Source organism: Lynx canadensis, chromosome B1 (genome assembly GCF_007474595.2).
Source record: "Lynx canadensis isolate LIC74 chromosome B1, mLynCan4.pri.v2, whole genome shotgun sequence".
In the NCBI taxonomy this organism is placed as follows: Eukaryota; Metazoa; Chordata; class Mammalia; order Carnivora; family Felidae; genus Lynx; species Lynx canadensis.
In genome coordinates, this window is record NC_044306.2 from 122,388,714 (window position 1) to 122,667,176 (window position 278,463).

Sequence of the window (278,463 nt, forward strand, 5' to 3'; positions counted from 1 at the left end):
TGTCATTTGCAAATATCTTCTCCCATCCCATCAGTTACCTTTTAGCTCTGCTGATTACTTCCTTCACTGTGCAGAAGCTTTTTATCTTGATGAAGTCCCAATAGTTCATGCTTTTTTTTGTTTCCCTTGACTCTGGCAATCTGCGGAGTAAGAAGTTGCTATGGCTGAGGTCTAAGAGGTTACTGCCTCTGTTCTCTTCTAGGATTTTGATGCTTTCCTGTCTCACATTTAGGTCTTTCATCCATTTTGAATTTATTTTTGTGTATGGTGTAAGAAAGTGGTCCACGTTCATTCTTCTGCATGTCACTGTCCAGTTTCCCCAGCACCATTTGTTGAAGAGACTGTCTTTTTTGTAAAAGGACTTTTTCTAAGAAAAGAAAAAATCAGACTTGCACAGGGTCCGTACACCAATATTCATAACAGTGTTATTCAAAACAGCCAAAAGGGACAAACAACCCAATGTCCATCAACAGATGAATGGATAAACTGGAATATCCATATAATGAAAAATTATTCAACCTTAAAAAAGAATGGAATTCTGACACATTACAACATGAATGAACCTTGAAGACACCATGCTAAGTGAAACAAGCCAAACACCAAAGAATAAGTATTGTACAATTCTACTTGTATGAGGTCCTAGGGTAGGCGAATTCATAGAGAAAGTAGAATAGTGGTTTGGAGGGGCCGATGGGACAGAGGAATGGAAAGCTATTGTTTAACAAGTACAGCATTTCACTTTGGGAAGATAAAGAAAATTCCAGAGGATTGATGGCAGTGATGGTTGCACAGAAATGTGAGTGTATTAAATGCCACGTAACTATATACTTAAAAATGGTTGAAATGGCGAGCACCTGGGTGGCTCAGAGTCAGTTAAGCATTGACTTTGGCTCAGGTCATGATCTCACAGTCCATGGGTTCAAGCCCTGTGGGGGGCTCTGTGCTGACAGCTCAGAGCCTGGAGCCTGCTTCAGATTCTGTCTTCCTCTCTCTCTGCCCCTCCCCCACTTGCACTCTGTCTCTCTCTCTCTCTCTTTCTCTCTCTCAAAAATAAACATTAAAAAATGTTTTAGGGGCGCCTGGGTGGCACAGTCGGTTAAGCGTCCGACTTCAGCCAGGTCACGATCTTGCAGTCTGTGAGTTCGAGCCCCGCGTCGGGCTCTGGGCTGATGGCTCAGAGCCTGGAACCTGTTTCCGATTCTGTGTCTCCCTCTCTCTCTGCCCCTCCCCCGTTCATGCTCTGTCTCTCTCTGTCCCAAATATAAATAAACGTTGAAAAAAAAAATTTAAAAAAAAAATAAATAAATAAAAAATGTTTTAAAAATTAAAAAAATGGTTAAAATGGTAAGTTTTATGTTATATACACTCCACCACATTTTTAAAGTTAAAAAACATCAATTATTTACTTTAGTATTATGTAATTAGAAGTTATCCTACTATTCTACACTGATGTCTTTGAGATTTAATGTAACTTAGACTTCCAAGTAATATTTTCTTTAAAAAACCATTTGGACTTTAGGTTCCCAGTTGAGCATGTAAGAAACTTAGAGGTCATCCCTCTGTCCTAACGAAAGGTACAAAGCTGAACAAACAAAAAAATCAACGACTTTTCTTGGATGTAGTAAAAAGCAAATGAGATCCCAGGGCAAACCTCTGTCCTCAGAACTGGAGAGACAGCAGGCAAATACAGAGAATCCCAACTTACCAGAGCAGAAACCTTTGTGGGAACCAGTGCTGGGGTAGGAAAACCTGAGCCATATTTGACTAATTGCTGGAGGCTCAGTATGGACAATTTTAAGTGTTAAAGACTCCAGGGGGATGAAGTCATAGGGAAGCCCCCTTCCCCCTCAACCCTCCCCGCCGCCCCCCGCCCGCTATACATTTTTGTAAGTATTCCCTCCAGGAACTTGATCTTGTTCTCACAGTGACTACCAGAGAAAAATTCCTTCAAGCTTCAAGGAGGAGGAAGAGGAGGAGGAGGAAAGAAATCATTTTGAAATACAACATAGCACTTTTTCTTCTTAACATAATCTGCCTTCAGGAGAAACTATTTAACCAGAGTCTTACCTGTTGGAGTTTTATCAGAGCTTAAACAAACTGAAGGAAAGGAGACACCTGAATCTAACTCTATCCATCCTCTCCTACCAAAAATGGGAGGGAAAAAAAACCCTGAAAAACACTTGTAAAGTTCACAGTACAGACACAGGCTCACTAAAAGCATAAGACCCAATCATAGGACAATAGAACACTTCCCTTATCCCAACACCTTGCCGCCATATTCTACTTTTTTAATTTTTTCAAGTTTATTTATTTTGAGAGAGAGAACGTGTGTGTGCACATGCACGGGAAGGTCAGAGAGAGAGAGGGAGAAAGAGAATATCAAATGATCCACGCAGTCAGTGCAGAGCCCAATGTGGGGCTCGAACTCACAAACCGTGAGATAATGACCTGGGCTGAGATCAAGAGTCAGGTGCTTGACCAACGGAGCCACCCAGGCGCCCTGCTGCCAATAGTCTTAAAGGCCTATTTTAAGCATTTCCTTTTACCCAGTACATTATGCTCAGTGATTAAAAACAAACAAACAAACAAAAAATTACAAGGCATGCTAACAAAAACACAAGTTGAAGAAATAGAGCCAACATCAGAATCAAAGATATGGCAAAGATGTTGGAATCATCAGATGGGGATAATAACTAAATAAACAGTATTTTAAACAACAACAACAGCAATGAGACACCATTCCCCATGTATTAGAACGGCCAAAATCCAGAACTCTGACAATATCTAAATGCTTTTGAGCACCGGGCACTCTCATTCACCCCTGGTAGGAATGCAAAGTAGTGCAGCCATTTTGAAACACAGTTGTCTGTTTCTTACAAAACTAAACAAACTCACCCTATGATTCAGCAATTGCACTTTTTGGTATTTACCCAATATATAAGGCTGAATGAAACCTTACATCCACACAAAACTCTACACACAGATGTTTACAGCAGGTTTATTCATAATTGCCCAAACTTGGAAGCAGCTACGATGTCCTTCAGTAGGTGAATGGATAAATAAAGTGTGGTACATTCAACAAGAGTGTATTATTCAGCACTAAAAAGAAATGAGCTATCAAGGCACGAAAAGACATGGAGGAACCTCAGCTGTACATTACTAAGTGAAAGAAGCCCATCTTTTCAGGCTTTATGCAGTATGATTAGAAGGGAGGGAGGGGTAAGTAGGTGGAGCACAGAGGATTTTTACAGCAGTGGAACTACTCTGTATGATACTGTACTTGTGGGTACATTATACATGTTTCTAAACCCATAACATGCATAATATCGAGAATGAACCCCGATGTAAACTATGCTCTTTGAGCAATAATGATGCATCAACGTAGGTTCGTCAGTTGTAACAAATGTGACATTATGCTATGGGATATTGATAATGGGGACAGCTATGCATGTGTAAGGGCAGAAGGGGTATATGGGAAATCTCTGGGCCTTCCTCTCAATTTTGCCGTGAACCTAAAATTCTCTTTAAAAAATTAAGTATACTAAAAAAATCAGTTGCATTTGAAATAACTTATTACTAGATAAGAAGTAGAAAGATTAGGGGTGCCTGGGTGCTCAGTGGGTTGGGCATCCGACTTCGGCTCAGGTCATGATCTCACGGTTTGTGGGTTCGAGCCCCGCATTGGGCTCTGTGCTGACAGCTTGGAGCCTGGAGGCTGCTTCGGATTCTGTGTGTGTGTGTGTGTGTGTGTGTGTGTGTGTGCCCCTCCCCCACCCCAGGAACGGATAAACATTAAAAAAAAAATTAAAGAAGTAGAAAGATTAGAGGCACCTGGGTGGCTTAGTCAGTTGCGTGTCTGACTTCAGCTCAGGTCATGATCTGCCAGTTCATGGGCCCAAGTCCCAAGTTGGGCTCTGTGCTGGCAGCTGGGAGCCTGGAGCCTGCTTCTCCCTCTCTCTCTGCCCCTCCCCCACTCATGCTATCTCCTTCTCTCTCAGAAATAAACATTTAAAAAAATTTTTAAAAAATAACAATGTGGATGGTAGACGTATGTGACATTGTTCATAGCCTTAAATAGATTGGCATAGGGGCACCTGAGTGGCTTAGTCAGTTGAGATCCGACTCTTGATTTTGGCTCAGATCATGATCCCAGGATCATGGGATCAAGTCCCAGGAAGGCCTCCAAGCTGAGCATGGAGACTGCTGAAGATTCTTTCCCTCTCTCTCTCTCTCTCTCTGTCTCAAACTCTCTCTCTCTCTTCCCCTGCCTCTTTCCCCAGCTCATGCATGCTCTCTCTCTTAAGAAAATAAATGAATATATTGGTATAGTTGGACAAATGTGGCCAACAGAGGAAAATTAAAGAGAACAAGCAGTACAGAGACCAGTGCTTCCTAGCTGGTGCCACTCAAAGCCATGAACAGGTGTTCTCCACGTAAGGCAGTGCTTTGGTAACAATTCATCAGCAACTGCTCCTCTTTAACATTCCTGTTCGCCACAAATGACATGTGCATTTTCTGCAGATTCTGCCAGCCAGCCATCTATTATCCACCCATGACTTTGTGACTTGCTTTGGAGTAACAGTGAACACTAGGTTGTTGCCATGATCCTTAGCTTTCTTTGTCCAGAAGGTATCTTTGATGGGTCCCTCCCAGCCTAAGCTTCCTGCTAAGGATTATCTTTTGCTATCTACCTTTCCTCAGTTACCTTAGCTACCTGTTGTTACTATATTTCATAGTATGTGTTTAATATTATTTGGCTTTAGTGCTCTGTCATTGCCATGACACTAAAATACATTTATTATTTTCATCTTATAATTGAATTTCTAAGTTGTGTTTTACTCAAATAAAAATAAAACATGCATTCAATATACTATTGTAATTCTGATGCCATTAAAAATTACTATTAAAAAATAAATAATTTTAGGGAAAAAAATGAGCTGTTCCCATCATGCCAGATCCAGGTTTTTCCATGGGTAAATGAAATTTGCTATAGGCTAAGGATTGGCAAACACTTTCTACAAAGGGCCAGATAGTATCCTTTAGTACTAGATAGATAATAAATAGGTAGTATAGATAGAAAGTAAATATTAAAGGCTTTAGGTGCCATATGGTCTCTGTTATAACTACTCAGCTTTGCCTTTATGGCCAATCATATGCTGAGTTCCAAGACAACTTTATTTACAAAAACAGATTGTGGTCATAGTTTGCAGACCCTGCTATAGACAATACGAACCAATAGCAATTGGAGAATAAAACTCATATATTTAGACTATATATGGAAGGATAGGCAATAAATAGTGTATTCTAGGGAGGGGAAACCGAACGTGAGGCAAGACACAGGCATAGAATTGACCATTAGTAGAACAGGTAGGCACAGTGAAAGAATTCATTTAGGCCTGGGGATAGCAAAGTTGGAAGGTGTTTACATGAATGTTGTAAGTCATGGTGAACAGATTATTAATGGCCCTGAATGGCTATTTGAAGAATGTGGACATTATAGGTTATGAAATTATTATTTATACCTTTATTTCATTTTAAGCATTATCAAAGGCTATGGCATCTATTTGAAATGTGTCACTGGACAACCTGCAAATCATAAGTAAAATCTCAAGAATTTCAACAGCGTCAGTGATGGGGAGTAGTAGCTGGAAACAGAAGCATGTGATAATCGCAGTACAAAGACTTTCACACGCATTTTCATTTGATTTTCACAGCCCTGTGGGAGAATTAACTGTATAAAATCATGTATCAGTGTCCCTTTTATAAACTATCCAGCATAATAAGAAAGATATTTAGTTATATAGTATTAACACAACCCTATTAACCAAGGTAAGGCTGTGCGGTAACTGCACTGGACTGACCTGGAAGCTGAGACTCAGAGTGATTGAGTTTTCCAAGGTCACAAGACCAATGCAGAGACCGTACTGGCAGTACGGGATAGCAGCAAAGTTGGGTGGTATTTACATGAAGGTTAGAAGAGTCAAGAGTCAGGTCATTAGTGAGGTTTAAAAATAACTGTTGTTGTAATTAGCCATGTGATCTTTGGAAAATGAGTCACTTATCCTTCTGAGTATGCTTTTTTTTTTTTTTTTTGAGGTGAGGGGGGCAGGTAGGGGCAGAGAGAGAGGGAGAGAGAAAAACCCCAAGCAGGCTCCCTGCTCAGGGAAAAGCCCCAAGGTGGGGCTCGATCTCACAACCGTGAGATCATGATCTGAGCTGACATCAAGTTGGAGTTCAATCAGCTGAGCCACCCAGGCACCCCTGAGTATTATTCTTTTAATTTATGAATTGCAGTTGGTAATAATGATATGACACTACCACAGTAGCTGTGAAAGTAAATTAAGATGATGTATGTCTTAGCTCTTCTAGGCTTTCTCTTTCTTCTCTCTTCACCTTTTCAACTTCTTTATTTTTTATTTTTTTTAAGTAGGCTTCATGCCCAGTGTGGGGCTTGACCTCATGATTCTGAGATCAAGAGTTGCATGCTCTACCAGCCAGGCCCGCCTCAACTTATTTGTACCTCAATAATCTGACAGGAATGTGGTCTATCACTTTCTAGTGGTACCTCTTGGGATCTCCTGGTGTAGTCCTTCTTTTTCAATTTCCACTTATATCTAAATCAGCTTTGATACTCTTCAGTTCAACATCCCAAGTGAGGAAATACAATTGGTCTCAGGGGGAAAATGTGCCAAAAAGACCTTAAAGCTGAGCAGTCAGACTGACAAAATGAACTCAAAAAAACAAACAACAACAAAAAAAAACCAAGAGGAAGGGGCGTCTGGGTGGCTCAGTCACTTGAGCCTTGGACTCTTGATTTTGACTCAGATCATGAACCCAGGGTCGTGGGTCAATCCCCACAGAGGGCTCCTTACTGAGTGTACACCCTGCTTGGGATTCTCTCCCTTTCTCCCTCTGCCCCCTTCTGGAGCTCTCGCTCTCTCTCTCTCTCTCTCTCTCTCTCTCTCCCTCTCTCTCTCAAACCAAAAATAAATACATCAATTTATTTAAATAATAAATTAAGAAAATAAAATGAAAAGAAAACAGGGGGGAATTGTGGCTAGAGGTACAGGTTTCCCCCACTTTCTGAAGGCAGAACATTCCTAAAACCTTTCATAGGCTGCGATGGAGACGCCATTACCATTAATTTATATGGAAAACTTTTTCAGTGCTCCCAGACCATAAAAAACAACCTCTCTTAGGCTTTTATGATACCTTAGGACACGTGTTGCCAACAGATGCACGAGATAAATTGAGATAAAACACAGACGCTCACAGACACAGTTCAGGGTTGTGGTGGCTTCATAATGAGGTGCTTGAGGGTACTTCCCCCCAGAAGGACTTGGCGGGACCACCCTCACTGCTCAGGCTGCATATTGCCTCTGTGACGGCTGCTGTGAGATGAGCACTGAATGCTATGTTCATGTTTTGCCTTTTTTCTTAAAAACTAAAATCCTCTTCAAATTTCTTTTGGTTAGTGAAAACAGGGACTAATAGAGGTCTTCTGTAAAAACAAAAAGCAAAATAAAAATAAAAAACAAAACAACAACAACAACAAAACACAGCGGGGGGAAAGCAAACTTCCAAACAGCAGGGAATACCTGTACTTATAGTGGAAGTACTAAAATATGAAATATTTTGTTATTGTTGTGATTCATAGTCTAGGGTGCCTTCTAATGTTCCACACATTGAGAAAGACTCGCTGTAGTGGGGAATTACCTCCTGGGAAATTCCAACGACCGATTTTTTTAATGTAAATCTCAAATGGTAAATTAGTTACTTATGGACTTCATACTTCATTATTCAAATTTTCGACCATTGGAGAGAAAACCACACCTTATTCTTAGACTTATGTGGGTGTTTTGTAAGTGAATATTTCATTTCTAATCAGCCATTTTTGCTCCATTGGGCAATTCCCAATGCAAAATACTTTATCCTTTAATGACTTATATAAACCTAAAGCTCTTTTTAGGAGATAAAAATCCCCTCTCAGAGCGCCTGGGCGGTTCATTTGGTTAAGTGTCAGCCTCTTGATTTCAGCTCAGGTCATGATCTCATGGTTCGTGAGTTCGAGCCCCACTGCACTGGACTCCATGCTGTCAGTGCAGGATTTGCTTGGGATTCTCTCTCTCCCTCTCTCTCTCTGTCCTTCCCCCTTCTCATGAGCTCTCTCTCTCTCAAAATAATTAAATAAACTTAAAAAAATCTTCTTTAAGATACAGAATGTTAGAGTTGGCAATCATCTTTGAGTTAATTTAGACCAACTGTCTTATTTCATAGATGACTAAACAGAAGGTCCTAAGAGATACAATGACTATCCCAAAGTCTAGAAGCTGGCTGGAGGCAATGACTGTGTAGAACCTTGAGTTTGGATTAGCTCTAGTACAAACAATAGCACTTTACTTTCCAATGATACTATATAAATGAAATGGAGTTTTCCCACATGTATACTTTCCAGGTAACTAAAATTTAAGCACTAAATAATTGTCAGCCATTTTTTTAAGTGTCCTGATGTGTCCTAATTTGAAATGTCCTAATGTACTTTTCTGCCTTTAAAAACAAAGTAAATTGACCTTCACTTTGCTTTTTATGGATGACTCATTCAGCTTTATGAACATTAATTGCTGTGTTACTATATAAGGAAATCATAAGAGACTACTGAAATACAAAAAGGTTGATCAATAGTGATTATCTATGTCTTAAATTTTTTTTTAAGTATGTTTACTTATTTTGAGAGAGAGAGAGAGTGAGCAGGGGAGGGGCAGAGAGAAAGGGAGAGAGAGAACTCCAAGCCAGCTCTGCACTGTCAGCACAGGTCCCGACACATGGCTCGAACTCACAAACTGCGAGTCCACGACATGAGCCGAAACCAAGAGTTGAACATTTAACCGACTGAGCCACCCAGGTGCCCAGTGATTATCTATGTCTTAGTAGAAACTCCATGAATATATGCCAGTGAATTGCCTCCACGCTGTTATCTCTTATTCTTTACTTGTTAGTAAACATTACTTTTCGGTGATTCAGTTTTTCCTCATCCTCCCTCACACCCCTATTTTTTCAGATGCATGATCTAAAGCTTCCTAAATCATAAACCTGATTTTACCTGAAAATGTTATTCCTGTGGCCTTAGGGCAACTTTAGTCCTCCTTTTTAGAGAAGAAGATTGGGGTTCATGGCAACTATTTTTCTCAGGCACTTCAAAAGAAAAGTTGAAATCTGGTTCAAATTGAAGGCTAATTCCAGATTGGCGTGGGCTATGTTCTGAATGTTTATTTCCCTCCCAAATTCATGAAATCCTAATCCCTAAGATAAATACAATTAGGAAGTGGAGACTTTGGGAGATGATTAGGTCGTGAAGGCAGGCCCTGGTGAGCGGGAATCACTCTCCTTGTAAAAGAGGCTCCAGAAAGATCATGGATTCCTTTCTACTATATGAGGAGGACACTGTGAGAAATCAGTGTTCACAGCCCAAAAGACAGTCTTCACCAAAACCTGATCATGTGGGTGCCCTGACCATAGACTTCCAGCCCCCAGAACTGGGAGAAATAATGTTTGTTGTTTTGAGCCACCTAGGCTGTGTTTTGTTTTGTTTGTTGTTGTTGTTGTTGTTGTTGTTGTTGTTGTTTTATAGCAAATGAACTAAGACAGCATGGTACCATAACATACATGTATTATTTTTCGTTTATCAAAAAACAATTACTCAAATTTCTTTTCTCCATCCTCTTTCCTTCACTTGAACTTTCCCTTCCATTCCTCTTCCTCTTTCTGAACAATTCGGTCGAAAAGACATTAGGTGAAGAGATAGAGGCAGAAATCCACCTGAAGGGGCTGAACTGCATGAGGAGTCAGAGCCCACAAGGAACGAGAAGGGGACCCACACTGGGAACAGGGTCCAGTTCGTGGGGTCAGGGTATGAGAAGGGTCAGGAGGGCACCCATTCAGGGAAAGGGGCCTCGAGGGAGATGCCAGCTCCCAAGTGGAGAGAGAAAGGCCTCCATACAAGAATGGAACTTGGGTATGGAAACTTGGAGCCCAAAGGAGTGAGGATGGCATGCTTGAGTGAAAGCAAACTGGCATCAGGTGTCAAAGCCAGAGCTGGATAAGGAGGGCTTTCAAATGGAGTGGGATGGAGGGAGGAGTAGAGCCTGAGCAGGGTAAGGAGGTGTTATACAAGGGAAATGTGTGGGATGGAGTATCAGAGCTTGAGCAGATGGAGGATGACATTGACCTGGGGGGGCAGCCTGTGCAGGGAATCAGAGCCTGAGAAGGATGTCCTTCCTTGGGGACAACTTGGAATGGGGATTCAGAGATGGAGCAGATTGAGAAGGGAGTCCACATGGGAGAAAGCCCAACTTGCAGTGTCAAGCAGAACAAAGAGGCCATTCATGCAAGGAAAGGCCCAATGCAGGGTGTTAGAGCCTAAGGGAAGGGGTGGGGGGGAGGGGGGGGGTGGTGAGGAGATCATGCACACAAGCAGAGTGACCTGCGGTGGTGCATAAGAGCCTGAGTGAGCGGGGGCGCCTGGGTGACTCAGTGGATTGAGCGCCCAACTTCTGCTCAGGTCATGATCTCAGGGTCCTTGAGTTCAGGCCCCGCATCGGGCTCTGTGCTGACAGCTCAGAGCCTGGAGCCTGCTTCAGATTCTGTGTCTCCCTCTCTCTCTGCCCCTCCCCAGCTTGCTCTGTGTCTCTCTCTCAAAAAATAAATACATAATTAAAAAATTAAAAAAAAAAAGAGCCCGAGTGAGGAAGGTGCACACACAGTGGGGAGGAAGGTACCCAGTGAAGGGAGTCAAAGCCTAGGCTCCAGGGTGGAATGGAGGAGCTTCTACACGGGGAAGGGCTGCAGCAGATTGACCAAATAAACATAAAAAGGGAGAAAACTATTAACTGACTGAATCTACCCTGTGTATAATGCATCTTTCAAGTAATATCTTCATTTATTAAAGTTTGTGAACTTCTGTGTAGAAGGGTACCAAGGGGTGCCTGGGTGGCTCAGTTGGTTGAACATCCGACTTCGGCTGGGGTCGTGATCTTGTGGTTCATGGGTTTGAGCCCCGCCGCAGGCTCTCTGCTGACAATTCGGAGCCTGGAGCCTGTTTTGGATTCTGTGTCTCCCCCTCGCTCTCTGCCCCCCCCCCCACTCGTGCTGTCTCTCTCAAAAATAAATAAACATTAAAAAAATTTAGAAGCATATGGAAATAAATGTATGCTTAACTCATTGAAAAAAAGAAGAGAGAAAACTAGAATGGAAGCTCATAGTTTTCAATACTTAGAGATGGATGTGGAAATTAATTCAGTTGTAAATATGTGCACACGTGTGCATACACACACATGTATACATATATCCTTACCTCTTAACCACTGATAAGGCTTTGAAGCAGTCACTATCCCCATCTTCATCCCTGCTCCCAATGCCAATGATTTCAGGTCTCCCTGAAACCAGTGTAACATTATATGTTAACTATACTCAAGTTTAAAAATTAAAAAAAAAAAAAAAAGCCTGGGAATCTTGTGCCCCCAAACAAGGGAATGTTCCAGAATGATAGGGACATGTCAAAAACACACCAGCATCAGCTTGAAAGGGCTCCTACCAGCCAAATCTGGGACCATTGAGAATGATAGGAATAGTGGTTAAAATTATAATGCACTGATTAAATGGGAAGTCACGGGTCAATGATTAGATAGATAGATAAATAGACAAGTAAATGAATAAATAGAAAGTTTAATGAGAAATAGAATGAGAAACAGTTTCGAAGTACCTCTCTACAAAACACATATTAATCACAAAAAAAGAAAAGGAATAACTCTCAGAGGAGAAACCTGGCAGATTATACCTTAATCACGTTATTCAAGTTAATAGGATCAATAATGGGAAAAATTAAAATCATGAGCCATTAGATAGAATGCAATGAGAAGAAAAGAGCATTATTTCTATGATATTCTTACCGAAGGTGCAAAATCCGAATGTGCTCATGAGGGAAGATCAGACAAACTCAAACTGAGAGGCATTTTACAAAATAAGAATTTCAGGGTCATGAAAGTCAAAAAAAAGGCTGATGGATTATTCCAGACTGAGGATGAAAAAGACAAGGCAACTAAATGCAATCCACGATTCTGAACTGGAGCTGGCTGCAATAAAGGGCATAATTGGGACAAATGGAGAAGCTTGAATGGGGTCTATGCACCTGATGTGGACTTGATGGTAGCAATGTGAGAATGGCAATTTATTGATTTTGATGGTTATATTGTGTTTATGTAGGAGAATGTCCATGTTCATAAAGAATATACCCCAAAGTGTTTAGAGGATATGGATATCAGGTCAGGTACTTACTGTCCAATGGTTTAGGGAGGAAAAAAGAGTTGTTTGTATTGAACCTTTAACTTTGTGTAAGTTTGAGATTTTTTTTAAATTTTTTAAAATTTTTTTTTTTTTGAGACAGAGCACGAGCGGGGGAGGGGCAGAGAGAGAGGGAGACACAGAATCCGAAGCAGGCTCCAGGCTCTGAGCTGTCAGCACAGAGCCCCATCAGGGGCTTGAACCCATGAACCATGAGATCATGACCTGAGCCGAAGTCGGACGCCCAACCGACTGAGCCACCCAGGCGCCCCGAGATTTTTTTTTTTAAGTATGTGTTTGCATGACTCTTGATCTAGGGGTTGTGAGGTTGAGCACCATGTGGTGTATAGAGATCACTTAAATAAATACAACTTAAAATAAATAAATGTGTTTGTATTTTAATGCTTCTTTAATGATCCAAAGGTCATCTTCTCAGTGAGGTCCTCCATGACAACCCTTTTAAAACCACAACTTCGACCAGCACAACTTATTCCCCTACTCCGATTTTTCTTCACTGTACGTATCCTCAAATATTAATATAGTCTATTCATTTGTTCTCTGTGTCCCCATACTCCATCCCATTACTAGAATGTGAGTTCCTTGAAGCAGGACTCTTTTTATTCACTCTTGCAAATCAGTACCTAGTGGCTGTTATGTTGGGTACTCAATGGATACCTATTAAGTTACTGAATATAGTTGGTTATTCAAGGATAGGTTCTATTTTCACTCTATAAATTGATGGCTCTTTGATCATCAAAACCCCCAAAGGCATTTTGTTACATTAAGTTTAGGTCCAAGTACGTTAAATAAGGTAAGGGGTTAAGAATTCTTAGAATTCAATTAATTGCCTCATTCCAACTTCTAATTAAAAAAAAAAAGTGAACATGAGTACATATCAATAAAGCAATAAAATAGATCTCACAAGTGGGTAATAAGATACATGGCTACATCTCACGCATTAATATGTGGTTCATTTAAAATCATTCTTCTTTTTTTTTTTTTTTTTTTTAGTTTATACTGTTTTTTTTTATAACATAGTTTTCTTTTTTTTTTTTTTATGAAATTTATTGACAAATTGGTTTCCATACAACACCCAGTGCTCATCCCAAAAAGTGCCCTCCTCAATACCCATCACCCACCCTCCCCTCCCTCCCACCCCCCATCAACCCTCAGTTTGTTCTCAGTTTTTAACAGTCTCTTATGCTTTGGCTCTCTCCCACTCTAACCTCTCTCTTTTTTTTTTTTTTCCTTCCCCTCCCCCATGGGTTCCTGTTAAGTTTCTCAGGATCCACATAAGAGTGAAACCATATGGTATCTGTCTTTCTCTGTATGGCTTATTTCACTTAGCATTACACTCTCCAGTTCCATCCACGTTGCTACAAAGGGCCATATTTCATTTTTTCTCATTGCCACATAGTACTCCATTGTGTATATATACCACAATTTCTTTATCCATTCATCAGTTGATGGACATTTAGGTTCTTTCCATAATTTGGCTATTGTTGAGAGTGCTGCTATGAACATTGGGGTACAAGTGCCCCTATGCATCAGTACTCCTGTATCCCTTGGATAAATTCCTAGCAGTGCTATTGCTGGGTCATAGGGTAGGTCTATTTTTAATTTTCTGAGGAACCTCCACACTGCTTTCCAGAGCGGCTGCACCAATTTGCATTCCCACCAACAGTGCAAGAGGGTTCCCGTTTCTCCACATCCTCTCCAGCATCTATAGTCTCCTGATTTGTTCATTTTGGCCACTCTGACTGGCGTGAGGTGATACCTGAGTGTGGTTTTGATTTGTATTTCCCTGATAAGGAGCGACGCTGAACATCTTTTCATGTGTCTGTTGGCCATCTGGATGTCTTCTTTAGAGAAGTGTCTATTCATGTTTTCTGCCCATTTCTTCACTGGGTTATTTGTTTTTCGGGTGTGGAGTTTGGTGAGCTCTTTATAGATTTTAGATACTAGCCCTTTGTCCGATATGTCATTTGCAAATATCTTTTCCCATTCCGTTGATTGCCTTTTAGTTTTGTTGGTTGTTTCCTTTGCTGTGCAGAAGCTTTTTATCTTCATAAGGTCCCAGTAATTCACTTTTGCTTTTAATTCCCTTGCCTTTGGGGATGTGTCGAGTAAGAGATTGCTACGGCTGAGGTCAGAGAGATCTTTTCCTGCTTTCTCCTCTAAGGTTTTGATGGTTTCCTGTCTCACATTTAGGTCCTTTATCCATTTTGAGTTTATTTTTGTAAATGGTGTGAGAAAGTGGTCTAGTTTCAACCTTCTGCATGTTGCTGTCCAGTTCTCCCAGCACCATTTGTTAAAGAGGCTGTCTTTTTTCCATTGGATGTTCTTTCCTGCTTTGTCAAAGATGAGTTGGCCATACGTTTGTGAGTCTAGTTCTGGGGTTTCTATTCTATTCCATTGGTCTGTGTGTCTGTTTTTGTGCCAATACCATGCTGTCTTGATGATTACAGCTTTGTAGTAGAGGCTAAAGTCTGGGATTGTGATGCCTCCTGCTTTGGTCTTCTTCTTCAAAATTCCTTTGGCTATTCGGGGCCTTTTGTGGTTCCATATGAATTTTAGGATTGCTTGTTCTAATTTCGAGAAGAATGCTGGTGCAATTTTGATTGGGATTGCATTGAATGTGTAGATAGCTTTGGGTAGTATTGACATTTTGACAATATTTATTTTTCCAATCCATGAGCAGGGAATGTCTTTCCATTTCTTTAAGTCTTCTTCAATTACCTTCATAAGCTTTCTATAGTTTTCAGCATACAGATCCTTTACATCTTTGGTTAGATTTATTCCTAGGTATTTTATGCTTCTTGGTGCAATTGTGAATGGGATCATTTTCTTTATTTGTCTTTCTGTTGCTTCATTGTTAGTGTATAAGAATGCAACTGATTTCTGGACATTGATTTTGTATCCTGCAACTTTGCTGAATTCATGTATCAGTTCTAGCAGACTTTTGGTGGAGTCTATCGGATTTTCCATGTATAATATCATGTCATCTGCAAAAAGCGAAAGCTTGACTTCATCTTTGCCAATTTTGATGCCTTTGATTTCCTTTTGTTGTCTGATTGCTGATGCTAGAACTTCCAGCACTATGTTAAACAACAGCGGTGAGAGTGGGCATCCCTGTCGTGTTCCTGATCTCAGGGAAAAAGCTCTCAGTTTTTCCCCGTTGAGGATGATGTTAGCTGTGGGCTTTTCATAAATGGCTTTTATGATCTTTAAGTATGTTCCTTCTATCCCGACTTTCTCAAGGGTTTTTATTAAGAAAGGGTGCTGGATTTTGTCAAAGGCCTTTTCTGCATCGATTGACAGGATCATATGGTTCTTCTCTTTTTTTTTGTTAATGTGATGGATCACGTTGATTGATTTGCGAATGTTGAACCAGCCCTGCATCCCAGGAATGAATCCCACTTGATCATGGTGAATAATTCTTTTTATATGCTGTTGAATTCGATTTGCTAGTATCTTATTGAGAATTTTTGCATCCATATTCATCAGGGATATTGGCCTGTAGTTCTCTTTTTTTTACTGGGTCTCTGTCTGGTTTAGGAATCAAAGTAATACTGGCTTCATAGAATGAGTCTGGAAGTTTTCCTTCCCTTTCTATTTCTTGGAATAGCTTGAGAAGGATAGGTATTATCTCTGCTTTAAATGTCTGGTAGAACTCCCCTGGGAAGCCATCTGGTCCTGGACTCTTATTTGTTGGGAGATTTTTGATAACCGATTCAATTTCTTCGCTGGGTATGGGTCTGTTCAAGCTTTCTATTTCCTCCTGATTGAGTTTTGGAAGAGTGTGGGTGTTCAGGAATGTGTCCATTTCTTCCAGGTTGTCCAATTTGTTGGCATATAATTTTTCATAGTATTCCCTGATAATTGTTTGTATCTCTGAGGGATTGGTTGTAATAATTCCATTTTCATTCATGATTTTATCTATTTGGGTCATCTCCCTTTTCTTTTTGAGAAGCCTGGCTAGAGGTTTGTCAATTTTGTTTATTTTTTCAAAAAACCAACTCTTGGTTTCGTTGATCTGCTCTACAGTTTTTTTAGATTCTATATTGTTTATTTCTGCTCTGATCTTTATTATTTCTCTTCTTCTGCTGGGTTTAGGCTGCCTTTGCTGTTCTGCTTCTAGTTCCTTTAGGTGTGCTGTTAGATTTTGTATTTGGGATTTTTCTTGTTTCTTGAGATAGGCCTGGATTGCAATGTATTTTCCTCTCAGGACTGCCTTCGCTGCGTCCCAAAGCGTTTGGATTGTTGTATTTTCATTTTCGTTTGTTTCCATATATTTTTTGATTTCTTCTCTAATTGCCTGGTTGACCCACTCATTCGTTAGTAGGGTGTTCTTTAACCTCCACGCTTTTGGAGGTTTTCCAGACTTTTTCCTGTGGTTGATTTCAAGCTTCATAGCATTGTGGTCTGAAAGTATGCATGGTATAATTTCAATTCTTGTAAACTTATGAAGGGCTGTTTTGTGACCCAGTATATGATCTATCTTGGAGAATGTTCCATGTGCACTCGAGAAGAAAGTATATTCTGTTGCTTTGGGATGCAGAGTTCTAAATATATCTGTCAAGTCCATCTGATCCAATGTCTCATTCAGGGCCCTTGTTTCTTTATTGACTGTGTGTCTAGATGATCTATCCATTTCTGTAAGTGGGGTGTTAAAGTCCCCTGCAATTACCACATTCTTATCAATAAGGTTGCTTCTGTTTATGAGTAATTGTTTTATATACTTGGGGGCTCCGGTATTCGGCGCATAGACATTTATAATTGTTAGCTCTTCCTGATGGGTATACCCTGTAACTATTATATAATGTCCTTCTTCATCTCTTGTTACAGCCTTTAATTTAAAGTCTAGTTTGTCTGATATAAGTATGGCTACTCCAGCTTTCTTTTGGCTTCCAGTAGGATGATAAATAGTTCTCCATCCCCTCACTCTGAATCTAAAGGTGTCCTCAGGTCTAAAATGAGTCTCTTGTAGACAGCAAATAGATGGGTCTTGTTTTTTTATCCATTCTGATACCCTATGTCTTTTGGTTGGCGCATTTAATCCGTTTACATTCAGTGTTATTATAGAAAGATACGGGTTTAGAGTCATTGTGATGTCTGTATGTTTTATGCTTGTAGTGATGTCTCTGGTACTTTGTCTCACAGGGTCCCCCTTAGGATCTCTTGTAGGGCTGGTTTAGTGGTGACAAATTCCTTCAGTTTTTGTTTGTTTGGGAAGACCTTTATCTCTCCTTCTATTCTAAATGACAGACTTGCTGGATAAAGGATTCTCGGCTGCATATTTTTTCTGTCTAGCACCCTGAAAATCTCGTGCCAATTCTTTCTGGCCTGCCAAGTTTCAAAAGAGAGATCAGTCACGAGTCTTATAGGTCTCCCTTTATATGTGAGGGCACGTTTACCCCTTGCTGCTTTCAGAATTTTCTCTTTATCCTTGTATTTTGCCAGTTTCACTATGATATGTCGTGCAGAAGATCGATTCAAGTTACGTCTGAAGGGAGTTCTCTGTGCCTCTTGGATTTCAATGCCTTTTTCCTTCCCCAGTTCAGGGAAGTTCTCAGCTATTATTTCTTCAAGTACCCCTTCAGCACCTTTCCCTCTCTCTTCCTCCTCTGGAATACCAATTATGCGTATATTATTTCTTTTTAGTGTATCACTTAGTTCTCTAATTTTCCCCTCATACTCCTGGATTTTTTTATCTCTCTTTTTCTCAGCTTCCTCTTTTTCCATAACTTTATCTTCTAGTTCACCTATTCTCTCCTCTGCCTCTTCCATCCGAGCCGTGGTGGTTTGCATTTTGTTTTGCATTTCCTTTAAAGCGTTTTTCAGCTCCTCGTGACTGTTCCTTAGTCCCTTGATCTCTGTAGCAAGAGATTCTCTGCTGTCCTGTATACTGTTTTCCAGCCCAGCGATTAATTTTATGACTATTATTCTAAATTCACTTTCTGTTATATTATTTAAATCCTTTTTGATCAGCTCATTAGCTGTTGTTATTTCCTGGAGATTCTTCTGAGGGGAATTCTTCCGCTTGGTCATTTTGGATAGTCCCTGGTGTGGTGAGGACCTGCAGGGCACTTCCCCTGTGCTGTGGTGTATAACTGGAGTTGGTGGGCGGGGCCGCAGTCAGTCCCGATGTCTGTCCCCAGCCCACCGCTGGGGCCACAGTCAGACTGGTGTGTGCCTTCTCTTCCCCTCTCCTAGGGGCGGGATTCACTGTGGGGTGGCGTGGCCCGTCTGGGCTACTTGCACACTGCCAGGCTTGTGATGCTGGGGATCTGGCGTATTAGCTGGGGTGGGAAGGCAAGGTGCACGGCGGGAGGGGGGGCAGGCTTAGCTCGCTTCTCCTTAGGTGATCCACTTCAGGAGGGGCCCTGTGGCAGCCGGAGGGAGTCAGATCCGCTGCCGGAGGTTTGGCTCCGCAGAAGCACAGAGTTGGGTGTTTGCGCGGAGCGAGCAATTTCCCTGGCCGGAACCGGTTCCCTTTGGGATTTTGGCTGGGGGATGGGCGGGGGAGATGGCGCTGGCGAGCGCCTTTGTTCCCCGCCAAACTGAGCTCTGTCGTCCGGGGGCTCCGCAGCTCACCCTCCCTTTGTCCTCCAGCCTTCCCGCTTTCCGAGCAGAGCTGTTAACTTATGACCTCCCAGACGCTAAGTCGCGCTTGCTGTCGGAACACAGTCCGTCAGGCCCCTCCGCTTTTGCAAGCCGGACTCGAGGGCTCTGCTTGGCTGGCGAGCCGCCCCTCCGCCCCGGCTCCCTCCCGCCAGTCCGTGGAGCGCGCACCGCCTCGCCGCCCTTCCTACCCTCTTCCGTGGGCCTCTCGTCTGCACTTGGGTCCGGTGACTCCGTTCTGCTAATCCTCTGGCGGTTTTCTGGGTTATTTAGGCAGGTGTAGGTGGAATCTAAGTGATCAGCAGGAATCAGCGTCCTCCTACGCCGCCATCTTCCTGCGCCTCTCTAAAATCATTCTTCTTGCACATGGATGAAAAAATGCATAAAGAAAATGTGGTATATACATCCAGTGGAAATATTACTCAGCCTTTAAAAAGGTGATCCTGTCATTTGCAGCAACAGTGATGAACCTGGAGGTCGTTTTGATAAGGAAAATAAGCCAGTGACAGAAGGACCAGTACTATTCAGTTCCACTTATATGAAGTATCTAAAACAGTTAAACTCATAGAAGCAGAGAGAAGAGCAATGATGGCCAGGGGCAGAGGGCAAGGGAAAATGAAGAGTTGCTAATCAATAGGTGTAAAGTTTCAGATAAGCAAGGTGAATTAAGGTCTAGAGATCTGGTGCACAACATTGTGCTTATTGTATTGTAACCTTAAAATCAGTTAAGAGGGTAGATCTCAAGTTGAATTTTTACAACAACAAAATAAAAATTTAAATGCTAAAAATATACGTCTTGCTTATATTCAGATTTTGCATATAGTTGTCTTTATATATTAATTCCTGAATATTTTGCAACATAGTTGTCCATATATATGAATTCCTGAATATTAATTATTTCTTACTGTTCCATGGACCACTCTTCATTACATCAATATTTTGCCTAATATTTATGAATTTCACTTGTGTTGAGAATGGCTGTTAAGTATATTATTGAGTCATAGGAATGTGGCACCACCATACATATTTAAGCCTATCTTGAGTAAAGTTGTTCCAAAAAATGTCACTTAATTGCAAATTAACCTCAGTAATTTAAGGCAACTTGAAACCTTATTGGTGAATAGTTGTGTACTTTTAATTCACAGTCTGAAAAATCTGTAACATTGTGAAGCATCAGCATTTCTCCCCTATCATACAACTTAAACTAGAGATTTGGCTTTGTTTCTTATGCCCTAGAAATATACTTCTTTGTTCAGAAATAGGGCTACTTGTATACAGCACTGCATATCTACAAAGCACGTCTGAAAACGGCAATGCAATAGTTTCTTGAATAACACAATATTGTTTCACAGGAATGCTTAGTGTCCACTTTTTTTTTTGCTTTTTTGTGTGTGTCCCTTTGTGGTTTCAGAAATATTCATAAACTAGCAGAAAATCATAATTGCTCATAGTAGCTGAAGAACTTTTTACAATATTATATAATTCATATTACAATTGAATATGTCAGTCTAAATATAGCATCAGTCAAGTGTGCTAGAAATTCTTTATGTTACTATACAGATTTAGATATTGCTTAAGAGACAGTATGAATGGCAATATAGGTAATGGCAATGAAGTTTTAAATGTTTTGTTAAATCTTACAGAGTAACAATAACTTACCACATATGAACCCATTATAATGCTGAAGATAATATTTAAAATTCACAATTCATTATTAAATCTAAGTATTGCTTTAAAAACTGTATTAAAGGGCACCTGGGTGGCTCAGTCAGTTAAGCATCTGACTTAGGCTCAGGTCATGATTTCGCTGTTCGTGAGTTCGAGTCCCATATTGGATAAGCTGGTGCCCCAGTTCAGATGAGCAGGAGCCTTGCTTCAGGTAAACACGAGCCCTGCTTCTCTCTCTCTCTCTCTCTCTCTCTCTCTTCCTCATGGGATTCCCTCTCTCTCGCTCTCCTTCTCTTTCTACCCCTCACTCACTTGTGCCCTCTCTCTCTCAAAAAGAAAAAAAAAAAGAGAATTGTATTAAAAATCCAGATATTTTTGCCTCAGTTGAGTGAAGCTTTGCCCAATTTAAATTAATTCTGGGGGTGCATAGGTGGCCCAGTCAGTTAAATGTCTGACTCTTGGCTTCAGCTCAGGTCATGATCTCACCATTCATGAGTTCCAGCCCCACTTCAGGCTCTGCGCTGACAGCGTGGAATCTGCTTGGGATTTCTCTCTCCCTTTCTCTCTGCCCCTCCATGGCTTGCTCTCTCTCTGTCTCTTTTTCAAGAGAAAATAAATATATTAAAAAAAAAAACTAATTCTAAAAACTATTGAAAAGTTTTAATGAATCAAGAAATGTTGTCTAATTTAGCATAATGTCAACAAGTATCAAATGAAAATCTTGATCATAACAGTGATTTTTCTAAATGAAAGGAAGAAAAACAATCCTTACAGAATAAATATAGTTTATTAATTCCATTTACCTTTATACGATCCAAACACCCCTGGTCCACTAACAGAAGGCCAGACATGACAACCATGATTAAAGTCAGTCATCCTTTATATTTTCTAACTTAGAGTTACATAAAAATAACATAGCTCTTCACATTTAAAAATTTTTTCATTATACATGCAATTTTGTCATGTAGGAGGATAAAGCATATTTTATTTGACAATGCTGGCTTAATTTTTGGCATGTAAATATTCAGGGATGTAGAATATGAACCTCCACAAATGCTAGGGCTGATGCATTAGAAGTCATTATGTTGGGTGCCTGGATGGCTCAGTCAGTTGAGCATCTGACTCTTGATTTGCACACAGGTCATGATACCAGGATCATGGGATCGAGCCCTGGGGCTCTGCACTGAGTGTGAAGCCTGCTCGGGATTCTCTCTCTCCCTCTGCCCCTTTCCCCAGCTTGTGCTCTTTCTCTTTCTAAAAAAAAAAAAAAAAAAAAGAAAAAGAAAAAAAAAACTCATGACATAAATGAATAAAGAAACAGTATCTTTATTGGGGCTTTATTATAATCTGATAAATATAACATATATAGATACCAGTAGAATTATTAAATATATCATGTCAGACTTCTATTATGAATTTAAAAGATTTTAACAGAACTATTATAAAATAGTAGGTTTATTATATTAGCAAAATTCAATTAAAATCTTAGGGATGTAAATTTAATAATTAAAGTTATATATTGACCATGCTTAGTCCCATTAAATAAATAAATCGGTGATAAAGATGATAGCTTTGATCCTGACACAGGTACTTTTGAGACTCCCCTATTCCTAAACTAGACCAACACTCCTAAATGTGAATTATTCTTGACTCTTAGTAAAAACATATGTGAGACAGACTTTATTTAATAATTTCTTTCTTCCCCAAAGTATCTCTTCCATATCAAGCAAATTTTCCATGGCTTCCTTGCACTCAGGGAAAAAGGAAAAGGGATGTGTAAAGAATGTTTTATGAAGTTTGCCATATGGTTTGCTACTTAATCCATCCTCCTTCAGTTTACAGTGTTAAAGTGAGTTTGGTTTGTAGGTTATAGTTTTTTCTAACAGCACTAAAGAGAAACACTTATCTATTAAGGTAAAAGACATTTCAACCATTTACTATCTTAAGTCATCTCTAGGCACAAATGATATGTTGAAGTGTGTGGAGACAACAGAGGGCTTTGGACCAAGCTCTGGGAAAATGCCATCCTGAAGTCAGGTAGATAAGAGGCAATAGAAGGAGAGGAGAAGAGCAACCTTGTGGCGTCCTGGAAATCAAGAAAAGACTATTTCCAACAAAGTGAGCCTGCTGTTAAGAAGAGAGAAGAAGGCAGAAAACTGATTGTTGGTATTGGCAACATGACAAGTAACACCAACAAGACCATTTTTGCATGCCTGATGGGAATGAAAGCCAGATATAAGTGAGTTGAAAAGTGACTTGGAGGTTAAAAAAAAAAAAAAAGACAACTATCTGCATACTAAAGACTTATGAGAAGGTTTTCTGTGAAGGAGAAGAAAAGAAAATATGGCAGCTGGAAGGAGGCCTGTGGGAGGAAGAGGAACTCTCTCTTACCCACATCGGTAGCAAAGCAGAAATGGGTACGGTTGCATGAAGGGGTCACGTTTGACATTGGTAGAAAGAGCATGTTTTTATGAAATGGGGTCATAGTCTGAGATCGAGGGCATGGAGGTGGGCTAGGTTACTGATTCTTAAATTTAGCTGCAAGTTGGAGTCATCTGGTGAGTTTTAAATAGTGCTTATGCTTAGATCCCACCCCCAGAGATTCTGACTTAATTGGTATAGGGTGAAGCCAGGACATTATGAGTTTCCAAACCTCCCCAGGTAATTCTTATAGCAGCAAATTTTAAGAATTACCAGGTAAGGTTTTTGAAGATAGAGAAGGTATTAGGCATCAACTATTTCCATGAGTCCAGACTGCCTGTTGTATGGAAAACAAAAGAAACAGGAATCAGTTCTCGCTTTCAAGGAAACTACAAATATGTAAGCTGTCCAGAAACCTCAAATCTGTTCAGGAAATATGAAAATGACTAAGGAATATTAGCAATTTTAAGCATATTTTTAAAAATTAGGGTATAGGGGCACCTGGGTGACATTCGGTTAAGGGTCTAACTCTTGATTTCAGCTCAGGTCATGATCTCACAGTCTGTGAGGTCGAGCTCTCAGCTCAGCGCCTGCTTGGGATTCTCTCTCTCCCTCTCTCTCTCTGCCCCTCCCCCACTCATGCTCTCTTGTTCTCTCAAAATAAATAAATAAACATTTAAGAAAATCAGGGTACAAATTGTATTCAATTGTGCAGAATAAGGAAAATAAGGGATCTATTTTAGAGGTGATGGCTCAGGGAAAGCTTATTAAACTACATTTTGAAGAAGTGAAGAACAAAAATTGAAAGGTGTTTGAAGGACATTTCAGATAGGGGAAGCCATATGAATAAAAGCAGGTGATCAAAGAAATTTGGGGAAAACACATATTTCTGGGTAATTGAGGGACAGGCATGGGAGTGAGAATTTTCACTACATAACTTATTTTTTTTAACATTTAAATGTTGAAACATGTAAAAGTTTAACCTTCTCAAAAATAGATAGATAGATAGATAGATAGATAGATAAAATTGTTCATGGGAAAAAGATCAGTTGGGATTGGAAGACAATTAAGACTACTGAAAAGTGAGGGTGAGGAGACAATGAAGAACCTGTTGATAAACGTACTGGAAATGCTGACAGTATTCATAGAACATATGTTTTTTCTCTCATCTCACCTGAAAAGATGGAATATTTACAGCTTAACTAAACAAGGTCTAACATTATTGTCGTGAAGTCGGGCTTAGTAGGCACCAAGTAAAGAGACAATGTGGGGGGCGCCTGGGTGGCGCAGTCGGTTAAGCGTCCGACTTCAGCCAGGTCACGATCTCGCGGTCTGTGAGTTCGAGCCCCGCGTCAGGCTCTGGGCTGATGGCTCAGAGCCTGGAGCCTGTTTCCGATTCTGTGTCTCCCTCTCTCTCTGCCCCTCCCCCGTTCATGCTCTGTCTCTCTCTGTCCCAAAAATAAAAAATAAAAACGTTGAAAAAAAAAATCTTTAAAAAAAAAAAAAAAAAATAAAATAAAATAAAAAAAAGAGACAATGTGGGAACTGTTTGTTGGGCTGATCTAATCCCTCTACTGATAGGAACGTTAGAATCTGATGAAATGTGTTTCTTAATGCTGTTTATTAGTGGGAAAAAAACATTTTTGCTCTTTCTTCTTGAAGTTCTTTGTGATCCTTAAGCCTTTATTTATTTAAAGAGATTTCATGTTCTTTCATGTGGCCCCTTTTTTCTGAACAGAGGATAGGGGAAAAGCACGTTTTCTTCAGTTCCTTTTCATGACTCGAATTATATCATAAGGACAACTTTTCATATTAATGCAGGATGTTTAAGTGCCTTAAACAGTTTAGGAAAAGCTGTGTTCTGGGGCACAGCAACACTGAATATTGACTGCAAATTGAAATTATAAATTACTGAAAACAGGGACACCTGGGTGGCTCAGTTGGTTAAGCATCTGACCCTTGGTTTCGGCTCAGGTCATGATCTCACAGTCTGTGAGTTTGAGCCCTGCATCCGGCTCTGCACTGATAGTGTGGAGCCTGCTTCAGATTCTCTCTCTCTCTCTCTCTCTCTCTCTCTCTGTCCCTCTCCCGCTCACATTGCTTCTGTCTCTCTCAAAATAAATAAATAAACTTTAAAAAAATAATAATAATAAAATAAATTACTGAAGACAATCTAAGTCACAGTTAATGTTGTCTGTTGCTCCTCTGTATGGTACTAAATTTACCTGTATGTTTTTTAAGAGTTACAACTGTATTAGGTGCTGAAATAAAACACACACACACACACACACACACACACACACACACACACACACACCTTGATATATTAAAGATAAGGCCTAAAACAGGAAAACTGAGGCAATGATCTGCATTGTAAAATTATTACTTCTTTACTCTGGTATCTTTTAATGGAAATTTTCAGTTTGTTTATTTGATTTCTTTAAAAATCAGTATAGATAATGTTTCACTTTTGTAAAGTGAAAATGGTCATGTGAGATATTGCCAGGATTCTTTCTTTTTTTAATGTTTATTTATTTTTGAGACAGAGAGAGACAGAGCATGAACGGGGGAGGGTCAGAGAGAGAGGGAGACACAGAATCTGAAGCAGACTCCAGGCTCGAGCTGTCAGCACAGAGCCCGACGCGGGGCTCGAGCTCACGGGCGGCGAGATCATGACCTGAGCCAAAGTCGGATGCTTAACCAACTGAGCTGCCCAGGTGCCCCCAGGATTCATTCTTCACGCTAATGATGTTTTCTCTTGTTATGATGCTCTGGAGTTGAAAAAAATACATCATGTAGTTCATGCAGTCTTTTTTTTTTTTTTAGGTTTATTTATTTTGCAGGAGAGAGAGACAACAGGAGTGAGGAGGGGTAGAGAGAGAGAGGGAGAGAGAGAATCCCAAGCAGGCTCCATGCTGTCAGCACAGAGCCTGATGCAGGGCTCAAACCCATGAACCGTGAGATCATGACCTGAGCTGAAATCAAGAGTTGGATGCTTAACCAACTGAGCCACCCAGGCACCCTTCTCGTGCAATCTTTTTAGATAGCCCTAGAAAAATGCAACACCCAGAGCGAGATTTGACAAAACATCTCTTAGCTAGAAAGTATCAGTGTCAGATCCCTGTTGTCTGAATTCAATTTCCCTCTTTTTCCCCTACTCTGCCTCATTGCTCCTTCTTTTTTGTGGCCCACATTGGTACCCTGTGAACTCTTGCACAAATTCCCCTGCATGTTATTTTAGTAGAGCCAGAGCAAAACAAAATTAACAACAAAAACATTCATACAGATAAACTTATCTGTTAAATACAGCTAAGCTCAACTTCAAGAACATATCCTTTACACGGTAAAACCTGAGTGGCTGAGAAGCCAGCCTGGTTTGTTCAAATCGGATATAAGGGTTGCCCTTTATTACAAAAATGTTTAAAGGGCAAAACTATGATGCAAAACATCATTTGGGCCCCAAACAAGGAGCAAACTGCATGACTGCAAAGTTGATCATGTTTCCCTTTTCTACACAAAGATGTCATTTGTAGCACCTTCATTGCCATTGATTTATTTGTTTATTTGTTTGTTTATTTTTATTTACTTACAGAGAAAGAGTACAAGTGGGGGAGGCGCACAGAGAGAGAGAGGTGGAGAGAGAGAATCCAAAGCAGGTTCCATGCTGCCAGCATGGAGTCAGACGTGGGGCTCAAATCCATGAACCATGAGATCATGACCCGAGCTGAAATCAAGAGTCAGATGCTTAACCAACTGAGCCACCCAGGCAGGAGCCCTTTGTTGGAACATTGTAAAGTAAATTCCAAAAATCATTTCCTCTTCCCTCTAGGTATTTGTGTGCATCCTTTAAAGTGATACTGTAGGGGGCATTTTCTTACATAACCAAATGCCATTATTTTTTTTCTTAAGATTTTATTTTTGAGTAATCAACTCACAACCCCAAGATCCAGAGTTGCACGCTGTACTGACTGAGCCAACCAGATGCCCCAAATGCCATTATTTTATCTGATAACTGTAATGCCCCCGATTTCGAATCTGAGAGACCACCAAGGAGCCGATACCGATGCAAATGCACGAGGGTTTATTTGCAAGCTCGAGCTTGGGCCCAAGTACACCCGACACATCAGAGCAGGGACTTGGACCCCTAGGTTAAGAGGCGTCGCAGTTTTATAGGGGCCAGTGGCCAATGAGATTGTAACACATACAGAAAGTTGCATAGTCATGTCAGTCCACACGCAGGTGGCCAATTGAATTACAATTTACCCTATAGTAACTGTTTGAACTAGCCTATCACTCTGGTCAGAATTGGCGCGCAAGGTTGGCGGGCAAAAGGCAGGGTTCACATTCTTTGGCGGTTAGGGGTTCCACATTCCTATATGGGCCAGTTTCCAGTAAGGGTGTGCTCAGCGGCTTGACTAGGGTGGGGGAGTGTCTTAAGCAATAAGTAGGTCATGTGGGGGTTATACATGAGATGGTGGGTGTAGCACAAAATGGAGTTAGTCTTGCTCTGCTTGTCCAGGGGTAGGGGATTTTTGTTAAATTCCTTGGGTCCCACAATAACATTAACAATAATTCCTGAATATTATTTAATGCTAAGTTCATATTCAAATGTCCCCCATTATCTAAAAACTTAAAAAAAAAATTAAAAGACATCAGCTTTCAAAGTTCAACACATTTTATTGGTTTATTCTGAATCTTAATTGTTTGAAAAAATCTCTTAATCTAAAACAGCTTTCTTCTCCCGCTCTCAACCTCTCTCCTTTCTCCTTCGTCTCTGATCAATGCTATTTTCTCATCGAGGAAACCAGGTCAATTTCCCACATCCTCCATGTGGCTGATGATTCCCTGCATTGCCTGTCTGTTGTCCTTTGATTTCCAGTGGCCTAAACACTTGAATAGATATGAAGTCAGGTACACGGCCCTGTCTATAAAATATTCTTTCAAAAGAATATTCCAGGTAAGCTTAGAAAGAGTGTTACTTTCAATCTTCAGTGGAATATACTATAAAGACAAGATGGTTTTATCATACACTGATGTGCAGATTACAAAATAGAATTTTTTTCTATTATTTCTTCTGTGTTTATCAGCTGGAATTCTTTAGAAGAAGTTTTTCCTCATCAGTTAGTTCAATATAAATGGAAATGTACTTCACAGAACAATAAGATAAATGTTCACTTCCTCACCTTTAATTATCAAATCTTCAGAGTGATAAGTTGGTGCTATCCACACTTCCAGTGGCATCCAGTGAGTTTTCTCTCCTGTTTCTCTCTCCTTCCCTCATCCTGCCCTTTCTTTCTCCTTCCCCCTCTCCTCTCTCTGTCCTCTTCTCTCTCTTTTTTTATCTTAAATTTGAACTTATTTCTTTTTCTAAATTTAATGTGTTTGACTCAAACTTGTGGTCATTATTCTTTTGATGTTCAAATTACCCCATTTTGGCCAGTGGGAGGTTTTTCTAACTTTTTCCAGTGTTCTTTTTGCAGGGATCCACAGTCTTTGATAGTGTCCTTACTTTCTGGGACTATATAATCTCACAAGTTCATCATGTATATTTTCTGCTGTAGCTCTGAAATCAACTATTTCTCCAGAGATTCCTTTAAGTGGCAAATGGTATTTAGAAACCAAGATGTTGCCACTAGGGATATTTACTGCTATTGGCTTGTCATTGCTTCTAAGGCTTTTCCTTGGACAGAGCTATCTTTTTTAAGAGGACGAGAAAATCCTAGGTTCTCACTGATATTCCCATTCAAATATAAGATCACAGGATCTTAATTTTATTGATTTTATATCTCTTTTTTTCTTATGCTAAATTATTAGTATTTAAGAAAAATTAATATACCTAATAATTTGCTTTATCCTGTAATATACATTTAATAATTTTTAAAATATCAGTATTGATATAATTTCCAACATTAACTATTGAATTAAGTGTAAGACTTCTTGGTAGTTCTTTTTGTCTTTACAGTATATCTCACTAAAGATTAAAAGTAATATTATTTCTAAGTTTACTTGGACTAATTCTTTTCTATTAGAATATGGCATCAATTTAATATCCAGTTAGGTTTATTTAATTAAGTTTTCTTTCAATATTTATAGATTGCTAATTAGAGGGTTTTTTTATTTTTAATTTTTTTAATGTTTATTTATTTGAGAGAGAGAGAGAGAGAGAGAGAGACAGCACGAGTGGGAGAGAGGCAGAGTGAGAGGGAGACACAGACTCCAAAGCAGGCTCCAGGCTCTGAGCTGTCAGCACAGAGCCTGATGTGGGGCTCAAACTCACAAACTGCAAGATCACGACCTGAGCTAAAGTCAGATGCTCAACCGACTGAGCCAGCCAGGTACCCCTAGAGTTTTTTAAATTACATAAAAATATTTATAACACCCCACAGTAAAAATTGTGAAACAAGAAGTTTTGCTTCCAGTCTCCTCTTTTCTTTCCTCCCCCTTACTATAATGATTTTTATTAATTTTTGGTCTATCCATTCACCATTGATTCTTTTTGCAAATATGCAAACTTTTACACAAAACATACTAGATACCATATTCTGCACTTATTTTTCCCTAGTATTTTTAAATTTATTTTTAATTTGTTTTTAGTTTTTTAATATGAAATTTATTGTCAAATTGGTTTTCATACAACACCCAGTGCTCATCCATCTTAATTATATATTTAAAAGATCACTGTATTTCAGTGTATATTTTCCATATTCCTTTTTATAGCCCCATCTTGCTTCATTATGTTGATATACCAGTTTATTAATACATTCTCTATTAATGATAATCTGGGTTATTTCCAATCTTTTGCTATTACAAACACTGCCACAACAAATAACCTTTGCATACGTTATTTTATATTTTTGCAAAGCACCCTCTTTTTTAAAAGTAAGGAATAATAAAAACAAGAATTCTTTAGTAAGGAATGCTTGCCAAAATTCCTTCTATTGTATAGTATCAGCAAATGAGACTAGCATTCTAATAATGATGGATCACACAGATAGAGGTCTCTCAAAGACATGTTGTTTACATGGATTGTTCTGTGGCTATAAACAAGGTGCATTACTTAATGAAGGCTAACTGCTGTAATAAACAAACAACATTGTGGTAGTGAGAACACAATAAAAGTGTTGGTCTGATGCTTCTCCTTGGCAGGTGATTTTTTGTGTGATCAATCTTGAGAATCTAAAATCCTCTCTTTCTTTGGAGTCTCTTGCTTTGTGTACAGTGCTCAAATACGGAAAAAGACAGGGAGAAGGTGCACTCACTTTTTAAAAGACATGATGTAGAAATGACACATCCCACTTTCACACACCTTGACAAGTATCCATCACATGGTCACCCCTCCTGGCAAGAGAGCCAGAGTTCTTGTGGAATGCTCAGTAAGAAGAAGTGGGTTTGGTGAAGGATGATCCAGTCTCCACCATTCTGGGCCCTGATTACCTACTTCATATACTTCAGTGGATTTACTCAAATGTATCCAAATCTAAAACCCATATACAGATTATGTCAGTGAAAAGGCACTGTTTCCTTTCAAGATAGCCTTTTGAAGTGTGTGAAGCAAATGGAGCGAGGGAATTTGTGACAGGTGCAGTCTTACAAATGTCTATATTTTTACATGAGCTATCATTCAAGGCAAAATCTCAGTACCCAAGGGTGTCTTCGGGAGATTTTGGCCACCTCCAAAATATGCAGTTTGAATAAAAATGTAGAAACTGCTTTGTAGAAGCAGTTTTAAATCATGCCCCCCAGTCTTTGAGACCAATCAGATTGCCACGGGCAAGCAACGAAGAGTAGATCCTCAATATCTCAGATCCTGTTCATCTGAAATTTTCAATATGTCATCGGAAATTGAACTATAGTTCGACTTGTCCATAAAGAATGGTCATGAAGCAACTTAATAGAGAACATAAGATGTCGACATTTTCAAATATATATTTTAAAAGTTCTTGAGCTTTGAGGGGCGCTTGGGTGGCTCAGTGGGTTGTGTGGGGCTCTGTGCTAACAGCTCAAAGCCTGGAGCCTGTTTCAGATTCTGTGTCTCCCTCTCTCTCTGCCCCTCCCCCACTCATGCCCTGTCTCTGTCTCTCTCAAAAATAAATAAACATTAAAAAAAAAGAAGTTCTTGAGCTTTGATACATTTACAAATAATGTTATCATAGAAATCTTTTTTTAAAGCAAATCTACTGGTATTTTTCCTTGGCAATATGTTTAGCAGCTACTTGGAGTGTTATATATATATATATTCATATGTGAAAGTATTATAAATGTGTTATATATTTATACTTATATGTATCATATAGGTATTTATCTTCAAGATACTGTGTTTATCTTCAAGTGCTCTATAATTCATAATATTCATTAATTTGAACAAACCCTTTTTGTAGATTAAAAGTTTTACATTACAAAATCAGTGATGTGAAACAGGGACTTCTACATTATAATAATATATAATAACTCTGACTTGCCAGACTTTTCCCTCTCATGTATTTTGTAAAATTCCTGAATTGTCAGCTTATTTTGGAGAAAAAGTGACTCGTTTCATTTTTGAGAATTAAGATGAGTACACTGTTTTAATTTTAAAACAGGAAATAAAAAATCTAAACAAAGAGCCAGCATGTAAATTTCCATATCCTGTGGTGAAATATGATAAATGACCTGGACAGTTCTTGCCTAGAGTTGTTGGATTAATCTATTAATGGAGGAAGAGATCGTCTCAGACTGTTTCCTGCTGAGATTTTGAGCAATAGAGAGAGCTTACTGAAGAAATTAATGACTATTTCATGAAACATCAGGACACTACAAGACAGTGAAAACAGTGTTCAATTAGAAAGAATAACACTGATGTCTTAAAAGTTGTTTAGTTATCGAGTCTACATAGTTCGGTTAAGACAGAGAGATTCAAGGTATGTATGGTCAAAGGCACTAATTACGTTCTCTCCTGAGAAGTTTTTCATTCAGAATCTCCTTAAGGCAACTACAATAGCTAACAAGATGATTCTCAGATAGCTGTATGAGTTAGCTTTCCCTAGGTTGTACTGTGCTCATAAACAGTTTCAAACCGCTCCCGCTCTTCCCCAAATACCACACAAAACAAAGCTGGGAAAACCTAAGGGTGTGGAAAAAGCTTCAGCTGTTTCTCTGAGCCATTTCCGTCCAATTGAGAGGACTGTGGGGTCACACTTATCTCTACAAAGTTTTAACAATGGATGTCACAGCACCCCTTTCATATGGTTTTTGCCCTGGGGCTGAGTCTGTGGAGGGGTATGAAGTATAAATTTCATGGTTTTAGACTCCTCTTTTTTTGCACTGTTTCCCTTTCCTCCTCAGGATGAAGAAGGCATCTGGATTCCCTTTCATACTAAGATAGCTATGTGGAATTTCAAACTTAGAGAATTTAGCCAATGGGCTTTTCTTAGTTATCATTGCCTTGTAACATTGGGCATAAGAAATTTACATAGCAACCAGGAGTGTAGATAAAATCAGATTTAGTCTCAGAATCTCTAGCAACATCATCATTTTTGGTAAACAGAAGAGTAAAGATCCAAAACAGATTAATGGTCATTTCCTAGAGCTAGTGAGACACACGTGGAAATGTTTTGGACATCATCTTCTTAGATATTGTCACTATAGGGAATTTTCTAGTTTAGTAAGGAATCCTGCCTGGTGAGACATCACACACACTTAAATTCTTTGGGTCTTTTCCTTAGGTTGCTCATTAGCTCTCAATTGTATTCACTTTTTCCTTGGTGTGGTTATCTGTGGTGTTAAATTAATTAAACAAGGAGGCCGTTAGACTGAGGTGGCTCTATAGTCAAGGCAGCCTAAAATCGTAAGCCTGTAAATGCCTCAAGGTTATGAAATAGAGACTTAAGACAACCAATGAGACAACTGAGCTTTAAACTTAGCTAATCAAGTAATTTCCTTTCTTTGCTTCCACCCTGTATCTAAGTCTTTTTCCCCAGCTCCTGTCAGTGGAGGACCCCTGACTATTTTCTAGTTTGGGGTTGCTCGATTCCAATCAATTTTTGCTCCAATGAACTCTCAAACTTTTTAATGTGTGTCAGTTTATCTTTTAACAGTTCTGACATCACTACCAAACTTTTGTGTTAGGCATACTCCTTGGGATATATCTTTGAAACTTTTTCCTCTCACAGGCTCCTGCCCTTATTTCCAACATACCTACTTGAAAATTCCTCTTGAATTCTCTTAATGTAAACTTAAATATTTCATGACTTTCCTGACTTCTCTCTTCTCCCCTCTGTCCATTCACATCCACCTTCTTGGCCTCCCCATTTATTTTATTTTTAACTTTTGAATTTTTATTTTAGGTAGGCTGCATACCCATCACAGGGCTCGAATCCAAGAGTCCAAGACCAAAAGTCACAGTCTCCACTGACTGACCCAGCCAGGCATCCTTCCCCATTTCTTTAGATGCTACTTTATATCCCAGACCACCAATCTAAAAACCTAGGTATCTTCTTTTAAGTCCTTTCATTTATTCATGTCCACCTCCCACCTTCCTAAATGTCACATCAGTTACTAAATTTTATTGATATTTTCTTCAAGATGTTTTACATCCTTCTCTTGGTTACAGTATGATGCTGGTTTTAGGCTTTATACTTAAGTGACATACGTAATCTTTGCCAGGCGTCTAACAAAATTTTCCCTTTTATGATTTGCTTTATACGTCATGCCAGATTAGTATCATAAAATCGGTGAACGCTGTATTTCCCCTTTTCAGAAGTATTCATTTTTATTTTTTATTTTATTTATTTTGAGAGAGAGAGAGAACACGAGCATGAGCAGGGGAGGGTCAGAGAGAGGAGAGAAGGGATCTCAAGAAGGTGCCACACTGTCACTGCAGAGCCTGATGAGGGGCTCCACCACATGAATCGTGAGATTGTGACTTGAACCAGAATCAGGAGGACATTTAACTAACTGAGCCACCCAGGCTCTTCCCTTCTCAGAAGTATTAACTGGTCTCTCAGTTCTACAGGGTAAAGTCTGCTAGCTTTCTCCAAGATTTACGATGTTGACGGATTATAATGGTTAAGATCAGGTTCAGCTGCAAGTGATAGACAATCCAAAGTGGTTCAGACAAAGTAGATGTAAAAGTTCAGAGAGATCCAGGGCAGGTTTGATACTCCATAGTGTCGCTTGGTTTTTCTATCTCATTATTCCTCCATGTGTGACCTATATTCATGGTCCAAAATGGCTTTCCCAACAGTTTTCATTCCAGTCAGCAAGAAGAAGAAAAAGGCTTGTCTTTTTTAAGCAAACTTCCTGGATGTTGTTCCTACTGCTGCTTATACTCTTTAGTGAAAACTCTTTTTATGGCCAAATATACTTATACTCTGATGAGCAAATGTCCCACTAAAAACTGGAAGTTCTATTCCTCAAGAAGATGGGAAAATAGATACAGGGATATGACCAGGAAGCTCCTCCACATCTACCTTCTAACTAACTGCTGCTTCCTTACACGAGCCTGCCAGTCTAGTTAAACTCTCCCCACGTCCATTGAAACAAACTCTTCAAAAACACTCCAGCTCGCAGTTGTCTCTGTCCTTTAAACTAGAGAAACTGTTGATTTGGCAGCCAATCAGGAACTTATTTTGTAACAGCCTTATTAACACAGTCCTAATGATTAGAGCATTGTTTAAATTTTCTACCTTGTCTGATCCTTTCAGCTAGATCGAGGGAAGAACCTAAGCCCTACATATCCTGTCTCCCAACTGCTATCAATTGGCATGTTGCCTGGCACGTAATACAACTTAATGACTGTGTTCTAGTTTACCTAACAGGCTGGCAGCACCAACCTAGAATATATCACTTCTATTCCTTTATTAGGGAGGGATTTTGCATCCTGTGTTATGATGTGCAGTATTTACAATTTAGCTGAAAGGATAGGTGTTATAAGATACTAATATAGGCAAAATCTTACTTGGGAAAACAAGATCAACACATAGAGTCCCTTCCTCTACCCAATAAATCTTAAAGACCAACAATAGATAATGAAAGGATATGAGAAAAAAAAAAGATCTTCAATATTTTATTTTAAAAAATAAAAAAACAAATTTTCAAACATTCTGAGGACTCTTAGGCATGGACAACAAATTTAGGGCTGTATTAGAAGATGTATTGGGCCCCATGACCTTTGAATTGTTTTTTCTGAAATGGCAGTGGATTGGGGTAGAGTAGATTCAGATGATATTCTTTGTAACCTATGCCCTGTATTTATGAATTAAGAGTATGAAATCTGTGGTCATGGGAAGTGTGTAACTGGACAACTGGGAATTTAAATCTATGGCCTTCGTTTCATCATTGCTGTAACACATAAGTTTCTCTTAATGTAATCATACTTATACGATGAATTTCGGGAGGATTACAGCCTTTGTTCTACAACTAATACATTCCTTCTTATATTCTTTATACTTCATGAAATCCTTTCATAGTTCTTTGAGGTTAGTTTATCTGATGCTATGAATCTTTATTTAATAAGTGAAGAAACTGTGGCTTAGAATTTAACTTACTTCAGGCTGTATAACAAATGAGTGGCTATCCAGACTCAATCTGTTTTTGTTTTTGTTCTCGTTTCTTAACTCTAGGTCATTATGCTGTATTATATGACATTGGAACTCAGAGTCATTGAAGGCACATTCTTTTCTGGATGCCCTTGGTAGAGACCCAGGATTCTCATGTGGATTTCCTCAAGAGAAGAATTCTGCCATTATCTATCTAGACTAATATCTTTTGAAATAACTTGCAAGTCTGTTTGTATTTGCTTAAAAATAAGTGTTTACAGGGTGCCTGGGTGGCTCAGTCAATTAAGTGGTTAAGTGTCTGACTTTTGATTTTGGCTTAGCTCATGATCTCACGGTTGGTGAGACTGAGCGGGTGTCGGGCTCAGTGCTGACAGGGAGGAGCCTGCTTGGGATTCTCTCTCTCCCTCTCTGTGCCTTCCCTGCCCACATTCATTCTCTCTCTCAAAATAAATAAACTTAAAAAAAAAATAGGTGTCTGGGGTGCCTGGGTGGCTCAGTCTGTTGGGTGTCCAAGTTTGGCTCAGGTCATGATCTTGCAGTCTGTGAGTCTGAGCCCCACGTCGAGCTCTGTGCTGACAGCTCAGAGCCTGGAACCTGCTTTGGATTCTGTTCAAACTTTCTGCACCTCCCCCACTTGCTCTCTCTCTCTCTTTCTCTCTCTCTCAAAAATAAAATAAACATTTAAAAAAAGAACAAAAAATGGGTTGTTTAAAGCAAGATGTATTTGAGAAATTTAAGATTCCCAAATGTGAGATTCTGAAATTTTCACCATAAAAAGAAAAACAACAACAGTAGTTAACATACATGCTAGTGTTTGACACGAGATAGTAACAGGTCATAGAAAGTTTGGCAGAGTTAGGATAGGGCCATTAAGGAGAGAGTCAATAATATTGGGACCATCTACTTCATGTTAATTTAGATTTTCATGACAAAAGAGGACTTGAATAGCTAATTAGATATGGCATTGAACAAAAGAATTATATTGCTCTGGTATGTATATTATATATGAGTATTGGTATAAACACAAGTATAGGAGAGATAATCCAAGAATATTAACATATTTGCACCACACATTTTCCAGGGAAGCAAAAAGAGTAGGCAATCACAAAACTGCTGTGAAACTGAGGAAAGTGATATTATACTGTTACCCAGAGGAAGAGGAAAACTATGGAATGTATTAAACTGATTTTGGATTTTAGTTTGGAGGTTGGATGACTTGGTTGTGTCTACTTGGGCAGGCCTCAGGCTTGCTGCTTTCATTTCAAAGGAAGACAATGTACTAGACAGGAAAAAATATCTAGGAATCAAAGGTACTTTATTTCCGCCCTCCCCAGCTTCCAGTGTAGAAGATAATCTCATAGTTATTTGTTAAAATTTATTAGTTTTTTAAAATGTACATCCAAGTTAGTTAACACATAGTGCAATAATGTTTTCAGGAGTAGAATCCAGGGATTCATCTCCTACGTATAAGATAAACTCACAGTTATGATTGAGTGCTTACTGTGTGACAAATACACGTTAGAAGGTACATTGCATACCCTCTCTAATCTTTCAACAACTATGTGAAAGATTTCTTTAAACTGGTTTTTTTTTTCAAATTTTATTTTTGAGAGAGAGAGAGAGAGAGAGAGAATGAGCGGGGAGGGGCGGAGAGAAAGGGGGACAGGGGATCTGAAGCCAGCTCTGGGCTGACAGCAAAGAGCCCAATATAGCGCTCAAACTCACAAACCGTGGGATCATGACCTGAGCCAAAGTCAGATGCTTAACTGGCTGAGCCACCCAGGCGTCCCAATACTGTACCCTTTCCATAGAAGAACCAGAAGTTCCAAAGAGTAACTAAGATGACACAGTGAGAAAGAAGAGTAGAATTCATTTCTGCCTATTCCTGAGCTCATTCTATTAAACTCTATATGGTGAGGCAACAGTGAATTCCTTTAGTTGAGCCTCATAACAAAGAGAACATATTCTCTAAAATAGAAAATGTACTAATGTTGGTTTGTGAGTTACGTATCAGAAAGGCTCAATGGAGGCTAGGTTAACCATCACATCAGGTTTCATAGCTTTTTATTATCATTATATCAGAGCAGTTGGGGAACTAATTAACTCTTGCTATTGATGACATCATTAACAATTCCTCAGTTCCAAGGGGGAGGAATACCTTAGTATCAAAATTGAGAACCTCTTCTCTAGAATATATCTCTCAGAAATTAGACAAGTCCTCTAATTTGATAAAATCTTTCAAACTGAAACCCAATCTAAAGTACGTAAGAATACAGAGTTCACAATTTCTTCACGTCGGAAATACTGTTAAAGTGTAATAACTGTAAATATGAAAGATTTAGATCACTACGAGTATCTGGAGATGTACACAGGTGTTATTAATCTATTAGTTGGAAGACTAAGTAGCTGGCATTACGATAGTACTGTGTGTACAGGACTATTTTTTAAGCCCACCATTTGCAATTGATTACATGGACCATCTGTAACTGTCTGTGAATCATGTTAGAAGTTACCCCACTGACATTTATCGAACATTTGTCATGTAGCAAAATGTTTTGTATAGAAAAGTTGACACATAATGGCTTTCAGGTTTCACTCAATCAACTTCAGATTCCAGGTTATAGGTACAACCCATTGATGTGTAGTATCCACAAAAATATGGCTTATGATTCGATTAAAGAATACGGCCTCACTCCAAGCCCTCTGTGCGTAGACCAAAAGGTCTTTTGTTGACACCGAGGTGACTTTGCTCCTCCGTTTGTTCCCCTGGAAGTATCTCGTGGGGGGGGGGGAGCTTCAAAAGTGGTGAGGAAAGAAAACGTGGCAGATACAGCTAAAAATGACGTGGGAGTAGCGGGTCGTGATCGGTCGGAGGCAGGGTATTTGCCCAGGGGGAAGAAACGCGAAATGTCTGTTGAGCTTCTGGTTCACTGAGGAGTGGGGGCTACTCTCGCTCGACGCGTACGCGCCACCTGTCAGACCAGAGGAGACGCTGGGGATGGAGAGGGGGGTGGGGAAGAGGGTGCCCCGGGCCCCGGAAAAAGGCGGCCGGCGGGTCTCGTCCTTCGAAGCGCTCCAGTCCGGATGGTAGGGCGGTTAGGGAGGGGGAAAAGAGGGCGAGCTAGACCCGGAGGCCACAACGCGTAACCTGCGAGATCAGGTTGGGAGACTGGGGGCGCTACCCCGCGCCCCTCCCCTGAGCCTCTCAGCTCCTCCTCCCAGACACGTGACCACAGCCGGCGGGTCTCCTCGCTCCCGCTGGGTAGCTCGCTCTGTTTCTTCCCTCCCGCCGCCTTGCCCTTCTTCTCCTCGGTTCCCATCCCTCCGCCCTCCCCCCCACCTCCTTCCCCACGCCCCAATAGCGACTCGAGCTGCGAAGTGCCCGCCCCTCCACCCTATTCTTCGTTTGTTCATTGGCTGAGGCCTCAAGGACGCGTCCCGAGGGCGGGTGGCAGCCATTGGTGGGATGAGCAATCCGAGTTCCCGGATGAGGGAACATTCTGCAGTATAAAGGGAGCGGGGAAGGCGGGAGACAGCGCAGTTTGAATCGCGGTGCGACGAAGGAGTAGGCGGTGGGATCTCGCTGGCTATCTGACTAGTCTTTTCTCTGCCTTGCTTGTTTGAGCTTCAGCAGAATTCGAAATGGTAAACTTCGCGGAAGCGCTCGCAGACTCCGCGGGTTTTTGCCGATGGGAGAAAAACCCGTTACACACGGGAGATGGGGGTGAAGTGGCGACGGTTGGGAACGCGCGGAGACAGGATTTGGAAGAGCGGGGGGGAGGTGTTTTGTCGGCGGCGAGCGGAGCAGCCTCCGATCTCGCGGCGGGCGGCGACGGTTGGGTGGCGCGCGCAGCGCCGCTGGGGGCCGGCGGGCGGACGGAGGCGCGCGGCCGCGGCGGGCGCGCAGCGGGGGGCGGGCGGGCGGGGTCGCCCTTGCAGCGCGCGGCTGGCCGGAGACCCCGGCTGGGCACGGGGCCGCGCTCGCGCCTGGGCCGCGCCGCGGTGGGGGAGGGGCACGCCGCCCTGGTAATCCTATATTCCCCGTTCCTTCTTCGCTCGCGGGCGTGTGCGCGCCGCAGGCTGGCGGTAAGGCTGGGAAGGACTCCGGAAAGGCCAAGACAAAGGCGGTTTCCCGCTCGCAGAGAGCCGGCTTGCAGGTCAGTGGTGGTTCGTGCAGTCCGGGAGCCGTGGTGTTTTTCTTTACTCCTCTTTTCTTGTTTATCTTCGGTCTAGACGGGCGTTTCGTCTTTGCGTGGGTGATGCGGTGTCGCGACTTGGTTTGCCGATACGATAAATATCGAAGGGGGGGGCGATCACGTGTGTCGATGCTGGGGCGCGTTGCTGCACCAGCGTCCATACCCCTTGCTTTGGCGCGCGTGTAATATTACCATCTTGGACGCTAACATCTTTGTGCATTTATGTTTGTGTGCTTAAAATTAAGTTCCCGGTGGGCCGTATTCATCGACACCTGAAATCTAGGACGACCAGTCATGGACGTGTGGGCGCGACTGCCGCTGTGTACAGCGCAGCCATCCTGGAGTACCTCACCGCAGAGGTAAATGGGTGTACGCTTTATAATCTGGAAAAGGTTTGGGGGGGTTGGGGGTGGCGACGAGAGGGAAGGAGGAAAGTGATGCAAGAAAAACTCCCAGGCTCTAAACGCGGCAAGAAGCTTCTGAGAACGCTAGAGGGGGCTGGTGTTCATTACGAGATCCTACTGAGCTTGGTTGAGTTTGCTGCTCTTGGAAATAAAATTGCGTGCCCCCTTTTCAAGTGTTGCCATTCAGGTAGGTAGTGGAGGAAGGCGACATTTGGTAGATGTATCTCCGTGAAGATTCGATTCTACCCCTTGGGCATTGGTCTTTAAGGAAAGTTGGAAGGAGATTGATTAGAATCTCCCTTGTAGGTACTTGAATTGGCAGGAAATGCATCAAAAGACTTGAAGGTAAAGCGTATTACTCCTCGTCACTTGCAACTTGCTATTCGTGGAGATGAGGAATTGGATTCTCTCATCAAGGCTACAATTGCTGGTGGTGGTATGTAAATACTAAATTTTATTCCTTTGGAGAAAACATTCTTCAGTTCTTAGTAGTAATTTCTAGTCCAGAAGTACTATTTTCACTGATCTTCAGTGTGGTTGCATCATGAAATTTGGTTTATGTATATAACTGAATGAGTTTTTACATACTTGAGCTGTACATGTAAAGACACCTTCCAAGTTAAATGTCAGACTGTCTTGTTTTTAAGTATGGTGTGGTTTTTAAAATGTGTATATTAAAAAGTGGAATTAATCCCTGTCCCTTTCCTAGGTGTCATTCCACACATCCACAAATCTCTGATTGGGAAGAAAGGACAACAGAAGACTGTTTAAAGGATGCCTGGATTCCTTATTATCTCAGGACTCTAAATACTCTTAACAGCTGTCCAGTGTTGGTGATTCCAGTGGACTGTATCTCTGTGAAAAACACAATTTTGCCTTTTTGTAATTCTATTTGAGCAAGTTGGAAGTTTAATTAGCTTTCCAACCAACCAAATTTCTGCATTCGAGTCTTAACCATATTTAAGTGTTACTGTGGCTTCAAAGAAGCTATTGATTCTGAAGTAGTGGGTTTTGATTGAGTTGACTGTTTTTAAAAAACTGTTTGGATTTTAATTGTGATGCAGAAGTTATAGTAACAAACATTTGGTTTTGTACAGACATTATTTCCACTCCAGTGGATAAGCTCAATAAAGGTCATATCCCAAACTAGTTGTGTTTTAAATTTGCTTGATTGCAATAGGAATTCCTTTTTTTTCTTTTTTTTTGAGTAGGTATCTCATACAACAGTAACCTAAGCATATTTCTTTTCTTGAAATTGAACTTGTAGATCAACCAAGTCAGAAGACCCAAGTATAATTTTTTTAATGTTACGTAATGAGCTATTAAAATTTTTTAAAAAGCCAGAAGCTGGAATGGGCCAAGTTGCTGCTGCTTAGGCTAAGCTTGACCGTCCCAGTTCAGATTGGCTGTGCCTGCTTTATGTGATGTCATTTCCCTGGTGGGCTCTTGCTGTGGTGGATATGGGGAAGGAGAGGGCAGGTAAAGGAGGAAGTCCTGCGTTACAGCTACCTCCACAGAGCGAACTTTCAGTTTAGACTTTGAAACGTGTTTTATGCTACAGTGTTTTGAAGTCTACTTGAATTAAATTTTCAGTAGTTAACCCTTTGGGAGGCCATGCTATTCCCATTCTTAAGAAGTATTTCTTTGTAAGTCCTGAGTTAGGTGTTTATTTGCATGCAAACAATAGTTTGAGTATTATTTTTGGTTGAGTTGAATGGCTCATTTTGATACTTGCTTTGTGAGCAGTCCCTAAATTTTTTTTGTTTTTCTTATTTGGAGGACATTACCAAGCAATAAGTAAGTGGTCCCTTTCCCCCCTTCAAAGAGACCAACATGACATGGTTCAGCATTTCACGAGGGAATGTCCTGAAAATGGGAGAGGGGAGAAAACCCAACAAGTAGTTTATTTCTCTGATGGTAACACATTAAAAAGGTGGCTCCCGCCTTGTTTGGGTCATAAAGGATGAGGATTTGGGCTTTTCACGAGAAAAATTTGCAAAAAGTACAAACAAAGTGTCCACACCTTCTGGATGTACTGAGAGACAATTTAATGGAATATGGGTCAGAAAAATGGTGTGTAGCTGAAATAAAACAACCCGTGGTTAGGACCGAACGAGGCTCTGATGCGCTTCTAAACACCTGTGCCGGAAGCGCTGCATAGGGACTGACAGCGCCTGTACTCACCTGACCGAAACCTCCCAAGGCTTAAGGGGGCCCAGAGGCGAGCCCTTCAGTCCTTGGGAATTTTCCTGTAGGGAGCGTCCCCAGACCCTTCCGTCGCCCTGGCCGCCTGGAAGGCGGTTCCTGCCTGCGCCGGCCGCCCTGGGAGGTCAGGGGGCACGGCGCTGCCGAGGCGGGTGGCCGGGGCCCCTACCTCGGTGCAGTCCCCCGGCGGGCCGCGGGGCTGGTATCGCCCGCCTCCCCTCCCAACCCCGAAGTTGGTCGGCTCCGAGCCTGCCGGCGCAGCGCACGGACAGGCGAGTCCGCACCGACGTCCAGGCCCGGGAGCTCGGTCCGGGGGCCCGGAGGGATGCGACTCGCGTTGTAGCGGCCCGCGGGGGGCGGGGAGGCCGCCGTGAGGAGGCGGAGCCGAGAGCCCGCCAGTCCGCCGGGGCCGCCGCCACGGTCCTCTGCTCTCCTCCCCGCTCGCCACCGCACGCCCCCACCCCGGGCCGGCTCGCCTCCATCGCGGCCGCGGCTTCCGTCCTCCGTAGCTGCGCCGCCGGAGGAAACGGAAGAAAGCGCAAGCCATGGAGGGGAACCGGGATGAGGCGGAGAAATGTGTCGAGATCGCCCGGGAGGCCCTGAACGCCGGCAACCGCGAGAAGGCCCAGCGCTTCCTGCAGAAGGCGGAGAAGCTCTACCCACTGCCCTCGGCCCGCGGTGAGGCCCTCGGTGTCCCTTCCCTACCTGCCGGGTCCCCAGGCCGCCGTGTAGCCCGCCCCCGCCCCCACCATCGCCCCTCCGGGAACCGGCGGGGGGCCCCCGGCCTGCCAGATCCCGCCTCAAGGCCCCCGGGGGGAGCATCCCGACACACCCCCGCCCCTGCCCCGACTGTCCCGGGCCGGGCCGGGCCGGGCCGGGCCTGGGATGGGCTCCCGGAGATTCCCTCTGCACCAGCTTGCCTTCGAGATGCCGGCTCTCAGCTGACTGGCGAGTGTTGCCGGTACCCCGGTCCGTTTTGTAAAGACTAGCTTCATTCTCCTAGGAGATTTGTCCATCTTACCTGAGTCGGGCGTTATATATGGATGTTTGGTTGTGTGGCCCCCCTGCCACTGCATCCTCACCCCCAGATAAGGCCTAGGCCCCTAATGAGGTGAGGAATGGGGAACTCTAGTGGCTAACGTACAGGTCTCGGTTCCACCACCTCTGGGGTAGAACACTGTTTCCAAAGCAAACATTTTGAATACCTGAGATGACACTGCTTTTCCCTAGTCGAGAGTTTCTTTAGAAGAGAGGAGCACAAATTTGGCAAGAATGATAGTCAGCAATGTTTTCCTAAATAGTATCTTATTTGGTAACACCATAATTCTCGATAAATGAGGCAAATCACTAAGGAATAGCGTACTGGACTGACTTTAGTTGAATTCGCTCTGTTCATGTCCTGCTCTGCAGGCTTTCAAGTAATAACAATAGCCAGCATTTATTGAGCACTTACAAAGTGCCAGGACTTGTGCCTAATGTTTTATATGAATTGTTTCATTTACTTCTCAATCCTATGTAGAGGTGAAATTCATTTGACCAGGTTTACCCATGTGTAAACAGACTTTTTGATGAATGAATGAATGAATGAATGAATGAATGAAAGTATTTTAACCAAGGTCACAGAGTAATTAGTAGCAAAGTCATAATAGTACTTGAGGTTTCCAGCTGCAAAAATCCTTTAAATATTCTGCTCTATTTTCTTGCCAATAGGATGCTGTTTCACTCGAGGTCCAAGGTATTTCCAGGTTAAAAAATTATTGATAAGTTCGAACTCGAGGCTGTTTTATTGTTTTCTCAATTTTTTTACATTGTTGAAGCCTTTGTATTCTTTGCTTTCCTCATTTTCTTTACATTCCTGTTGAATACTGTACCAGGGAGGACAGGAAAAGGAAGTGAAAGAAAAAGGAATTAATATTTTTTTAAGTGTGGTAAAAATACATAATAAAAGTAAGTACTTAACCATTTTTGAGTATACAGTTCAGTAGTATTAACCATTTTCATACTACTGTGTAACAGATCTCCAGAAGTTTTTCATCTTACAGAATTCTGTGCCAATGAAAACAACTCCCCATTTTCTCTGCCTGCTAGCCCGTCACAACACCGTTCTTTATTTTTAAAACTTGACTACTTTAGATACCTTATATAAGTGAAATCATACAGTATTTGTCTTTTTTGACTGCCTTATTTCCCTTAGCATAATGTCCTTTGAATACATGTTGTAGCATGTGACATGATTTCCTTTTTTAAGGCTGTATAATATTTCATTCACACACACACACACACACACACACACACACACCCCACATTTTCATTATCCATTCATCCGCCATTAGACATTTAGGGTGTTTTTATATCTTGGTGTTGTGAATAATGCTGCTGTGAACATATGGGGGGAAGTATCTCTCTTCAAGTTTTTCTTGTTTTCATTTCTTTCAGATATATACCCAGAAATGGGATTGCTTGATCATATTGGTAATTCTGTTTTTAATTTTTGGAAGAATTGCTATACTGTTTTCCGTAGCAGTTGCACCATTTTACATTCCCACCAGCAGTGAGCAAGAGTTCCAGTTTTTCTACATCGTCACCAGAATTTATTTTCTGTTTGTTTTTGATGTTAGCCATCTTAAAAAGTGTGAGGTGATATCTCATTGTGGTTTTGACTTGCATTTCTTTAATGATAGTGATGTTGAACATGTTTTTATGTTTGTTGGCTTGTTTATATCATCTTGAAGAAATGTCTATTCAAGTCCTTTGCCCGTTTTTTAATTGGGTTATTTGTTTTGTTGTTGAGTTGTAGGAGTTCCATATATATTCTGGATGTTAACCTCTTATCAGATGTATGATTCACACACTGTTTTCTCCCATTCTAGTAGGAAATCTTATTGTGTCCTTTGATGTACAGAAGTTAAGTTTGATGTAGTCTCGTTTGTCTATTTATGCTTTTATCGCCTGTGCTTTTGGTGTCGTATCCAAGAAATCATTTTCCAGAGTTAAAATTTTTGCATACCGTATGGATACATGATTTCATTTTAGTCATTATCTAGTCCTAGAGGGACAGTTTTGACATTAAGCAAGTAACCCTTAAGACAATACCTTGGCATTTGAAAGCCCATCTCCTCCACCTACTAGTTTGTAACGTTAATCTTGGGCAAGTAGGATAACCTCGCTAGCCTTTGGCTTTTTCATCTGCAAAATGGGACAATAATGTACCAATTTCATAGGGCTGTTGTGAGGATTAAAAGAGTTAATACACATGGAAAGCATTTGACAGTAACCTCTCAGGTGGTTCAGTATCATTTCTATTTAACAAATGTGAGGCTCTGAGAAGTTTTAAACTTTTAGCCTGTCATTTTTATATAACCAATTTGAGGTTTTTGTTATTTGTTGAATGCTTCATTGAGCAACTTTATTCTTTGAGTGTTTGTTGTCATTGTTGTTTTAAGTAAGCTCTCTGCCCAACTTGGGACTTGAGCTCACAAGCCTGAGATCAAGAGTTGCATAATCTACCAACTGAGCCAGCCAGGAGCCCCTATCAGATAAGCAATTTGAATCAGTCTGCTAAAGGATACTGTAAGATCTCAAAGCACAACACAATTTTTGCTCTCAAAAACATGAATATAGAAAAAATTAAGAAAAATAACGGTGAAAATTAGTGATACAATGCCTTGTAGAGACAGTATGTGATTACCAAGTAAAGTGATAGGTTACGGTTGTGGTGTAGTCTGAAAACCTTAGTTCAGATGCAGACTTTGCCTCTGACAGTTTTGTAACCTGGGACAAGTTACTTAGCATCTCTAAGCCTTGTTTAGTTATATGTGAAATGAAGATTTCATCACAGGGTCAATGTGAGCATTAGCTGAAATAAAGTTATGCACAAATACTTAGCAAAGTATATTTTACATAAAATGTTCTCAGAAGAGGTTTATTGGAATTTAAGAATTTAGGGGAGGGAAAGGTCTAGAACATTTGTGTAAGTCCTGAGAAAATATTTAATGTAGAAAGAAATTGAAGCTGTCAGTTAAAATGAAATTTTAAAGTGTTATCCCTGAATTTCCCTTTGCTCAACTACCGTGAAACTCTTATAACTCAGAGTTTTGACTACAGGTTTCTCTGGATGTGTTTTCATACTAAGATAGATAAAGGAAAACATTGCATTTTGACTTCTGTTGTTCTTATACAGTGAATGGGAAAATGTGAGACTAAATTCTAAGTAAATTCCAGAATTTTTATTCTCTACATTTTATTTTTGCCAGGTGAGCAGTCTGATTGATAAAACACTTTGAAAAATTGGCAAGAATTTTCCTTGAGGAAAAACTTGATCTTCAAATGGATCTAGGACATTATTGCTTTCTATGTTTTTCATTGAGGATATTATTTTATGGATCATTTATTGCAGTGGACTTCTAAGTGAATTGAATTTTATAAATATCCAAATATTTTCATACTGTGAATTTAATTTATGTTCGAAAGGATTGATATGTAATGACTACTACATAGGAAATGTACATATTCTGGAAAAATAATTTCAGCAGGCAGAAAAGTAAATTACATTTTAGTTTCTTAAGCTGTATATTTGTTGAATTATTGATATATTTGGACTTGCACAGAGGGATACAGTCTCACTGTTTTAACGCTTTACATTGCTGTTTACTTAGCATTAACTTTAATGTTTCATACTAATCGGGGGGCAATTTTTAGTATAGATTTGTTTGAGGAAGGTTTTATTTGGAGAAAAGTATTTTGATTGTTTTTAAGAATTTCTTAGTAATTTGAACCAAATGGTGGCCTGCAACTTCAAAAAAGGCCATCCTGTGTCCGCTTTAATGAGTGGATAGCTCATGTGTGATTTGCAACATCTCTCGGCACTATAACAATTAAAATAGTCCTCTGTTTTTCCCTCATGTGAGAGCTATGTGTATAGATTTTTCCTTTTTTTTGCTACGTTATTTTAAAATTTAAATCTAATAAAAAATTCAAAGTTCTGTTCCTCTTTTGTCACTTAAAATAGTAAAATAAAGCTTTTTAAACTGTCATTACACATCTGGAGTATTAGCCAACCTATTCCTTTTAAGGCAATTCCATTTTCTTTCTATTTCTGACTTAATTAAAATTTAGTGACAAGTACAGATTATACATTCAGAACAATTATTTCAGTAACATTGAGTTAAGTGTTATAAAATGATTTCCAAATTTCAGCTAATAGCCAACTGTTTCAGACAGTATAGTTAAGGAAAGAATATTAGGTTTGGTTTCGAACCTTAATTTAATAGTTGTGTGACCTTGCATATGTGACTATCTTTTAGAGCCTGAATTTCTTCATCTATAAAATGGGGATACATTTATCCTAACAAAAAGGATCTTACAGTATCCTTTAGCAGACTGATTCAAATTGCTTATCTTTATCATCTATAAATTGGGGATACATTTATCCTTACGGAGTCCACACTTCTTTGTAGCTGGGGAGACCATGAAAAATAAGACAAAAAGCCCTTGTCCTCTTAGAGCTTCCATTCTAGAGGAATGAAATATAAAGTATCTGCCGTACTAATAACAGCTCAATTCCTGTCATTCTCCTTTTCTTTGTGGAAACGTAGTTATCTGTAATTTTCACAGGATTATTATAAGGATGGTATGTTATTAAGTGCTGTAAGAATGTCATGTATTATTACTATGGCAAAAGTATTTGGATATTGCCTCGGAGTCAACAGTATATTATTTATCTCTTTTCTGTCATTTTTAGTGGATGAGTACAAAATAATTGCTTTAAGGTTACTCTCCATTTAGATTCAGTTATTCATTCCATGCTTAGTTAACATGTGGTTTTCCCATTGTTGCTGCATTCTTTCCTTGTGCTGTGCTGTGTATATAGCTGTCCTTTTCCTAGATTAAAAAGTCCTTTGCCATCAGGAACCATTTTAATCTTTATTTATTCAGTTTTTTACCTCCTCAGTACCTGATAGTGTTTGTTTTGGCATGTATAAGCCGGTATTTTCTGGAGTGATAACCTGTTTATTTAACTTTATTTCCTTCAATAAAGATGATTTGCTGAATAAGTAAATAAAAATCTTATAGCTGTAAGGCTTATCATGCTAATATATTCACAAATGAAACTTTTCAATAATTGGGTAAGTGTGCAAAAATGTATATATAAAAATTGTCACTAGCAAAATTTGGAAAGAGTATAAATGTTCATCAGTGGGAATTGATTAAATAAATCGCATTGCTCTCATATACTATGCACCTACTAAAAATGATAATATGCCTCAGTAATTTTCCACCCACTGATCCCTTCACCCTGCTTATTGGCCATAAATCCCCAGCAGTCTTTGCTGAATTTGGAGTTAAGCCTGATCACTCTCCTATTGCAATAGTCCTGCATAAGACCTTAAAAAAAAAAAAAAAAAAAGTGAACCAATATTTATTGCTATAAAATGAAACACAGGGATGCTTGTCAGTCTGTTAAGCGTCCAACTTGGGCTCAGGTCATGATCTCACGGTTTGTGAGTTCAAGCCCTGCCTCCGGCCCTGTGCTGATAGCTCAGAGCCTGCGGCCTGCTTCAGATTCTGTGTCTCCCTCTCTTTGCCCCTCCCCTGCGTTTGCTCGCGCTCTCTGTGTCTCAAAAATATGCAGCAAAAAATAAAATGAAAAACATGATGTATTATAAATTAAATAAAGGTAAGCTATAAACGTAGATTATTCTAATTTTGTTTAAATACGTATAAAAACTCGACAGTTAACTAGAGTAATTAGAGTTAAATATATCAGAATGGTTGAGTGATTTTTTTTGTGTGGGGTTTGTAAGTGATTTTTACTTTGTTATGTCTTTTTTGATGAGCTGAGAAACATTACTTTTATAATCACAAAAACTGTTTCTAGTTTGTGAAGAGGAGGGAAAACATCCATTTGTTTTTCAAATTATGTATTTTTATTTTTAGATTTAGCTAATTATGGACACTACATAACAGGTGTGCAGTAGAAACTTATGAAACACAAACATATCTTGGTTCTTCAATTTTGGATTATTTATGTAAACATTTTTAATATTGTTTATTTACTTTTTCACTTGTCTTTAATATGAAGTATACTTAAATTAAATGCAGATTCCATCAGGGGTGCCTGGGTGACTCAGTTGATTAAGCATCCGACTTCAGCTCAGGTCATGATCTCCCAGTTCATGAGTTCAAGCCCTGTGTCAGGCTCTGTGCTGATAGCTTGGAGCCTGCTTCGGATTCTGTGTCTCCCTCTCTCTCTGTCCCTCCTCCACTCAAACTCTGTCTCTCTCTCAAAAGTAAACATTAAAAAAACTTTTAAAAACATGCAGATTCCATCAAAACCCCAAAAGCAAAGCAATAGGTGTGGAAAGTGAAGGCATAAAATGATGTTGTATAGTTTTGAAAACAAAAGTGAATGTAGTCTGGTGTATAAGTACTGTATCTGCCCAACTAATTGCACATTATTGCAGATGAAATCTCATGTGATAGCTAAGAAAAATCAGATATGTTCTAAATTCTGACAGTATTTGAACTGAATCATATTACCTTCTCTGGCATTGGTTCCAGAGATTATTAATACAGAAAACCTTACTGATTCCATTTTTAAGATGCCAAAAGTGGATGTTGAGACCCAGAGGTAATGGAACTTGTCCAAGTTTTCACTCTTGGAGTCAAAGAATGTTGGGTATGAGTGCATTTATACATGTAGCCATTGTTAAGCAGAGCCCCTATGCATGACATCGTAGAAGAATTTTCAGTATCATAAAACTCTTGAAAATAAAAAACAGTGGTGTGATCCTGCTTTAGCAATACTCAGCATCTATTAACATGGAAGGTGTCCAGAAACACACTGGAAGAGTATTTTTGTGCTAAGAAGGAAAGGGAATGTGCAGATAACGTCTAACTTGCATGCATAGGGACTTTGTGTCCACCTGTAAATACTAAACACATAAAACCATTTTCATATCTGGCTCCACAAGTTTTAAAAAATAATTTCTTCATTTATTAGCTCAACTATTTCTATAAAGAGATATTTCCCCTTACCTCTCTTAGGGTTATACAGTAGTGTAGTTCATACAGGAAAGACCAGGTAAGTGCTTGATTGCTTTTATTAGTTTTCAAGAAAAGGAGTTGGTTCCCTTTGTTTTCTCCAAAAGCAGCTAATTGGCACAGTTGACCCTGGAACAACATGGGTTTGAACTGTGTGGACCCATTAATCAGATTTTTTTTCGATAAATATAGGATAGTACTGTAAATGTATTTTCTCTTCCTTAATTTTCTTAGTAATGTTTTTTCTCTGGCTTTTTTTTTTGTAAGAATAAAGTATATAGTACATACAACATACAACATATATATTACTTAATTATTTATGTTATCGGTGAGGCTTCCTTCCAACCAATAGTAGGGTATTAGTAGTTAGGTTTTCAGAGAGTCAAAGTTACACAGGGTTTTTTTTTTTTTTTTTTTTTTTTTAAGTTTATTTATTTATTTTGAGAAAGAGAGAGAGAGCACGAGTGCAAGTGGGAGAGGGGCAGAGAGAGAGAATCCCAAGCAGGCTCCACGCTGTCAGTGCAGGGCCCGACTTGGGGTTCAAACTCACAAACCCAACCTAAAAATCGTGAGGTCATGGCCCGAGCTGAAATCAAGAGTTAGATGCTTAACTGACTGAGCCGCTCAGGTGCCCCTATGCAGGTATTTTTAATTGCGTGTGGATTGGTGCCCCCAACTGCTGGGTTGTTCAAGGGTCAGCTGTATTTCTTAGGTCTTTGGCCAGTAGGGAGCCCCTTTAGATTAGCTCCTGAGTATAGATTCCCAATAGTCTTTAATAGTTTTTATGCCGTTTGGTATAACAATGTTTCAGTCTCTTCTTATACTTTTTCTGTAATAGATCTGGAATCAGTCATATCTCCAAAAGCCCTTGTTTCTTTTAGTGGAAAATGGTGTTTCAACATTACAATCTGACACTAAGGATGCTGTAGCTACCAGATTGTTCAGTGTTTCTGGGCCATTTCAGTGTACAGACTAGGAAATAACTTTTTTTTATTTTTTAATTTAATTTTATTTTTTTTTAATTTTTTTTAACGTTTATTTATTTTTGAGACAGAGAGAGACAGAGCATGAACGGGGGAGGGTCAGAGAGAGAGGGAGACACAGAATCCGAAGCAGGCTCCAGGCTCTGAGCGGTCAGCACAGAGCTCGACGCGGGGCTCGAACTCACGGACTGCGAGATCATAACTTTTTTTCTAAACTAAAACAGCTTATGAGTTTATGCTGTTACTTGTCATTCAAATTAAGCACTTTGGTATGTTAAACTTCTCTAGACTGTGTTTCTTTCTTTATCTCTTTCTTTATTTCTTTCTCTTTCTTTCTTCCTCCCTCCCTCCCCCCTTCTTCCTTCCTTCCTTCCTTCCTTCCTTCCTTCCTTCCTTCCTTCCTTCCTTCCTTCCTTCCTTTTCTATCTCTTTTCTTCCACAATGGTAATACTTGTTTTCAAGGCCATGGCAAATGATAGAATGTGTCATGATTATTTTTTTGCTTTCGGCTACATCATATATATAATGGTTTCAGAATAGCATTACTAACACTACTCCACTAATACAATTATTGAAGACAGGTAAATTGTTTTGCATATACTCCCCATTTTAAGTTTTTTTTTAATTTTGAAATAATTAAAAATTTCTAGAAAAGTCACAAGAGTATTATAGACTTCCCTTGTGTATTTCACTCAGGCTTCCTATTTGATAAAACTTACTACGTTTGCTTTATCATGCCCTTCCTTTGTTCCCAGCTATCTCCCCCCTCCCCACGCATATAGGCACAATTTGTTCTGACTATATTTTTTCCTGAACCAATTAAAAGTAAGTTGTGGACATGATGTCCTGTTACTCCTCAGTAATTCAATGTATATTTTCTAAGGCAAGGACACTCTTACATAACCACAGAATAACCATCAAATTAATGACTGAGCTACCCAAATGCCGCTGGTTAATGCTAATTTTGATCGCTTGTTTGAGTTGGTGATTGTCAGGTTTCTCTATTTGAGACTTCTCTTTCTTTTCCCCTTTGTAATTAATAAATATTTTATAGGAAAATACTTTGAAACTGTGTTAACATCCTGTCCCCCAGCAAACTCTCACCAACTCCTTTTAGCATCCATTGATGAGTGTTTCCTTAGTGTCTTATGGTTGTCAAATGGTAGTTTTCTAATTCTGTCATTCTTTCTATAATTTATTAGTTGACATCAATTTTACTTACTAGTTTGGATTCATGGTTTCTTATTTAATGCATTATTATCATTTTTAATTTCGGCAGAAGGAACCCCTTCAAGCTGACTCCTGTGTCTTTTTGACATGTCTTCATCATTCTTTGAGCTTCCTTACTTTCTGGCACAAAAAAATTTTCAGGCTCACTTTTTATTTTATTGCCCTGGGAATCAGCTATTTCTCCAAGGAGCTCTAATTATTTTTAGTGGACAATGGTACTTGGAAACTAAGATATACACACTAGATAGGCTCCTTGCTACAAAGGTGTCATTGCTTTTAGATCCTCTCAGTAGACAGAGGTAGGAAATACATGTTTGTATGAATATATGTACGTGTATGTAAATCTCTGTGTTATATGTGTATGTGGGCATATGCACATTTATAGTAATTTAATCTTTATTAATTTTGATATTTGTTTAAGACTCCCAAGCCTGCCTTTGCAGTCCACCAGAGTTCATTTTAGCCTTCTCCATTTCTATATTTATAATTCCATTCTCTGACAGTGAGATATGTGGCTCCTATTATCTTCAGTATACTTATTTGTTCATTTTCCCCTATATTTAATGAGTTGCCTCCTTAACCCCTTTGGGGCAGGTCCTATCAATCTCAGCCATGTTTTTGGCTATACCTGCTTCTTGATTCCAATAAACTTCCTTTTTCCAGGCTTCAGCTGCCAAATGGTAGAGAAGGGAAGGGAAGAGAAGACCAATAATTTGTTTTTTCAAGTAAGAAAGCTGTTCAGTTGATTTTACTAGAATATATTTGGGTGTTGGTTATTTTGGGTCACATATTCTTGAATATGTGATTTGCCCTTTCAGACAGTTAAGCATCCAACTCTGGATGCTGGCTCAGGTCATAATATCACAGTTCGTGGGACTGAGCCCTGCGTTGGGCTCTGCTGCTGACAGCACAGAGCCTGCTTAGGATTCTCTCTCCTCCCCTCTCTCTCCCCCGCTCATGCTTGCTCTCTCTCAAAATAAATAAATAAACATTAAAAAATAAAGTAAGATAAACTCTTACAGGCATAGAAACTCCAGTCACTACAAACTCTCAAAACTAGTCAGTGAAAAATCTCATCCAGAACAAAGCCATACTGAGAACCTGATGGGAACAGGACCCAACTGAAAAGAGCAGGGACAATAGAAGAAATGAGTAATTCCAGATAAAGAGGGGAAAGAGAAAGGAGTGAAGAGATCTTATATAGCAAGGAGCCGTATTTTCAAACATTACCCGAAAACTGGAGAAGGATCTCTGTGTATTTGGAAAAGCTAACTACCCTAACATAAAAATGACTTTAAAAAATGAGTATAAAAAAATGATAGAACTGAAACTTGATACAAAGTTATTGTGAGAAAAAAAAAGCAAATAGGAATAAAATAAATCTCTAAAGACAAAGAAAATACACCACAAAGACTTGCCAACAAAACAGGTAAACACTATACACCAGTACTTCAAAACAAGCTGAAAAGACTAAAAAGTTACAAACAATATGAAAGTACACCATAAATTAGAATTAGAACCGTCAAAATTATTCATTCAGAGCTTAGATGATAAAACTCAGGAAAGAATAAGAATGAAAAGAAAAAAAATCAATTCAAAAAAGAAGACTAGAAGAAAAATTAATAAACTACAGTTAATGTTGTGTAAGCAAAAGAGAGTATTAAAAAGGAGGAAAAGTTTTAAATTAAAAAAAAATTAGAAAAAATGGCAAATACTGAAAACAGTTAAAGGACATCCAACAAACATATAATAGGAGTCCTGAAAAAAAGAAAAATAAAGCAAGGGAATAAAACCAATGAAACAATAATTAGAGAAAACATTTCTGATAAAAAAAAATCTAAAACCATAAATGAAAGGCACCCCATATGCCTGTAGGAGTTTAGTGTTGATCCTGTCACTCATATGCTACTGTAGTGAGCAAAACTCATTCTTTTTTACACACTTTCCTCACTTTTGTCTTATGTGTTGTAATATAGAAAGTCCCTGTAGGTTATTTTGGAGTTCTTTTGTTCTGTGGACTAGCAAATGTCCCGTTAACACCAATGGCAAAACCCACATAGATCTTGTAGCTGTTGGTGGTTCGTCCCTCCCTTCTGGTATTTGGGGATTTTGTGTATGAGGTTTTGATTTTGCTATCTAATTGCTCAGACTTTATGAGGGAATTGGCAGAGATTTAAAAGTTTTAGCTGTTGTCACATCCTTCTTCCCAGAATTCTCACAAAATTTTTCCCATTTAAAAGTTGTGAACCCCTAATCTCTAGACCATGCTGGCTTCTGCACTCAGTGTTAACATTATAATGCATTAAATACAAACTAAACTATAGTTAACAATTAACTATATAGCATGTGTTACACTTATCTTGTTAGTAACTAATAGGTTGGTGTCTAAGAACTTTTTTGTATTGTCTAAAGCTAGATATTATAAAAACTGAATTTCTTATGTATTTACTCTTGAACGCATTAACTAGGGAAAAGATACGTTGAAAGAAGTACTCATCTATAAAAAATATAAATAGGGGCGCCTGGGTGGCTCAGTCGGTTAAGTGTCTGACTTCAGCTGAGGTCATGATCTCCCAGTTTGTGAGTTCGAGCCCCATGTTGGTCTCTGTGCTCATAGCTCAGAGCCTGGAGCCCGTTTTGGATTCTGTGTCTTCTCTCTCTCTGCCCGTCACCCCACTCACACTCTATTTCTTCTTAAAAAAAATCTATCTATCTATCTACATAGATATATAGATATATATGTGTGTGTGTATATATATATATATGTGAATAAAATAAAACATAAAACAACTATATGTTTGCAACTTGCCAACACTGATGGAATCTTTAAATGTATATATATATATATAATTTTATATAAATTTATATATACGTATATAAATAAGACAGCTTTATTGAGATATAATTCACATATCCTACAAGTCATTCATTTAAAGTATACCATTTCAGGGCTCCTGGGTGGCTCAGTTAAGTGTCTGACTCTTGGTTTTAGCTCAGGTCATGATCTCATGGTTCACAGGTTCGAGCCCTGTGTCAGGGTCTGCTCTGACAGTGCGGAGCCTGCTTGGGATTCTCTCTCTCCCTCTGTCTCTGTCCCTCCCATGCTCTCTTTCTCTTTCTCTCCTCTCAAAATAAATAAATTTTAAAAACGTGTTATTAAAAAAAATAAGGTATACCATTCAGTGGGTTTTAGTACATTCATAATTGTGCAGCCATTACAGCAAACAATTTTAGAACAATTTTTCACCACGAAAAGAAACCCTGTACTCATTAGTAGTCAGTCCTCATTTCTTTTTGTTTTTTAATTTTTTTTTAACATTTATTCATTTTTGAGAGTGAGAGAGACAGAGCATGAGCCGGGGAGGGGCAGAGAGGGAGACACAGAATCTGAAGCAGGCTCCAGGCTCTGAGCTGTCAGCACAGAGCCTGACGCGGGACTTGAACTCACAGACTATGAGATCATCCCCTGAGCTGAAGTTGTACACTTAACCAACTGAGTCACCCAGGCACCCCAGTCAGTCCTCATTTCTCCCTGATTCCACCCTTTTCTCCCCACTAGTCCTTGGCAATGACTAATCTACTTTCTATCTCTATACATTTGCCTATTCTATACATTTCATATAAATAAAATCATACAATATTTGTGACTGGCTTCTTTCACTTTCGTCTATGTTGTAGCATATATCAGTACTTCATTTCTTTTTATTGCTGAATAATATTCCATCATATGGATGTATCGCATTTTATTTATCCATTCATCAATTAATGAACATTTGGATTATTTCCAATATTTTTCTATTATGAACAATGCTGTTATGAACATTTGTGAGCCAGTTTTTGTGTAGATGTGTGTTTTTATTTCTCTTGGGTATACGTCTTGCAGAATGTATGATTTTGCATGTTTTCGTAAATAGGTTCTCCCTTTCTGTGGATTATCTTTTTACTTTATTGATAATATTATTTGAAGGGATAGAGTTCTTAATTTTGATGAAGTCTATTTTCTCTTGTTTTCCTTTTGTCCCATGTACTTTTATCTAAAAATGTTTTGCCTGAATCAAGGTCATAAAGACATACTCCTATATTTTCTTCTGACAGTTCTATAGTTTTAGCCCTTACATTTAGGTATGTGATCTATTTTAAGCTAATTTTTGTATATGGTGTGACAAAGGGATCCAGATTCATTTTTTTGCATGTGGACATTCAGTTGTCCCAACTCCATTTGTTAACCCACATGTTCTGATAAGTAGTATGTTCATTTTTGTTCAATTCTATTTTTTCATTTCTGTTATGATTAATTCTTTGATACATGAGTTGTCTCAATTTTTTTTCTAACCCATTTGTGATTTTGCTACTTAAATTTTTAAATTGATTTCTTACTTAAATGCATTGTGCTCATTCGATTGTGGAACATATGACTAATTCTTAAAAATTCAAAGAGAAGTCATACAGAGAAAGACAGATACCGTATGTTTTCATTCTTATGTGGATCCTGAGAAACTTAACAGAAGACCATGGGGGAGGGGAAGGGGAAAAAAAGGAGGGAAGGAGGCAAACCATAAGAGACTCTTAAAAACTGAGAATAAACTGAGGGTTAATGGGGGGAGGGGAAAGTGGGTAATGGGCATTGAGGAGGGCACCTGTTGGGATGAGCACTGGGTGTTGTATGGAAACCAATTTGACAGTAAATTTCATATTAAAAAAATTCAAAGACAGTAACATGGTCTAAGTATATAATGTAGTCAATTTTTATTCTTTGTGTGCCTGTATAGGATGAATATTCACCAATTGTTGGAGATAATGTTATGTCTTCTAGCTCAAGCTTGACAAAGTAGATGTTTATATCATTTGTATCCTTGGTGATTTTTTTCATCTACCCTATGTCAGTTAATAACTGACATTGAATTGTGTTAAATTGTGTTAAACAGAAATATACTAAAATCTTTTATCATCAGGGTGGATTTCTGTTTCTTTTATTTTTTTCCCATGTTTATTTAGTTTTAACTTATTGAAAGTTTCAAGCATACACAAAAGGAAAGAGAATAGTATAATCAATTCCTATTGCCCTCTCATCTTTTATATGGCCAGTGTATTTTCTCTGCCCTCTTATGTTCCTCCAGTACTTTAAAACAAATCCTAGACATAACTATATTATTGTTTTATAGACTCAATGTTTAGATTTTTTTCACACATTTACCACAGTATTTGCATGCCATTCCCTTTCACATTTTCACCTATCTTGAAGCATTTTCCTTCTTCCCAAAATGTATACATTACAGTATCCTCTAGTGAAATCTTAGTGGTAAGTTTTATTAGTTTTTGTTTCTTTGAAAATGGTTGTAATCTTGCACATTTTCTAGAAAGTAAGTGCAGAATTCAAGTTTGACAGTTATTCACCCAGAACATTTTGAAGATACTATTCCCATGTCTTTCAGCGGCCATTATTGTTGTTGAGAAATAAAGAGGAAGTCTAATTTCTGTTTCTTTGTAGATAATTTCACTGGCTGCTTTAAAGACTATCTCTTTTTCTTTGGTATTCTGTAGTTTCACCATGATGTGACAAATGAAAGTATGTCATAAGGAATTAAGTGATAGTAATTTTGAGTTTTTAGGTTTAATTTAGTAATATTCTGCTTCTAAGTGATGATTAGTGGTATGTAAACAAGTACATAAAGGAATTAAAAAAAGAGCCTTACGGTAAATTCTTTCGGAGTACATGATTCTTAATTTGTCATCTTTATAACTTTCTTCTCAAGATCATATGTATGTACATGATGTTACATGGCATAGTGTGCTTTATCTTTCCACAGCACTATTGGAAATAATTATGAAAAATGGAAGCACGGCTGGAAATAGCCCTCACTGCCGAAAACCATCAGGTTGTGGTGACCAAAACAAGCCTAATTGCACGAAGGACAGCATATCTGGTAGTGGTGAAAGTGGAAAAGGCTACACCAAAGATCAAGTAGATGGAGTTCTCAGGTAGGGATAAACATGAATTATATCTCAACTATAATTGATACTAATGTAACTTTTAAATGTTGTAACACCTAAAAAAGTGTGTGAACTATTATTCAGTGGAGGAACAGACATGGAGGAATTGAACTCTGGGTGTCTTATATTTTATGTTATTTTGTCACATCAGTCTGTAAAGTACCGACTCTATGGAAGGTTCCATCTTTTAAAGTAACTATAAGGCACAAAGTTGCTTCCAGGTATTTTTCTCTTGAGGAATATTATTTTTATTTTTTGACACAGCATAGTATTTAGATAACTGTATTGAAAGAGGATGAAGAATTGTTTTGTCTTATGTATGCATGAAAGCAGGGAATTTCATGAGAGGAAAATTGAGGACAATAACAACAGCATTTTCAGTTTCCTACTTATATTAATGTAGAATAGTTTTTTTTTCTATTTATATTCTTTCTTTAAGGGCATCTTTATACATAGGCAAACATCATAGTGTCCTCTCCTTTTTTAAAAATTAAAAAAAAAATTTTAAATTTAATTTAATTTTTTAATTTAATTTTTTTAAATTTACATCCAAATTAGCATATAGTGCAACAATGATTTCAGGAGTAGATTCCTTAATGCCCCTTACCCATTTAGTCCATCCCCCCCTCCCATACCCCCTCCAGTAACCCTCTGTTTGTTCTCCATATTTAAGAGCCTCTTATGTTTTGTCCTCCTCTCTGTTTTTATATTTGTTTTCCTTCCCTTATGGTCATTTGTTTTGTCTCTTAAAGTCCTGATATGAGCGAAGTCATATAATATTGTCTTTCTCTGACTAATTTCACTTAGCATAATACTGTCTAGTTCCATCCACGATAGTTGCAAATGGCAAGATTTCTTTCTTTTTGATTGCTGAGTAATACGCCATTGTATGTATGTATGCATATATATATATATATATATACACACACACACATATATATATACACACATATATACATATATATATACACACACACACACCACATCTTCTTTATCCATTCATCCATCGATTGACATTTGGGCTCTTTCCATACTTTGGCTATTGTCGACAGTGCTGCTGTAAACATTGGGGTGCATGTGCCCCTTCAAAACAGCACACCTGTATCCCTTGGATAAATGCCTAGTAGTGCAACTGCTGGGTCGCAGGGTAGTTCTATTTTTAGTTTTTTGAGGGACCTCCATACTATTTTCCAGAGGGGCTGCACCAGCTTGCATTCCCATGTCCTCTCCTTTTAATATTTTTCTTACTCTAATTACTCTGCCTCAGTGTTTTTAGTTTTACCTCCTGATACTCTTCTATTTACAGAGAAGAATCAGAGTTGGAAAATTGTGAACTGGGTTTTGGGGCTCTGGCTTAACTGATTTTATAATTAGGAAAATATTTTCTGGGAATAAAATGAACCTTTCAGTGTGAAACACTAGAGAAAATAATGTTTTGTTTTCTGCTACAGCTTAGGGATGCCATATTAATATTGTACTGATCTCACTCTCTAGGGAAAGTAAAATATAAGAATGAAGGACTCTAAATCGTGATTAATCAGATAATTCACATGGAGAGCGAATTATAGTACAGTGAACTAGCTAAGTGAGGAGTAGGTAAAACAACTTAGATTGTCTTTCTCTTTACCTGTTTTCCATCTGTTTTTCTTCTAGTCTTATTTCCTGTTTTTCTCACCTTTTTTTCTCCATTGCTTTTTGGTTCATTCTTTTTTTTTCTTACCGTAATTTAGAATTGAAGTCCTTTAAAATAAAATATCAATGTATTTATATTTTTCTTTTTTCCCCTCTATATTTATTTATTTTTTTTTTTAATTTTTTTTCAATGTTTATTTATTTTTGGGACAGAGAGAGACAGAGCATGAACGGGGGAGGGGCAGAGAGAGAGGGAGACACAGAATCTGAAACAGGCTCCAGGCTCTGAGCCATCAGCCCAGAGCCTGACGCGGGGCTCGAACTCACGGACCGCGAGATCGTGACCTGGCTGAAGTCGGACGCTTAACCGACTGCGCCACCCAGGCGCCCCTCCCCTCTATATTTAGATGCTAAAGCTTGATTGTAACATTTTATCTGAGTGTGACCACAGATGTTGGTGTTTGGTGGGGAAAAAAAAGAAAAGAAAAAAGACTCCCTAATCATGGTAAAGCCATTATGAACATGAATGGTAGTGAAGCACTTTTGGGATATAAGTAATGTTGCTAACTACTTTTATAACTAGTATTGTGTCAGAGGTGGCTGCATAAGTGAGATTAAGTGAATGAATAAATGAGAGACTTCCTTTTGAATTTCTTCAAGAAGAACCTTTAGACAGTGTGCTGGAATGCATTCCGGGACACCATATCTGTTTGAAAACAAATTGTATTTTCTTGTAGAATTTACTTTTTATTGGGAGGGTATGTTCTTAATGAAAGACCTAAATGAAGTTAATTGTATTATATGTGATTTATATTTAGAATCATTTTTGTGATTTCTTTTAAAAGGCTATAGAACCACTTACATGTTTTGAAATATCACCAAAAGAGAGTTGAAAGTTTGGGAGCATAGGAATCCCCTAATCTAGCACTATTCTTTAAGAATCTTTTTTCTTCATTTCCTCGGCTCTCAGTTGGAAAGGAAAAGAGGAGTAGTTCAGGTCATAGTAGAAATAAGGAAGGAAGAACAGTGCTTTGTTTTGCTGTCTCTTTGAGTATTTAGGCATGGGGACATTTTGAGAATGGAGGAATGAAAGATGATAGTGGGATGCAGATACACATTGCATAGGGCCAGCATTGGAAAGATGCAGACACAATGTTGAGGCAGTTTCTGTCTGTTGGCTTCTATACTCTCTGTGAAATTGGAGATGAGGTTATCCTCTGGGAGTTAGGAGAAAAGAGATGAGATTGAAAGCTTGAGGAGAGTGGTACAAGGATGGAAAATTTACAGAGAAGAAAGGCAAAGGGAACAGAAGCGTCGCTGGTTAGCGTTGAGGCCCAGCCAAGTTTGAGACCATGAATTCTTATTGGGTATAAGTATTAGCTTAGTAGTATAGCTGTATTAGGGATTGTTTCTCTGGTCAATAATTTTATTATCCCTTTTTTTATTAAATGCAGTTTTTTTTTCCTTTGAGGACTAAATATGATTGGAACATTCTTTAGAATCCCTAAGTTACTCAAAATACTTCAGTTGGTACCTTACATGAGTTGCTTAGCTGAATTATGTAACACTTATTCATTACAGTAGCCCTTGTAAGTGTTGCTTTAGTAAGGTAACAGATCACCAGCAAACACTTACATGCTGTATGTTTTTGTTTTTTGTTTTACCTATACACAGGGGATTTTTTTCTGAAGAAAGCCATGTTATCTTGTGGTAGCACGATTATGCAAACAAGTTGCTCAGTGACAGTTTGGCTCAATGGGAGAAGCCATGCAATAATACTGCAGCCATTGCATAAGTACGAGCTAGCTTACAGTAAGACTGAAGAAAAAGTATATCACTTTGTAAAGCTAATATTCTGTGTGGCTAAACCCTGTTTGTTGTCTTTGAGTTGAAATCTATTGAGGGGCGCCTGGGTGGCGCAGTCGGTTAAGCGTCCGACTTCAGCCAGGTCACGATCTCGCGGTCCGTGAGTTCGAGCCCCGCGTCGGGCTCTGGGCTGATGGCTCAGAGCCTGGAGCCTGTTTCCGATTCTGTGTCTCCCTCTCTCTCTGCCCCTCCCCTGTTCATGCTCTGTCTCTCTCTGTCCCAAAAATAAATAAACGTTGAAAAAAAAAATTAAAAAAAAAAAAAAAAAGAAGAAGAAGAAGAAAAAAAAAAAAAGAAATCTATTGAAAAATTATTGAGAAGAAGTGTCAAGGATCTAATGCGAAGAGGTTTTGAATTTCTCACTGAAGAAAAGCCCATCTTTTATTTTAAAAATTTACCAGATCAGTGTGAAAGCATTAACTAACTGGGTCATCTTTCTATTTATCAATTAGGAACGCTTGTGTTACAATTATTAAGTCATTTGAATTACGGGGATTTGATTAGGATTTGATTTAAGCTCTAGCTCTGTAGATGAAAAGAAATCATTTTGCTAAACTTATAAAATAAATAGTCCTTTGTCTCAGGGATGAACAGCTATTTCCCTAAACACCAGTTAAATTTGGAGTCTATTCAAATGATCAGCTATAACGTGAAAAAAATAATTGAGAGAGGACCGTCCTGCCCTACGCACTACGCTTTCATGCACGTAAAGGAAGATGTAAAGGCTGCACCAGACTGACTTCTCAGTTGTTGAGCTTGCAGTCAGATCTTTCTGGACTGGTTGTTCATATCTCCTTCCAGAGGAGGTAATAGATTACCTCTTCTTAATTTATTTTCTTGTTTATTTCTTTCTTTTTTTTTTTTTTTTTAATTTTTTTTTTCAACGTTTATTTATTTTTGGGACAGAGAGAGACAGAGCATGAACGGGGGAGGGGCAGAGAGAGAGGGAGACACAGAATGAGAAACAGGCTCCAGGCTCTGAGCCATCAGCCCAGAGCCGGACGCGGGGCTCGAACTCACGGACCGCGAGATCGTGACCTGGCTGAAGTCGGACGCTTAACCGACTGCGCCACCCAGGCGCCCCTATTTCTTTCTTTTTAAAAAAATTCTTTGGTGAAGATAGAGAAGAACGCTTGAAACTTTAAGCAAGGAGTGAACTATATATATATAAAGTATGGCAAATGCATTGAGTTGGTGAAGGCACAATGATCAAAAATATAAATTGAAATAAATATATGAATGGTAATTCATTCATGTGTGAAATATTAAGTAAATGAGTGTATTTGGAGCCTTACTTGAAATAATGGAGTAGTCTGCAGCCTGTCCACTGGTGATGTCAACTTTATACCTCTCTGCTGGCTTCTCAGAAAATTTCTCTTGTTAACATGTGATGAAAAACTCAGTGCAAGGAGGATATAGTAGAACTAGCTACACTTAAGAATTAGTGAAATAAGGGGTACCTGGGTGGTTCAGTCAGTTAAGCGTCTGACTTCGGCTCAGGTCATGCTCTCACGGTTTGTGAGTTCAAGTCCCACGTCGGGTTCTGTGCTGACAGCTCAGAGCCTGGAGCCCTGCTTTGGATTCTGTGTCTCCCTCTGTCTCTGCTCCTCCCCTGCTTGTGCTCTGTGTCTCTCTCTCTCAAAAATAAATAAACATTAAAAAAATAGTGAAATAATTGTTTTTCTACCTCTTTTTGTGACAATTCTTACCTTTAGACACATCTGCAGAAGATTGCGAATTCCATCCTAATTTTCCTACCCTATCCAGCAGTCCTCTCTTGGGCTGCCTTTTCCTATTGCCTAGCCTTTTATGCTCAGGAAATCTCAACAAAACAATTTTGGAGGGTTAGTCTGGCATATAATTTATCATCTTGTGCATGCAAACCAAGTAATAATGACTTTAGGATTGTTTAGTGTTTTATCACTGCCTTTTGTTTTCTGCATTCACATAGTGTCTATCATATTCTTGGCTCTATTCCTTGTCCCACAGTCTGTTCTCCTCTATTCCAAATTAACTTTTTTTTTTAATGTTTTATTTATTATTGACAGAGAGAGACAGAGCATGAGCGGGGGAGGGGCAGAGAGAGAGGGAGACACAGAATCAGAAGCAGGCTCCAGGCTCTGAGCTGTCAGCCCAGAGCCTGACGCGGGGCTCGAACTCGTGAACCACGAGATCGTGACCTGAGCTGAAGTCGGACGCTTAACCGACTGAGCCACCCAGGCACCCCCCAAATTAACTTTTGATGCCAACTACATTATAGCACTTACCACCTTTGACCGTTAGATCCTAACCGTTTCTGCCTTCAAATTGGGCCATTCATCCATCCGTCCATCTATTATACATCCATTCACCACATATGGTGAACAAGACATAATCTTTGCCTTCAGGAGGTCTATAGTCTAGAAGAGGGCTCAGACCAGGTAGGTGCAGTACACTGTGGTAATTGCCGGGGTAGGGCTCAAGTCCAGAGGGTTTTGGGGAAGATACAGCAGGAGCACCAAACTGAGTCTTGAGGAATTGGAGTTCTTGAGAAAATGAAAAGCCAAGCTGAGGTCTGAAGCAGTTGTGGAAACTAACTAAGCAAGAAGCAGAGAAGGCACGTTCTGGGCACCAAAACCAACATTTGAAAATACCTGGGAGAGAAAAGTCTGTTTAAACACTGATAGGAAAAGGGGATAGAAAGGAAGAGGTGGGTTACTCAGGTGTCCGAAGGGTTCCTTTTCCTTACCGTGGTTCTGAGGGCAGAATTTTCAAGTCAGACAGACTAAGGTTTGAGTCCTTACTTGTGAGGCCTTTCCTCATCATCCTATTTAAAATAGCTGCCTTCTTGTCCATTCTCTAGTCCCCTTTGTCACTTTATTTTTCTCTATTTATCACCATATGATGTACTTTATATTTTACTTGTTTATTTGTTCATTGTTCATCCCTCTCCCAATTGTAAATTTAATGTGAATCGTGATTCTTTTCACTATTTTATTCACCACTATAGCATCTGAAATAGTGTCCACAGAAAGTAGTTGATCAGTAAATTTTTGTTGAAAAAATAAACTCAGTTCCCCTCTATTACTTTGTTATATGACTTTTGGCAACTTAACCATTCAAAGCCTTGATTTTCTCATTGGTTAAATAGGAATAACATCTAATGAGGAGGAAATGAAACAATTTATGTAAAATAGCCAGTATAATATGATTCTGCAATTCTCTGTGTGAAATCTTTGTGGACCAAATGTAGTTTGGAATTCAGAATTGTTCATATTTTAGGAAGATAGTAAGGAGCATATATTACACATTACATAGCAACACTTAACCTCTAGTGAGCAGCCCACAACCTAATAGTAACATTTCTGCAGCAACATATTCACACCTAAATGGGATAAATGAAAACCCTATAGCAGCTTCACATCCAATCAGGCCAAATTTTGCCTCTGAAAGAGTTCAGTCAGGTTTCTGCATCAAATTGGTTATAGAATAACTTTCATTTTTCAGAGCTTTATGGATTTTGGAACATGGATATGTGATTGTGGACCTGTGCCTGACACACAGTAGGTGTTCTATAAATGTCCCCTTTCATTTTTTTTCTGTCACATAGTTTCTAAACATATCTGGGAGAATGGGTTCTACAAAGGCAGGAAGCATTCTCTGTTTTATTCACAAATATATCTCAAGTGCCCAGAACACTGTGACATAATTGGTGCTCAATAAATATTGCTGGTTAAACAAAGGAAATATCATGTTTATGGAATAAAATGTTAATAATTATTATCAAAGTAGAAACATCCAGTTTTAATTATTTTTATCATAAAGAAGACCTCAAAACAGATTTTTGTTGATGTGTGATTATAAATAGATTTCTATAATCTTATACAGTGTCTTCTCTCTTTTTTTTTTTTACTTTGTTCATTTAACAAATGTTGAATACTGTCATTATTATTTTTTTTAAGTTTATTTATTTTGAGAGAGAGAGAGAGAGAGAGAGAGAGGAGCATGTGTGAGGGAGGGGCAGCGAGAGAGGATGAGAGAGAGAATCCCAAGCAGGATCCGTGCTGTCAGCACAGAGCCCAAAGTGGGGCTCGATCTCATGAGCCATGAGATCATGACCTGAGTTGAAATCAAGAGTCAGGTGCTTAATCAACTGAGCCACCCGGGTGCCCCTGAATGCGATCATTATAAAAGGAGGGCTAAGGCTCATTTATTCCAGAAATATTTACTGAGAACCTATCCTGTATCAAGCACTGTGATGGCTTATAGGTTCAGTAGTAAAATAAGATCAATCATGTCTCAGAACTTTAAGTCACTCTGCAGTTCTTTAGCTGCCAGTGAACAATTATTTCTTAGCTCTTTATCCTGTTGCTACTTCAGGCGACTCACACATGGAACACATCTAAAGTCATAAAGTACTCCACAGAAGATGTTTAAAATGTTACTGTATTCTAGTGAAGGAAAATTAGTAAGTTTGGGGGACAATGTTAACATTTAAAAGTCTTAGTGTTCTCTGCTCCAGTCAGAGTATTTTATTTCTTCATATTCTTTAAAGACTCCGGGCTTAAATCTGTTAACACCTTTAGTTAGCTATGTCAGTAATCTTTAAAAGTATGCTCATCAGAATGAAAATTGGGTGTAACAAACATTTTTGAGTCCTATGATGTATATTATTATGAGGTTTTATCTTTCTTAGAGTGACACAGATGAGTTCTCTTTAGAGTAGCCAAACTGAGTTAATTTGCATTGACGTTGAAACCATAGAGTACTTGTAATTGTTTTACATGCACTAAATTGTTGCTGTGATATTTGGTGAGGTCTACATTATGTGACAATAGAACTCTTGGAATGCAGTGTGTATTAAATTAACCTTAGCTACGACATACCTGGGAAGAGTTTTGGAATTTCTTGGTGCACTTAAGAGTACTATAAAATTATTCTCACTCTCTCATTCTAGCCTCAGTGTGTGGTCTGTCCTTCATCCATGATTGTTACGGGCTTTTCTACTTCTCTGTAGTTGGGATAAAATGCACCAAGGACATTCTCATGGCCAACTCTCCATAGGCTGGAAAGAGGTTAAGGGAATGGTCTGTGGTCAAAAAAGAGAATGAAGCAATAACCTTTAACGGGATAAGCTATCATTTGATACTGAGGAAATAGTCCACAGACAGTTCTTCTTAGTATTCTAATAAGTAAAAAATTAGAGATATTTCCTGAAGTTCTTCCTCGAAATTTACATTATAACACACTCTCTTGTTCACAGCATAAACAAATGTAAAAATTACTATGAAGTGCTTGGAGTTACCAAAGATGCTGGTGATGAAGATTTGAAAAAAGCTTATAGAAAGCTTGCTTTGAAGTTTCATCCAGACAAAAACCATGCACCTGGAGCAACAGATGCTTTTAAAAGTAAAGTAAACCTTTTAAAGCAGTTTTACTAAGCTCTTTGTAGAATCCACTTTACAGTGTTTTAGAATATTAAATTTTGCCTTTAGACTGGTTCATTTAGAAGCCAGCTTAAGCAAGTGTCCTCAAAATCCTTTAAAACTCTATTATTAATTTGTTATACCAAGAGCCAAACAAATACAGTGTGGCTTCACAAGAGCAAAATGCCAGTTTGGGCGAAGTCCTAAGTAACTTTTCTAGATAATCATGCATGCTTTCTAGTTTACTACACTAGTGTGTGGTATACATAAGCTTCTAGTGCATTACCATCTGCTTCCAAGGGCACTGAAACGAAACATAGCTTTTGCGAGTTTTTAGGATAATAGAGACTGTCTAAAATTGGGAAATTGCTTGGAATTTCTGTTTGCCCAGTGTTGTTATATTTCTGTTAACTGGCCAATTTTTGCATTTTTTTGTATGTGGTTCTAACTATGGTGATTTTTTTTTTTTCTTTTTAAGAATTAGTTTCTTGGGGCACCTGGCTGGCTCAGTTGGTGGAGTATGCAACTCTTGATCTTGGGGTCATGAATCTGAGCCCCACGTTGGGCATAGAGCTTACTTTAAAAAAAAAAGTCTTATTCCTTTTGCCCACTCATTCTTCCTCATTTTCTTAATATAATTTCAAGGTTTTTTGTTGTCGTTGTTGCTGGTTTCATGAATGTCACCTCATTTTATAATTTCGTATTTTGTTACATGCAATTTGTTCATAGTAGTTAACTTCTAATTCATAGGAAAATGCTTAAATTTGTCATTGCCCCCAGGAGCCTGGTGGCTTGGTCGGTTAAGTGTCTGACTTCAGCTCAGGTCATGATTTTGCGGTTTGTGGGTTTGAGCCCCACGTCGGGCTCTGTGATGACAGCTCAGAGCCTGGAGCCTGCTTTGGATTCTGTGTCTCCCTCTCTCTCTGCCCTTCCCTTGCTTGTGCTCTGCCTCTCTCTCTCTCTCTCAAAAATAAACAAACATAAAAAATTTTTTTTTTAAATTTGTGATTGTTCTTCTTGAGAATTTGGCATTTTTACAGTCAGCATATCATGTTTGCAGTGAAACGCTGGGGTCTTGGAATAACAGGATGGAGACACTAATTTTTAAAATGCTCCTAAAACATAGATGATTCCATTGGTCTTTCACAAAATACTGTTGATATTATTTACAAAACAGTTTTATTTCTTGAAGGAAGCTGCCAAGTCCAATGTATTTTGGCAATTAATATATTCCAATAAAAGCAGCTGCCAAAGTGGTGCCGGTAGAAGTAAAATATCCCTGTGACAGTGAGCACCTTCTCTGTTTTCTTCAGTTAAAAGTGGCATCTTGAAAATAGAGAAAATGTTTCTTTACTCCAAAGCACTAACTTTAGCACATAATGTGGAAAAAAAATAATTTTTTTCCACATTATGAATTAAAATCATTTAATTTAAAATTGTTGTTGTTGTTGTTTTCAGTTTTATTTAAGTAATCTCTACACCCAACATGGGGCTCAAACTCATGACTCTGAGATCAAGAGTTGCACGGTCTTCCAACCGAGCCAGCCAAGTACCCCAAATTGTTGGTGCTTTTAAATAGTGAAAAATATCTTGGCAGTGAGTTATTTGCATGTTTGTGATCTGCTAAGTGATTCCAGTTTTAATTCTTCATTAATATTAAAAATGTTAAACTGCTCATTCCTCTCACTTAATATTGAAGTCGTGGTAGCATTATTAGTCTTGAAATAACAGTGAGTGGATCTACCAATATTTTTACATGTTATGTTACATTTCGAAGAGGTGAGCAGCATAAACGTCACTCCAGCTAGACATTCGGAAGGAACTTGACAAAGGTGATTATACTTTGATGTGGTACATTTCAGAGTCTAATGCTCCGCTTTGCAAACTAGAAACTTAATATTTATCAACATGCTGGGAGGTGGTTCCTCTCTAGAGGAGAGGCTCACATTATTCAGTACACAGGAGGTTATCTGTAAATCAGAATGCCAATTTATTAATCCCAAAGAGGATCAGAATAGGGAATTGGTTGATGAGCGCGTTTTTCATTGAGTGGGTGGAAAACTAGGTTGTAATTCACAGATGCTTGGTGTGCAGAGGTAGTTAATTAGAAGACATTACGGCTAGTGTCATCATACAGAAATCATTTATTCAGCACCCAGGATCTTTTCATTATCTTCTGAATCATCTTACTGTATTCTATTTTAAGTTTATTTATTTATTTTGAGAGAGAGAGCAAGGGAGGGGCAGGGAGAGAGAGGAAGAGAGAGAATCTCAAGCAGTCTGCACTGTCAGCACGGAGCCCAACGAAAGGCTCGATCTCATGGCCTGAGCCAAAACCAAGAGTCGGTCACTTAACAGACTGAGCCACACAGGCGCCCCTCATTTTATTTTATTTTTAACCAGGTGATCCTAACTTCTGTTTTTGGGATACTAAGCTGTTTGTTTTAAGCAAATATTATAGTTTTTTCTTTTGTATGAAAGGCAAGTATAGATTGATCGCTCTGTAACTGCCAAAAGACATTTTACAGAAGATGGACGCCATTTGCTTTTTATTTCCTTCAAGAATAAAACAGAGGAGGTAATCAGTTTAGGGAATTAAATTAGAGAGAAGAGATATTTTCATTTGTGTGGGTCTTTTGTTTTGTTTTTTAAATAAGCTCAGTGCCCAATGTGGGGCTTGAACTCACGATCAAGAGTCACACACTTTACTGGGTGAGCCAGTCAGGTACCCCTTCATTTGTGTGTTTTGTAAAGCTTTAAAAATAAAAGATAGGTTGCTATCAAGGAGGATAGACTAAACGAACTCTTAAGTTCTTTACAGTTAGGATTGTAACTGAAGTTTCTCAAAGCGGGGAATATTTTGTTTACATCTAGAGAGTAAATTGCACAGTATATATGAACATACTTTAAAAAAATATTTGAATGAAATGGATCCCTTTCCTTCTGTCTGATGTGGATGTCTTCAAAATATACCCCGTCTACTTTATCTTCAAAGACTCCCAAGTATTTCAGAGACCGTTTGAACAATACCTATACTGTGTATATAGTTAGACACCCTGACCAAGTAGAGTTTATTCCAAGAATGCAAGGCTGATGTTTGAAAAATCAGTCAGTGTGACCCACTATATTAACAGGCTAAAGAAGAAAAATCTCATGATTGTATCAATCAGTGTGGGAAAAGCATTTGAAAAATTTCACCCCTCATTTGTGATAAAAATTAACAGAAAAAAAGCCCTGACAGAATAAATAGGAATAGAAAGGCCTTGCGTCAAATTGATAAAAGAGCAACTACAGAAAACACTATACTTAATGGTAAAAGACTGAATGCTTCCCCCCAAGATTGAGAACAAAGCTAGAATGTTTCCTTTCACCACACTTATTCAGTATAGTGTTGGAAATTCTAGTCAGTGCATTAAGGTGAGAAAATAAAAGAGATAAATATTGGAAAGAGATAAAACTGTCCCTGTTTACAAATGATCTAATTATAAAAAAGTCTCAAGAATGCACCTCACCCCCAAATTTTTAGAATCAATATATATACTCTGCAAGATTTTAGGATACAAAAAGCAATTTTTCTCTTTAGAAATATTTGGTACATTTCAGTATACTAGCAGTGAATATATAGATACAAATTAAAAATTCATTAAATTAGTAATCAGAAACTCCCAAAAAGAAATCAGATGCCTTTACTGGAGAATCCTACAGAACTTTTAAAGAAAAATTTAAACTAATTCTATGGTCTCTTCCTGAAAATAGAATCAATGTAATCAAACACATACACACAAGAAATACTTAGGTGTAAATTTAACAAACGTTTTACAGGATTTTTATGCTGAATGCTATTTAATACTAGTGAAAGTAATCAGAGAAGATGTAAATAAATGGAACAATATATCATGTTCATGGATTGGAAGACAGCATAGTAAAGATGTCAGGTGTCATCAAATTGATATGCGTATTTAACACATTTCCTGTCAAAATCCTAGGAAGCCTTTTTTTTTTTTTTTTTTTTTTTTTTTTTGTAGATTAAAGTAAGTTTGCTCTAAAACTCATATGGAAAGATAAAGAACCTGAATAAATAAGAACAATTTACTAAAAGAATGGAGTGGAGTCATCAGTTTATCTAATTTCAGGGCTAACTTTATAGCTACAGTGATCAAAAGAGTGTGGTATTGGCAGAGGGATAGACAGATTAGTGGAACAGCATAGGAAGCCCCGATATTGACCCATACAAATATACCTAACTGGCTTTTGACAAAGGTGCAAAAGCAATTTAACAGAGGAAGGATAGACTTTTCAGCAAATGGTTTTGGAGCAATTAGATATTCATAGTTGAAAAGAGTTAACTTTGACCTAAATCTTATACTTTTTACAAGAATGAACTTGAAATAAATCATAAACTATAAAACGCTTTTTAACTCTTAGCAAAAATCATGGGAGCAAATCTTTAGGATCTTAGGCTAGACAATAATTTCTTATACTTAACACCAAAAGCACAGCTTATAAAAGGAAAAGTTGATAATTTGGATTTCATAATTTTTTTTTTTTAAAGTTCGCTCTGTAGAGACAAATACCAGGATGGGAGAAAATATTTGCCAAACACATATCTGGAAAAGACTACTATCTAAAATATATAAAGAACTTCTCAGACTCAAAAATTTAAAAACAGACAGTTCAATAAAGAAAATGAGTAAAAGACATTTCACTGAAGATGACAAATGGAAAGATACAAATGGAAAATAAGCAATGAAAAGATATTTAACATCATTCATTAGACTTTAGAGATAGTGTAAAGTAAAACCAAATGAGATATCACTGATGACTAAAATAAAAAATAGTGACGGGGCGGCTCAGTGGCTCAGTTGGTTAAGCCGCCAACTTCGGCTCAGGTCATGATCTCATAGTTCGTGAGTTCAAGCCCTGCGTCTGGCTCTGTGATGACAGCTCTGAGCCTGGAGGCTACTTCAGATTCTGTGTCTCCCTCTCTCTCTGCGCTTCCCCCATTCGCTCTGTCTGTCTGTCTCTCTCTCTCTCTCTCTCTCTCTCTCTCAAAAATAAATAAAACGTTAAGGAAATTTAAAAAAAAAAGTGACAACATCTTTGGTATTAGATGTGGATGTGGAAAACTGGATCACTCATACATGGTGGATGGGATGTAACATGACACAGTCATTCTGTAAAATGGTTAGTTTGGCAGGTTCTCAAAAAACTAAATATTCAGCTACCATACAACCCAGCAGTTGCGTTCCTGGACATTTATCCTAGAGAAATGAAAGTTTATGTTCACACGTAAACCTGTACATGAATGTAAATGGCAGTCTTATTCATAATACCAAAAACTAGAAACAACCCATTCAGTGGGTGAATGACGAAACAAACAGTGGTACATCCATACCATGAAGTACTACTCATCAATGAGAAGGAATGAACTGTAGTAGTCCCTTCTTACCTGCAGGGGTTATGTTCCAAGACTCCCAGTGGACTTTTGAAACCGCAGATAGTACTGAACCCTATATATACCGTGTTTTTTTTTCTATACATACATACCTGTGATAAAGTGTAATTTTATAAATTAGGCACAGTAAGATATTAACAATAACAATAAAATACAATTTTAACAACATACTATAATGAAAGTTACGTAAATGTGGTCTCTCTCTCTCTCTCTAAGTATCTTATTGTACTGCATTCACCCTTGTTGTGATGATGTGAGATGATGAAATGCCTACATGTTAAGATGAAGTGAGATGAGTGAGGTAGGCATAGTGATGCAGCATCAGGCTACTATTGACATCTGATGATAAGTCAGAAGGAGGATCATCTGCTTCCACACCATGGTTGGTTAGGGTAACTGAAACCATGGATTGGAGGTAAAGGAGAGACTATGGTTTTGGCTTACCTAACAACCTGGATTGATTGCCAAAGAATTATGCTAATTGAGAAAAGCCAATCCCAAATGGTTTCATTCCATTTATATGCTGTATTATTTTTCTTATATAATATTCCTGAAATGCCAAAAATACTGAACTAGAGACTAGATTAGTGGTCATTAGGGATTAAAGAGGGGATGGAAGGGAAGGAAATGGGTGTGGTTTTACAAGGGCAATGAGAGGATGCTAGTGGAAATGTCCGATATCCTGATTATATCAGTATCGATATCCTATTTGTGATAGTACTTTAATTTTACAAGATATTGCTCTTGGAGAAATTCGGTAGCAGGTACAGAGGATCTCTCTGTATTATTTCTTACAACTTCATGTAAGTTTAAAGTTACCTCGAATGAAAGTTTGATAATGGGCGCCTGGGTGGCTCAGTCAGTTAAACATCTGACTTCCGCTCAAGTCATAATCTCACGGTTCGTGAGTTCAAGCCCCACTTCGGGTGAGCTCTTGTCCCACTTTGGGTGAGCAGGAGCCCCACTTTGGGTTAGCCCCACTTCTCTCTCTCTCTCTCTCTGGCCCTCATGGGATATTCTCTCTCTCTCTCTCTGTCTCCCTCCCTCGCCCCTCCACTGTCTCTCTCTCTCTCTCTCTCTCTCTCTCTCTCTGCCTCTCATGGGATTCTCTTTCTCTCTCTCCCTCTGTCTCTGCCCCTCACTCACTTGAGCCCTCTTTCTCTCTCTAAGAAAAAAATAAAAGAATTAAAGTTAAATTAAAGAGAAGAGAATATGGTGGACGGTACCTTTGGTGAAGTGAGACTGGGGTAGAAATGTATTTTGTACAGCTTTTGAATACTAAAATAAATTTTGGGCTTAATTTTTTAGGTAATAAGGAACTGAAAAAAAATTTGTATTATGGGTATAGAACAAAGTAAATGAATAGAAAGTTAGAATAGATAAATTGTCTTACATATACAATTATGGGTTATAACAGTATTTCACATAGATTTTCTAAAATAGCTTGCTGTTTGGAAATTACTTTTTTAAAAAACAAAACCTGTTTTAAAATAGGATTGAGATGCCAATATATCAATGATGTAAAAAGTAACAGCATTATGAAATTACTTGGAATAGTCTATTTGTATATAGACTGATATTATTGGAAGTACAACTGATATTACTGGAAGTACAACTTTGGCAGATATTGATAGATATGCTTCTCTTTTAGGTATGGTTTAATACCTTGGTGTTGTTTGTAAGTACATTGTTTGGGTCTCTGATCATGCTTTCCTGTTGGAGCAACATTATAAATCGTGGCTATATTTCTGAGTCATAGATCTATTTGAGAATCTAAAGAAAGGTTTGGATTATCTCCTTAGATAAATGGACCACCAAACTCATTTTTCATATACTGGGATTCACAGACCACCTGCAAGCTATCTCTGAATCCCAGGTTTTAGTTTTAGAATCTCTATAAGAAGAAAAGTTCCAGAGTATATGTGTATAATTAATTTCAGTGTGATATCTAATCATCCAAAAATAACTATCTAATGAGCATCTATTTGCTTGCACAGTACCTATGGCAGCTGCCACATGGGATCCAAAAAGTGTTTTTAAAATACCCCATATTGCGAAAGGTTTACAATCAACTTTAAGAAGCAAGCTGTATTTATGAAATGATTATTAGAAGTGTCAGAATGAGAATAGGGTAATTCCTGCTTGAATCAAAGCATTACAGCTTTTGTAAATTACCTCAAAAAGACATTTTTGTAACCAACATACCATTGCCTCTTTTGGACGTGGGAGTATGAGAAGGGAAATAGAATTCTTTATAAATAAATACCACAAACTTAGTGAAGTGAGATAGGAACACTAGAGACCATCTGGATCCATTCAGAAGCAAATTCAGATTTTACAAGTGCACCATGGGGATACTGCAGTGAAAACATAGACATTGTCCATACCCTCATGGAGTTTCCAGTGTTAAGAGGAATAAATTGTTCATGAATAGAATGAAAAATAGCACATTGTGGGCTGGCATGTGCAACAGTGTAGGTTGCATAGAGTATACTTACTGCGCTAACAAACATTTTGACCTTGAACAAGTTTCTTAACCTTTTTGAGGCTCAGGAGGCTCATCTGTAATTTAGGGATAATAATGAATAATGTAATAAGATACTGTGTTCAAAGCCTGCAGTTGGTCACTACTGTTACTATTATTGGTTTGAGTAGCTCTAATGAATGACTAAATTAGGATATTCAAAAGGAAGAAGTAGGATATTAGGGGATGGACCACAGTAGTAAGAAAGTAGGATGTACATTCCTTTATATGCAAGATAGTAAGGAGACTTACCATCTCATAAAAATTTGAATGGGAGGTAATAATATGTGTAATGGCAGGCAATGTATAAGTCTTTTTAAAAAATGTATATGAAAATAAATTATTAACTGTTTTACTATTTCTTGATTAGCCTTAAGTAGGATTTGTTGGGTTTTTTTTGTTTCTTGTCTGTATATGTGGGGTTTTTTTTGTTTGTTTTTAGGTTAACATGGCAGTAGCTTTTATATGGGGAAGTCTTTTATAGTATAAAAACTTTGCTTACCAACTGTTACTCACTACCTTTTCAGAGATTGGAAATGCTTATGCTGTTTTAAGCAATCCAGAAAAACGAAAACAATATGACCTCACGGGCAATGAAGAACAAGCATGTAATCACCAGAACAATGGTAGATTTAATTTCCATAGAGGTTGTGAAGCTGATATAACTCCAGAAGACTTGTTTAATATATTCTTTGGTGGTGGATTTCCTTCAGGTATTTTAATGTTAGTTATAAATATTATATTTAATGAAGCTAGAGATTCTCACCTCCAATTAGGCTACATAGAGATTTATCTACTTTCTCCGCTACATTTCTTACAGTATTATGATCCTCCGATGACTTTTCATGAAGGTAGAAAAAAATGTTAGATTTATTACCTTCAATGTAAGTCTGACTTTTTTCTAGAACATGTTTTAATTTTTTTAAAAAAGAAATGAGTACAGATATTCTCTATTTTATATAAAGCTGAAGAAAGGATATATAAATAGGAGATCCAGTGGCAGTGTCTTAATTAAGTGCTATTACAATTACAGGAGGTATCATATACCCTAGATGACAATTTGACATTGGTTCTCTGAAGATCTTTGTAGACATTTCATTCATCGCATTATAAATTGCTAATTCGGATATATGTAGAGGTACTTTTCATTGAAATATTAAAATGTTTGATTCATAGGTTATATATAAAGTAAGTGGGTTTTTAAAATTATTTTAAGATAGGGGCGCCTGGGTGGCTCAGTCGGTTAAGCGTCCGACTTCGGCCAGGTCACGATCTCGCGGTCCGTGAGTTCGAGCCCCGCGTCAGGCTCTGGGCTGATGGCTCAGAGCCTGGAGCCTGCTTCCGATTCTGTGTCTCCCTCTCTCTCTGCCCCTCCCCCGTTCATGCTCTGTCTCTCTCTGTCTCAAAAATAAATAAAAAACATTAAAAAAAATTAAAATAAATAAAATAAAATTATTTTAAGATAGAAATAATTGGTTGAATTAGGCTATCAAAGTAAAATATTGTAGAAGTACTACTAAATGAATAGATTTTATAGTACCAGCATAAGTTGTATTGAATGCTACTTTATTTACTATGAGTTGTGTGAGAAGTAATGTTCTCTGACTGTATAGCTCCTGTAAGATAGTTAAAATTATAGCTCCAGTAATGTTGACATCATTTATTTAAGGTACTAAGTTAAACATTCGATTCAAAATTAGGAGAATCTTCATGAATGTAGCAATATAATTTGGCCTGATGGCCCTGCCTGAATATTATTGAGAAAGATTGTGGTCGTTGACAGGGCATTTTGTAAAGCATCCTTGAGGGAAAGAGAATGTGTAAATGCAAATTAATGAATGAAAATACAACATGTATTTTGACATATTATGACATATAATTACTTCTCACAGAAAAGTTATCCAGACTAGTAATTTTGATGGTAAATATGTAGGAACAATCAAGAATCTTTCGGGTTAATAGTCAAGTTTCAGATAGTTGAGTTACAGTTCTTTTGCTTGTTATGACATAATTTACTTTGTCAGAGGTAGCTCTTTCTGATTGGTCACCTTATTTGAAAACAACCTGATTGTCTATCAGCAGGAGAATATTTGAATAAATTGTGGTTCACGTCTACCATATTCTATTATATAGCTGTTTGGTTTTTTTCTTTTTAATAAGTTCTAGCACTGTCTTGATTCCTAGAGGTATTTGTGATTCATTGATAAATGCAGAAAGCAGAGTTTGAGAGTAAGACCCAAGATTTGTAAAAACAACCAACCACAACAAAGTCCTCTATGGATGCAATATTAAGGAGGACTCTTATTTAGGTTTTCATAAAGAACTTCCGTCTCCAAGGAAGCAAAGTCTGGGAAGGATCATTGCTGTTTCTATCCACCCTTTACTCACAGGAGGAAAGGGCAATAAGCATTCACTACTCAAACATGTATTATTTTAGTAACTTTTAAAAATTAAATAAAAATGTAAAAAATATATCATTTTTCTGATCACAGTTTCTCTCCTTAGTTTTACCTTGCTTTTAATTTTTTAGGTAGCGTACATTCATTTTCAAATGGACGAGCTGGTTATAGCCATCAACATCAGCATCGACATAGTGGACATGAAAGAGAAGAAGAAAGAGGAGATGTATGTTTATGATATGATTAGAAATCTTCAAAATGGCACATTTCAGTTCAGGAAAAGCAATTAGGGTTGTCTGAAAATAGGGCAAGTTGTTTTAAAAGGAAGTAATGAGTTTTCCCTTACCAGAGGTATTCAATAGAGACTAGGCAGTCCTTTAGGGATATTGCGGGAGCAGGGGTAGAAGTCAAGGTAAGAGGGTGGTGGGCAAAATGATACCTTGGAGTTTGGTGTTCTATGATTCTGATGAAGATACCCCTGCAGAGTGCATGCTTTGAAGAAAGCTTCTCGTTGTTTGTCCTAAAGAATTTAGAATACTGAAAAACTTAAGTTAGAAGTTACTTTCCTTGTTCTAATACAGTTATACCCAATTGCATATAGCACTTAAATTACATGAAGTGGAAAGGTAAATAGAAAGAACGCTGGACTAGAAATCAAAAGGCATGGGCCCTAGCTCTGACACTCGTCTGCTTCATGTACCACTCTGAAATTCAAGGGAAAAATAGTTCTGTAAGAGAGAGAACTTCTTCATCTGTTACATGAGATCAGTTTATATCAGTGTTTTCCAAATCAGGATATCTACAGATCTACGTATCTGCATATCTCCACCTGGAAAGTGGTATTTTTAAGAATCACTCCAGGAAGCTGGTATGATCAGGCAGATTTGAAAGCACTGAGCCAGATGATGTCAAATGTCCTTTCTGCCTCTAAAAATATATGACAACTGTTGGATTATTGACAACTACAGTTATATTACAATTTGTTATTTTTTGATTATTTTTTTATAGGGAGGTTTTTCTGTGTTTATCCAGCTGATGCCCATTATTGTATTGATCCTCGTGTCATTATTAAGCCAATTGATGGTCTCTAATCCTCCTTATTCCTTATATCCCAGATCGTAAGTAGCTAAGTGAAGTTTTACACACACACACACAAAATGTTGTTTCTCATCTAGCTTCCTTTAAAGGGCCTTGTGCTCTCTTCAGCTTTTAAGTAATTTTCTATTGCTACAAGTGTACCAGATTTTAAAATTTCTAATTTAAAAAAATCGTTGCTGAAGTGATAAATTTGTATTATCTTGTTAGTTTACATTTCTGTTCTATTGTGGATAAAGACAGAAGTACTGTATTTGAGCTTAATAGCAATTTATGTAATAGGTGATATGTTGAGATCAAAGACAAAAAATAGTTTGAAAGACAAAAGTAGAATTATAATTGATGTTACATAGATTTGTATCATTGAGGGGTAAACCACTTCACTCTTTTGTTTATGAAATGTTAAGTAAATAAAAGCAGATATTACTTTTTTGGTATATGAGGTATTTTTCCACAATATACTTTATATAAGATCAGGACATAAAGGAAATTTAATGCAGCATCCATTCTAGAAAACTTTAGTGTAATACAGTGAACATACAAGAAACTTGATAAAATCATATTGCCAGTGATTTTACAGTATTAAAAACAGATTGGTGTAAAAATAAGAAATAACTTTTTCTTTCTTCTAAATAAGACTTTAATTAACTAAAAATTGAAAGAACTTATAAGAACGTATATTAAAATAGGATTACTTTTTTATTACATGAATGGTGGTTTTAGGCAATTTGAAATAACGTAAACAAATGATTACTAATACTAACTTTTTAATTATTTTTAGTTGTTTTGTTAACTTGGTTTGTAGTAGCAGGATCAGAATGTATAATTTTAATTAAAAAAATAATGATCAAGCATTTCTTTTGCAGTGGATCAGGGCAAACTATAAAAATGCAGACAGAAAACTTGGGTGTCGTTTATTATGTCAACAAGGACTTTAAAAATGAATATAAAGGAATGTTATTACAAAAAGTAGAAAAGAGTGTGGAAGAAGATTATGTGACTAATATTCGAAATAATTGCTGGAAAGAAAGACAACAAAGTAAGTTTATGAAATGTTTAACATTTAAAAACTTATTCAGAGTCTTTGGAATTGATTATTGTAGATTTCCCTACTACAGAAATGTTCTAGAATTGCCTGGCACGTAATTGGAGCTCAGTACTTGAATACAACAATACATTTTAATGTACATGTGGCCTTATAATAGTATAAACACATAGTTTACATAGAAAGCACTTAATAAATGGTATGTATTGTTATCAGTAAATATTTGGTTGAGTAAGTGAATAATTCCAAATTGCATTGTATTTAAGATGTTGTCAATTGTAACATGCATCATTATTTTATGTATCACTATAAAAGAAAAAATTCTGGTACATTTGTTATGTCATCGATTTTAATATGCATCCTGTTTCAGAGTGAAGTTTGAAACTCTTCATTAATTTAGCTTGAGCATTTAACACTTAAAGTATAATGAGTTTTGTTGACATTTTGTTTTATTCTGTACGTGAAGTCCTTGGGAACACGTAATCAATTTGTTTAGCCTTTTCCAGCCTCAGCTTGCTTAATTTAAGAAGCAGTTCCACCCATAAAAAGCTTGACCATAGGAATTTGCAGAGATGGTGCATGTGAATCTAGTATTGTTATGGTTATTGTTTTTCTGACTGTTACATATAATAATGTAGACCATATAAAGTAGACTTTGGGGTTAAACAGACTAAAGTTGAATCCCAGCTCTGTAATTTTTAGCTGAGTGATTAGGGCCAAATATTCTAACCTTCATGAATTTCCTCCCTCAGGTGTGAAATGGGTGATGCTGACTAGGGAAGAGGAACTAAGTGTCATTTATATAATACTTAGTTTCGGTCACTGTCCCAAGCACTTTATATATATTAACTTATTTAATTTCCACAACACCACTGTGAAGTTATTATACCCATTTTACATATGACGAAGCTGAGACACAGAGAGATTTAGTAACTTGTCCAAGGTCATAGAGGTAGTCTGTGATTCAAACCAGTCAGTCCAGACACTGTGCTCCGTAATCTTCTCAATAATGCCCAACTTTATGGGTTTGTCATAAAAATTAAATCAGACAATAAAGTGTTTCACATGGAGTAAATGCCCAGAAAAATGGTAGCAGTTATCATCATCTCCCATCCAGTAGGGAAGAGTCGATAAAACATAACCTTTGTATACTTCCAAGAAAGTTCTTGTCTCTGACTTTGGAGTCCTCATCTATATAGTGGCAGTTAGAAGAGAAAGTGAAAGTTAGAAACCTTCTTGGTTTCCAAGTCTGAGTCTGTGAAATCCGTCTGGTCTCAATGTGGAGAAGGTTATACTAGACTATTGGTTTTCAACTGGAAATGATTTGCCCCTGCTTCACAATATGTTTGGTAATGTCTGGAAACTTTGTGTGTGTCACTATGGGGTGGGGGTGGGAGAGATTGCTGCTGGCATCCAACAGACTGAGGCCGTGGTCTGCTAAACATCCTGCAGTGCAGGGGACAGCCCCCACAACAGAGTTCTCTGGCCCAAAATATCGATATCACTGAGGCTGAGAAACTCCATTAGCGGAAGGTCTTAAGGACAGAGCACACCAAATTTTATTTATTTCATTTTATTTCACTTTTTGGTCTCTAGTGCCTTGCACAATCCTTGGCATATCTTGGCATATCGTAAACTTTTGATGGATATATGAATAATTGGATGAAAGATTAATGAATTCATAAGAATGAACGTACGAAAGACCTGCGTATTTTGTGTTAAAAGAGCGACTAGCACATTAGATCTGTCACCTTTCAAATACGAATTCTAATCTTCAGCCACATATGGGTGATTTGGGGATTATGCATACTTAAATTCTGTTACCTTAAATAATTGGGAAATTGGCTGAATAAATAGAAAGAAGGAAGGAAAAGATATTCATGTTTGTGGAAGATGGTGTAATGTTATGGTAAGAGTGAAGGCTCTGAGACTGCCTTGCAAGATAAGATCCTGGCTCCACCAATATGTGACCCAGACCAAGTTACTTAACCTCTCTAAATCGTAATTATCTCATCATTAAAATGTGGACCATAACAGATCATATATGTTACACTTAACATAATATCTTGCATCTGTAAGTGTTCAATAGTATTACTTATGGTATTTATAATCATTTTTTATTCTATCCATACTATGAACCAAGTGTTTTTGCTTGGCATACTTTAGTTTAATCTTTTAGTAATCTGGCAGGATTGGTATTAATGTTCACAGACTTTGAATCTGTTCTGTTTACCAAGTTGTCTGCAGCTATATTGTACACAGTTAACATGTGTGTCTTTTAAAGTTACTATCGGAAGGAAATTTTAACTAAAATCTGATTTTAGTAAGTCATTATTTACAAAACCACTTGGTTGCATTCAAGAGTATCAGTGGAACAAGACAAAAAGACTAAAGACTTAGAGACTAAAACGAAATGACAACTAAATACAATGTATGATCCTGGATTGGCTCCTGGGCGGGGAGGGGAGGAAATGGCTGTAGTGGATATCCTTGGGACGACAGGTGAAATTTGAGCATGGACTATACATTAGATAAGAGGATTCTACTGTTGTTGAATTTCTGAATTTGAAAATTGTATTGTGGTTATGTAAGAGAATGCTCTTGTTAGGAGAAACATGCTGAAGTAATTAGGAATGAAAAGTCATGATGTCTGCACCTTATTCTCAAAAGGTTTTGTAAAGTAATAATCACCACCATAACAGTAACAGCCTTTATTATTGAGAGAGCTGAAGCAGATTTGACAAAAAGTGAAGAATTGGTCAATCAAGGTCTAAAGGGTTTTAGAGCGTTCGTTTTAGTACGCTTTAACGTGGGTTTGAAATTTTCAAAATGAGATTTAACAAATTTAAGTGAAGATGGAAGTGAGAGGAGCTCGGTATGACACTAATTAATCCATTGATTGAAAGTTTTACTTGTTGATTGGGATGAGTTCATCTTGTTTTATAAATTGATGTCATCAGAAAGGTTGTTGGCCAATAGATTTCTTTTTACCAGAGTTTTTCTGTTCTGTAGTCACTTTTAACACTGTGTAATGTCTAGATTGGTAAAGTAGGTGTTTTATAAAACACAAGCAATAATTTGAAGTAATGGAAAGAATAAAAGGGTAGTGGTTTGGAGATTTGGCTTGGAATCTAGACCCTGCTGTTGACTAGCCCTGTGAACTTTGTTTTATCTACCTCATCTGGGAAGAAACATCTGCAAAAGGATTTCACAAATGCTTCATTTGTAAATAAAAGGGATGGAGCGATTTTGACTGAGTTGTTAAATCCTAGCTGGATTGACGGAATAAAGATCTGTTCTGAAGATCTTTGCCAATAGAATACACTCTTACTGTGAGTATTATTTTGAATGTGGTCCTGACTGATGTCTTTTACTTTGGCCATTGTTTTCCAGAAAGTAAGTGACTTTTTTCTGGGTCTTGTTACATTTTTTTCCTAAGTGCCCCCACCCTTTGGAAGTGTTAATAAACAGTGAAATGACTGAGAGTAACGGGAAGATAGCAAGGAATAGTTCCCGGAAGATCTCTCGGAAGATTCCCATTTGTTTTTTTTAGTAATGCTATCCACATACTGAAGAACATCTTAGTACTTATTTGCTAAATACCACTACTATGATTCTGTAGCAAGCTATTTTCTGTTATGTGTTCCTTCAGTAAGATTTTTTAAATTTAATTTTTATTTTTTTATTATATATTTTTTTAAAGTTTATTTTTATTTATTTTGAGAGACAGAGAGCAAGCAGGGGAGGGGCACAGAAAGGGCGACAGAATTCCAAGCAGGCTCTGCACTGTCAGCGCAGAGCCTGATGGGGGGCTCAAACTCATTAACTGTGAGATCATGACCTGAGCCAAAATCAAGAGTCAGACGCTTAACCTACTGAGCCACCCAGGTGCCCCAAGATTTTTTTTTTTTTTTTAATTCAAGTGAACTCAGGACAAGATTTCAATTTTTTCTACTCAAGTCCTAGCATAATGAATTAATCTGAACCCTTAACAAGAGGTCACAGCAAAAACAACCACTAGCAGGATTGAATAGCATATGATATCTTCAGGATGAAAGGTCCAGACAATGCTTTAGAGCAGTAGTTTTTAAACCATTGGAGACAGGAGTGAGGGAAATGGTTGATAGGATTTTATTTTCATTTTCTTCCCAGAACAGCTCTGTGTTGGTTTTACATGCTAGGCTTCCAAAGGCTTTTAGGAGGAATACTTGGATTTCTTTCTTAAAAAAAAAAAAAAAAAAGTCAGTTAATAGAAATGTATTGAAGGGCTTCTATTAACCATCATTTCAGTTTAAATAACTAGGTGACGTAAATTAGTATCTACTTAGCAAAATGTTTTTGTTTGTTAACAGAAACAGATATGCAGTATGCCGCAAAAGTATACCGTGATGATCGTCTCCGAAGGAAGGCAGATGCCTTGAGCATGGACAACTGTAAAGAATTGGAGCGGCTGACCAGTATTTATAAAGGAGGATGAACTGGGATTGTGTTTATACCTTCTAGTGTACTCTTAATTTCTTCCGTAAGTAAGTTTAGTTTCATCATGAGAGCTAAAGAAAAAGATTGGATGTTAACAACGAAACTGAATGGTTGGTCCCTGAAATCTTGGACTGTTTGTGACCTACTGGCTCCTTTAAATAGTAAGGAACTGAAAACTAAAAGTAACATTTTCATTATGCTTCTGCAGTTATTTTCACTTTAAAAGCTTACATTATTCCTAAATAAAATGTTGTGAGAAAGGATTATCACACCTGTGGCAGTTTCCAGTTTTAGTAGTTCTCCATGTTTCCTTTTGTCATGTAAATATTTCTGGAATGATCATTTTGTGTACATACGGGTTACTACATTTTTATTTAAATTCTTTCAGCATTTAGCTCCATGAGACACTTTAGTTTAAACTGATAGAATAAATGTCCTATGAGAAAATTACGTTTTCCTTGTCAGATGTCGAATGTTGGTGGAGTTTAAGCAATGAAACTTTTTCAAAAAGAAAAGAAAAAACAAAAGCTGTTTAACTTTGTGTAAATCTTGTAGCATTATCAGCTTAGAGGGAATTGATATTTTTAATATTGCCATTATATTCCAGAATATATATTGAGATAAATGAACTGGTGTAGAGTATCAGTTTGCTATTTAGTTTTATGAATTGCTAAGCCATGCATAGAAATGAAATGCTATACTGATAGATTTTAAAGAAAATATGAGGAAATGGCTATGTAGATATTAAACAGAAAGGGTCTTCAACAGTAAATTGCACTTATGTCATTTGCAATTCCAATAATTATAAGCCCCTCAAATGTTTATATATCTGTCATTGAAGGCTGCTAAGATTTATGAAGAAGAAGACCCACCTGTTTTGTCCCCCATGGAAATTTTAGTTTTTTCTTAGTTATCATTTAAGCAGGATCTCAAGTAAATGGGTTCTTCTACAAATGAGTAATAAAAAAAAAAATACTACTAAAATGAAGCTTCGTGCCTTTTAACCTGATTGCCAACTCTTAAACATATAAGTAGATTACAGCACACTTATTTGATCAGAGCATGATCTGTTTGGCCATATGCAACAGTGAGCAGAAATATAGCAGCAGGTAGAATAGTGATTTATAGCAAGTTATCCTTACAAAATTCTGAGCTAAAAATCTATTCACCATTGAGTAATTCAATTAGTCTAATAGGAATAAGCTCTCTGTAATTCAATCCATAATATAAATTAGAAAAATAAGCTGGAAATTGAAGTTTTGGGTGCCTGTATATTGAGTATGAACCTATTTGATTTCTAGTCTAACAGCTGTAATATTTTAATGATTTTGCTTCATACTCAGTTAATGGAACACAAATGCATCTTTGGTAGTTTTTTTTTGGTATGTGAGGGGATGCCAGTTAGAGTGGCAGTGTTCTTTTATTTAAAGATTTTTTTTCTGAATGTAGTTAATTTTATAGCACCTGTTGAATAAAACCGCTAAAATGATCATTCTTTTTAAAAATATTCTCTGATATCCCCTTTCCAGGTGAATCAGTAGAAATACCTGAATGAATTAGTGGGTTAAATGAAACAACATACTGTTCCAGGAAAACTGGACAGCTAAACCAGTTTTCTTTTAGAAATATTTAAAGAAATAAAATAATAGCAGTGCTAAAAGAAAATACAAATTTAAATATGTTCTTGAGCCTGTAGAGTGATTTTTTTTAAAAATAAGGTCATAGCATTCTAATTAACTTTGAAAGTTCATGTACATCAGAAAACTTACAAAAATTTAAGAGAAAAAATCTCATCCTTTTATTTTTCCAGCTTTAGTGGGAAATTTACACTATTGTGATTGATGCTAATGTGAACTGAACTCTTGTTGAGTGATTCTTTTTCCCTTAATCTCGGCTTTTTAAGGGGATTCATGTAGTTATCAAATGAAGTGAAGTTATATGTTATGGAGTCATGTGTGGCTTTTGGACAGTATTATATTTCAGTTGCATTGCTGCATTCCATCACATTTCATAAAATGTTTGGGGGAGTGTGTTTGAGAAAATAAAATTTTCAGACAACTGTGCGAAATACCTGATTGAGTGCCTGATAATTTAAGCCACGTATAAAGTATGCAAGGAAAGATTAAGTCCTTAATGTCGTCTATATTTTGGTGTAAAGACCCAACCAAGTGTCTTAGAATTTGGGGTTAATTCTACAAAGTAAGAGGATTTTAACTATCTTGAGATAGAGGATGTTCATATTTTCTACTCTTCTGATAAAAATCTCAACTTTTACCATCTTATTTTTAGCTACATGAGCTTTGCAATTTCATTTGATAACTTGTACTATTCATTTTAATCATTGCCTCAAAGCTCTCAATCTCTGAGTATTGCTTTACTAGCTGTTCTAACTAGTATTTGAGAAGTTTGGCCGCAACTATATTTATTAATGCTTTACATTTTTATCCCTTTTTACATACATACATATAAACATCATTGTCCTTGTAAGGATTTGGGGGAAAGTAAATAGTATCTTTTCTCCTCCTTTTTTGATTCCTTAGTTCCCAGATAGACTGGTGCTAGTCATTTATAAGCTTCAGAATTTATTTTGATCAAATCTGAGAATGTCATTCTCAATGAGAAAATACAAGTTTTAATCCATCTAGTATGTAAAAATAATATATTTTGGGGACGGATTGCATTTGAATGCTTAAATAAGTATTTGTTTCATAATCATTGCATTTTTATTTATAATATACACAGATTTGGTAGAATAAATCCTTAAGGCGTATATATGCCAGTGCATTAAGCCACTCTGCTTTTGTGTCAGCTCAGGTGTTCACAAGAATAGGAATGTGGAGTTTCAGCCCTTCACTGTAATTGCACTTTTATGCTTAAGTTTTCTTCCTGTTAAATCTTCAGCTACACTAGTATGTAAAATAGTGTATAGTGAGAGAAATGATCACCCTCTTCATTTCTCTTTGTTGCTCTGTTGTAATAGTTTTAAATGCATCTGTTTTTTAATAACTGTGACATATTCTTAATAACGTATTCCCACATATTTCGTTAAAAATTAAATCTCCCGCTTGTGTGAAGACAGTGAAACATTTTTTGATGTTGACTTGAGAACCAAATGAGCCATCTTTCCAGTTAAGTAAGTGTTATGGCAGAGGACCATATAGTTCAAAAGGAGAATTTGTGCATTTATTTAGTTTCGCCAAATGAAGGTTCAGGACTACCCATGTTACTATCTGTCTTCATACTGAGTGTAGCAAACTGAAAGGGCATCATAATCTTTTTTTTTTTTTGTCTGAATAGAAAAAGTCCTGAAAATGAACAATAAATCTGAATTTTAATCTTTACTAAGTCGCCGAAAAACCATGTCTGTTGGCCACGTTGGACAGTTGCCTAGTTAAAATCCATAACATCCTCTATAAACCAATGAAAAAGGAAAGAATAGTATAACAATAACTTATAAAACATTTTTTGATTTTAATTTTTAAGTACAAAGAAAAAGTGAGTAGAATGAGGATCTTCAAGGAATTCTTACACATCCCTTTAATAATCTGATGGGCAACACAGTCCTAGAATTCAGGCTTCCTTTTTGGTTTCCATTACTATTAAATAGACACTTTCATGTAAATGGAAACATTTTCCCTCAAAACATGAACTCAAAACATACTCCTTATATTAAGGATTATATAACCGCGTGTTTTGTAAGTTCCCTGTGTGTAACTTTTTCCTGTTGGTATGTGATTCGTTCTCATTTAATTTTATTATCTGCTGGTTTTGGGGCCAATGGACTTGTGAATATTCTGTGGACGTGTCCATGTATAGGTGTATATATATATATTTTTTTCCAGCTAATACCTCAAATGTGTGATTGTTTAATATATACCACACTATGTTTGCACAGAGCAGGGCTTCCAGTAGCCATGGATATTCTTATTTCTAACTTTGAAAATCATTCCACAGAATTTCATTGGTGTGAATTCTTTCTATTGATCCATTTCAAATTTTAAACAGAGATTCCTGTTATAAGGCTCATACTTCAAATATAACTGTATGTTTCTGTATCTAGCAGTGGAAATATGTCAGGGTAAGAAGTGTTTCTTGAAGTGTCTAGTTTAGTAAGTTTTTATTAACAATTGGGACTACTGGTCACCGGGCTGTCTACTGACTGCACAGTGATGACACCCGGCATGAATTTGAGCAAGTCTTACTCACTTTGGCACAGGAGTCAGGCCATTCCAATCTGATTCTACTATGCCATTTAAGAGTGCCACTAAAATAATAGAGGTTTTCGAGTGACACTGTAGTATTTTAAGCATCGATTTCAAAATGAATTGTTTTTTTGAGTTGGCTGACCATACCAATGAGAAGAAAGAAACTCACACATAAATGGTATTTTATAATTTATTTATATTAAGAAATGCTTCTTACCTGTTTTGGTTTTGGTTTTGTTTTTTGGATAGCTACATAAGACTTTTCCACTTAAAGTTTAAATCATGTGTTTTTTAAAGCTGCAGGTAGTTTTCAAGGTGTGATGGAATTTTAATGGAAGCCTTGTATAAGTTAAATGAAGTGATACTGGTAAAGGAGAGCTAACTTTATTTGTCTATAGTGCATTCAAGATTATACAATTAGATTTAAAAATGAAATGTCTGATTTGTAAAATACTTACTGTTATATCAGACTTATAAAATAAAATTTTCTGTGTGAGAACTCTGTTAAAGAAAATGCACTTGATTTTTAATGAATGTTCTGCTGAATGATTTGTGATGAATTTTTGTCTTTCAGTCTCTGCAGTTTATCTCAATATATGAATAAAAAGAAGGTCTGTTCTCACTGTAAAGGATTTGTTTTTCTCATGTTTGATACTCTTAATATGCACTTTCTTTCATTCGTTCAACCATTCAACAAATGTCTGAATGCCTGCTGTATCCCAGGCAGTGAGCTGATTGCTGGGAATTAATCACCGAACAAGACAAACATCCTTATGGAGTTTATATCTAGCCAGGAAAATAAATGGCAAGTAAATAACTAATTATAATTATGATGAATAGTACAAAGAAAAGTCTAAGGTACAACGAGAGCATATGTCTAGAAGATGTAACCTACTCTGGGAGGGATGATTAGGGGAAGTTTCTCTGAGAAAGTGAGCTTGAGCTGAAGCCCAAAAGATGAGATAAGTAGTAGGAGTGAGGTGAATGCTAGAGATACGGTTCCAGTGGAGTGTGCTAAGTTGATAAAGCATAGAAACTTTATACCGGAGTGAAAACAAGCTTGCATGAGAACAAACTTGTATGATTATGGCATAGGAAAGGCAGGGTAAGGTAGGGAATTAAAATAGGATAGGGGCCAGGTTCCATAAGACCATATATAGATTATGATGATGATAATTGGACTTTATTAGAAAACCTTTGAGATTTTTAAGGAGGGAGTTACATAATGAGATTTGAGTTTTTAAAGTATCATTTTAGTTTTGTGCCAGGAAGACTGGAGGGCAAAAGTGAATGTAGGATTGGCAAAGGAGAGATAATCATGACTTGCACCAGAGTAGGAATACAGATAAATGAATGATTTTGAGAGAGATTCAGGAGATAGAATCAAGAGAAATATTTGTTTGATTGGATTTAGGATAAATAGAGGCAGCAATTAAAAACTTTCCAAAAATTTGGCTGTGAAAAGGAGTAGAGAAGGATGTTAGCTGGAAGAGGATGTGGTTTCTTTTCTTTTTTAACATTTATTCATTTTTGAGAGACAGAGTGTGAGTGGGGAAGGGGCAGAGAGGGAGACACAGAATCTGAAGCCGGCTCCAGGCTCTGAGCTGTCAGCACAGAGCCTGGCGCAGGGCTGGAACTCAAAAGCTGTGAGATCATGACCTGAGCCGAAGTCGGATGCTTAACCCACTGAGCCACCCAGGTGCCCTGAGGATGTGGTTTCTAAAGAAGGCTTCTGTGTTTTCAATTATTAATTATATGTGATCTTATTTATTACACGAGAGATGTTTTATTCTGTTGTTTTTCATTCTTCTGTAAAGGGGCAGGTAGAAAGTGAAAGAGTAAAGATAGAGAAAAGGGGATAGTTAGCAGTAAGTGCCCGATTCGTCCAGAAGATATTAGTCCACTGGCCAGATGGAAAAATTACTTTAGCTAAGAGACCACCAGCATTCTTTCAGAAAGGAATGCACAAAGGATGGGTGCAAAGGCAGGTAGGTTTGTAGTGTTGGTAGTAAGATGTCATGGCTTGCTTGCATTGGCTTGATGAATAGGCAGTTTCTCTGTATAAAGTGGGGGAGGGGAAAAGAAAAATAAACAGAGGCTTAGGAAGAAGACAGTGTGAAGGAATTGTCAGCTCACTGGTGAAAAAGTAGGGTTTTTACAAAGGCTGGGTTGGTGACAGAATTTATAGTCCATTAAGTCATGTGTATTTTCTCCAGTCTAACCCAGCAGCCTAGGCATAGGCCTGGAGAATACAATTCGTTAAACTCATCCAAATTTGGAGTTCTGGCAGGCAGGAAAGAAGGTAGGAGAGTTTAAGATGTTGACAAGTGAGGGGTTCAGTGATTGCCTATTGTATGCAAGCCAGAGATGAGTGGAATTAGTGATTACTTAAGTGACTGCTGAAATCCAGGGTGTGATGACAATGAGTGGTAGTAGAAAAGAGAAAGTTATTACACATGATCTTGCAATTGTGTTCTCAATGGGCCAAATCCCAAACCATAGCCAGAATCAATATTAGCAAGACATTTTCCAACTTGGCCAATCTAAGTGATAACATTTTCATTTTTGTGTGTTGGAGAATCGGAAAAACTCTCCTCATGAGTTTGAATGCCAACTAGAATTTTCACATAAATACTGGAACCAACCTAAACCAAAATGATTGGTAATTTTTCATAGGAAAGAAGGATTAAAAAAATTGAGGGGTGCCTGGATGGTTTAGTCAGTTAAGCATCTAACTCTTGATTTAGGCTCAGGTCATGATCTCAGTTTTGTGAGTTTGAACCCTACATTGGGCTCTGTGCTGACAGCATGGGACCTGCTTGAGAGTCTCCCTCTCTCTCTCTGCCCCTGCCCTGCTTGCACTCTCTTTCTCAAAAATAAATAACAAAAAATGTAAAAAAAAAAATCAAGATATCTCTGCCATATACAAAAGCTAAGAGAAACTTAAGCTAAAAATAAGCAGAGGGGCGCCTGGGTGGCGCAGTCGGTTAAGCGACCGACTTCAGCCAGGTCACGATCTCGCGGTCCGTGAGTTCGAGCCCTGCGTCGGGCTCTGGGCTGATGGCTCAGAGCCTGGAGCCTGTTTCCGATTCTGTGTTTCCCTCTCTCTCTGCCCCTCGCCCGTTCATGCTCTGTCTCTCTCTGTCCCAAAAATAAATAAAAACGTTGAAAAAAAAATTTAAAAAAAATAAGCAGAAACAAAGGCTTTTGATACAACCAATAAAGTTAGAACTTCAACCACATGTGCATGTTTAGCTATTTAATAATATATGCTAGTACCCTCTCCAGTATGCTGTGTACTAGAAAATTCGGTTAACATAAAAATTTTGGGCGTTCGTATATACAGTTTCTACTAGTTTCTTCCTAAACCTCAGGGATCATCTGGTACACCCCACTTTGGAGATCTAGTACATAGTGCTGATAATCTTTTAGGCCAGTAAATATTTCCCCTAATCCTGTATCAGCAGCAGTGAGTAAATTCAAACACATCAATCTGAGTATGTAAGGAACTCTTCCTTTGACTGCCGTAATTTGGAAATCACCACACTTGGAAATTAGAAATCTTGTTAGTTCTTTCAATTTGAGGACGTGGTGGTATTTGGAGAGCTTAGAAAGCTGTGTTCTCCATTTTTGTCACCCAAAAAGAAAAACAGCAGTGTTTCCCAGGTCAGCTATCATTTATTGAGGTCGTTAGGATGGAAAATGTCAACATGAAAAGTAGTACTTGCAGAATTCAAAAGAACTTGCTACAGTTCATTTGTTTTAATGTTTATTTATTTATTTTGAGAGAAGTGAGAGTCAATGGAGGAGGGGCAGAGAGAGAAAGAACTCCAAGCAGGCTCTGCATTGTCAGCATGAGCTGGACCCAAGGCTCGAACTGACGAGGCAGATCAAGACCTTAGCTGAAATCAAGAGCCAGACTTGTAACCGACTGAGTCACTCAGGTGCCCTGAGGGTTCATATTTTTATTAGCCTCTAAACTTGGGGGCAGGGGCACCTGAGTGGCTCAGTTGGTTATGCATCAGACTCTTTGATTTCGACTGAGGTCAGGATCTTGAGATTCGTGGGTTCGAGCCCTGCGTCAGGCTCTGTGCTGACAGCTCAGAGCCTGGAGCCTGCTTCAGATTCTGTCTCCCTTTCTTTCTGCCCCTCCTCTGCTTGCACTCTCTCTCAAAAATAAACATAAAAAAATAAACTTCGGGGCAAATGGTGAGGGTCAGGAGTGGGTAAGTTTTAGTCAGGATCAGGATTAATACTTCTTTTTTTAAAAAAAGTTTAGGGGCGCCTGGGTGGCTCAGTCGGTTAAGCGTCCGACTTCGGCTCAGGTCACGATCTCGCGGTCCGCGAGTTCGAGCCCCGCATCGGGCTCTGGGCTGATGGCTCAGAGCCTGGAGCCTGCTTCTGATTCTGTGTTTCCCTCTCTCTCTGCCCCTCCCCCATTCATGCTGTGTCTCTCTCTGTCTCAAAAATAAATAAACGTTAAAAAAAATTAAAAAAAAAAAAGTTTATTTTGAGAAAGAGAGAAAGCACGTGTGTGAGCAGGTGGGGTGGAGAGAGGGTAAGAGAGAATCCTAAATGGGCACCATGCTGTCAGTGCAGAGTCCGACACGGGGCTGGATCTCAGGAAACATGAGATAAAGACCTGAGCCGAAATCGAAAGTCAGATGCTTAACTGATTGAGCCACCCAGGCACTCCAATAGTTTCTTTCAATCACTGTTATTCAACAAATACTGAATGAGTGCCTACAGAGTACAAGACATTTAGGCATTGTTAGAAACTAATGACCCAGCTTTTTAAACATTATAGTCTCAATTGGAGAAACAAACCAAAACTATGACACATAATTATTCACAAATATCAATTATTCTTGGTAACATATAATAGCATTCAAGAGAATGTGATCTGTGAGAAGATATTATCGGAAAACAATATTTAAATAGCTAAAGTAGAAAGTGAAGGGGTTCAGAACATTTCACCCCAAAATATACTTTGGGTATATTGATTATTTTGAGCTGAAATCCCTAAGAAAACAGATGCACCAGGGGTTCTTTGACTTCTCCCTTTTTACCAAAAAGCAGGTCATAAAATTTCCTGTGAGAAAGGGGACCTTCTTCTACCAAGAAGAGAACATTCTTATCACCAGAGGTGAGACTGATGCCAAAATGGACCTGTACAAACAAGTCTACTAAAATAATCCTTATCTTCCATTAGTTTCACTCATATACATTGTAGTCACTGTCCCACAATTTACCATCCCTTACCCAAGCCCCCCTTTTTTGGTCACATCCCTACAATTTATTGCTCTTTATATAAAAAGGTATATAAAATTTGGGCCTAATGGCTTCTTTGGATCTTCATTTCCTTTTGAATACTCCCATATAAACATAAAGCTATTAATTAAATGTGTTATGTTTTTCATCTGTTAATCAGTTTTGCACCCAGCCAAAGCACCTAAGAGGTAGAAGGTAAGTTTTTCCTCCCCTACAAGAGAAACAAGCATTTGAGATTAAAGGACCCTCAAAACCAGTGTGGAGAAATAATAACCAGTGATGGAAGGACGGGGTAATTAATTTTGCTGGAGTATAGGACTCACATTAGAATGCATTCAGAAGTAAAAGAGAGTATGTTTGTGTCAGATTAAAGACTGTCAACTTTATCATTGTCTGCAGTGGTACATCAATACAGGTTTTTTGAGCAGCAGTAATATACATTGTTTTGGGAAGGTTTATCTGGCTATTATTAGGTGGCTATTAATATAGTCTTGCTAAAGAAAGTAAGGGTTTGAATGAAGAACTGGAAAAAATGTAGATGCAAAAATCACTGTTGGGAAAGACAAGCTGACATAAGGAACAAAATGGAAATACACACACGTTAGGAAAAAAAGGTTTATTGGAGAAGTTTTTGGAGCTTCTGAGTCAGAACTGACAATAAGACATGCATGTAGAAATATCCAACAACCCACAAGCAGCTGAAAATGTGAACCTAGAACTCTTGACGAAAGGTGCAGACTTAGGACTCACATTCTCGGGAACCTGGAAAGAAAAAAAATAAAGACAAGCTTTACATGTCATCATCTAGAGAGGAAACTAGAGTGGGTGAGGATCTAAAATAAGTAATGCAGAATCCCAGAAGCTAAGAGATCCAAGGGTTTAAGTAAGAAAAAGGAAGTGATCTTCAACCATGTGAGTTGCTGTGGAACTGTCAAGTTCACCTGTAATGATGAGGAGATGTCATCCGTAACATCTGGGAACTCTGCAGTCTGCCATTTCGTCCTCAAGAATAACTAGGAAATAAGCATCCGACTCTTCACCACGTCTTGGGCTAGAGTTAATTCCTTTTGCACTCCACTTTTAGGGACTGGAGTTGAAGATGAGTTGTCCACCAGTTCTGACAGTCTTCATTTTCTTAACACCCACCGTAGGTTTTTGTTAAATGTGCAAACAAGCAAGACACCAAACAAAAAATAATACGGGCATCCTTAAAAGGCGCAGAAGGCTGTCCAATGTCTGCATTGCTGAAGGACTCCAGAAAGCCCACAGCTCCTGTATTCAATCTAGACAAGACCTTTTGTAAGAGCACGTGGGTGGCACCCAGGAAAAGCCAAGGCAGATTAGGGCACTGGGGTCAGAAACCTATTAACCTGGGACTTCTAATCACAGTCATCGGGCCTGCTGTTCAGTGTGCAAACACCACCCCCTTCAAATTTTTTCACCTACAAGAAAAGGTTTTTAAGGTAACAGACCTGGAACAACTAACGAAACTTACGCACCCTCTCCACACAACAATGTCCCCTTGCACGCTTTTTTCTGGGGGGCTTTTAGTGCCGAAAGGTCTACTAACGACGCTTTTTCCACCACTTTGGATCCCGACGCCCCCAGCTCTGCGCAAGCGCAGGGAGCAACCCGCAGGGCGGGGCGGGGAGGCGCGGGGAGGGGCCGAGTGGGTCGGACGCAAAAGCCCCAGGCGCGCTCCGGAGCCACTGCGCTTCCCCGGAAATCTCGTGTCATCGGGCCTCGGAGGCGTAGGAAGTGCTTCCTGGAGCACGGCAGAGGTCACAAATCATGTGACGACGGCTTTTGGAGGAGACTGTTTTTGAAGCTGTCCCGGAATTTGCAGCTGAATTTCCAGCAAACCAGGTAACTCGAGCCGCTCTGCTCGTTATTCAGCCAGGGCCCGCAGCTGGCGCGGGCGGTGTGACGCCAGGGAAGGAGAGGACTCCTCTCCCCCATTCCTTTGGGCCTAGAGCTTGGCGGGTAGAGGGTGGAGTGGGCTGAGAGGTAGGGCATCCCGGCTGCCGCCTGGGTATTTGGGAACTCCCGACTTAGCTCAGCTTGCCTGGTGCGGGTCCTGGAGCCGGGGGTTCTTGCCTGGCTTTGATGGGAGTTGACCCCGCTTATCAGGTCGGAGGTGGGAAGCAGTCTTGAGGGGAGAATCACCAGGAGTTTCTCTTCCAGGAGTGGAGATTGATCCTGCGGGAGAAAGGGGTTCATCATGGCGGATGTGAGTTCCCACACAAGAGGAAGGGGAGGGTGGGGAGTTTGGTGGAGGCCTACTGGGTGGGGAGAGGTAAAGCTTCCCAAGTAGAAATGTTTCCTTTTACAGCCCACCCCGCCCAAGTATTTTCTGTAGACTCTGGAACGAGTAACTACTATAAATAGATTTGCGGGGGGGGGGGGTGTCCTTAGTTTCTGTCCACATGGGGATCGAAGACACTCAGGTGTCTGAAGCTTAGGAAATTGTATTCTTCCCACTCCCCAGGCCTCCGGGCCTGAGAGGCTCTGAATACCATTTGAATTTGTAAATGATGTTTTGCTGCCTTGAATCTCCGCCCCCTCCCCCGCCCCCCAGTAAGTGGTCATGATGTTTCTAGATTCATTGGAGCAATTTGAGATGATTTCTGATACCCCTTTGGCACAGCAGTAGAACCCAAGTTCTCAGTTTAAGAAACTTAATTGTACTAGTTATTAGAAACAATAGGGAATTAATACTACTAATGTTTATGTCTGTAATTTACATCCTGTTATTTTACTTATATACATGCTGGACATTCTTCTAAGCATTGACTATAATATACTCATTTAATTCTTGCAACAACTTTTGTGCAGTAGGCACTATTGTCCTTGGGTTCTAGATTAGGATGCTGAGACATAGAAAGATAAAGTAACTTGCCCCAGGTTACACAGCTGGTAAGTTGTAGAGCCAAGATACCAACCCAGGCCGTCTGACTCCAGAGTTTATGCTCTTAAACATAACACTGAATGATCATTCAACATTATTATGAATGTGGTTTTTCTTTTTAGGTGGCAAGATTATGTGTTTCAGTATTTAGGAACCTTGTATGCCTTTATCACTCCATTTTTGGGTGTCTCCCATTGTGTTTTTGAGACCTTATTCTTCAGGCATACTCAAATCACTGTATATCTGTTGAGTGTTGCCTTGCAAAGGTTGTTGTGAAAAAGGCTGTGGGTGAAATAAAGATGACTAAGGTATAATTCCTTAAGGGTTTTTAAAATTAAAAAAGTAGAGTAGGCAAGTGATCATAAATGTATATACATTGTTATGTGAAACTTCAAAGGAGAGTGGGATTACATCTCGTTTGTGTTTATCAGGAAAGCTTATTTGAAGTATTTGGTAGAGATTAGCTCTAAATGATGAGAAGCAGGGTTTTTTGTTTTTTGTTGTTTTTTTTTTTAAGTAAGATTGATAGAGAATACCATTAGAGTGAATAGTGTAAGCAAAGTTTCAGAGATAGGAAAGAGAAAGATGTTTGTAGAGGAGCTGTGAGTAGTCCACTTTGGGACTGAGGATATGTACAAGGGAGTGGTAGGAAGCCTGACTGTAAAGTTAGGTGTGGACTGTATTGTAGAGAGGCTCAAATGTTAAAGGAATTTGTACAGAATTTGTTAAACAGTGGAGAGCCATTCAGACGTTGGTTCTCAACCTTGGCTGCACAGGGAATCATATGGGAAGCACCTCTAACCCAAGTAGAGGAGAATAATATGGTTATTGGCATTGTGTAGAACTGTGTGGGATAGAAATGGAAGACCAGAATACCAGTTGGGAGGCAAGTCATAAATAATAAAATAAACCTAGAGTGTAATGTCAGTTGAAAAGGAGAGGAAGAGATCATTAAAAAAAAAAATTTTTTTTTAAGTTTATTATTTATTTGAGAGACAGAGAGTGAGCAGGGGAGGGGCAGAGAGAAGGAGAGAGAGAGAATCCCAAGCAGGCTCCTCGCTGTCAGCACAGAGCCTGAAGCGGGACTCGAATCCATGAACCATAAGATCGTGACCTGAGCCGAAATCAAGAGTCAGACGCTTAACCAGCTGAGCCACCCAGGCGCTCCGAGATCATTTTACAAACATTGACTTCACAAATCATTTAGAAGTGACAAAGGTGAGGTTAGGGTTAAATATTATTCTGTGTTTCAACCTGAATAATGGGTTTGGTAGTGCCGTTAGTGGAAATGAGATTGAGGAAATCTGGATTTCACATGAAACATTAAGTGGAGTTTTAGTGTGTGTGTTTAAGATAAGAGCAGAGGTAAGATGGTGGTGATAACATGAAATGAACATTCAGGTTTAGAGAATAGTAGGGATTAGAGTTTCAAAACAACAGGTACCTGATTTACTTATGAGGACCTCATAACTGATACCTGGATTGTCAGTGAAATTCCCCAGGTGAGAGGGTATAATGAGAGGAAATAAAACAGTCTTTTATTTCTTTTTATTTTTTTTAAATGTTTATTTTATTTTTGAGAGATAGAGCATGAGCGGGGGAGGGACAGAGAGAGAGGGAGACACAGACTTTCAAGCAGGCTCCAGGCTCTGAGCTGTCAGCACAGAGCCCGACCCGGGGCTTGAACCGTGAACCGTGAGATCATGACCTGAGCGGAAGTCGGACACTCAACCTACTGAGTCACTCAGGCACCCCATCTTTTATTCCTTTAGTCCTGGTTATGTTTCATGCTTAACACTTGACACGTGTTGTTATTTATATTTACTCATGAAAAGGAACTGAGTTCCAGAGAAATTAATTTACCCAGGATTGTTAACTGCTTCTTGACCTTTTCGCTAAGATCAAGTGTAGTATCTGTTCTTACCAGCTTAATTTACCCAGGATTGTTAAAGCGATGTTAGAAAGTTTATCTGTGGACATGGAAAGATGTTCATAATATATTTCCAAGTGAACATGACAATAGCAACAGGATGTAAAATTGTATGAAAAGTATGATCTAATTTAACAGCTAATGTGTATTTACTATGTGTGTATTTTTCTAGATATCCTTATAAGTTTACACGTATCTTCTCAATAAATTTTAACAGCCTTACAACATAGGTTCATGATTATTACCCCTCCTCAACAAATAATGAAACTGGGGCTTAGAGAAAAAGGTTAGATAACTTGTTCCAAGTCATAGAACTAGTGTCAAAATCAGAAAGAAAAAAAAAAAACCCACAAGCAAGAAGGATTATGAATGATGACTTAAAGTACCTGAAATGTGGATAGCTTAGTATCTAGAGAAACGGTACAAGGCACATTATTATAAGATAATTTTATATTCTCTTTCAGGACCTGAAGCGATTCCTGTATAAAAAATTACCAAGGTAAAAAATTACTCATTTGATATTAAATAAATTTTGCATAATATATGATTGATTATGTAGCGTTTTGTTTCTTTTAGACTAATAGTATGGTCCTATTATGCTATTATTTACCATTTCAAATAATGCTAGGTAGCACAAGAACTGTCCTTTGAATTTGCAGATAAATACCATGAGGCCTAGAGAAGTTAATGTGACTTTCAGAGGTTAACTAGCTAGTGAATGCCAGAGGGCTGTTTAATGGATTGTGCTTTGAAGTATTGAAGTAGTTAGAGCAATTTTAAGGAGCAAAAAAGCCTGAGAGCTTGGGTTTCCTGTAGTATTACTTTTAAGAGCTACTTGCTGAGTCGGCGTAGCTCGAAAATGCTAGACGTAGGCAGCACTTCATACTTGGAAAAGTCACAAGGCTTTCCTTTGCCTGCACCCAGTCCGTTTGATGTACCACTATCAATTAGGCTCTCTGTTGAGACCGGCAAACTTCCTTTTAGGTATTTCTGTGATTCAAAGGACTTTGTCCCTTTAATTGAATTAAAATTCACATTTAGTTCGGTGTAAAATAATACATAAGGACCTAAGAGAGAGGAATATAGCTCAAGACCCTCATTTTCACATTCCAGAATAATTAACCTTTGAGGTGTAATGTAGCAGAATACGTGGTGAGATCCTTATGTTACTTCTTTTTTTATTCTCCAAATGTTTGAATTTAAAAAGTTTTAGATGCCAGTTTATTATTTCTGTCAGTAGATAAACAAAAGGAAAAAATCTCTTGTTTGGAGTTTTGCCTGAATTGTTTGTTGTGATTTGTCTATTGTGCCTTTACTGTGATTACAGACTAGTAGAAATTAATGATATTATCTCGTGAGTTTGATTTATGTATATTTTTCTGTATTCAGGAAGACAGTACTATTGAAGTGTTAAGTAATTGTTACCTTTGATTTCATGTTAATGCAGTACTTCAGTTCATTTTTACTCTCTTCCTTTCAGTACTTGCAAACTAGAAAGACAGGTGCTGCTTCTGTTCTCAACATAGTGATTAGCAGGCGGTCCTAGCCTTGCACGGTAGTGCAGGGCCATAAAAATGACCATACAAGCTGAGACAGTGTTGTTTTTTTGTTTTGTTTTGTCTTGTTTTTTTTAAATTTATTTTGAAAGAAAGACAGTACAAGTGGGGGAGGGGCAGAGAGCGAGAGGGAGAGAGAGAATCCCAAGCAGGTCCACACAGTCAGTAGAGAGCCTGATGCGGGGCTCAAACTGACAATCATGACCTGAACTGAAGCCAAGAGTCAAGACGCTTAACTGCCTTAGCCACACAAGCGCCCCCGCCTTCCACCCCACTGAATAGCGCTTACTTCTTTGCATAAACATTAAAATATATGAAAGGTATAACCTTAAGATAAGGAACAGGCATCTTTTCTGTACCTTGCCAAATTGGCACACTCCTTTCTAAGTTTGGATCAGCTGCCAACAGTTTTGTCCTTTGTACTATCGATGCTATGCGAAGTTTTTTTGCCAGTGTCACTTCCTCTGGGATAGTTTCATCGGTTTCATCACAACCACTTTCCTAATTTATGTCAGTAAGTGCACTTTCACAAAGTTCCTCTGGCTGTACATCTTGCGCACAAGAATGAAAGTGGCAGCATTCTTCCAGCCAGTTACTTCTAGAACTGTGTACTTTCTATTTGAATTTCACTGCCAGCATTGTCACTTCTCCTCCCTTTGCTATATTTCATCTTTATTAGCCAGTTCCCTATTTCAGTTCTTTTTTTTTTTAAGTTAGTTTATTTTGAGGGAGAGAAAGAGCAGGGGAGGGGCAGAGAGAGAGGGAGAGAATCCCAAGCAGGCTCTACACTGACAGCATAGAGCAGGGCAGGGGCAGAAGGAGAGGGAGACACAGAATCTGAAGCAGGCTCCAGGCTGTCAGCACAGCACAGGGCCCCATGTGGGGCTCAAACCCATGAACCGTGAGATCATGACCTGAGCCGAAACCAAGATTTGGACACTTAACCAATTGAGCCTCCCAAGCACTCCCTTTTTTTTTTTTTTTCTTTCTTTCTTTTTAATGTCACATGCTTTATTTTTAGAAGACACAGGGAGATCACAAAACTCCATGCTCTACTGTCTCTGCATACACTGAGTAACAGATGTTCAGTGACCAATCACCAGCACACTCTGAAAGAAGTGATGTGACTGGTTACTGACATAATGTGCATCTGTTATTTACAAAGTTATTCACATAGTGATTTGTGTGAAGAGTTAGTGAGGTTTGTACTTTATGCAGTTATTCAGTTAATAGACCATACTCCCTGAAATTTGGCCCAGGGGGATAGTGTTAGTTAATTCACCTGTGGTAACTAAAATGTGTCCATACTGAAACCGTACAAAATAATGGCCTTCTGTTCTTATCTGTATCTACTGTGTTGGAAGTTCAGCATATTGAAAGCATGCTAAAGTTGACCTGGGGGGCGGGCGGGAAGTATCACGCTGGCAACACAATATAGGAGCAGAAGCATAGTAGGTATTTGTATAAAGGGCATTTGTAAAAGTCTAATGAAAATCTTTCTATAGTGAAAGAAAAAGGATTGGGACCGTGTGTTTTGTTTTGTCCCCCATAATGACCAGAGCCAGTTTACCAAGGCACTTAATGGAATATGTTTTTATTCATTTTAAAATTCCCTCCTAAATATAGTTCTTGAATTTATATTTTAAAAGTGTAATTGTGACCCAAAGCAGGCTCAGGCTTTATGATAATCACAACTTTTTTGTGTTTTAAAATAACCAAATGTTTTATTATTACATGAATAAAACAAAGTATGATGTTTGGTTACTAATGCAACATTTCCTTTTGAAGTAAAAATGTTTGATTAAGGTTTAGATGTCTGCAGAATATTTCATAATTAAGTCCTTCGAGAAGTGTAGTGTGCCTGGGCCACCTGGGTGCCTCAGTCGGTTAGGCGTCTGACTTTGGCTCAGGTCATGATCTCCTGGTTTGTGACTTCAAGCCCAGTGTCAGGCTGTGTGCTGACAGCTCAGAGCCTGGATCCTGCTTCGGAGTCTGTGTCTCCCCCTCTCTCTGCCCCTCCCCCGCTTGTGCTCTGACTCTGTCTGTCTCTCAATAATAAATAAACGTTAAAAAAAATTTTTTTAGAAGTGTAGTGTGCCTATTAATGCATCATACTTATTTTCAACTATTGCTAAAGTCTATTCATGTTATTCTTTGTTCACTATGTGTACAATTGGAAACACCTTTTATATTTGTAACCTGATTTCTTTGAGTATTTTAAGTGTGTGAGAAATTTTTCTACTCTGTTGGGCATTATCTCTGTGAATTTTAAATCCATTAAAAAGAAAGTCGTTTTATTTCTGCTTCCTCTTTTGTTGCATTAGTTGGCATGTAAGTTAATTACCTTGAAAATAGGAGAAAAGAAACCACCTGTGGTGGGGGTGCCTGGGTGGCTCAGTCAGTTAAGCCTTGGACTTTAGCTCAGGTCATGACCTCACAGCTCCACATAGGGCTCTCTGCTGTCAGGGCAGAATTCTGCTGTAGATCCTCTGGCTCTCCCCCACTCATGCACGCTTGCCCTCTCTCTCTCAAAAATAAATAAATATTTAAGAAAAAAAAAAAGAAACTACCAATGATGACACAGATACTTCTAAACATTGTTTTGTAGTTCTCTTTACATGCTTTTAATTTGCTTATTTTTTGAGTAGACAATATATTCATAAAGTTCAAGATTCGAAAGTTAACTGGAGGACATAGTGAGAAGTTTCCTACACCTGCCCCCCAGCTACACAGTTAACCCTCTCAGAGCCACCTATCACCTTCAGAGATACTTTATGCACCTGCAAACAAACGTACATATAAGCACATACATATTTACACATACACAGAGGTCTTAGTTGAGGCTGTTATAACAAAATACCACATAGATTGGATTTCCTGTAAATAACCAAAATTTATTTCTCACGGTTCTGGAGCCTGGAAGTCCAAGATTAAGGTGCCAGCATGGTTGGATTCTGGTGAAGGCCCTTTCCTGAGTTGCAGATTGCAGACTTCCCATATCTTCATGTGGTAGAAGGACAAGCTAGCTCTCTAGCCTTCAATAAGAGCACTCTTCCCATTTATGAGAGTTCCAGCTCCGTGGCCTGACTACCTCCCAAAAGCCCCATCTCCAAATACCATCACACTGGGAATAGAGTTTCAACATGTGAATTTTGGGGGTGACACAAACATTCAGTGTATTGCAAACATATACATACACGTGTCATTAACATAATTTGTTGCTTCCTGTATACACTGTTTAAAACTGTTTTTTCATTTAACGATGTACCTTTGAGTTCAGTCCTTCCCGGTACATTTAAAGAGCTGTTTCTTTGTTCTGAATGGCTGCAGAGTATTCCATTGTATATGTGTCATAATTTATTTAACTTGTCCTTCTTGACGACAGTTAGGTTTCCGACCTTTTCCTATTTCAACTGATGTTGCTATTGAAAAATGTACAGACTAGTTTCTGTGTGTGCAAATATCTGTGGTATATATTTTTATGTAACTTAGTTTTTAACTAAGAAGAATTTGTTTTATACGTTAACTTCATAGAGCACATTTTAATCCGTAGGTAATTTCAGGATTGAATGATAATAAAAAAATAATACCAGTGAATGTTTATACACAGTTTTTCCATCATTCCTGTTTTTAACATGAGGTTCATAAATGGTGATATTTATAACATTTTCTCAAATTTTAACACTTCTCTGACTTAAAAGTTGTTGCCAGTGGGATCTTTAAAATTTAATTTCAGGGGCGCCTGGGTGGCTCAGTTGGTTAAGCATCCAACTTCAGCTCAGGTCACGATCTCACGGTGTGTGAATTCAAGCCCTATGTCAGGCTCCGCGTGAACAGCTCAGAGCCTGGAGCTTGCTTCAGATTCTGTGTCCCTCTCTGTCTGCCCTCCCCCACTCGTGCACTCTCTTTCTCACTCTCTGTCAAAAATAAACATTAAAAAATTTAATTTCAGTATCTTAATACAAATATTTCTCATTTCTAAGTTAGAACATTAAGGTTAACACAATAAGGAATGGATAACGTGGATTATAGTAGGAGCACTGAACATTTCTGAGTAGCAGTCTTCGGATATTATAAGATAGGTATAGGGCTAAAAGTTGGAGAATGTTTTCTCATTTTAATTTTTAACAGTTTAGTTTTGTGCTCTAGGAATTCTCTAATGATTTATTACTTAAACTACAGTAATAAATTGTCAGTGTGCACAAATGACACTCTGATGTTAATTAATAATCATATTTTTGAATGTTAACTATGTACTAGCTTCTACTTTACATGCATGGTTTTATTAAATTTTATGATAGCCAAATAAGTACAGTTATTCCCATTTTCATATTGTTAATGGAGGCTCACAGAGGTTTCATAGCTGTCCCCGAGTAGCACGAATAGTAAATGTAGAAGAGCCTAGACTGGACTGTATGGTTATAGTCTGGACCATTTCTCCACTGTTTCTTACGTAGGCATAGCTGAAAAGATTTCTATGTGATCTTCATTGTTTCCATCCTGTTCCTTCAGCCTGAATGATGAGCTTTCTGCCCCTCATCTCTCGACTAGTGCCTTAACATCTCAGCTTAATCACCTGTCTCAGGGAAGCCTTCCCTGACCCACTTGCCTAATCAACCCACCTTTTATAGACTCTCATACCCCACGGATATCTTAATGGCACTTGATACCATTGTCGTTTAACATTTGTTAACATGAGATTATTTGATTGATAGTCTCCCTCCTAGATTGTAAGCTTTGTGAAAGCAGTGACTATTTCTGTATCATGGTATCATAAATATCAAGTGCCCCAAATACTAGGCACTTGATATTGAGGGAGAGAAAGAAAAATCTGTCTTTTTGTCACTGTAGCCACTACTCCTGATAAACGCCGTCATACTTTCATAAACAGTGAAAGGATAATTAGCAATTTTAACGGAGAGTTACATTGTTTTAGATCTTTATCAGTAAATTACATAAAGTTTTAAGATTATAAGCATGTCAGTAATACTGTCATTCAATTTATTCAGTACTCTTATTCAGATGTATAGGTGCTTATGAGATCAATAACGGAGTTTACATAGTTTTTCAGAAATATACATGAAAATCCCCATAATGACTTTGAGGTACATGTTTTGAGAAGATGAAATGTTTCATAATATTTTAACTTCTTTTTTTTTTTTGTTTCTAGTGTTGAAGGGCTCCATGCTATCGTTGTGTCAGATAGAGATGGAGTGCCTGTTATTAAAGGTAAAACTGCACCCCACCAGTGTCACATTTGCTTTTGAGTAAAAACGTATTTATGTCTCAGTAGTGCAGAAGGCAAGCATAGAAAAGCTATTGCAATACTTTCAGGAGATGGTCTTGGTTGGGGGGCGGAAATGTTTGCTTTTGAATGCTGAAGGCTGGGTTGGAGCTTATGACTTAACTACATGTTGAATATATTGTGTTACCATCCAGAGTTTAAGCATGGGTTTATCACAAGCCCAGTTTTTTCTTGAAGACATTTGTAGTATAATGTAAACCATTGGTAAATGTAAGTGCTGAGACTGTGCACATATGCAGCGGGATATATTATACGTACACACTACCCCCAACACTTTTTAATCAGTGTTGCTAGTGGTTTGGGGATAAACTTCATACATTTGAATCAACATTCATTGATTGTTTTGTTTACTCTTTGTGGATTTTCTGCCTTTTTACTGGAAATAAAATATTGTTTAAATTTTTACCTTCACAATTATGTTATTTAACCAGACTTTAACAAGACTTGTTCACCTAAGGAAGAGCTTGTTAACAACAACAACAACAAAAAAAAAACCAGCAAATGTTTTGCCTATTTTTCACCTTTTTAAAAAAGTATATATGATGTCACTGAGTCAGTATGTATTAAGACTATTTTTACTACTTCTTTCTTATCAGATGGATGGTCATAGTTCATAGGGATGCTAGAGTAGCCTTACCAAAAGAAAGATTAAATAATGTTCTGTATATTGTTTGCAATTTATTTTCCACCCGAGGTTATTATATATGTCAGATAATTTTAGACTTTAGAAAGAAATTTTAAAAATCACCTAATTTTAGTTCTTTTGTTTTGTAAACAAAGATGGTCAAGGGCAAAGTTGCACATGAGTCAGTGAGAAGATAATAATAGAACCCATTATCTTCTGATGTGTGGGTCAGTGTGCTTTCTAACTCACCATAAAACATAGGGGTCATGGGCAAATAAGGCACCTGCCTGTTTCTTTACTCAGTTCTGTAGCAAGAGCTTTAAACGAAATCAAAATAATCTCGGATTTTCCAGCTCTCGTGTTCTTTCTTAGGATCTCTGTGTTAAAGCCTTAAGCTCTGAACTTACTGGTACAACTGACTTCATTCAGGCCTTTAAATGAATGAAAGAAACTTGAAACTGATGACCAGATGCAAAATTGTCAATATCTATAAGTGATACTGCTATGGGTTTTATGAAAGCAAAGATTTTTTTTGAAGCTTTTTTGACTATTCTAGCTTGGCTCTTGGTTAGCCAGAATATTCAGTTTATTAATAAACATGCTGATTAATCTGTGTTTTAGAGTAGAAATTAAGAAAATATAGACGTTTAGTATTCTTTAAAAAAACTTGCGAGAATCAGCATTTCTGCCTTTAGCTATTGATCACTCAATTTCTGACTGAGAAATTTATCTCGCCTAAATTGTAAGACCCGATTAGTGACAGGATTTTCAATATTGTGAAGCATAAAAGCCCTTGTGCTTGATATTTTTACTGATTTATGTTTAAAAAAACAAAGTGCAGTGAACTTCTGTATCCTGTCCACTGCATAATTTTTATGTAAATCATTTGTATTTCCAGTGGCCAATGATAATGCTCCAGAACATGCTTTGAGACCTGGTTTCTTATCTACTTTTGCCCTGGCAACAGATCAAGGGAGCAAACTTGGACTTTCAAAAAATAAAAGTATCATCTGTTACTATAACACCTACCAGGTAGGTTCATAATTATTAAATGGCTTGCTGCTTTCAACTATTATTATGTCTTTTATATAAAATAGCTTATGTTACTCTAAATTTTAGTTTTGAAATGGATGCCATTAGCCTTCAAATTGGTTATGTTGAATTGTAGTTTTCTTTACATTTTACAACAGGAATTAATTAATATGGAAAAGTAATTAAAACTTTTATTAATAAAGTACATTATCCTAAAAAAGGAAGTCAGGCCACTGTTACCTCCAGTAGATGGTGCCCTTAGCTTAACAAGTATGATTTCTCAAATGACATACTTTTTTTGTTATTGTGACAGATAAAAAATTTTCCTTTTTTGGTCACATGATAAGTTATTTGTTAACTGCTGCTAATTCCTTCATTTGATTTGGAATATGTATATATAATATGTGAGGTTATTAGCAAAGAATTTAGTTGCTACATACCTCTTGATCTCTGGCTGCGTTTTCTTCTTTAGAGTAAATTAGTAGCTTCTCCTTTAGAGCAGAGTTTCCCAGGGTATGATTCATGTGCTGCTTGATGTTACACAAGTGATATTTTTTATTTTAGAAGTTAACATATTTTAATGTGTAATAGGCAAAAGACGACCAACCCTTTTGACCTTTAATTTTACCGATAAGGATTAGGTTAAAGCTAATTTTAGGGGGGTTTTTTGGTGTTTTGTTTTGTTTTGTCTTGAGAGAGAGAGAGCGCACGCACGCGCATGCTCAAGTGAGTGAGGGGCAGAGAGAATCCCACGAGGGGCACTGAGAGAGAGAGAAGCGGGGCTCCTAAAGCGTGGCTTGAGCTCACGAACCAAGAGATCAGGGCCTGAGCTGAAGTCAGATGTTTAACCAACCGACTGAGTACCCCAGGCGCCCAGAAACTAAGTTTTTTTTAAACAATAGTCGATTTAAACTTAATTTAAATTAGTTTAAATTAGGGGCACCTGGGGGGCTCAGTCGGTTGAGCGTCCGACTTCGGCTCAGGTCATGATCTTACAGTTTGTGGGTTGGAGCCCTGCGTCTGGCTGACAGCTCAGAGCCTGGACCCTGCTTCAGATTCTGTGTCTCCTTCTCTCTCTGCCCCTCCCCCGCTCACACTTTGTCTCACTCTATTTCTCAAAAATAAATAAATGTAAAAAAAAAAATTAATAGTGGTACACAGGAAGCAGAAAAATCTTGATAGTATAGCTACTTAAATGAGAAATACTGACTTTATTTAGCCGTTTAATTATCAGATATTTGTGGAGCCCCTGCTATGTAATAATTGACATGCTGCTGGGTGTTTAAAGACAGATGAGGATGACACAGTCCCACTTGAAAGACTTAGGCTAAGTAATATTAATATCTCTCAGAGATAATCGGAAGTCTTTTACGGAAATACTTGTTTTCAGCTCTTTCATATTACATGATGTTACATAGTATCTTACACGTTGGTCATTTAAAAATTTTTGAAAGATGGTCGCCTGGGGTGGCTCAGTTGGTTAAGCGGTCGACTTCGGCTCAGGTCATGATCTCACAGTTCATGACTTCAAGCCCCGCGTCAGGCTCTGTGCTGACAGCTCAGAGCCTGGAGCCTGTTTCGGATTCTGTGTCTCCCTCACTCTCTGCCCCTCCCCTGCTCATGCTCTGTCTCTCTCTGTCTCAAAAATAAATAAAAAAACATTTAAAAAATTAAATAAAAAAAAAAAGAAATAGTAATTGGTCAGGTAATTTAAAAAATGAGGTTAAACAAAATAATCATATAATATATGCATATATACTGTCATGAAGTGTATATTTATTTATACTGTCATTAAATAAATACCTCAGTTGAATCCATCACAAAGATCAGGGACTCCTGGGTGGCTGGGTGGTTCAGTCAGTTAAGCAATTGACTTCAGCTCAGGTCATGGTCTCGAGGTCCATGAGTTTGAGCCCCGCATCGGGCTCTGTGCTGACGGCTTGGAGCCTGGAGCCTGCTTCGGATTCTGTGTCTCCCGCTCTGTCTCTGTCCCTCCCCTGCTCACACTCTGTCTCTCTCTGTCTCTTAAAAATGGATAAATGTTAAATATAAATAAATACAAATTTTTGAAAGATTAAAATGTCTCGTTTGAGTAGCATCCTTTTTTTTTTTTTAAGTTTATTTAATTATTTTTGAGAGCGAGAGAGCACAAATGGGAGGGGGGCAGAGGGAGAGAGGGAGACACAGAATCCAAAGCAGGCTCCAGGTTCTGTGCTGACAGCAGAGAGCCTGACACAGGGCTTGAACTCACGAACCATGAGTCTGATGCTTAACTGACTGAGCCCCAGGTGCCCCTTGAATAACATCTTAATTTAGAGCTTACTTTCTTTTTAGGTGGTTCAATTCAATCGTTTACCTTTGGTGGTGAGTTTCATAGCCAGCAGCAATGCCAATACAGGTGTGTATTAAATTAAATTAATAATAGCTTTTAATTTCTTTTTTTAATCTTTTTTAATGTTTATTTTTGACAGAGAGAGACAGAGCATGAGTGGGGGAGGGGCAGACAGGGAGGCACAGAATCTGAAGCAGGTTCCAGGCTCTGAACTGTCAGCACAGAGCCCAATGCAGGGCTCGAACTCACGGACCACAAGATCATGACCTGAGCCGAAGTCGGACTCTCAGCCCACTAAACCACCCAGGCGCCCCATGTAGCTTTTAATTTCTTAAAACACCTTATCTGAGCAGTCTAACATGATAAGAATAGTAGATTTAGAATCAGAAAATGTGAATTCGTGGCCCAGCTCCACTGTCTGTTCCTTGATCTCCAGAAAAGTAACCTTTCTGGATTCTGTTTACTCTAGCTGTGTAATGGAGCTGATATCTGCTTTAACTGTCTTATGGGGTTATTTTCTAGTTCAGATGAGAAATTGTATGGGTAAGTAATTCTATAAGATAAAAAGGAGAATTAAACGTTATCTTCACCTCTTGAATGCAACATCTTGTTCACATTAAAACAGCCCCTAAAACAAAAAGAATGAATGGTGAAGATAACCAAACAAAATACATAATAAAATGGTCAGAGATGAGTTCAGTTCCATGTAGACCAATCTATTAGAGTTTGTAAAATCTTGAACAATAGTGGGCAAGATTAATGTGATTGAGAATTTTTTTTGTAAGTATATGCTTTCTTTATTTCTATTCCAATATTATTCATAGATTTTTTTAATTTTATTTAAATACAAGTTAGTTAACATATAGTGTAATAATGATTTCAGACGTAGAATTTAGTGATTCGTCACTTATATATAGCACCCAGTACTCATCCCCACAAGTGCCCTCCTTCATGCCCGTCACCCATTTAGCCCATCCCCTCCCCCTTTACTCCTCCAGCCACCCTCAGTTTGTTCTCTTTATTTAAGAGTCTCTCATGGTTTGCCTCCCTCTCTGTTTTTATCTTACTTTATTTTTCCTTCCTTTCCTCTATGTTCATCTGTTTTGTTTCTTAAATTCCACATATGAGTGGAATCATAGCATATTTAATTATGATTGAGAATTTAAAGAGCGTGACTAGGAAGAACATATATGTGTTCTTTGTGAGGGTTGAAGAATTAGAGAACAAATACTAGGAAGCTGTACATTTTATAGTAGATCATAAGATCCCATTATATCCAGTAGCCTTCACTGGGCATTTATGTATAAAATAATGATTGTATTCTGTAATTTATTAACTCACTTTTGGGTAAAGTGGGATTTTTTTTTTTTTTTAGTATTGTCTCCTTTAGATTTGACTGCTTTTTAGAACTGTTATTTGAGCAAATATAAATATTTGTTATATTTCCAAGTTGTTTGAGCAAGTTCTGTTTCCAGCTGTGTCACTGAAACCTGTCTTTACATTCCTCATCTTAAAATGAGGGGTTAAGATTGGATGGTCTACAGTGTCTCTTCCATTTCTAAATGTTTTGAAGGTGTAAAATGCTATATGTGAAAACACTTTGTAAATTATGTAGGATGGTAGTGGTGTCGATATTTTAGATATATTAAACCTCAGTTGTGATAAGTCACCATCATGTACTAAGTCATCAGTTATAAATTTTGATAATGTACAGAAATATATATTAGTCCCTAGAACATTTTTTGAGAATCCCAGATGCTTTTATTTTATTTTATTTTTTAATTTTTTAATGTTTGCTTATTTTTGAGAGAGAGAGAGAGAGAGTACATGAGCAGGGGACGAGCAGAGAGAGAGGGAGACAATGTGAAACAGGCTCCAGGTTCTGTCAATACAGAGCCTGATGTGGGACTCGAATGCACGAACTGCAAGATCATGACCCGAGCTGAAGTTGGATGCTCAACCAACTGAGCCACCCAGGCGCCCCACAGATGCTTTTATTTTTATTTTTTTTCTTGTCAATATTACTTTAGAGAGAAAGTGGGGTAGGGGCACAGAGAGAGGAGGAGAGAGAGAATCTCAAGCAGGCTCTGCCAGTGCAGGGCTCTGTCCCACAACTTTGGGATCATGACCTGAGCCAAAACCAAGAGCCTGATGCTCAATTGACTGAGCTTAGAATCTCAGATGTTTTTAATATTCTGCAAAATAGAGGAAGGTTTTTGAGCATAAAACAAGCAGTGTAAGATACATAGCTTTTCACTCTGGTAAACTAAGGAGAAGCTAGATACGCTAATTTCTAGACTACTTTGTCTCCCAGATTCATCACTAAATTTTAAACATGGTAGTGTATGTTTTCTCCTTATACCATTCGTCTTTAAAATTCATTCTTTCACTTGACTTACCCATTTATGCTTTAGCTTTGCTGAATTTATAAAATAAATTTCTAATTATTTTTTTGCTTACGGCTGAAGCAGCCTGTCTACCTATATTTTGATAAAGTCCATTAAAATTTGTTCAGGAAAAAAGTGTAGCTTTTTAAGTAAAAATCTTGTATCGTTTCTGAATCTGTACAGGTTTTGAAATAGTAAAGTATAAATTAAAGTTTTCCTTTCAAAACTGTAATGAAGTTACAGTACATATAATTCATTTTATATCTTCTTATACATAAAAATATTTTTTTGTTTATTTACTTTAATGATGAAAATAAACTTCTTTTTTTTTTTTTTTTTAAACGTTTATTTATTTTTGGGACAGAGAGAGACAGAGCATGAACGGGGGAGGGGCAGAGAGAGAGGGAGACACAGAATCGGAAACAGGCTCCAGGCTCCGAGCCATCAGCCCAGAGCCTGATGCGGGGCTCGAACTCACGGACCGCGAGATCGTGACCTGGCTGAAGTCGGACGCTTAACCGACTGCGCCACCCAGGCGCCCCGAAAATAAACTTCTTAATACAGGGTTTTGGTCATTTAGAATTACAATATTTTGCTTTAGTTATGGGGATTAAACTAGATCTTGTTTGCTTTTTAGTAACTAAATTTTGACAGGAAATTTAAGTCAAAGACTTTCAGGAATATTTTTCTGATGTTCTAATTTTTTTAATCTTTGTTTTAGGACTCATTGTCAGCCTAGAAAAGGAACTTGCTCCATTATTCGAAGAATTGAGACAAGTTGTGGAAGTTTCTTAATCTGGCAGTGGTTTTGATGTACACCTGATTTTCATTATAACAGACACAGTATCAATCCAGCAATCTTTAGACACAACAATACTTATATCCATATACTCAAGAAAGGGCCCCTTTCCCACCTTCTTCCACTAAAGAAAGAGCCTATAGATACAATTTATGGACAGATTGATTGTTATCTTTTCTTGTGTAGGGTCTTAATTTAGTGAGATCTGGGGATAGCACAGAAATGGTTCAATACATCACAGCTCCCATGGAGTTAGTCCAGTCACCAGATATGCATGAGATTCTATTCATTGGGTCAGAATCAAAATGGTACTTTGATCCACTGGAGCCGTTAAGTGCTCCCTATTGTATAATATGCCCAGGCCTGCAGAATGAAGCAGACCCTTTTTATTGTGAATAATAATGAGGACATATTTTTCTTTATATTGTTTTATTTCTTTGCATTGAGTGTGAGGAAGATAAAATGGCTTAGTAAAAGTAATAAAATCCGTACAATCACTAACTTTTCTATGTATGTATTATTTTGCAATATAGATGAATATTACTAACTGATTTGATTCTTCTCAGAGGGTGCTGCTCTTTAATGAAAATGAAAATGATAGCTAATATTTTTTTTTCTCCACTCTGCTTTCTATAACCAATCAGTGTTTTAATGTTTGTGTGTTCTTTATAAAATTTAAAAGTGATTCATTATTGAATTGTTTCCAGTATTGGTGTGTATGTAAACATGGTAGTGCAGCCACTTTTTTTCATACATGAGTATAAATAAAATAGTATTTTTTAAAGTATATAGTTTGAGCACTAAATAGGTTTCTTTAAGAATATAGTTCACCGAATGCACTCTTTCAACTACATGAATAAGTAGTGAGTGTTTCTTACAGGCATCGGTTTGGAGACTTTTCCGCACCATATAATGTCAATTGGAAAGTACACTGTATTCATGAGCCTAATTTAATCTCCAGAAAAGAAGTATCTTGGTTCTGGAATAAGCCATTTATATTCAGGAATGCAGTTCATCATTCAGAGTTGGTAGTTCCTTCCTAGGTAGGTTCTTTGACAATCAGAGTTTAGTTCACACGCATTGAGCACCAGTTACTGTGCACCGTTTCCCAGAGCTGCCACGCTGCGGCATTCTAAGGAATAGGATTCATATTTCTGTGCTCCAGGGGTGCCTTGCATGTGGAGTGTGTGAATACGCTCCCTCGGGTTGTGCAGTGAATGGTCAGCCAGACACTGGCTGCTTGCTCCTTCTTCCTGTCCCCCTCCTTCCCTCCTATTTCTTCCTCCCTCCCTCCCTCCGTTCCTCTTTCTGTACAAATATGAAACTAAATTGTGGTACCTTCCTTTAAAGAACTTAAAAGCTCAGTAAATACAAACAGGTACGTACAGGAAGAGCTATCATGAAGCTATACGGGAGGCTGTAGAAACCCAGAAGGGGGGAATTTAAATGGGACTTGAGCAACAGCATTTATGTGGAAGTAAGCAGGAGGGTAAGTTTTACCTGCAGGAAGCTATAAATAGTTAAGAAAACCTAGTAAAGCATTGGATGCATCCATTAAAATCTAGAATTCCCATCATCTGGACTACTGTTTAATAGTGTCCAGGAGATTGTTGCTAATGCAATGATGCTTAAACAAGAAGACGGTCGATTATAAATGAGGTAGCCGGAACTTTTAATTTCAGGTAATAATAATTATATACCTAAAAATCCCAGGAAAGGAAACTATAATAATAAATGGAGCTATTTCTAACCTTTGCATGATGACTGCTACTACTATTACAATTTGTTTGAAGAAGATAGATAAATTGTTCTAGAAAAGTGAAAATCACTAAGAAATGTTTGAAAAGGTAATGTGAAGCTAAACTGTTTTTAAAATTTTTTTTTTCAATGTTTATTTATTTTTGGGACAGAGAGAGACAGAGCATGAACGGGGGAGGGGCAGAGAGAGAGGGAGACACAGAATCGGAAACAGGCTCCAGGCTCCGAGCCATCAGCCCGGAGCCTGACGCGGGGCTCGAACTCACGGACCGCGAGATCGTGACCTGGCTGAAGTCGGACGCTTAACCGACTGCGCCACCCAGGCGCCCCTGTTTTTAAAAGGTAGTATAGGGGCGCCGGGTTGGCTCAGTCAGTTGAGCGTCCGACTTCAGCTCAGGTCACGATCTCGCGGTCCGTGAGTTCGAGCCCCGCATCAGGCTCTGGGCTGATGGCTCAGAGCCTGGAGCCTGCTTCCGATTCTGTGTCTCCCTCTCTCTCTGCCCGTCCCCCGTTCATGCTCTGTCTCTGTCTCAAAAATAAATAAATGTAAAAAAAAAAAAAATAATAGTATAAACTCAATTAGGTGTACTTTAAACAGATCAATGGAACAAACTAACCCAGAAATAGACTTCAGTACGTACATACGAGAACTTAAAACATTATGAATTTGACATAAGTCCATGGGAAAAGGATTACTCAGTAACTAGGACAGGCAATTTAAAAGAAAATATTTGAGAGCACATGAGCCAGGGGAGGGGCAAAGAGGGAGAGAGAAAGAATCCCAAGCAGGTTATAAGCTCAGCACAGAGTCTGACACAGGGCTTGGTGATCTCACAACTGTGAGATCATGACCTGAGGCGAAATCAAGATTCCAACACTCAACCCACTAGGTTATAGGACTTTTTGGTAATCTGTCAAACTTCCAAATGCACATAACCTTTGGCCTAGTTTATTAGGATTCTCCAGAGAAACAGAACCAGTAGGATATATACCTTTTATTATAAGTATGTATTTTGACTTTTAAACAAATATAAAAGACTTATTATGAGGAATTGCCTTTCATAATTCTAGAAGCCGAGAAGTACCATGATCTGCAAGCTAGAGAACCAGGGGAGCCACTGGTGTAAATCCACTGAGGGCAGAAGATAAGATGTCCCAACTCATGGGTGAGGCAAACAAAGGGGCAAATTCCTCCTTTCTCCAGCTTTTGTTTTATTCAGACTCTCAGTGAGTTGGTTGAACCCCACCCTCACTGCAGAGGGCAATCCACTTAGTCCACAGATGGAATGGTACGGAAACATCCTCGAAGACACGAAATGTTTAATTTGAGCACCCTGTGACCAGTCAAGTTGATTAAAAGAAATTGTCCTCCCACCCAGCAACTCCATTTCTAGAAATTTCTACTGATACAAAAGGGGCATGTGCAAGATTATATATTTATAAGTGTATTCATTACACCTTGGTAATGACAAAGGATTGGAAACAACCAGAATGACTCCTCATAGGGTGATCCTATGTTCTGGGCTTAACATACCAGTTATACCTGCTGGTTTTGGTGTAATTATTAACGCTCCTTTCATCTGTCAAGTGTCCCACTTTAGGTAAGAAATTATTTGGTCACACTAATTGTAGAGGATTGGTTACATTAATGACTACATTTGCCCAATGAAAAAAAGAATGGAGCAGTTCTTTAGTTACTGAGATAGAAATCCACGACATGACGTTCAGTGACAAAAGCATGGTGTGAGATTGCATGGTATGCTGCAGTTTATATATAAGAAGAAAAATACACGCATGTGTTCATGTTTGGTTGCATATGGTAGACTTGTCTCTGAAGATACACAGAAGAACCTGGTGGCACTAGTAGACTAGATACCTGGGGGACAGGGAGCCCACGACTGAGCCTTTTTACTCTAAACTTCATTGGTGGTTTCTGAATTTTTAAATTCAAACACAATAAAATTTAAGTATTCAAGCAAACACAATTTATAATAATATGGTGATGGGGTATTTGGGGAAGAAAATTGTGTCAATCAGGGATTTCCAGAGAAACAGAAGCAGTAAGCTATATATGTATTAAATTGATTTCAAAGAGTGGGTTTATGTGATTGTGGGAACTGGTTGGTCCAGAATCTGTAGGGCAGGTCAGAAGGCTGGGAAAGCTGTGGCAGGAGCTGAGCCTGCAGTCTTTTTTTTTTTTTTTTTTTTTTTTTTTTTTTTAAACAAAGGCAAATTGCCACGTGCAACGCCTCATTTGGATGTGTATGGAGTCTTGGAAGCTTGGCTACCCTATGTTCTCCAGGTGAACCTTGAGAGCTTGTTTGGAGGTTCTAGCAGGGGAGTGCAGCTACTCGTATACCCTTGACCAAAGAACGGTCCTCCTCTATTGGGGAAGGTCGTCTGCCTCGATGGAGCACTCAGCTTTGGGAGGGACGCACATGGAGTGGTGAGGAAGGAAGGGGACACCCGCCTCGCCAGCCAGATCAACCGAGTCAACCCTGGGGTGACAGATGTCGCAGTCAGATCACCCTCACATCTGAGGCTGCAGTCTTAAGGCAGAATTTCCTCTTGGAAACCTCAGTTTTGCTCTTAAGGCTTTTTTTTTTTTTTTTTTTTTTTATGTTTATTTTTGAGAGAGAGAGAGTGAGTGGGGGAGGGACAGATAGAGAGGGAGACACAGAATCTGAAGCAGGCTCCAGGCTCTGAGCTGTCAGCACACAGCCGGGTGCAGGGCTCGAAGTCACGAATTGTGAGATCATGACCTGAGCCGAAGTCAGTAACTGACTTAAGTAACTGAGCCACTCAGTTACTGAGGCACCCCAAGGCTAACCTTTAACTGATTGATGAAGTCCCCTCGTATTATCGAGGATAACTCTTATTTAAATTCAGTGGATTATAGATGGGTGTGAAGCACAGCTACACAATACATAACATGTAGGTTCGTGGTCTATTGAATCATAGGGTCCTCCAGCCTCGCTAAGCTGACACACAGAATAACATTCACAGTCTACCCTTGTCAGCTTGGCATCGTGTACATCTTCCTAAAGCATCCTTAATCTCCACATAAAGTACTTCTAACATCAAACAACTAACCCACATACAGAAAACATGTTAACTCTCCCCAGAAGAGGATGCGATGTTCTTGGGTCATGCTCACTTCTCTCCTTCATATACTATAGCTTAAATGCTGTGATGTAAGGTTAACCATTTTTAATATATCTTATGGTAGGTAATAAGAGGATACCAGAGGGAAGAAAAAAGATGTGCTTACTATGTGTGTATTTATAATGCGTACATATTTGTTTATGTACACACAAACATAACAAAACAAGGAAGAAAGGTAATAATCAGAGTCCTTGTTTTTCCCACTGGGTGTGTAGTTGTAGCTGGTATTTAGAACTGCCTTTTATTACCCATTCCATACTCCCTCTCCCTCAGCAAGCTGGTCGTGGCTGTGCCTGGTGGGGTGGCCCAAACATTTATTCCTGAAGAGTCCAGGCCTTTGGCTGTCCTCCCTGAATTGAATTGTAGTTTTCCATTGACTTTAGTCACAGGACTTGGTGGTACTGAGATCCCTTAGAGGATCCCCTGTATTTGGAACATACTATTACCTCCATTGTGCAGTAGCAGCCCCGTTTCCCCCGGGGAATCAGGATCGGTCACCCCAGCCAGTACGGTAATTCCCTTCATCTGTTGAATCAGAGATAGGAGCCCAAAGTAGCTGGTAGCAGTCTTAATGTCCAGCATGTTAGAATCATTGTGTTGCCCGGTGGAAGCATTCCTCCCTTTGGAACAAATGCCTCTAAACTAGCACAGCGCAAGAACATGGGGACATTGCCCCAGCTGGGCTGTAACCGAGTCTTCAAAGGCCATTCTGCCACTCTGTCAGGCCTGCGACTTTAGGATGATGGGGAACATGGTAAAGGCAACAAGTTCCATCAGCAAGATAAGCAGTATATTGCCTCCGGAATCCAAAGAGGTCCATTAGGTATTGTGCCTTTGGTTGGCTGCGAAAGGGGCCAGATGCAACAAGGTATCCTTTACCTTAGGAAAGATATTTGAGGGGGGCCGGGGTGGCTCACTCGATTGAGCATCCGACTTCGGCTCAGGTCATGATCTCACAGCTCGTGAGTTCGAGCGTCGTGTCAGGCTCTGTACTGACAGCTCGGAGCCTGCAGCCTGCTTCAGATTCTGTGCCTCCCTCTCTCTCGGCTCCAACCCACTCACATTCTGTCTCTGCCTCAAAAATAAATAAACATCCAAAAAAAAAAGTTTTTTTTTTAAAAAAAGAAAAGATATCTGACCTGTCCACACCACCGGACCCCTAGAGTTTCAGTGATGTGGAAAGCCCCTGAATTTATTTCCCACCCTCAAACAAATGTCTTACCAAAAAGTCTAGAGTCGTTACTACTTCTTGCTCCTTAGGTCCAATCAGCCTAATGTCATCAGCGCAGTGGACCCATGTGATGTCTTAGGAGCAGTGTGATCAGGGTTGGTGTGGACTAAATTATGACATGGGGCTGAACTGGTAAACCTCTGAGGTAGGGTAGTGAAAGGTGTATTGGTGGCCGTGCCGGATACAGCAGGGTGCTTCTGGCAGTCTTTACTAATAGCTATCAAGAAAACTACATTTGCCAGATCAATAGCTGCGCATCAGGGACCAGGGGATTTGTTAATTTCCTCAAGAAATGGAATCACATCTGGAACAGTAGCTGTGATTGTAGTCACCACCTGATTAATTTTGTGATAATCCACTGTCATTCTCTAGGATCCATCTATTTTCTGCACGGGTCCCACGGGTGGGCTGCATGGGGATGTGGTGGAAATCACCACCCCTGCATCCTTCAAGTCCGTGATGGTGGCACTAATCTCTGAAACCCCTCCTCAAATATTGCTTCTGGTTTACAATCTTCCAGAATAGAGACGGTTCCAGTGACTTACATTTGTCCTTTCTGACTACAGTAGCCCTCACAACGCAGCTCAGAAAACCAGGCTGTGTATCTTGCCCGTTACTGAGTAAGTCTACACCAATTAAGCATTCTAGAAGTGGAGAAATAACCACAGGCTCAGGAACTCACTGGCCACGCTTCTCTGGTTTCATCCTCGTGGCTTCTGTGGAAAATCCAGTTCCTCTCAGATGTCTTCCAAGTGTCTCTGGGATTCCCCATAGAGCACTTTCCGTACGCTCCTGAAACCAGTTTTTGCAGGCATCTGCCAATTTCATTCTCTGGGATGAGCTCAACCCCTGGCCCCTGCCGCTGTGCTGAGTGCCTAGACACTGTGGAAGACTTAAGGGCACGGTCTTCACAGCTATAAATGTGACACAACACACTATCCCAATGTCTTCCCCTTAAGACCCTAGTGAGAACGCTCCTTTGTGGCTTGCTGTGGGCGCAACAGACAAGAATGTGCTCAGAATCACCCCTCCCCTATGGCGAGTGTCCATAATCCATCAATAAGACATTTGCACCACAACCTTCTCTTCCCTCGGGTGCATTCTTTCTCGAGAAGGCTCTTGGCTCCTTTTATCTGCCAGTTCACTAGACCAGAGCGACTAGAAATGTGGTTGGGCTGTTAATGCCTGTGAGCGGCACGTGACAAGTACAGAAGTAAGAGAGTAAGTGTTGAGAGTCAGTGTTTAAACAACAGCAATTAGGCAGAACCAACTTCATGTCTGTTGTTCTTGATAATAAGAACTTGAGGTTGTGCTATTTGTAGTTTGAGTTCGTGTCTCTACCGACTTATTTTTATCGGATTTTACAAAATCTCAGTCGGTGATAGATCAGAAATTTAAAAAAAGAAAAAGAAAGCCTGGTCCTTCACGGCACGTGACTGAGGAAACTGCGGGGCCTCATGCCCAGACGGCCTGAGTCCAAAGTGATTGAGTGTAGGCTCTAGCTTGGAATCTGCTATGAAGCATACTTGGCTCGGAGGAGTCTGGCAAAAATACGGGTTTGTTGCAACCGACCTGAAGTAGTGGAGGGGAAGGGAAGTAGGATCGATGTTAACGCCATACTGTTCTCTTGCTCTTTGCCTGAAATAGGGACACAGCCTGACTCTCTCACCTGTGTGTGGCGAATGGGAGGGTCAAAGATGGAAGCACCCACTCTGGCACATCATGTGGGTGGGAAGAGAAGGGCTGTGGCCCACTGAGTGTTCTGATTCCTAGTGGCTCTGTCATAGCGGACAGATTGCCCTCAGAGGCATAAATAGCCGTCCCTACCCTGGGGGTGACTCCGATAGTTCAGAGGGAACAGTGTTGCTGTGGGGCAAGATTTTCCTAGGCGGCGTTCTGAGAATACCTGCTAATACTTTGGCTGTGTCTTAAGTGGCACTTCCTTTATGATAAACACATACCTGGTAGTGGAAGGGACCTGATGCAGACACCCTGCTGGCTGTTCTCCCAGACGGCCCCACTCCCATCTGCTGTTGGCATAAACCATCCTCCCTTATCTTGGATTTGGAGAAATAGCAGGCTCCTGGCAGGGGGCAAAATTGTGACCCCTTTTCAGGGCTGCTGAGAGCAGGTAAAGCATCTAGTGGAGTACAAATGCATAGTATGTTATGTTATAGGTGAGCTTGACCTCTTCATGTCCAAACCCTCCAAAAAATGACTGTATCCCCGCTGAAGTATACTCTCCATCATGTAGCTTTGTGTGCCTCATGTGCAGAATTTGTATTACTTAGTTCTATACGTGATCATGGATGTGTGTGTGTGTATGTGTGTGTGTGTGTGTGTACTTTTTAAGTTTTTAAATTTATTTTGAGTGAGAGAGAGCAAGTAGGTGAGCACGAGCAGGGGAGAAGCAGAAAGGGAGAGAGAGACAATCCCAGGCAGGCTTGGAGCTGTCAGCACAGAGCCTGATGTGGGGCTTGGATCCACAAACTGTGAGATCAAGACCTGAGCCAAAACCAACGGTCGGACACTTAACCAACTGAGCCACCCAAGTGCCCCATATTTTTATTTTTTAATTTTTAAAAATTTTTAAAAATGTTTCTTTTTATTTTTGAGAGAGAGAGAGAGAGACAGACAGAGCATGAGTCAGGGAGGGGCAGAGAAAGAGGGAGACACAGAATCCGAAGCAGGCTCCAGACTTTGAGCCATCAGCACAGAGCCCGACGGAGGGTTTGAACCCACAAACTGTGAGATCATGACCTGAGCCGAAGTCGGACACACAACCGACTGAGCCACCCAGGCGCCCCCCCCCCCCTTTTTTTTTAATTTTATTTATTTTCAGAGAGAGAGCACGAGCAGGGGAGGGGCAGAGAGAGAGGGAGACACAGAATCTGTAGCAGGCTCAAGGCTCTGAGCTGTCAGCACAGATCCCAATGCAGGGCTCAAACCCATGAACTATGAGATCATGACTTGAGCTGAAATCCAGAGTCAGATGCTTAACCAACTGAGCCACTCAGGTGCCCCTGTATGTATTTATTATCTTTTCCATATTAACTAAGAACTCCTTCAAGACCGAGAGTATTTCTTTAACTCCAAATTCTTCATAGCACACAGTCTAACAGAAGTGGATTCTTCATTGCCATTTATGACATTAATCAGTTGTATTTCCTTTTAAATTACAGATAAAATATATTTTAATAGCAAAATATTACAGGCACAGCAAAATGCTCTTTTTAATAAACTTAACCAAAGAATATAAATAAACAGGACATATTTTACAAAAAGTAGGAACAACATTACCTACACAAAGAAAAACTTGGTTCTGAGAAAATAAAACATGAACCGCACATCTCAGTGAAGATTCATTTGCAACTGCTTCCTTTGTGAACTTGACATAATACATTTTTAAGTTGCCATTTGCTTTATCTCATATGATACAAACATAACAAAATACATGAAAAACCTTGTTGAAATACACAAAAATGTAATGTAATCTCTGAGTCCTAGATGTTTTGAGTAACAGAAGCAACTTTTTCGTCAAGGTACGCATTTGGAACTGCAAAAGCAGTGTTAACGACATCGCTTCGCACCATATACCATAATCTCTTGTGTTTGGGGTCTCCCTCCACTTTTCTGTCCCTTTAAACTTCTATCTAAAAAAAAAAAAAAAAGCAGTATTCATAAAGATAAGAGAAGGGGTTAGAATCTGTTTGAGCTCTGGATGCCAGTATCTCGTTACCCTATTTCAGTCCTCTTTTTCTAGTTTGAAAATGCGGTGTAACACATCATTGTTCGTTTCATGCGGACTTAGTGTTGCTCCTTCATGTGGCCACAGAAGTTGCTCTTGAATAAGGCGAGAGTGCTCAGCTATCTCAGTGCAAGGGAATTCTGACTTGCCCCAGGCCGACACCGGCAGCTCACCCTGGGGAAGGGACTGTCCCAACACACTCGGCTTCACGAGTCTCTCAGTCTGTTCGCAGAGATGTTGCATGAAGAGAACCCAGCGCTTACAAATACTCTATTATTGTTCTAGTTATAATACTAATAACACGGATTGTTATTAAACTACAAGTAACCGGCTCTTTTATTACCTTTCCTCAAGTTAGGCTTTCCTACTCTTTAAAACATTTTCCCCAAAATGATTACCTTCCTTTATCTTTCTCATCCTACCTAATAGCCGGTAGGACATGTACTTCTCACCGGCTTATCATTAGAAAGGAAGGAAGGACCCACTAGATGCCTGAGCCTGTTACGAAGAGAAAAGAAATTGCCCATTTTGGTTTTGTTTGGTTTTCTGTATAAAGAAAGAACAAAAACAAAAAACAGAACCAGCGCTGCCCCCACCCTCAATCTTCGGTGTTTGTTATTTCTAGACACTTTCTGTAGAAGCAGTCAAAGCACATAGCTGTTCCCTTCCTGGTTGATAGCACAACCTGGATGTCGGAGGAGCTGACTGTGATGCAGAATGAGATGCCACGCGGCTTGGGGACCGCAATGAGAGAACACAAAACCCCTTTGTCTTCTACATTTCCTAAAAGTGAGCACGCCTGGGTTGGTGGTTTCATCGGCTTCCATCAGAACGATGACAGCTTTGGTATTCTCACGGAGGTGACAACATCCTGAAGGGCAAGCAGTTACCCACAAGTCAGCAAATGTGGTGGGTTCCGAAAGGTCCAAATCTGCATGTGCTTTTGGTTTGTTTTGAAAGAAAAAGCCTTAGTCAGCTTTCGTCTGAAGCCTGCTGTGGATCACAACATCAGGGACCATTCCGCCCTGCGCGCTTGGGCAGGGAAGGCCTATTTAAAGATGAACGACCGAGATCGGATTGTGCCTTCCCCTTGGTCGAGCTGCTTTCTTATTTGAGACTGTAATAGAGCATACACACATACATATTTACTGGTGAGCAATTTTATGATAACGAACTTAGCAAATATTAAATAAGACATGCTGGTTAGTAAGGACACATTGCATCTGTAAGTTAATGAACACGTGACACCCCTACCCCCCCACCGAATTTCAGTATGGCTTTCCGTACTTTTTGCAGGATAAATATTGAAAAGTGGTTGCTAAAACATGTACAAATTGGGAACTGGCCTAATACTTACGGTAATTCATAAAATGAAATACTATTCAATGAATCAAAATGAATACTTCTATCTAAATTTATTAATAGGGAAAAATGTTTACGACACATTGCCAGTGGAGTATGTATGTAAAGAGTGATTAAATTTTGATTTTTAAATATTTATTTGCACAGGGAGAAGTCTGAAAGTGTGTGAGTCTGATGTACTTTTACTTTAATTTTTCTATAATAATGATGTGTCACTTGCATAATTACAGAATACAAAGAATAAAAAATTGATTATCTGAGCAAATGTTTCATGTGGCAAAGTAGTTCCCCACTGAGTATCAAATACATTGGAACTATCTAAAAATGAATGGGGTTGGGGGGGCGAGACTGGGTGACTCAATCAGTTAAGTGTCTGACTCTTGATTTTGGCTCAGGTCATGATTTCTCGGTTTGTGTGTTCGAACCCTGCATCAGGCTCTGTACTGACAGCACTCAGCCTGTTTGGGATTATCTCCTTCTCTCTGTCCCTCCCCTGCTTGTTCTCTATTTCTCTGTCTCTCAAAATAAATGAACATTTAAAAAATGTTTTTAAATAATAAAAAATAAAAATGAGTGGTATACTTATTTGGATTTCAAACTGAAAATACAACCAAAAGCAAAAGTCCCAGCATCTACAAAAGAATATTCAACAAGTCTCTTCATAAAAAAAAAAAAATTAAGAAAAGTTGTTGATGTTTGAAAACATCAAGGGTTTCAAGATGGTATTTGTAGAAAATTTTAGAAAGCCGTAAGGACACGTTCTTGACTAACAACTCACTAAGTTGCAAACACATATACAAAAAATGTATGAGACTGGTGAATTTTTATAAGCACCTTATAAGAAAGCAGATAAAATAAACCACATTTCATGCTTGATCTTCACAAAGCCTGGAAGCTAAGGGAAGTTCCTCTAGCAATCAATCTTCCTTCTCTATTTAAAAGGAATTTCTACTATAGAAATATGGCGGCTTTCCTCTGTCTGACCTTCCAGTCCCACATGTCCTCCAGGAAAAATTGGACCAGGCCACCCACTCAAAGGAAGACTAATCTTGAGGGCGAGAGGCTAAGGCTCCAGGGCTGAGACCCCAGTGTAGCCCTGTCCTTTCTCTTTTACCCCCATCTCCATGCCTTCTGTGACTCACAAGAAGTCTGCCAGTGGACATCCCATTCGTTCTTGGAGATAGTCTGACACTTTCAATAGAAATATGTTTGAAGTTGTCAACATGTTATTTCTGAGTACTAGACATCAAGAGGACTTGTATAACTCACCAGTTTCCAGCGTAATATTTTGATCCACTCGTCAGCTTCTACTCCTGTCTTTGCACAGAGATAAAATGTCCTGAATGGAAACACTAAGCTGAGAAGACGAAAGAAAAACATAAGATACTCCAGGTGGTTGGTTGAATGTATTCGTTGAACAGTAATTAGAATATTCAACAAGAAAAAATAATCAACAAAGAGCAACTTGCAGAACTGATAAATACAGAGTGATTCCTGCCAGCAAAGGGCAGAAATGTGGAGGAAGTTGTGGATTCATAGTATTATTACTGGTCAGTTTATATTTTCTAATGAGAAGTCAAAACAGAAAAAAAAAAAAAAACATGTCCAGGACACCCCCATATCCTTTTGTAGGCTTATGTCTTAGACTGAATACAGCACTTGTGTGTTTATTCAGTTGATGTGTTAAATGACTCCGAACGCGTGCTATGATTCAAAGAATCAGCAAGACGGGTAAGAGTTTGCTGAAGAAACCCATTTGTGTTGGCCTGATTCAGTGAGAAATAAGCTGCTTTGTTGGATGTAGGTACTTTTAACTAATTAGGACAGGAAAAAAAAGATAATAAATCTCAACTATTCATTTTGCCCACTGTGTCATGAGTTCATCTCTGCTTAGAAGAAGACAAACTTTCCTACTGGCATGAAAACTTATTCTAGGAATATGGTAGCTCTTCATTGACTGTCTCTCTTTGGCTATCTAGTCAAATCTTTTGACTAAAAAGATCAGCCCTAACTTACATCTTGCCCATACTTCCCGTCCTTATACTTGAGATGCGAAACACTAAGAATCCTTTTTCCTCTCTCGTGAGAAAAATTTTTAAAAAGCCTTCCGCTCTAAGTCAGAAGGGTTTCTATATCCTAAAGCCAAAGCAGCATATCTTGTTTGTATCAGTGATTAACGTTGAATAGACAAGAAGTAAGTCCCTGTGTATAGAAGAAGGTAAACCTTGGTGTGAGGCCCAGTTGGGTGGTGAGGGGATAGTGGTGGTACTATATAGAACTGGTTTCTGGAATTGTCATTGTTTGGTACTCCCTGTGAGAGACATTATTAATTGCCTATTAATGCAGATAATTTTTCCTTTCTTCTTGCTAACAGAACCCCAGGCAATAAATTATAATTAGTTGGAGCCAATTATGATCATACTAGTTTTCTCGCTTTCCCTGCTGCTGCTGATGGCCATGGGACCCAGCCTTGGCCAATGAGATAGGAGGGGAAATCTGATAGATTTCTGAGAAAATGCCTGCTTTCCTGATAAAAAGGGACAGGTATGGGTGATCCCATCCCTACATCCTTCTTCATGACTGACATGAAAATGTGAGGCCTAAAGCTGGAGTAGTTATCTTGGGCACTAAAGTAGCAAATGAATTGCTCAAGGTCAAGAGAAATGTAGAGACACTGGCTCCCATCTTGTCATGTTAGCTGCCTGCCTCCTGATATTTTGTTATATAACCAATAACCCCCCCCACCCTGCTGGCTCATATGGTACCTTTAAGTGAATTTTATTTTTTTTTTCTTAAAAAAAATTTTTTTTAATGTTTATTTATTTTTGACAGACACAGAGCATGAGTCGGGGAGGGGCAGAGAGAGAGGGAGACACAGAATCTGAAACAGGCTCCAGGCTCTGAGCTGTCAGCACAGACCCCTATGTGGGGCTCGAACTCACAAGCCGTGAGATCATGACCTGAGCTGAAGTCGGTTGCTCAACTGACTGAGCCACCCAGGCACCCCCCTTTAAGTGAATTTTTAAAAGATATCCATTACTGGTAGATGTTACAGAATTAACGTTCATTTTCTTGGATGTGTAATGGTGACATTGTTATTCTTAGGGAGTACATGCCCAGGTATATATAGATAAAGTGCCATGATGTCTCCAACTTACTTTCAATTTGTTCGGAAAAAAAGTGAATGGATAGAGATATAGCAGATAATGGCAAAATACTTATGATGCATCTAACTGAAAAGTATGTGGGTATGTTTGAAAAACATTAAGGTTGATGGAAAATAAAGCACTCCTTTTTCAAGACACGTCTCCTAGTCAGAGAATTGTCATGATGCACTGATTAGGTTAGAACGAAACACTTTTGTGTTATCTGCCAGAAATAGTCATAATAATACAAATCACCCATTGTTGCAGTCAACAAAGTTAAAATTTAAAATGAGTAAAAAACTCCAAAGGAATAAAGCTGAGATGTTGGTGGCATTCTGTTACGTATATACTTATGCAGTGTACAACGTAAACAGTTATGCTGCCGGACCTGCCTATTGGTTTAAGTCACTTTAAATGAGGTATTATGTCACGCTCAGCTGTAGCATTCCTAACATACATACGCCGTGTGTTAGTTACATCCGTGCCCCTCAGATCAAGACATTTGTACATACAGGGTTTTTTTATTCCTCAGCTAAAGTAATTGTCTGCCAAGAAGACATTTAAAATCATTTCCTTACAAGACAACTTACCAAAAACAGTTTACTCTTTCCTGTGAATAATCAAATTGTACAGCTGAACATTCTGTTAAGTCTAGGATCCGAATTGGTTCTGGTGACTTCAAAAAAGAAAAAGAAAGCAACTTATATGTCATCACAATAAAACACACAAATTTGTCCATCATTTATTCCCCTAAAAATCTTCCATTATATGCCCTTGTCGATTTTACTTTCAATAAGGGGACCGATCATAGAGAACCTTCCTGAAGGGAAGTCATAACCCCTGGTTTGGGGATTTGCTATTCATGAAAACTGGACGTTAGGAAGAGATTGTCTTTATCAATTTATTTTATTTATTTATTTAAAAATTTTTTTAATGTTTATTTATTTTTGAGACAGAAAATGAGTGGGGGAGGGGCAGAGAGAGGGAGACACAGAATCCAAAGCAGGCTCCAGGGCTCTGAGCTGTCAGCACAGAGCCCCACAGGGGGCTCGAACTCATCAACTGTGAGATCATGACCTGAGCCGAAGTCAGATGCTCAACCCACTGAGCCACCCAGGTGCTCCTTTATCAATTTAAATTTAGTGGAGATGGATTTTTTAAATTATTTTATTTTATTAATTATTTATTTATTTTTAATTTACATCCAAGTTAGCATATGGTGCCACAATGATTTCAGGAGTAGATTCCTTAATGTCCCTTACCCATTTAGCCTATGCCTCCTCCCACAACCCCTCCAGTAACCCTCTGTTTGTTCTCCATATTTAAGAGTCTCTTATGTTTTGTCCCCCTCCCTGTTTTTATATTATTTTTGCTTCCCTTCCCTTGTGTTCATCTGTTTTGTCTCTTAAAGTCCTCATATGAGTGAAGCCATATATTTGTCTTATTGGAGATGGATTTTAAACATAGAAGGGAGTCATATTTTTCTTTCATGTTTTTAAACTTCTACTTTCTCGGAAATTTGGTGTAGGGAAAGTGAGAAGAAATAAAATAATTTCAAACTGGCTTCATGAAATGGGCATGGGAAATGGACATATTTTATACTAAAGGGAGAAACTGCTGCAGACAAAGCTAATGCACCCCAGCAAGACAACAAACCCATTGCCCTAAACAAGGGAATGATGTGCCTTGGGAAGCTGGTTTAGCAGTTCAAAAGATCCGTTTCTGGGACACACATCTCATCCTTGCGGAAGAACTCTGCCTAAGGCACAAGGCTGGCTCTGTCAGTGGAGCATGCAGCTCTTGATCTCGGGGTTGTGAGTTTGAACCCCGAGGGTTCATGTTGGGCGTAAAGATTACTTAAAAAGAAAACAACTCTCATATCAGGAATCAAGAACACACATTTCCAGTCACTTATTGGCATTTCAGGTACTCATAAAGAAAATTTCAGGGATTTCAAAGGCAGATGTTCTTTGCATCTAGAGAGCTGATTTTTAAAGGGCAAATTATTATGTTTCTCACCATCTGGTCTTTGAAGTATTTCAGCTCATTCCTGTGCAACGTGAACCATCTTGTTTTCCAGGTCTGAGAAAAAAATAATTAAAACATGCAGGTTTTGAATATAGGAATGCAATCTTTGAACTGGATCGTTTCCTTTAATTTCAATAGTATCTAAAAGATTAGATCCAATAAAATATTGTTGTGGTAAGTCATTTCTGAAGAAAAGTTTCAAAATATGTACAAAAACTGAAGTGATTTCATGCTTTAAGTTCATAATGAAGATAGAGATATTGACATACTTAAACAAATAAGAAGAAATGGTCTATCATAAATATCCAAGGTTATTTATAACAAACTACTAAATGTCTGTCTTATTAACTCCATAATAAGAATATAAACCATTTTGTGAGCACCTACTATGGGCTACATACTATCCTTGGAGGTTCATATATATTATAGCCAATCCTTATATGATGCCAATATTCTTGTTTAACAAATACACAAATTGAAGTTTAGGAACCTCAAACCACATAATTTTCTAAGACTTGCCTAAGAATTCCACGGTATTGGTGGCAGGAACTGGTGTTTCCCACCTCCTCCTTCTTACGTACTGACAGAACCCTCATCTCGGGTGGCAATGTGTCCAGTTAAAAGAGGTAACAGAGAACTTAAAAACAGATATGCTGTGAATATAAATACTTCCTATCCTTAGAAAGCATCCAGTCTAGTAGGGACACAAATAAATAAATATTTAGGTTGAACTCAAGCAGGCCAGTACCCATGAGAGAGGTTAAGTGCCCCGACTCTTAAAATAGGGAAGAGTAGACCTATTCCATGAAGGCCATCTTGGTACAATGACATAAATGGAGGGACAGTTGGATATCCCACACTAGTAAAGTTCTAAACTGTGTTTCCTTTGGGATTTTATAACATAGTTACGTTAATGCCAGTGATATTTTTGGCCTACTTTTGGGTAAACATTTTATACAATTTTCACTTCTTTGTTAAAAAAAATGAAAAAGAAGAATGTTCTAGAGTCAACTTGCTACTTTCATCCTTCATCCTCTATTGTTCCATTAAAAGGACTGTAAGTTTTGGGGAGTATTAACTGTAGGCCTACTCTTACACATTTGACTTTGCCAAAGACAGTCAAGTGAGTTTCCAGAATTTTGACCAATATTAGTCATAAAGATCAACTCTTGAAACAGAAATATTTTAACTTGGTCAAAATGAGTGGGCAAGCATGTTTTAATAGAATGTCAACGTGGGAATTGAGTCTGCTGACATGCTCTCTTTCTCTGTGGCTGGCTCCAGGCAGAAACCCATTTCCTTACCTTGACCAGGCCCCCCTGTTTGGTGAGGTAACCCTCTTTGGTGCCCAGCTGAAAAAGAGAGAAGCACCAAGTAAAGCTCAGATCTATCACAACGTGATTTTTGTCTATTTCTGCCCTATTTTAAAAAGGAACACAAGTTTGCCATTGATCTTTGAGTAATCGCCTTCTTGAACATCCTCCCTGTGTGGGGAGAAACTGTTTGCAGACTGGATCTTCTGGGGGAATCCTATAGCAATAGACAACAAGTGAGAGACTCTCTTCTAACTTGAGTTAGCAATTTGCAAATAATAAGCGACATCACATCACTTGTAAAAGTTGGGGTTGGCAAAGTGTGTCATGTGAAACCCATTGCTTTGATTGTTGCACGGGTATTACGCACCCAGGCACACACCCGTGGATTGATGTTGGGTCAATACATTTGGGAAATGCTGGACTAAGTAGAGACATTTCTTTACTTCCCCGAGTCTGTATGATGCTAATATGCCTTGTGAATTTTAAGAGGGAACAGTAGAGGTAGCATTTCCATATTTATTTTATCACGTGATCCTCTGCTATCCTAGCATCCCTTTTTCACAGACCATCTCTCGAGGCCTCCGTTCAGTGGAAAGAAATTTCAGGAATGCAGATTTATTGACACTTGAAGTGACAATGAATCATTTCTTCACTCATGTAGCATTAATTCAAGGGTAACTATCACACACATAGCTAGCACCTATAAAATGTAAGGAATGGTGGGGAACAGTGCAAATAGAAATATGCCTAAAACAAGGACCCTAAGGTGAAGACTTTGTAACTTCATAAATTTCTGAAGAAACCAAATTCCTTATAGGGTATTTTGTTCTATTATGATGTCACAATGTATCTTATATTAGTAAGATAACAGAATAGAGAAAAATGTTGCAGAAGCAAAGGGAACAGAAATTTTAGAAGGAAGGAGTCATTAAAAAGAGGATGAATCCCATAACAGGGAAGCTAAGGAAGCTGACATTTTATTATTATACTTTTTAAGTTTATTTATTTATTTTGAGAGAGAGAGAGAGCGAGCAAGGGAGGGGCAGAGAGAGAATGAAAGAGAGAATCCCAAGAAGGCTCCACACTGGCAGATGTGGGGCTTGAACCCATGAATTGTGAGATCATGACCTGAGCTGAAATCAAGATTCCGATGCTTAACTGACTGAGCCACCCAGGCACCCCAGGAAGCTAACATTTTATTGTATTACAGTGTATTGTATTAAAATTTTTTTTTAATGTGTCCTTAGTTTTGAGAGAGAGACAGAGACAGAGTGTGAGTGGGGTAGGGGCAGAGAGCGAGGGAGACACAGAATCGGAAGCAGGCTCCAGGCTCTGAGCTGTCAGCACAGAGCCCGACGCGGGGCTTGAACCCACGACCCATGAGATCATGACCTGAGCTGAAGTCGGACGCCTAACCAACTGTGCCACCCAAGAGCCCCAGAGAGCTAACATTTTAGATAGGACCTATTCTATGTCAGGCTCTTGAAATATATTATCTCACTTAATCTCCATCAGCAGAACCAATTGGTATTTCACATTTCCCAGAGCCAAAACAGAACTGCTTCTTCCCATCTGCCGAACCCGCCCCTCCTGCCAACTTGGCCGTATGAGTAAAGTGCAGGAGGCCTACTCGGTGACTCCTTCACATACCACATTCAACCTGTTGCAAGTCTCGTCTCTTCTACCTTCAAAACACACCCTGAAGTTCACCAGTTCTTATCCCCGCTCTCAGTTTCCACTGCCACCGTCTCTCCCTGGACTGCGCCAACAGCCCCCCTAACTGGGCACCTCGCCCCAACTTTGCAACACATTCCACTTTGCACTTAGTGGTGAGAATGAGCGTCTTAAAATTTTAAAACTTAAATTACGTTGCTCAAAACCCGTATCATTTCTCCTCGACACTTAGAACAAAAATAAAGTATTTATTTTCTCTACAAGGCCTTTCCTATTGTTAATACAGCTGACATTTTGGACGTGATAATTCGCCCCTATGTGTGGTGGCACATTTAGCCTCCATGACCCCTGCCTTTGCTGGGAAACAAGTCTTCAGGGGTTCTCATGTTTCCGTATGTCTTATGAGCAAGGCACCAGCCCTTTGTCCCAGAGCTATTTTTAAGGTGTGCTTGTAGAACAAACAACCTTAGTGCAAGTGGGGGAGGGGCAGAGAGAGGAAGGAGGAGGAAGGAGAGAACCCCAAGCAGGCTCTGCAGTGTCGGCCCAGAGCCCAATGAGGCTCGAACTCACCAACCGCGAGATCAGGACCTGAGCCGAAGTCGGACTGAGCCACCCAGGCGCTCCTGAGCAAATGACTTTGGAAGATAGAAATAGTGTTTCCCTCCAGAGGAAAGGCAGACGCACAGAAGTCTGGCACGAGGCTGTGGAGCTTTGTTAGTCTGCAAGCAGGGTGAAGTCTAAGGCTCTTCTCAGTTCTTGACACCCACTGATGCCAGGAGGGCCCCAAAGCACCACGAATTTCCAAACACTCAGCTGGGCAGCAGGCCCCTTAAGAACCCCACTGCTGTAGGCGATCAACCCCTCCTTCCCTCAATAATCTCATCTTCCACCACTTGCCCTCTCGCTCACTTCATGCCAATCGTTCTGATCTTGCCAGTCTGCAAAGCACCTCCGTTTAGTCCCCACCTCAGGGCTTTTGTACTGTTCTCTCTGCCTGCGACACCGGAACACGTTGGTAATTTTCTGCCTGTATTGATGCACGATAAGCTTCATGGATTTGTCATTCTGCAGTGTGGGTGCAGCCACACTCCACCAATCAGTCACCACTGTTTTAAAAACCCCATTGTACAGAATGTTCTGTGTATAGTCATACTGATATACTTGGGCAGGGGAATCCATCCCATACTCGGAGTGAGCAAAGAAGGTAAGCAATGAGGCTTTCAGATTTTGGGTCAAAGAGGTCTATTTCTACCCAAGGGAGCTACATCCCGTGTTCACGCCAGCTCTACAGATCAGGTCCTGCAATTTACTGTTGATAAAGAACACACGTAGTAGAGTATGGTGCAGCTGACCCTGAGCAGGGATCTCGGTGGGGGGGGAGGGGTGTAGCTGAGGAGAATGTGAAGTTACATGGACTGGACAAATGAAAGAGATGTGAGGTGACTGGTAAGGCGGTAAGGATGCATAAAGACGAAGTCAGGGAGGGGTGGGCTGGCTGGAAAACGATTAGGAGTTGAGTCTTTTCTGTTTTTTTTTTAATGTTTATTCATTTTTGAAAGATAGAGACAAAGCACAAGCAGGGGAGGGGCGGAGAGAAAGGGGGACAGAGAATCTGAAGCAGGCTCCAGGCTCTGAGCTGTCAGCACCAGAGCCCGACGCGGGGCTCGAACTCGCAAACCGTGAGATCATGACCTGAGCCAAAGTCAGATGCTCAACCGGCTGAGCCACCCAGGCACCCCAAGAGTGAGTCTTCATTTGGCCTTTGGTCTGTTCTGACTTGGGACTATTCATTGTCTTGCTTTCCTAAATGTTGCTGGTTCTGAGGTTTGATACTTCCTCTTCCAACTCTAACAAAGCTAAAATACCCCTTTCACCCAATTCCCACAATGCTTACTTTCAAGGAGACGTAGCAGAGTAGCAAAAAATGTAACGTGCGCCTGGGAACCAGGCTAGGCTACAGAGCTCCAATGACAAGCTCGGATTCTTGTCCTGAGAAGTGTCAGACCGCGGGGACGGCAGACAAATGCACAAGTGGTTATTAGCCCCCAGCATGATGATGGCAGGATCAAAGTGAACAGTGGGTGCTCAGAGCACAAAAGGGGGCATTTTCACCAAAGGTAGGAGGTGCCCAGGAAGGCTTCCTGAGAGGCACCAATCTCTGATGAGCCCTGAAGGGTGAGGGCACAGCAGTGGTGTTCACAGTGTACCTGAGTCAGGGAGAGGAGAAGGAGCAGAGCCAGAGGGATGCACATGACCGTGAGTGTGAGAGGAGCAGAGGTGAGGCCAGAAGGATGAACAGGGCCAGGTGGGAGGGGAAGACAGCGGCCACCACCCAAGGTTAAGCAGGGAGGTCAAGTGACCGATCTGCTTTTTAAGAAAGATCTCTTTGGTGGCAGGGTAGGAAAAGTTCTGCAGAGACAAAGAGGCCACACGTTTGTCATTTGTAGCCTAATACCTTCAAGGGATGATTTTTTTCAAGTGTCATAGTTGCTGTCTAGAGTTGGTTCTCCGTATTTCATTTTTTGTCTTCTTTATTATCCACACAAATCCTGATGTCTTATACCGGAAGTATTTGGCAAGCAAGGCAGAGAGGGAGAGTGTGAGAGCTCTGAGCACAGGGCAGGGAAGCAGTTCTGGGAGGATTCCTTGCAGGCTCACAGCTCATAGAGCAAACAGAAATGGACTTGAGGAACAGTGAGTGCTGCTGTTGCACTGAAATTGAACAAAGGCCCACATTGCAAAGGAGCGTGAATGTTGGGGTGCCCGGTGGCTCAGTTGGTTAAGCGCCCGATTTTGGCTCAGGTCATGATCTCACAGTTTGTGAGTTCGAGCCCCACGTTGCATCAGGCTCTGCGCTGACAGCTCAGAGCCTGGAGCCTGCTTCCGATTCTGTGTCTCCCTCTCGCTCTCTGCCCCTCCCCCACTCATATTCTGTCTCTCCCTCAAAAATAAATAAACATTAAAAGAAATTAAAAAAAGAAGTGCAAATATTTTCTGTCTGTCCGTCCGTCCATGCCCTTCATTCAGGAGGGAAAAAAAGAATAGGAAAAAAATAACATCCTGAGGTTTTATAGTCAAAGTGGGGAATATTGTTCCTCTGCAGACCATTGAGATGTAAAAAATTTTTTTCTTCCTTTTTTTAATGTTTTTATTTAATTTGTTTATTTTTTTGAGAGAGAGAGAGAGAGAGGAGGTGCAGAGACAGAGGGGGACAGAGGATCTGAAGCAGGCTCTGTGCTGACTGCAGACAGCCTAGTGCGAGGCTTGAACTCATGCACCACAGATCATGACCTGAGCTGAAGTCTGACACTTAACTGACTAAGACACCCAGGTGCCCCCGCCCCCCAAATTTTCTTAATATAAGAAACTTTGGCAGAATAACAGTTTAGCCAACTATGTGAACATCTACATCTCTCGCCCATTCTACCAAGAACTTGTTTAGCTAAGTAAAGGGAAGAATTTAAGTTCCATTTTCTTCTTTTTTTTTATTTTTAGTGTTTATTTATTTATTTTTGAGAGAGAGAAGGAGAGAGACAACAAGGGGAGAGGGGCAAAGACAGAGCGAGACACAGAATCTAAAGCAGGCTGTAGGCTCTGAGCTGTCAACACTGAGCCCTCTAGGGGACCCAAACCCACAAACTGTAAGATCATGACTTGCGCCGAAGTTGGACACTTAACTGACTGAGCCACCCAGGCACCCCTAAGTGTCATTTTCAAGGTACTTAGAATACTATCACTATGGCAATGTATTTTTTGATGATTTGCCAGATGGACCAGATGAACTGGGTCACGGGCTTCAAACCTTATGTTTCTTTCCAGGTTTTATATCACAAGTTAGAATTTTTATGTGAACAAACATCTTTTTAAAACTAACTCAGTGCAGTTAAGCCTTCGACTTAGGCTCAGGTCATGATCTCACCATACGTGAGTTTGAGCCCCACATCGGGCTCTGTGCTTACAGTGTGGAGCCTACTTGGGATTCTCTCTCCCTCTCTCTCTGCCCCTCCCTGGCTTATACTCTCTCTCTCGCAAAAATAAACGTTTAAAAAATATAGAAAACCTTTGAACTCTTACTGCATATTACCACGTTTAGACAGTGAAAGCGCTGTGGTCAGATGGAGGGCCACTTACAGAGGGTGCAGTGGGCACGAGGTCACTTTCCGTTCTTCCCGTCTGCATTGCTGTGTGAACCCGGACAGATTCATAAATGGATGGTTCCTCCACTTTCCTTGGATAGGGATGTTTCAGAACAATCAGAGTGCCTGGATGAAGATAAAAGAACCTCATCAAAGAGGAGCCCCAGAAAGAAGGTCCAAATGCTAAATGACCAGATAACGTGTCTAGATTTCAGTCTCTTGTTTTTCACCTATTCACTCATTCATTTCTCGACGTTTATCAAGTACCAACTATATGCCAGGCACTTAAGCTGGACGCTGAAGATATAAAGCATGATGCGATGGTTTCTGTCCTCGTAGTGCTCAGATAGAACTAGCACGGGACGTCACTTAACGGGTAGTCATGTGCATGAACAGGGTGACGAGGCCAGCGTCAGAGATGTGGGCAAAGCATACCGGTGGTGCCCGGGGCCCCCGAAGACCCCTCCTTTGGAACACTTTGGAAAAGATTCCGTAGAGGAGACAACATGGATCCGGACCTGAAGCTACGCAAAACCCAACAAACGCACGGAGGCATGGGAGGATTCAGTCCATAGACCTTATTTCTCACTCGTTTCAGAACAAGCCTTCTAACAAATCAGTGGATCTCAAAAAACTGGACTCGTTGCATTTTCCCTACTGTCTCCTGACACCCAATTAACAAAATAAACAACATGAAGCTTTCGCTTTCCTCCAGTGAACATGACCTGAACTGGCTTATGTGTGATTGCCTTCACTTCCATTTGGAGGAGGGGATTGGGCAGCACAAGGGCTCCAAAAGGGGCCAGTCTTTGGGGCCTTGGACATGGCACATTGAAGCTGAGAGCCCACCTGACACCATGTTTCTAACCATCCCCCCTCTACACCCTTCCCTGCCCCAATCAACCAGCGAGCAGGAACTGGATACTTTAAAAATGAGTAAGTTAAGGTTTTCTTTCCCCCTTTGCTATGGCTTCTTGCTTTTTATTTCACTGGGTCTTATAAAGGCAGGACGGAGATTGTACCCGACATGGGCAGAGATGTAAAGAATACAGTAATTCATTCAACAAATATTTCTTGAGCTCTACTATGGGCAAGACACTTGTCCAGGCAGTGGGACTACAGCAGCAAACAAAGAAGATACAGCACTTGATCCTCTGCTAGGGGAGGAGAAGAAAAAATGAAAAGAAGTATGTCCGGTGAGAGAAGTGTTATGGAAACCCTAATAGAGCAAGGTACAGGCGTAGTGGGGGATGAGGGTGGCATCGGGAGAAGGTGATATTTTAAAGGGTGGTCAGAAAGGCCTCTTTGAAAAGGTACTTCAACAGATTATAGAAAGTATGGACCTTGAATTAGAGTGAGAGAGAGAGAGAGAGACGAGGAAAGAGAAAGACCACCTCTACAGTTAAAAAGCACTTGATAACAATAATAGACCTACAAACAAAGCCCAACCATTCCACGGGGCTCGAGCATGCCCAACGAACTGACTGCAAACACACAACCGTGGCCCCTGATACTGAGCCCATGTGGCGTCCTACTATCACTTGAAAAGGAACACTGAGAGAAGCCAGGAGAGGGTCCTTGACCTTGGCCCCAGAAAAGAATGAGACTCTGGCTTCCTCCTTCTTGAGCATCCAGTTCACACCCATAACGTTGGGATCACAGTGAAAACTGGCCTTCACAGCTATCTGAAGCACCGGTCCCACTCTTGCACATCGTCAGTGCTCTCTTGTCAATGTGACCCTTTCATGAGAACAGATCCAGTCATATCAGGACAAGAGGCCAGTTACGGTTTGACAGTCATAAGGAAAGCAGAGACGCGTAAATCAAGAGCAGCCGTTGTGCAGGCTCAGGGGCCGTGTGACACAATCACAACGTGCCAGATGCTTGCAGAATGTGCGGTTGGCTCCATGGTGCCCCCCCCCCCCCCAGAGAACCACCCCCGGTGATGCGCCAGGCAGTCACCGTGGCATCATGGAAAGAGCCACCCTTGCCACTCAGTGCCTGTTGACCCTTGGACGGTCATTCTAGCTTCTGTTTCCTCCCCGGACACATGGGAAGAATTACCCTGTCTTTACAAGGCTCTTTGAAGCACCAAATAAAGACTGTTTGTGAAAAGGATAGTGAAAAAGAAAATGTTAGATATTATTATGCTTTGATATAGAGTAGTTGTAAACTCTTGAGTGAAAATCTAATGATTGCGTCTTTGGGAGCATGAATTTTTAAATGTTGAGTTTACAAAGACCCATGTGTGACATTGTGCTGAGAGTAAAAATGGCAGAGTCTAGTAGCCACTGATGGCAGCTCCAAGATGTATTGGTGCCTCCTAAACCCTTCCGTCTGATCGTGGAGGAGAGAGAACTGGACCCCAGTGTTCAAAGCAGCTCGCAAGTTAGAAAAAACATGAAATCTTATGCTTTCTCCCCATTCCATGTATTTTTCTAAGCTTATTTATTTATTTTGAGAAAGAGCGGGATAGAGGCAGAGGGAGAGAGGGAGAATCCCAAGGCTCTACACCGTCAGCACCGAGCCCAAACCGTGAGATCATGACCTGAGCCGAAATCAAAGAGTTGGATACTTAACCACCTGAGCCACCCAGGTGCCCCTACTTTTCCATGTTTAATATGAAAATACTGTTTTATAAGGATCCAAACTACATCTATAACCCAACTTAAAAAAAATTTAATGTTTATTTTTGAGAGAGAGAGAAACAGAGAGCGAGAGAGAGAGAGGGAGACACAGAATCCGAAGTAGGCTCCAGGCTCTGAGTTGTCACCACAGAGCCCATCAGGGGGCTCAAACCCACAAACCACGAGATCATGACCTGAAGTCAGACGCTTAACCAACTGAGCCACCTACGTCCCCCAATATGAAAATAATTTTTTAAATGATGCTTTAGAAAGATGTATCTAGCCAATTTTTTTTTCTGGCACGTACCCAAGTATACTACCTGTAGTGGTTTCCTGTTGCTTTTGTAACAAATCACCACGTAGTGATTTAACACAACTCAAAATTATTACCTTACAGTTTTAGAGGTCAGAAGTCTGCAATGCGTCTCATAATCTTAAATCAAGGTATTGGCAGGACTGCTTTCCTTCCGGAAATCTCTGGGGGAGAATCCATTCCCTGTTTTTTCTAGCTTCTAGAAACTGCCTGCATTCCTTGCCTGGTGGCCACATTCCTCCACCTTCAAAGCCAGTAACAGTGCATTAAGGCCTGCTCACACTGCCATGTCTCTGGGTCTCCCTCTTGTGCCTCCGTCTTTCACTTATAAGGATCCTTATGATTACAATGGACACACCATTGTAATCGCACACCTCCCCATCCAAAGTCAGCTGACTTGTACTCTTAATTCCATCTGCAATCTTAATTCCCTCATGCCACATAACATAACATATTAACAGGTCCAGGGAGAGACATGGGCATCTTTGGGTGGGCCATTAGCTTGCCTACCATAGTACAGTGCCCAGGAGATAAGCATAGCCTTGGGGGCCAGTTGTGCTATAGTGTAAGATCTGTGTGCAAGGAATGCTGCCTGAGTCACAATGCTATAACCACTTGGTATTATGAAGCCATTGCCTTTTCAACAGGTGCATTTCCCCACCCTGTGAGTCTCTTTAGAGCAGTGCCAAATTTACCTTTGCAATCCCACTTCCTGGTAGAGATGCTGACATAATGAAAGCTTGATGAGTGAGTAGATAAATGGATGCCACAGTAATTCAGGGTTAAGTCAGAGAAGAGCCTGGGAGGAACCAGCCTCCCAGGTCTACGATTACCCCGGCTTCGGGCAAGGCCGGCTTCAGCCACAAGGCCAAGTACAGCTGTCCAAATCTCCACTAGGGGGAACCAAATTCTATTTCGAAAACCTCTTCTAAAGTTTCACCAACAAAAGCTAAACTGAGGGAAATGATATTGAGTCAACAGGAAAGTACAATTGACTATACATTGACTTTAACTAGTAAGACCATGAAGGAGGCTGGATTGAATTGTGGAATGAAGAAAATGGCAAAGCACTTATAAAATGACAACTTCCACTGATAAACATCCAGCCCCCTGAAAGGTCTTAGCTGACCAGTCTGCCCAAGAGAAAACAATTAATATATAGAGCTTCCTGGCATGGCTGCTGGGCTAAGAGTGATTTCCCCTTCCGTAGACACTGCCCCATCCTTGTACGCCAATGTAGATCCCCACAGACCCTGGGCCTCCCCCACAAACACCTCACTCAGGCTGCACTCACGGGACTTACTTCCGGGGATCTGCTTAGTGATTTCTCTGGAGAGAAGGCCCACTAGCTTCAGTTTCTGAACTACATGAATTAGACTGTTCTTTCCTGCCTTTGGCATAAAACCTGGTCTCAGAAACACTCGGTGGAGGCCCACTTTTGAGGTGATCAGAGCAGGACCAAGGCAGTCATGTCAGTTTGCTGAAAGCTTCAGCGGTGCCGTGATCATGGGGCTGATTCGTTATTGTCTCTTGGTGTTCAGTCTGCTTTTAAAATCTGGGAGAGAATACCAATCCTTACCACCACCACCCCCAAGGAAAATCCATTTATTTCCCTGTATTCCCCTCCCTCCATTTTTTTTTTTTTAATTCAGCTAGCCAAGGTTGGTTGCAATCAAAAGAAACTTGAATATGTAGCCACCACAGACTGATTGTATTTCCACCTAAGGTCCAAGGTAGTGCCTTGGCCCCATAAGAGAGAAACTTGGGTTTAGTGATATTCAGGGCAAATTAATTCCAGGATTTGGTTGGAAGATTCAGATAAAAAGCAACAGGAGGCAGGGGCTGGTGGAGGGAGGAGAGAGGAAGCTGTACAGCCCAGCTCTTGGAAACCTGGCTGCAAGTTTCACTTCAGTTTCTGAACTACATGAAGGAGATTATTGTTTCCTGCCTTTGATATGAAACCTGGTTTCAGAAACACTCGGTGGAGGTACATTTTTGAGGTGATCAGAGCAGGGCCAAGGCAAGCATTTCAGTTTGCATTGGCTGAACTATAACTTACAGGACACCCACTCTGTCTGTGATACGGTGAGACTGCATTGGAGGACTCCTTATCTTGTATCCCGTAGCGCTTCAGAAAACACAGAACAGTTTTCAAGCCTCAGGCATTGCTTCGATATCTGAAGTGGAGTGTAGCACAAGAGCACATCTAGCTCTGAACAGGGAAACTTTTATTTAGAATATTTCTTTTAGGCACTAAAGCTTGTGCTTGCCCATCAGGTTTCCAACTAGATTGTAAGATGTTGGAGGATGAGGTTGATACCTGATTCATCACCGCATCATCAGTAGCTAGTAGTCCTCAGCTCGTGGCTGGCGCCCAATACATATTTGTTGAATTAAATTCAAATAAGACTACATCCACTCATGCTTCGTTATTGCCCTCAGGTTCAGAAAACAAGCTAGGCAACTGGTGTGTGCATGGCAGATTTCTCTGTCATCTCTTGCCGGTGGGAAGCGGCTTTCTAGAGGGAGTGACAGGAATATTCAAGCTCTTTCTCCTTGCTTCTTTGCAACCTACCCTGCAAATGAACTTTAACCCATCATTAAGATGATGCTGGTCAAACTACGTTCACTTACATACACAGGGGCTTTAATAGCCCCTTTCCAGTCTCACAGGGAGAACTACACAGAGGGAAGAGAAGTAGATCAGCTGGCCAGGTCAGAAGATTCTGTTAAAATGTCCAAGTCAAGTCAGGTCGCTCTTTGCGGAGCCGTCACTTTATCTGATCCTTTATCTGAATCCTCTGCGGAGCTGGCTTAAAATTTGAAGATGACATAAACACTTGATAAATACAAATGTAATTAATTGCCCCCAACTAACTCTTCATGGTATACCAAAGAATATGCAGCTCTTGCGGACAATATGATGGGATTACCATAACGGTGCTTTGTTAAAAAACAACAACAGTGATTATTTATGCCAAGCTAAAAATGATTTTTATAGCCTTTCATACCCAATCTCATTCAGTCCTCAGTAGCAAGTCAGGAACTATTAAGGTATGAACTGTTAGGTCACCAGCTCTGATCTGTAAGATGGTGAAACTGAATCTCAGGGAGGTTACATCATTTTCCCAAGGACATACAGCTGGTGAATGAATGGCAGAGGCTGGAGCTGAACTAGGAGTTCACGTGTTTACTCATTATGGAGTAATGGAAACTCTCTACGGCCTGTGAAATGTACTTTATTGTCAGCGCAAGGGTGTACATGGAAATCAAAATTCGAACAAGCAGATCCTTGAGGAGGTAGCCTGAGGAAAGGAGATGAGAGTTTTTGCCTCAACGTTTCTCATCAGGCCTTGGTTTCTCCATTTGTAAAGGAAAAATTAAACGGTCTGTGGGATCCCTTCCCATTCTAATATCCTGTAAATCTAGTTACACACACAAGCCTAATGCAGGGGCAAGAGATACTAGGACACTTAGTAACCAAGGGTGTGTCCTGTTTCCTGCCAAGCACACTGCCCGTTTAAAGTACTTTACTTCTGACATCATTGCGTCTTTGTGTCTCATTTTCCTTTTCTTCCACATTCTCATTTAACCTTTACGTTTTATTTACTTTTTTATAATGTCACTTTTTTTTTTTGATGTTTATTATTTTTGGGAGAGAGCACAAGGGAGAAGGGGCAGAGGGGTGGGGAGACAGGATCCGAGCGGGCTCCACTCTGACAGCAGAGAGCCGGATGCGGGGCTTGAACTCACAAACTGTGAGGTCATGACCTGAGCCGAAGTTGGATGCTCAACCAACCGAGCCACCCAGGCACCCCAAACTTTACATTTTCTTTTACTGTATCATATTTACATAGGCTGTCTTATATCTCTTCCGGAGAGACATAAATGCGATGGGCCTATGTATGTTTTTTAGTCAGCCTTTTATGTTTTAAGATGTCCTCCAAGATAATTTCCCAAGTGGCAATTCATGTAAATAGCATAGGAACAGCGGTAAATACGAAGACAGAAGTTCAGATTGATTCACATTCTTTAGAACAATGCCTTTACATCACATACCGAAAATATTGTTACAGACCTTAAAGAAGAGACTGGGGGATAGCTCTGCCCTGTCCTACAAACATCCTACTGTGTCGTTGTGGCAAAGATCTTCCTGTCCAAACCCACTCAAGGTCACACTGTGCTGTGGCAATGTCGTGCTGCTGTGTCACTGGTAGACCAGCGTCGGGAGACAGTGAGGTGAATGGAAAGCCCCTATGGTTTAGAACCAGGTTGGCTTGGATTTCACTCTTAGCTCTGATGTTTTCTGGCTGTGCCACGCTGGCCAAATAACTTCACATGTCTAAGTTTTCAATTCCTCATCTAAAAATGGGACCACTTTCACATTACCGTGGATGGTTCAGGAGATTCAATAACTTGGTATCTGCGAAAACATCCAACGGCACGCTCAGAACTCAGTGAGTACTCCATACGTGTTGCTTCCGTATTCCCTTCCCTGCCTGCCTTTTCCTTTTGCAAACACACCTTATGACAAACTGAGAAAACTTGCTTTTTTGGCAAGCAGAAACTAAAGGAGTGATGCTTGGCTGTGGTTTGGCAGAATTCTGAGTTGTCATTGATTATTTTCAGAAATGGCACACAATTCTCAAACTACACTGAATTTTAACGTAATTATTTTAAAATGCCACCAGGTAAAAAGGCTGGTGTTACAAAATAAATTAATAATAATGACAGCGGTTATCAAGAGGTTGGGAATCCCCACATCAAAACAAAAAGAGAAGTGGAAATCTGACATTTAAGAAAGAACCAGATGGGATCTTCAAAACCGAGAATGGATTATTATAAAGGATAAGTACAAACATAACACTTGATTCATGTCATCCTTTTTCATGCTGGGTGGGTGCTTAAAGTCACAACACAGTAATTCCTATAACAAATTGTATATGGCAATTTCATATACAGAAGTATTCTAATAGAAACACAAGGAAAGGTAATTTTTGTTCTAATAATATTAAGACATTTAAGGATAAAGATAAATGCTCTCTATGTTCAAAGAATATATGTGTATGAAACCTAGCTAATTATAAGAGGGTACAGTAAAAATTAATAATGGCCCAAATGTATCCATGCTAATAAAAAAGGCTCAAATTTCCAAGTCTATTTGAGTTGAATTTAGAAGCCATGTACAAGTAGGAAGAAAAGTTTTATATTGCAGCTTATTATAATGAATGAAAGTCAAATTCTGGGGCGCCTGAGTGGCTCAGTTGGTTAAGCGTCTGACTTCGGCTCAGGTCATGATCTCAGGGTTTGTGAGTATGAGCCCTGTGTTTGGCTCTGTGCTGACAGCTCGGAGCCTGTAGCCCACTTTGGATTCTGTGTTTCAGTCTCTCTATGCCCCTCCCCCACTTGTGTTCTGTCTCTCTCTGTCTCTCAAAAATAAATAAATGTACAAAAAAAAAAGGCAAATTCTGAATTTAAGCATTACTGAGCATACATACAACACAAAGCATCATTTTAAATGATGCTTTGCATAAACTTTGGAAGTAAGGAGCGCCTGGATGGCTCAGGTCATGATTTATGGTTCCTGAGATCGAGCCCCACAAAAAGCCCCTGATCGAGCTCTGGACTGACAGCCCTTTTGGAGCCTGCTAGGGATTCTCTCTGTCCCTCCCTGGCTCATGCATGCATTCATGCTCTCCCTCAAAAATAAATAAATAAACATTAAAACAAAACTTTGGAAGTAAAAACTAATTGTCAGAAGTTCACTGGTTGATGTGTTGTCATTCAAGCTGCAATGCAGGCTTTGGTAATGAGATAAAGGGAAACCAACATGAAATTATGAAATGTTGTGAAAATTATTACCATTCATTCTTGTACCTACTGGGACATATGATCAGGGTACAAAAATGACAAATATCCCTCTTCTTAAAGGGTTTACATACTAATGCAAAGAGGTTTTTTTTTTTTTAATGTTTTGCAAAGATTTTTAAAAAAAGTGAATTATACAGGGGTCCTGGGTGGCTGAGTCGGTTAAGCCTCCGACTTAGGTCAGGCTCAGGTCATGATCTTGAGGTTCACGAGTTAGAGCCCTACATCAAGCTCTGTGCCACCAGCTCAGAGTCTGGAGCCTGCTTGGGATTCTGTGTCTCCTTCTCTCTCTGCCCCTCCCCCACTAGCACTCTGTCTCTCTCTCCCTCTCAAAAATAAATAAACATTAAACAAAATTTTTTTAAAAAGTGAATTAAACAAAATGTTAGAAGATAAAAGAGCCACTGAGGAAAGTAAAGGAAGAGAGCATGTTGAATGTCACTATGATATTTACTTGGGAAATGATTGGGATTTGGCAATCAGAAATATCTAACGATATTATGCTGATGGCTGTTAATAAGGAGAAATTAGAGTGAACAGAAACTTTCATGGAGACTGGAAAGGTTAAATGCAGATTATAGCAAGGGATAAGGAAATTATCACAATAGAATATTCAGGTTGTCAGGAGTCTTTTAGCTCTTGCTTAGGAAATCTTCATTCTTCAGATTAAGGAAACAGAAATCCTGAGAATTTGAGGAGTAGAGAAAAGGAATAGAATAGGAAAGAAGAGATCTTAAAATAGTATTCTTCCCTTTAGGTTAACACTTTTACTTATCCCAAATACAAATATTTTCTTATGACCCAGAACCGAGTGTTCTGGGTTTCCCTCTACACTATATTTAACTGCAAGGCGAAGTCGGGTAAAGCTGTTGGTTATTTGGAGGTCCTGCCCATTGCCCTCAGATGTAGTGCCGTCCCTGTCAGTGGGTAAGTGTGGGAAAGTCTCTTTTAAATAAACTCACTCTCGGGGCGCCTGGGTGGCGCAGTCGGTTAAGCGTCCGACTTCAGCCAGGTCACGATCTCACGGTCCGTGAGTTCGAGCCCCGCGTCGGGCTCTGGGCTGATGGCTCAGAGCCTGGAGCCTGTTTCCGATTCTGTGTCTCCCTCTCTCTCTGCCCCTCCCCCGTTCATGCTCTGTCTCTCTCTGTCCCAAAAATAAATAAACGTTGAAAAAAAAATTAAAAAAAAAAATAAATAAATAAATAAACTCACTCTCTAGGCACTGCAAGGTGCTGCTGGCCTGACGGGGCTCTGGGCTAAAAGGAGTGGCCTGAAATCCCCAGTTCTAGTCCTTTCCATTCTAGGATCTGGAGGTAAGAACCCTGGCTGGCCTCATCCATTGCGCAGACAAATGCTTCCCCTGGTAATCTTTAATTACATGAAAACTTTAAGAGTTTGCACTTCTCTGATGCAGACCAAGAAATCATCAGACTGGAGGCCTCCTGATCACTGCTGCTCAGCACCAGGAGCCAATACTCAAATGAACAAGAAGGGACCTATTTTTAGAAGGTGGCATCCTGGTTTCCATTCACTGTTGTTCACAGGTCATAGTGCTGATTGTGGCTTCTGAAAATCTGCTGGGTTTAAGAGTCATCATGACTTCAGCACGTTATCTTGTTTCCTGAGGCCTATTACTCCCAGAGGGGCAACATTGGAACACTTGTTTGTCATGGGTTTTTCCCCTTGTTCCCAGCTTCGGTGGCTTTGCTTCATCTGGCTGGGACAGATAAGAGGAATATTTCAGAGTTGGTGATATCTAACTCAAGGCCTGGAAGCTAGGAAGCCAAGTATATATCCATAAGCATCAAGAGCCTGTAGCAAGGGATTCAAATAATAGCAAATTTCCTGTTGGATAATGAATGGCACAGAGAAGATGCAGCAGAGAGGATAAAAATCTTAGTTTCCTGAGTTTTGTTGTAAAAAATGATTATAGAAATGATAACGATACAACAAACTTTAGCTTTGGATAAAACTAACTTAGGAATCAGGATTACAAATCTTCACTCTCCCAAAGGATTAATAGTAAAACTTCTTTAGTTAGATTACTGTATTTGCAGGGAAATTTAACATTTCTTAAATTCAATGTCAAGGAGCCTTTACTTTGAAGAAGACTTAGGTGATCCTCTTGCCTGGAGATTGGACCTGTGCCAGAAAGTTTCACCCAGAAACCACTGCATTCACTTTGACCTTAAAGGTTTTTGAAACCTTTTGGTAGACAGAATGTATACCTGTTCCGTAACTTGGATAAAGTCCAGGAAGGAGCACAGAGAATGATCAAATGGGTTAAATATAGAGTCTAGGAGGAGAGTTCAAAAGAAGGAAGCTGACGTTGCTTGGAGGAAGAAAAAAGGCTGGAAGATAACACTTATCATGGCTTTGAAGTGACAAAGAGTTCCCACTCAGAATCATCATCCATCCACCCATCCATCCATCACCCAAAGTGTCATGCACTGTATCAGGACCTGGGGGACATAAAGAAGGACACAAATAGGGGTAGCAAAACAAAGTTTTTAGTTTCAAAATCTCAATTTCTCGTGATCAAGAAGTGAATAAAGTCGAGCATAGAGTGGGAAACAAGTAGGAGGTAAGTTTGAAGTGAAGGGATTTGAGAAACTAAAATGCTTGCCATAGCCAAAGTAGCAATGGAAATAAATAATGCATGACCACTTGTCATTTGTTTATGTGAACTACTGCTGGTAAAGTAGTTTTCAGGGCCGATTGGAAGAATTTCCACCAGAAAAAAAGATTATAGCTTCAGTTTTTCAGTTTGGAATATTCTAGTATAGGTCTTATGCGGTCAGTATAAAGTAAGGCAACTACTCTGTGGTTTCCACTGTGCTTTTCATCTACACTTGATACTGTGTGATTCATATCAGGGTCTATCCAGGCCACAGAAACAGCAGAGGAGGAAAGACTGGCGAGGCATCTCTACAACCACACTGAAGTTAACAAAAAGTCCACTGGCCATGTTTACCAAGAAAGCAAGTATAAACACATTCATGGTAAGATAGCTGTACTGTTAAGTCTTGAGTTCCTCTTCTGCTACACATTCTGGAATCACCCAACTTTTGATTACCCAAGAATTACCATCGTTTAGGCCACATAAAATTGTGATTCTGTATCACAGATATAGGGGTGATCTTTTGCTTACTTTAATTGGTACAGAAAAACAAGTTAGATAATTCAGATACCCGGGTAGTGTGTCTTTTGTTTTTTAACTTGAATATTCTAGTTGGACTTTAACCATTCAAACAGGGAAATTCAAAATTTTCCATCCATATTTAAGTCCAGTGTAAAGACTTACAAAAACCAAGACTTACAAAAACAGAATTTTATGATGTAATAAAGGCATTGTTCAAAAGAGCAATTTCCAGTCAATATTTTTAACATTCCGTGATATTTGTGAACATTTAAGTATGAATTCTGTTTTAAAAAATGCTCAACATTATCTTTTATGGGTGGTGACAATATGTAAACTGTCCATGTCTAAAATTATGAGGAATCAGAAAGTTGTTCTAGCCTTTCTTTTTTCTTTGTTTACTATATATATTATTGTAAAATGAATAGACTATTTTTTTTAAGTTGTGTACTTTAAATCAATCCATTATTATATCACATTCTAAAAAAACTGTCTACTTTGTTCAAAGCACATTGTTTTCTCGTAAAGGTAATACAGATATATAGATACAGATATAGATTAAATTTATTAATGTAGCATATGGCACAGCAATTGGAAAAAATTGTTTCTAACCATATCTAATCGCATATCGTATGTACATAACCCAACAGAAGTGACAACTATTTAATGAAATCCTCCTTTTCCTTCCTCCATCCTGAAACAATGTCTCATAGGTCAAGTATCTATCTGTTCGTGGCTTACCTGTCTCACTTCCAATCAAAGGCTGATTTGCAAAATGCTTGACAAAATCCTTCAGACATGAGAACTCATTAAAGCCAAATTTAAATGAATATCCAGTATATTCAACATGAAAGTGTTTGACAGAGTCTTTGGCTCTGAAAGGGAAAAAGAAATGCTTTAGGTTATTTAAGAAATGAATTATCTTGTTTTGAAGGGAAATATAACATTAGGCATGAGCATCATCATGAAACCCTTCTACAAACTGAGAATTACAACACAATTATTGAAAGCACTAGTGTTAAAATAATTTTTTAAGTGTATTTATTTACTCTTAGAGAGAGACAGAGAGACAAAGATCGCATGACCAGGGGAGGTGTAGAGAGAGAGAAGCTCAAGCAGACTCCACGCTGTCAGTGCAGAGCCAGACGCGGAGCTCGAACTCAAGAAACTGTGAGATTGACCTGAGCAGAAATCAAGAGTCGGGTGCTTTGAGCTATCCAGGTGCCCCTAAATAGATAAGTATTTGACTCACGCTATTCCTCTCCTGTCTGTGTAAGTCCTGCTCCAACGTTAGCACGCATCAGAAATTGGAATCACCTGGAGGGCTCGTTAAAACCCAGATTTCTGGGCCTTGCCCCCTGAATTCCTGATTTGGCAGGTCCAGGGTGTGGGGCCCAAGAATTTGCATCCCTAACATGTTCTCTGGGGATGCCGCCAGTCTGGGGACCACACCCTGAGGACTGCTTCTCTGATCCAACCGGACCTACAATTCTCCTCACAGTTTCCTCTATTGTCCCTGAGCTCTTGCAGCCCCCTTCACCAGCAACATCGCCCCCTTTGTTTCTGAACAAGTATCAGCCCAAAGACACTTGCTGGGTCAAGTACGCCATGATACTCACAACATGAGTTACTTGCTTTTCTCCCCTTGACAGTCCACACACTCACCTGGCTCCTTTCCCGTCATTCACTGCACTCTTCCTTGTCGTGAGCTACTTGTATAGTGTCCTACTGTCCTGTGAGCTGCACTTCCTGAGGGCAAAGCCTGAATCTTCCACAACACTTATCAAAGAGCTTGGCATAGAGTGATGCTCTTAGATATTTATTATTAACGGAGTGAACAAATGAATGAGTAAAAAAAGGCATTCTTTTGAGCTGGTTTGTGGTTCCTGTCACCTCTGTTGGTGATTTTTTAAAAAGATTATTTATTTATTTTGAGACACAGAGGGAGAGAGCAAGGAGGGGCAGAGAGAGGAGGGGAGAGAGAATCCCAAGCAGGTTCTGTGCTGTCCGCACAGAGCCCGACGTGGGGCTTGAGCTCATGAACTGTGAGATCATGACCTGAGCGGAGACCAAGAGTCCAACACTCAACTGACTGAGTCACCCAGGTGCCCCCCGTGGTTATTTTTTTTTACATTTTTATATAGATGTGATATATATGTGCCACCTAATTGGAAGAAGTTTCTGATCTAACCATTCCGATGAGAAATATATTGATGACAAGTTAGCATTCTTTGATCTAATAATTCCACATGTTTGTTTGAGATCGGGGGAAGATCTTTGCATTAAAGGATTTGCAGCCTGACCCCTTGATAAATTTTTCACCTTTGCTGTCGATCAGAGAAAGTAACATTCCTGCTTCCACCCATGCACAATTTCATGTCTGATTAATAATTTTTCCAAAATGTTATTTAGAAAAAAATTTAAAGCAAAATAGAGCAGAGTAACATGAAAACTATTAATAAAGGTGGTTTTTAAAAATCTGTGACCCTCTTACTTACCTCCTCACCCTCCCACCTATTTCTTCCACTCCCCTTAAAATAGGCTTATAGACGTGCCCTGGATGGAAGTGTTCCAACAGGACCCCAAGATTCTCAGCCCCTGGACTACATACACTTTCCACCATTTATTCAATAAATGCTAATATAGATGCTACTATGAAGGGATTTTGCAGGTAATAGAGGCTCCAAATTAGCTACCTTAAAATAGGGACATTCTCTGGGTGGGCCTGACCTAATCACATGAAAGTCTTGGTAAAAGCAAAAGGGTTTCTTTGGCTGGTCACAGGAGAGGGGGACTCACTCTAGATGGTCTAGAAGAAAGCAAACATCCATGCTATGAACTGCCTGTGGGGGCCCCTTGGCAGGAAATGGTGGGTGGATTCCAGAAGCTGACAGCGATCCCTGGCCAATAGCTAGATGGAAAGTGGGGAGCTCAGTCCTATAGCAACAAGGACATGAGTGAAAAGGGCTGGAGAAGAAAGAAGAGACTGAAGGAAGAGCATGTGAAGGCCCAGATGAACCACAGCCTCAGCCAGCACTTTAATTTTGGCATGGTCGGAGCCCAAGCAGAGAATCCAGAGAACTCACTGGGACTTCTGACATACAGAAACTGTGAGATAATCAGTTTATGTTGTTTAACGCTACTACATTTTAGGTAATTTGTTATGTGGCGTAGAAAATACGTAGGTCCAGAAGCCCAAAGAGAAGATAAAAAAATATGGTGATTCTTCTCTTTTGAGCTCATAGAAGCCTGCCATCAATTATTTAGGGAAAAACTTTTATAGCCAGTTTTTCCCCCTCTCAGAAGTAGAGGAGACTTTCAAAAACAAAACAGGGGCACTTGGCTGTCTCAGTCAGTTAAGCCTCTGACTTCAGTTCAGGTCATGATCTCATGGTTTGTGAGTTCGAGCCCTGCATCGGGCTCTGTGCTGACAGCTCAGAGCCTGGAGCCTGCTTTGGATTCTGTGTCTCCCTCTCTCTCTGCCCCTCTCCCGCTCATGTGCTCTCTCTCTCTCTCAAAATAAATAAACATTAAAAAAATTAAACAAAACAAAACAAAAGAAACTACTGCTAAACTAGATGAAAAAGAGGATTCAGAGAGAAAAGAGTGTAAGTGTTGCTCCTGAGTTAGTGACAAGGAGGCCTAGACCACGTGGAGCAGAAAAGAATAGAGAAAACCTCCTTATGCCAGATCAGTGCGAAAGACGAACGAAGAGGGGACTATTTTCAGGGGTATATGGAGGCGCCATCAGAACAGTAATAAAACAGTCAGTTTGAGGTTAATGAGTGGGTGGCTGAGAGCGACTTCATGGACTCCTCACATTCCCAGTCTAAGCCGAGGTCAACTCCTTGCAAACCCAGAATGACTTGCTACAGGCCCTCAGACGCCAAGGGAACAGACACTGTCCTGATTATCACCTGGCGAGGCCATCTTCCCCGATACGGAGGCCAACAAGGAAGAAGCAGGGGAGGAGAAAGACCAGAGAAGGACTGGGCCATCACTGGTTTGTGTTGGTAAGGACTAGATTAGTTTTACTAACATTCAGGGGAAGTGGAGCCTTGAGAAAGGTCAGTCCATTTACAGAAAAAACTTAAAATTTGCCTCACTGCCTGCTTGAGTTTGTGATGAAAGTTGCACAGCCACAAATCATTCTGATTTTCCAGAGGAAGCAATGAATATTAACAGGGCGCTGGGCCAGGTTTTAGGGATTTGAATTCCGGTGCTGTTTCTATTGCTGATTTATTGGGTGAAAAGACACTTTACCATTTCAGGTTTCAGTTTTTCCATCAGTCAAGCAAGACATTAAACGATTCGTAAAGTATCCTTCGGCTCTAACATTTTCTTCTTCCCTGCCAAGGGAAGGAGGAAGAATGTTTTTTTTACAGTCTACCATTCAGAGCTTGGAATCCTTAGACCTGCAGGTCTAACAGAAATTGAGAGAATTTTATCTGGTGACATGAGAATTTTGCTATCTGGCAATTTGAGTGTGATGATAAAGCAATGCCCATGTAAGGAAGAGATGGGGCGAGATTGAATTCATAGTTCTTAGACATCCTACCTCACAGAGAGAGAGTACAGCCCGGTCCTTTCGTTGCTGTCCCTCAGAAGGTAGCTTCCGTCGCATCCATTGGAGAGGAGAAGGGCCTCGGCCGCATGGCGTGTGAGGTTACCATGGTACCACCTAGGAAGGAGAGAACCACACTTGCACTCAGGACAAACCACAGGTGACTTTTCCTTCATTGGGTTTTCCCCTCAAGGATGACGTCAACAATATTCTCCACCGTAGGTAGCCCAAAGACCAAAGTCTCAGCCCAAACGTCAGGACAAGGAACTCTTTGGGCCAGGCTGAGGGGAGAGTAGAGAGAAGTGGATCATGGCAGTGTTATGGGTCGAATGGGGTCCTGAAGATTCATATGTTGAAGTCCTAATTCCCAGGACTTCAGAATGTGACCTTATTTGGAGCTAGCATCTCATCTTTAGCAAGTTATAATGAGGTCATGTAGGGTGGGCCCTAATCTAATATGACCGGTGTCCTCTTTTAAAAGGGGCATATTTGGAGACGGACGTGCACACAGGGACAGTGCCATGTGAATGTGGCCACCTACAAGGCAAGAAGAAAAGGCCAGAACAGGTCCCTGCCTTACAATCCTTGGAAGGAACCCATACTACGGACGCCTGGATTTCTGGCTTCTATCCTGCAGAACTTTACTGTTGTTTAGACTGCTCATTTTGTGACACTTTGTCATGGTGGTCCTAACAAACAAACACACTGTCACTGCGTAAACAAATCCTTTTCAAAGTCCAAGTCAAAAATAACCATAAGAATAAGATTTGGCCTTAGGTGGCTCAGTCTGTTAAGGGTCTGACTTCAGCTCAGGTCCTGATCTCATGGTGGTTGGTGGGTCTGATACCCGCGTGGGGCTCTGTGCTGACAGCTCGGAGCCTGGAGCGTGCTTCAGATTCTGTGTCTCCCTCTCTCTCTCTCTCCCTCCCCTCCTCGTGTGCTCTCTCTCAAAAATAAATACTAAAAAAAAAAAAAAAAAAAAAAAAAAAAAAAAAAAAAAAAATAAGATTTGGCCAAATTTCTGTCTTTCTTTGATCCCTCTCTCACATACTCTCTTTTGCAAGTATGGTTCTACCTTCTGCAGTGTGGAAAACCACTGGCTATTATTACACTGGAGTCCACTGGAATGACTGAAATGAAGTTGAAAGCAAGGAATTCCGATGTTTTACACATGACGCATGAGCCCCATCAGATGTTGTTTCAAACTGACAAATATCTGAAGAGCTAGAGAAGTCCCAAGGAGATGAAAAAAAATTTTGTTTTAGAAAAGGTAGCATATATCCATGGTAGAGGAAAAAAAAAATTCCAAACCGTTCCAAAGAAGAGTTAGTAAAAATAAAGCCTTGTCCTCACCCTTAGTCCCCAGTCTCCCTGTTCGCTCCCACAGAGGACACCAATGTCAACCATTTTCCTGTGTTTCCTCCTCAGAGCCATCCTTTGCATCTAAAGGCATCTAGTATGTTCCACCACCTCCTAATTCTATGACAATAAGAGCTTGCTAGGCACACAGTTCTGCACCTTTCTCCTTTCTCCTAATGACAGCTCTTTCACATTTTTTTAACGACTTGGTAGAGGCAGTCCAGTGTGGTGAATTCGGATTGTGGTCTCCAGAGTCAGTTTGCCTGAGTCCTACCCGGGTGTTAACCCCTACCAGCTGTGCAACCTTGGGCAAGTTACATAACCAGTCTGAGCCTCAGTTTCCTCACCTCTGAAACAGGATTAATAACAGCCATATCTCATGGGCCAATTATAAGTGCTGCTCCCATTAACACACATGAAACGGTCAGAACAGGCCTGGCAAACAGCAGATCTCAGCACACATTAGTTGTTACACGAAACCGCGGGGACTCACAAAGCCATGGATTACGATACATCCTCTGCGGTGCGATTTTCTTGTTGCTCAAATATAATTTTTCATTACTTTGAATTTATTTTGGCTAACAGAGAGCTAGGTACTGGGGGAAGCGGCTGCCGCCGGGGACCCACACCTCTGAGCAGTGGAGAGGAAGGGGACACGGGCGACTATACAGACGACGCCGATTACGTCAGTGAACCGAGAGCTACTGAAGAGGTATGTATAATGTACAGGAGCCTCAAGGGAGAGCCCTATTCTGAGGGTGAGGGAGCCTGCTGTCATGAACCACACTGGCATCTACTGTGACATCCCTACCGCATGTCACTTCAGCCTGATAATAAAAAGCACACGTAAGACCAAGAAGGAAGCTTCTTCTACATAGGTCTCGAAGCTATCTGTTTTCTAAATCTGCATTTCCTAATGTATGTTTCTTTAGCATATTTCCTCTGTGGGAGCACAGAGGCCTCTGTCCTATGTTAGAAGTGTATCTACTAGCTCAAAGCAATTGCAAGGAGAAACATTAAAAAAAATATCTTTTTTATTCTTTATTTAGTTTTGAGAGAGAGATAGAGAGACAGAGTGCGATCAGGGGAGGAACAGAGAGAGAGGGAGACACACAGTCAGAAGCAGGCTCCAGGCTCTGAGCTGTCAGCACAGAGCCAGACGGGGCTCCAACTCACGAACCGCAAGTTCATGACCTGCGCGCAAGTCGGACTCTCAACTGACTGAGCCACCCAGGTGCCCTAGGACAAACTTTTTATAAGCAAACCCACTAAGTTAATTATGGGTAAAGCAGTCCCGTTCATTGAGCTAATTTGCTGACAAGTTCAAATCTTCTCATTACAAAATCCTTTCAAAGGACAATTGAAACCTGAAATTAATATATTATATGCCAGTTATACCTCAATGAAAAACAGAATAATTGGAGGAATTAAAAATGAAGCTATAAAAAACTTCAGGTTTGGCTACAGCCAAAATTCTAATTCTTTTAATGTTCTTGTTTTTGTTTCTTTAACGTTTATTTTTGAGAGATAGACAGAGCACGAGCAGGGGAGGAGCAGAGAGAGAGAGGGAGACACAGAATCTGAAGTAGACTCCAGGCTCCGAGCTGTCAGCACAGAGCCCGATGCTGTGCTAGAACTCACGGACCATGAGATCATTACCTGAGCCAAAGTCAGATGCTTAACTGACTGAGCCACCCATGACCTTAGCCAAAGTCGGACGCTTAACTGACTGAGCCACCCAGGTGCCCCAAGGTCACATGTTCTTAAATGCATTATGCCAATAATTAATTTCTGGATGAACATTTTAGTGTAGGATTCAGCTTGAACCAATAGATCACTTATTTGGATCTGACGTAACAAAACTGGATTAACAAAAGTCTAAAATATATAAAAGATTTGGACATTCCTTTGGGTTATTTTCAGTGAGATCTGAAGTCTGTGTTTAAAACATTTACAGAATTCCTCTGATAATTACAGCTGGGAGGCAGTTTTTACTAAGAACTTTTCAATGGTAATCTTTTAAATACTACTATGTATCATAAACACATAAGAATACTTGAGTATAAAGCAAGGAGGATCACACCATGCTCTAATCTGACACATCTCAGCACGTGTTAATTTGTGGGTGGCCAGCTTGGTTGAGTCAATATTGCCATGTGGTGGGTTTTAGGAGTCCTGGGCCTGGGCTAATCCAAGACAGGGACTGCCAGGCAGCCTCCTATCACTTCATGATGTCCATTGAGCAATGGGATCCTCATTCCCCCAAGAGCTCTTCCACAAATATCTGACCTTCCTCTTTTAGTTGAGCTAAGTATTCCTTTCTGAGAAATTTCGATGAGCATATCTTCCAGGGAAGTGACTCAAGAGCCAAATAACGTTACACGTCCTTTATAGGAATATGTCCACTTTTGGTAAGGATTGTTCAAGACCATGTCCACGAAGAGCTAAAGGTTGAAAATAGAGTAGAGTTGGTAGTTTTCTCATAGTCAACCTTCTCTACCTTCTATCGTTCAGATCTTTATTAAGCTTCAAATCTGCACAGAGCATTGCACAAGGCATTGCACGAGGCAGGTCAGAGGGATCACAAATGGGAGAGCCCCAGTCTAGTCTCCGTTAATTATTCAAGAGGATAAGACAAGTACTGTGCAAACTACGTTCAAGAGAATGGTTGCAGGAAGAAAGATCAAGGCCGTTGTTTGAAGGAGCCAATATCTGAGTAGACCCTAAAGGACACATAAGTTACTTTTTAACGTGTGTGTTATTTTTTCTGATTATAAAGCACATGTAATAAAAATTAAAATATGTACACATACAGAAGAGAAAGTGAAAGTCTTTCACAAAAGAGGAAATGGGTATTTCAAATAGTCTCAATACTAGTCAGAGAAATGCAAACTAAGACAAGAATGTGATATTTTCTTTATTCACCAGATTGGTTAAAATTGAAGAATTAGAGAGTATTAAGTCTTGAAGAATCCAGGGCAATGGATATTATCGCCTACTGTTGGTAAGGGTATACGGTGGAGGGCAATCTAGCACATGTGCACCAAACATGGACACGTGGCCAGCGATGGCCGTTCCAGCGTCTGCCTCGTGAAATACACAGAAGCAGAAGGAAGTATGAACAAAGGTGTTTACTGCATACTTGTTTGTGAGAGTAAAAATTTGGAACCATGCTAAATATCTACCAATGGCGAAATGACAAAGTTGAGAGGGCTCGTAGAATACAAGACGTAAAAAGTTAACCGGAAGAGAAAAGGTGTGGAGAGCATTTCATTGCCAAATGATGAGGGCAAGCAATCAGGTGCTTTAGTACTTTGTCAAGAGGGTGAAGGGGGTGCCTGGAATGCTTAACTCCCAAAAAAGAATACTGAAGTCCTGAAACAACTGAAAACTGTCCTGCTCAGGAGCCAGGGGCACCCTCACTAAGAGTCACCGAGGATTTTGTGGACATACACGCATGAAGACTGATAGATCCCAAAACATATCATTAAGTTAAAAGCACCAGTGGTGGTTAAAAGCACAGTATGAGGGGCGCCTGGGTGGCTCAGTTGGTTAAGCGTCCGACTTCAGCTCAGGTCACGATCTCGCGGTCCGTGAGTTTGAGCCCCGCGTCGGGCTCTGGGCTGATGGCTCAGAGCCTGGAGCCTGCTTCCGATTCTGTGTCTCCCTCTCTCTCTGCCCCTCCCCCGTTCATGCTCTGTCTCTCTCTGTCTCAAAAATAAGTAAACATTAAAAAAAAAAAAGCACAGTATGATACCACGTATTTAGAAAAAAATCTCTCCCCTCCACCCAAACAATACAGCACATATATGTTCATGTGGAAAGATATGTAAAAGCACAAAATAAAAGCCTGAAGAAACTACACCCCAAACTCAAATCCTGGAAGGCACCAGGAGTGCTGTTAAGGGAGACTTTAGCTCAATCAAATTTTCCTAACGTGGCTTGTTCTGATGAAAAAAATAACAACAAAATAGATTCAGGTATCCACTGGGAAATGAACATTTGAAACAGTGAGAAACTTTTCACTTCTTCCTTCACGCAACCTCCAGAGATAGCCCTGCTACTAATTTGTTTTATTCTTTCATTTATTCAGTTGAACACTGGAACTGACCTAGCACTTGGGTGGGGAGAGAGACAGAGGGAGGGGAACTTTTTCTCCATTTAAAGGCTGGTGAGATTTGGAGTGTCAATCGTTCAGGGAGCTGTTGCACGGGAAAGGAATAAGAACAGCAGTGCAGACCTAGAAACAAGAGAACGGCAGGTGTATCTAGCATCAGAGCACCACTTGGTGGAGTGAAGGACTCAGGTTGCATGCCAGCAAGAGGCAGTCAGGTGTGGTGAGACGAAGACAGGAGGTTGGCTGCGTGACGCAGAGCGCTGGATATTGACAGGTCCTTGGCTGACAGCTACGGAGATTCTTATGGCTTAATAGGCACATCTGACAGCTCATTACTTAGAGTCCCAACTGCATGGAACTGTGTTCCAACCAAGTTCCTATAATTGGAACCGTGCTTAAAATTCTTTTTGTTGTTATTCTGATTCTTAGAGGGAAGAGTCAGATCATAAGGAGCTTGAAGCTTGTAAAATATGGAATTCTGTTTAAGGAAATTCATACCAAATTACAAAAAAGTAAGAAAGGTAATTATTCAGGGGCACCCGGGTGGCTCAGTCGGGTAAGCATGTGTGCTCTCTCACTTGCACATGCACACACGTGTTCTTTCTCTCTCTCTCTCAGAAATAAACATTAAAAAAGTGTGTTGTTTAATTAAAAAAAAAGAAAAGTAATTATTTAGAATGAGAAATCACAAAAAAAGTAGAAACTCAAAAAGCTGACAAATATCACAAACATCACACAACCAAGAAAAATAACCTATTGTCCTTAATTGTATCACATAGCTTTGTACTTTTATCCCCTATATTTTCGGTCGTATTGTCTTTGATTATTTCTTTATATGATAATTTTTTGATAATATAATCTTCTAGAGAGAGAATAAAACAAAAATTCAGTCTTTCATCTAGAATATTCTTTAAGACTATTGATAGCATTGAAAAATTATTTTCAGGCTTATTGGTAATGAAGTTTTTGTAATTGTTGGCCAATTCCGGGACCTCTATCAAATTTCTTTCGAATATGAGCTCTAAGATTCCAGGGCATTTTACATTTTCATGTACAGGAACTAATCTTAAATATTCTTTGAGTTGATGACATTTATTAACTATATCACTGCCAGGGAGGGGCCCTGAAGCTGAAGCCTCATTGGCTTCATAGTAAACTTATTTCTAGTGATTATAAAAGTCACTTATGCTTTTAATCTCTAAAACAGTAAGCAATTAGGAATGTTTAGCTTAGTAAATAAAAGCCACGTATAATCCGCCACCACAACCATCAGGTTGGTTTGTAATTCTTTCTTTTAAAACTCTTTTGTGCGGTGTATAAATAAAGTTCTAAACCCTAACAAGACTCTTACCCAACCTATGTTGCATATTGTTAATGACAGGGAACCCACTACTCTATAGGCAAGCTCTTTTCGCACTGCCATGGTTGATGGCCAGAAAACTTGCCTACGTTGAATCGCTGTTTCCTGCAGTCTAGCTTTCCACAGATGGTCCCGGGGCTACTTCTTGGAGTTATATACATGGTACTTACATAAACAGTTAAAAGCATTTAGATTGTCTTGTTTTCTCTTTCCATGATCTTCAACTTCTCTTTTTAGGACAGGCTTTCAGTCCCTCTATCATTCAAGGACCTTAACTTCTTTGAATACCTCCCAAATTTTAAAAATGTACCCTCAAGGTGTGGTATCTGGGTGACTCAGTCGGTTAAGCGTCCGACTTCGGCTCAGGTCATTATCTCACACTTCGTGTGTTCAAGCCTCGCGTCGGGCTCTGTGCTGACAGCTCAGAGTCTGGAGCCTGCTTTGGATTCTGTGTTTCCCTCTCTCTCTCCTCCTCTCTCCAGCCTGTGAGCTCTCTCTGTCTTTAAAATAAACATTAAAAAAAATAAAAATCTATCTTCAAGTTAAGATCTGAGGCGTAAAACATGTGGACCCGAAGGATCCCGAAGGATCCCGAAGGATCTCCCTTATTCTAGCTGCTGGGTACACAGTAAGGCAACCTGGGATTGCATTAGTTTCTTGACAATTGCATCATGCTGCTGATTCATGCCGAACCTATTGTTGATTACAACCCCCAAGTAAGTCATTTTCCTCTGGTGTTCTGTCACCTCCTCTCCTGCTGCCTTAAGAGGTGATGGCTTTAGGGGCGCCTGGGTGGCGCAGTCGGTTAAGCGTCCGACTTCAGCCAGGTCACGATCTCGCGGTCCGTGAGTTCGAGCCCCGCGTCGGGCTCTGGGCTGATGGCTCAGAGCCTGGAGCCTGTTTCCGATTCTGTGTCTCCCTCTCTCTCTGCCCCTCCCTCGTTCATGCTCTGTCTCTCTCTGTCCCAAAAATAAAATAAAAACGTTGAAAAAAAAAAAAAAAGAGGTGATGGCTTTAGAATGAAGTGCAGTAAGAAACCGTTCTACTACTGGGAAATGCCAACTGAAAAGAAATGCTAATAGGCAGCTAACTTGGATGACAAACGTCTAGATAGTATCAGTGAGAATTTTGTTGAGGGGAGACCATGCCTTTGTCTCCAGTCATTTCCTTAGCTTGTCTGTCTGCTGCAGCTTCCAACTTGTTAGCTATGTGACCCCACACAAGCAGCAACTTTAATTTTCCCAGCAGGCAAGGTGACTAATAACAATGCCACAGAACGGAAACCCTCTTATTTTCATATGTTGGAACATGGCCTTCTTTTACAAAGTTTTTTTTTTTTTTTTTTTTTTTATGATTCTGTAACTTTTGCAGGAGAGAGAAAGGCGCAAGATTTGCTAATTATACAACATGTTATAAATATGCTAGGTGTTGTGCTCAGTGTGGGCATAGTTGGGAATAAGGTTCATCTTCCTGAAACAAAAAATTCAAAAAAAAATTCTTTTAGTCTCATTTTTTTTCTGAAGAAGTGAAAAAGAGCAAGAAACTACTATTTATAACATACATTCAAGTAATGTTATAGTCTCCTTTTCCCCCGAGGCCCACACATTGCTGTAATTATATCTCAGGCTAATGGAGGGAACAGACCAGAGACTCACCAAGCTTCAAGAGAATATTTGCACTGGGTTTATGAGGTTACCAAAACCAACAGTTGACTTTGAAGGAAACAGTGGTATTATCCCTTCCATGATATAGTAACAAATTAGGAAACACCCACCCTCTAAAGAATTTTCATAGCTGCTTCTCAGTGAACTACAGGAAGTAAATTGAACCACAGAGAAGGGCAGACGAGCTAGATCCAAAAGGCTGCTCCTCAAGTCAGCATCTTCTCCCATTCCAGTGCGGTGCCCCTTTGTGCTAGAACCTTCTGGGAAATTGCCGCAGTATTATTGGAGACTTCATAGTTTTTATCCCTTTGGGTTTTATTGCCTTAATTTAATTTGCTGATATGAGTTGGTATTTCACTTTGCTCTATCCTTTAGAGGAGAAGCTTTCAAACTTTCTGAATCAGCCCACAGTATAAAATGCATTTTCATCTCTCTCTTTCTCTCTCTAAACAGACACATGCATGCACGCACACACATTATAGCATACACACACAAAAAAAACAAAGTATTATAAGAAACAATACTATTCTTCTGTAGGATACTTACTATTTACTATTTTCTTTCCTCTAGTTCTAAAACAATATTTTAAATGTTTATTTATTTACTTATTTTTGGAGAGAGAGAGAGAGAGACAGAGAGCATGCACACAAGAGGGGGAGGAACAGAGGGACAATCCCAAGCAGGCCCCTCGTGATCAGTGCAGAGCCTGACGTGGGGCTCTATCTCATGAACTGTGAGATGACCTGAGCCGGAATCAAGAGTCCGATGCTTAACCAACTGAGCCATCCAGGTGCCCCTTCTCCATTTATTTTAAAACAAACATTGATCGTGAGCCACGAAATTGACTTTATGAACACTAATGGGTAGGGCCTGGTGTTTGAAAAACAATGCGAAGCCTTGCTACTCAGTGCCCTGCAATCTTGCTAGAAATGTACATTGTCAGGCCCCCTACAACTGTTGAGTTATAATCTGTATTTATCAAGAGCTCCATATGATTGATATGCAGTTTAGAGTTTGAGAAGCACAGGGTTCAGGATTCTTGGTCCCAAAATCTTTGTTTCAGCAACTTCGATGGTTTGGGTTCACAGTGTGTCTCATCTAAAGAGGAGTACGAAGAGGGCAAGGAAAGTCCTAAGTGGCTTTAAAATACCAATGGGGAGGAAAAGAGAAGGATTTGCTGCTCTCCTGGTCAGAAAATTCCCAAATAGCTGCAATCTTAGAAATATGGCCAATAAATGGTATAGGAGGGGGGAGCTCACGAGGGGCTGGCATATCAAGGAAAGCTTCATGAAGGAGGAAGATCATGAATTGGAGCTTCAGGAATAAATTTAGGTTTCATTAACTAGTGAGAAAAAAGGTCATTTCAATTGGAGAAATGGCATAAGCAAAGGCACTGTGGTTGACACTTGCATGGCGTATATAGGAAACAGAATGCCTAGTTGGAACAGAGGTTTTATGTTGGGGAGTAATGCAAAATAACACTGGAAGGACACGTGGACACAGAAAGTGATCTTGCATGTCACAACATGAGCCACACAACCATTTAGATTATATGGTTCTTGGTGAGAAAATTTCTTAGTAACCCACATCTACAGATTCTTCATATATTTAATGACTTATTCTTCCCTTTCCTGGCAAAGGGAAGTGACACAGAACCTAGACCTGTCCCATCAGAGTTACAAAGAAAACATGTATTTCAATCTAAAGCAAGAACAGAGACTCCTGTTTGTGTCACAGCAGCTAATAGTCCTTGGAGTCGAACAGCCGATAAAAACACTCTTTAGAGAATTTTCACTTTTTTCTTCGTTTTCAAAATGATTCTCACTTTTGAATGACATGGACACCCTCTGCACCCTCTAGACAGAAGACAGCAAATGTGCGGTTTATGATGCCACTCCCCTTTTTAAAGGCCATGGATAATATAGCTACTTGATCTGTTTTCTTCCTTGCTAAGGCTATACTGGGCCTCGGAATCCTTCAGAATGTAACAGGGATAGAATATAAGATGACACTGTTGGGCAATCTTACTCTAAGCAATCTTCACTTGGGTTCATCTGTCCTTAGCACCTGAGTTGTTCTACAGGATCGCTTGGCTGTTGATTTCCTTCACGTTCAGTTGGGCATATGGTTGGTGCTAAATACTGTGACTTTGTGGAAAATAAAGCTCTTGGCCCCATGTGCCATCAGAAATCATGGGTTTAGGCTAGGGAAATGCCTTGTTAGCTCAAGAGCTCTCAGTGCTGCAGTTTATATGAGAATCAGGCTGTGACAATATCGGGGACAAGACAGTGTTGTCCATATAAATATATTAAGTTCCATATTCACAAATGCGAGCTGATTTTTCCATTGATCGTGGCAAGACTTTGTCCAAGTGGAGGGAACCGAACAGGCCCTGCAAAGTTTTTGAATGCTCTAATGAGGCCTAAGAGAGGCATGAGTGTGATGCATAGGTTAGGCCGAAAATAAACTCACCACAGTCCTTCCACTGAAGAGGTTTCTGTCATGGAACAGTTTGTCTGTGGCTTTTCATATTGCCATTCTACATGCCCACATTTACATATGCTAATGGAAGAGCGAAAAAGTGAGGACAGCTGCCCCAGGCATACCTGAGTGATCACAGAGGCAGGGCTCTGGCTCTCTGGTCAAACAAGGAACTGAAGGTGGGACCCAAGGATGTTTTTCTTTCTGGTAGGAGTCAAGGCTCAGTTAAAGGAAAACAGGGCTGAAAGGAAGCAGAGAATTCTGTGGGAGTCGGAGATCAGGGCAAACCTGTTCTTGAAGGAGTCTGAGGAGTGAGGCAGGCAGTTCTGAGAGATGGAAACACAGAGACAGAGACAGAGACAGAGACTCAGATATTTGGAGACACAGACTGGTGCAAAGAGTCAGGGACACAACAAGCAAGAGATGTGGACACAGAGAGAGAGAAGATAGGCAAAACTCAGAGCCAGAGAAAGGCACAGGGGCTCACCCAGATAGCAGAAGCACAGAGGGCAGTGGCTTAGGGAACACATAACAGATGGGAGCAGAGTATTCAGGAGACAGAGGCCGGGAGACCAAAGAGAGAAGGGCACAGACACCTCAAGAGAGACCTGTGGAGCCTGACTTGTAGGTGAAATGACTCATCAGGGAGGTTAAGGACCAGCAGAGACCAGAGGGGCAGTGCCGTGGACTGGGGGGGGGGGGGGCATATCATTCCAGCACAGGTCCTTCGGCGCAATCCCCAGGTCAGGCAACACAGGTGCAGGAATGGTTGCAAGACAAAAAGGGTGTCATTGTTTCCCTAGGGGTCACAGCTTAGTGATTGTTTGACTTGGACAGGGATCCAAAGCTCAGAGACTGACCAGTACAAATACTTCGTGGATAAGAACTTCAAGAAGCTTGGAATAGCTGGGTGGGGATCCATACCAGAGGTTTCTCAGGAGGGCTCATCTCTGAGTGGAGTCAAACTTGACTTTGCACTTATGCTCATTACTCTTGAAGCCTGTACTGCATAAAATGCAGGTAGTTGTCATTGGACAATTGCTGCTGGCAACAAGGTTGTTGCTGGCAACCTGCCATTGCGGGCTGGTCCAGGAGATAGCGAGGGCCACTTTTAGCAAGTCGCAGCTACAGGAAAGAGCCCCAGACTTTTGGGGGGATGAAAAAATAGACAGATACTTGTTTCATTAGTTATATCTTCCGTATTCCATGGTTCAGACGATGCCTGTCACCAATGTCAATTTGTCCCACTGGTAAAAACTTTTGGGTATAAGGGGACAGATGGAGTCTGAGAGTAATAAATGCAAATATGTCATCAGGGTGGTGCGGTAGAGTGCTGAAGTCAGGGACCTTGAATTATGGTCTTGGTCCATACGGTCCATATGGTCCATATGGTCTATGGACCTTGACTCAACTTGAAGCAACTCAAACATTCGGACGCCCACTCTTCGCCAAGTGGTGGGCTGGGCTGGAGCAGGCAAGGGGCCCCCCTGCTCCTGAGGAGCTCACCATCAAAGAGTTTACTGTGCTCGGCTGAGAGAAGGGCAACAAACCTCTTACTGCCTTAGGACTGACATTTGCGAAACGCTTCTATTATCTGGAGAATCAACCCAAGACATAGACTCTACTGGTGGTGAGTCAGAACCATAAAAGCAATAACATGAATCCTAGACAACGTTAGAAATGTACGGTGGCAAAGTAAACAAAGAATGAATTAAAAGACACTTGTGACATGAAGGTTTTCAAAATTCCTTTGATGTTACTTCGAAAAATGATGCAAAAGCAGAAGTCGTTCTTCTTCGGATGTGAATCACTCACTGTGCTTAGTTCCGTGGAATTACTGGCTCTCACCTCTGTTCCTTTCTTGCCATTCCCAGGTGATCACTCTGGTTCCTCATTCACCAACCTGTAAACTCCCTCACTAATTTGTTTTCTTGGCTCTGGACCCATTGCTACCTACCACGCTCAACTTCCAGATTAAGCTAAAAACAAAACATGATGACCATATAATTCCACGTTCCTATAAGCATTCAATAACTCTATACTGTCAAGCGGAATTTGACTGAAGTCCAAACTCTTAATCTATGTAAAGTCTTCTGGAATTCGGACCAACCTAAATATTCAAGCTTTAATAGAGGGAAACAGGCTGGGCTGGGGAAAAACCAAGAACATGCTTTGACGCAGACTAAGAAGTAGATAATGGAAAAATATCCTACCAGAAAGCAAGAGAAAAATTATATATGTGGTATGGCCACAATTCCGTGTGTGTGTGTGTATGTGTGTGTGTTTACAGAAAAATATTTTTAAAAGACTGGCAATAAGTTGAACAATATGTTATTCTGAGTGGTTGTACATGGCTGAATTTGGGTGCTTTCATTTCTCAAATTTTCAACAATTAATACAGATTATTTTTTTTAACTGTTTATAATGAATAACTTTAGAAAGTAGAAAAATAGGGGTGCCTGGCTGGCTCAGTAAGTTAAACATCTGACTCTTGTTTTGAGCTCAGGTCTGGATTTCATGATTCGGGAGTTCGAGCCCCGCATGGGCTCTGCGCTGACAGTGCATAGCCTGCTTGGGATATTCTCTCTCTCTGCCCTTCCCCTGCACATGTTGTGTGTGTGTGTCTCTCTCTCAAAATAAATAAATAAACTTTGTTAAAAAAAATAAAGGAGAAAAATAGCATAAAGTAGTGAAGAAAGTAATACACATATTTTAATAGTACCCATATTTTAGGCAGAATAAATTTCAAACTTTTGCCATATATTCTTTATGTATTTTTGGATGAACATTTTTATTTTTTATTTTTTCTTCCAAATTTTTATTTAGGTTTACACATATTACACATATAGTGTAATATTGGTTTCAGGAGTAGAATTTAGTCATTCATCACTTACATACAACACCCATTGCTTTTGGATGAACATTTTTTTACGAATATAATTTATTGTCAAATTAGCTTACATACAACACCCAATGCTCATCCCGACAAGTGCCCTCCTCGATGCCCATTTTCCCCCTCCCCCACCCCTCCCTGGATGAACATTTTTAAAGTTAATTACAGATATCATGACACTTTAATCCCAGGTAGTTCATTCAGCATGTGTCTCTAAAAAGTAATATTTTCTTATCTAACCATACTTTTATTTTTATTATTATTTTTTAAATAAATTTATTTTTAAAATTTTTCTATGTTTATTTATCTTTGAGAGAGAGAGAGAGAGCACGGCGGAGGAAGGGCAGAGAGAGGGAGACACAGAATCTGAAGCAGGCTCCAGGCTCTGAGCTGTCAGCACAGAGCCCGACACGGGGCTCGAACTCAAGAACCGTGAAATCATGACCTGAGCTGAAGTCAGATGCCTCACTGACAGAGCCACCCAGGCGCCCCTAACCATACTTTTATAAAAACAAATTAGCTTATTGCTCTTATGCTTTTTATTTTTTTATTTAGTTTTTGAAAGCTTTAAAAATTTTAATTACTTATTATTATTTTAAAGTTTATTTATTTATTTTGAGAGAGAGAGAGACAGAGCATGTGAACGAGGGAGGGGCAGAGAGAAAGGGAGAGAGAGAGAGAATCCCAAGCAGGCTCCACACTGTCAGCGCAGAGCCTGACGCGGGGCTCGAACCCACACACTGTGAGATCATGACCTGAGCTGGAGTTGGTTGCTTAACTGACTGAGCCACCCAGGCACCCTGCTCTTATGCTCTTTAAAGTTATAAATATTTGCGAGGCACCTGGGTGGCGCAGTCGGTTAAGCGTCCGACTTCAGCCAGGTCACGATCTCGCGGTCCGGGAGTTCGAGCCCCGCGTCGGGCTCTGGGCTGATGGCTCAGAGCCTGGAGCCTGCTTCCGATTCTGTGTCTCCCTCTCTCTCTGCTCCTCCCCCGTTCATGCTCTGTCTCTCTCTGTCCCAAAAATAAATAAACGTTGAAAAAAAATAAAGTTATAAATATTTGTAAACAAAAATGTCTGAAAGCAGATAATGGGGGCAGGCACTGGCAGGTGGGTGCTCAAGGAGAACATGTGGCCACAGAGACTCTAGAGAGGAAGCAAGGAACATGATTAAGTCTTGACTACGTGGACTGTGCTGGTTTCAGACAGGTCTGTATCAGGGAGTAGGAGCCAGAAGTGGAATTTACCAAGGGAAGTGGTAGGAGTGAGACATTAATGCAGGTTGTTTTTTTTTTTTTAAACGGCTAAGGCTATGGTTATGACACTAGAAACCAGAAGAGGAAAGGCAGGTGGGTGCCTTCTCTGAGAATGAGGCAGACAGACGGTGGGGACTCCGAGAGGCAGATCCCAGAACCTACTGAATGAGCACTCATTAACTGCTGGGTCCCAAGGACGAGAGGCTCTGAGTCATGTGGGCTTCTTTTATTTCCTGAACACCCTTTTACCCCTTCACTCGTCTGTTCTGACTTCAACTGACAAACGCCTATCAGTTCCAAAGCCATCTTCTTCACAACCAGTGATCTCCTTCCTGCCTGCCGTATGCTGTGTGCTTCATCTAGACACAGTCATGGCCCTCAGCAACGCCCCCTGCCTGTGTTCCAACTGTCCATGTAGGTGCATTCTCTGTCCTTTGTGCTGTACACTCCCCGATGTGACAGCCGTGTCTTTTCAAGCTCAGTGTCCCCACATTATGCAAGGCATAATGTCCTCATTCAGTAGATGGATCTATGAATGGATGGAGGAGTGAATGAATGAAACAAAGTGACTCCACTCAGTGCGGAGAAGGTTTGTGGACAGATTTCCACACGTAAGTAGAAGGAAGTCACCATCACCCAGGGAGGAACAGAAAACACAACAACTGAAGAGGAAATTCATTTGAGTCAAGGAGAGACTGAACCATACAGTAGTTACATACTCTCATACAGCCATGAGAGAATCACCTTCCATTTTTAGAATCCAAGATTACAGAGTTGCGCACAGAAGAGGCGCAAGGTTTATTGCTCTACTTGGTATCACAGCTCTGCAAACACATTCCTTTATTTTATTTTATTTAAATTTTTTAATGTTTAGTTTTGAGAGAGAGAGAGAGAGAGAAACGGAGTGTGAGCAGGGAAGGGGCAGAGAGAGAGGGAGACACAGAATCCGAAGCAGGCTCCAGGCTCCGAGCTGTCAGCACAGAGCCCGACGCGGGGCTCGAACTGTGAACCGAGAGATCATTACCTGACCTGAAGTCTGATGCTTAACTGAATGAGCCACCCAGGCGCCCTGTAAACAGATTCCTTTAAAACTTTGACTTTACTACACTTTTCTTAGCCTACTCTATTTGTCTAGCTCTGAAAAATGGAACCTACACAAAATTCAATAAATTTTTGATTAATTAGGGTGTTGGCCTGGCTTATTATGTGAAGAATGTGAAAGAATAATGTCTGTTTTTTAAATTAAATTATTTTTTTTTTTAAATTTTAGAGAGAGAGAACACATGAACAGGGGACGGGGAGAGGGACACACACACACACACACACACACACACACTCACACACACACACAGAATCCCAATCAGGCTCCTTGCTGTCAGTACAGAGTCCGACATGGGGCTCAATCCCATGACCCTGGGATCATGACCTGAGCTGAAATCAAGAGTGGACACTCATCTGACTGAGCTACCCAGTCGCCCTAGAAAAACGTCTTTTAGTGATCACATCTGCTGGTTATAATAATCATGGAACTTTCTTTTTGTCTCCGAGTTCATCTGGCACGAACAAATAGCGCTAATGTAGCAAGAAGAGAAAAGTTCGATAGAAATCAGGAAGTTGCGTCACTGGACAGGCAAACTCCTGGATGTAAAGGTTTATGAGCATGTAAGCTTGTGCATGGTGATAAAAGCTGTCCCTCACGCTCCTCATTTGTAAATGGAGGTGATATTAGTTAATAGTACCCACTTCCCAGTGACGTGTCAGTTTTATAAATCACACACGCAAACGGTTTAACACACTGCCCAGCACACGGTGAGCATCCAATAACTACTAATTGTCGTGATTAGAACACATGGCTGTTTTGATCAGTGGAAAGAGCATCAGCTTTGGGGTAAGCTCGCGGGCATGTCCCGCAGCTGTACCGCTATGAGGTCTGTGACCTGCATAGTTCACCTACCTTGTCTGAACTCACTCTCCCTCTCTATAAAATGAGTATAATCATACCACATCGAAAGTGTTACTGGGAAAGCTAAATGACATAGTGCACATAAGAGGTATATGGTGCTGGCACGTAGCACATGGTCAGAAAATAACGCGTATCCCAACAGATTCTCTGGGACCTCAGGCAGTCTGAGTTTTCTGCCTGTGAGTCTCCTTGGATAGCAAATTAGAACGCCAAGACCGTCTGAAGACCAGAGCTAGTGTATGCAAAATGTCTGCCTTATAAAGAGGACTTATTTTGCTTATTATCGTCTGTTCCCTGAGTCAGCAAACCACCACCTGAGGGCCAAATCCTGCCAGGGTACATGTTTCTGTATTTCCTGCCAGGGTACGTGTTTTTGTGTAGACTAAGAGACAAGAGTGGTTTTGCATTTTTAAATGGTTGGAGGGAAAAATAGAGAAATATTTTGTGACTCATGAAAATAATATGAAATTCAAATTTCAGTGTCCATAAATAATATTTGTTGAACGCCGTACTGTCACGGTCACTTGTCTGCATGTTATCTATGGCTGTTTTTGCATGACAGTGGCAGATGTGAATAGCTGTGGCAGAAATCATAAAACCTGCAAAGCCTGAATAATTTATGATCTGGCTCTTCACAAAGTTTGCTGACCCCTGATCTCTTCTAACCTTCTCTTACATGTACGGAGGTAGAGAAATGAGAAACTTCCTTATTTTTTTCAACAGCCAGGACTTAGAATCTAGCTTTTTGACTCTAGCCAATACAGCTACACGCTGCGGCTTTCTCTTAAAATTTGAGATTTGGGAAAGTATATAAAAAGAGAACATTTATCATATTTCTCACTTGAAGGAATACGTCTGACTAGATAATCTGAATATTTAACTTAAAAAGCCCTAATATATTTTTGTTTTATAGTATCTTTTTTGTGTCTGTAGTTACACAGTTGATGAAGGCTTACCCATTCACAAAGTGTATACTATTCCTACATTGTCCTCCAGGGACCTTTGTTGTGATCAAAGAACTTCTGGAACTTTAAATTATTTATTTATTTTTTTTAAGTTTTTTTTCAACGTTTATTTATTTTTGGGACAGAGAGAGACAGAGCATGAACGGGGGAGGGGCAGAGAGAGAGGGAGACACAGAATCGGAAACAGGCTCCAGGCTCTGAGCCATCAGCCCAGAGCCCGACGCGGGGCTCGAACTCCCGGACCGCAAGATCGTGACCTGGCTGAAGTCGGACGCTTAACCGACTGCGCCACCCAGGCGCCCCTGGAACTTTAAATTATTAACTAACCAGCAATTTTATACTAGTTTGTGATTTTGGTGATCTCGCTTGTATTCGTTGCTTGTTTCATTCCCCCACTGCTTCATTTAGAAAGCACAAACAGCCTGACTCTGTTCCCAGCCCCTCTTCCTTATTGCTGACCATTCTCCATACCCCCGGCCCCTCCCTTCCTGCCCACCTGCCACCTCCTCCCCCAATCCCACACCCCCAAAGTGTAAGTGAATCTGAGCAACAATCACAGATGGTTTTATTTCCCCTTTGTTTTGGACACATGAACACATTGAGGATTAAAGAAAAATGTTTTAGATTGACGCTCTATAAATGAGACACAGAAATGCATCTGAGTTGCTTGACTTAGGTACTTTAGAAAAGAATAAACCTGTGCTCTGAGTGAGCCATGTGTGTCCTAGAAAAAGGCAAGTGATGGATTTGCTGCAGTTCAGGGTTTAATTTTCAGAACTTAGATATTGCAGAGCCTGAATAAAAATAGGGACCAAAGAATAAGGATGTATGAGATCTCTCTAACCACCCAAAATACCAACATAAGAATCTACCTAACTACTCAAATAATACATTTAAAATAATTTTAAAATGAAGTCATTAAAACCGGCCACCTATTATCTATCAATTACATTATATCATTTCGTTTTTATGGAGCTTTTAGAAAAACTGAACTAACCAGAAGTTTTAGTACAGATCATACCTAACCAGTGACTTCAAGTTTCAAAGAAAAAGTTTCGTTTATATTCAGAATTCTGCCAAGGACAACAGGTCATTTTCAAGCTTTCTCAGATATCATCACCTATAAAAGGTGTATCAGCGATGCCCTGGAAGGGTAAGTATGGACTTTCTCAAGTCCATTATGAAAGGTTCAGGAATTTTCCAAGCAGGTTGTTAAACCCTTGGCAATTGGAAATTGCCCATGGTAGAAGGATTTACATCAGGGAAATAGGAAGACTCTAGAAATCACCCCTCATCCAAGTGGTATATCAGCAGTATATTTAAATATTTAAAGTATATTTAAATAAACCATGCTTCTGAAAGTTCTTCTTAGGGCAGAAGAAGATGTTCTAAAATTAATTTATGGTGATATTTGTACCACTCTTTTGTAAAATACACCTCAATAAAATTGTTAAGCAAAATGCCTCCAAACCAACAAACAAGAAGTCAACATTTATGAATAGAGTTAAGATTCAGGTGCTTACCCAACAAATGAGAAATAAGGCCACACTTTTTTCAGCACTTCTGATGGATTTATATTCTATGCAGTGACTCCCAACCTTGGCCTCTCTCTGGAACCACTTAGGGAGTGTCAAAAAAACCCTGCTCACTCCCAAGATACTAATGGCATTTGTCTGGCCTGTGGCCTATACAGGAACTTTTAAAAACTCTTTGTGTGACTCTAGTGTACAATTAAGGTTGAAGAACCACAACTGTAGAGCAATTTTCCTAGGTAATTGTAGCTTGTCTGTTGTTACAGAAATCATCCTCAGATGTTTAGTAATTTCCAGGCCTTCTGAAATACAGAAGTCTGGACATAACTGTATCTGTTTTGGGTGTTTCTGGGTTGTGTTGAGAATGTGTCCATTCTTTGAACAAGGAGGGAAGGCACAATTCTGTTTTCCTTGTGGGTTTTACCCGCAGTCACTTCCTGCTATGGGCATATGGTGAAGAGAAGAGACGTTGGCTAGCTCATCGCTGTCATCCAGGGAGGTGACAATGTCATTCAAGCACAGAATGTGGGCTCGGATCGTTTAATTGAATTGAGTATCTCCTTTGTCTCTCTTCTCTTCTGGAACTTCCTACCCATCGTGGGCTGGGAATATTGATAATGAAGCATGTAAAGAAGTACACTTTAATAATTTAATAAGGCCAGGAGTGAGATCCCAAGGGTCTGGCTTTAGTGCCTGGACTTTGTGACACCCATTTGGATGCTCAGGGGCATTTTACCCTTTCTCTTTGGAGATTCAACCTAGAAGAACAGTGACATCCTGAAACGCTGAATTCCCAATAGAGGGAGTTTACTTTCTAGAAAATTCTAGCTGTTCTATCTGATTTATCTTGTGAAGGGAGAGTTCAATGAGGAGACCTCCATTTTAAAATCTAAAGACAGGACTTCTTGAGAACTTTTACAGTAACACCACACAAACAGATACGATCTCTGCAGCCTTAATGCAGAGAGATTTCATCCCTGTCTCAGTCTTTCTCTGGTTAAGAATGTAGGCTTCTGCAGGTTGAAATCCCAACTTTGCCAAGTGTTGACGTGTATGTAGGCAATGTTTTCAAGCCCTCTGGTACCATTTTTCTTCCTTTGTGTGATGGAGGTGGTAACAGTTTCTAGGTCAGTGGGTTGCTGTGGAGATAGTGCTGTTTATTAAGACAGGTGCTGGGCTCGCCTCTCGTGAAGCCCAGGTGTCAAAATCAGCCTCTTGAGGACATTTCTGATGCTTTAGGGTAAAGGCCCAGTTTTTCTAGGAAACCCCCTACACCTCTTGCATAATACTTGCTCCTTTTATTAACTATCCCCATGAGTTGTCTCATCTGGTCCCTTCTGACAGGACTGTGATGTCTCCATCTCCCTAAACTTACAACCTGTTAGAGGCAGAAATGCTATCCTCTTCCTGACTTGTTTGTATTTAAAAGCCTCAGCGCTGTGCCTGCAGACATGAATACATACAAGAACTCACAGACGCAGTGTCAGGAGAGAGAAACACAGATGGGACATTGCAGACACTTCCTCATTCTTTGTCTTTTGAAAAAGTCCCTCTCCCATGCAGTAGGCTGGGCTTTCTGTTTACTTTCCTAGCAATACAGCTTCGAGCTCAAAACTCTGGAACAGCACTTTCATTCATAAAGCAGACCCATATCAAGGAAATCAAGCAACACCAACTTCTGCATCTCAATCCTGTCCCGAGTCTCAAAGAATGTCCGACATTTGATTTGTGTCTCATTCTCTCCACCTACCTGTTTTCAGATCTGGGAAAAGACTGTATGCTTTTGGCCCCAAGCAGAAAGATTCCTAACAGACACAAATGAGTGAAGTGGAAGGGATAGAAGATGTAGATGGCACCGTGCTAAAGATAATCAATCGAAGTGAGCATTTGGGTGGGAGTTGGGAGCCCACGCTCACCCAAGAAGTACTTTGAGAGGAAGACCTGCTTTCTTACCCCAAGTCCTGGAGCAGCTCTGCTTCTCCGTCTGATCTGCTCCACAGATCTGAAGGATCCTGGGCGCTCATCTTCCCTTCTAGAGATTCTGCTCTGCCCATTCGCGCTCCTCACGTCTCCTGAGCCCCTGCCAGGTGCTATGGGAAGGCAGAGAGAGATGAGTTCCAACTGCTTCTCACTGTCTCCTCCTCTGAGGGAGAAGCCTGCTGTGGTTGAGCCTCCAACCAGCAAGGAAGTGAAACTTGGTTACTCCTCCCACTGACACTCACCACCCTGGCCCTGAGGCACGGGCAGGAGTGTTCTGTCAGCCAGGAAGTATGCAAACTTAGGTAGCTACCTCTGAGGACACCCACACATGCAGTTTCTGTCAAAGGGAATAAAGATAAAGTCATGCCAGCTGGGATTGGCCCATCAATTCTAACTTTTTTCGTGAGGTCAAGCATAGTTTCTTCTTGGTGCTATTAACCTTGTAGAAGAGGGTGCAAGCACCCCCACCTTCTGTCACACACACACACACACACACACACACACACACAAGGGACTCCAGGGAAGCTTCTATCTCAGGAACCCCTCACAGCGGGTAAAGAAATCAGAGTCAAACCACTAGATTTGATCCTGAAGTCCGGTTTTTAGCATCTTTTCAATATTTCTGCCTCAATCACCCAAGCTTTCCAACACGCCCATGACTGTTTTCTCTGAGAAGGAAGAGTTGGGTGAGAAGATAGGAAAAGTTGTAGAGGCCAGCCTGGTGCCCAACTAACGGGCATGGTGGAACTCCCGCTTCCTTCACTGGGCTTCCTCTCAGCTGGTATTGCTTTGTGTCCCAGTTCATGAGAGAATCCTGTGTGCCTGAAAGTGCCAAAGGGAAACTACTATAACTGAATCCTTGGGAATCGGACAAAGTGCAGTAATGAATGGACCAAGAACATGTATTGTTTCCTGCCTTCTCTCTCTATGTACCTGCAGGAGAGAATGTTCTTCTGGATTCTCTCCCTTCTCTCTCTCTCTCTCTCTTTCTCTCTCTCTTTCTCTCTTTCTCTCTCTCTCTCTCTCACACACACACACACACACACACACACACACACACACACCTGACTCACTCAGGAGTCACCGGGGTGCTTTATTACTTGTTTCTCCCAATGTGGTCTGAAGACCAGCAACACTCACGTCACCAGGGGCTTGTTACCATGCAGAATTTCCGTTCCATCCTTCTGAACCAGTATGTGCATTTAAATAAGATCCCCAAGGTGACTCCCGTGCCCCTGGAAGTTTGAGGAGACTGCCGTATAGGATACCAAGACAGCAGAGCTGTTCCTAAAGGGAAGGATCTGCCCGTGGCATCATTTCATCTCTCCTTAAAGTTCTTCTCTATTACCTCCGTCTGTCAGTGATTTGCAAGGCCCGGGCTTACTCTGAGTGCGTGGGAGAAATTCCTGCCTGTCTAAAGACAGCCTGGGGGAGACTAAGCTCTGCTAACGCACAGCATACTGATTGCACGTGAACATTTAAAATTCTTTTTGCTACAGCTTGCCCAGAGGGGAGCACTGGGTCCACTTGCAGCAGATGCCAGTCCTGGCCTGGGAGGTGACGCACGTACACACGGCAGAGATAAGGGGCAGCTGGGCAGAGATTTCCTGTTCTCTTTCTACAGCTTTTTGTTCAGTGTTTCAGTAGCTATTTTGTTCCCATTTCAGCAAATTTTGTTTTGCTTTGTTTTTTACTTAACCTCTCCCCCCCCCCTTTTTTTTCAGGAAAGTAGCAAAAATTTACTAAGATCACCCTCTTCCCTTTCAATCTTCCTGCCCTTCTCCTTTTCTCATTCTGCTTTCCCATCTGTGACCCTCTCCTTTTTTTTTTTTTTTTAATGTTTATTTATATTTGAGACAGAGAGCGTGAACGGGGGAGGGTCAGAGAGAGGGAGACACAGAATCTGAAGCAGGCTCCAGGCTCCGAGCTGCCAGCACAGAGCTGGACGCGGGGCTCGAACTCACGGACTGCGAGACCATGACCTGAGCCGAAGTCGAGCCACCCAGGCGCCCCTGTGACCCTCTCGTTTTTTAAAAAATATTTCTTTAATATTTACTTATTATTTTGAGAGAGAAAGTGAGCGCGAGCACGAGCGGCGGAGGGGCAGAGTAAAAGGAGAGAGAGAATCTCAAACAGTCTCCATGCTCAGCGAGGAGCCCAATGTGGGGTTCAGTCTCACGCACCATGAGATCATGCCCTGAGCAAAAATCAAGAGTCCACACTTAACCGACAGAGCCACCCAGGCGCTCCTGTGACCCTCTCCTTTGAAGTCGTTGTTTCTGTCACTTATTCCATTTTCCCCAGGCTCCCACCCTTCCCCACTGGACCCCTGCTCCACTCTCCACACATTCAGGATTACAGTGGCACCAGTTGCTAGAGCATTACCAGATGGTTTCAACAAAATTCTGGGTATTCATAACAAATATTTCATAATATATTTTAAGTTCGATTTTTTAGGTATTATATATACATTTTTAAATTAAAGAAACTGCAGTTCTTGCCTCATATCACATAACTTACTTTTTACTTATTTCTTATTTATTTATTTTCTTAAATTTACATCCAAGTTAGTTAGCATATAGTGCAACAATGACTTCGGGAGTAGATTCCTTAGTGCCCCTTACCCACTTAGCCCACCCCCCCTCCCACAACCCCTCCCGTAACCCTCTGTCTGTTCTCCATATTTATGAGTCTCTTCTGTTTTGTCCCCTTCCCTGTTTTTATATTATTTTTGCTTCCCTTCCCTTATGTTCATCTGTTTTGTATCTTAAATTTCTCACATGAGTGAAGTCATATGATATTTGTCTTTCTCCGACTGACTCATTTTGCTTAGCATAATACCCTTGAGGTCCATCCACATAGTTGCAAATGACTTTTTACTTATTTCAATGGTGCTGGTTCAAGGCACTGAATTCTTTCCATACAGGTTTTGAACACAGAAATGGATACAAACTATCAAGTTGTTTTAACAATTCTAGAACATCTTGTGCTTTGTTGGAAAAAATTTTATTTATCAAGACATTTTGAGCCTTTGGGTCACCTTGGTGCCTCAGTCAGTTGAGCGTCTGTCTGACTTTGGCTCAGGTCATGATCTCACAGTATGTGAGTTCGAGCCCTGCATCTGGTTCAGTGCTGTCAGTGCAGATCCTGCTTCAAATCCTCTGTCCCCCTTTCTCTCCCCCTTCCCGCTCACACTCTCTTTCTCTCAAAAATAAGTAAACACTTTAGGGGCGCCTGGGTGGCTCAGTCGGTTGGGCATCCGACTTCGGCTCAGGTCACAATCTCGCGGTCCGTGGGTTCGAGCCCCGCGTCGGGCTCTGGGCTGATGGCTCAGAGCCTGGAGCCTGTTTCCGATTCTGTGTCTCCCTCTCTCTCTGCCCCTCCCCCGTTCATGCTCTGTCTCTCTCTGTCTCAAAAATAAATAAACGTTAAAAAAAAAATTAAAAAAATAAAAATAAATAAAAAAAAAATAAGTAAACACTTTAAAAAAAAAAAAAAGAAATCTTGGGCCTTTATTGGAATGACTATCATATCCAAATCATTGAGAGCTATTGTGTCCAGAGTTGAATTTCCTTATTAGGAGAATGGGCTTCTAACATTTAAGACTCCTCTAAAAAATCCTTTTTGATCTTTTCCTAATGTATTTCTGAAGCTTAACTATCACAATGTCTGCTTTTCACCTGGTTACCTGGAAATGGCAATTCTATTTATTCTCTTCACAGAAAGAACCATCTTTCAGCTTCCTTGGTTAACTGTTATTAAATAAGCATGATCTCCTCCTCTCCATCGTTTGTGTTGGTGGGAAATAAAGGATACATTCTGGAAAGGGAAACCATGGCTTGGGATTATCACGTACTGAGGTTACCATAATTTGGGGTAGAGGAAGCCTAACTTTGTTTTCCACTGTCTGCTCTCCCAACCCATGAAAAAGAAAAAGAATCATGATTTCATAGTAAATTAGGGCACAGAAACAGCAGAGAAAGAAAGAACTGACCATGTTTTTTAGCTGCAGGCAGCTCTCCAAAGGAAAGCTCCAAAGGAAAGGCTTCCATCTCTCCTCTTAATTCTGTGGTGGGCTCCGAGCTGCCATATTGCTTTTAAAAATATGCCAATTTAGGGGCGCCTGGGTGGCTCAGTTGGTTAAGCATCCAACTCTTGCTTTTGGCTCAGGTCATGAACTAAGGGTCGTGGGTTTGAGCCCCACATTGGGCTCTGTGCTGATAGTGTAGAGCCTGCTTGGATTCTCTCTCTCTCTCTCTCTCTCCCTCTCTCTCTCTCTCTCTCCATCCCTCCCCCAATCATGCACTCTCTTTCTCTCTCAAAATACATAAATACACTAAAAAATGCCAGTTTAGTTTGGCTTGAAGCCACGACCTCTGTGCTTTCTGCCACAATTATATGATCACTTAATCCAGTATCAAAGGCTAAGGTAACTGGGTTGTCTTGAATTAATTGAGACTTTATTTCATTTTTGTCTCGTCTCCATAAGCAGTCCTAGCTTCTTTGCTGAATAAGGAGGCTGACTGGATATGGGTATAACTCACCAACTTCAGGGTGTAAAATTTACTTCAACCTTCCCAAACTTTCCCTGTTCCTCTTTATTATTTACCCTCTTCTCTATCATTTTCTCACTTTTCATTTTCAGTAGTTAATCTTGAACTCCATTCCCAACCCTCTTTAATGTGAAATATTTGTTCCTTTCACCAAGCCAGTGATGTGGTTTAATTCCTTCATATCATCTTCCAGTGTTTGAAAGTTCTATAGAAGTAGTATAGCAGTGCAGTTGGCAAAACCCATCTCAGGGAAGGTGGAGAATCAAGACTCCCCAGCAGTGGTGGGAAATCCTTGTCTTGCACTAAGGCTCCTTAGGAATCACACTGCCATATGTCACTCAGGATAAGCTCCATTCTTTCACAACTTCTCAAGGGCCGTATGTGCCCCTCACCCACTGTAATCCACAGTACAGCAAAAGTCACAGGCTCCATCAGAGCCATAGGAAGAGCATGCCAAGGATCAAGTTGATGGGTGCTGTGGACTTTATCTCCATTCCTACCCATATTTTCAGCTGCTGTGTTATTGGAGCAGGGACAGGGTATCCCCCAGATTATACAACATACACATTTGGCACTCTACTCACTCTCTTCAACCTAGCTTTCCCATCCTCCTTGCTTCTCCTTGAACCTGCTCATTTTTGCCTCAGGGCCTTATACCAGCTTTTCCCTTTTCCTGATTTTCTCTCCCTCTAGATCTCATGTGGTTTCCTCTTGCACTTCACTCAGGTGTTTTGTTCAAAGGTCACCTTCTCAGAAGGAGCTTCCTTAGCCACCATATTCAAATGCTTCTCCTCCTGCCCCTAGCCTGTCCTTCCAATTTCCATACTCTGCCATATTGTTTGTCAAAACACTTAATGTTGGTTGTTAACATACTGAAGTACTTCCATCCGAGTTTATAAATAGCCACTGCCCTGAACCCCTGATTGTCCTCCAGTCCTCTTGGCCACCCCTGTTCCCAGATGCCTGACACCTTCCCACCACCCAACAAATGAAAGGCACCTCCGGGACTCCGTTCTAGCACAATTTAGCAATACAATTTAGCAATTTTTAGTAAATTTAAAGAATTGCATTGCTGTCATCACAACTCAATTTTGGCATGTTTTCAACACCCCAAAAGATTCCTTGTATTCATTTGCAATCTATATATTTTGGATACCACTTCTGTTTAGCTCTACCTGATTGATTACATAGAATTTTTGCTTACTTCTGTGACAAATCAATTATATGATCTATAAAGTTATATGTTATATATATTTCTATCTCTTACCCAACATTTTTTTCTCTTTTTCAAATTTTTATTTAAATTCTAGTTAGTTAACTTACAGGGAAATATTGGTTTCAGGAGTAGAATTCAGTGATTCATCACTTACATACAACACCCAGTGCTCATCACAAGTGACTTCCTTAATATCTGTCATCCATCTAGCCCATCCCCACCCACCTCCCTCCATCAACCCTCAGTTTGTTCTCTATTCATTAAGAGTCTCCGATGGTTGGTTTCCCTCTCTTTTTTCTCTCCCCCCCCTTTATATTCGTCTGTTTTGTTTCTTAAATTCCACATAGGAGTAAAATCATACGGTATTTTTCTTTCTCTGACCGACTTACTTCATTTAGTGTAATACACTCTAGCTCCATCCATGTTGTTGCAAATGGCAAGATTTCATTCTTTTTGATGGCCAAGTAATACTCCATTGTGTGTGTGTGTGTGTGTGTGTGTATACCACATCTTCTTTATCCATTCATCCGTCAATGGATATTTGGGCTCTTCCCATAGTTTGGCTATTGTTGACAATGCTTTATAAACATAGGAGTGCACATACCTCTTCGAATCTTTATTTTTGTATCCTTTGGGTAAGTATCTAGTAGTGCAATTGCTGGGTCGTAGGGTAGTTCTATTTTTAACTTTTTGAGGACCCTCTATACTGTTTTCAGAGTAGCTGCACCAGTTTGCATTCCCACTGACAGTGCAAGAGGGTTCCCCTTTCTCCACTTCCTTGTCAACATCTGTTGTTTCTTGTGTTGTTAATTTTAGCCATTCTGAGAGGTATGAGGTCATATCTCATTGTGGTTTTGATTGCATTTCCCTGATGATGAACGAGCATCTTTTCATGTGTCTGTTAGGCATCTGAATGTTTTCTTTGGAAAATGTCTATTCGTGTCTTCTGCCCATTCCTTAATTGGATTGTTTTTGGGTGCTTAGTTTGATAAGTTTTTTATAGATTTTGGCTACTAACCCTTTACCAGATATGTCATTTGCAAATGTCTTCTCCCATTTTATGGGCTGCCTTTTAGTTCTGTTGATTGTTTCCTTCATGGTGCAGACACTTTTAATCTTGATGAGGTCCCAATAGTTCATTTTTGTTTTTGTTTCCCTTGTTTCTGGTGATGGGTCTAGTAAGAAGCTATGCCTGAGGTCACTGAGGTTCCTGCCTGTGTTCTCCTCTAGGATTTTGATGGTTTCCTGTTTCACATTTAGGTCTTTCATCCACTTTGAATTTATTTTTGTGCATGGTGCAAGAAAGCATCTCTTACCCAACACGATCTCCTGCAATGTGATCCTGTCACTCTCCCTGGTCTACCTCAAGCACAATTTTTTCTCACTCCAAGAACATCATAAAAACGATGATGTCATAAATCCATTAAAGGCAGCTATATAAAGTCCCCTACTGAGGAGAGCAGTAGTGGGATCAAAAGCCAGCCCTTTCCTGCTTCTGTGCACTTTACTGAACTGCCTCCACAGAGCCAGAGGAGCATGGGGGAGCCATGTACACTGCATAGGGCAGCCTCATGGAGGACATGGCTAAATGGTCTTTGCGGGACCCTTGGTACAAAAGATAGAGCAAGAGAACAGGAGGGGACTTGGTCTTCAGCACGCATGAGGTGGTTTCTGGGAACTCCCAGAAATAACAGGAAGCTGTGAGTGATAAAGGGCTGAGGTCCTGCTTCTTCTAAGAGGAGCCTAAGCAAAGTGAGTGGAAGTCAAGGAACATTCACCTGGGATACTGAGGCACCCTTCCTCTGTGTCTACCATGTATTCTGTGCCCAAGCCCATCTCTGGCATTTAATCAGTTCTGCATATGTACAGGAAGCCAGGCTCACGGTTTCTTTGGTGACATTTGCCAAGAGGCAATGTTGAAACAACTGAAGCTTTGCCCTGGAATAAGAAATACAATCACCTCAGTGGTTATAGAAGATCAGCTTTCTCCCTGATGGCAGCAGGTTATATTAGTCTTTTTCAGAGGATGAAATAACTAATATATTATAACTGGATCAAGATTTAGAAATACTCGAGAGGCTCCTGAAATTCTAGAAAGAGAAAGATGCGACCAACAAGAGGAAGCTTAACCAGGTTGCATTAAAATAATAATACTAATAATACTAATAATGGATCGCCGGGCTTCATTGTTCCCAGAGTGGCGGCGTCTTTGTCTTCCTCTCTGCACGGCGTCCATGGCCTTCTGAAGGCGCTGCGCAGCGACTCCTACGTGGAGCTGAGCCAGTACCGGGACCCGCCCTTTCCGGGTGACGTTGAAGAACAGGAAAACTTCCGAGGTGACAATGAAGAACAGGAAAAATTACCGAAGAAGAGCCGTAGGTTGTATGTTGGCAGTCTTTCCTTTTACTCAACTGAAGAACAAATCTGTGAACTTTTCAGCAAAAGTGACATGAAGAAAACCACTATGGGCCTGGATAAGCTGAAGAAGACAGCATGTGGGTTCTGCCTTGTGGAATACTATTCAAGAGCAGAGGCAGAAATGCCATGAGGTATATGAACGGAACTCATCAGGATGAGCGGATCATTCCCAAAGACTGGGACGCAGGCTATAAGGAGGGCAGGCAGTATGGCCGTGGTTGTTCTGGGGGCCAGGTACCAGATGAGTAACGGCAGGACTGGGGCGCTGGGAGAACAGGCTATGGAAAACTGGCCCCGAAGCAGTGAGTGGTGAGAGCCCCGTCGTGGAAACGCACTCCCATGGCCCGCTGAATTTGCCACGCGTTTCCCAAGGTCTGCACACCTGCTCTCTTGTACCATGCTTTGATCAAGGTCTTCACTGAGCTGGAAGTCTTTTCCTGATTTTCCTTTGAAAACTACTAAAGTACAGTATTCAAAAGAATGCCTTGAATTCTGTAGTGTTAGAATCTTGGCGCTCTGTCAGGTTACCAGGTCAGAATTTATGTTTCACGGCAACAGATTTTATCTAAGATGTTGATCTGTCCGCCCAAAACATCACACTTCTTTTAGGAAGGTGGAAATTTTTTTTTTTAATGGGTAGTAGGTTCATGGTCTTCCTTAGGGCCTGGAATTATTACTTAAAATTTTTTAAGTTTGTAGGAATAAAATGTAATAAATGGGGCTTTGCTACGTTGTACAGCTTTGCCCTAAATTAATTAGAAGTGTGACAACTGAAAAAAAAATAATGTATGTATAAATTACAATGAGTTTCCATAATCACTTTCTTTTAGATATCATGAATGTTATGTTAATTAGGCAGAGCAGTTTTCATCATTCTTGCTATTTTTTTTTAATATATGAGAAAGTTGGGGCTCAGAAACAACAAAGGGCATGCTCCAGGAGCATGGATTCTAGGACACAGCTCCAGAAACAGAACTTGTGTGTATTGTCAGTCAGTGTCCAGGTGAGAAAAAAAGAAAACATTCTGGATGTTTCAACCAGGAAGGGATATAATGCAGGGAACTGGCTACAAAGAGGTTGGAAGAATAAGAGGAGATCATGAAGCTGTGACTTCCTTTGATCCAGGCACACAAGTCTGCATTGCTGAGCATGGGAGGGAGACTGCCACTGCTGGTCTCCAGGACCCCGGGGGACACACCTCTGTTGATGCAGCTGAAAACTGGCTCTATTGCTTCCGAGGCTCGCAAATGCCACCACCGCTGCTGGCTGTACTGCCTAAAGCAGAAAGCTAAAAAACAAAAAACGATTTCTTCCTTTCTCTAGTCTCCCAAGAGACAGATTCTTTCTAAAAGACAGCTGGCAAGGGAATCAATGAGATGCAGTTTGTGGGCTCCCAGCTCCTGTGATAAAAGGGGGGAGCAGAGGCCAGGAATGGGAGAGACGCATGCTATTCTCGTTCTGTGTTCTTTCCTCAGTAGCTTGCTTTCTCCTGTGTTAGGGTATGCTAAATTACTACTTCCAGTGGACTCAACATTTAATACTTCGGCGCATAGGAAGTTTAGTTCTTATGCACGTAACTGTCCAGTGAGGGTATTCAAGTCAGCGGGGGCAACCCCCCTCCCCCACCTCATAGTCATTTACATACCAGGACATCAGTCGTTGTGCTGTCTTTAACACATGGATTTCAAAGTTGTTCTCAGTTTCCCAAATCAGGTCAACATGGAGGAGCAGTTGAGGGAGATTTTTAGGGGTTGGACCAATAACAGATACATATAACCTCTATTCCACTGAAGGTGACTTATCCTGTGGCTCTACCCAGCTGCAGCAGAGCCTGGAATTGAAATCTAGCTGTGTGCCAAATAGAGGAGAGTGCTTTTTTTTGTTTGTTTGTTTGTTTGTTTGTTTTTTTGTTTTTGCTTTTTGCTTTGCTAGTGTATCTGCCACGCCGCTCATGAATGTAAAGATCTGCTTTTAGGGTCTTCAAATCAACCCTTTGAGCACAGAATAAAGAGACCTGGCTTGAGAAAAGTCATTTAAAAAAAGATTGGGAGTTTCGGTACCTTTCTTACTTGTTGTGAAACATCCATGAAATCGTGCAGGAAAGTGGATAGATAGATAGATAGACAGATGATAAAGAATTAAGGATGCTTTAAGCAACACTAACAGAGACAGCACCATAGTCAGTGGAGGTTAAAGTCCTGCCCCATCCTCCTGGTGAAACCACAGCTTGATTCCTGTATTCTTTTCTGTCCACCACTCCAGTGGACTCCAATAAACTAAAATGTGACCAAATAGGATGATGAAACAGTTGGTCAGTCTGGGAAGAAAAACACAGAGGAGACTGTGATGGTTATCTGTAAGGATATAGAGGGCCGTAGAAAGGAAAGGATGCCTTTTTAGTGTGCATGTGCCTCCAAAAGGCAGCACTTGGTCGGTGGGGTCAAGGTTACATGGCAGCAGAAAAACTTTTCAGTATGAGAATTGCCCAGGCAGGCAAGCTTATAAAAAATTGTGCTTCTTTGTGCATTTTTTAATAAAAAATAAGTTCCAAAGCCTGGCTATCTGTACAAGCAAAGGGCTTGAAGAGGAATTCATAAATGAGAAAATGCAAATGCAAAATCCTACTTGTAATTAAAGGAGTATAAGTTGTATTAGCAATGGGATACATTTTTGCTTATCAAATTTGCAAACAAATGAAAATAAACAAACAGCCCCCTCTCTCTCTAACCCAACCACCTGATAATGCTGGCTGTCAGTGAGATCTAGTGTGATCAGCGTTTTCATGCACTGCTGTTGGTATGCAAACTAGCCATTTAGCAGTATAATTTCTAAGATTTTCGTAAGAAGTGCTTAATCTTTGATCCAGTAATTCCATTTCCAGGAATATTAACCACTATACTTAGACAGATGCAGTAATAGTATGGTAATCTTTACCATGACATTATCTTATAAGAGTGACAGGCAGGAAACAGCTTAAATGCGTAACACTAACAGAATAGTTAAAAAATGTTTGGCACAGCCCTCTATGGTGAATTATTATGCAGCTTTAAAAATGTGATTGACAGTCTTTAGTATGGATATACAAATGATCTGAATCATGTAAATAAAAAATTGATAAGAGGGGGACAGGCAGGAAACACGCTTTGGTAGGCTGGAAGCAGCTCTGAATAATGAAATCATGCACAAATTTTGAAATGCTTGTTTATATTGTTTTTATAGTTATAAAATATCACTTTGATAGTTAGGAGATAAAAAGAAGAAGATTTATTAAAAAAAAAAAAAGGTGTATGCTGTAAGTCATGTAATATTACATCAGAGGCCAGATCCCGTAGAAAGCATGGGAGTTGGTGGGGTGGGGCAGGGTGGAGAAGTGAAGGCGGTCTGCTCCTGCCTGGATGAGTATTTTATCATTGACATTGTTTGGAACCGCTGGTCGCTGGTGATAATAAAAACAGACTGACTTCTCCTCAAGTTGATTCTTTTTTTTTTTTCAATTTTATTGGCTATTCTTGGGGTTAGATTGCTCCCAGCCCTTTCTCTCCCTTGCCTTTGTAGCTACTAGTGAAGGGATTCTTATATGGGGAGGAAACGACTTGTAAGCTTCCTTTTAACTTGGAGATACTGTGACTTTTTGGAAACAATCATGCAGGATTGCTGAAGCTTTTCTGCACATGCGGAGTACACGTTATACTTTGTGTTGAAGTTAGGGGATCATGTACGTTTAACAAAACACCTCTTATCACAGTGAATCAACAGTGTTTGTACATTATTTCAAATAATTTTAAGAAAGCACATGGACATGTGATTTAAGAAGAGTGCTTTGTTTTACATGTCTCCTAATTTCCTAGAACTGCAGTATGGCTTTCTTATCAAGTAATTCAAACAGATTAAGTGATATTATGTGCCCTTCCGCAAAGCCTTTACGTCAGCACTCATTTTACCATTTTAAGACACTGTATCTTAAAAATATGCAAACATCTGCATTTGAGGTTGAGTGTGACAGGTGCTGTTTGTGCCAGCAAAGGGAGGCACCATCTGTATGGAAAGGTCATGCTTAATCGTCTTGGCACTGATTTCTGAATAATGAAAGCATGGACTGAAATGAAACCTCGAACACACCAGCTTTTGTTTTTAAGTTTGCAAAAATAGCTGCTAACTCAACAAAATGAAACTATGTCGGGTTACACACTTTTGAACCTTGTGGGCTTTATTCAAATCCTTTATGCCGTCTTTGCCAACTTCATTTGAAAAGACTGCTTTACTAACCCACAGGTGCAAAACAGCAGCAAAAATTGCTTGACCAACTCAGTTGAGCTATTTCGGAGACACTCCAGTTTCCCAGAAGGCTCCAGGATAGAATCAGGTTATGAAAATTGGGTCAGTCTTGAAATCGCCCATAATCATGTGGGGTGGGAGGGCTGGAACAGGGTGAATGGAGCCACTCAGCTAAAGTTTAAAAATGTTTTGGTCCACAGTGGGGTAGAAATTAAGAAACAGGCGAAGTCTTGGAACTTTTCATGGAGATCATCTTAGAGAAAATCTATTCCAGCTCTTCTGTTTAACAGGTTGAACAAATGAGTTGGAAAATAATAAAATATTTGCCTAAGGTACCACAGCTGGTCAGTGTTGGAGCTGGGTGAATCCGATTTAGCCCCACTGTTCTTTCCCTTACTGATGCCAAAGATACAAAAATCAGCAAAACTTAGTGCTTTTTTTTAATCACAAAGTGTTTTCTAAGATAGAATTAAATTTATAGGAAACTTGAACCTCAAATATATATTATTTGTCCATTTGGAGCCTGAGTGAAATAAAGATAAACTCCCGGAGAATGAAAACCATGATTTACATGTCCTTGTATAACTGTCTTTGAAACTATGTTAACAAGTAAATATTGCTTAAAATAGCTTTAGAAGCGATGAAAGTTGACATGGTGGAAAATAAAACTCTACTGCAGTCACCTGGTGGTGACTACTAAATCACCACCAGCTAGTAAACTAGCTCTGCAGTCAGGGCACCTGCTGTAGCCCTCTCCCCTACTTCCAGGAGGCACGGCTTCTGTGATGAGGATATACTGCCACTAGGTGGCAGTCATACCGCATTGGTTTGGGGGCTCTGACTTCTCTGGAGTAGAGATTAAATCCATTGCTTTTCTTCCTCCTTTCTATAAAAGTTTAGCTCTTTATTAAAAAAGCAGAATTTAAGCAATATTACCCAACACCACATTTACAGAAGATACATTAAACACGAAACCATTAAATGATTTAGATATAATTCGTTATCTGTCTCATCAAGTTTTAAGCAGTTCAATTCTTAATTCAGCTAGCTGTCCTTTCCTTTAAAGATTTGAGACCTCACCAAAAGGATTTGAATGAGTAAAAAGTAATTTGAATCTAAAACTTCGAATTTTATACCTAAAAAAAATGATTCTTTGGTTCCTGCAATATTTGAAGCACTTATTTTTCCCACCCATTTAGTAAATATAAATCTTCAAAGCATTTTATTTTTTCATTTAAAATAAGGAATGTAGGTACTATTAAACTGCTAAAGTAGCATCTTTTCTTTTCTTTTTTTTTTAAATATATGAAACTTATTGTCAAATTGGTTTCCATACAACACCCAGTGCTCATCCCAAAAGGTGCCCTCCTCAATACCCATCACCCACCCTCCCCTCCCTCCCATCCCCCATCAGCCCTCAGTTTGTTCTCATTTTTTAAGAGTCTCTTATTAAAGTAGCATCTTTTCATTGTAATGGTGACTAGGAACAGTGAGACAGCTTTAGGTCCTCGGTCTCACAGTGAAAGCAGCTTGGGAGTGGCTCCCTGTTTACCGGGAACATGATTTGGCCACAGCAACAATTTTAAGGTAGGTTAAGTTTGTCACTGCTCCTTCCATGTGCACAGGTCTGAGGTTCTTCTGTTAATCATATATAGATGGAGTCTTTGGTATTTCAAACATTTTAATGATAGTAAAGAGAAGTTTCCCTTAAAATGTAAGTGTGTTTTGTTGTGTTTTGCGGTCTGTATAAAAGGGACTATTACCAAGGTTAATTTTTTCCAGAAGGTTAAGTAGAGAGATGAAGCAGGAGGAAGGGCAGAATTATGAGGAATGAGGAGAGAGTTTTAGGGGGAAAAAATGGAGTCAGAGAAACTAAAAAAGAGGAACCTGACTACGCTGGTAAATAAATAGGCGACTCTTAAAGCCACAATATGCCTGAAGCAAAAAGGATGAACCTACCTCTGAAGGGAATTTAAGAATCCAAAGGCTGTGGGGGCATCTGGGTGGCTCAGTCAGTTAGGCATCTGACTTCAGCTCAGGTCATGATCTCATGGTTCGTGGGTCCCAGCCCTGCATCGGGCTCTGTGCTGATAGCTTGGAACCTGGAGCCTGCTTCGGATTCTGTGTCTCCCTCTCTCTTTGCCCCTCCCCTGCTCATGCTTTGTCTCTCTCTGCCTCAAAAATAAAATAAATATAAACATTAAAAAAAAAGAATCCAAAGGCTATGGAAGGGCAGAAATTAATGACTCTGGAGGATAGGGAACTTGGAGTTAGCACCCTGGAGCAGGGATTCTCCAGTGTTGCCCATGGCGCACCAGGACAAAGTCTCAACTGAGCTCAGGGCCAAGGAATCTGCATCTTTGACTGTCACCCCAAGTGATTCTCATGGCCTCCAAAGGTTGAGGACTATTGGAGATGGTGGCAGAGCCAGCAGACCACGAGTGGTGTGGTGATAGATTTTCAGGCTTCTAGATGAATAAGTGCTTTAAGCCTGAATGAAGAAAACCAAGCATCTAGTGACCCAACTAGATATACATGTTTGTACCAGTCAACACCCCTGCATAAAAGAAGGCTCAGTCATTCCTTTGAAGCATCTGTGTACATTGGCAGGCACTGGGCTGGGTAGGTAGAACGAGGAGAACTTCCAGAAACAGGAAAGGTGACTTTTCATGCTCGTGTGGTAGCAGCTAAGTAAACTCAAGTTCTCTTGTCCTTGTGTCTCTCAGCTACAGCTCAGCAGAGGCTCAGCTTTGCAGATGTCAGGACTTGGTAGCTCCCAGTGTAGACCCTTTAAGTGTGCTCCACAGACAAAATCTTCTTGGGGGTTATAGGTTCCTCACTATCACTGGTGACTCTGGGAGGGAATTAGAACTTGGGCTCAGGGGTGCCTGGTTGGCTCAGTTGGTTGAGTGTCCAACTTCGGCTCTGGTCAGGATCTCGCAGTTTGTGAGTTCGAGCCCCGCGTCGGGCTCTGTGCTGACAGCTCAGAGCCTGGAGCCTGTTTCCGATTCTGTGTCTCCCTCTCTCTGCCCCTTCCCCGCTCATGCTCTGTCTCTCTCTGTCTCTCAAAAATGAATAAACGTTAAAAAAAATAATAAAAAAAAAAGGGTTCAGACACATACGTGTCTGACAGACAAGGGGCAGAGGGCAAAGGGATGGAAGCTGGATTTCAGAGAGCGGCAAAGGGGGTCCTCAGGGCTAAGTGCAGGCAGGCAGCAGTGGCTTTTCCTGACTTCAATTCAAACTAATCCCCCTAACCTTCCAGAACCTTTCTGTCCTGGCAGGAAAGGACACAGTTACACTCACTAGCAGAATTGTTTCTGAGTCCCTACTGGGAGCACTCATGTGTTTAATGTAAAAAGTAATTGTTCGAGCCTCCCTCATCCCACATTCTGTGGGAAATCAATGATGTCCCCAAGGCTTCTAGAATTTTGGGGACTTACACGTCCATAATTACTGTTCTCAACTTCTTGTTTCCCCTGAAATCTAGGTCACTTAGCCAGCTGGTGTGGTGTGCCTTCAAAGGTGAGGTAATATCTCAACTCACCACATCACCTGACCACAGGCTAGACACGGTCTCTGAAGCTCAGCTCTCTTGCCAAGAAGTCAGAGACAGCAGATTTTGCTGAAGTCTTGCTTGGAGAAATGGAGGGAGGCCGGCGTTAGAGCACAGCTCAGAAAGAAACTTCACACGAAACAGCAGACTGTGTGCTGAATTTCTTCTCCCATATCTCTACAGAGCATTACCTGGGGATCCACTTTGCTCTCTGGCCACTACCTCCCACCATCTTGCACGGGACCCCCTCTTTTCCCATCCTTTCCGTTTCTGCCCCCCTCTTCAGAAAAGAGGTGGCCACTCTAAGGGAAATGTTCTCACCTGAGATAGAGATAAATATTAGAGCCTAGTAAGCAGATGGCAAAGAACTCCAGGTAACAGCAGACCAGAGTGCAGCTGCTATGGGCCGTGGAGGTCTGAAAGATGTCCTCTTCTTCTGAGCATGGTCGGACACGATGTCTGTAGCAGGGTGAGCATACGTGAGCTACTCCCTTCCTCTTCTGGGAATGTCTAGACGGACACAAGAAGGGGGATGACTGAGACCTAGTCACCGGCAGGTGGAGTGTATTGATCCAGCAGGAGTAGGAATAAACTAGTAAAGTGACTTGGCCTAGGATTGACAGAATGATGGGCCCCGGAGACATTCCGGTGAATCTATCAAGGAATAGAATGGGGTACAGCTTCTTGCGTCCTCGTATCCTCTTTCAACATCCAGAAATGATCCATTGTCTTTCTAATGTGCAAACCAAAATTAAATAAATCTACATTAAGATCTGAGTCAGTGCTTCTTAAACTTTAATGTGCACGTACATCATCTGGGGACCTTGTTAAAATGCAGATTCTGATTCGGTAGGTCTAGGGTAGGGGCTGGAGTCTTCATTTATAACAAGTAGGATGTCAGTAGGTGATGTTGATGCTGCTGGTCCTTTGGCCGCACTTTGAGAAGCAAAGGTATAAACAACTTGATGTTTCCACTAACTTTCTCCTTGCCCTCGCTTTTGCAAATAATGACAAAAAACAGACACTTGGAGGGGAAGAGACAATTCTTAGCCCACAAGGCTAGACGTGCATGGTGGATTGTAGACTGTGTGGTAAAGCGGGTGGGAGGGGGGGTAAAGTAGCTATCCTGAGACTCCTCAATGGATATCCTTAACAAGAACATTTACTTTATCCTCACTGGACCAGCCTAGGAACAAAACATATAAATACCCTACTCCAAAGCCTCTCCTTTTTTTTTTTTTTTTTAATTTTTTTAAATGTTTATTTAGGGGCGCCTGGGTGGCGCAGTCGGTTAAGCGTCCGACTTCAGCCAGGTCACGATCTCGCGGTCCGCGAGTTCGAGCCCCGCGTCGGGCTCTGGGCTGATGGCTCAGAGCCTGGAGCCTGTTTCCGATTCTGTGTCTCCCTCTCTCTCTGCCCCTCCCCCGTTCATGCTCTGTCTCTCTCTGTCCCAAAAATAAATAAACGTTTAAATGTTTATTTATTTTTGACAGAGAGAGAGAGAGAGAATGAGCAAGGCAGGGGCAGAGAGAGAGGGAGACACAGAATCCAAAGCAGGCTCCAGGCTCTGAGCTGTCAGCACAGAGCCCGATGTGGGGCTCGACTCACAGACCACGAGATCATGACCTAAGCCGAAGTCTGACACTCAACCGACTGAGCCACTCAGGCACCCCAGCAAAGCCTCTCCTTCTAAGGGCCTTGACCTCAAGTTCTCTCCTCATTGCCACTCCCCGACCAGTCAGTGACTCTGTCTTATGTAGTGGCACACCATGGCTTTAGCAGGGAGTTTTTAGATTCCACATTTGACCTTTCGGCTATAGAATGAAAGGCTTGCACCATTTTGGGGGGGGACTCCTTGGTTCCCCTAAGTCAGCTTGGAAAGGCAGCCAACTTCACCATATTTAAGAGTGCTATGTTGCCCTCCTTTAACCAGGCCCCCCTCTAAGAGCCCAGTAAGATACAACAATGTATTGCAGCAAACCTTTGTCTCAGGGTTATTTGTTGTAGCATTAGCTGCTGCGGCAGCTGCACCCAGCACCACAGTGACATGCACGTTTAATCCCCGCCAGCCTGTCAGTCCCCCATCCAGCTCTCCTTTTATACAACACTTTGCACAGCAACTCCCCAAAGAGTTATAATTAGACTTTTCAAAGCACATAAACAAAATTCAAGCCTCATAAGTCTATCCGTCCAGCCTCAGGGAAACTAAAAGTTGCAGAGAGAAACCTCTTCTTAAAAAAGAGTTTGTAGGAAGAAAAAACAAAAGATTAGTCTTGGATGGAGACAAAACCAGTTAAACAGAGAAGGAGCTAACCAATGGCCCAAAAAACAAAACAAAACAAAACGAAAACCCCAAAACACCTGCTTATCTATTGAAGATTATAGTTAAATACAGAAATTTGGGTGGAGAGAGTGGCTTTCATGAGATGGGAAACTCAGCTTGTAGGTTGTGTCTTTGGAGAAATCCCTCAGCAGTAAATGGTTCTACATGCATCCAACAGTTAATCGCTAAGAGTTCACTGAACTCTAGCTAGTTATAAGACTGGGGTGGGGGGGACAGGGAATGAGAGAGGTGCCCATATGGCCCCTGCTTTTGAGGAAGGGGAAAACACATAGGAAAATATGGAAGACCACTAATGGTGAATGCCTTAATAAGCAGCCAGTTTGGAATAGCTGGGCTACCATAGTGGAATGCCGCCTTCATGTACAAACCTTCTAGCAAGGAAGCAAATTGATATGACTTTAAATTGAGAGTCAAAGAAAAAAATTTGGAGACATCTGAGATGCCAGTTAGGAAGAATCTTCCCTCTCTGTTTCTGGTAGTGATAACATACGCTAATCTATGTGAGTTATCCCATGGAAACAATGCCATTTGCAAAACCAACCCTGTCCCCAATACTCTTTATCAAATGCCAAATCATGTTCTACAAAAGTATTTTACTTATTTATTTTTAAAGATTTAATTTTTTTTTATTTTTTTTTTCAAATTTATCTTTGGGACAGAGAGAGACAGAGCATGAACGGGGGAAGGGCAGAGAGGGAGGGAGACACAGAATCGGAAACAGGCTCCAGGCTCTGAGCCATCAGCCCAGAGCCCGATGCGGGGCTCGAACTCCCGGACCGCGAGATCCTGACCTGGCTGAAGTCGGATGCTTAACCGACTGCGCCACCCAGGCGCCCCAAGATTTAATTTTTAAGTAATTTCTACACCCAACGTGGGGCTCGAACTCACAACCCTAGGATCAAGAGTCACATGCTCTACCGACTGAGCCAGCCAGGAGCTCCTCCAGAAGAGTTTTAGATGTAATAAAAGCAACTATGGTTGCCTGATTGTTCCGGATGATCATTTCAATGCTAAGCAAGATCCTCTAAGTGTGTACTGAGGATATCCTGTGTCGGGTCCTTTGATGACTACCCTGCACCATTCCCTCATCTGTACTCACAGCCTTTGTTGGAAGGCCTGGTGTTATTATTTCTGAGGTAGAAACAAATAACCTGAGGTCTGTGCATGGACGCGACAGTAAGAAATGAAACCTCGATTCAACTCCCAGACATACGTTGTTCCAAAACCCTTGCTAACACCCAGTCTCTTCTACCACCCCTACTGCACCCGGGAAGGTGGGGTTCCCTGGAGAGTGAAGGGACCTTGCTGGCCCATATGTTGGTCTCACTACTCCCACCACGGGACTAGCACCTCTGGGCGGCGCACAGACAACTCTGAAGGTGAGGCAGACAAAGCAGTGGCCTTATCCTCAGACCGGGGCAGCGAGGAACCACACTTTGACAGACACATTTCTCAGGCTTTCACAAAACAAAAAATAATATGGTACAGAACAAATTAAACAGGGGTCTGTAAGAAATTTTGCCTGAAAAAGAAGAAAGAAGATCAACTTTCAGGATCATCCCTTAGCAACTCATGGGCTACACCTCTGATTTCCCAAGAAGGAACACCTCTTCTTTCTAGTCCTCACCACAGACTCTTTTCATCCTTAACTTAAAAATGATAATACAGTCAACATTTGGAGCTAGACTCATTAAGGATTTATTTTTAGGAGAGATTAAAAGAGATTAAAAGAACTACGTAACACACCTGTGGCAATTAAGGATGCCAGGGTGGTCTTGTGTAAGCCCCTAAAGCGGGCACCCTGAGCGCTGGCTGTCTCCCAGTTTGGGTGACTATATTTAGCCCTCCTAAAATTTCTCCCCTGCAACTGAGCCCGAGGCCACATTTTCATTTCCTGACTTTGCATGTGGGCTGACCCATTTCTTTGGAGGCCTTACCTTATGAAACTGGCTCTGTCATTGCTCTGTAGGGATTTTCAGAGTGCAGGTCATTCAATCCTTGAGACTCAGCCCGACCATCTATAGGACGGAGTGATTCGTGGACACCTGCCATGAAAAATATCTCGTTACTGGAAATGACTGTGGAAGTCTGGAGCACTACATGTCATCAGTGTCTTCCAGCCATAGAGGATGGGAAATAACATGTGCACATGGTATTTTTCCACCAAGCGTAGGACCCGGTGGAGCCGTCAGATTTAGACAAGGTTTAGCATGAGAGGCCATGGGTTGGGAATGAGCCAGCGGGAGGCCTGGGGCAGAGAGAACCTAACTTGAGACGGTGCCCAAGGCTCTGAGAAAGAGTCTGTACTTTCTATTCCTACTGCCATGCTGACCCTGCATCATGAGAATTTGCATCGTGGCCAACTGTAATTACGTAAAATCATTCAAATTAGCGGCAAGAAGGCATTTTTACAAAGAACGCTATTGTTTGTTTTCCCCTTGCTTGGAAAGTTTTTACCTTGAAAATATTTGGTTTTAGGACCAAAAACAGAGGCGAAACTCGGTCTTGCTAAAACGTCTTCTTTGTTATATATTTGCTCATTTCTTTTGTGAGAGAAACAGTCACACATACACACACACAAAACCATGTCAGCTTTGTGGAAACCACCTAAAAATCAGAGAGTCACAGTGAATTTCCTAAGCGTATTTTTCCTTCCAGATGATGCTTTCCTCTTCCTCAAACTGTAAGGTGATGATATAGTACAAGAATCAAGATCTTTTTTTGGAGGAAGATTGTCTCTTAAGTGGCAAATTTATGCAAGTTTTCTTCTGTTAGTAGAGGCAAACCTTAAACACACGCACACGCACACACACACACACGTGTGTGTGTGTATCCACAAACTCACAATTGCTCATGAACCCTAGGCTATGAATACTCTTTGGCAGGTAACAAGTCTCAAAAACTGTCAGTTGGGTCAACACACTGTTGAAGTATAACTATGAATGAACATATCAAAATTCCCTGGGCCACAACATTTGCTTTATATATATATTTTTTGTCATTCACGAGTGTATTTTTGAAGATTATGTCTCACAAGTGTTTTAGAGCATAAAAGCAAACGTTTTGACCTAAATTACTCAAGATGATCTAGATGCTAGGCAAGATCACTTGAACATATTAATTCCAATGATCTGAATCTTTTTAAAGTTTTCAATCACGAAAGACGTTAATAATTATTCTGGAAGTATATGAGGGCATTAGTTTTACTTTCAGAGTAATTGGAAACTCTGCAGCACATTTTCCACCTAACAATTTCACTGTCGGTTAGTCATGAAAAAGCTTTTTGGACAAAAGGCTGGCTGCCTCCTCTGTTCCTGAGGCAAGGCAGGCTGCCCAGTATGGAGGTGTGCTCTTGAGGTGCCGCCTGTTTGTAGCTCCCGAGATCACAAATGAAGTCCTTTCTCCTCAGAATCTTTGGGAAAGATGATGCTCTAGGATTGGATTCAGGAAGGCATAAGCCATTGTAATAGACCAAAAGCAATTGCTTATGTAAATAAGGGACTTAATAGATAAAATTAAAATAAATCATCCTCATCCTGTACCATCAGACGAAAGGCCTGGTCTCCCCCTCAAAAGACAAGGTTCTTGGGGCACCTGAGTGGCTCAGTTGGCTGAGCATCCGACTTCAGCTCAGGTCATGATCTCACAGCTCGTGAGTTCGAGCCCTGCACCGGGCTCTGCGCTGACAGCTCAGAGCCTGGAGCCTGCTTCAGATTCTGTGTCTCCCTCTCTCTCTCTGCCCCTCCCCCACTCATACCATGTTTCTCTCTGTCTCTCAAAAATAAATGAACATTAAAAAAAAGAAAAATTTAAAAGAAAGGGTCTGGCCTTCATAGCTCTGTTACAAGATTTCCCCTAATGTTTATTTCAATGCTGATGAAGTTTCCTAGAAGAGATTCAATCTCTGAGAGAATTTTCTATCTTGTCTTCAACGTGGAAGACTCAATAGAACTGAAACTTATGTTTCTCCAATAGTTAACTGACAAAGAAACAAATGAAGAAAAACAAACAAAAGATTACCCTAAATGTTCACAAATATCTGAAACAGCAGTCATGACCTCTGTCAACTGCTATGAGAGAACACCAAGTGAGCATTCCTAATTACAGTGAGGCGATCTCTACATTAATGACCACCAGGCAGCTGAACATCAAATGTGTCCCCAGTCTCTTTCATCATGAACTGGTTCCTGTTTCCTCTTTCTCATTTGAAAGTATCTCTATTCTTGCAGCTACTGGATTTGATCCTTTGTCAGTCTTAATCTACTCAAACTGTGTTCTGGGAAGATCTAAAAGGTCTGTAAGTTTAAGTTTCTTTGTGAACAGAAATAAGTTCAAGTCCTATTCCATGAGATGGGATGTGCATACAAAGTATGGTAGAAGATGACATGTGAACACCAACTCCAGCTAAAGTTGGAGCCAACCTCTATTCTTCCTTGTACCTCAGCCAGCTTACTGAATCTGCCCCGTTTCGTCATTCTATCTCTGGACCAGGTCAGGCCTCTGTCATCTCATTCTAGAAATATGGTGACTGCTGGTCCTCACTGGCGTTTTTTTATCTTCAGTCCATCCATCACATTCCTGATAGTACAAGTAGAGAAGGGAAAAATTATTTTCTTTCCACCCATCGTAGGTGTATTGGCTGGGACCTATAAACTGGACTGACAAAAGACAGACTAACAAGAGAAAAACAAACAAGTTTATCAACAAGTGCATTGTGCACACACATGGGAGCTTCTGGTGGTGAGTAACTCAAAGGGGTGGTTAGAACTTGGGCTTATAAAGCCTAACAAAGACAGCAGTTTTTTTCAGAGAAGTGACAAGACAAAGGAAAAAGACTTTGAGCCTCTAGAAGTGGCAAATTGTGGGAAGGCAAATATATGGGGGAACAAATGATACCTAAGGACTAGTTTTAACAAGGTTTGTTTTATAGATTCCTTTTGTATAGATTTCTCTGGGCCAATAAAGGTCTAGAGTTGTCTCCAGTGTTAACTTCTGTCCTTTCTAGTACAGAAGGGAAGGGGACACCTTTACAAATGTATGCCCTGCTTTTAGGCAAATGGCACGGTGGTGGTGCTAAGGAGCTATTCTATCAATTTCTTCTCCATTGCCTTCCACTCAAAATAATCCTTATGCCAAAAGAATATATTTTAGGTGGTATATCTTGCCACCCTTCACATACTAATAATTACATGTAGTCATGCTATATCCTCTTGCTCAAAACTTTGAGTAACTCTTTATTATTCATACACAGAGAAAAAATCATATCTCCTTAGCCTGCCATTGAACTTCCCCATCATCTGGCTTCAACCTACCTTTTAAAACATATTTTTCATTATATCCCTCCAACTACCCTGGGTTCCTGATCATTTTCCAAATATATCATACATTTTCATATTTTTTTTCCTTTGTTTACACTCCTCTGTTATTGAATATTTCTTTTCCCAATAAGAATACGTCTGTTCTTGAAAACACAAGTCAAAAAATACCTCTGAGGAGTCTTCGCAGAAACTTTCCCTCAAAATTAATTGCTCCTTGCCCTGCCTCCCCTTGGCATATTCTGTATCCCTGATGGCTTCAAACTTACTCTACCCCACTGAGCTACTACTGGAGGAGAGTTCACACTGTTTGAGGGCATAAATTGCCTCATTCATCTGTGTGTTTCCCTTCTTCACTTAAACATCTGGCAGAGAGCCTTTCACAGAGTAAGCACTCAGTAAACATGTTTAGGCAAATAGAAAAGGCAATAGCACAGAAATAAGAACGAATAAGTTGCACCTTTGCCTAATGTACTTAAAGTTAAATGGGAGCTCAGAGAGACTTGGGAGGTTTTAGAAGCCACTGAGCCTGGAACAAACAGCCTGGAGTCACTTTCTCCAGGTTCTAAGCTCAGCAGTGTTATGCTCGTATAACTTCATGATCCTTTCAGGACAAAATGTCAGGCTCAGATGTAGCCATTGACTGTGACAGTTAATTAAGTACAGGTGTCCTCAAAAGCCATCTGTAAAGAAGGTGATCCTGGGCCTGCTGCATGCTCACTAATCCCTGGGGCTGTGGAGGAGCACAGTGTCATTTTAAATCAGTTTGGCTAGCAGCGGCTTTGTTTAGACACCTGCTCCTCCTCAGTAACCAAAGGTAACTGATATCTGTGTGCTTGTACGTGCCCAGACAGGCTTCCAGTCCCAGTCAACTAAAATTATCCTTCTTGAGGGATCTATTTGAATCTGACATTTGCTCATTTATATTCTTCAAAATGTAGTGGAGAAACTAAGGGACTACTCACTTATTATTCTGGGAATAGACTTCCACATGCTTTCTCACCTGGTACACATGGACTTCAGTCTCGGGGTGCTTTCAGAGCCCCGTGGGGGCCAGGCAATCATGCATTTTGGAGGAAGAGAGGAAAAGGCTGGAGGATGAAGATTTTTATCCTCCACTTAGAATTCCTCAGGAACGATGTCCATGCTTTTGCTTATGTTATTTCTCTTGACTGTGGTGCCCCCCTTCCTACTCTTAACTACGGTGACCCCCCTTCCTAACCCTAATCTTATTGTCCTCTAAATTTCAGCCTGACATACTGCTTCTTTCCTGAGGCTTTTCTTGATTTCTTCAGACCACACTACTCTCCTTTCTCTGAACCACTCCTGCCCTTCTGATCAACACTACCCAATTTGCATTTTTTGGCCTCTCACTGTTTTAAAGATGTTAATTTGATTTTCTCTACCAGAAGGCAAGCATTTTTAGGGCTGACACTATGCATCTCTTTTGCCTCCCACCATGGCCTCACTTGGCAAATACTTCTTGGAAGCCATTGAAATCAAGTTGAAGAATAAGATGTCATTGAAGCTTCAACGATTAGGGCAGTCTCTTGATAACCCTGATTCCTAGAAATCTTTTAGAAACTAAAAAGCAGACTGGATTGCTGCTTAAAAACATATCTCCTTAAACTCCAAAAATATTCCAACAAGGAATCTTACACCAATGACAGCTTAAGTCCTCTGTGGTCAGTGCCTTACCCAGCATGAACAAAATTCATAGAATCTTGATGGAAGGGACTTTAAGGAAGGCCTGGTTTCTAATCTTGTGAGTCACATGGTGGGCAGGAAAACAGCAGTCCTGTTCAAAAGAAGGCCAGGATTAGCTCAGGGGCTTACTGGGGACAGAAGTGGTTAGAAGCTACAATTTGCTCCATTGGATGTTTAAAATCACTCTGAAACTTTTCTAGGCCATATTTTGAAAAACACAGGGTTTATAACTCTGTTTTGTCAGGTTTAGATTATGGTTCTATTTCTGAAAATTAAGAAATCTATGGGCGTCTGGGTGGCTCAGTCAGTTGAGTGTCCGACTTTGGCTCAGGTCATGATCCTGTGGTTCATGGGTTCAGCCCCAGCTTCAGACTCTGTGCTGAAAGCTCAGAGCCTGGAGCTTGATTTGGATTCCGTGTCTCCCTCTCCCTCTCCCTTCCCTGCTCTCTCTCTCTCTCTCTCTCTCTCTCAAAAATAAATAAACATTAAAAAAAAGAAAAGAAATCTATTACTCTTTATCTTTAGCATCCTGTTAAAGTTACAGTGGTTTTAATATTGCTCTGGATTTCTTCCTCAAGTAGAAAGCAGGAATCCATAGCTTTCCTAGGAAAGCAGACATTGTACATTTGCTGTAACAAGGCACTGAGCATTTGGTTATTAATTCCATAGAGATAAACTGAAGGGATATTATTGGAATAATTCAAATGCTATGCAGTAAGAATAGATGTAAGGAGTAATAGAGAGGAAACATTGTAAATGGGTGTGGGAGGAACTTTGGAACAGCAAAGAAATTAGATTTATTAGATTTACTTTATCAGGGAAAAAGTATGATAAAAAGAGTCATTGGCAGTTATGGAGAAAAAAAGGCCTCTCATTCTCTTTCAAGACTGTTTAGGATTTTTAAACGGTATTGTACCATGGTTAAATGTGGCATGGTAAGTTGATAATAATATTACCAAGGCTTTTTGTTTAGGAAGAAGGAAGACTTCTAACTGGTATAAAGAATTTCTTCATTCATTAATTCCTTTATTCATTCAAGAGCTCTTTTTTTTTTAATTTTTTTTAACGTTTATTTATTTTTGAGACAGAGAGAGACACAGCATGAACGGGGGAGGGGCAGAGAGAGAGGGAGACACAGAATCGGAAACAGGCTCCAGGCTCTGAGCCATCAGCCCAGAGCCTGACGCGGGGCTCGAACTCGCGGACCGCGAGATCGTGACCTGAGCTGAAGTCGGACGCTCAACCGACTGAGCCACCCAGGCGCCCCAAGAGCTCTTTATTGAGCATCAATGATGTGTCAGGCACAATAGCTAAAGGAATGGACACAACAGTCAATCCTTGCCCCCATTGGAATTTACATTTGAGTAGGGTGGCAGACAATATTAAAAGATAAGTAAAGTATATCCTGTGTTAGATAGTAATAGGGACTAAGGAGAATAAGAATTCAGGCAAGGGGATAGTAGGGTGTGGGAGGGTTGCACTTTTGCATTAAATGGCTAGGAAAGGCCTCACTGAAAATATTGTACCTGAGGAAAGGCCTGAAGGAAGTGAGGAGTGACAGCCAGGTGGTTATCCTGGGAAGAACACTTGGCAGAAGGCCAGCAGTGAAAAGACCCTGGGGCAGAGCCAGAATCTAGTGCCTGAGGCACGTCAGGCCAACAGGCTGCCATGGCCAAAGCAAGAGTGAGGGGAGCATCGCAGGAGAGGGTGTAGGGCAGGCAGCAAGGAGAACAGATCAGTTCAGGGCAGTAGAAGAACTTTGGTTTTGGGGAGTTTTCACAGAGAAGAGGCATGATTTGATTTAGGTTCATTCTGGCTGCTATGTTGAACATAGACTGAAGGAGGATGTTAACAGTCTGCTTGGGCTGCCATAACAAAATACCACACACTGGTTGGCCCACACAACAGAAATGTATTTTCTCTCAGTTCTGGAAACCAGAAGTCTGAAACTAAGAATGACAGCAGGTTTGGTTTCTTCAGAGGGCCATGAGGAAAGAATTTGTTGGAAGCCTCTTTTGTTTTGGAGGTGGCTGTCTTCTCCCTGTATAATAAAGGTTATATTACTTCGTATTAAAGGTAGTATTAAAAAATATAAATTGTTATATGATCATATCAATAGATGACGAAAAAGCACTTGACAAAATTCAACAGCCATTTATGATAAAAAAAAAAAGTCTCTAAACAAAGTGGGTATAGAGGGAACACACCTCAACATAATAAAGGCCATATAAGACAAACTCACAGCTAACATTATACTCAATACTGAAAAGCTGAAAGCTTTTCCACTAAGATAGGAACAAGACAAGTATGTCTATTCTCACCACTTTTATTTACCACAGTACTGGAAGTTCCAGCCACACCAGCCAGACAAGAAGAAGAAATAAAAGGCATCCAAATTGGTAAGAAAGAATTAAAACTGTCACTATTTGCAGATGGCATGAGGTTATATAGAAAAAGAAAATTGTTAAGTCCACCAAAAATGATTAGAACTAATAAATAAATTCAGTAAAGTTGTAGGATACAAAATTAATATACAGAAATCTGTTTGGTTTCTATACACTAATAACAAACTATCAGAAAAAGAAATTAAAAAGATAATCTCATTTACTATTGCATCAAAAAGAATACAATACCTAGGAATAAATCTAACAAATTAGATGAAAGACCTGTACTCTGAAAATTATGAGACATTGATGAAAGAAATTGAAGAAGACACACATAAATGGAAAGATATGCCATGTTCATGGATTGGAAGGATTAATATTGTTAAGATGTCCACACTACAATCTACAAATTGTTCAATCTACAATCTACAAACAAAGCAATCTACAAATTCAGTGCAACCCAATGGCATTTTTATTTTTATTTTTTTACTGTTTATTTATTTTTGAGAGAGACAGTGTGTGAATGGGGGTGGGGCAGAGAGAGATGGAGACACAGAATCCGAAGCAGGCTTCAGGCTCTGAGCTGTCAGCACAGACTCATGGAGTGTGAGATCATGACCTGAGCTGAAGTCAGACACTTAACCAACTGAACCACCCAGGCGCCCCTCCAATGGCATTTTAAAAAATAAAACTAGAATAAATAGTCCTAAAATTTTTATAGAACCATAAAAGACCCTGAACAGCCAAAGCAATCTTGAGAAAGAACAAAGCTGGATGTATCATACTCACAGATTTCAAGATCTAGTACAAAACAGTATGTACTGGCACAAAAACAGACACATAGATCAATGAAACAGGACAGAGAGCCCAGAAATAAACCCATGCTTATATGGTCAATTAATCTATAACAAAAAGGGCAAGAATATACAATAGGGAAAAGAGAGTCAGCAATGGTGCTGGGAAAACTGGACAGCTACATGCAAAAGAATGAAATTAGACCATTTTCTTACACCATACACAAAACCAACTCAAAATGGATTAAAGACTGACATGTAAGACCTAAAAGCATAAAACTCCTCAAAGGAAACAGGCAGTGAACTCTTGGATGCCTTAGAAATGTTTTTGGATCTGTCTCCTCAGGCAAAAGCAACAAAAGTAAAAATGAACAATTGGGACTGCATCAAATTAAGAAGCTTTTGCACAGTAAAGGAACATCAATAAAACTAAAAGATAACCTACTGAATGGAAGAAATTTTCAAATGATACATCTGATAAGGAATTAATATCCAAAATATATAAAGAATGCATACAACTCAATACCAAAAAGCAAACATCCAATTACAAAATGGGGAGAGGACCTGAATAGACATTTTTCCAAGGAAGGCATAGACATGGCCAATAGATGCATGGGAAGATGATCAACATTGGCACATCAGGGAAATGCAAGTCAAACCCACAATGAGATATCACCTCACCCCAGTCAGAATGGCTAGTACCGAAAAGACAAAAAATAAAAAGTGTTGGTGAGGATGTGGAGAAAAGGAAACTCTTGTGTACTGTAGGTGGGACTGTAAGTTGGTACAGCTGCTGTGAAAAACAGTATGGAATTTCCTCAAAAAATTAAAAATAGAAACACCTTTTGACCCATAACTCCACTTCTGAGTACTTATCTGAAGAGAATAAAAACATTAATTCGAGGAGATACATGCACCCCTATGTTTGTTGCACTATTTACAGTAGTCAAGATATGGAAACAACCTAATTTTCATGGATAGATGAATGAATAAAGAAGATGTAATATATATGCATACATACCCACCATGAAATATTATTCAACCAAAAAAAGCTTGCCATTTGCTACAATATGAATAGATCTAGAGGCTATTGCTAAGTGAAGTAAGAAAGAAAAAGACAGACACAGTATCATTTCACTGATATGTGAAACCTAAAAAGAAAACCAAATGAACAAGCAAAACAAAATAGAAACAGACTCATAAATACAGAGAACAACAGGTAGTTGCCAGAGGAAGGGGGTGGAGGGATGGGTAAAATAGGTGAACGGGGTTTAGGAGGTATAAACTTCCTATAAAATAAAGAAGTCATGGGGATATAAGTATGGCATAGGGAATACAGTCAATAATACTGTAATAATTTTGTGCGGTGACAATGGTAACTAGACTTATGGTGATCATTGCATAATGCATATAAATGTCAAATCATATTGGTGTACACCTGAAACTAATATAAAATTGTATGTTAACTATACCTCAATAAAAAAAGTTAGAAATGAAATATTTCTTAAAAAATGGTATAAGAAATAAGGAAAAGAGGGGCGCCTGGGTGGCTCAGTTGGTTGAGCGTCCAACTTCGGCTCAGGTCATGATCTCACTCACAGTCTGTGAGTTCGAGCCCCGCATAGGGCTCTGTGCTGATGGCTCAGAGCCTGGAGCCTGCTTCCAATTCTGTGTCTCCCTCTCTCTCTCTGCCCCTTCCCTGCTCATGTTCTATCTCTCTCTGTCTCAAAAATAAAAAAAATTAAAAAAATAAAAAGAAATAAGGAAAAGAAATTCTATGACATTTGCAAAAGGAGGAGGAAAGTAAAGATAAAATGGGTAAGAAGGCACAAGACAGCCTTAGAAGAGAGGTCCCAAACTGGAGGCCCAAGAACAAAGGGCCATATTGATTGCCATCATTGAAACATTAGAAACTATAATTTAAAAATATAACTTTCTGTCTTGTCTTAAAAAATCTGATGATCTGGAACATGTGATGGCATTCCCCCATGAAAATGTTACACTAACTCTAAGCCCCTGAGCCCTCAGCCAGCTGGTCTCAATCACTCTTGGATGTGGGGCTTCCACCCTCTATTTTGTGCATGGACACAGCCTCACCATCAGCTCTATCCATGTGCCTTTGGAGATATTAAGGTCCAGGATCAGTTGTGACTTCCATTTAGCTTACACCATTGTGTATCCGACACGTGGTTTGTCTTGCTCCATTTTGTTCCCTGTTTGGGGTCTGCAGGCATTTGAATTCACCTCAATTTATAAAAACTCTTGAGGAGTAAGAGTGAAGAACATAAGAACAACAGATTTTCCAGCAGAAGTTGGAACCCAAATCTCTGTGTGGTAATGAGAAAAGGCAATAGTCCTTGAAGTCAGAGAAACCATCATTACTATAAGCTTTTGGGAAATTAATTAACCTCCTTAGGACTCAGTTTCCTCCTCTGTAGATGGAGATAAACAATACCACCTTCGAAGTTTCTAAGATAATGCATGAAAAAAGATGGTGGACCAAGGCAAGCCTTCAGTAAATTGTAGATAGAATTATTCTCTAATATCTCATTTCTCAATTGTAAAGTAAGGAAGGCACCACATGCCTCACAGCTGTCTTGTGAAGGTTAAACAAACATTTGAAAAAGCATCTCCTCTTTCCTGGCTCAAGAGCCAATCAATATACATTAGTTTTCCTTCTAAAACAAATGTAAAAAAGAATTTTATTTTAGGGTATAATATTTGTCTTGATTATGATATAACAGGATTTAACTATGTTGCAGAAAGCATTCAAACATGATCAGGAATAATAAACAAGTGAAAGGACACCGAATGCGTAGAATCAACTTGCATGGATACAGGACTGAAAAGTACAGCAGTAAACAGTCAGGAATATTCTTCCAAAAAGAGTAATCACCAGTAGAATTTGTGGCATTTGTGGCATTTAAGAATAGAGATTATGAGAGATGCTGTACTTCCTTTCCTAATCCTGGTATGCTAATAGGAAAAATTATATTCTCAAAAAAAATGGTAATTTGGGCAAAAGGAATAAGAGATGAAAAAATATTGTAAGTTAAGAAAAAAATGTTGGGAAAAGAAGATACAAAAATATGAATGGCAATATAACAAAATATCAGAGGATGGATTCTGGATTCTGGAGTTGGAATACCAGCTTCATCACTTATTAGCTGTGTGGCCTTACGCAAGTTACTTAACTCCACTGTGTTTCAGTTTCTTCCTTCTTCTGTACCTTATTTCCACCTTTACAATGGTAATAAGGGGGCGCCTGGGTGGCTCATCTGGTTAAGCATCCTACTCTTGATTTCACTTTAGGTCACGATCTCATGGTTATGAGATTGAGTCCCACATGGGGCTCCATGCTGACAGCATAGAGCCTGCTTGGCATTCTTACTCTCCTTCTCTCTCTGCCCCTCCCCTACTTGTGCTCTCCACATAAATAAGTCAATAAATAAACATTAAAAAATAAAATAGTTATAAAGATAGTAGCTATCTCAGTAAATGGTTATGTACAGTAAGTGAGTTAGCTTAATATATGTAAAGTGCTTAGAACAGTGCCTAGAACATCATAAGTACTACATAAATGTAAGCTTTTATTATTATATGAGGCAAGATCCATGGAGAAAATGCTGATTGAATTTTCTAAATATCAGAGACTGGGGGTATATGTTATAAATATGTCAAAATTCTCTCAAGTAAAAGAGGCAATGGTGACTCTGATGGAGAAAGTTCTAAAAACAAATATTTTCTCCACTCCCAACCACAGAAGTAAAAAAAAAAAAAAAAAAAAAAAAAATTAAACAGCAAGTCAAAGATAACTGTGGAAATATAATAGAGCTGTTAAGAAAAAAAAAGCAAATAGTCAACAAAGAGTAGTCTCCTATGGAAAATTTCAGTGACTTATTTTGTCCTTAAGTGGTAGTGGTCATGGTGGCGTTGGGGAGGGGGACACTGACGGGGAAATTTTGGATAAGAAAGTTGTATCATTTTGTGAAGTGATTTCTAAAAATGTATGTAAGTAATCCATGTCTATTATATAGAAATTTAAAAATACACATAAGGTGAAATAAAAATAGCAACAACAAAATCACCCCTAATCCTAGTATGGTAGGCACACTAATGGCCCCCACAGATGTCCGCATCCCAGTCCTGGAACCTGTGACCATGTCAGATTACATGGCAAAGGGGAATTAAAGGTGCAGATGGAATTAAGTTTGCTAATCAACTGGCTTGGAGGTAGGAAGAGTCTTATCATTTATTCTTATAGGCCCAATGTAATCATAAAGTTCCTTAAAGTAGAAGAGAAAGTCTAAAGACAAAACCAGAGAGATGGCTGGCAGTAGGAGAAGACCCTGGCCTCATGTGCTGTCTTTGAAGACGGAGGAAGGGTCTATAAGCCAAGGGCCACTGGTGGTCTCTAGAAGCCGGGAAGGGCAAGGAAATGCATTCTACTCTGAAGCCTCCAGAAAAGAACACAGCTTCTGACATCTTGGTTTTAGCCCAGTGAGACTCATTTTGGACTTCTGAACTATGGAACTGTAAGATGATGAATGTGTATTTTCAAGTCACTGTGTGTGGTAACTTGTTACAACAGCCAAAGAAAACTACTACATATGTGTTAACATGTTAAGTCATATTTTTGTGTGTATGTATATTTTTTACCTAGCTAAAATTTTGAAAGTGAAGTTTCCTTTTCAAGGGACTGCTTTGGAAGCAGGAAAAGTAAAGAGAGAAGGGAAATAACACAGGTTGGATTTTAATCAACGGTCAAAAATGAAAGCAGCTAGTGTCATAATAGTTGACACCTGAAGATGGCCTGAGTCAGCCATGGTCCACACAGGAAAATGCTGTAAATGGCACCCACAGGCCAGGCAACAGGGCCACCAGGATAACCCCAGTCTTCAGAATCACATTTGCTGAACCAGTGGCTAATAAATTGGATGGGTCATGCCAATGTGCCAGCTTGCAAAAACAGTCACTCTACAAGTGACTGGATATGGCTGAGGCTAAAGATGAAAGAATTATCTTATATGGTATGATACTTTTGCCCTCCAGTTCACTGTCCTCCTGGCCCACCTGCCTGACCAGTCACCATTTCTACCCCTGGGTCTATGTGCACCAATGCCAAAGCACAGAGGAGTTCTTCCTTTTTTTGCTTCAATTCCCTTTTGGGTCTCTCAGTCCACTTGATTTTAGCAGGAGCACTAGACAGTAGGATTCCATCTCTAATCTCAGTCTGGTTACTATGTAGATATCATGGTCCCTTCTTAGGGTGCTTCTCCTCCTCCTCGTCCTCCTCCTCCTGCTCCTCCTCCTCCTCCTTCTTCTTGTCTGTCTGTCTGTCTGTCTGTCTCTCTCTTTTTAATCTCTCCTTAAGGTTGGACCCTCCTTTCCGGTACTGCACCATTTTTAAAGCCAGATGCTGACATATTCAAACAGTAACTACAGCATCTCTTTCAACCCTAGATTTTATTTGCCTCTTGGACAGTGAACTTTTAGGTCCCCTTTCACACAAGGCCTAGGATCCCATGGGATGCCAAGAGCCTTGGGTACAGACATGACCCAGCTCAATCATATAAGGACAGGGGCAGTTAATTTCATTTAAGCAAAGTGAAATTAGACACTGGAAGCTGCTAACATTTTAAACACTGTTCTAAGAGGTTTTGAAGTAAACGTTCTGCAAAGCTGCCAAGGATTGCACAGGGCACAGCACTGATGGTGCAGAGGTACAAAAAAGCAGCAGAGAAATAACAAATGTGCCAAAGGAGGAGTGTGGGAAAATATTTATTATGTTCAGGACTATAGAAAAAAGCTGATCAGGCGAATGTAATTCTCTCCTTAAGATCATCCATGGCATAATGTGCTAGAGAAGATGCTGATAATATGACCTTCATTCATCCTCGTCCTCAGCAGGTGGGAATGCCAATCCAATGACCAGCAAAAAGAGAAGAAATGAGGGTCTCAGAAAATGTATTTAAAAGACAAGCTTGTGAAGGTTAAATGGTGATTAGAAGATGTGACCAGTGCTCAGTTATAACTTAAAAAACTGACATCCCTCTGGCAGTAGATTTTTAAAAGTACAACAAAGGAGCAGTGCAGCAATAGCTAATTGTTGAGTATTTAGGACCTGCTTACACCTAGGACCTGTAAAACACTGAACACATGTGTAATTTTATTTAATGTACTTATTTAAGCAGCCCTGTGATTGACATTGGGGTAGACAGAGTTCTAACAATAGAATATGGCAGAAGTGATGGTATGTCACCAACCAATCCCCTGATTATGTTACGATATGTGGCAAAGGCCAGGTGATTATGTTGCATTATTTAAGACTCCCATTTGGCACACTGGAGCTAGAAACTCTACTTTCAGGCTTAAAGAAATAAGTGGCCACACTGGAGAAGCTATGTGTCAAGGAACTTCACATGACCTCTTGTACCCGAGGGCAGCCCCCAGACAACAGCCAAGGAGAAGCTGGGGTCCTCAGTCCTGATCCTGCAAGAAAATTAATTCTTCCAACAAACTAAGGATGTTTAGAAGCAGATTCTTCCCCAGCTGAGCCTCCAGATGAAAATACAGCTTAGCTGATGGCTTGACTGTGGCCTGGTGACCCCCTGGACAGAGGACCTGGCTAAGCTGTACTTGGACTCCTGACCCACAGAAGCTATGGACAATAGAGTGTGTTGTTTCAAGCCACTAAGTTTATGGTAATTCAGTACATGGAACTAGGAAGTTAATATAGATGTATTGTCCTTCACCCTACCTGTAAGGAAAATGAAATCTAGAACTTCATCACATGTACCAGATCTCACTACTAGAAAGTGGTAAGGTTGGTGTTCAAGTATGGTGGGTCTCTTGCATTGCTGGGTGTCTACGTGCTGTGCTGGACTGCCTCCTCAAAGCTAGGAGTTCAGAAAATAAAGGTGCTTCAATCTGTTAGAGATGTAAGAGTGAAGGGTGGTTTAGAGAGTCTTGATTTGTCATTCAGAGGGGATGAGGACAACAGGAGATAAACAGAATAAAAGTTAAAATGTGGAAAAAATATCTTGGGGAGGGAAGGGACCGGATCAAAAAGTCTTCAGAAAACAGGATAAAACTAGTCACGTGGTCCCTGATGCCAAGCCTCTTTCCCGTTGGCCAAGTTTGGCTGGGCCACCAGGACGGCAATCTATGGAGGGGATCTTATTTTGACCCTGAGGTAGAAAACAGTATGGTGTATGTTTCCATGCACAGGCCACCAGAAGATAGAGCTCTTTTATTTCTAAGACAAGAGGTGACAACAGTGACAACAAAAGAAAAAAAAAAAAAAAAAAAAAAAACAAGTTTTCCCAGTTCTCAAAAAAGTTGTAGGAAGTGTGTGTTAATCTAGTTTTGCTAACAGAGAAAAGCCCCTCTGTAAAAGGATGCTATGGTGACACTTCACTAGAGAAGCCTTTCTTGACCATCGTAAGTGGTCCTAGCTCTTTTTTTTTTTAATGTTTATTTATTTTTGAGAGAGCACAAGTAGGGAAGGGGTAGAGAGAGGGGGACAGAGGATCCGAGGATCCGAAGCAGGCTCTGCACCGACAGCAGCAAGACTGATGAGGGGCTCAAACTCAAAACCCTCAAGATCATGACCTGAGCCAAAGTCTCAGCTGAAGCCTCTCAACAGACTGAGCCACCAGGCGTCCTAAGTCCTAGTTCTTTTATTCTCCTCAGTGATCTTTATTTCCTTCCTGTCACTTCCAACAATTGAAACAATATTTGTTTACTTTTTTATTGCTCCATGAGAACTGGGATGATGTCTGTTTTGTTCATCATTGGATGTGTAGAGATGATGCACCTGTGCCTAGCACATACTAGAAGTTCAACACACAAGTGAGATGTGTGAACTAGAAGTTCAACACACAAGTGAGATGTGAGATGTGAGATGAAAGGATGAAATGAAATTGACACAGCTGTTTCATATAATATAAAGAAATAAAGAAGATCTTTAGAAAGGAGTGGACTGAGGGTGAAGCATGAGCTCAGGGAATCAAGGGGCTCAGACAGCAGTAACACATGGGAGTAACGCATGGAAAATTCACAGAGCCCCCTGCTGGCTATAGGCAATGAAGCAGGCAGGGCCAATAGCAACCTTCTGACCAAAGATGGAGGAGGCTGGAGGAAAGACAATAATAATGCTGGGTCTTTGAATTCTCTGAATAAAAATTGGTTAGGTATGGGCTAATTGAAGGAGGAAAGGAAGCTCACAAACTTGCACATTGATCCAGTGGAAATGTGTACGTCAGAGACATGTAAAGATCCAGAAGAAGAGCCAATTAGACAGACGGGACACGTTCTTAAAAAAGAAGGTTCTAATAGTTGAAAGGAAAATAATGAAAACATGAGGAGATTGCAGTTATAGGAAATGGCTGTCATATACTCATAAAAAATTCTTGGTAACTGGAAGTATACAAATACTGTAGTTAAATAATTTTTGGTATTCCAATTTACATATTTAAATACATTTTTTCATATAAATCTGTAAAATGATGTGCATAGTATACCTTCAAAAGCATTATATAAACTTAGGCAATTTTTTTTCTTTTAAATCCCAGCAGTGATGAAAATCGGTCACTAATGTGAGCGTCCCCTTGGGGAGATAAAAGCACCCTTGCAGCTGAGCCTTTAGGTATGGGATTCTTTTTCTCACAGAAACACTCTAAGTGAAGCAACAAAATGTTCAGGAGAGGAGATGTTCTGTAGAAGAAAGGTAGAGTAAGATAAAATACCAGTTGTCAACATACTGTTTGCATTGTTTCCCCTGAATCTTGCTTCTAATAATATTTTCCTTTTTTTTTTCCCCTGTACCAACTTTTATAACTTAGTGTTCAGTTCTTTCCCTGATGTACTCCATAACTATTCAAGAAACAGTTAATATTTATGAAACTAGTAAAATAGTGAGCAACTATATAAATATTTGATAAATAAATGCATGATACTAAAATATCCACACTCAAGATAAGAATTTATCCTCATATGCTTTTCTTCATTTTACTTGAAATCAACATGGCTAACGATAAGAAATGGAACTGATGAGTTACAAAACCAGTGGAGTATGTTAAGAGGGTTGGTAACTGTCTCATTTTCTTACAAAGACCTCCTTTATTCAATGCTCCTCCTTCACACTTCTCTTCCCCACCTCATGTGTCCAGACAAAGTCTTAACTAAACACAGCGGGAACTTTATTCTGATATTCTTAAACACTGTAGTTCTTTTTATCTATAAAAATAACCTCTTCCTTTTCATTAGTGGCTGATCACTTCTCCCTTGTCGTTCTTAAAAGAAACATGACAAATAAGTGTTTATTATTCATGCCTCTATATTGATTTTATCACTCTAGAAAAACAGGATATGGATTGGAGAAAATGGAGGCTCTTCAATACTGCTTTGTCATCAGCAGATGAACCGAGATCAAGTCTCTTCACCGCCAGACCTCTGACTACATGAAAATCCTTCTGGAGAGCCGTGGGAAAAATTTCCCTTCCCAGTTGGTGCTGTCTGAACTACATTTAGAACTCTGCAATGTGTGCCTCCTGCCTTGTGTTTCTCCTCTCTGCCCAAGTGTGGGAGCTGGACTCCAGCGAGGGGGAGGACCCAGAGGCAGGACTATGGCGCGTGCACCTGCTGGAACGACTGGTCCCTGTGCTTGCCTCCCTGGCCCTCCCACCTCACGTCCACCTGTCCACTTCTGCAGCTCCGGGCACCTTTCTGCGCCAGCTCGTTTCTGGTCCCACTTACATGGCATTTGCTGATGGGAGTGATGTGTAAAAGGAGTGAGATGTAAGGAAGGGGAAGGAGCTACACATGGCAGGGGGCAGTGTAATGAGGTTGTGTAGTGTGACCTGGAACAGCAGGTGTTACACCTCTGTGAACCACCATACTGACTCCACCTTGGAGAACTAACATCTCAATCCGTGCTCCTTACTGTAGGAAAGAGGATACCCTACTTCACGTTTTAACATAAAATGTTAAATTAGGGAAGAATTAAGTTCATCAAATTAGGCAAGAAAAAGTAGTAGAATAATCAGTAATATAGACAAAGGGAGTTCATTTCTAAGATAACAGCAACAAAGAAATACTAAAAACTGTATTTTGCCGGATGGTGAAAGGAAGTTCAGTAAAAGAGCTATTCGTTTGCTGTTCTTACAAGAATTATTGTGGGTGGGCAATGCATCCAGTTCATTGTTTGGCATGTTAATTGCTAATTCTGCCTTTTTTTTTTTTTAATTAGGGCAGTGGGAGCTGGATCCCAAGATGGGTTCTAGCCTGAACAGCTTGTCAGATGTTTTTTAAATTCTCTGGACTTCAGCTTTCTCATTTGTGAACTAAAGGGTTTAGTCTAGATCAGGGGTCAGTAAACTGTTTTCTGTAAAGGGCCAGATAGTAAATATTTTAGGCTCTGGTGGTCGACACAGTCCCTGCCACAACTCAACTCTGCTACCAAAGCATGAATGCAGTCGGACAATAAGAAATAGGATGTGTGTAGCTGTGTTCCAATATAGCTTGATTTACAAAAGTAGGCATGTGGCCCGTGAGACTTGGTTTTCTGACCCCTGATCCAGATCAATCACTTCCCAAGTGTTCCTCAGAGATCTCTGGGGGCTGTCTTAAGAGAAGGAGGAGGAGAAGGGAGTCTGAGCAAGTGGGGCTCTGTGACTCTTGCCCCCATTTCAACTGGAGCAACTCTTTCATATTGACAAATAAGATTTTTTTAATGTTTACTTTTGAGAGAGAAAGAGACAGAACACAGGCAGGGGAGGGGCAAAGAGAGAGGGAGACGCAGAATCCGAAGCAGGTTCCAGGCTCTGAGCTGTCAGCACAGAGCCCAACACGGGCTCGAACTTGCAAACTATGAGACCGTGACCTGAGCTGACAGTTGGATGCTTACCCAACTGAGCCACCCAGGTGCCCCACAAATAAGATTATTTCTAAAGCTTCTTCAGCTGAAAAGCATGTAAAGAAAACATCAGCTCTCTAAAGTTCCCTTGAAAATTGTGTGCCTCCAAGTAGTGTCAGCTGCTCTTATGCTTTGGACCTCCCGTTCCCACCCTGCTGATGATCTGATGGTCCCCAGATTTCTCATTCCAGTTCAGAGTCCTCCTGGATTAGCCTTCTACATTCACTTTCCTTCCAGATAACTATCTCTGTTGGAATGTTCCACAGGCACCTCCTAATCTATGCATCCAAAATGTAACTCATTATGTTCACCCCAGTCCGGCTCCTTTTCTCTTTCTTCATTTGAGTTAATGGCTCCACATTCCCTCTGGTGACACAAACCAGAAACCTGAGCCTTTCTTCTCTCTCTTCTACTCCACTGAAAACCTGACAGATTTTATCTTGTGATTACCTTTTCCAATTGTTCTATGCATTAGTACTTCGGTCTTAGTTCAGGCCTCCACTAGCTCTCATCTGGGCTATTACCTGATGAGAAAAAATGAGAGGGAGAAACGACTTGAGGAGTAACCTGGCTTGGGCCACCCACAGACGAGTCACCTCATCTGTGACACAGATCTGTACTTTAGACAGAAACTCACCTCATTAAAATTCATTAGTTTCTACCCCATGCAAGATAAAGCACATGTTGTTCAACCTGGAATTAATACAAAGTTGTCTGTAACTGACCCTTACTGATAGGAGGAACCATACGAAATTGCCATTTCTGTAGGTCAAAATGATTGACTCTAGGAATGTGTTATGGTTCACCTAAAACTCTGACCTAACCTACTGTCATTTTCTCACTCACACTTCACATATAAGGGTAAATTCCTTTGCTGGAATGCACATGCCCATCATCCCCACTGGCCTGATCAATTCATATACAACTTTCACATCTTAGTTCTGGTGGACATTTTGTCCAGATCTTCTCCAAATGGCCGACTGGTAAAAGGTTCCCTCTCCATGTTTCCATAGCAACTTGTGCAAAGGCCAATGAGAGCACTTAACCTTTGGGTTGAAATGATCCGTTCATGCTCCAGTCTCCCCAGAAGACCTTCAGGTCTTTGAGGACACCTTTGTTTCCCCTCTTCCTGGCATGACGCATTCTATTTGTTGAACTGAATGGAATGGAACGAGACTAGCAATTTCTTAACAAATACTGATCACTAATAAATTGAACTGACTTCGGATTTCATGATTGTGTTTGAGTCTCAGAAGTGTTTGGGGATTTGAACCTGACTTGTGTTTTCATATGCTAATAAATGTGATTTGAGGCATGAAGCATTAATTAAATGAACAGATAGCTTTGAGAATTGGAGGATAGAAAAAGCCAAAGGCTAGTACTTTTATCCACAATATTTATATCACAGTAAGTGATTTGAATAAAGGATTTCTGGAGTTCTATTGTGGGAGAAAAGCATTCTTATAGTATAAATAATGCAAACTTTCATTTCCAAGTTCTCTGAATGTGCAAATTGCTTTTTTCTGTATCTCCTCTTTACATACAGGTTTGCATTAATGAAGACGAGATATTTCAGCTCCCCTCTCCTAAAAATACATTGTAGGCAAATAGTAATATTAGTTTAGATCAAAAATAATTCCCAATCATAATTATAGCAGCTCAGCTGTGGACCTATATGCAGTGTGGGAACAGACATATATATTGGGCTGTTGGCAGAGGTAAGCAAAATTATTCATGCCAGGATAGAATGTTCCCAAATAAAGCTTTCCTGCCTGGTGGAGAAGTAGACAACAAACCAGACAGCAGACGCACTTGCTAATTGGTCACATAGTTATGCCAAGCTCCGAGACAAGAGAGCCCAAGGAAGAAGGCAGTAATTCGTCAGCATATTCATTGTGGGGTCCTGGACCTGCCACACTGTAGGCTAGAAACAAGGCTCCACAAATTTGAAGAAGTGCAGTGAAGCATCAAAAAATAGCAGATTTAAACAAAGGGCAAATATTGAACACCTCTCCTAGGTACTGTGCCTGAAGGGGGGCTCTCACAGATTAAGCCTCACTGTGGCACCCTTCCCTTCTCTTGGCATGCCAGTCCCAAACATTAGGCCATCTTGCTCCCGTAAGTGTCAGGAGCCGTATCCCTAGCACAGCACCAGGCATAGCAATTTGTGAAGGTTTTGCAATAGTTAAAACTCTCTTGCACAGGCAGACAAAGAAATGAAGACCAGGATGGGAGGAAGAGGCCCTGTGTCGAAGCTCCAGGAGAACATCCAGGTTGCAACATATCCTGTGTTCAGAGAGGGCTTCATGTTCTGGATATTGAAGCCACATGTGCGGAGGATGCATTTAGGATTTCATGGCTCTTATCGTGACCAGTGTAAAATCCAACTATAGTGGGTGCTGTTTTTCCCCTCTTCTTCCTCTTCTTCCTCTCTTGTTTCAGAGTTGTGTGACTCAGCAGAGGAAGCAAGATGATCTTTTTAAACTCAGTTGTATAGACTCTGGATTTACTACCACATCTGGTTCCATATCTATAAGGAAATCATATATATCCCCATTTTCCTTGTGCTTTCTCTTGGAGTTTCTTAAGTGTCTGGCTTATCTCCTATCTTCTTTTGTGGCTCTCACTATCATTCTTGCGATGATCTCACATGGCTTCTCCTAAGCCTGGACCATAACCTTTTTTCTAGTTGTTTTTCAGATATTCTGTGCCTTTTCTAATGATAGTGGTAGTTATGATGATGACTATGATGATGATGATGATGATGATATGTGTTTAGCCAGTCTTACTGAACAGGTGTTATATGCCCCACATTACTTTGAAGAATTTACATATGTCATTTACTCATTATCTGATTTTTATTCTCTGTATAATTCAATGAGTTAGATATTATCATCTCTATCTTTTATTTTTTCTTTTCTTTTCTTTAGGAAGTCTTGTATTTTGAGAGAGAGAGAGAGAGACAGAGAGGGAGAGAGAGAGAAAGAGAGAGAGAGCATAAGCATGGGAAGTGCAGAGGAAGAGAGGGAGAGAATCTTACACAGGCTGCATGATCATCATGGAGTCTGATGCAGGGCTCAATCTCACAACCATGAGAACATGACATGAGCTGAAATCAGGAGTTGGGCACTTAACCAACTGAACCACCCAGGGACCCCATCTTTTATGTGAATAAATGGTTGGCAAGAGACAGGATTGATCACTTCTGGTTGTCATATAGTCAGTAACTAGCAAAGCTGCATTTAATTCGTGTTCTGTTTGACCTCAAAGATCAAGCTCCTTGTACTTGACAACTTTTGTTGCAAGTAGTTGCATATGGTTCTCTACTATCATCTCTTTCAGTTCCTTTATTTCCGAGTTGGCTTCTTGACTTTTCTTTCAAAGTATCCTACATATTTCATTTAGTACTTTTTTACGACTATTTTCAAATTTGCCTTTCTGTTCCAACTCTCCTTCATTGAACACCACTACCTAGCATTCTCAGAGAGTGTTCTCAGAATATTTTTTCCAGATGTTTATAGAAAGACAAAGCATCTGATCATTTTTATCAAACCCTCACTAACTGAGATGTTTTCTATAACTCCGGACGCCCACATAACTTGTCCTGTTCCCTAATTATATAATCGTTATGCCAGATTTCAATCTTTTCTGTAACAATGTACCAGGGAAATATAAATATTAGGTCTTTGAATTTTCTTGAACTATATCTTCTGAAGAAATTCATTTGATTCCTCTGACTGATTCATTGGGGAAGTTCTCAAATTGTTGCAGAAGGAATATCAAGAGAGATAAAGAGTTAATATTCCTCTTCTGGCGCCTAAACATAATTTTGCAATAACAATTCTGGAAGGTAGTCATTTTAGAAAGAGAAAATTGTAACATTCCAATGTCCTCACCTTTAGCATATCGTGAATCAAGCCTGGTGCACCTCTTCGTAAAGATTTATGAAAGGAAAGTGCTGATCTGACAGAAAAAAGAATAAAGGAAAGATTTCGTTCATCTGGGGATGGGCTGTAAGAGAAGAAGGGAGATGCAGATGGTGACAGGGAAGGAACCACCTGGAGGAATCCTACTCGCCTGAGCATGCTGGAGAAAGGGTACAAGGTGCTGAGAAGCCAGATTTGCGATGTCGTTCAGGAAGATTCAGAGAGATAGTGGAGAGGTACCAGCAGGAGTGAGCTTGAGAGATTATACCTTTAGGGGTGCCTGGGTGGCTCAGTCAGTTAAACGTCCCACTTCAGCTCAGGTCATGATCTCATGGTTTGTGAGTTCGAGCCCCACATCAGGCTCTGTGCAGACAGCTCACAGTCTAGAACCTCTTCAGATTCTGTGTCTCCCTCTCTTTCTGTGCCTCCCTCACTCACACTCTGTCTCTCAAAAGTGAAATAAGCCATGCAGAGAAAGACAGACACCATATGTTTTCAATCTTATGTGGATCCTGAGAAACTTAACAGAAACCCATGGGGGAGGGGAAGGAAACAAAAAAGAGGTTAGAGTGGGAGAGAGCCAAAGCATAAGAGACTCTTAAAAACTGAGAACAAACTGAGGGTTGATGGGGGGGTGGGAGGGAGGGGAGGGTGGGTGATGGGTATTGAGGAGGGCACCTTTTGGGATGAGCACTGGGTGTTGTATGGAAACCAATTTGACGATAAATTTCATATATTGAAAAAAATGGATAAATGTTAAAAAATTAAAAAAATAATAAGGTAAAATAGTCAAACTCATAGGAGCAGAAAGTAGAAGGGCTTAGGCGGGGATGGAGAGTTACTGTCCATATAAAACTTTATATAAAGTATAAAATTTCAGTTATGCAAGATGAGTAAGTTCTAGAGATCTGCTGTATAGCACTGAGTTTACAGTTAACAATGCCATATTGTACACTTAAAAATTTGCTAAAAGGATAGATCTCATGTTCTCTGTTATTAAACATATATATATATTTTTTTGAGATTTTTTTAAGTAATCCCTACACCCAACATGGGGCTCAAACTTACAACCCCGAGATCAAAATGCTCTACTGAATGAGCCAGCCATGCACCCCATGTTATCTGTTCTTAACACAATTAAAAAAAGAGGTAAAGCCTCAGTTTACACAGAATTTTCATGGGGTGCAAATGTGCCCAGGTGCTGACTTTAGAGGAGCACAGTGTTTCTTAGAGCATCATTGGTGAGCAAAGTCTGGTGTTGGGAAAAGGAGGCCTCTGAAAATGGACAACCCAATGACCAAAGACCATGTAGTCATTAGTAGTGGATATTTATCCACTTATCTGATTTATCCACAAGTCAAATTGGACTCATTTTATCTCTCTATTCACCAGTCCAAGGAGCAGCTGGGACCAGCCACTCTGCAACAGAGCTTGGCAAGATCTAGAGGATTCTTCATGAATTCTTGCCCTCCCCACCAGCCCTGTAACCAAGAAGTCACAGGAGCCAGTGCTCTCTCCCATACATATGAGGCTATCTTGAAAAGGATCAAGGAAAAGAAAAGATGTTGGATAGACTAAGCAATTCTAATTATGAAACCAACTCAGTCTCATTATAGGAAAAAAAAAAAAAACCCAGAATACATGCACAAAAAGAAGGAAACAACAATATTCATAATCCCATATAATCATAGATAACAGCTTTTGACATCTTGGAGCAGATCCTTTACAATGTAATATACTAATCTATACCTCCCAATCTCTCTCTGTCCTTACTCTCCCCCTCCTCCTCCTCTCTCTCTCTCTCTCTCTCTCTCTCTCTCTGACATTTACTACTCATGTGACCTTGAGAACATTCATCATTTGTAAAGTGAAGGTAGTAGCAATGTTAATATCTACTTCATAGAACTGCATTAGGATTAAATATGAAGATGCATATGAATGTTAGTGCAAAGTAAATATTCAACACATTTTAGCCATTTGTTTTTCTTACAAAAATGGGCATAAGATACAATTTTAAAAGAATATATAGAGAATATCTTTTTATTTCAATACATAATTTTTGTATGACATCACTCTGAAGAGTTGAATAGTACTCAAGGATATGGCTGGACCAAAGTTGATTTAACCGACCCTCTATTGTTGAGCATTTAGGTTATTTCTGACTTTTCATTGCTACAAATTGTTCTCATACAAATATTCTTGGAGGTACATATTTAAAACAAATCTTTATCTGTTTCTTTAGATTAATTTTCCAGAAGTTCAGTTTCTTGGTTAAAGGACAGGCCAATTTTGAAACTTTGAATACATATTTCCAGATTGCTTTCCAGTAAGGCTGACCTCAAAATTATGGTGGCTTGTAACAAATTCAGCAAAAACATGTCCAATTTCACATCCTTTTTCATCCTTGGCAATGCAACTACAATTCATGGCAAGATAAAATTCTGCTGTGAATCAAAGAAACTCCACCTGGAACAAGAGGTCTGACATTTATGTTTCCAGATAGAGTGAAATCTGAGACAAGCAGGGGAGGAGGTTCTCCATTTACCCCCATGGTCTTTGTGGCTGATAGCCAAATGTCAGATGAAACAGACACACTGTCTTTTCTTTGTAAGTCATTCTGTAAATGCTTTTGTTTGGATAGTAACTGCATTTTAATTGGCTAGCATTCTACATCATTATGTTACATTCCTAACTGAAAATGACATAAAAAAAAAAATCTTATTACCCTAAAAACCCCTCCGGTCTTGAGTTTAGCTTTCACCCCCGCATGGATCATTGTGGCTATGACTTCCTTAGGGATTACTCACAGGAGCAAGAACAGTCTGCTTCGTGCATGGAAAGACTGAAAGCCACTAATCTACAGAACTTAATTTAGAAACAACCTGCAAAAGATAGTTAGCAACTAATGAAGGTTAACTGAACCCTCCCTGGGGATGGTTCTCCTGGCTTAGCTATAACTGTGCAAAGCCTTTCTTTTGCATCTGTTACACCCAGGAGGCCAGAGAGGGAAAGAAGACCAACATGAGACAAATAGAGTCAGCTCTTCTGCCTCATTCCTACTGCCCTACTTAGGAAAGGAGTTCAGTTCAGCCTCAGAAACTAACACACACTTTCTCAGATGTTCATGGTCATTCTCTCTAGATGAGAGCTCCATGGTACAGTAATTAACCAGATTCAATCGCTTTAGTTGTCTTATCACAAACCCTAATGTGCTAACATATTGAGCTATCAAATAACGATGGTCTCTCGGTCATTTGATTGAGATGTTTTAAAGAAATTTCAATACTAGATTTCTTTTGCAGTATTAGGTGTGACTTGATAGTATTAACATTCTTAAATGAGTTAATTAGTTCAACAAGTTCTTTTCCTTTCCAGGTTTGTTTGTTTGTTTGTTTTTGAGAAATAATTGACATATATCACTGTATAAGTTTAAGGTGTCCAGCATGATAGTTTGATTTACAGGTAGTATGAAATTATCACCACTATAGATTCAGCTTACATATTCATCTTTTCATATAGATACAATAAAAAGAAAAGAAAGAAAAAAGGAAAAAATTCTTTTTGTGATGAAACTCATAGGATTTACTCTGTTAACAACTTTCCTATATATCATGCAGCAGTGTTAGCTACAGTCATCATGTGGTACATTGTATCCCTAGCACTTAATTATCTTAAAACCAGAAGTTTCTACCTTTCGACTACCTTCTTCTCTCCCCACTCCCCGCCCTCTGGCAAGCAACCACAAGTCTAATCTCTTTTTTATGAGTTTGATTTTTTGTTTTTGACTTTGTTTTGTTTTTGTTTTGTTTTAGATTACTTATGGTAGTGAGATCATATGGTATTTGTTTTCTCTGATATATTTTCCTTAGCACAATGCCTTCAAGGTTATTACAAGTGGTAGGATTTCCTTGTTTTTTTTTTTTTTTTAATGGCTGAGTAATGTTCCACTGCATAATTTATCTATTCATCCACTGATGGACAATTAAGTTGTTCCTATGTCCTGGCTACTGTAAATAACACTGCTACAAACATGGCAGTGCAGATAGCTTTTCAAGTTTCATTTTCTTTGTATATATTCCCAGAAGTGGAATTGCTGGATCATATGATAGTTCTATCTTTAATTTTTTCAGGATACTTCATCTTGTTTCCATAGTGGCTGCACCAATTTACCTTCCCACCAATGGTGTACAAGTGTTCTCTTTTCTCCACATCCTGCCAGCATTTATTTTTTTTTTTCATGATAGCTATTCTAATAGGCGTGAGGTGATACCTCTTTATGGTTTTAATTTGCATTTCCTCACGACTAGTGATGAGCATCTTTGAATATCCTTGTTGGGCTATTGTATATCTTCCTTAGAGAAATGTCTATTCAGATCCTTTGCCCATTTTTAAATTGGGTTACTTGGCTTTTTTTTTGCTATTGGGTTGTATGAGTTCTTTATATATTTTGGAAATTAACCCCTTATCAGATATATAATTTGCAAATATTTTTTCCTACTCTGTAGGTTGTTTTTGCATTTTGTTGATGGCTTCTTTTCCCATGTAGAAGTTTTTTAATGTGGTCCTAAGTGTTTATTTTTAATTTTGTTGCTTGTACTTTAGGTGTCATATCCAAAAAATTATTACCAAGACCTATGTCAAGGAGCTTTATTCCTATTTTTTTTTTCCCCTAGGAGTTTAGGTTTTACATTTAAGTCTTTAATCCATTTTCAGTTAATTCTTGTAAGTGGTGTAAGACCTGGGTCCAGTTTCATTCATTTACATGACAATATGCAATCATTCCAGCACCATTTATTGAAAAGACTGTCTTTTCTCCATCGATTATTCTTGGCTCCTTTGCCAAATATTAGTTGACCAAAAATGCTTGGGTTTCTTCCTGGCTCTCAGTTCTGCTCCAGTGGGCTATTTGTCTGTATTTATGCTAGTACTATACTGTTTTGATGACTGTGGCTTTTATAGTACAGCTTGAAATCAGGAAGTATGATGTCTCCTGCTTTGGTCTTCTTTCTCAGGATTGCTTTGGCTCTTCAAGGTCTTTTTGTGGTTCCATATGCATTTCAGGATTGTTTGTCTACTTGTGTAAAAAATGCCATTAAAATCTTAATATAAATTGCACTGGATCTGTAGATGGCTTTGGTAGTGTCGATGTTTTAATAGTATTGATTCTTTCAACCCATGAATATAGGGTACTTTTCCATTTCTTCAATTTATTTCATCAATGTCTTATAGTTTTCAGAGAAGAGATCTTTCACTTCTTCAGTTAAATATATTCCTAAGCATTTTATTGGTGCTGATGATATTGTAAATGCAATTAATTTCTTTATTTCTTTTTCAGAAAAATTGTTGTTCGTGTAGAGAAACACTACTGATTTTTATATTAATTTTGTATCCTGCAACTACACTAAATTTATTGATTAGATCTAGCAGTTTCTTGTGGAGTCTCTAAGATTTTCTATATATAAAATCATGTCATCTTCAAATAGAGACAATCTTCCAATTCTGATGCCTTTTATTTCCCTATCTTGCCTGATTGCTTTAGCTAGGACTTCTAGTACTATGTTGAATAGGAGTGGTGAGAGTGGGCACCCAATCTTACCCAATCTATTAATATGATGTATTATAGTAATTGATTTGCATATGTTGAACCATTCTTGCATCCCAGGGATAAATCCCACTTGATCGTGGTATATAATGCTTTTAAAGTACTGTTCAATTCAGTGTGGAGTATTTTATTGAGAATTTTTACAACCATATTCATCAAGGATATTGTCCTGAAGTTTTGTTTTGTAGTAGTATCCTTTTCTGACTTTGATATCAGGATAATACTGGCTTTGTAAAATAAGTTTGGGAGTGTTCCCTCCTCCTTAATTTATTGTAAGGATTTGAGAAAGATTGGTGTTAATTCTTCTTTCAATGTTTGTTAAATTCACCAGTAAAACTGTCTGGTCTTGGGCTTTTCTTCATTGGGAGATTTTTTATTACTGCTTTGATCTTCCAACTAATAATTGGGTTATTCAGATTTTCTATTTCTTCCTGATTCAGTCTTGGAAAGTTGTATACTTCTACGAATTTTTCAAGGTTGTTCAGTTTGTTGCATATAGTTGTTCATAGTAGCCTCTTATGATCCGTTGAATTTCTGCATAATTAGTTGTAATGTTTCCTTTTTAATTTGTTTTGTTGACTTGGGAACTTTCTCTTTTTCCCTTGGTTAGTCTAGCTAAGGGTTTGTCAATTAAAAAAATACTTTCAAAGAAACAACTCTTAGTTTGGTTAATCTTTCCTATTTTTTTTCTATTCTGTATTTCATTTATTTCTGCTTTAATTTTTATTGTTTTTTTCCTGCTAACTTTGGGCTTAGTTTGTTTTTCTTTCTCTAGTGTCTTAAGATATAGAGTTAGGTTGTTTATTTAGGATGCTTCTTGCTTCTTAATGTAGGTGTTTATTGCTATGAACTTCCCTCTTAGAATTGTTTTTGTTGCATGCCACAAGTTCTGGTATGTTTTGTTTCCATTTTCACTTATTTCAAGAAACATTTTGGGCGCCTGGGTGGCTCAGTCGGTTGAGCGTCTGACTTCGGCTCAGGTCATGATCTCACGGTTTGTGAGTTCGAGCCCCACGTCAGGCTCTGTGCTGGCAGCTCAGAGCCTGGAGCCTGCTTCAAATTCTATGTCTCCCTCTCTCTCTGCTCCTCCCTGGCTCATGCTCTGTCTCTCTTTCCTTCAAAAAAAAAAAAAAAAAAAAAAATTTAAAAAATTTTTTTTAAAAAAGAAACATTTTTATTTCCTCTTGAGTTTCTTCTTTGCTCCATTGGTTGTTCAGAAGACTGTCATTTAATTTCCATGTGCTCATGAATATTCCAGTTTTCCTCTTGTTGATTTCTGGTTTTATGCCATGGTGGTCAGAGAAGATACTTGGTATGATTTCAATCTTCCTGAGTTTGCTGAGACTTGTTTTGTGGCCTAACATATGGTCTATCCTAGAAAATGTTTCATGTGCATTTGGGAAGAATGTGTATTCTGCTGTTGTTGGATAGAATATTCTGTATAGATCTGTTAGATCCATTTGGTCTATAGTGCTGTTTAAATTCGCTGTTTCCATATTGATTCTCTGTCTAGATGATCTCTCCATTTGTGAGGGTGAAGCAGTAAAGTCCTTAACTATTATTGTATTGCAATTTATTTGTCCTTTTAGTTCTGTTAGTTTTTGCTTTATATATGTAGGTGCTTCCATATTGGGTGCATAAATATTTATGATTGTTGTCTCTTCTTGCTGTATTGCCCCTTTATCATTACATAATTATTTTCTTTGTCTCCTTTTATCCTTTTCAATTTAAAGTCTATTTTGTCTGAAATAAGTACAGCTTTATGGGGATTACTATTTGCTCAAAATGTTTTTTCCATCCCTTCACTCTCAGTGTATATGTGTCTTTGAGGCTAAAATGAGTCTCTTATAAGCAGCATATTATTGTATCTTGCTTTTTTATTTTTTTTTTTATTTTTTTTTTTTTCAACGTTTATTTATTTTTGGGACAGAGAGAGACAGAGCATGAACGGGGGAGGGGCAGAGAGAGAGGGAGACACAGAATCGGAAGCAGGCTCCAGGCTCTGGGCCATCATCAGCCCAGAGCCCGACGCGGGGCTCGAACTCACGGACCGCGAGATCGTGACCTGGCTGAAGTCGGACGCTTAACCGACTGCGCCACCCAGGCGCCCCTGTATCTTGCTTTTTTTAAATCCACTCAGCCATTCTATGTCTTTTAATTAGAGAATGTAATCCTTTTATGTTTAAAATAATTATCTATAGGTAAGAACTTACTATTGCCATTTTGTTAATTGTTTTCTGGTTGTTTTGTAGATCCATTGTTTCTCATTTCTTATCCTGCTATCTTTTCTTGTTTTTTTGTTTTTTGGGTTTTTTTTGGTGTCTTTTAGTATGAGTGTGTTTTTATTTCTTTATCCTGTTCTTTTGTGTAATTACTATAGGATTTTCCTTTGTAGCCACCATGAGGCTTACAGAAAATCTTAAATATATAACACCTTTTTAAAAACTGATTGCAATTAACTTCAATAAAATTAGTAAACTTCGCATTGCTACTTCTTTCCCTCATATATTTTCTTTCTTTCTTTCTTTCTTTCTTTCTTTCTTTCTTTCTTTCTTATTTGAGAGAGAGAGAGAGAGAGAGAGAGACAGAGAGAGTGAGCAGGGGAGAAGGGCAGAGGGAGAATCTTAAGCAGGCTCCTCACTCAGCAAGGAGCCTGATGTGGGGCTCTGTCCCATGACTCTGGGATCATGACCTGAGCCGAAATCAAGAGTCAGACGCTCAACCGACTGATCTACCCAGGCACCCCGTTCCTTTCACATTTTAAATGATTGCTGTTATAATTCACATGTTTTTATACTGTGTTACTAATAACATACTATTATAGTTTTGGTTATTTTTACTACATTTTTTTTAACTTTTAAACTAGAGTTGTAAGTGAATTATGTAAGTAATTATGAATTACTATGTTGTTGAATCTATGACTATATATTTACTATTATCAGTGATATTTACACTACCTCTTTATGCTTTAACGGTGTTAATTAGCATTCTTTTACTTCCACTCAAAGAACTTCCTTTAGTATTTCTTGTAAGGCAGCTCTGATGGCAATGAACTCTCTCAGCTTTTTTGTTTGGGAAAATTTTTATCATTTCTGAAGGACAACTTTGCCAAGTAGAGACTTCTTGGTTGACAGTTTCAATATTTTAAATATGTCATCCCTTTCTGTCCTGCCCTGAAAAGTTTCTGTTAAGAAAATTGCAACTAGTCTTATGGGGGTTCCCTTGTATGTAACTTCTCTCTTTTCTCTTGCTGCTCTTAAAATTCTTTGTCTTTGCCTTTTGACAATTTAATTACAATGTGTATAATGGATCTGGATGTTCATTTTTCTCCCCAAGTTCAGGAAGTTTTCAACCATTAATGCTTTAAATATACTTTCTGTTCCCTTTTCTTTCTTTTCTCCTTGTGAAGTTCCCATAATGCAAATATTGTTTCTTTTCATTGTGTCCTAAAATTCCCATAGGCTTTATTTACTTTTAAAAAAATTCTTTTCCTTTTTGCTCCTCTGGATAATTTCTAATACTTTATATTCCAGATCACTGATCTACTTTTGCAATTCTCTATTGAATTCTTCAGTTATTGAATTATTCAACTCTAAGATGTCTGTGGTTTTGTTTTTTGATGGTTGCTATTTCCTTGTCAAATTTCTCATTTTGTTCGTGCATTGTTTTCCTAATTTTATTTAGTTTTTTTCCTAATTTTGTTTAGTTATCTGTGTTTCCTTGTAGTTCACTAAAATTTCTGAACTCTGAGGAACTCTGGAGGAGTTTTCGAACTCCTCCTTAGGAGTTTTCTGAGGAAAATTCCCAAACTCTGAGGGTTATTCTGAATTTTTTGGCTGACAGTTTGTAGATCTCTATTTTCTTTTTTTTTTTAGGTGAGTTATTTGAGCTTTATAATTTTCCCTTAGTGGTGTCATATTTACCTGAATTTTTGTGATCCTGATTCTTTTTTTTTTAATTAAAAAAATTTTTTTAATGTTTATTTGGTTTTGAGAGAGGGAGAGACAGAGTGTGAGTGGGGGAGGGGCACAGAGAGAGAGGGAGACACAGAATCCGAAGTAGGCTCCAGGTTCTGAGCTGTCAGCACGAGCCCCATATGGGGCTCAGGCCCACAAACCAGATCATGACCTGAGCCGAAGTTGGATGCTTAACCAGCTGAGCCACCCAGGCGCCCTGTGATCCTTGATTCTTTGTGTTGGTATCTGTGCATTTGGGTAACTGGGTTCCTCCCCCAGACTTTACAGGTTCACTTTGGCATAGAAAGTTCTTTCACAGTCAGCTCAGTTTGGGTTTCTTGGTGTATTTGCTGGTAATGTCCTTGGACAGGTGGGAGCTGCTATTATGGGCTATTTTGGGGTAAGGCAACTGTTTGAGCTCTTGGATAGGGGTGGGGGGGAACCAGAGGCTGAGAACAGCTGGATAGGACTGCTGGCTTGATTCCTGCCCAAGTGAGTTGTAGGATGGGCTCTGCAGTTGCCTGGATTCTCTGGTCAGGCTTACTAGATGGTTGGGACTGGGTACTATATTCAGTTATAGATGAGGGTTATCCATTAGCTTTCATGTCGTGGGACCACAGAGTTCAGGACCTGTACAGCTCATTGTTTGGGAGCTTAAATCAGGCCCTAGTGTGCACTGAACTCCCTGGTCAGATGAGGTCACTAGTTTTGCTCTGCACATAGGAAAGCCATGGGATGTGCTCTCTGTTCAAGTGCCACTGTGCATAGTGCTGTTGAATGGGGTATACAGCTTTGTGTGCTATGGTGAGTTTCCCTGATTGGGCAGGCTGAAGGCTGTATTCAATGATGAACGGGGATATGAATTAGATTTTCTATCTGGGTGCAGCAGGAGAAGTAACATTAAAGCTGGTAAAGTTCATTATTTGCTGCCTTAACTCAAGCCAACCCACATTCCAAGTTCCCCAACTGAAGAGGCTCACTGGCTTTGTTCTGCAATCTACCAGTTTTGCTACTCACCTCAGTTCCAGTGCTGCTGGGTTACACTGCTTCCAGGAGATGTCTCCAACCCTTCTGATTGGATAGAGTCAGAAGACGCTGACCACAATGGGTGGACCTATGTCTCAGTTCCCTTGCATAGGCAAGAGGAGGAAAGGACACTCTGGGCTACTCTCAATTTCCCAGTTTCTCCAGTTGGTAGAAGTCAGGAACTACTTTTACCCTTGGCTACAAATTAATCCCCCTACCTGTGCATACCACAAAACGCTCCACTCCTGGTACTGGCTTTGTTCTGGACACGATTAGGCTTGCCTACTGCCTCGTAGCTTGAGTAAGGCTGTGCCACACTATTTCCAGAAGTATTCACCCGTCCTTCCGGTCATCTGGGGCTGGAAGACCTTCGGTCTGGAATTGGTGATTTACAGCTTCCTCATTCAATATCTGAGGAAAATGAGGCCCAGAGAGGTGAAGTGGGCAGGTCACACAGATGACTGAGGAGCAGAATAAAATAAGCAGTAAGATTGTGGGTTTTAAATATCTCCGATCATATTTACAAATGTAGTTGAATTTAACATAAGGTACAATGTTAAAGTATCACCATGAATATGTACACATATGTGCTTGGAATATACCTAAGAGTGAACTAGCTGAGTCAGAATATTCATATGGTGCAGAAGCTCAGCTTTAGTAGACGCTGCTAGTTTTCCAAGGTGGTTGTACCAATTTACACCTCCACCAGCGGGCCTCTACAACCTTGCCAACACTCCGGATTGTCTGTTACATTTTAGCTTTTCTGATGAGCACATCGTATATCTCATTATGTATTTGATTTGCATTTACCCAGTGACAAATGCAATTGAGCACCTTTTCATATGTTTATTAGCCATTTGTACATTCTTTTGTGTGAAATGCCAGTTCAAATTCCTGCTTAATTAAAAAAAAAACAAAAAAACTTATGATGCTTTAAAGTCACACTACTGAATTGGAAGTCACTTGAACAACGTATGTCATTAGTGGCAATCTACGTTTTGTTAGCTTACCCAGCACACACATGCCCAGCAAAGACAACGTGAGACGCCAGGGGGTGTGGTCTGCTTGGTCCCAAGCAAAGTTGTGTTATAAGCACCATTTGCCTTTGCTCTCCTTTCACCTCACCCATTGGGTTCCCACCTTCCAACTTGTCTGTGGTAACACGGCCCCATTGACAACTCCTCTCCATCACCCCCATCTTATTCTGTATCCTGGATGGGAAGGTGCATTGGAATTGCATTGGAAAGTACCGCTCTTAGGTCTTCTTTTGTACTTTGTGTATATCAGTACATTTGTGAGGTTGTTTTTCTTTTTTTAATGTTTATTTATTTTTGAGAGAGAGACAGAACGTGAGCAGGGGAATGGCAGCAAGAGAGGGAGACACAGAATCCAAAGCAGGCTCCAGGCTCTGAGCTGTCAGCACAGAGCCTGATGCAGAGCTCAAACTCAGGAACTGTGAGATCACGACCTGGGCAGAAGTTGGATGCTTAACTGACTGAGCCACCCAGGTGCCCCTGTTTGTGAGTTTTTAATGCACAAAAGTAGCCCTAGAGATGAATCTGAGAGTGGGACAAAAGATAATTGAATTGAATTGGAAGTGAGAAAAATCCAAATTGGAGCAGGAATTGATTCAGTCCTTGAAGGAATGCTTAAGGAGGAGAAATAAGAGGGGGATTCAGAATCCAGCAGGATGATGTGGCCACTGAGAAATTCCCAACAGGGTTTAAATGATCTTTTAAATTAAATTATTCTTTTTTTTACTTTAATCTCCTGGGAAAAAAACATTTATATGGTTCATAAATCAGAACAATATGCTCAGTGAAATGCCTTAGTCCAACTCTTGCCCCCATCTACCCCATTCCACCCTCCCCCACCCCCAGGTAATTTCTGTTTTAGTTTTTAGGGTATCTTTCCAGTGTTTATGCAAATACAGACCAAAATTAATTTATGTTTTTATTTTCTAACTTTCCAAAATATTTTAATAGTCATTTCTAAAATTCAATCTAAATTTTTTGAGATGTGAAGCAAATTTTCAAAATTTAGCAAAGTCTGCTCCCTACAACAGTCTTGTTTATAGATGTGGTTGTGTGTGTGTGTGTGTGTGTTTGTGAGTGTGAAGGACCAGGACCAATTTCTACATTTCTACATCTGGGTTGACATGATGTGGAACAGTAATGTGTGGGACAGAGAGAAAATCCATACACTGAATTAATTCAGCAGGAGAAAAATGAAGCCAGAGGTGATTGTGAGATCATAAACCCACCAGGAATTGATAGAAATCTTGGGAAGGGTGGTGGGTTTTCCACCGACTGTGTCGTGATGGTTGGAGCCTATCTTATTTAGGCTTTAAAGGACAGAGTGGATTCAGTGGATACCTGAATTACACACTATTGCCTTCAACTATGAAATAAGCCTTTAATTAATTATTAACTGGTAGGCTGGGACTTAATGATAAAGGATCTCATTGTTAAGCTGAAAAGCTTAGATATCTTCTTAAGGCCTAAATGAGGGGTCATTGAAGGTTTTCCAACATAGAATGACATAATCAGAATTATATTGCTAAACGTTTGATTTGGCAGTCCTCAAATTAACAATACTATTCCCAAGTTTGGAATACCCATTAAAGGTATATTCATTACCTATTGCTGCATAATAAATTATCCCAAAATGTAACAGCTTAAAACAACAAGCATTTATTATCTCAGTTTCTGTAGATGAGAAATTTGGGCGTAGTTATTGTAGCATTCAGCTATTCACAGGCTATTAGACTGGGAACCTCAGCTCCTCCAAGTCATTGGCCACAGGCCTCCCTCACTTCCTTGTCAAGTGAAGCTTTCCATAGGGTAGCTCATTACATGGCAGCCAGCTTCCATCAGAGCCAGCAAGTGAGAAAGCAAGAAAGGGCAAGTAGACAGCCTGTGAAGAAGGCTATGTGAAGATAAACTCAGGATTGTAGTCATGCATCTATCTGCAGCTGGAAAAGAAGAATGCACAACAGATCCTTCCCTAGTGCCTCAGAGAGACCATGGCCCTGCTGATACCTTGATTTTGGACTTCTGACCTCCAGAACAGTGAGGCCATAAATTTCTTTGTTTTAAACCAGAAAGCAGGGAAGGGAAGGGAAGGGAAAGCAAGGGAAAGCAAGGGAGAAAAAGAAAGGGCAAGCAAGATGGAAACCAGAGTCTCTTTGTAACCTAATCTCAGGAGTGATATCCCATCACATGTGCCATATTCTATTCACTGTGCTTATTCTGCTCATTCAAAGCAAGTTACCAAGCCCAGTCCTTACACAAGGGTGTAAATGAATAGGTGGGATTCACTGGGGGCCATTTTAGAGGTTATTTCAACCTAGTAAGCTAGAAGTAGTGAGGCATTGCAGTAGGTGGTTCCTGTCAGGCTTTAGATAGGGGAATGGTGTGAAAATGAAGATGGAATTAGAATTGCCAGGACTTGCAAACAGATTGGATGGGTAGGATGAATGGAAGAAAGGCGTCAAGCCCGGCTGATTGGGATGATTGCCAAGGGAGTCACAGAGAGAAAGCACATGAGGAGAGGCAGATTTGGGAGAGACATCAGTTAACAAGAATAGGTTTTAGCAAACTCGGCATTAAAGAATTAAGAGAGAAAGAACGGAGAATTCTTTTGGTTCCGTTGACTTGAAGCAGCTGGTGTAGGGGCAAGAACATATGGGCTGGAGTTAGACAGATCTGGGTTCAAATAGCAACTCTCCCCAATACTTATAAGTCCCGTGCCCCTGGGCAAACTACTCTGATTCTCCGTTTCTCTTCTGTTAATGTTCAGGTCAATGCCTACCTCTCCTGGTTGTTTTTAGAGCCGTATGAGATAGCCTCTCTAAAATTCCTACCAAAGGGTGGTGCTCAATAAATAGTGCTGAGTATAGTTATCCTCCATGTTTTCAAAAGTAGATATGAAAATATCCTTTGTCACTGTCTCCTTACAACCATCGGATAACCCCATTATATGACATTACTTTGTTAGCTTCAACAACTGCCATGAAGTTTACTTCTATATATCTTTATGGCTCCAAACCATTTTATACGTGTAGGTTTTTATGTACATTTCTTGTGCCACTCAAATATCCCCCAAATGTGGTTACCTAAGCATTTATACTTGGATGGCACTAGCTGACTATTCCTTACGTGCATAAAATTAATGTGTTGCTTTCTTCCCCTCTTTCTCTCTGAGTCCTACTTCAGTGTCAAGGTACAATGTTATTTTTAACAGACTCTCCTTTTATTGCATAGAAGGACCGTATAGTGGGTTTAAACAACACAAGACACAAAACAAAAACTAGACTACATCTGAAGGGCTGGGTTTGAATCCTGATTTTCTTTTTTATTAGTCATGAAAACTTTGCGCCTCCAGCTTCCTCTGTAATAAAAATGGGGGGCAGTATGATCTGCTTTATACCCCTACAGAGGAAATGGCCTAGGATTACAGAGGTGGAATTGGCCATCATCCTTGTTTTCCCTGTAACAGCTCAAAGGCAAAAACCTTGTAACACAAATGTCAATCATCACCTTCACTACCACCCAACCAATGTTGCCAATACTGTTTCTAACTTCTTCCTATTTTAATGTTTTCAAGTAATTATACTACATTTGAAAGTTCCAGGATAGGCAGAAAGTAATGTTGAAGTATTTTGAAGATCAGTTGAGGCAGAAATCGACGTTGATGTAAATCTTCTTTTTGGTTGTACCATAAATCTGCAGCACTGCGAAAATCCACAAGGCTTGGAATTTCACATGTAAATTTTGCTAAGGTTGTTTTTCAGGCAATATTGGTATGCTTTTGCAGTCCATAATCGTTTACATTAGTTGAGTATTCAGACCGTACCAGGCTCTGGACTTTACGTATGTTAACTTGTCTAATTCCATAACACCTCAGTCAGGTGGGTACTATGACTCTTTGTCACAGGCACAGACTTACCTCCATGGAGATGGTGGGAAGTGACCGAGCTTGGCATTGATATCTGTGCAGCCTGGCGCAAGGCCCACACTTTCACCACTATTCTCAATTTTTAGTTCCAAATAGCTGCTTGCAGCATGTGCTCTGCCAACTTTTTAGCCTCAGAGTCACCAGCAAGTCTTCTTAAAATATGGATCGCCGAGTTTCCACTCCTGATGTACTGAATCAGAGTGCCGGGACGCGGGCCCTAGAAATCTGCATTTGCACAAGGATTTTGTTTGCATTATTCTAATGCAGACTAAAGTTTAGGAACCACCATACAAAACTGCCTTGGATTTCCCATGGGTCAGGTGCTGTTTGATCTGGGTCCTGCCTATTTTTTCCTACTATCAGGACCATTGAGGAGCCATTTTTGAAATCTCAGCCTACCTACTCCCCAAATCCAATCCTGAAGATCTCTGGCTTAACTGAGGCAACAGCATCCAGTCTGACTACCTAGGTCAGCTCTATCTTCGGGTTCCAGGGCTATCTACGTATCTTCTTTGTTCTGGAGACATTAATTTCTTTCTTTTTTTAAAAAAGAATTCTCACATTTCCATTTTATTTTATTGCTTTAGAATAAGCTTATTTATTTATTTAAAAAAATTTAATGTTTATTTACTTTTGAAGGAGAGAGAGACAGAGTGTGAGCAGGGGAGGGGCAGAGAGAAAGGGAGACACAGAATCTGAAGCAGGCTCTAGGTTCTGAGCTGTCAACACAGAGCCTGATGCGGGGCTCAAACTCATAATCCGTGAGATCATGACCTGAGCCACAGTCGGACGCCTAACTGACTGAGCCACCCAGGCACCCTATTTTATTTTTTTAAAGTTTATTTATTTATTGAGATCTGAGAGAGAGAGAGAGAGAGAGAGAGAGTACCTACATGCATGCGAGTGAGGGAAGGGCAAAGACAGAAGGGGAGAGAGAGAATCCCAAGCAGACTCCATGATGCTGTCAGTACATACAGTGTCTAGAGTCTGAGGGTTCAGCTCCTAACCCTTATTCACCCCTTACCTCCACTTGCACAGTATTTTCTTGACACTCTTATCTGAGGACTCCTGTGTGCATCTGCTGGCTCACCCTTTTAGTTCGCCTGCCATCCTGCACCTCAGGCCCCCTCCCTGGTATATGCCCAGACCTGTCTGTCCCAGCACTGGAGTGAGGGTGACCACTTCCGAAATGAATAATCACAAGAGAACTCCCATCTTAGATATCGCTTGAGTTGGCAAAACCTCCCACCAGATGTCTGTCCCATCTCACAGTTCCTTGGGAACTCCCAAGAAACCCTGTGTCTCAGAGGCTGGGTTTTGCTTTCCTCCCTCAGGGCTTCTTCTCCCTTCCAGGGTTGTGGTCTTGTACCTTAACCCAACCTAAAATCCTGCCACTGGATTACAACTTTATTCTCACATCTTGCTCTCCTAAGTGTTGCATGCTTAACTCCAGCCACACTTTTAATTACTATAGAAGGACTTGTTCTTTCTTACTACAGGGCTATTCTCTTTCCATGTGCTATTCTCTTGGTCTAGAATATTCTCTGTCTCCCTGTATTTCAGCTGCAAGCTCCTTTTTAAATTTTGGTTCCAATATTACTTCTTCCTTTATCCCCCATCAACATCCCAATTCTTTTTTTTTTATTCATTTAAAAATTATTTATTTATTTATTTTGAGAGAGAGAGAGAGGCAGAGAGAGAGAATCCCAAGCAGGTTCCACACTCAGCATGAAGCCCAATGTGAGGCTCAAACTCACCAACTGTGAGATCATGGCCTGAGCCGAAATCAAGAGTCAGACCCTTAACTGACTGAGCCACCCAGGCACCCCTCAATTCTTTTTTTTTTTTTTTTTTTTTTAGTGTTTTACTTTTTTTTGAGAGAGATCACACAAGCAGGGAAAGGGCAGAGAGAGAGGGGGACAGAAGATCTGAAGCAGGCTCTGTGTTGACAGCAGAGAGCCTGACTTGGGACTTGAACTCACAAACTGCAAGATTATGACCTGAGCCAAAGTCAGAAGCTCAACTGACTGAGCCACCGAGCCCTCCACACATCTCAATTCTTGCTCAAATGTGCCTCCTGTGAAATCTCCACCATCCCATACTTCTTCTATCACAGAGCTCATCACATTATAGTGGCATTGTCCCTCATAGATTCTATGCTTCATGATGACGGGGGCGGGGGGGGGGTGGTCCACCTACCCACTGTATTCTTAGTGCTCAGTGCACAGTTGTTAGTAAATATTTACAAAACAAGTGAATCATAAATGTCTTTCTAAGTGCCTAACTGAATCAGAATACCTTTCTCTGACAACATCAATGCCATGTTCTGATGCCTGATCCACACCTTTGTAACACGGTGGTTGGTCCCCTACATTCCAACAGTGGTATTTGTTGCTATGCTTTCCAGATACTGACTTGGCCAGTGGGACTTTCCCAAAGGAAAATGGTTGATCTTGCTATGGCGTCTGGTTCCATGGCCTGCTTCTTCCTGATCTGCTCCTCCCCATTCCAGTTTACATCCTGCAGTAGGCAGCCTCCAAGGTGGCTCCTGATGATTCTCACCTCCTGGTGTTCATGCCTATGTGTGCACTGAATAGAGCTGACCTGTGTGACCAATAGAATGTTGCATAAGTGATGGAATGACTTCCAGGGCTAGGTCAGATACGTGGTTTCTGCCTCCTTCGCTCTTGGCTTCTTAGCTCTGGGGGAAGCCAGCTGCCATGTCATGAGGACACTCACACATCCCTGTGAAGGAACTGAGGCTGCCCGCCAAGAGCCAGCTTCAATTTTTGACATGTGAGTGAGCCATCTTGTAAGCAAATCTTTGCTGCATTCAAGCATTCAGATGCCTGCAGCCCCGGCAGACATCTTGATGGCAACTTTGTAAGAGACCTTGAGGCAGAACCAAATAGCTAAGACGCTCCTGAATTCCTAATCTATAGATGCTGTGAGATAATGAACACTTCTTGTTATAATTTTCTAGGTTTGGAAATTTGTTACACAGTAGTATGTAACCACTTAAATCCCTTATTTAACCTTATTTCACCAGTGAGACCACTCAGCCAACCACGAAATCATCCTTAACAGGATGACAAGAGTTGAAAAGACATATAAAAACCTGACTAAAAGTGTAAAAACATGGTAATCAAAGCCAGCATGCATGCACACACACACAAAACAAGTGTCTCCCTCACTTCCCATGATTCCTAGCTGAAAGAAACTGCTGACCATTTAAGCATCATACAGATAAAAAAAAAAAAAAAAAAAAAAAAAAAAAAAAAAAAAAAAAAAAAAAAAAAACAAGGTAAAATTTTGCTCCAAAGGAAACTAAATAAAACATAGTGTCCATGTTTGTTTTTTTTGGGTGTGCTAATTCTGCATCTCAAGAAAATCCACTGGTCAACTTAGAAAAAAGAGTGGTAGAAGGTTCTAAAATAGATATACTAATAAGGGGGCAGCTTTTTTGAGACAGACATTTTTCAGCCTAGGAAGTTAAAGTTTGAAAGGAAATTTAATTTCAGTCTTTAATATCCTACAAGATATGGACAAGTTAAAGAGGAATTGTTCATCTGAGGTCAGGGTGAATGCATAGGTCTTCAACAATATGGCCTTTGTGGATGTCTTGTCTATATTTGGATTATTAAAAAAAAAAAAAGTACCCACACAGAAAATAAACGTTTTTTGTACAGAAGTTGTAGGTTGAATATATAAACAGATACATGTAGAGCTTATAAAAATCACAGGCTACAGGGAAGCTGGCATGTAAAGAAAATAGCCCATCCTCCCCTTAACAAGCCCCTAGTCTTAGTGTATCGGAGCATTCTTAAATTCTTGCAATAGCCTTATTCAAACCAGCCTTCTAACGGGTGCTTTCACCTTCCCTCATGCCCTTCCCAATCCATTCTCCACAAGGTAGCTGGCACGCTCATTTTAAAACATAAAACAATCATTTCTCCTTTGCTGTGCCCTTCAGGGCCTTCTCGCTGTCCTCGCCAGAAAGTACAGCCTCCTTATCCTGACTTCGACCCAGCAGCCCTAGATCCCGCTGCTTCTCCCACTTCACCCCCTGCCTCCTTTCTCTTCTGCACTTGCCCCAGCCCATTCCCACCTCAGGCTTTGGCAGCAGGAGCGTGTCCGGTGGCTGGCTTACTGCCCTCCTTCAGGTTTTGAGTCTAACGCCCATGTCCCAGAAAGGCTTTTCCCGACAACCCCTTTGAAGAATTCCATACGGCTTACGTGTTACCTGAGTATGCGATTGCTCTCCTTCGTGGCATTTATCATCACCTGAAAATGAGGGTTTTTTTCTTACCTGTTTATTGTGTGTTCATACCCTTAAGCCCTAAGTGTCACATGTCTTGCTGGCCATTGTGCTACCAGCACCCAGCACCGTGATTGCCATTCGTCATCAACATCCTCCTTTTCAGAATGCTGGGTGAGAGACAAAAGAGACAACTGGACAGCTGGATATTTCATGGCAGCTTTCCATCACCAGCACCGTTTCACAAACTCTTCCCTCCTCCTCTTTCCTCCTCCCTTTGTCCTTCCCCCAACCACTCTCCCACCTTGATTTCTCAGCTTTCTACTTTGCTGCTCCCAGAAAGTGCAAAGCAATGATATTCTGCTTTTAGCTGCTGACTGAAAGATTGTATGACTTTCACTGTTGGCTCCCTACCCACCTGAGTTTCTCTCTCAGTATAGGGAGCATGCGTTTTCTGCTTGGTAAAGACTTTGGGACGTATTTAGCTCAGTGGTGTTTGTCTGTTGAGGAGTATTACCAGTGTGTGACAGAAAGTGTTGAGTGAGTGAAGGAAAGTGCCATCCATGGCAGCACTATTAATAGCAATCTGGAAAACGGAGACATGCTGGAGTCAGACTCACGTCCCACGGTGGAAATTGAAGTCTGGACCGGCCAGGAACTATCAGAGCTTTCTGGTAATGTCGCCCCGTAAACAGCATTTACTGAAGTTTCTTCCTTTTTCATTTTATCAAACTGCAAGTCAACGTGACCCTAATTAGTATAACATAGAACAAACAATAGTATTTTATTTGTTAAAATTTTTTGCGATACGTATATTTTGATAAGTTTCTATTTCATCGCCATTTTCACGAAATTTATGATATGCTTTTACATTAAGACATAGATGGAATTTGTTTAGTTTTCATTTTCTTTTTTTTTAACTTTTTAAAGTTTATTTATTTATTTATTTTGAGAGATAGAGAGACAGCATGAGGAGGGGGTGGGCAGAGAGAGAGGGAGAGGGAGACAGAGAGAGAGAGAGAGAGAGAGAGAGAGAATCTCAAGCAGGCTCCACACTGTCATCTCAGAGCCCAATGCAGGGCTTGAACTCATGAAACCATGAGATCACAGCCTGAGCTGAAACCAAGAGTTGAATGCTTAACTGACTGACCCACCCAGGCACCCCTAGTTTTCATTTTCATTCATATTTTTCCCATCTCATGTATTACCTGAGATAATCATTATTTTTGCATGATAACAAAATAGTAGAATAAAAATCAAGGCCTTAGAGACTGCCTATTGAGTCAGCTTTGAAATTGGAAACCAAGATAATACATATTGAGAAAAAGCCTTTTATTTATTTAAAAAAATGTTTAATGTTTATTTATTTTTGAGAGACAGAGCACAAGCAGGGGAGGGGCAGAGAGAGGGAGACACAGAATCAGAAGCAGGCTGTCAGCACAGGGCCCGACATGGGGCTCAAACTCACAAACAGCAAGATCATGACCTGAGCCGAAGTCGGATGCTTAACTGCCTGAGCCACCCAGGTGCCCTGTAGCCTTTTATTTTTTTAAATAAAACTCTTATATCGAAAATCTTTTTAAAAACTTTACCCTAGGCTAATTTAGCAGACTTTACTTATTTGTAACAAGGTTTATTAATGAATTATCAATAATCAAAATTAAGTACACATGGAGGATGGCATATCCCCAATTCTGAAGTTTAAAGTGGTCTGAAAATCAAGAAGGGTTTCTGTTTGCTTGCTTTTTTTTTTAATTTTTTTAAATTTTTTTTAACGTTTATTTATTTTTGAGACAGAGAGAGACAGAGCATGAACAGGGGAGGGGAAGAGAGAGAGGGAGACACAGAATCTGAAACAGGCGTCAGGCTCTGAGCGGTCAGCACAGAGCCCGACGCGGGGCTCGAACTCACAGACGGTGAGATCATGACCTGAGCCTAAGTCGGACGCTTAACCGACCAAGCCACCCAGGCACCCCCTGTTTGCTTGCTTTTGTGGCCGAAAAAATCTAACCCGAACTGATGCATTGCTGTTAATTATCTTTATTTATTTCATTAAGAACAGGCATACGTTTTACTGCAGAAATATTCACGTATTTGATTTGGGGATGTTGCCTCAGCCCGCATTGGAAATGTTATTTAAAAAATAGTGTATGCGCTTTAGTACCTTTGAAAGAATGTGAAAGTTTGAATTCAGTAATACATGCAATCTTCAGGTTTTCAAACAGGGCACTGGGGACCTGTATCATGGAATCATAAATAAATGTTCAAGCTGGAAGGTACCTAGGAGATAATATATTCCAACCTCCTCATTTTATGAATGAGGACACGGAGTCCAGAGAAGTGCAGTGACCTGCCAAAGGTCTTACTACTCGGTTAGTAGCAGAGATAGAAATAGACTCCACTCCCAAGGTGCTAGAGTCCCCGGCTCCTTGTACTCACCGCCCTTTAATGAGCTCCTCCCCTGTGCCTGGGATTTCTAAACAAGGGAAATGTACATGACTGTGTCCTCTCCTCCAGACCCGCTGCAGTGTGGAGGCAGAGTGAGACGGCACATCCCTGCTTTTGAAAGAAACTGTGTCCCTCTTCTCTTCCTGCATTAATCCCTACAGAATTGTGCTGATTCTGCTAATCAGCACAGGAGAGTCACCGTCACAATCGTTCCCAGTTTACCAGGCACCGTGCCAAATGCTAAAAAGGCCAGGTCCTTGACTTTACACTCCAATTTAACTTCGTTGTTTGATCAGTTTCTATTAAAAACATATCAGAATGCATATTAGCTTTCAATCACCAGGAATTTACTGGACGTCTATGTGCCCAGGATTATAACATGCTAAATCAGTGACTTTCAATCAAGGGTGATTTGCCCTTCAGGGAATATCTGGCAATGACTGAAAGCATATTTACTTGTCCCAACTTGGAAAGTGGTACTGGCATTTAACAGGTAGAGGCCAGGTTTGCTACTAGAAACCCTCCAATGCACAGGCAACTCCTGGCCCAAAAGGTCAAGAATGCTAAGACAGAGAAAATCAGGGACTAAACATATACCCTTATTCTCTTTTTCAGAGACTACATGCTCTAATTTCCAAACAACGACTTAACTTAACAAATTTTGAAGTTACAAAGAATAGTTAAATACTAAACTCAGGGGTCTATTTTTTATATTTATTTATTTATTTATTTATTTATTTATTTATTATTCTAGAGTGAGCACAGGAGCAGAGAGAGAGAGAGAGAGAGAGAGAGAGAATCTTAAGCAGGCTCCATGCTCAGTATGGAGCCCTACATGGGGCTCATTGAGGGGCTCGAAGCCATGACCCTGGGATCATGACCTGAGCAGAAATTAAGAGTCAGAGGCTCAACCGATTGAGTCTCCCAGGAGCCCCTAAACTCAGTGGTCTAAAGATTCAGAACCAGAAGACTGAAGTTCAAGCCCCACCTTGCTACTTCTTTCCTCAGTGATCTTTGGACAGTCATTTAAGCATTTGGGGCCTCAGATTTCTTATCTCTGAAACAAGGCTATTGATAACTAACCTACATATTTTATTGGGCTGTTATATCAAAAGAGATAGTGTTTTTGAAAAAACTTTGAGAACTATAAAATATTACATAAATATAATGCAATAGTACCTTCATTCTTTACAACACTGTCTTTTACCAAATACAGATAGACATGTTCTACATTTATCAACCTAGCACTAAACTCGTAGAAGTGTCCACCCTGATCTCAGTGAACAACACCATCATCTACTGATGTTGCCAATCAGGAACGCCACACCCTCCTTGATCCTTTCCTTTTCTCATTCCCCAATCAGTCACTGAGTCCTGGGGAATCTACACTTTTTTTCTTGTTAAAGGGGGTAAATGCAAGAATAGAAATCCAAATTAACATTCCACACAGTCACTCATTGATGAAATTAGCTTTGAAGCATAGACTAATGGCTTGGCACTGTTTAATTAAGCGATGTTCTTCTCTTCCTCTTCTTCCGTCTTGCCTTCCTGCCCCTGGAGATTTCTTCCCTTATTCTTTGGGAGAAAATATCTTCCTGGAGACTCGGTAACAAGTCTACTGTTTCCTATATGTTGCCACCTCTGTTTTCGGGTGTGAACAGACTCAAGACCAGGTGGATAGTTGTGTTTAGGGTGAAAATCAGGATGTAAGTGGAGGTGTGGGAGAGCATCATTTGAGTTCTAGTGAAGGAGCTCAGATCTTTGACATCTTTAAGGACCTCGGGGATGTCTTTTCAGAAAGCATTAACTAGCTGACCCAACTGAGAGCACCTGCCACCTACACAAAGGATACCACAATGTACTACTTTGTATGGAGTATTTTGTACTATGCATACTTAGTATGTGAACTCCTATCTATGTAGAATGATTTACAACAGTTTAATTATTCATTGTCTAAAAGATGTTTTGTCTGAAATTATCCCTAATAATGTAATAAAGACTCTTTCAGTGAGATTAAAACATATTTTCAATTGAAGTGTAATTACATTCAATGTTATATTAGCTTCAGGTGTACAACATAGTGATTCAACAATTCTATACATTACTCAGTGCTCACCGTGATAAGTATAGTCACCATCTGTCACCACACAACGTTATTATAATCTTATTGGCTATATTCCATATGCTCTACTTTTCATCTTTGTGTCTTATTTATTTTATAACTGGAAGTTTGTACCTCTTAATCCCCTTTATCTATTTCTCCCATCCCCTCTCCCCTCTGGCAACCACCAGTTTAAAAAAAGCTTAAATATATTTTGATTTTCAAACAAATACTTTAAAGGTGCATCTCTTCTGACATGTCAAGTGATGTGTGTAGGGCGGAAAGGAAAGGACAAATGGACAATCTGTACATTGATGGAAGAATTGCATAGGTACAATTAGAAAACAGAAGGAGGGATGCCTGGGTGGCTCAGTCTGTTGAGCGTCCAACTTTGGTTCAGGTCATGATCTCTCAGTCTGGTCCCTGGGTTCCAGCCCTATGTCAGGCTCTGTGCTGACAGCTCAGAGCCTGGAGCCTGCTTCAGATTCTGGGTCTCCCTCTCTCTCTGCCCCTCCCCCTCTTGCACTCTGTCTCTCTCTCAAATATAAACAAATGTTAAATTTATATATAAAAAAGGAAAACAGAAGGAAAATGACTCCTTTTAAAAATCTATTGGTACAGATCAGTTCATAGAATCAAATTCACCTTTTAAATCCATAATTTCTTCACTGCTTATAGCATAAAAATCTCGTACTGTGGTTTCATGTGGGTATGAAGAAACTCAGCGAAATGATTAATTTTTATTTTCTTTCTCTTGACGTGTGAACTCTATGGTAATTTGAAACCTCAGCGTGTGGAAGCTCTGAAATGAAACATCCTTTGCAAGTTTCCAATGTCACTCAATGGAATATCCATAGTTATGATACAGTTAAGTAATATTACTAGCTGGGTATTAAAAAACTACACTTTTTTTCTTCTGTGATACTCAGAAGGGTTATGTTTTTCCCATGACACATGCATTTTCCCTATTACACAGGATCGCACACATTCTGAGTTGACCCTCCCCATAAAGCAAAGAACAATCGTGCCTGGCCGTAATAGTTGACTTCGTCCTGCAAACCCTCACACAAAGCCAGACTGGAAACTTCCTTCTCACCATACACTCTGAGTTGCCTTTCTCTTCCCAGCCCATCTATCTCTTTGAATCTAGCTTGTTCCATGTATGAATGCCAGAAAGTCTCCTGGTGGCGTGGATGACTGAGGAGCAGAGAGATGGAAACAAGCTAGAAAAGAGCTCATTTTACAAATTATAAGGAAATCTGACTTTGCTGGTATAATTTACCCCCCACATGACATAAACTAGATTATTCTTTAAAATTTTTTTAAAATGTTCATTTTTTTTGAGAGAGAGAGAGAGAGAATGCACACAGGAGAGAGGGAGACAGAGGATCTGAAGTGGGCTTCATGCTGACAGCAGAAAGCCCTATGTGGGGCTCGAACCTACGAACTGAGAGATCACGACCTGAGTGGAAGTCAGACACTTAACTGGCTGAGCCTCCAAGGCACCCCTATTCTTTTTTATTTTGGTGTCATTTCCTGGGTCCCCATATTTCCCACTTGCCAGTTTCTTCTCTGATGGTTAGGCGTATGGGTTTGCACTGGTAACAATGTCAGAGAGACATCTGCTGAGTTTATATGGAGTTTTCCTCTGTAAAATCACATACCAGAATGAAACTTGTCCCTTTAACAGTTCCAGATTTCCCAGGAAAAACCTCTTTCTAACCCAGAAAAAGCCCATCCTCTATTTTTTCTTTCATTGAGCTCCATCTAATGGCAATTTCATGCTCTTCAACAGAGGGAAATTCATGGTCTCCGGGTAAAGGCAACCCCCCCCCCCCGCCCCCAGCTGTGTCAAGGAAGCTGCGTTTGACCCTTTTTCAGTAACAGTAGTAAGCCTTGAGGTTTACCATTTGCTGCATCAGGATTTTACTGATTGGATTGATTTCAGCTCCGGGCACAGAGAAAGTCAACGAAAGAGAAAGCGTATGCTTTCACTTAATCATGTCACAAAGCAAGATACCCCTGGTGCACAGCTCCAAGCAACATTTGGCAAGGGCTGGAGCCATCCAGCTGTTCTAAATGCAGAGTCAGATAAGAAAATCACAAGCTGGAGCCTGGAGAGACTGCAGGAGGCCTCTCTCGTGGCCCCTTACTGCATTACTTACAGCACTGAGGCTATGTAGAGACGTGCAGAAAATGTACACAGTGGTGGGCATGCATTGTGAGATGAAAACGGCACGAACAAAGATACAATGCCTCATCAGTCTCTATGCTGCTCCTGAGTATAGAGACCCACAGTAACTGTTCCGACGGTGTCATTCAGTAGCTGTGGAGGCATGCTCTGCTGAGTCACTGGCCTTGGCAAGACAAGCTGGCCCGGACCTGGTAGGCAGGTGATAGAGGGAGAAAAAAAAAAAAAAAAACCTTGCTCTTTAAACCACGCAGCAAGGCCCCTTCCTAAGACTCACCTCTTTATTTTAGTCCACTCCCTTCTTTTCCATGTTTGTTATATTTTAGCTATTCAGACAGCACTGTAAGTATAGTTATTTACAAATGTCTCAAGTAATTGCAAATACAGTCTCCAGGGGGCAGGAGGCTCTTTCTTCCCACCCATTTTTCCTTCTCTACAAACATATGGGCATTTTTGCACACACGCGTGCACACACACACACACACACACACAGCTGTCAGGGGAGCAGGGCATTTGTGATTATGCCTTGGAAAAACTAAAAGCTTCAACGGCAGCAATGAGATAATAAAGGAAAAAAATGAGAAGGACGTCGTCCTCGGCCCCCGGTCCCAGATCTGTGACCAAAGTCATCTGACATGCCCGGAACCCCCTTGGCTCTCCGCTGGGACTCAGGTTGCCACATGAAGTGGGTCCCTCCAGGAAACTTCGCCAACTCTCACCTTGGGCCTTTATACCAACTTGCTTAATTGGAAAGATTTTCTATTCCATGCGTGAGCCAGTAAATATTTCCGCCTAAAGGCAGTGAAAGGTGGGAATGACACATCCGGAAGCAGCTGTTTGAGTCCAAGAACACCCAGCAGGCCAGCTGGAGGTCCCTCACTATCTCTTTGTTATTGAGATGAGGTTGCTCCCTATAGAGGATGCTGGCTCCTCAAAGGCATTGCTTTGCAAGTGTCTTACTATATTTACCCATGGCCAGTGGGAGTGACTTTGCTTTTCCAGTCAGAGGTGAATGATTATTACAAAAGATGATCTAAGGACTGAGGTGACCTCAAAAGAGAGGCAGGAAATGCAATAATATATCTCTATTTAAATTCATTTAGCATCGCCTCCTCTCCCCAAACCATATACTCCTCTGCTGGTTGTTTTTGGCTTCTAGTCATAATTTGTTTGCTAATAAGGAAACTCTTGTCCTGGACTGCCTTCTCTTCAAGGGCATTAAGCGGCAGTGTCGGTAGGGAAATCTGGATTTAGAAGAATAGAGAATGCCTCCGAGTCTTCCTATAATGATCATGTTGCCTCCCTTGGAAGGGCCAGATTGTTGCCCAGAGGTGTTGCATAGCACTGTGGGAATGGATCCTTCGCTTACAGCTTTATTGCTTCACCCATCCCCAGAATACAAACTCCAGCTGGATTCATTAGCATGATGCTGCCTTACAACAAACACCCACACTGTATCTTAGGCCTAGTGGTAATAATATGGGCCTGTAATCCACTTCCTTCCCTAAAACAGGGGAAGGTGTGTTTCCTCAATTCTTCTCATTCATCCACCCACTGAGACAATTTCAGATTGGTCTAGAAATAAAAGCCTCAGGATATGAGACGTCAACATTTAAGCCCTATCATTCCTCTGGCGGATAAGTGCCACACCACAACAGTCCTTGGGTTTGCCTTGCTGCGTTGCGAGAGATTTACTCAGCAGCAAGTAACAGAGAGCTGTCCCCAGAATGGTTTAAATTTATAAGAATGATTTCCTGGAAGCCCTTGGTTTATATCTTCTTATCTGCAACGGTGTTGCTTTGCCACACCCAATTCTGACAGTCTGGGGAGCTTGAGATTTTTAGCCAGGTATATTCTCATCTTGATCAAAATTAATAAGGAATTTGGGGGTGGGGGTGGGCAGGAATTGGATTGGGGTAGGAACCAGCAGTGATTGCTACAATCCCAGCATCTAGCACTGTGCCTGGCAAATAGTAAATTGTATGTATTTGTTGAATGAGGCCTTAAAACATTAAGATGAATCATGCTCAAATGCTAAAATGCTAAGCCCCTTTCAGGTGTCACTCATATATCTATATCTATATCTATATATCTATATCTATATCTATATCTATATCTATATCTATATATCTATATCTATCTATATAATACTAAGCAAACACCCCTGAGGAAATTTCATGGTCACAGAAATAAGCATGTAAAGCAAAGATTGATTTGATTCTTTTCGATTCTCACCCTTCTTGACGAAATATATAGAGAAAAAAAGATAGAACTCAGAAGGTCCTAAAATTGCTCTAGCCATCTTTATATTCATTGTAGCTCTCAGAGTAGCAAGAATATTGACATTGGCTCTTTCCTCAGTAGTATTTTTTTTTTTTTATGAATTCCAAAGACAATGGCCCTGAAAAGAATCATGTTACAGATGTGAGACTGTTTTGGTAACCTTATGGAAAATCGTCCCAAAGATGGAATATCATGTATAAACATCATCTTGGGATAGTCTTTATTTTTTAGTACCTTGATCATGAGCTAGTTTTCATAAAACAGAGGTATCTGATGGTGTCTTTGATCTCAATAGAGCCTTAATGAGTCAATTCAACAAGGATTAGTGGAGCATTGACTGTATTCCGGGGATTGTATATACAGGCCCTGGGAATACAGAGAAAAATCATGTACTGCTTCTCTCCTCAAGGAGTGTAAAATCCAGTGTTGAAGGACATTTCTGATGTGGTGATATTCCAGATGGGCATACATGATGCTGTAGGACGCTTAGGAAGGGTAGGACTGGATCTATCCATCTGGAGAAGATTCTTAAAGGTTGTTAGAGGGATCTGAGTTGAGTTCCGTGTAGAGTAGGACTTTATCAACTAGAAGGATATGGTTGAAAATTCTATCCTCTTGCATTTGATTTATATTAAAATAATTACAGTGGCACAAGGCAAGAAAAAAATTAAGCAAGCATGAGAGAAGTCATCATTTAAGAGGGTAGAAGCTTGAAATTGAATTAAAACCATGCGTTTGCAGAAAGTTATGAAACCTGTTTAAGTTATAGTCAGTAAGCACTTCAGAGCTACAGTCCTTGGAAACGGGAAAAAGTCTAGTAGAGATTTTATAGACTGAGCAAACTTTGCAAAGACTAAAGAAATAATGTCTCTTTTCTTCTGATCATCCTTTTCATTTGATAGAAAGCAAAGGTGAGAGTTCAGAGCCACCAGCAAGCTTCTCATAATTTTAAAATTGTTGGTTGGAAGGTGCCATTTGGCTCCTTGGAGAACAACGCATCCTCCAAACTAAGGATTCTCAGATCATAGTACCATCTAAATGGTTTCAAAATATTCAAAAAGATACTTTAAAATTAAATCAAAGTTGTAGCTATTTTTCACAGTGATGCATAAATACATACAGATGTTTATAGAATCCAAATTTGCAAAGATGGAGAAGAGGTAAAAAGCATTGCGACAAAATTCTTGAAATTCAGTCCCTGTTCAGAGGAAACAGCCGCTTCTCTGACAGTCTGAGAAGCAGTTCGTGCCCCCTCTAACCTTCACTCTGTCCTTTTCCCCAGCTGACATCAGGGGGGCAGAAGACAATTGAGTTCAGAAGTCACGTGGAGGTTGATGATACAGGAAACCCAAATATCCAAATTTCAGTCAATCAAAGCATGTGGGCTGGTTGCAGATGACTGACCAAACCAGGGCTTCAAATGATGACATTGATGAGGGACTTTGGCACTCTGTACCCTAGATATTTTCTTCCTTGTTAGATACTCCATGCTGCTGTTTTTTTTTTTTTTAAACCTCTATTAGCTTGGATATCTCAGGTATTGTGTGTGTGTGTGTGTGTGTGTGTGTGTGTGTGTTTCCTTCAAAGCTTTTTTGCATGTTCCACATGAAAGGATCGGAAATTATCGTGTTGTTTTCTTGAGAGGATATGCTTACTATTTTTACAGCATATTTGCTGTGGTGTTACTTTGTGGTCCCCACTCAGCATGGCAAGATTGCCTATTTCATTTCATTTCATTATTTGTTTCTCCCTTGCACTGTTCCTGTCTTCTTGGAGAAAATTTATGCCCAAACCATGCTGATAGTTGGTTCTCCAGTGAGAGTAGCTCACAGTCTCCTCTGGGATATAGGAAATGAGACTTTAGTTTCTCTCAAAGCCAGTCAGGCATTTGCAGATAACCCATGCCTATTATCAAACAGATTAAGAGCAAAAAGGAACTCAAAGCATAATGGCTTGAAGTTGCAGCCTTGACCTTTTAACTGCAGTCACTGAAATATCCTGCCCTCCCTTAATTGGGTACTTCATCAAAAGCTAAGCTGTCACAATGCCAGATTCAAGACAATGGCCTCCCCTGGCCCCTGCAGCAGGTTCCTGGGTGAGGGTCCCCACTGTGTGGTCATCAGTGCGCTGGGGCTCAGAAGCACCTGAAGATTCACAACTGTACCCAGAACAGGGTGCTTAAACCACAGGAATCTGCCCATGATCCTGGAGGCTAGAAGGCCAGGATCAAGGTGTGGGCTGGGCTGGTGTCTTCTGAGGCCTCTTTTCTTGGCTTGTAGATGGCCACCTTCCTCCTGTGTCTTCACCTCATCTTTCATCTGTACTTGCCTGTGTCCTGATCTCTACTCACAAGGACACTGGTCATACTGAATGAGGCCCCATCCCATGCCCTCATTTTAACTTAATCGCCCCTTCAAAGACCCTATTTTCAAATACAGTCTTATTCTGAGGTATGGAGTATCAGGACTTCAACATATGAATTGGTGGGGGTGGGGGTGCGGGAAAGGCATTGGTGGAGTTTGCAGGGCACGACTCAGCCCATGACAGGAGGTCTTAGCAAGAAAAATATATTTGCTAAATGTATAAATTTATTGAGGTATTTTACATGCCAGGCAATGGGATAACTGTTTTACATACATTATTTCATATACTTCTTTCATATACAATGATCCCCAAAGCTAGATTACTGGAATTGCTATTTACAAATGAGAAAACTTTGGGTTCCAAATAAAGCGACGTTCCCACAGCCATAGAGAATGAGTTGTTAAAACCAAGTCCATACACTGTCTCCAGAAAGTGCACACATTACCATTATGCTTTTCTGCAATTTATGCAAGGTCACAGAGCTGGCTGGCAGCAAAGACAGGCCGCCTGATTCCCAATGCAGCGCTCTATTGCACTCATATGCAAATGACAGGAAACAAATGTATTTTCACTACTCCGCTTATTAAAACTGAGGATGTCATTTTGCCTTGTGTTAGTTAGGCTGTTTTATATTTCAAGGGATAGAGAACACTGAACAGGTTGAGATGTTAAAAGCCATTGATGCTTTGCTTGTTCACTCAGTTAATTAGGGCTATTAAAAGGATATTAATAGGTAGGGCAACCGACCATCCCGATTTTCCCTGGAACTGAGGGCCTTCCCAGGATATGAGAGTTTTGTGTTAAACCTCAGAGAATCCTAGTTTTAAAAACAAACAGAAGCAATTTTTTTTAATTTTTTAAATATTTTTTATGTTTTATTTATTATTTTTGAGAAAGAGACAGTGCGAGCAGGAGAGGAGCAGAGAGAAAGAGAAACACAGAATCTGAAGCAGGGTCTAGTCTCTGAGCTGTCAGCACAGGGCCTGATGTGGGGCTTAAACTCATGAACTGTGAGATCATGACCTGAGCTGGAGTTGGACACCTAACTGACTGAGCCACCCAAGCACCCCAAAAACAGAAACAGTTTTAAAGCAGAAAATATAGAAACAATCTCAACAAGTGCAGAGTCAGGCCCTATGGAGAACTGGATTCCCAGCTCAGACACAACAGCCAGACTCTATAGAGACTGAACATACCAATGGGCAATGGCTAGACCATATATATAAGCAGACCTTTGACCCGCAATCTGCAGCAACCTGCCCAGGAAGCCAGCCCCTTGTCTGCAATGAGCAACCTGCCATGTCCCACTTGCAAGATGCCAGGTCACTATTTCTAGTGGCTACCTAGGAAGCTAAACAATAACTTCTGAAACAATCAGCCCCAAATGTCCAGGACTTGATTAATAACTGATGGTTGCCCTAATTGCTGCCCCTGCTTCCAACTTGGGACCAATCAGAGAAAGCCAAATATGCCCCCCTAACCAATCACTCAGGATGTCCTTGCTTCCAGTTAGCCCACCTACAGTTTCCCCTTGCCAACAGCCTTAGTTAGAGCACACCAGACGTCTTCTCCTTCTTCTACTATAAAGTTTCCCCAATCCTCTCCCTACCTTTGAGTCTCTGTCAAAATGCAAGCGACAATGGCAGGCTCCCTTGCTATAACAGTATCAGAATAGATAGGTTTTTTTTGCTCTCATTTTTTTAAAAATTTTTTTAATGTTTACTTATTTTTGAGAGAGAGAGAGAGAGAGAGAGAGAGAATGAGTGGAAGAGGAGCAGAGCAAGAGGGAGACACAGAATCCAAAGCAGGGTCCAGGCTCTGAGCTGTCAGCACAGAGCCCGATGTGGGGCTTGAACCCACAAACCGTGAGATCATGACCTGAGCCGAAGTCAGACACTTAACAGACTGAGCCACCCAGGTGCCCCTTTCTTGCTCTCATTTGATTAGCTTTTATCTTCACATTCCATTGACAGGACATATCATTCACTCTCTACTCCAGTGTTCCACCATTTTGGTGACTCAGCACTTTGCCTCCACTGCTTTCACTTCCTGCTACCAGTGAAAACCGCCTCTGTACCCTTGCGTCACAGGCTTCCATTTACTGCCTTATTTCTGTGCCCGTCAGGTCCTCTTATTTTCCACCAGCTATGTCTGTCTTTGAGTTAAACTCCCTGGAGAGAGACAGCATCTGACTGCAGTATGCATTGGGTGCCCAGGGAACATCCTTACTATGCATTGTTATGGGTACAACCAACTCATAAGCTGCTGGCCAGATGATAAATGACTGCCTTTGGCTCAAAGACCTGCCCTTAGCCAATTAGCTGTGCTCGTGGTAACACTATCGCCTGGTACAAAGCATGATAACTGCTGTATAAAAGATCATTCATTCATTCCAAGAGAGTCTGATTATGGCTTCAGGCAGAGTGTACATGAACAAAACTGGCTGAGGGTTATGTCTGAGAATGACATTTGGTCCTTACTGAGCCGATATACTTGAATGTGTGAAGCACGCATGGCAAACCACCCTACATATTCTTCTTTACTTTTCTTCTTCCCAAGAGCTCTTTCCCCCTTTTATAACTGGAGGAAAGAGAAGCTTTGAGTATGTGCTCGATTTGCATTGGCAGGTTTTTATTCCTGCCGTGTTGTTACTACTGGACTTTACTGAACAGAAAGTCTTGCAAATTTAGATTCCAAGTGAATGATATGGTATTCTCCCACCTTCATGAGTGGTCCATTGCACGTGAAGCATTTCAGTGAATGATTTATAAATTGTTATTCGCTACTAGTTCTATAAAACCACTTTCTTCTCAAGAGAATTTGAAACAAGGAATGGCCACTTTTGAGTCCATTTTTTTCAGGAAGTTCTTCAAAGGTTTTTAGTTAATTTTGAATTACTTATACTCATGTATTTATCATTCATTTTTCATATTTACTGAGCCCCATCTACTTTTTAGGCATTGCAGGATTATGTATCTTGTATAGATAGTCTGATTTCCAAAGCAAAATTGTTATGTCTAAACCCCCAAATTACTTTACGGTAGATATACTGATAGATAAAATGCTCAGAGAGGCATAATTTCAATAACAAAGATCGCTAGACTCAAAGAGAAAATCACTAGGCTGGAAAGCAGTCCTTTTAAGATCTGATCTCCGTAGTCTATGGAGGTAAGAACTGCTAGTTTGTAGCATTTGGACTCATCCTGATTACTAAAAAGAGTTCTAGAAGCAAGAAAAGCCACTAGGTTTTGTCTAAATCTCACAGAATATCCCTTACAAGCCAAATTCGGGCTGTATACACTAAACACATCATTGATCATTTTTTCAGATTGCTGTTCTAGTGGGAAATATAACGTTCCAGCCCGTAGTGTTTCTCACAGTGAGATAACTGACAGTCTCGTTACAAATTCATATTTCTTGGGGCGCCTGGGCGGTGCAGTCGGTTAAGCGTCCGACTTCAGCTCAGGTCACGATCTCGCGGTCTGTGAGTTCCAGCCCCGCGTCGGGCTCTGGGCTGATGGCTCAGAGCCTGGAGCCTGTTTCCGATTCTGTGTCTCCCTCTCTCTCTGCCCCTCCCCGTTCATGCTCTGTCTCTCTCTGTCCCAAAAATAAATAAACGTTGAAAAAAATAAAAAAATAAACAAATTCATATTTCTTGGATGCAATTTGCTTATTCCAAGTTCTACTTGAACTTGAAGGAAAGCAATTTCATCAGCCTAGAGATCCTCTGTGACCAGGCATAAGACGATCCAGTGTGGGGTAGACATCCCCTTCATGTCTTTCTGTGGTGCTGAATATACATGCTAGGTCATATAGTAAATACAAACAACAGTCATCAGCAACTCATTTCTGAAAGCGACTGGCATTGCGAGTTTATTCAAGACTGACCCAGATAGGGGCGCCTGGGTGGCGCAGTCGGTTGAGTGTCCGACTTCAGACAGGTCACGATCTCGCGGTCCGTGAGTTAGAGCCCCGCGTCGGGCTCTGGGCTGATGGCTCAGAGCCTGGAGACTGTTTCCGATTCTGTGTCTCCCTCTCTCTCTGCCCCTCCCCCGTTCATGCTCTGTCTCTCTCTGTCCCAAAAAAAATAAATAAACGTTGAAAAAAAAAATTTAAAAAAAAAAAAAAAAAAAAAGACTGACCCAGATAAAGCAGGTCTAGGAACAGACTGGGCTGAGGCAGTCTGCTACGAGAATCAAGTTGGATGAAACACTCAGCCAGAAGCATGGGGCAAGTAAAGAACATGTGTGTGTTGGAAAGGTGTTGTGTAGGGGTAGAAAATAAGAAAGGGGATAGGGAATGACTGGAAGTTGGGAAAAAGGGAGTTTCATTCTCAAAAGTCAAAATCCAGAGATTGAGCTCAGAAAACTAGCCCAGGAGAAATGATTTCTTCAGGATCAAGGGCTGAGAAGAGGCCCTAGCAGGTCTGGGCAGTTAAGAAGGGCTTGCTGTTCCCATTCTGTACAAGACATGTAGTGTTTCAAGATTTCTGTGATAAATTGTATTCACACTGAGCATCTTTACTGAGCCTTGCTGTGGGGTTAAGAAGCAAAGCATTGTGGACTGCTGCTGTGTTCACAAAGCAGTCACTTAAATAAATTTCCTGTATTGTTGCTAAGTGATGGTAAAAGTATCCACTGATAACCTCTGAGAGCTTTAACTGCCTTCTGGCTTCTGAAGGACCATATCGAGCATAGTAACACATCTACAAGATAAAGTTCCCGATTGGATGAGGTTAAAAATTCTCAAGCTGTCCTCATGCTTTCCCTCCTGTATTTCACCTTTCATTTTGCTGTACCACCGTCTTTTTCTAGCATCCTGAGCTAGGATGGCCCTTGACATCCACACACAGCATCTTTATCCCCATGTTGCACCCTTCACCCCATCCTCACTGTCACCAAGTTAGGAAAATGACTTCATCTCTTAGTTCGCCTGAGGCAGGGTTAGTCTTTGACTCTATCATAGAATTGGCTCACACAGAAAGCATAGATTTCTTCATCTAATTTTCCTAAACCTAATCACATATATCTTAACTAGATACCCTACCCTAGATACCCTTCCTTGTTATTGATCCCACTCTGTGTATGCTAGACTAAATTAAAAAGACTTGGATTAGCACGGTTAAAAATATGGTAACAGCCTCACCAAAAGTAGATTCAAAATGTCATCTCCAAGGCTGGGTCCTGGGCTGCCTGGTCACTGTGTTCTTAGTGCTGTCCTTATCACTGGTCCCTGGGGAGGAAGACATTTCTCAGTGTGTCTGTGTATCCTCAGGTTTTCCATCTTAGGCCATCAGTATTTTATCAGCCCCTTTCAGGAAGGGCTCTATGACATTGGGGCCCTAGATATCCAGCCTTAAGCCATCACCCATTTATCTCCAACTTTTATGAAGTTTTCGATACATATTCACTACCTAGTGAGATGCTAAGGTTCATTTGAACCTCAACATAAGCTTAGTTAGCATTGGAATCTAATCTCATTATTTATCTGTCTTTGATGACACACGCCACCTATCCCAATTTCAATTCTCTACCAGTTACTTCTAACCATGAGAAACAGAATCTCTGTCTCTTCTTTTGAAAAGTATCCACTCTCATCTGGGTCTCCCACTAAGTTCTTAGCTCATCTTTGGAACAGAGAAGCTTTTAATGAGTAATAAAACTCATATAGACAGTTTCACTCATGGTTCCAGGTTCTGCTGGGTGACTCACCTCTGAGGAAACTCTGAGGTGTCACTTTCTGGAATCCTATGCCCATTTTACAACAGCAAAACTATTTTACTTTGACTATAAATGCAGCAGATATGGTTTCCACTAAGGGAAAAGAAGACTTAGTAACTGACAAACCTAAAGTATCAATTACCCCTAAGATTAATATTGGGAAAAGCCCACAGTCTCTATTTTAAAAGTGGCTTTCTTGCCCACAAAACACATGAATCTGGCCTCCATAGGGTGTTTTAAAAATTATCGATTACCTGTTGGAGCGCCTGGGTGGCTCAGTCACTTGAGCGTCTGACTCTTGGTTTCAGCTCAGGTCATGGTCTCACATTTTGTGGGATCGAGCTGACAGCACAGAGCACGCTTGGGACTCTCTCTCTCCCTGTCTGTGGCCCTGAATAATTCTATTTATTGATAATTGATTAATAATCCTATTTATTCAGACTATATAGTATATAATTAAATATACAGTATATATAATTAGAATATACCTATAATTCTATCTATATATGCTAAGATGTATATATCCTTGAATTCATGCCGTACTTTCCTCATTGCATCCTGTTACTGGTACACGATTAATACTTAGATCACTTTTAAGATATATAAGAGATTTCCTAGAGAAGCATTTCTCAAACTTTTTGGTTTCAGGATCCCTTGTATCTTCAAAATTATTGAGGACCTCAAAGAGCTTTTGATTTTGTGGGTTCTATTTATTGATATTTTTATGTAGTATGAAAAATCTAAACTGAGAAATTTTGAAATATTTCATTAATTTATTTATAACAATAATAAACACATAAATAAGTTATTTAATGAAAAAATAATTGTTTTCCAAAAAAAAAAAGTGGCATTGTTTTTTACTTTTGGAAAAATTTTTAAATGTCTGGCTTACTAGGAGATAGTTAGATTTTCATATCTGCTTCTTCATTCAAACAATTGCTTTATGTTGTTTTGTTTCAAGTACACGAACAAAGTCTGGTCTGACAAAAATAGTAGCTGGAAAGGAAAAAGTACTTTAATAGCATTTTCATATAATTGTGATATTATATTATATCTTGATATAGTTGCAGTTTTCTAAAGATTAGCTGCAATGTGGAAACTGAAATTCTATCAACGAAGTCTTCTTATTCTGTTACATTACAATAGAATTTTCTATCTTGGATTTTTAAGTGGATCTTTTACCCATTCATAATTTTATAACATGGTGCATTGGTCATTGGGAAAAGATTGGTTCACAGACATTTGCAGATCTTCCAAATATTGGCACTTTCTTGTTATACAGTATTAAATAAATACTTGGTTATTGCATCACCTATCTAATAAAAAAGTCTTTAAGTATTTGGAAACTGCCTCTTTGTACATACAAATTTTCTAAGATTCCAAATTTTGCTTAAAAGCTTAAAATTGAATTGTATCATTGGCCATAAACAATGCCTGGTGCACAGTAGTTCAAAGGTTATATTCAGTGAAAAGAAATACAAAAGGGCATTAAACTTCAAAAAAAAATACAATCTTCTGTCTTTTTTTTTTAATTTTTTTTCAACGTTTGTTTATCTTTGGGACAGAGAGAGACAGAGCATGAACGGGGGAGGGGCAGAGAGAGAGAGAGACACAGAACCGGAAGCAGGCTCCAGGCTCTGAGCCATCAGCCCAGAGCCTGATGAGGGGCTCGAACTCATGGACCGCGAGATCGTGACCTGGCTGAAGTCGGACGCTTAACCGACTGTGCCACCCAGGCGCCCCTACAATCTTCTCTCTTTTAACACATCTTAAATTTATGTCCTGGTTGATTTTAATGCAGGTATCATCTACAATATCTTCTATCCAAGCAGTACCTGATCTAGTTGAGCCCATAAACTCTGATGCAACTTCTCTGGAGAATACCCATCCCAGCCCTTACTAGGGTGAACAGCAGTACTCACCAGGCTCTGAAGGAACATGGGAGCTACCTGGGAGGTGACAGGCTCTTTATCCATAACTTTTCCTATTTCTTTTCTCATTTCTGTTTCATCTTCCAAAGTAACTGGTTGAATACAATTCCTGAGACTATCCATGGTTCTGCTAAATGAAATGGTTTGCTTCTTTCCAGAATCTCCTTGTGTGTCATAGACACTTAACATTTCAGCTTTCTGTACTCTGCCTGAGCCAGTTACCACCCATCCACCATCTTTTTAGCTGCCAAGAATTTGTTGACTTTCTTCATCTCCTGTCATCTATTCTCTTTTCTTTTATTGTGGCTTTAGAACATGTTTATCCTTTCATTGTTGTTTTAATGAATTTGGAAAGGAAGGTGTAGAGATACATATTTGTGCTTAATCATCATAGTTTACCAGAAGTCAAGACTACTGCATGAGAATAGAATTTTCAAATTTGTCTTTCTCTTCACTTGGAACAACAACATCTAAGCCTAGAGGATTCATATCTTAGACTTGTAAGTAGGATAGCCCATCTTCTTTTGATAGTGAAGTTGTGAGACTTCCACAAGCAGGAAGAAAATAAGGAGTATAAACAGTCATTTTTATGTGTGCTAATTTCCCCTATGGATTAATGCTCATTTTGGGATGTGAATTGTCAATTCAAATACTTTGCCCATTTTTTAATTGGGTTGCTTTTTTTCTTTTTAGTATGTGTAGTCTGGATATAAGTCTTTGTCAGATGTATATATGAGTATTTTCTCCTAGTCTATGGTTTGTTTATTTTCTTAACAGTGTCTTCAAATGAGTAGAAGTTTTCAATTTGATGAAATTCAACTTCATCTGTTTTTCTTATATAATTAATGCTTTTTGGATTATCTCTAATAAATCTCTGCCTTCCAAATTTCGAAACATCTCTTACATTTCCTTCTAGAAGCTTTATGGTTTTAGATTTTACATTTAAGTTTATGACCCATCTTGATTTAATTTTTATGTAAAGCTTGAGGTACAGGTTGAGGTTCATTTTTTACCCATATATTTATTATAGTTTTTCTAGTTCCATTTGTTTAAAGGACTTTTCTTTCCCACTGAATTATCTTGAAACCTTTGTAGAAAAGTTCTGTATGTATGAGTCTATTTCCCAACTTTCTAATCTGTTCCATCAATTTATTTGTCTATACTTCTGATAATTCCACATTATCTTGATTAGTGTAGCTTTAAAATAGGTCTTAAAATCACCTTAAAAATTCGCGGGTCCGCCAAATGTTTGTGGAAACATGTTGGATTCATAGTAGGGTCAATTTCTACAAAAAAGTCCTAATGTTTTAACTGTGATTACATTTAATGTGTAGATTAATTTAGGGTGAATTGCTATCTTAACAATATTGTGTCAGTTGATCCATGAAAATTCTAAATCTCTCCATTTATTTAGATTTTTTTTATCTCTTTCAGCAATGTTTATAGTTTTCAGTGTAGAGGTCTTGCATGCCTTCTTAAAAAATGTTTATTTATTTATTTATTTATTTTTTGAGAGAGAGAGAGAGAGAGAGAGAGAGCAGGGGATGGGCAGAGAGAGGGGAAGAGAGACAGAGAGAAAGAGAGAGAGAGAGAAAGAATCCCCAGCACAGAGCTCCATCCCACAAACCATGTGATCATGACCTGAGCCGAAATCCAGAGTCAGATGCTTAACCGACTATGCCCCCCACACATCCCTTGTGCATCTTTTATTACATTTATTCTGAAATATTTTATGTATTTGTCACTATGTTTAAAAATACTTTCTAAGTGACCTTATGAAGATAAAAAGCTTCTGCACAGCAAAGGAAACAACCAACAAAACTAAAAGGCAACCAACGGAATGGGAAAAGATATTTGCAAATGACATATCGGACAAAGGGCTAGTATCTAAAATCTATAAAGAGCTCACCAAACTCCACACCCGAAAAACAAATAACCCAGTGAAGAAATGGGCAGAAAACATGAATAGACACTTCTCTAAAGAAGACATCCAGATGGCCAACAGGCACATGAAAAGATGTTCAACGTCGCTCCTTATCAGGGAAATACAAATCAAAACCACACTCAGGTATCACCTCACGCCAGTCAGAGTGGCCAAAATGAACAAATCAGGAGACTATAGATGCTGGAGAGGATGTGGAGAAACGGGAACCCTCTTGCACTGTTGGTGGGAATGCAAATTGGTGCAGCCGCTCTGGAAAGCAGTGTGGAGGTTCCTCAGAAAATTAAAAATAGACCTACCCTATGACCCAGCAATAGCACTGCTAGGAATTTATCCAAGGGATACAGGAGTACTGATGCATAGGGGCACTTGTACCCCAATGTTCATAGCAGCACTCTCAACAATAGCCAAATTATGGAAAGAGCCTAAATGTCCATCAACTGATGAATGGATAAAGAAATTGTGGTATATATACACAATGGAATACTATGTGGCAATGAGAAAAAATGAAATATGGCCTTTTGTAGCAACGTGGATGGAACTGGAGAGTGTAATGCTAAGTGAAATAAGCCATACAGAGAAAGACAGATACCATATGGTTTCACTCTTATGTGGATCCTGAGAAACTTAACAGGAACCCATGGGGGAGGGGAAGGAAAAAAAAAAAAAAGAGGTTAGAGTGGGAGAGAGCCAAAGCATAAGAGACTGTTAAAAACTGAGAACAAACTGAGGGTTGATGGGGGGTGGGAGGGAGGGGAGGGTGGGTGATGGGTATTGAGGAGGGCACCTTTTGGGATGAGCACTGGGTGTTGTATGGAAACCAATTTGTCAATAAATTTCATATATATAAAAAAAATACTTTCTAAGTGTTTTCTGCAAGTACATACAAATAAAATTAACTTTTTGGTATATTGACCTTATATACTATGACCTTTATAAATTCCTTACTAGTCCTCATAGTGTTTTATAGATTCTTTAGGAATTTCTACGTTAATAATCACATTGAGAGTAAGATGGTTTTACTTTTTTCTTTTCCGTTTTTGTTATTTAGTTTCTGTGTCTTGTTGGAGGGTTTCCCTCCCTTGGCACCACTGACAATTTGAGCTCGTCCTGTGAATTATAGAATGTTTAGCAGCATCTCTGGCCTTACCAACCAGATGCCAGTGGCACCTTCTCCCCACCCCCACCTCCCACCTCCCACCCCTCTGCCCTTTTGAATAACTTCCAGGCAGGGGGAGTAGTAAAGTCTTCAGGGGACAGAAGCTGTGGGGCAGCTGGAAATGGAGGGCAGAAAGAAACAGCAGAAGCTTGGGAGACTGAAGAAGAGAGACACAGACGCAAATAGACAAGAGGAGAGTTCCAGAAACAACATTTGGTCAGTATGATGGGAGAAGAAGTGTTCAAGAACAGGGATTGCTGTCACAGGAGGAATGATGTCTCAGTTTCTGCAAGTCCAGAAATGCCAAAATTAAGAAGTTTAGATTTTCTTCTTTAGGTCAATGGCTTTTTTATCCTTTTATCCCTCTTTCCCTACTTCAATCCCTTCCTTTCTTTCTGTTATTTTTTTCAAATGTCAGCAGAGCCCTCAAGAAATCAAATTAAATCTTACACGGATGACTGGTATTGAAAATAGATGAAATCAGAGAATCATCAAAATATACTCTGCAGGGAGGAACCCTGGAACCTGCCACATGATCTTGCCGTTGACATGGCTCCTGGGGCTCCTCTGTGGCACCCCCAGTGTTCTTTGAAATACAGAGACAAACCGCGACTTTAGGAAATGAGGAGTCATTAATGGATTTTGAACTGAGAAGGCAAGCCTTTTCCTAGCTGTGAGCCTTAAGAAAGTTATTTAGCCTCTCTGGGGCTCATTTTCTCTTTTGTAACATGTAGATAATAATACCTTCTAGAGAGGTTATAACAATTAGAAACAAAGTACTTGGCAGAGTGCCTAGCGTGTAGGTGTTCAAATAAATGTAATTGCAAAGTTAATGATCATGACGATAATAATGGAAACAGAGAATGTCACCAGGCACGGAGTTCCAAATTCCCAAAGTCATTATAAGATCTATGTTTGTGATTGGATTCTTGGCTGACCCCAAAACCAAATTCAGAAGACTCTTAACACTCTGGAGCCACCGTAAGGACCTGCTGCTTGTGTGTATATGCCTCTGGCTGGCTCTGGGTATCTAGGGAACGTTCTACCTGAGACTCTTTTGAGTCGGGAGATACACTGAGATACACTGAGATAGACTGAGAGTTCTACCTGAGACTCTTTTGAGTCGGGAGATACACTGAGCTTGAGACTGACTCTGCAGTGGCTCTGGGTCCCCTGGCATGCTTCCACCTAGAAGGCCGCTCTGGTATGTACCTAGTATATCCACAAAGCAAGGAACTACCCCCACTCCACACTGAGCACGGCACAACTCAGCATTCCCTACTCCAGATGGATCCCTGCTCCAACTGCAGAGCTTTGGGAAAAGCAACAAGTTACATTCTTACCCCTTAAGACTGCCCATGTGTCATTATATGGACAGAATACATTTGCATTCATCTTAGTTATGTGCACGTTATCTGTGGATATTCACCTTTTAGAATTCACTTACCATTTATTTATCACAAATGTAACAAATTGATATTGAGTGCCCAGTGTGTGCCAAGCACTGGCTTAGGTACACGTTGAAAATACACTGACAGACGAGCCTGCAGAGTAAACATTATATAAATGCTAGTGGTATGTAGATGTCATACATTTATCAAACAGAACTATATATGTATATATATACACACATGTTTACATTTATATATATAAACTCAAAAGAGATTTAACGGGGAAAGTCAAAGCCGACTTTCCGATGTGTTTGTGTCTTTCCAGGGTGACTTGTAAGGCACTACCAACGCCATCTGCTCCAGAGCAGAAAGACTACTTAATAGCCAAAAGCAGCTGCCAGCTTAGGCTTCAATGTACTCTCTCAGTTCCCTCCAGGATGACCTGATGTGACCACCCTTCTAGGTAAAGAGGATTCTATCTCCATTTGACAATAAATCCTTAACCTGAGGAAAGAGGAGTCATGTCAGCCTGGCTGACTTTAAGTCCCAGGAGGGCGGAGGTTTTACAACTAACTTAGCTCTACCTGGAAAAGGCCATGTGTCAATCATTCAGAGGGGTAAATGTGGTTTGTCTGGTTTGGGGTCTGATTGTTTCAGTACCGCGATGTGAGGAAGGATAATATTTCTGAAATATTAACGTGTTTCTTTTCCCTAATATTTTGAGATGCAGTAAAACTGGTGGCTAATCCCTAGGAAGGGGGTGTGGGCAGGTGTGAAGGAAGGGGTGGGCTGGGGAAGAAAGGGGAGTGAAATGCATTGGCTTCAAGACCTTTTCTATTATTATTTTTTTTTAATCTTTGAGAGACAGAGTGCAAGTGGAGGAGGGGCAGAGGGAGACACAGAATCCGGAAGCAGGCTACAAGCTCTGAGCTATCAGCATGGAGCCCCATGTGGAGCTCGAACCCACGAACTCTAAGCTCATGACCTGAGCCAAAGTCAGATGCTTAACCAACTGAGCCACCCAGGCACCCCAAGACTTTTTCTGTTCTTAAATTTGAAATAAAAATTAGTTTTGCTATAGAAAAACAAATTAAATCCCCTGCATAACCTGACATCGTGGGGTAAGAGCTCAAATTGCCTCAGAGACTTTTTGGGGGTTTAGCCAACAATTAAAGTATCTCAGCGCTAATCGATATACAGTAGGAAACTTTGGCAAATTGCTTAATAATGGTAACAAGATCATTGTAAGAAATCTAGGAAATGCCAAAGTGCTTAAATAAAGTGAAAAAACCATTTGTAACATTTGTACCCTTTTCCTTTCAGTATATTCTTTCTGCTTTTTAGAAAACATAATTGAAATTATACTGTATATAAAATTTATCTTACTGTCTTATCCGAGAACGTTGCTTAAAGAACATTTTCTGTCATTAAAAATATTTACATATTCTTGGGGCGCCTGGGTGGCTCAGTCGGTTGAGCGTCCAACTTCAGCTCAGGTCACGATCTCGCGGTACGCGAGTTCGAGCCCCACGTCGGGCTCTGGGCTGATGGCTCAGAGCCTGGAGCCTGCTTCCGATTCTGTGTCTCCCTCTCTCTCTCTGCCCCTCCCCCGTTCATGCTGTGTCTCTCTCTGTCTCAAAAATAAATAAACGTTAAAAAAAATTAAAAAAATATTTACACATTCTTTTAAATTAATTATGTTATATTGCAAAATTAACCCATGTTCATTGCAGAAAATTTAGAAAAAAGAGGAAATAAATAGTCCTAACTCAAGAAAATCACTATTAACTTAGTTATTAATATAGTTATCATATTAATATAGAGCCATAGGCAAGAGTTTTACCTATAAAAGCCTCATTTTCTTTATCTTTAAAATAGAGATAATAGTATCTTCCTTATAGGGCTGTTGTAAGAAATTCCATATAAATGTAAAATGTTTCTCACAGTGCCTGACATATCATCAGCACATATTTATAATTTTATACTAATTAAAAAATTTTTTAATGTTTATTTATTTTTGAGAGACAGAGAGCGTGCGAGCAGGGGAGGGGCAGAGAGAGGGAGACGCAGAATCCAAAGCAGGCTCCAGGCTCTGAGCTGTCAGCACAGGGCCCGACGTGGGGCTTGAACCCACAAACTGTGAGATCATGACCTGAGCCAAAGTTGGACGCTTAACCGACTGAGCCACTCGGGTGCCCCTATGCTAATTTTAAACAAAATATTATCAACCTTTATAAATTGTTCTACAACCTGCTTTGTGTTTTAACTGAATAATATATATCAGGAAATTTTTACATGTTAACAAACATAAACCTGCAATATAATTTGAATAACTACATGGTGTTTTTTTTCCATGACTATGTATGAGACATTAGGTTGCAAACATGATTTAAAAAAAATTTTTTTAACGTTTATTCATTTTTTGAGAGACAGAGAGAGACAGAGCATGAGCAGGGGAGGGGCAGAGAGAGAGGGAGACACAGAATCCGAAGCAGGCTCCGGGCTCTGAGCTGTCAGCACAGAGCCCGACGCGGGGCCCGAACTCACGGACTGTGAGATCATGACCTGAGCCGAAGTCCGACGCCCGATCGAGTGAGCCACCCAGGCGCCCCCACACATCATTTTTAATGTTTGCATAATATGCCATCATGTGTATGTGCTATATTGTATTTACACTATGTTGTGTGTTATGATCCAGCTACCTGGGGACAGTGAAACCATGTTAACGGTAATCAAATATATTTTTCTGACTCTTCCAACTTTTTTTGCTGGCCTTTAGGCCCTCTTCAAAGATGACTCGTGTCATTTCTAGGAGTCCCCAAGGGATTCATCTATTCATTCAATTAACAAACATTGAGCTCACACCATGTTCCAGACATTGTGCCAAGGATGCGATAGAAGAAAGACACAGCTGCTGTTCTCTTGGTGTCTTCAATCTAAAATGGAAGACACCAGACCTTAATCAAACAATCACTTAGGGAATCAAATGCAAGCTATGTTCAGTGCTAAGAAGAACAAGTAGATTGCTATGGTAACAATGGCAGATGGATTTGACCTTGGCTGGGGCTCAGGGAAGGTCTCCGAGGCAGTTCCTGATTGAGATAAGATCAGGAGGGTGGAGGAGTTCATGAGGTCTGGGTGAAGGGGTTCTGAAGAAAGTGAGGGTCATGTCCAGCAAAAGGAACAGCAAGGGCAAGAGCTCTGTGGAAGGAGGACACCCGGTGTGCTTGGAGAAATGTCTGGGGCTTGAGTGAACCCATGCTGGAAACAACACGTGCCATCTGTGGTGGCAGCATACCAGGCATGTCTTTTAAAACGTGTTTTGTTTTTTGTTTTTTGTTTTTTACTTTTCAGGTACAGAGGGGCCAACTGATGAGGGGGCAATTGCCATTGAAAAGATAATTTATTATACCCACAGGTCGCAAGAGGAAGGGACACATGAGGAGGCACCACGGTCAGTCAGAAGGCTGAGGGAATGTGGGAGACACATGGGCAAGAGCCTTTGTTGTGGTTTCTGTGGGAAGGAATGGGCAAGGCAGCGTATGCAGTTTAGGATTGGCAAATCTGAATAATTTCAGCGGTCTCTGAGGCAAAGGGGCTGTCCCTAATTATCTGGTACCTGGTTCTGGGGGGTCACTGAGGCCAGGAAATAGTGGCCCTGAGTGTGAGAGGCCATAGAGGAGGTGGGTGGTAGTGTGGGCTCTGGATGGGTTGGTTTGCATATGAAAGTCACACCTACCGGCATGTTGTTTGCTATCTCTAGAAATTGTCTAGCCCTGGGAAAGGATTCCTTCCAGATTCAGCAAGCCCCAAGATGTCAAAGGATCAAAAGTATAGAGTAAGAGACACAATTAATACAGTATATTGGAGGAACATCAGGGAGAACAGTCAAAATAGAGTTAGCAAGAGGGACAGATGACGAGGAAGGATGATATTTCTCGATGTTTATGAGAGACTTGAATGAAAACAGATCCTTGCAGTTTTTGTAGTCCTTTTCCCCTTTGGGCACAAGCATACAGCTGATCGGAGGGCTAACCTGGATGACAGAAACATCTGCACTCAGAAGTGTCCCAGCAAGTGAGGTGTTCATCTTGGGTTAAGCCTGGGTGCTGGGTCTCTTCCTTGGGAATACATTTTTTCTTACGTTCGTTGGTCAAATAGGCCCTAGAGCAGTGATTCTCAACCAGGAGCTATTCTGTGGAATATAGGACATTTGGCAATGTCTGGAGACATTTCTGGTTGTCACAACTTGGTGGAGAGTGCCAATGGCATTTAGTGTGCTGACATCAGGGATGGTGCCAAACACCTTAAAATGCATGGGACTGCCTCCCCCCCCCCCCCCCCATAACAGAGCATTATCTCCCTCAAAATGTCAGTAGTGCAAGACTGCCCTCAGTGTCTGTATCCTGGAAGTGACCAGGACCAGAGTTTAAGCTATGGTCCTTCACAGCAGAATTTTTTCATTAATAATCACCCTGCAGTGGACATATTGTATTCATCATTTTTATAACTTTTTGTTCAGTCTCAAGATGTATCTTCCCTGTTTCTTCCCTCTATGTCTGTTTCTGGAAAAGAAGTTCTGGGGAGCATATGTGGAAAAAAAAGACTTAATCTACTATCTGATAGGACAGTGACAAAGACCTTTCGGTCACAGTCTCCTATTTGTCTACCTTTTGAGTGTCCCTATTACTTAATGAGTTCAAGTCAACAAGTCTTTAATGACTGTCTGCCATATACTTAGCATGTGTCATTTTCTGGAAATCTAGCACAGTGCCTGATGCAATGCTCATAAGTACTTGGCCCATGAGAGCATACATTATCTTATTTACTTCTCCCAATAGCCATATTATGGGCGGATTAATATACCTCAGCTTATATATGAGTAAATAAAGGCTTGGAGAGTTGAATCATGCCTCGATGACATGGCTAGGATGTAGTAGACTCGATTTGAACCCAAGTGCATGGTCTGACCCCCAAAGCCAATGCCCCTCTTGTGGAACTCCGTGACTCCTTCCTGTTGATGAAAACTGGGGACCACAATTCTTTATCCCATTAAGAACTATGCTGTGGTTGGCTCTTTTAATTTAGAAGATTCTGGTAAGCTCATTCAGCTTCCTGTAAAAAAAAGTAAGTACAGTCCTGGATGAAAGGAAAAATATTAACCAAGGGAATAAACAGGCCTCATAATGGCTTGACTCCCACTCTACCAGAAAGTCTGACTTTGAAAAACTCTGATTCCAACATAATTAGTACCTTAGTTGAGATCCTATTAAGTAACAGAGATTGATAATGGATAATGGCAAAGTTAGGGGACATTTCCCAACATTACGCAAGTTTTATTCTACAGATTGCTTCCTGGGAAATTAAAGAGATTCCCATTGAGCCTGAGGTGAGCCTTGAATTTCACAGAAGATGGAAAGGCTCATCAGAGTAGGCCTATTCTTGCTCTTGATATAAATTACTTGTCCTCAGATGTCAGCCCCTTTCTTACCCCTCAGACTATCTCTTGTTTCTCCCATATTGTCAGTGTTTTGTTTTGTTTTTTTTTAATATATCCTTCTGTATGGTTTTAATGTTTTTTTTCCTATTATGCCCCTATTCCCTCTATAAACTAAGACTTGAGTTAGCTAGTTAAATAATCTTTAGTAACTACATGGAACTATACCCTATGGTAGAGTTTTAAAAATAAGATGCAGGGGCGCCTGGGTGGCGCAGTCGGTTAAGCGTCCGACTTCAGCCAGGTCACGATCTCGCGGTCCGTGAGTTCGAGCCCCGCGTCAGGCTCCGGGCTGATGGCTCGGAGCCTGGAGCCTGTTTCCGATTCTGTGTCTCCCTCTCACTCTGCCCCTCCCCCGTTCATGGTCTGTCTCTCTCTGTCCCAAAAATAAATAAACATTGAAAAAAAAATTTATAAAAATAAGATGCATAAAGCAAGTGGCAGAAGAGTATAGAAGATGTGATTTCAACTGTGCTATAAAAAGGAAATATATTTTAATATGTACAAAATATGTCTGGACTAAGACAATGGCTCATCAGAGAGAAGAGGGGCTGAAGAGGTCAGACAGTGGTAGGATGTAGGTGACGTTTGCTTTTTAAAGGTTTTACGAACTAGTCCACTTCCCAGGTAGAATTCTATAGGTGACAAGATGCCATTTTGAAGGATCATGCCTTATCTATAATTTAAGGCATCAGGTTCTTCATTTGTTTACTAAAGGTTATACTTTAATTGCAGGTACTAGAGACTCCTGATAAAATACTTAAGTCTTTCACAAACTGCTTTACACACCAGGGATCCACACTCTGATTTCAGAATGGCTACACCTTCCACCAAAGAATGTAACGCATCTTCTTTGGGCTACTGTATTACACTTTTTAGGTCGATGCCCACTTAGTTGGCACATTTCTGTTGACCCCTAACAGTGCTGATTTTGCTACTATCACTGGGCACAGACAGCTTTGTATGATCACCATCCTGTCCCTACCCAACAAAAATGAGACAAGTCATTTAGCCACTGATCTCAGCTGACAGTAGAATCAGTAAATCTTTGCAATGGTGGGTTTGCCAAGCACAGCTCTCTGGCACTACAAGTGTACTGACCAGTTCGAGAGAGAGTCTCCGGCTCACACCATTCACTCTGCACCCCTGACTATCTTTCCTCTTCTGGTCCAACTTTTTTTTTTTTTTCATGATCATATTGCAGTCTCTGCTGAAATTTAAGAAAGACTAAAAATCAGGGACACCTGTTGTAGTTGGAAATGACCATGTTGTCTGTGTTATAGTGGCCATTGAGCCTGACAGCTGCACAAATGCAGGGCCAGTCAGGGTCTCCTTCAGTAGAAGTGACTTCTCTGTTTGGAAAAAAAAAAAATGCCAACAGAAACTCAGAGCCTGGACTGTTGCTGTGGCTTTGCCTGCTTGCTTGTTCACTTGCTTGGTTTTACAGAAAGAATATTTTCTGGTTTGTCTCAAAGTGGGGAATCATAAAAATAATATGTATATATACATTTACATATTTTATTTTATCTTAAAACACAGGTGCCTATTTTCCAGTGACTCATGTAGGGCCAAGGCTTGATTTGAGGGTGGACATGCTGTTTGGAGTCATAGAGTTGCCCCTTTTAAGGAAACCCCTTTCTGATGTACCATGCACCATTTCTAGAAATGTACCATTTCTAGGTTGGATTTCTTTAAAGTGGAATTAGAACTCCAAGCTCCTTGTGGAACAGTCTGAAAGTAGATTCCATTTAGATTTATACAATCTTTCCCCACAGAGTTTACTTCCCCATACATAATTCCACAGCAATATTCTTAGTTAGTTGTTTTTACTAAGTCTTTCCAAAGCATTCTCCTTAGTATTTGTAGAAAAAAGGGCTCTCATTTCATTGTATTTCACTGGCTTATATAATACGTAATTAAAGGAATGTAATCAGGGCACCTAGGTGGCTCAGTTGGTTAAGCATCGAGCTCTTGATTCCAGCTCAGGTCATGATCTCAGGGCTTGTGAACTGGAGCCCCATGTTGGGCTCCATGCTAACAATGCAGAACTTGCTTGGGATTTTCTCTCTCTCTCTCTCTCTCTCTCCCTCTCTCTCTGCCCCTCCCCCCACTCACACTCTCTCACTCTCAAAATAAATAAATAAACTTTAAAAAAAAGAACATCACCAACACATACAACTGCATTGAGTGGTTTGGGGACAAAGTCCAACTGATCCTTGGACAATAGGCAGCACAGTTTGAGGGGGTGGAGCAGGGAGGTGACTGAGCAAGCAGCCAGAAGCAATGCCCAGCTACCACTGGAGCATCAGTCAATAAGTCTTCCTTAACTCTGGGAAAAGGTGGGTTCATGGGATACCTACTGCTCATTAGTCTCTTTTAGGGTCTTGCAATGCATTTTAAGCAGCATTGATGGGGTCTTATGCAGAAGAATAGAATATCTGACAGGTATGGAAGTGTTCTTGGGGAATCACATTCATCCCCTCTCTGCCCCTTTTATTCCCCTGAGGTGGCCCTTGAGAAACATCTGGAACACCTAGGGCTGTGTGAAGCACAATATGCAAACCTTGGACAGAGTCCAATTCTTTCACAATGAAATAATAAACTGAAATCTAAAGATATTGTGGCCAGAATTCAGTTTTCCTGGTTCCCGAGCTTACACTTTTTCTGCTATGTTTTCTGACTTTTATTTCCCATGTGACTTGAGGCTGCCCCTCCTCGGGTTTTTCTGCCATCTGATTATCTCTGTGCGGCAGCCCAGAGGCCAGGAAGGAACAGAGTGGAATGGGCTCAGCATGGCTCTTTCTTTTTGTATAGCTCTCTGAACTTCTTGCCACTAGCATCGAATCCCTATGAATCAGTGTGTGGTGGGAGAGGCATGACTTTCTTGCTGACCTTTCCACCAAGACTGTTACTTTCAAACACTTCGTGGGCTGCAGAAGTGTTTTTATTGCTCAATATGTGGTCCCACTTTCACCTCCAAATTGCTCCCAGGGGAGGTAACATCTAAGTGGGGCTTGCTCAGGAGAAGGGGGCAGAGGAGTGGAAGGGCAGTCTAGGCAAAGCAAACATCAAACACAAAGACCTTGACTTGACATGAACCAGTACATTGTTTCAGAAGCAGAAGGTGAGAGCAGGGGTCAAAATCACGAAGGGTCCTATATCCACGCTAAGAAGTGTGGATTTTGTCCTGAAGGCACTAGAAAGTTATTAAAGGATTACAAGCAGAGGGATGACATGGCCAGGCTTGTGATTTATATGGATCACCCTGTCAACGCAAGAAAATGGATGGTGGCGGTAGGAGGGACTAAAAGCAAAGAGGCCAGATAGGAGATGGATGGCTAGAGTAACTCAGGAGAAAGATGATACAGCCCTGAACTAAGGTTTTAACAACATGGATAGAGGGGAGGAGGCAGATTCCAAGAGAACACTTTCTGATGCTGACTAGAAAGTTGCATTAAAGTGGCTAAAACAATTTTCAGGAGCATGAAAGAGAGTATGGATGTGATCAAGCTTCAGATTCAATTGCGAGGAATATTTCAGAGCTTCTAGTCTTCCTATCAGGGCCTCCATGTATGGCTGGACGTGTTGTACACTACTGTGCACTACAGAAGGTGCTACTGACACAATGCAGTGTCCTCAGACTGCAGCCCCTTCAGGTTGTGCAATGCTACCATCTTGCTTCCTATGGTTGTGCAAACAAAAATTTCCAGAGAAAGTCTATGTAGCTTCCTGACAAATGTCATGTGAGGTATCGAAGCCCACCTAAATAGAAGAGGTAAGGTAAGGCAAGATTACTACCAGTAGCTTTTAGGGTCTAATGCAAAGCTGAAACAGTCCTTGCTCCACACAGGTGCTGGGAAAAGAGCAGAGTTCAGATGGCTGCAGGCTCTCAGGCAGTTGGGGAGGGACACAGGAGGTGGTACAAAGCACTTGGCATCAGAAGAGCCTGAGACAGAACTTCCACTGATGCGGTACAAGTCTGAAACATAGAAAACAGCCCCACAAAGGACATCCTACCGTGGTGCCCAATTCAGGGGCTCAGGGGAACTTGGAAGAGTCTTTACAGTGGCAAGCCCCTCAGCAGGATCTGCACCCACACACCAAGAGGCATTTTCTTTCCATTCTGTATTTGGAAAAGGTTGTGGTTTGTGCCCCTCCCTTTGCTTCGCGTTAGCCAGTAAGGATGGTAATTCTTCTAGAAGCAGATGCTTTGTTTGTTCACAGTTCATGGTGTGTATGAAATAGATGAAGAAGTAAATGAGTATGTGCAACTGTCCTTCAGTTTACACAAATTAATATATTTCTAAGAAGTTGTGGGTGTACTGCATCCAAACCAAATGTCAACACAGGTTGGAAGTCTCTAACAGATGAAAATTGGAAGTGAACATGCCATGTGCTGTGCAGATCATATGGTCAGTGCCTACCAGTGCCGGCCTCATAGCGGAGGCTCCATGAGCACTCACTGAACTCACAAATAAATGGGTTATGTTAACTAAGCATTTCCGCACAAATTATCTCATTTGATCCCAACAAGTCTGTGAAGTAAGTGTTGTTATCTTTGTTTCACAGAAGAGAAAACAGAAGCTCTGGAAGTTTCACTGATTTACGTGCTCAGGGTCACACAGCTACAAAATGCTGTAGCTGGGACATTAATTGAGATCTTTTGATTCTTTCCACCGCTCGACAGCTGTTTGTAAAAGCTTTGGTCGGCACAATTCTGATTTAAAGGAACCTACTGAGTAATCCTCTGGTAAAGAAGAAAACCGTGCCTGATGCATATTTTGTAAGCCATTTTTTGGTATTATTTTGGATTTTCTCAGAGTGGGGCTCTCATCTTGTAAATGCATAAATGCATAAATGCCTAGTTTACACTCATTTTGAAGACTGAGTAACTGTAGCACATAAAGGACACACAAATGGCTGGTAACCACAAAAAGGGAAAAAGGAAAAAAAGCAATATGAAAAAAAAAAGACTTCTTCCCTTCTTTTGACCGATTAGAATCCACTTCTCTTGTATGTAGCCAGCATTACGTAATGTTTTATTTCTTGTCTCTGTCTGGTTCAAGGCTGAAATATTTGCTTTCTAAAATTGAGACCCTAATTTGTTGGGTTGATTTGATAAACTAATGATGTAGAAATTGGTTCCGAGGAGGAATGAAAACATTCCCCCCCTCCCCCCCACCAAATCACAGGTGCTGAAAGCCATAGATGAAGGAAGTTGCAAGCTTCCTTCTATGTAAAAATGGAAGCAGTTAAGCCTCCTAGGGCAGGAAGCTGGTCTCAGAAAGTGTTACCTCTCACTCATACCACAGCAAGTGGGCTTTGCCCATGTGTGGTTATTCAGATTCCCACGCCTCTCCCACCTGCTAGGGGCCTGGGGGGCCCAAGGCAGCTCAAAACTTCACATCCTCTGGTGGTGACCCCCAAGCCTCCCGCTGGAGACAGTGTTCTTGTTCCCTGTCCCCAACTGCTGTTGACCATTGCGTGCTTGGTGAGCTTTCTCTCCTGATCTTTTTTTAGGTAAGCGTGAACAGAAGCCCAAGGATCAGGTGCTGGCTGCAGAACAAAGATGTTTACTTTCCACCAGGATCAAAGGTGAACATAAACCAAAAATAAGTACAGCACCTTTACCATCAGAGTCTTTCAGACAATAAAGCAGAACATATTTTGAGAATTATATCAGCAGACACTGCTCAGGAGAATTTGTCTAAAGCAATGATTATCTTAATTTGATCTACCCCGTCCTTATTTGACTAGCGGAAGTGTCATTTCACGGATGAAGGACAGCAGACCTCAGCAGCCTGGTTGAAGGCGGTGTTTTTAAGAATTTCAGAGGCCTCCACCTTGTTTGTGGTTAAACTTTATTCATTCAGCTTTCCCTGACTCAGTGCTTCCTCCAATTAATTTGTGTTGAGCAGAAACATTGAATATCAAATTGAAAACGAAAAGAAAATTTGCTGAGTATTTTAGTTGATAAAAGAGAGTCGAGAAAGATCTGAATACATACATGCATGCATAAAATTTTGATGGAGGTGGTGGTGTATTTTCCAGCAAGCAAACTGCAAATTCACAATGGTGTTTATTGAAGTGCACTATATTTAGCAAAGGCAGGTCTGATGGAGCTTGGCTTTGAGAGGGCTGTTTGATCCTTCCTTTCATCACTGTGTGGTGGGGAGGACCTTGGCGAGGCCTGGGTAGAGAGAAATCACCACCAGGGCTTCCACTGCACGAACCTCCGCTCTCGGGACCAAACATAGCCCTGCTGCTTCAGGAAGGTTTGCATAAAAGGGATTGGTTTTCATTTGATTCTGCAAGTGAACTCCCTGGGAGAGCCTGGCAGAAAGGAAGAGAATAAGAAAGAAAAAAGATTCTTAAGCAGTTCTGGCCAGCTTCCAAATGCTTCAAGCTGACAGCACAAGTGGTTTAATCTGCTTCTTTAGAGCTGAAGACTTGCTTAACTTTCAAGGCCACAAACCAGGGACTTAATGAGCGATCGCTTGAAATTCTGAATTTTTTTTTTTTTTTTGGTAAAAAACAAAACCAAAACCAAAAACCAAGATATTATGCTTGAGTTATACTGCATTAATTTTTTTAATCATAGAAATGTTGGTCGATCTCCTTTACTTAAAAGACATTTTAAAAATTGTAAAAATTCATGACTTCTCTGAGAAAGAATCATGTTGCATCTGTTGCTACCATATGATTACATTAGAACTGTTGAAGACAAAAAGATAACCCTCTTCAAAATGAAATTGAGTTGGATCTAAAATAATTGTTATTTATTTGCTGACCATTTACCATGGGTGGGCATTAATCTTGGTTTGTTACAAAGATAAAAAGCAATGAAACATATTCACTGTTCTCAGGGCCTCACAATTGAACAGGGAAAGCACAAATTTATGGCTAAGTGGAAGATACATATTCTAATTTTCATACAATGCAATGAACATTACATAAAAGGTATGGGCAAGACACTGTGGAAACAAGAAAAGGTAGCAGTGAATTCAGCTGAGCAGAAGTCTGTTTTGGTTTCAAGTGGATATTAACATTGAAGCTGGGCTTTAAAGAGATACTAGCTAACAAGACCTAGGAGTAACGCCAGGACCAAATGGGGACATATTGTATAGCACTTGCTAACAGTGAGGCCAGCTCTATTCAGGTAAGGAGACTGGGCCAGAAACGGGATTACTCAACAGCCACCACCTATCCAAGCCGCATCAGATCCTATCTGAGCTGGAATGCTAGGCTACTCTCATCCTCTCATCCTTCTATAGAAGTCTTTTCTCCGCAGTGTATCAAGACTCACCCCCTTACTATCTAAATCATGTATTTCTTTTTTTTTTTTTTTTTTAAATTTTTTTTTTTCAACGTTTATTTATTTTTGGGACAGAGAGAGACAGAGCATGAACGGGGGAGGGGCAGAGAGAGAGGGAGACACAGAATCGGAAACAGGCTCCAGGCTCTGAGCCATCAGCCCAGAGCCCGACGCGGGGCTCGAACTCACGGACCGCGAGATCGTGACCTGGCTGAAGTCGGACGCTTAACCGACTGCGCCACCCAGGCGCCCCATGTATTTCTTTTTTTAATTATGTATTTTTATTTTTTAATTTACATCCAAGTTAGTTACATATAGTGCAATAATGATTTCAGGAGTAGAATCCTGTAATTCACCCCCTACATATAACTCCCAGTGTTCATCCCAACAAGTGTCTTCCTCAATGACTCTTGCCCATTAGCCCGTCTCCCCACCCGTAACCCCTCTGGCAGCCCTCAATTTGTTCTCTGTGTTTAAGAGTCTCTTATGTTTTGTCCTCTGCCCTGTTTTTATATTATTTTTGCTTCCCTTTCCCTATATTCATCTATTGTGTATCTTAAATTCCACATATGAGTGAAGTCATATGATGTTTGTCTTTCTCTGACTGACTAATTTCACTTAGACTAATACCCTCTAGTTCCAACTATGTTGTTGCAAATCACAAGATTTCATTCTTTTTGTTTGCTTCGTAATACTCCACTGTATACGTATACCACATCCCCTTTACCCATTCATCTGTCAGTGGACGTTTGGGCTCTTTCCATACTTTGGCTATTGTTGATAGTGCTGCTATAAACACGGGGGTGCATGTGCCCCTTTGAAACAGCATACCTGTATCCTTTGGATAAATACCTAGTAGTGCAATTGTTGGGTTTTCAGTTTTTCTATTTTTAATTTTTTGAGGAACCTCCATACAGTCTTCCAGAGTGGCTGCACCAGTTGCATTCTCACCAGCAGTACAAAAGAGTTCTCCTTTCTCTGCATCATTGCCAACATCTGTTGTTGCCTGACTTGTTAATTTTAGCCATTCTGGCAGGTGTAAGGCGGTATCGCATTGTGGTTTTGATTTGTACTTCCCTAATGATGAGTGATGTTGAGCATTTTTTCATGTGTCTGTTATAGCCATCTGGATGTCTTCCTTTGAAAAGTGTCTATTCATGTCTTTTGCCCATTTCTTCACTGGATTGTGTTGAATTTGACAAATTGTTTATAGATTTTGGGCACTAACCCTTAATCTGATGTGTCATTTGCAAATATCTTCTCCCATTCCGTTGGTTGATTTTTAGTTTTGCTGATTGTTTCCTTCGCTGTGCAGAAGCTTTTTATCTTGACAAGATCCTAATAGTTCATTTTTGCTTTTGTTTCCCTTGCCTCTGGAGACGTGTTGAGTAAGAAGTTGCTGCGGGCAAGATCAAAGAGGTTTTTGCCTGCTTTCTCCTCAAGGATTTTGATGGCTTCTTGTCTTACTTTTAGGTCTTTTATCCATTTTTGAGTTTATTTTTATGTATGCTGTAAGAAAGTGGTCCAGGTATATTCTTCTGCATGTCACTGTCCAGTTTTCCAACACCATTTGCTGAAGAGGCTGTCATTATTCCACGGGATATTCTTTCCTGCTTTGTCAAAGATTAGTTGGCCATACATTTGTGGGTCCATTTCTGGGTTCTCTTCTCTGTTCCATTGATCTGAGAGTCTGTTTTTGTGCCAGTACCATACTGTCTTGATGATTACAACTTTCTAATACATCTTAAAGTCCAGGATTGTGATGTCTCCAGCTTTGGTTTTCTTTTTCAGGATTGCTTTGGCTATTCAGGGTCTTTTCTGTTTCCATACAAATTTTAGGATTGTTTGTTCTAGCTCTGTGAAGAATGCTGGTGTTATTTTGATAGGGATTGCATTAAATATGTAGATTGCTGTGGGTAGTATCAACATTTTAACAATATTTGTTTTTCCAATCCAGGAGCATGGAATGTTTTTCCATTTTTTTTATAGCTTCTTCATTTTCTTTCATAAGCTTTCTATAGTTTTCAGCATACAGATTTTTCACCTCTTTGGTTAGGTTTATTCCTAGGTATTTTATGGTTTTATGCAACTGTAAATGAGATCAATTCTTTGATTTCTCTATTGCTTCATTACTGGTGTATAGAAATGCAACCAATTTCTGTGCATTGATTTTATATCCTGTTACTTTGTTGAATTCCTGGATCAGTTCTAGCATTTTTTGGTCAAATCTTTTGGGTTTTTCATATGGAATATCATGTCATCTGTGAAGAGTGAAAGTTTGATTTCCTCCTTGCCGCTTTGGATGCCTTTTATTCCTTTGTGTTTTCAGATTGCTGAAGCTAGGGCTTTCAATACTATGTTGAATAACAGTGATGAGAGTAGACATTCTGTCGTATTCCTAACCTTAGGGGGAAAGCTCTCGGTTTTTCCCCATTGAGGATGATATTAGCTGTGGGTCTCTTGTATATGGCTTTTATAATCTTGAGGTATGATCCTTCTACCCCTACTTTTTTTGAGGGTTTTTATCAAGAAAGATTGCTGTATTTTGTCAAATGCTTTCTCTGCATCTATTCAGAGGATCATGTGGTTCTTGTCCTTTTATTAATGTGATATATCACATTGATTTGCAGATATTGAACCAGACTTGCATCCCAGGTATAAATTCCACTTGAGTGGAGTGAATAATTCTTCTAATGCCTTGTTGGATCCAGTTAGCTAGTATCTTGATGAGAATTTTTGCATCCATGTTCATCAGGGATATTGGTCTGTAGTTTTCCTTTATAGTGGGGTCTTTGTCTGGTTTTGGAATCAAGGTCATCCTGGCCTCATATAATGAGTTTGGAAGAGTCCTTCCATGTCTCATTTTTTGCAACAGCTTCAAAAGAATAGGTATTAACTTCTCTGTAAATGTTTTGTAGAATTCCTCTGGAAAGCCATCTGGCCCTGGGCTCTTGTTTTTTGGGAAGTTTTGTAGTTTATATGTTTCTAGGAATCTATCCATTTCTTCTAGATTGCCCAATTTATTGGCATATAGTTGCTCATAATATTCTCTTATTATTGTTTGTATTTCTGCAGTATTGGTTGTGTTCTCTCCTCTTTCATTCTTGACTTTATTTATTTGGGTCTTTTCTTTTTTCTTTTTGGTTATACTGGCTAGGGGTTCATCAATTTTGTTAATTCTTTCAAAGAACCAGATCCTGGTTTCATTGATCTATTCTACTGTTTGTTGTTGTTGTTGTTGTTGTTGTTCATTTGTTTTTGATAGCATTGATTTCTGTTCCAATCTTTATTATTTCCCATTTTCTGCTGGTTTGGGGTTTTATTTGCTATTCTTTTTCCAGCTCTTTAAGGTGTAAGGTTAGTTGTATCTAAGATCTTTCTTCCCTCTTTAGGAAGGCCTGTATTGCTATTATATACTTCCCTCTTATGACCACCTTTGCTGTCTCCCAGAGGTTTTGGACTATGGTGTTATCATTTTCATTGGCTTCCATGTACTTTTAAATTTCCTCTTTAGTTAAAGAGGAACTTAAACCCATTCATTCTTTAGTAAGATGTTCTTTAGTCTTCAAGTATTTTTTGTCTTTCCAAATTTTTTCTTGTGGTTGATTTGGAGTTTGTGGTCTGAAAATATGCACAGTACGATCTCAATCTTTTTATACTTGTTGAGGGCTGATTTGTGTCCCATTATGTGATCTATTCTGGAGAATGTTCCATGTGAACTTGAGAATAATGTGTATTCCACTGCTTTAGGATGAAATGTTCTGAATATATCTGTTAAGTCCATCTGGTCCAGTGTGTCATTCAAAGCCATTGTTTCCTTGTTGATTTTATGCTTAGATCATCTGTCCACTGCTGTAAGTAGGGTGTTGAAGTCCCCTATTATTATGGTATTATTGTCAATGAGTTTCTTTATGTTTGTGATTAATTGATTTCTATATTTGGGTTGTTCTACATTGGGGGCATAAATATTTACAATTGTTTGATCTTCTGGGTGGATAGACCCCTTAATTATGATATAATGCCCTTATTCATCTCTTGTTACAGTCTTTATTTTAAAATCTAGATTGTCTGATAAAAGTATGGCTACTCTAGTGTTCTTTTTGCAACCATTGGATGGTTCTCCATCCCCTTACTTTCAATCTGAAGGTGTCTTTAGGTATAAAATGGGTCTATTGTAAACAGCATTAGATGTATCTTGTTTTCTTATCCATTCTGTTATGCTATGTCTTTTGATTGGAGCATTTAGTCCATTGACATTTAGAGTCAGTACTGAAAGATATGACCTTATTACCATTGTGTTGCCTGTGGAGTTGGGAGTTTCTGGTGGTATTCTCTGGTCCTTTCTAGTCTTTGTTGCTTTTGGTCGTTTTTGTTTTGTTTCA

At 40.2% G+C, this 278,463-nt stretch overlaps 4 protein-coding genes, 1 long non-coding RNA gene and 2 pseudogenes across 14 annotated transcripts; 5 read left to right on the plus strand and 2 right to left on the minus strand.

The window, feature by feature from the left end:
• The first annotated feature begins 39,067 nt into the window (after positions 1-39,067).
• On the plus strand, positions 39,068-41,334 carry LOC115512383 (histone H2A.Z). Its single transcript, XM_030313363.1, has 5 exons — positions 39,068-39,230; positions 39,665-39,742; positions 40,027-40,140; positions 40,492-40,621; positions 40,895-41,334. The coding sequence occupies exons 1-5, from the start codon at positions 39,228-39,230 to the stop codon at positions 40,954-40,956; spliced, it is 387 nt and encodes a 128-aa protein (XP_030169223.1). The 5' UTR covers positions 39,068-39,227; the 3' UTR covers positions 40,957-41,334.
• Positions 41,335-42,699: 1,365 nt separating this feature from the next.
• On the plus strand, positions 42,700-85,330 carry DNAJB14 (DnaJ heat shock protein family (Hsp40) member B14). 7 transcript variants are annotated; one of them, XM_030313367.1, is made up of 10 exons: positions 58,541-58,625; positions 60,132-60,233; positions 60,677-60,774; positions 65,622-65,677; positions 67,378-67,523; positions 76,047-76,232; positions 78,050-78,144; positions 78,927-79,036; positions 79,880-80,052; positions 84,411-85,330. In XM_030313367.1, the coding sequence occupies exons 3-10, from the start codon at positions 60,721-60,723 to the stop codon at positions 84,533-84,535; spliced, it is 945 nt and encodes a 314-aa protein (XP_030169227.1). In that variant the 5' UTR covers positions 58,541-58,625; positions 60,132-60,233; positions 60,677-60,720; the 3' UTR covers positions 84,536-85,330. The 7 variants fall into 7 exon arrangements, with proteins under 7 accessions (XP_030169229.1, XP_030169225.1, XP_030169224.1 ...); XM_030313368.1 differs by having other exon boundaries at positions 60,132-60,229; XM_030313366.1 differs by lacking the exon at positions 60,132-60,233 and having other exon boundaries at positions 58,546-58,625.
• Positions 85,331-94,621: 9,291 nt separating this feature from the next.
• On the minus strand, positions 94,622-95,692 carry LOC115512388. The gene is made up of 3 exons (XR_003968379.1): positions 95,513-95,692; positions 94,955-95,296; positions 94,622-94,775 (listed from the first exon to the last, which is right to left on the minus strand). It is a non-coding gene; the product is annotated as an uncharacterized LOC115512388 (long non-coding RNA).
• A 34-nt stretch (positions 95,693-95,726) lies between these two features.
• LAMTOR3 (late endosomal/lysosomal adaptor, MAPK and MTOR activator 3) lies at positions 95,727-125,972 on the plus strand. 3 transcript variants are annotated; one of them, XM_030313375.1, is made up of 8 exons: positions 95,727-95,879; positions 96,198-96,243; positions 99,316-99,350; positions 105,578-105,636; positions 107,236-107,369; positions 109,704-109,767; positions 115,717-115,811; positions 125,094-125,972. In XM_030313375.1, the coding sequence occupies exons 2-7, from the start codon at positions 96,235-96,237 to the stop codon at positions 115,770-115,772; spliced, it is 357 nt and encodes a 118-aa protein (XP_030169235.1). In that variant the 5' UTR covers positions 95,727-95,879; positions 96,198-96,234; the 3' UTR covers positions 115,773-115,811; positions 125,094-125,972. The 3 variants fall into 3 exon arrangements, with proteins under 3 accessions (XP_030169235.1, XP_030169234.1, XP_030169233.1); XM_030313374.1 differs by lacking the exon at positions 125,094-125,972 and having other exon boundaries at positions 115,717-116,027; XM_030313373.1 differs by lacking the exons at positions 115,717-115,811; positions 125,094-125,972 and adding an exon at positions 112,810-113,388 and having other exon boundaries at positions 95,739-95,879.
• LOC115513250 lies at positions 98,797-98,973 on the plus strand (annotated as a pseudogene).
• Positions 122,060-174,735, minus strand: DAPP1 (dual adaptor of phosphotyrosine and 3-phosphoinositides 1). Of its 2 annotated transcripts, XM_030313371.1 has the most exons (9): positions 174,506-174,732; positions 152,957-153,079; positions 149,140-149,273; positions 136,447-136,577; positions 130,630-130,677; positions 129,317-129,379; positions 127,888-127,973; positions 125,421-125,508; positions 122,060-123,906 (listed from the first exon to the last, which is right to left on the minus strand). In XM_030313371.1, exons 1-9 carry the CDS (start codon positions 174,604-174,606, stop codon positions 123,838-123,840), a joined length of 843 nt encoding a protein of 280 aa, XP_030169231.1. In that variant the 5' UTR covers positions 174,607-174,732; the 3' UTR covers positions 122,060-123,837. The 2 variants fall into 2 exon arrangements, with proteins under 2 accessions (XP_030169231.1, XP_030169232.1); XM_030313372.1 differs by lacking the exon at positions 125,421-125,508 and having other exon boundaries at positions 174,506-174,735.
• Positions 174,736-182,468: 7,733 nt separating this feature from the next.
• On the plus strand, positions 182,469-183,055 carry LOC115513027 (annotated as a pseudogene).
• The last annotated feature ends 95,408 nt before the right edge of the window (positions 183,056-278,463 follow it).

Excerpts from the sequence above, each read along its gene's own strand:
- DAPP1 (XM_030313371.1), bottom strand. The coding sequence starts at position 174,606 with ATGGGCAGAGCAGAATCTCTAGAAGGGAAGATGAGCGCCCAGGATCCT. Across the intron at positions 149,274-152,956 it reads CTGTACTCTCTCTCTGTGAG|AGCCAAAGACTCTGTCAAAC; the intron begins GTAGGATGTCTA and ends TTTCCCTTTCAG. Across the intron at positions 127,974-129,316 it reads AATACTTCAAAGACCAGATG|TCACCAGAACCAATTCGGAT; the intron begins GTGAGAAACATA and ends TCTTTTTTGAAG.
- LOC115512383 (XM_030313363.1), top strand. Across the intron at positions 39,743-40,026 it reads CGCAGAGAGCCGGCTTGCAG|TTCCCGGTGGGCCGTATTCA; the intron begins GTCAGTGGTGGT and ends CTTAAAATTAAG. Across the intron at positions 40,141-40,491 it reads TGGAGTACCTCACCGCAGAG|GTACTTGAATTGGCAGGAAA; the intron begins GTAAATGGGTGT and ends TCTCCCTTGTAG.
- LAMTOR3 (XM_030313373.1), top strand. Across the intron at positions 99,351-105,577 it reads CTGTATAAAAAATTACCAAG|TGTTGAAGGGCTCCATGCTA; the intron begins GTAAAAAATTAC and ends TTTTGTTTCTAG. Across the intron at positions 109,768-112,809 it reads CAGCAGCAATGCCAATACAG|GACTCATTGTCAGCCTAGAA; the intron begins GTGTGTATTAAA and ends TCTTTGTTTTAG.
- DNAJB14 (XM_030313364.1), top strand. The coding sequence starts at position 42,936 with ATGGAGGGGAACCGGGATGAGGCGGAGAAATGTGTCGAGATCGCCCGG. Across the intron at positions 58,626-67,377 it reads CAAGTAGATGGAGTTCTCAG|CATAAACAAATGTAAAAATT; the intron begins GTAGGGATAAAC and ends TCTTGTTCACAG. Across the intron at positions 79,037-79,879 it reads TATTCCTTATATCCCAGATC|TGGATCAGGGCAAACTATAA; the intron begins GTAAGTAGCTAA and ends TTTCTTTTGCAG.